Source organism: Ambystoma mexicanum, chromosome 1q (genome assembly GCF_040938575.1).
Source record: "Ambystoma mexicanum isolate Mex_15411 chromosome 1q, UKY_AmexF1_1, whole genome shotgun sequence".
Taxonomy (NCBI): Eukaryota; Metazoa; Chordata; class Amphibia; order Caudata; family Ambystomatidae; genus Ambystoma; species Ambystoma mexicanum.
In genome coordinates, this window is record NC_090922.1 from 227,262,363 (window position 1) to 227,506,155 (window position 243,793).

At 47.4% G+C, this 243,793-nt stretch overlaps 1 protein-coding gene across 1 annotated transcript; it reads left to right on the forward strand.

Moving 5' to 3' along the window:
* Nucleotides 1-10,992: 10,992 nt before the first annotated feature.
* Nucleotides 10,993-241,359, forward strand: LOC138554586 (vomeronasal type-2 receptor 1-like). The gene is made up of 9 exons (XM_069642596.1): nucleotides 10,993-11,435; nucleotides 37,654-37,945; nucleotides 93,814-94,584; nucleotides 107,879-108,706; nucleotides 128,635-128,832; nucleotides 172,688-172,915; nucleotides 183,051-183,125; nucleotides 230,714-230,837; nucleotides 240,440-241,359. Exons 1-9 carry the CDS (start codon nucleotides 10,993-10,995, stop codon nucleotides 241,357-241,359), a joined length of 3,879 nt encoding a protein of 1,292 aa, XP_069498697.1.
* The last annotated feature ends 2,434 nt before the right edge of the window (nucleotides 241,360-243,793 follow it).

Below are 243,793 nucleotides of genomic sequence, written 5' to 3' on the forward strand. Positions count from 1 at the left end.
CGCTAATTATTCCATGAATCGGCCTGTAAATCTCTTTAAGTATTGAGCAGGAGTCTTCCCAAACTTTAAGATGAGAGTTTGCTTCAATCTTGTAAAGTCTTTTCTGTCAGCCTTTGACATTTCCATAATGGCAATGCAGCCAGAATTGGGTAGTAGACTGAGCAACCATGCAATTGTGTCAGCATCCATAACTTCTTGTACTTCACATGCATACTCAAATGCAGTTAAACAGTCCATTATGTCATTCTTTTCATCATACATACTGAGCAGATCTTTAGGAAAGCGTGGATGACAGGAGGACCCAGACCCATTTCCAGATCCCTTAGAGGAGCCAGTTTTAGCCTGAATCTTGGCCAGTTCCAACTGGTGATCCCTGTCCTTTTGTTTCTCTGCTTGCTAAACTCTCAGCTTTGCCATGATGAACTCCAGCTTCTTCTGCTTAAACAGCATCTCTCGTTTCTTGAATTCAAGCATGGCTTCAGCATCAGAGCCAACAGGCAAAACTTGGGACTCATCCTCATCCCTGTCTTCAAGGACTTCATGCATGATGGCAGCGACTGTTCTGCTAGAACTGTCAGTGAGAGCAGCCCCACCACCTTCTCACTATCATCTGAAAAGATGGCATTGAGTTGATCCTCTTGCCAATCCATGTTACTTTGGATCATTTCAACCTTGGTACCTTGAGTGGATAAGCCTCTATCAGTACACAACATCCTCAGTGTCTCTGATTTGGAAGCATTCAAAGTTATGTTAATTATTGCTTCCATATTCTAAGACAGGTCGTTAGCTTTACAGTTGTTTCTACAACTGACCTGGGGGACAGAGATTCAGAAGGCCAACTGGAGGGAGAATTACACATACATGGATAGCTTTCCTAACACACACACATATAAAAAGAGGCACTAGCGATATTATGGGGGTGCCGTCACTTCCAAGTATACCTCTTAGGTCAACCAGCCAAAATCTTCACAGACCTCAAACCCCTGATCCCGATATTCAAATATACGCTCCCCACCCACCAGCCAGACTGGAGAAGTGGATGCTGCAGCTGAAAACTTTTGACATAGAAGTGGCAGACCGAGCGGCACTCGACAACCCCACAGAATACTTATCTCGACACCCACGACCAGCAACACAACAGTAGAGAGAGCATGTACGAGAAACGGAAGAACATGTGTTCCATGTAGTGGTGTGCGCTCACCTGAAAGCCATGACTCTGCCTGAAATAGTGAAAGAAACAGAGAAAGACACATGTTTACATGAGCCAAGCAAACCAAACATTACTGAAAAATGTTTCTATCAGCCATGAAGCACCGCACCACTGCAGCACAGGAAATATTACAAGCCCTTTTTGGAATCAGGAACAAACTGACCATCTCTGCAGAAGGAGTCATCTTAAAGGGACACTGCATTGTTCTGCCCAAAATATTAGAGAAACGGATGCTACGATCGACACACGAAGGACACCAAGGGATAGTGAAGACTCATTCATACCTAAAGGCCCGCATCTGGATGATAAAAATCCAACAAAGAGTTGTGGACCTAGTGGAAACTTGTGTAGTGTGTCAATCTTCCCAATGACAGATGGTGCCGGAACCAATTGCTAGTGTGCCCAGGAGCAACACCCAATGGGAATAGATCAGTGTGGACTTTTGCACAGTGGCAAATGAAGGCTACCTATCAGTAACCGTAGATGAATTCAGTCGCTACTCTGAGGTCGAACCTATCAAGTCCACCAATGCCCTGTCAGTTATAACCGCTCTAGAATTTATTTTTGCAATTCACGGATTGCTGGGCAAAATGAAAAGCGACAACGGACTCCCGTTCACGAACTGCAGCGTTTCCTGGCAAACCTCAACATTCACCACCAGAAAGTTATCCCATGCTGGCCACAAGCAACGGGCGATGCAGAACGATTCATAGGGTCTCTGAACAAGGTCATACGTATCACCAAAGACCAACAACAGCCATAGATACCTGCAGTTTGTCGATTCCTACAGTTCTACCAACAAACCCTTCATACAGCAAGCTGAATAAGCCTGGCAGCGCTGATGTTTGGGGTCCCAAGTCAAGCTGGACTGCCACTATACCTGAACTTGGTAATACCAGAGATAGACATGGAAAACGTAGAGAGAACACGAACACGACATAATGAGAAAGAAAGCCAGGCTTGTCAAGCACAACACAGAGAACTTCAGATAGGAGACACAGTAATGGTTAAGAATCGAACCCCACTGAAAAAGATGACACTGTCATACGAATCACACCCCTGGACAGTGGTGTATTCTCATCACAGCATGCTGACAGCAACCAGAGGACAGGAAGTGGTCCCTCAGAATGTATCCCACTTCCGCAAGGTACCCCCAACACTATGGAAAGAGCAAGCACCAGCAACACCAGAAAGGTCCAGATGCATCATCAACACGACATGAGGAGAATACCGCAAGGGAAGAGAACACTGAGACAAATGCAGAAGCCACAGCCCACACCACTCCTGATTTCAACACCCCAAGAGCGAGAGATGGAGATCCCTCTGAAAGAAGAACAACATCCCGTTATGAACTCAGAAAAAAAACCCAACCCTCAACCAGACTACGAGGGTCTGTACTACAGGGAATATACCGATGAGAAAGGCACTCCGGCGAGGAACCTAACTGAGGCATCAGAAAATACCCCTGCATCATGGAGAGATCATGTTGTTGTTTAACTAATGCAAGTTTTGGAGGTATGTGGTGTTGCACCTGCCTCATGTCACATGAGAGAGGGGGGGCCCGCCTCACGTGATAGGAGGAGGAGGAGAGATGAGGAATAAAGATGGTGGGCACTGGAAACGGGCAGTGCCAGTGGTTTACCAAACGCAGGTGGTCATGTCTTTATTTAGCTCTTGACATCCGAGCCAGGCCTAACCTGTAAGATCAGCCCCGCCCCGTTGGTGAGCGCGAGGTTTGGCAGGCATCACAGTTTAGAAAGTAAGTTGGGCTTCTTATTCACCTGCTTCTTCACAGAAAGATCAGAAGAGGCAGTCGTCGTATTTATTTCAAGTGAGTGTATTCGAAAATGAAAACAAGGCATGGTACGCAAACAGAATGGACCACCATTTCAATTCACTCTTCGATGGCATGGAAGAGGTCACAAAAGATGCATGATATTATTCATGTGCAGGATCCAACTTGCTCTCGCTGTTTCTATGGGACCGCTGGTGAGAGCAGCAGGAGCGCACTAGCGATGGCACTTAGCACACAATACAAATGCAGGTAAAGAGTGCAAAAGAATTGTGATTTAAGGTGAGGTTGTTTGAAATGGGAGTAAAATCCTATATATTTGATTTAGAGATGGGCCTTAAATGGCCGGGACACATAGCCAAACAACACAACTCCATACTCATATGTCATCTGCATTGAAAAGCATTAGAGACTCTCATTCAAAGCCCCTATTTGAAGGTCTTATGTTAAAGTTCTTATTCGAATGGCAATAGTTTCGGCTTAAAGGTAGCGCTTTCAGCCCCACCTTATAGCCACAACTAAAAGAGTCTGAGGGAAAGAGAACAGGAAAGAGGGAAAGGGATGACACAGTTAGGAGAATTGGGGCCTGTGTACTACACTAATAAGTTTGTAGGTAGCCCAGAGAATTGAGCAATGAGGCACAGGGTGGGATGTGCTGCCCACAGTGTTGTACTTGACAGCAAGGATCTTCCTGCGGTGATTGTTTGCTTTGCATGCCGAATATTAATTTCTCCATCAGAGGCTCCCTTTCTACCTTTCCACCAACCTGCAAGCTACCCCACTGCTCCGGCTGCAGTGCCCTGTCATCATGTCACTCTGCAAATGTGAGCAACAATGTTTGCCTTTGACTTTGGTAATATAGACACATCATTTAAGCATTAACGTAATGGATTTAAGTGACAAGGATTCATTCATTTGTTGTTGGCAGTTTAAGAATGGTCAGTTGTATTCGTTTTTTTTCAAGGGGGTGGCATGTCCTCAGAACAATAGTCAGTATCAAAGTTACAAGTACACAGCACAATTACAAAGACCCAAAAGTGATGCCATCAAATACTAGCTGTAGCCTCCTATGGCGAGGCACTGCCATTTTATGACAGGTTCAGCCTGGTTTGCTTGGGTGCTGCCAAGTACACAGTATTGTATGCCAGGGATGTACGTGATACAGGGCAGCTTATTTGCCAAGTACAGAGTTCAAAGTTTGGTACAGCATCAGATCACACCACTAAGTAAGTTATTACTAGCGATAAGAGGGATATTGAGGACATTGCAATAACAATAGGGAGAGAGAAACGTTATTTGTAGAGAAAACAGTCTATTGGGCAGGTTTCTCAATCTTGATGGAATAGCAAAGCCCTTACTAGTTTACTGTTTCGCAACAGAGTGTGGCTGGACAAATGTGGCTCGGAACGCCGTTCTATAAGGCAGGGGCCGCCGCTGAGCACCTTCTGTCTCCTCAGCCATGCTATCTGGAGAATTTAGGAACAGCCCATCAGCCAGATGGCGTTATGTGCCTACGTATTGCACATGCATGCCAGATTGCTTGTGCTTTGACAAAATACGTATATGGCTTGTGCAGATTGCCATGTGATAGTATACTATGTAGTGTAATCAGTTTTATGTCACGTGTTGCACTCCAGATATTATGGCAAGTACTGAAATCCAGATTTTATACCGGCTAACATACACTGATTGCAACATTTTGCAGGAGGAAAAGGGATTGGGTCCTGCATAACTGCACTTATAGGCAAACACTCCAGCTTCTGAGGACATCTAAGTTGCAGCTAGTGTAGTATAGGGTGAAACGTAGTCATATAATGGGATGAGGGGTTGCTTTAGGATGCGGGTTGCTTTAATAGGGGAACTAAATATGTCCTATTTATGTGTATTATTGAAGATGAGCTGCCCGTTGCCTTCAGGGCAGGTCTGAGTACATCACCCAGTCAGACTGGTTCATTGCTTCCCTATTATGCATGCAGAACTACAAGTCCTACAATGCAATGCTAACAAAATACAGACCTGTGTGAACCACTTGTGAAAAGCTAAGAAGGGCACTGGGCAGTAAAAAAAAAAACAATACAGAAATATCAAAATTCCTGCTGAAGACAAAGAATGACACTTCTGAATCAGGATAGCAGAAGCCCTTATCTCTCTTTGTAGAGGGGGGTGCAATTGAGCAGGTACAGTCCTATGGTTATTTAGGTTTGAGAGTTATGGCTTCATGCAGCTGGAAAATGCAGGATGAGAAGGCCAATCTCACCTTGGTCAGAGACAGTGGGGCCCTCAGTAGATTTACTAATGAACATGGGAATGGGGATGTGAGGGTCTTGCTGGAGGCCTACAGAGCACAAGCATGCCAGGCAGCATTGTATGAGGCAGAAGTTTGGGGGCACGTGGATACTAAGTCGCTCACAGTGGGCGAGATAACATTCTTGAAAAGCATCCTTGGGTTGCCCACTGCTGCCCCTGACATCCCAGTGCTTTTGGAAACTGGACTAGAAGGGTTTGAGTTGATCTGTAGATTACACCCGGTTTTGTACTGGGCTCGCCTCTGGTCTCATCTTCACCTTTGTAAATACAGAGAGGCAATTACAGATGCTTTGTGCCAGCAGAGAACTGGCTCCTTAAAGTGGGCGGCTCATGTGAAAAGATATCTGGGCTTGCTGGGTCTGGAGGATTATTGGTCAAACCCCTCAATGATCACATCGGTTTCAAGGGAATCGATTAAGAGTGCAGCAAGGGCAAAGGTTCGAGAGGACATCATGGGAAGATCCAGGGCTTCTGAGTAGCTGGCCGGATATCTTCTAATAAAGACGCGGGCGGGCTACGAAGAATACCTGCATTGTTTCTCACCCAAGTGGGAAAGATCCCTATATTTAAAGTTCTGTATTGGAATGTTGTCGACAGCTGTATCCTGGCACAGATGGAACAATTCCATTTCCACGTCATGCATACTTTGTGGTGCCTCTGAGGGGACGGTACAACCTTTGTACCTTTGTTACTTTGTCCGGCCACCATGCCTTTGAGGAAGTGCTTTTTGAAGCCTCTGTTTTTAAGCCATGGTTGTAGGTCTCTAGGTGTGCTATGGCAATACGTCTGCATGCCGCAGATGTAGAGGTTGTGCTTACCTCTACAAGTTATTTGAGTTGGGCTAGAAAAATGAGGCAGGCCAAGTTGCTGAACAGTGTTATGGGATAAAGACAACTTTTTGCAGGAGTTGTTATTATTGTATAATGTTGATTCTATTTTATTTGCTTTTATGGTCAATTGATGAACGTGTAATTTTAGTGGAAGGGATTTTTTTGAGCTAAGTGATTGTGAAGCTATAACTGATGTGGTTTTATTTGTTCCTTGTGAACTGCTTTTATGACTATTTTGTCAAAATAAAGCAATAAAAGTAAAGTAAAAAGCTATGCAATTTCATACCATATGTACCGATTCCAGTTATGACTCTGTGAACGCGGGATGAGCGTCACTTAGGCTTGTTGCGCCCCCTCATTGTGGTGTGGCCCCTTTAACAGTAGTGTGTTGCCCATTTAAGAGAATGAGTCATGGCTTCGTCATGACGGGAGTTAATAAAAAGAGCCTCTGTGTGCACATGCAGGTATTGCAGTCAGAGATCCAGAGAGTGTCTATCTGGTGTCTGTGTCTCATTGTGTGCTGTAGGAACCGTGTGATCATGGCCATTGAGTAAGCCGTGGCCTGTGTGCCCACCGTGCCATGTGTTGAGTGCGCTGGGTGCCCCCAGTGCTTGGAAATGGTCAGGTGACCCGAACCGCTGCAGGGTGCTGCACTACCCTGATTGGAGCTGCGTGATCGCAGAAAACCTGACCCGGCTGGGTGCCCCCCGCAGTTGTGTGTCCTGCGAGCTGGATACAGTTGCGTAGTGAATACCCCAATGTACGCATGCGCGGGCGGGATCGAGGCTCGCGCATGCGCAGTTGATAATAAAGACGCCCCGCTGGCAGTTGCCGCCAGGGACCCGAGCAAGTCATACGTCTCCGGCGTGGCTCAATGTGCGAGTGTGTGAGCGCACGTGTGAATGACGGCGGGGACCCCCTGGCACACCCCTGCCAACGTAACATTGGCGACGAGGACGACTCAGGAGCAGTTCTCCACTCGGGCGGCATTGGAGGGAATATCATCGCTCCGTGTTGGCACGGATCCATGCGCACGGCCAGCCGTCATTTTGCTTTGCACGCAGATCGCAGTGGTTGCGGCCCGCGAGGGTGCTCGTGCGCCAGCTGCATTTCGTCTATCTTTTGAGACCAAGTTGTGGAACTTACACAGCCTGTGCTGCCACAGGGCTGTGGCATTAAAGAAAAGTGAATCAGTCGGGAAGGTGTGTCGGAGAAGGATACTGTGTCGCAAGTAGGCCCACCTGGCCAGACCACCTCGACACCCACAAAGGACTACATTCCCCTGTGAGTACCATACGTCACAATAGGTGAGGAGGGAGAGCAAGAGGGTGCCATGGCCCCGGTACTACGCAGGATGCACAGTACTTTGGCTCCCATGCCCGAATTCGATACCACGGGCCCTCCATCCAAATTAGGACTGAAATGGCTCCTGTGGGTCAAAAAATTAGAAATGTTCTTCAGAGCCTTGGGAGAAACGGAGGATGAGGCGAAGATAGCAATCATGGTATACTCGGCAGGGACGGAGGTCCACAGAATATATGACTCGCTCACCATCCCAGTAGTCACATATGACGCAGTAAAACAAGCGCTCAGAGACCATTTCCTTCCCATGGCAAACGTAGACTTTGACAGGTTTGTCATGAGCACCGAAAAGCAACTGGAAGAAGAGTCCCTAGACCAGATTTGTGCGAGGCTAAGGCACCTAGCAAGCTCCTGCCGGTGGGCGAATGAAGAAATGATTCTTAACCAGCTGCTGCAAGGGTGCAGTTCCGGGAAGCTGAGGAGACAGGTCCTGAGAGAACCTGGGCTGACGCTGCAGCAGATTCTGGACACGGGGTGAGCCTACGAATTTGCTGAGGTCAGGGGGCGAAGACGGACGCAGCCACGCACTCCTGAAAGGAGGAAGAGGCATTTGCGATCGGACGTTTGGGTCCAGGGAGAGCGAGGTGGACACCAAAGAGTGGGGAAGGCTCCACGACTCCAAGCACTGCACCGTCCTGCTCCTACTGCGGGTATGACCTGCCGCACGTGGGCGAGTGCCCAGCCAAATCAAGAGTATGTGGCCGGTGTGGCACACCAGGACACTATGCTAGCGTGTGCAGGGCAGCTACATCAGTAGCGGCCTCGAGGGGACCATAGAGAGCTCGCAGAAGCAAGGGTGTACCGGCTGTCGAGCAGGGTATGGAAGATCTCCACATCGCAGAGAAGGAAGAGGAAGAAGAGGAAATTTTCTTCATCTCCAGCATTGCCAAGGGCCCTGGTGAAAGTCGACAACCGAAATGTACAGTACTCATCGGAGAAGTCCCTCCTCATAGACACCGGGGCATCTGTCTGTGTGTTAGCTACCGAACACTACAATCCGCTCCCAGGCCACAGCACGGATATACGCATTTGGAGGAGATGCACCCCTTCCCATCCAAGGAGTGTTCATGGCTCCAGTATCTCATGGACAGAACAGGTTCTTCGTCACCAGCGTAAGCCCACATTCCCTTTTAAGTTGTGCCACGTCAGAAGTGCTGAACATTGTGCACTTCACTTTGGTGGTATATCATGCCGATCTGGAACGTCTGCTGCAACGCTTTGAGATGATTTTCACCGGCATAGGGAAACTTAAGGCCGACCCCATACGTTTGCACATCGATGGATCAGTGAGACCAACAGCGCTCAAGCATCGCCGCATCCCATTCCATCTGCGGGCTCAGGTAGAAAAAAAAGCTACAGTCACTGGTTGACTTAGACATTATCGAAAGAGTGGAAGGACCTACCCTGTGGATCTCCCCGATTGTGGTGGCCCCAAAGCCCAAAAAGCCGGGCGCTGTACGCATATGTGTGGATATGAGGCTACCCAATGTAGCAATCAAGAGAGAACGCCACCTTACGCCCACCCTAGACGACATTGTTGGCGAACTTCAGGGAGCGAAGGTCTTCTTGAAACTGGACTTGAGATCTGGTTATCACCAGTTCGAGCTCCACCCCGAATCGAGGTATATTTCCACTTTTACAACTCACGAGGGGCTATACCAGTACAAAAGGCTCAGTTTCGGGGTCTCGTCCGCAGCAGAGGTCTTCCAAAATGCCATCAGGGGGGCCCTGTCAGGACTCAAGGGGGTCATAAACACGTCGGATGACATCCTGGTCTTTGCACGCTCGGAGGCAGAATATTTAAAGCGCCTGGAAAACACCCTCGAGAGATTTCGCAGCCTCGGTCTGACTCTGCACAAAGAAAAATGTGAATTCTTGAAGGACAGGCTGGAATTTTTTGGGTTCATATTTCATGCTGGGAGCATCTCCCCAGATCCCGAAAAGGTGAAAGACATTCGAGAGGCAGCACCGCCAGAGTCCCCAGCAGAAATCAGAAGCTTCCTGGGGATGGTCAACTATTGCGGAGGTTTCATTTGTGACCTAGCCTCCTTGTCGGAACCCCTGAGGGCTCTGACCAGAAACGACGTGGCGTGGACCTGGACCGGAAATGAACAGAGGGCATTCACGGCCATCAAGAATGCCCTGTCCGGACAAGAGACCATGGCCCATTTCAACCCGGACCGCGAGTCGGAGATCGTGGTTGATGCCAGCCCGGTGGGGCTGGGCGCAGTCCTCATGCAGGCAGACCATCAGGGGACCATGCGACCGATCGCCTACGCGAGCAAGGCACTCACCGAGACAGAGAGGTGATATTCTCAGATTGAACGTGAGGCCTTGGCCATATTGTGGGGATGCAAACACTTCCAGATCTACATCCTAGGGAAGCCAGTTGTTGTGGTGACAGATCACAAACCTCTCATCCCGATTCTGTCAGGTACATCGTGCAAACCCCCACCTCGCATAGAAAGATGGATGCTCTCGCTCATGTGGAATATGGGGTCAGGCTACTCTACCACCCAGGGACACACAACCCGGCAGACTATCTGTCCCGCCATCCGGGTGCCGGACGACCCAGAGACTCGCAGGAAGTGGCTGACTGCATAGAGGCTATACACCTGGTGGTGGAGTCGGCACTGCCTGTTGCCCTAGCGCGCCACGAGATCGCAGACGAATCCAACACAGACAAGGCATTCATCGTAATAAAAGAAGCCGTAGCCAGTGGGGAATGGCGGAAAGTCCTCCAGAACAACTCCCAGAGGAATGTAGGAGCGCAGAAGGACCTACAAGCGCTCTGGAAAGCGCGCCATGAGCTGTCGCTTGCAGATGACGGTCTCCTGCTGAGAGGCCACCAGATCGTGATACAAAGAACACTGGTGAACAAAGTCCTGCAGCTCGCCCACAAAGGCCACCTGGGGATGGCTAAGACGAAAGCACGGCTCAGGTTGAAGGTCTGGTTTCCTGATCTGGAAAGCAGATTTGAAGAATTTGTGAGGGCCTGCATTCCCTGCCAAGAAGCAAGTCCCATGGAGAGGGGGCCACCTATTCAGGCAATGGAACCGAGTGACCGCCCGTGGGGGACGGTGCATGAGGATTTCGGATCCATGGGCAGAGGAATACACTTCCTGGTGGTAACAGACCAGTGGTCGCGATATCCAGAGGTGGAGCTGGTCGAATCCACGGCCAGTGACCACACCATTTTAGCCATGGAGAAGATGTTCGCCACCCATGGTTTTCCCCTGGAGATATGCTCGGACAACGGAGCACCGTTCAAAGGACAGCAATTTGCTCGGTACTGTGAGGAAAGTGGGATAAAACATTGCAAAGTCACTCCCCTGTGGCCAAGAGCGAACGGAGAAGTAGAACGCTTCATGCGAACGCTCAACAAAGTGTTCCGCATATCGATGAACGGGGGGGAAGAGCTCCGACGCAACCTATTTGACTTTCCCTGAGAATACCGCACAACGTCACACCAGTCCACCGGAGTCGCCCCTATGGAGGCCCTTTTCAGCCGGGTACCAAGAGGACTGTTACCTGAAGTGGAAGGGCGATGTCTGGGAGAGATCGACAACAACCACGTGCGAACGGAGAGGGCCGGTCAGAACGAGAGAGAGACAATATGGCGAGGATTGCCAGGAAAAGAGATTGCGGTGGTAGACATTGTGCTGGTGCGGAATCAGAGACCTGAAGGAAAGCTGTCACTGCCATACGATACACAACCACTGGGAGTGACGCACGTCAAGGGGTCTATGGTCACAGCTGCCAATACACGAGGGACAGTCACCCGGAAGGTATCGTTCTTCAAGCAAATCAGATTGGCAAACACGGAAGAAATCGTCACGCAAGGATCAGGTCCGGATGCAGAAGTGCCACAAAGAAACGATGGACCGCCAGAGACTCCGGGGACACCAGAGACGCCCAATATTGAGGCACGCAGGTACCCGAGCCGGGCGGGGCGCAAGCCGCCGCAGAGGTTCCAGGACTTTATCATGGACCCTGCCTCGTAACACGTGACACACTGTCAGTTGCAGTTTGAATAGAACACTGTTAATTCTAATGTTTGATAATGTTTGTTGTTCAAGGGAAAAGGGAGGGATGTTGCGTAGTGAATACGCCAATGTACGCAGGCACGGGCGGGATCGAGGCTCGCGCATGCGCAGTTGATAATAAAGACAGCCCGCTGGCAGTTGCCGCCGGGGACCCGAGCAAGTCATACGTCTCCGGCGTGGCTCATTACGCGAGTGTGTGAGCGCACGTGCGAATGGCGGCGGGGACCCCCTGGTACACCCCTGCCAACGTAACAGATATGATACTCATGAGAAACGCCAGCGTGCTCAGTCCTCTTCAAGAGAGGGTGCTACGGCAGATGAGAGGCACTGACCTGGTCCCCTTTTGGTGACAATTCACTGCCCTGGGCTGAGAGCAGCCTTCATTCACAACAAGTGCCCGTGCCTGCTCCATCGGCAGGAGCCCATTGCAGGCCGGCAAAACAGACAGAGATTGCAGACAGAGGCGTTTGCCGCTGCGTTATGCAAACGCATGGATTACATGATGCATCTGCATGAGCCATGTTACATGGATCATGCAGCTGCATCATGTAGTATAGGTTTATGGGCAGGAACTGGAATCGGTAAACATTTAGAGACAGATCGCACCTGAAATGGCAGCGCCTGAGCTCAGTCGTTGAGCACTTAGCCGCCAGCAGAGTCAGCACTGCACTGAGGTCGGCCCTTGCGGCCTGGGCTGCGCAGCCTGCGCGTGTCATGTGATGATAGTGATGGGATCATGTGTGCACAGTAGACAGGGCGCACATGTGGGTGGTGCCCCTCACAAATCTACAGGCAAAAGCACCAGCATGGCATGCCTGCCCTGGGCAGAAATTAAATGTTGCAGACAGTAATTCGCGAACCACCCAGGCTGGCTTAGTCTGGCCTGGATGCTCGTTTCCAAGCAAGAAAAGAGGCCCTGTGCCCTGAGGCCTACCGAGGAAAGTCCCGGTGGGCAAGTCCCTGGTGTCCCGGTGGGCCAGTCCAGCACTGAACGATTCCGTTCATTGCTTCTTTCGATCTATGCAGCACACATGGCTGCTTTCCTGTGACAGTGCTTGGTGCATTTCTACTCCACTGTTCAAGGGACATCACCTTTGGAATATCTACTGATGCTCTCGATAAGTCAAACCATTCAAGTCGGCACAATTTCACCTTCTCTTCCCCCAGTTCAGGCATCTTAGGTCTGCAAATCAAAGCCTTCTGGCACGTGGGAATAGGGAGTGCGAATCTTCTCATTGTGAGGAGGCAGGGCATCCAGACTATCACATGGAAGAATGGTGTCCCCAGCAAAGTGAGAGGCACTACCAGGACATCTCTATTGTCCTAATTGCCAAGAGTCAGTGGCAGCTGAGTAGGTTCTATTGTATCCTGAGCAGTCCACAAGGGTCTCCAACCTCTGAACAGAAGAGTGGAGGACATCAAGGAACATTGGTGGCAGACTATGTTTTGATTCCTATGTGGTTTCTGCCACTTTCTGCTTTCTCGCCATCATTGAAGGGTTACCTCAACCAGAAGGACTGCATTAGCTCCTCCAAGAGGGCAGTATCTCATCCCAATGGGCATCCGTATAGCATTTTGAACAAAAAAAACCCGAATTGCAGAGAATTCGGCACTGGCAAAAAGAACAAATTCCCATAATATTGTTCAAGGAGAGCGAGGGTTGCGGGGGTGTCCCCCAGTCCCCATGATCGACATTACGGGACTTCAGGGATGGCAGGGGGTGTCCATAAAAAGGAAAGCGGGGTGCAAAAAAAGTTTACAAAAAAGAAAAGGTCCCTGCGCCACTGGTTCCCATCCATGTAAGGGAAGGGAACTGACGTTGCAGGGGAAATTGGAGTTGGCGGCTCATAGCAAAGTGTGCCACCAAGAGGTAAGAAAGGGGGTGGGAGCTGGTTAAAAGCGTGACATTTTTCTGCAGGGTGATGTTAGAGATTATTTCGATTTCGAACATTTCTAATTCGTAATTTTCCAATTCAAAATATTCGTAATCGAAAATAATCATGGACATCCAGCACAATGAGGCCCATCTCTTCTAACTCCCCACCCACACCAGGCCCAAGTGCTCTATGGGAGGGCACACTCGCAGAGTCTTAATCAGTCCTCAATCCGGGCAGGGAGTGCCCATCCACCTAGCTGCCCCCCCGGCCACTCACCAGATCAGTTGGCAACTGGGAGAAGCCTCGAACGCCAACACAGACGTGACAAAACTCAGACGCCTCTCCTGCTATTGCCTGGGTCCTCATGCCCACAGTGGTCTTAAACTGTGGGACGTGAGGCTCTTCAAAAAGCAGGTAAAGTGACTGCTTTCAGTAGAAAATATAAGCAGATATAGCATCTAGGGGCTTGACAACACTATTTTACTGAATGGGGGTTTCAGCATACAAATGTGTGAATACCACTGACTTCAGAGTCTTGTGGCGGCCATCTTGCACTACCGTCCACAACCTCATTCAAGCACAGGAGTGGGTTTCAGAATAGATTTAATTGATAAATGCCCATGGGTCCCAAAAGCACACAGATGTCCATAAACATTGGCTGCAATAGTGGCAGGAAAACGAATGTTAACAGAATTACCAGGATACATTTGGGATTTGTCGCAGCAAAATGTCAAGGACTGAAAGCCTTCTATGTATTTAATTTCTCTACATGGAAATATTGTACATTTTGTAAATCACCCTCTTGCTTTTCAGGTTTTGGTGTGGTACATAGTTGATTTCACAAAAAGTAAAATAATCCAGGTATTTTATATTTGTCATCACTGATAATCCAGGATGGATTGCAATACAGTATATATTGATCATTAATCACAGGTTACCTCAATTGAATACCTTTGCACAATCCTCTCACACCACTCTTCTATTCAATGAAAGGTTAGTGTGGGTACATAAAGAAACCCAAGAATTGGATTATCCCAATAGGTTTCTTAGAAACAAAGTAAAACAATTAAAATCAGTAATATGATGCTGTACCATGAATATTGTATTGTATTGTAGTAGTCATTTATATAGCGACTTTCCCCATTTGTATGACCTCAACACGCTTTGATGTAGGAACGCCCTCGGGGACCGAAGTCCAGGTATGGGAAAGTTCTAAGAGGAGGCTTAATATGCGTGGGTGCATATGACCAAAATTTGAATTTAGGAGGGCTGGCTAGGCTCCAGTAAGCAACTCATGAGGTCAGGCACGTGGGCGGGTACTGAGGGAGGTCACGACAGAGCTTTAGTTCTGGAGACTCGATATGTACCCAGCTAGAGCGAATTTGTCATAGGTTGTCGCTATATTCTAATGGCAGAGGTGTTGAGGCAAGTCTGGTATTTCAATATGAAACGGTTATGTGACCAGCTAGACCGAATTAGTCATAGTCATAGCTGCATTCTAGAGGGCATGGATGGATAGCCGTGTCTGCGGCAGATGTCCACCGAAGTGGTGCATTTTTCCATACCTTAAACTCAGATGGAGCTTATCTTTGATGTCGCTGTGTCATCCGATCTTCTGTGAGGAAGAAAAAGCCAGTTACCTTCGTAGACCTTTCTAGGTATTATTTTATTTATTTATTTATTTATTGCATTTAATTACACACCCAAACCCTTGGGTATCACAGCGTACAAATATCTTATACAAAACATCTTGGGTTGCTTAAGAATTTGGTTACATTCAAACATGGTTATCTTGCATCTTATTCATACATTATAATATTGAGGTACAGGAAGGGTGGTTATGTTACATAGTACAGTCGGATATTTGCCTTATGCTAGGTGTTAGTATTTAATGAATATCCAGGTTTTTAGTTGTTTCTTGAACTTCTGAAAGGAAATCTCGTTGGTGAAGTGGTTGGGGAGCGAGTTCCAGATGCGTGGGGCTGCTATGGGGAAGCTGGTATTGCCTGCTCGGGAGGTGGTGAAGCGTAGTATGTGGAGGTGTTTGTTGTCGCTGGACCTAAGGGCTCTGGTTGTGTTTTTGCGGGAGATGCTGAGATTGAGGTAGATAGGAGCTGTGTTGAAGATACATTTGTGTGTGATGGTGAGTGTTTTGTGAATGATTTTCGCTTGTACTGGTAGCCAATGGGCATCTCTCCTGTGTTGGGAGATATGTTCTCTTCTGTTTATACCTAGTGCTGCTCTAAGGGCTTTGTTTTGCAGGAGTTGAAGTTTGGCTACTTTTTTTTTGTTGATGTGCCTAGCAATAAAGTGTTGCAATAGTCTAGTTTTGTGATAATAAGGGCTCTGGCTAGTGTTAAGCAGTTTTCAGTGGAAAGGAGGGGTCTGCTGAGCGTTATTAACTTGGCTGTATAGGCCCTGAAGGAGGCTAGTGAGCTGATATGGTTTGCCATGGTGAGGTTGGAATCGAGATGAACTCCTAAGGTTTTGACTTTGTGTGAGATAGTGATGGGAGTGCCATCTATTAGAATGGAGGTGTAATCAGAGGGGAGTTTTCTGAGTCTTGCTGGGGAGCCTACTATAAGAATTACTGTTTTTTCTCCATTGAGGCAGAGACTGTTATTCGCCATTCAGTTTTGGATCAGAGAATACATTTTGTTGATACAGGCTGTATCTTGTTCGAGGTTGCCTGAGATGGGGATAAGTATTTGCGTATCTTCAGCAAAGTTTGTGTAAATTACTCCCATGGCATCTAGAGCCGCAAAGAGTAACTTTGTGTAAGCATTATATAACGCAGGGGAGAGGCAAGAGCCTTGTGGAACTCCCAGTGGAACAAGGATGGGATCGGCTGTATCTTCTCCTAGGGCAACTCTTGAGGTACGGTGTGAGAGGAAGGATTTTATCCAGTTGGTGGCTTTCTTTGAGAAGTGAAAATTGGTGGCTAAGGTAAGGCATAATTTGTTGTGGTCGACTAAGTCAATCGCAGCGGAGAGATCTAACAGTGATAGGATGCCTAGTTTGCCAGAGTCCCTAATGGTGTCCATCTGGTTTTAAAGGTCTAGAAGGGCAGTGTCTGTACTGTGGCTGGGTCGGAATCCAGATTGTCTGTCTCCTAGCAGGTGGTTCTGTTCTAGGTGGGTTTGCACTTAGGAGTAGGTTATTTTATCACTAATTTTAAGGAGGAATGGGACTGTTGTTATGGCTCTATATTTCGTCGGGTTGGCGGGGTCTAGTGTGGGTTTTTTAAGTAGGGGTGTAACCCATGCCGCTTTGACGAATGCTGGTATTTCACTGGATTGAATGATTCATTCACAAAATTAGTGATGGTGGGTAATAGGATGTTGGCGCTGTCTTTAACTACTTTGGACGGGAAGTTATCACCTTTACAATTTGAAGGCTTGAGGGAGGATATGGTTTTAAGGACTTGATCATTTGTGACTTGTTGGAAGTGTAATTCGGGGACGCCCGATCTTGTAGTGGTGATAGAGGTGTGGGGAGAGTGAATTTGTAGACATAAGGAGTTTTTTTAAGCTATTTTGCATTGGAGAGTACTAATATCCATTAGTAGGAAGAACTCTTCTCCTACACTACGGGGTCAACTACGCATCTTCTGCGTGCTTTGAGGGAGAGTTCTGACAAGATGCCACAAGAGATTTCTTCCACTTGGGCTTATTTGGAGAAGTCGGTACCAGGCTGGTTCTCGAGTGAGAGTGTTTATGCCTCTTGTGAGAGGACTATGTGATTTCCTCGGTACCAAGGAGCTTGAGGGCTCAACTGTAGTTGCAGAGGATAAGACTTTGTCTTTCGGTAGCGAAGTACCAGAAGTTTTGCATGCGGAAGCCGACTTGGCTTTATCCGATACAGGGGAATCTGAATGGACAGAGTCAACCTCGGAGGTGAGGGCCTCTTTTCATGAACCCTTGCCTGTTCAGTTTACCGAAGCATTAGAGGGTTTTCCCAGTACGGTCATTATTTTGTCTGGTGTAAATAACTCTTCTGGTACCGGATGGATCTTCTCAGACCCTTTCCCACCTCGAGGTACTAACACTTTCCCACCAGGAAGTACTAGTGCTTTCCCAGCCAGGGGTACTCTCAGGTGAACACACCCAGGGTTTCCCCTTGAACGGTCCCGTGAAGACTCCGGAACTGAGGAGGCAGTCTTCCCTGGGGTACCGAAAGGCCGGTGCCAAAACTCATACCTCACCTGAAGGTACAGTACCCCTCTAACTGATGTCGGCCTCTCTCCTGTTCCGAATGAAGTATTCAGTCGTCTTCGGTACCGGTCCCAACTGTGACATGGAGAGAAGAAGAGTCCACAGAGACCTCAGGTGAATCCCACAGCAAAAGACACAGGTACTCACTAGGTGATGTATACCCAAACAGCTGACGCAGGCATGATGGGGACTGGCTGCAGAGAAATGTTTCCGGCAACGGATGCACTGTTTGAATCCTGTCGCATACGGCATACGTAGAGAGAGGCACCACAAATTGAAAAAATAAAAGTTAAGAACCAATCGCTAGAAAAAATTGATGGACAGCAAAAAGTAACCCCCTGAAAAGTAGGGAGTCACAGCGCAGCCAAATTCTGACCCACCCAGTAGGTGGAAAAACAGGAACTGGGGGTGGAACATTGGTGACGTAGGGGTAAGGTGAGGTCCAGGCGTGCGCAAGGATGCATGCGTGACGTAGGCCCTACCCCTTCAAAAGTTTTTAATGTAACAGCTATCTTTTGCAGCAAGCTTTTCCGGTCCACTTGCGGGTGCAGGCATTCCCAACCAGTTGGGAAGGAGGGAGAGCCAGGGCAACAGAGAAATATATGTATATTTTCCATTTGAGCCAAGTCACATATTTCACGAAGCCACCTAGTAGCCATCTAGTAGCCATCGCTGGAAGTTGACCTCCAGTTCTTAACCACATCAGCGAGGCATTGTGGGTGGGCAAATTAGCCCAAATTCAAATCTTTTTTTACATGAAGTTGTCTTTGTCTTAGACAGCAGTTCTCCTTTATACATAGCTTAATCAACCCAAGGCATACATTTTGCAAGGCTGCCAGGACATCTGCATACCTGGTTTCCCCCGTATTAGTCCTGGCAGTTTCGTGGTTGGAGCATTCAGCCATGTTTTCAGAACACCAATAAAGTTATGGTGGGTTTAAAAGACCTGAAAAGAATGTTCTCGAACATTTGTTAAGCTTGTGAACATCACTGCAATGTCCCTGAATGCCTGAGATGTTCATGGGCATCTGTTTTTTGCCCTTTTATGTATGTATTCTACTCCATACTCACCACCCCTCACCTCCCCCAAGTGTTTTTCATTCATAAGACAGGTGTAATGTTGTGTTTTATAATATGTTTTCGGTCAACTGGTGTTCTTCGTAAATACAACAGGTTTTGATGCATGTCATGTTTCCAAATTGACCAACCAGTGCCTTTACAAAATGTCTGTGAAGGTTATTTGCCTCTCTGATTTGTTCAGACGTGTCCGTGGACACTAAATCAGGAAGTGAATCTGCAGAGCGGACCATGATATCACTAATGTCTTTACGTAGTTTCTGGGCATTTAAAAACAAATCTGCTGGACGGATCAACACCAAATTTGCAAAACCATGCTTTCTGGACCAGGCCGCTACTCCTCGCATATATTTGGTACAAATCCATCCAGCAGTTAGGGCTGCAGCTTTGTGTGAAACATGTGTTCCCATTTAAGTCTATCTGGATATTCAACATTTTAGGGACCCTCCTACAACTTTGCCCGGCCCTTGAAGAAACCGCACCAAACTCTCCAAACAAATGTAGAGTTGAGTCTATATTGTTGGTGTAAAATTCCTGGGCATTTGTTGAACGGCGGCAAAATTATAAGCCACACAAAAACTGGCTTTCTTATAGGAAAGCCAATTTAACCATAACTAAAAGGTTGCTATCGCTGACCCTGTAATACATCTGAATATATACATATGAAATCTTTCTAAAAGAGTATGGAACCCACATTTTGACTTAGTGTCCTGTGTGGTATATAACAAGGACTAATCCACCGGGCTGGTCCACTAAGATGACTTTGGCTCTTCGCAAAGTGTTCCATAATTCCCATTACCTTTAAATGAGTAAACAGCAATCTTAAAGCAATCTTCGAAAATTGCAGAAGGGACCTTAGGAAGGAACTCCGGAGGAGCAGGGCGGCGAGAGGAGGCATTTATTCCTTTAAATACTGCATCTGTGGTTCTTTGACTTCAATCATCTGTGGGCTTGACTTCCAGACATCAGGGGAAACAACGGAGCTTCCTGTGACTGTTTCTGCAATAAGGATATTTTACTTAGTGTTGATGGGAGTGAGAAACCTTTCTTTAAAAGGTTTTGAAAATATCATTTCTTGGTGGTCAATGACACCTATTCCCTAGTAAACACCTTTTGGACTTTCGATATAGATTACATGTATTTTAAAAAGGGCAATCATGTTAGTGATAGGCCAGAAATGAATATTATGACATTTTGAGACAATTTCATATTGGAGGATGTTGGCAACAGGAAAAATACTACCACAGCTTAGGGCACACCGAAACCTTTACTATGAGTGTTTACTGGTGTAAAATGAAACTACTAGTGATGAGGAGGATAAAGCTAAAGGCAAGACCTCAGCTGGGAAAGTACAAGGTAACCCTGTTAGCTGCACTGAGCTGCATGTGTTTGCTCATTCTTCAAATCACTTCTGCTCAGAGCAGGGCGTGTGTAGACCAGAGTTTTAGTACTGAGGTTTACTCCGTCGATGGGGACGTCATCATTGGGGGTCTCTTTCCAATCCACTACCAAAGAAATGCACCAGGCGATGACTTCAGAGAGCCGCCAGATCCCCTGCCCTGCGGAAGGTAAGAGCCTATCTGTGTTATATTCACCTTTTCTTGTACATAATCATCTGTATTTGAGGATTGTATCCACGTAAAAGAATGAATAGTACAAATAATACATTGGTTAAAAGATATGATGTGCCTTAAATTAAGATGCAATGCATTAACACAGGAGAGCACGATGAAATCATAAGAAAATGGGGTATTGGTTCGAATAAATTCCTGTCCCTTTATTAAAACCATAATATTGCACAACTAATACAGTATCTGATTAATAGTTTACATAAATTAAACAACATCCCCAGCTTATAGCCCTGGCATAGATGGCATAACAAATGCATTCCTAATGTGGATTGCTTTGCAGGTGTAAAGTGCACGTGCATAACCCAATTGTTTATCAGTTGCAGGTAGGGCGTAAACAGAAATTGCACAGTAGTCACAAATCCCTTTATTAGACACCGCAGGGCATACATTTTTAGTGCTTTACATCAAGAAAAGAGGACAGAAAGAAAGAACATGCAAACCTGTTTTCACAGAGGTATTATCACACAGGCATTTACATTGGTAGGAATCCATCTTATGCCGTTTCCTTTTAGCACCATGGAGGGGATCGCTGGCCAATCAGAAAGATCGGAACATGGGCTGTATTCACTGGCATAGATCTGCATTCCAAGCAGCGTGAGGGCCACTCTGCCTGCACACCCTATGCACTGTTTGTCCTCGCTCTACACCCCTTAGCACCCACTGAGACCACACAGAGATTCTATGGTTGTGTTCAAATTAAAATAAAGATACCTACTGGTGCTGCCTGACTGTGCCCTGAATCTCCAAAGTCTGTTTTCCTTGTTGATGATGTCATGGTCATCAACAAGGAAATTGGACTTTAGAAATACATTGCGACATCAGGAAGCACCTGTACGATTTCATGTTTTAATGCAAACGTGAATACTGAAAAGAGCAGGAATACTCTAACCTCTGGACCAGAGTATTATAGTACCATCAAAAACAGAAAAAAAGGGCGTGTTTATGTTAAGACGGATTTCTGAACTCTGTCCTGGTGGCGCAGAAGTTCAGAAGGCCAACCTAATTACTTGGAACAGGGTAACCTCTGGGCGAGCCAGACCAATCAAGGCAGCGATCGCGGCGGTCAAGACTAGGTCTCAAGAGGGGTGAGGGTGACTGAAAGCCCGCAATGAGCACACAAAGCAAGAGCGCTTACAAACTACTCCAAACAGTTGTTATATCAAAAATATATACACATTTATTTTAAGGCCTTTAAAATAATGACCGCAGCGAGAAAATCACAATATCACAATATTAAGCCAACACATACCATATCAACACAATATATATACAAATACGACAGTCGCAAGCGTTATATGCACGAAATGTGTAGTCCACCTGAAAGGGAAGGAAAACAGGCAGTGCGATAATGCTTTAGACTCAGTTCGCCTTCAGAGGCACCTAACTAGATGGAAGTCCGAGCCCTGCGAAGAGTGGAGCCTTGTGCTCAAAGTACCTGCACACGCTGGTGCCAACGGGCAAAAGGAGAAGCTCTTCGGAGGAAGTCAGGCAGTTCGGGTTAGTGCACAACAGAAGAAGAACAGGTTCCGCGACTCAAGCGCAGGCTCCACAGTGAGCAGAAGCAGAGCGCGAGTACGGACAAAAGGTGCTGTTTTTACACAGCGGGGAAAAGAAATGGGCTACTGCAGGAGGGCGACCAGATCCTAGCTATACTACTCACCGGTCCCCGATGCAAGCAGACCCAGGCTTCTCCACGTTAGTTTCAGCAGCTGGCAGGTTCAGAAGAGCCGGGAATGCCTCGTCGTCGTGTAGAGAAAAAAGACGTCCCAATCGAAGAAACCTGCACAGTTTTGTCACCACCGCAGGGCAACGGAGCGGCCGTGTGTATCTGAGCCAAATGTACACTACTCACTTCAGACTTGGGAACGCCAAGTGTACGAAGCATGTGAGAGTGACCAGGACTCGAAATACAACACAATCTGGCGGCGGTTACAGAGCAGGACTCCCGTGTAAGCTGGTCAGTCAACTGGATGGCCCAGAGGCGCTTCCGAAGGCTTACTGGCAGGAGATGATGAAGTCGCCGAGAATAGCTGTTACTGCTATTCCAAAGGTCGAAGCACCAGTACAGGCCTTCTGGTTCGATCAAAGGAGGAAGGGGTTTCACAGGACGACAGCAGTGCAAAGGAGGAGTCCTTCAGCGGGTCACCAGCGATTCCTCGGTCCAGCCTCTTGGTTGCAGGATACTTGGCTCCTGTATTCCTTTGTTCGTGAGAACTCAGGCGATCGACATGGTAGTGGTGTTTCCAGCCTCCTCTTATCCACGGTTCCCTTTGCGCCAAAACGGAGGGGACCCAATGGGAGATCCGCTCATCAACACTCACACCATTCGTGGACCAATCACGGACCACGGTGGTCCCAGGCATTCACACCACCCTAGACTCTCTGGCACCCAGGATGTGTATTGGGACCAGACATCCCAGCCCACACCCTGGAGGCACACAAAACACATATAGAATCCCGCGAAAGCATCCGTGTTTCGCGGGAAAGTACATGCCCAAATAAGGAAGGCCCCGGGTCGGCTCGACCTGGGGAAGGTGAAGGGAGCAAGACGGTCAGCGGACAGGACGAAGGAGCCTCGTGGTCTGGCCATTTTGGGAGCCAGGCCACCATTTTGGGTTAGGCGCAGAAAACGCGCTTAGAACGCCAAAAGGAGCTCAAAATACAAAGAAACGATCGCTGCCACCATTCCCGTCCCTGAATAACTTGCACCGATCAAATACAATCCTAAACGAGTATCTAGGGCCTGTAGAAGGCTAGAGACCCAAGAGAGCTGTAACTTAGCTTACAGTGCCCTCTTGTGTCATGTTGCACTAAAGCCGCAACATGATAAAAGAAACTACGGGAAACAGCGTTCCCCGGTACTGACTGTCTTAAGGGCATGTCAGTTTCCCCGTAAGAAAAGGAGCGAAAGCCCAGAGGAGTGCGGCAGAAGGCTGCACTTCTCTGGCAAAGTCAAGAACAAGGTGAAAAACAACAGCAAAAAGTTTAGGGGTTGCCACATGGAAGGAAAATTACCTACAATTACGAAATCTTTCCTAACAGTTTATGACAACTTATCAAAATGTATTTAAATGATACATGAATTAGAAAAATAGTGAATCAATCACAAATCATTAAACACTTCATAATTTCAAAACACAGCAAGACAGCAACAATTTTCAAAAAGTTGGCTAAAAAGAGAGAAATAACCACACTTATCACTCATAGTGCAACATTCAAACAAAGCACAACACACAGTGGCATTCATTCAAGCAAGGATTACTAAAAGACAAAAAAAACTGTAAACATATGAGGAGAATAACATTTCATGAATTCTCCCCAGGGCTAAACTCATTATTTTAGTATTTAAACAGTAATAGAAATTATTAAAACACAATCTATCAAAAAAGGTGGATCACAACAGAAAAATTCAAGTATCACATCCCTTTGGGGTATTCTCAACGGGTTTCGATGTGGAGGTTTGGTTGTAACAACGTCTTCATCAGGAGGGAGATGTAACCATACTGCAAAAGATAAGGACATAGCCATATAATATTGCACAAAAGACCTATTTGGACACATGCTGCCTAGGCAAAAGAAGATGATTGGACTAAAGCCCTAATTTTAACAAAAGTATATAAGGATGCCTGATATATAGAGTAAATTACATATGCAAGCGTGCACAATCCACAGAAATAGAACCCAGAGCACAGGGTAAGTGAGGCCCAAACTGAAACCGTGCTGAGTGATGACGGACCGACACCACCAGTCTGAAGCTGCAAAAGTGCCAAGGTGCAAAAATAGTGCAAAGTGAATTGTTTTCCACAAATAAAAACAAAAGTGAGCTGCTTTTCACAAGCTGGCAGACTGACCTTAAATGCATGGACTGCTGTATGCAACAAGTGCATGGAAGGAGAAAAAGTAGCCACACAGTAAGGCTACGGCTTGTACCACCACTTTTTATCACAAGACCTGAAAAAGACCAAGGCCCAAGAATAGACATCATGCCCAGGCGAGCCTAATATGCAATTGGATTCCATTAAAGGAACAGAAGCTCACCTTAAAATGGACTCGACCATGAGGGGTCTATACTAGAACTGATGGGATTCCAAGGAGGTAAATACTTGAAGGCCACAGATGTAAGAAAGGGGGATCGCTGAAGTAAGCCGAAGTTAGCTGGCTGCAAATCAAGAAACCGAAAACAACAGTTAGCAATCAAAAACAATTGCTGTTGATAAAACAATTGTTTCTAATATACACCCAGAGACCTCACGATGGGTTGTTGGCAAACGTGCCCTTATCACCTACGTGTCAACTCCATGGGTGCTAATGGCAATGTTATGCTCAGCGGCGATCCGATAGGGCTGGTAACGGCACTGCCACCCAAGTTAAGGGTCCGAGTGAAGCAAGGTTTGGCTGTCTCCTTCGGTCATATCGCCTCAATACAACTAGGTAGTTGTGATAAATGTATGCATATTCTCTTAAGAACGGATCTAACTGGCTGAAGAAAATCAATTCAGGCAAAATTCAATCTCTGCAAAGGATTTAAGTGATAAATAAGAAATGACGGCAAACCTTTTTAAATTCCTTCTCTTCACTTTCTATTTTTACTCTGTGATGTCCTGTTTTCATCATTATTCTCTTTGCCATAACAGGGACTGCACCTGGATCTGTAACACGATGACCCAAACCTCGCTTTGCAAACTCAGTTTCTATAAATCTCAACCGAAAAACATGCATATGACAAATTGCTGTTTGTGATGTCATGATGCTTTGATGTGAACTCTGGATTCAACCAAATTCTTATGCGTTGTTGAATCAATTTCAGTTTGCAACAAGGAACACAGTCAGTGTATGTTCCTTGCCATGCAAGGAAACAACCCAACACAGTATTCCCGGTGGAAGAAATGAAACCTCACAGAAACGGTTCTTGTGAGTTGGTAGGATAAAACACTTCATTCACTCAGTTCCTTCTCCTGACATCTCTCACTTGCCCACCTTCGCTCCCTCTAGTCACGTGTTATCATGTCCCACTCTCACATCCTCGTCAAAGATATGTGCTGAGTCCCTCTGCGCTCACGTTTCTACAGTGAATTCTGGGCCCTGCCATCTTGTAATCGCTATACCTTGTGGGCTTGCTCACTTTCCAGTGCCAACAAAATGTCGGCCTTTCTACCCCTTTCTAGCGTCTTATTTCATAGTGGTACATATCTCCATTTTGATTTCACAATTCCCCCCTTTTGTTCTTTGAGCTCAACCCTCCATCCACCAAAATTCCTGACGTCCTAACATTCCATTTTGTTATGTAATTCGTTTTTCTAGCCCTAACTAGCTCAATGAGATTTTACTTAATTTTACTCACCCTACCTACACATAGTTTGCTAAATTAAATTCTAAATAATTGTTATGCACATAATATGCTTAATTTCATCTTCAATACTTGGAGAAAACTTGCCATCATTATAAAACCTCTTTATTTCAGTGCATTCAGTATCTGGTTGCTTGTGGACATATACTAACAACAACCATGTAGGATAACAATTATAATTCATATTCATAAAACGGCCTATTAGGAATGTTTCGGGTTGACTGATGATATCACTCAGAGTGCATAGGGTGGTAGTTCTCATTGTTGTCTGAAAATGATGCTTTTCTGTGTCCTATGTGATCCACAGTACATTTCTTTATCTTTATAAATCTGAGGTCTTCCCTGTCTCTGGTAGTAGCTCGGGTAGATTTTGCAAGGCCTCTGGTGCTGGGGTGGTCAATTCTAATGATATATATATATCTTGTACATTCTCCTCTGACCCTTTCTGCTGTCCAATATAAAATCTGTTATTTGAACCTGGTGTTTATTGTGAGGTGGATTCCGTGTGTGACGTTATCATTAATCCCTTAAATGCCACTCGTCCTTTTTGCATAGACTTGCATAATAGCCTGGCACTTACCTTGACACTACATGAATGTCTTTTCATATAGGGAAAACATGGACCTTTTAGTTCCCAACACATCCCACTGCCAACTGTTGCGGTCTCACCTGGACTCCATACTTTGATACACAGCAGCTGTGGATTTTCATTGGCCAGAATTCCCGCTCTTTGCCCACTCCCCACCAGGTATCAGTGTTACCCCACTTATGACAAGTCATCTAGGCCCATCTGAAGTCTTAATCTCTGAGACATTACAGCGTCCCCATATAAACCCTGCCTAAAGTCCTGGCAGTTGGTGGCGGCCGTACTCCGGTGACAAACCTGCATGCTTTAAATGCACGGCCATCTGCAGTATTTCCAGAGAGAGCCCGTGGCCACAGGGAAGGTGGCATTCCGGAGTCATTTGTCAGAGCCGTCAGCCATGTTGGGTGTAAAATATTATCACAGATTGTTGGCAAGGGTTCATTCGAGAACTCTGCACCTTGGTCAATCTATGTCCCACTCAGGCTGTTCACTTGCAGAAGTGATCTTCAGAACCAAGTTCACCAACACTTGCTGGCCCATTAGTCACTTGTGCCGCAATAATGAGGACCATTGCCTTTTCCAGTCAGCGTCATTTGTCCCCATGGCATTGGCCTTTCTTGCCGTTCCATGGTGCAATAAGAGGTTTATCACCATGCCATACACGCCCCTTTAAATCTCTGTTCCTGCTTTTTACGGTCAATGCTCTCTGATGAGCCAGGTGAATAGCCGCACCCTCTCATCAAGTGGGGAAATGGAAGATTATCTGGAATGCTGACAGAGGTAGGGAGAACTTGACTGCCCCCGGACACGCGTTTAATAGGATCCATCTATGTCCTGTGATATCTTCCTGGACAGGTGTTGCATATCACAGTTGTTGAGCTGCTACAGTAGCCGGACCATGAACATAGGTAAGATCCAGAGTATGAGAGGCAGAATTTTTACAACATGTGCAAGTCACATTAGAAAAGAGGATTATTTCATCACAAGAGATTCTGAGGTAGTCAGCACATTCCCTTGCAGCACAATTGCCATTGAATAACAGATGTGCTGTCAGAAAGCCACAGGCTCCTTCTTCATCACCAGTCTCACAATACCCAAATGATACCATCATCCCTAATTCTTCAGAACTCGTCTAGGTTGGGTCTCACGTGTGAAATCATAAACATCAGTCAGTACTTTACCATGCGTGTGCCACTTGATCACTCTTTGGTATCTATAAGGCATTCGTACAATGTAAGGTCAGCCCACCCATGGACAAGTGCTTCAGCCATTTCATCTGCTTTGTACACACCATGGCAGATTTGGAGGGGTACCAGCGGTAAAGACTGTATATGAGGCCGATTTAGGTATTTTACGGGTAGATCCAGATAACATCTTCTGGGAATGTTCATCAGAAACCCAATTAGGAAAGTGCAAAGCATTCTGGGGGATATTGACTAACAATGCATTCAGTTGCAACAGCGATAAACCTACATTATAATGTAATCCACAAAACCATCAGGCAATTTCCCAATGTCCACCTTGCCACAGAACAGCCCTACTTTTCCACCACCATGGCAAGTTCTGCTTATCCTTTGCCCTGACTATGTCTGTGGCCTTAACAGTTTGATAATGCCTTGCAAGATAAGTCTTTGCATTTTGTACGATTATTTGAAAGCATTTGCCTGACTCGTTGTACTTGGAAATCTTCGCAGTTCAAGTAGTGACCTGTAATACAAGCAGAGCACATATTAGGGAGCTAGTACCTTCTTGCAGTGTGCAAGGTGTTTTAAGGTGAGTCCTTCTGGACATGCTGTTGCTGTACTGGTGGTTGGGAAACCGGACAAGATCCTTTGAACGGCGCTGCCGTAGCAGTCTTGCGCTGCTGTGCCCTGATGGTCATTCAGGGACAGATTCGATTGCCTCGATCCCTTTGTCGGTGCTTCTTTGACCAGTCAGTGGGCGGATCTGACACATGTCATTAGTGCATGGAATGATCATATCAAGTAATAATGTCAGGTAATGTTGCCCCCGTTTTAAAGCTAGCGGCAGGGATGCCTGGCGGCAGATTGGACGAGCCATGAGTATTTCACGTCTGCTTAAGCAGGTTTCTCTATGAAGCATGGTTTGCATACTCCTGGCGGATGGTGAGAGTGCACCTGGCCATTAAATGTGTGTCTGTGCAGACTATGGACGATTTGTTTTTCAAAATCCCATTCTGTTGTTGCACTGCCCCTGCTGAGGGAGGGTGGTGTGGGCACTGGAGCTGCAGGATGTTTCTTAACTACTTCCCACTGCCCTTATATAGGCTCACACGGGCTCCAAATCTGGGCACAACACTCTTGATGAATGTCTTCAGAAGTGCTTTTGAGTCAGCTCCCTTACAGGGGTGGGCTGCTACTCATCCTGAAAACATGTCCACCACAGGCAAGTATCCAGAAACGTTCTGAAACATCAATCAAGGGTTTCCTTGGAAACATTCCTCTTATAGACAACCAACAAGGGTGTACAGGAAGTTGCACATTTCCTCCTACTCCAAAGGGCAAGGGCCTCATGCGTACGACAGAGCGTTAAAAAAGTGGTGGTAACGGAATTACCACCACTCTTCCCACTCCCCCATACTTCAAGTTTGGTCTTGGAGTGAGGGATTTACCTCCAGCTCCTCCTGCTTTACGCTGAAAAGTCCGCAAAATCGGCCGAATTACCGCTGGTGGTAATTCCACCGAAATGCCTTTGGACTCCAATGGACTCCTTAAAATTATGAGTAACTCTGCCTACCACCACTTGGTCTGGCAGTAAATCCGCCAGACCAAGTTGTGGCAACAGTAAATCCATTCGGCGGTATCCCAGCAGATTTACTGCCGGAATAAAAGCTGCAACACTAACAACCGGTGTGAATGACAACTCCCAGTGGTGCGCAGTGGTTCGCTGTGGACCTTAGGGCACTGCACTGCTCTGGTACCGGGTTTCTCCTGGGCACCCCATGGCACCTACCAAGACAATGAAGCAGTAATTGAGGGATCTGGGCGTGGCGCAGATGCGGTCCTCTGGAAGGTGTTTTGATTTGATTTGATTTGATTTTATTTATAAAGCGCAAAAAAACAGGCCCAGGGGCAACCGGGTGCATACTCTTAAACATGTTACAAAAAGCAGTAGTTACAGAAGTTACAAAAATATACAGCATATATACATGTACATACTCTTAAACATGTTACAAAAAGCAGTAGTTACAGTGAGTTACAAAAATATACAGCATATATACATGTACCGAAGGGTACCATTAACAGCGTATAATACAGGGACAGAGCAGAGAGAAAATGTATATTCAGTTCTGTACCCCACATGGAGTCTGGACTGAGTCAAGGTCTCATGAGACTTGGGAGAGCAGCCATGTTTTAGCATTGTTCTTGAAGGAGTGGAATGATGGTTCAATTCTGATAGGTCTGGGCAAGGTGTTCCAGAGTTTGGAGGCCAGGACCGGGAAGCTCACCCCACCCGCTTTTTGGAGTTTGCATCTAGGCACGATGAGGCTGTGAGTTTGGGCTGCTCTGGTAGGTCGAGTGGAGGTGTGGCGTGAGAAGCGAGTGGACAGGTAAGCTGGGGCGTTGTTGTTCAGACATTTGTGAGTCAAAGCTAGGGTTTTCAGGGCAATTCTCTGTTTTACCGGGAGCCAGCGTAAGTCGAATCTGACGGAGGAGATATGAGAGCTTCTCGGGATGTTTAAGGCTGCCCTTAAAGCATTATTTTGTACAGTTTGCAATTTATTAAGTTTAGACTGACTGGTCCCTAGGTAGAGAGCACTAGAGTAGTCGATTTTGGCCATAACAAGAGTTCTGGCGAGTGTGATACAGTTGGTGGAGTTTAGGAAGGGTCTACAGGCAGTGATAAGTTTGCAGATATAGGCCGAAACTGACCTAACTGCATTTATTTGTCTTTTCAGAGAAAGCGAGGAGTCAAGATAGACCCCTAGCGTCTTAGTATCTTTGGAGACTTTAATGTCATTGCCATCAATAATGAAGGACTTGTAGGTCTGGTCTAGTTTGTTGAGCCGATGATTTGATCCTAAGAGTAAGAGCTCAGTCTTATCATTGTTAAGGCAAAGTTCGTGCTGTGCCATCCTGGCCTGGATGACCGAGTAAACATCGTTAAGGGCTTTGGTGTCAGCTGTGTAGTCTCCTGTGATAGGGATGAGTATCTGGGTGTCGTCCGCGTAGTTAGTGTAGGAGACACCCAGATAGTCAAGCACATCGAAGATGGGCTTGGTGAATATGTTATACAACGTAGGGGATACACACGAGCCTTGAGGAACGCCACAGTGAATGGGGGAGGGATCCGCTGATGCCAGCGGTGAGAAGACCCTCATGGATCTATTGCTCAGGAATGAGTGGATCCAGGCATTGGCAGAGTCGGAGAAGTGGGCTGCGGATTTGAGATGCTGGCAGAGTATTTGGTGGTTGACCAGATCAAAAGCCGCGGAGAGATCGAGGAGAAGGAGAAGAGCCAGCTTCCCATTGTCCTTCAGTGACTCTATCTGAGTTTTCAAGTCGTTCAGAGCTGACTCCGTGCCATGTTTAGGGCGGAACCCAGATTGTCTTAAGCCCAGGAGATTGTTTAGTTCGAGGTAATCCTGAATCTGCAGGTAGGCTGCACGGTCCAGGATCTTGAGCAGGAATGGGACCGTAGTGATAGGTCTGAAGTTAGTTGGGATATTAGAGTCAAGGGAGGGTTTTTTGAGGAGTGGGATAACCCATGCATCCTTTAGGTTGTCGGGGACAATACCCGTCTTGAAAGAAGCATTTATGAATGCTGTAATGAACGGGGCTAGCTCATGAGATGCTTCTTTGATAATAGGTGCTGGGCAGGGGTCGCCTTGGCAATTGGGAGGTTTTAAATTGTTTATGGTGTTTTCTACTTCGAGAGTAGTGAGTGGGGAGAAGGAGACAGGTTTATGCGGATAGGTTAAATGTGTATTAAGTGTAGGTGTGGTCGGTGGTTGGTCAAGCTGTAGGGATTTCTGTTTGTCCCTGATTTTAGATTGGAGGGTAGCAATTTTACCCAGGAGTGCTGACTGAATATTGTTGTCTTTTGAGCAAGAGTCAGGGGGGGGCTGCAGGTGTCTCGAGTTCCTTAAGGATATTAAAGAGTTCCTTAGTATCGGACTGGGCTGACATAATGCGGTTATTATAAGAATCTTTTTTTGCCTGGAGTACAGCTTCTTTATAGTTAAGGGTGGCTATCAGAAGACTGTCCTTGTGGGCGTCGGAGTGGTGACTTCTCCAGCGTGACTCTGCTGAGCGTTTCTCTTTGCGTAACACTCTAAGCTCGGGATTAAACCATGAGTTAAGGTGTGCTCGTTGTTTGGGTTTCCTCAGTTTGAGCGGGGCGATAGAGATGATGGTTGCAAGCAGTGACTGGTTATACATGTCGGCTAGGTTGGTGGGGTCTGAGCAAGTGTCAGGAGCGTTATTTAGTGTGGGAAGGATAAGGGGGAGTATTTTTTCTGTTGTAATGTTCTTTTTATTTCTAGTGAGGGTGGCTGGGGAGTCCAAAGGCCTGGGTGGTGGGGCTGCTTCAATGCTGAAAGTGATGACATGGTGGTCAGACCACAAGCAAGGGGCTTTGGAGATTACGCTAATATTGCAATTGGTGTCACTCAGCCAGTCAAGGGATCGCCCTTTAATGTGGGTGGGTTTCTGTATGTGGTGAGTGAAACCTAAATCTGTTAAGGTATTAGCTAGGTCGAGGGCCGCAGGATCATTAGGGTCTTGGTGTCCTAGATTGAGGTCGCCAAGAATGATGGTTTGGGAGTTGGATTTAGCATTGTTGAGTACTAACGTAGAGATATCATCCACAAATGATGTGGGTGGACCAGGGGGTCTGTATATTAGGTGGATGGTAGCCGTTTGGTTAGCTGAGAGTCCAAGCTTGACAGAGAGTAACTCTGCAGTTTCCACCTTAGTGCTTGGGATGGTTCTAAGTCCTAATGAGTTTCTAGCGATGAAAGCAATTCCTCCACCTCTCGAGGTGCGATCACATCTGATGATGGAGTAATCAGTGGGGATGGACAATGAGAGTGCCGGGCCGGAAGCTGCGTGCAGCCAGGTCTCGGTGATGGCGATGAAGTCGTGTTCCTGAGTTTTGATAAGATCAGCAATGTCCAGAGCGTGCGCAGCTAGGGATCTTGCGTTGATCAGGGCAGCTTTAATTAAACCAACGTTGCTTGATGAAGCTGTGATGGTTTGAGTGTGATGGGGCGTGGGTTAGGTGGCCGTTTGAGGAGGCGGGCTGTGCGTATGAGTTTTGAGGTATGAACTCAGGTACATGGGGTGTCCCTTCTTACCCATAAGTCTAGATCCTAATCTTAGGTTTCTAAGAGTGATAGGACATGGTTGGTTAGGTGAGGGTTTTTTGGCGAAATGGTCGAGCCATAGGGCCGGACTGTTGAGGTAGATGTTGTGGTATTGAGGTGCAGTACTTTGGTAGGTATCAGGAGAGCTGTGAGAGGTGGCCATGGATGAGGTGTGCAAGGAGCTAGGTGCAGCTAAATCGGGAGGTGGTAGGTGTGATGACCTGGTAATTGACCACACTGAGAGTAGTACTTGTAATGAGGAGAGCAGTGACCTTAGGGAGGACCAGCGTGCTAGCATGTTAGAGAGGAAGGGCTGCTGGGTCTGTGAGGCAGTTATAGGTAAGCGTTACACGCACTATTTGGCTAGGGAGTGCGTGCTCTGTACGAGCAATGCAGGCTAATGAGTTTAAGACAGGTTAAGTCTACTTATTCAGAGTCAAGCAATGGGGGTGCATCAGATCAGGGTACACAGGCAAAGCAAATAGCAAAGCTTGCATATACATTAGCATGTTAGGCAGGGAACAATGCAGAATGCAAGAGGCGTGATCTAATTGTAACGGTGCAACAATTCAGGCAGAGAAGACATCCTAGTGTTGGCAGCAAGTATTGGCAGATCAGGTAAATGTCAAGTTGAAAGGCACGGCAGAGTAAGGCAGGTACCCTGGAATTAGCTTAGATCATGTGGACATGTCTTACGCGGAGCGGTGCAACATATGCAGGCATAGATCAAATTGTGGCGCAGCAAAATTGGGAATACACAATGAGCGTATCAGGCAGGCAGAGTAGCATATATCATGGAGCTAACAAGTGGGTCCAAGTTGCGGTTCTGAGCAAGAGCTCAATTATTTCAAAAGCGAGCATGGGGTTGATAGCATAGTAGTTTCAAGGCAAGCACAGGCGAACAGAGCCGCAAGTGAAAGCGGTGCCGTGGTCATGCAATGCCAAGGTATGGGCTGGGCGGCAATGAGAACAGACATAGGCAATGCAAGCAAATAAGGCTCTGAAATGGTGCGATCACTTGTTGGTAAGCAACCGCGAATAGGTAGCGACTAGGGGCTCAAATATGTAGTCGGCTCAGTTGATTAAAGTCAGGACACTCATAATAGATGTGCATACTTAGTACAGAGGTGTGCATGGAGCAGGTTGCTACGTTGCTACTGCTTGTCAAGTGGCGTTTGTGATTATATTAGCATAGTAAAGGCATTACCAACATCAGGATAGATAGTATGTCAGCAAGTTCAACAGGAAAGATAAATGCTTGTAGGACAGTAGGCACAGAGTGGACAGCTTATATAGCTATACTAGGTATCAAGCTTGTGGGAATAAGCATAGCATTTGGAAGCGCTGGAATAGTTGATAACATTACCAGTCTTACTTTCAGGATGAGGAGAGCGCTAGTCCATAGGTTCATGAGGAGGAGAGTCAGCTGTGTAACCACAAGCAGGGATTAGTGCGAGGAGAAAAAGGGCATAGTGTCCAGGCGAACAGCGAGTAAGGCTGAGGACAGGCTAGGACAGGAGTCAGCCTTATTTCACTGGGCCTTGTTGAGAGTGGGCCGGCTTTGCCTGCCGGCTACCGATAGGTAGCTGAAGAAGGGTCACCAGCCAATCGGGACTCAGCAGCGTCTGCTGGGTGGATTAGGCAGTGGATGCCTCAAATGGGTGGCGGGCGGCCATCTTTGAGTGTGCTGGGCTCCACATGGTGAGCAATGGTGGAAGCATGCACACGGTCGCAATTTCGGCCAGAAACACAGCGCCAAAGCAGATTTCAATTTCCGGGACAGCAAGGGCATCTGGGCATCGTAGCTGGGATATTGTGATGCGGAGAATCCGTTTTGCACAATTTGGAGGTGCGCTTACCGGAAAAGGTTGTAAAATTTGGGGTGCCTTCCCTTTGGTAGACCACTGCTCCTGCAGGGTCACGGGAGCTCCTGCTCCACTGAAGAGGAAGGGGGGAATGGGCTTGTAATGCCTTTTTGTTGATGCAGTCCCTGCCAGGGGCCATCATGTTAGGGGGGTGTTTGTCTTGTGTGCCCATAGGTTCCATGGATGGAGATTGCATTCCTGCTTCTAAACCTTCGCCCCAGCAGGAGTGGAAATCACACCCATTAGGTGCCAAGGATTCTGACTTAATGGTCCCCATTGAAGGGACGGCCATTATGGGGTGATTAGGGCACCAAAGTGCTGTGAAACCCACTCCAAAAGGTTCTGAGGTTGATAGCATCTGTAGGGGCGGTGGGGTTGTAAACTGTTCCTATGAAAGAATTCAGAGGGAGAGAAACGTGCACTCCAGCGGTGGTGCCATGTCATGTTTCGATGGCAAAAAGGTTGCAGACATTTGGAGAGAAGGGTGAAGGCAACACAGGAATGGTGGGCGCTGGAGGGTGACACTAGAAGGAGGCCTGTGGGAATGGGGTGTGACATGGGGAAGTGATGCAGAAACCAGGAACAGGCACTGGAGGAAAGAGGCACGGGGTGGCCACCTCCAAAGACTGAGGGAGTGGATGGGCCCAGATAGACAAAGTGAGAGCTCATTGGTGGAAACCAGGCAAAAACCAGGAATAGGCACTGGAGGAAAGAGGCACGGGGTGGCCACCTCAAAAGACTGAGGGGGTGGATGGGCCCAGATAGACAAAGTGAGAGCTCATTAGCGGAGACCAGGCAAAAACCAGGAACAAGCACTGGAGGAAAGAGGCACGGGATGGTCACCTCCAAAGACAGAGGGAGTGGACGGGCCCAGATAGACAAAGTGAGAGCTCATTGGTGGAGACCGGGCAAAAAGAGGCACGGGGTGGTCACCGCTAAAGACAGAGGGAGTGGACTGGCCTAGATAGACAAAGTGAAAGCTCATGGGTGGAGACCGGGTAAACACCAGGAACAGGCACTGGAGGAAAGAGGCACAGGTGGTAACCTCCAAAGACAGAGGGAGTGGACTGGCCCAGATAGACAAAGTGAGAGCTCATTGGTGGAGACCGGGCAAGGAAGCGGAAGTAGGTTAAGAGGAACAGACTGGGCACAGCAGGAGGTTACCAGCAGGGTGTGCAGAGAGCGCGCCCGCACTGAGGGATCTTTAGCTATGGCCAGGCAAGCAGGTTTGTGGAATTGCCGGGCTCTGCTGGCCGGTAGTGTCCGTAGTTCCCGGCATTCTCTGATCCAGTTTGGCTGCACCAAGGTAAATGTTCAAAAAGGTTTGCTAACGAGAAATCCCTAGTTGTAGCACCAATCATTCTAGCAATGTGTTGGCTATTGACAGGCATCTCTGACCAATCAAAGGTTTGTTTGACTTGCTTTGATGAAATTGCAGGTTAAGAGACAAACTTAAAATGCAAGAAAATAATGATAGTAGCAAAGAGCGTATTATGAACATACTCCTTTGAAAGGTGGGGAGGACAAGTGAACAAAGAAGAGACGCACCACTTTCCTTATAATGTCGAATACATATCAGACAAGAATAGCCTAAAGGCCTCTTTTATCAGCAGGAATATGTATACAGAGACCGGAGTCTAAATCTGAATGTATACGTTTATTGCATTGTCTTTTTATAACTCTGGTCTAGTTAGGGTAGAAAGGAAACATATCTGTCTACCTGAACTTGGTGAAGCCCTATACACAGAAGAACGGGGCATTATCGCTGGTTTGTTCCCATGGTAACCCAAGGGACAATCATTTGCAGAAGAGCCTAATCTCAAGCAATAGTGACCCCTCTCAAGCTGCATGCAATGTCTTCCGTTAGACTGTGGCTGAGCTCAGAGTGTTTGCAGTGAGGTGAAGAGCAGAAATTGTTGACCGCTTTCCAACCATTTTGATTGGTTTAGACGAGCCCAGTAACAAAAGCTACTGCAAATGCCATTAACCATTAGGAATTGACCATAAAGGGGCTTTGCGATGCTGTACTGTTAAAGGTAGGATTATGGTGGGTCTGGTCATGACATAATTAAGAACCATCCATGTGCCATGACCTGTTATCAAAATTCATTTGCCATACTCGGGAGGATAGCTCAGGGGCAACATGCTCGCGTTGGAAGCAAGACGCCACGGAACAACACAGGTTCGATCTTTGGGTGTGCGCTTAGAAACCTCTGGCCGTTATAAATAACCAATTCAAATAAAAACTGCTCAGTCAGATAAAAATAAATCCCATGGATGAAACTGATGAGTCGAATCTTGGTCCCTTTAAACCTTGAAGACTGGTATTTAAACCCTTGGTGCATACCAGCTAATGCAAAATCACTACAGAAGTACACAGTTCCTCTTGGATTGCACCAAATAAAGGCCCAGTGACGTATGCTGGACCTGTTCTGAACAATCAACACATGCTTTTGATTGCACTTAGACCAACTCACACTTTCCCAAAGTATGATTAGGTAGGATTCTGTACTGTTGAGATCATTAATTTGTCCTTGTGGACAAGGAATGGTGGAACATAGAGGCAGTTTTCTCTAGTTTTACAAATGGCTCCCATAGCAGAGCAGGTATTGGTTGACTCTCCTAGTGTGAGTTGTGGATTTCCACCCACCAAACTGTGATAACTTCTCTTTTAATGCTTAATGCTCGACATAGTATATTTTAAATGGCTATTTGTATTTAAAAACATTGGTCAGAAGTTGAAAACTGGTTCAGCAGCATGAGCAGAGGTTCTTGTTATGCGCGGTGTGAAGTGGGGCGGACATTTTGCCTGACAGTGTTTTTGAGTTTTACATCTGTTAACATTCTGCCTCCATTTTCTTTGCAGTAAGCACTTCTTTGACTTTTTGCAAATGATATCATTTTTGTACACATGCTATATGAACTGTAATTTTGATATTGTCTTGGAAGTAATAATCGGATATTTAATGAAGTTAGTGAGAGCATGTAGCATGCATCCTACATTTTCTTTTAATGTTGTAATGTAGCATTAAAGTATGGATTAGGAGGATGCCAGCAGTTGTGTATGTGCTTGTTAAAAGCAATATTCAAAATAAACATGATGATGTTGACTAACCTGTGTTGATATACAATGGAGAATGTGTTTACATACTGTATTACTTTATCCTGTCTCTTTTGAAAGGCTTGCAAAAACATTTTATCAGATGGCTCAGAGTTTGGTCTTCACTGTGGAGGAAATCAACAGAAATCCTGAACTCTTGGCCAACTTGACGCTGGGCTTCAGCATCGTCGACTCCTGTGACTCGGTGGGGCAAGCACTGAGGGGCGTCATGCGGTTCCTGGCGGGGCAGGAGCAGGCCGTGGCCAACTTTGGCTGCCGTGCTCAGCCTCCGTTAGCCGCACTGATTGGAGATGACAAGTCCCACATGACGATCCCTATCGCCAGGCTTCTAGGGATCTATGGATTTCCACAGGTAACACTGCTTTATTTAGTGTGTTTCTCAAAGAATGAATGACGCATTCTTTGACCTTTTATCAATACAAATGATCAATTATCCTATGGAAACCATATGTCCTCTGCTTATATTTGGATGTCAGGTACATGAGGCCTCTTTGACATGATATGATAGGTCATTTATGACGCACCTGTACACAAGTGTTTCTAGGTGCGACAAGACAAGGAGAGGAGGACAAAACAACAATCTTACTAGGCCTTGTGTCATTCAAATCACGCAAGTGCAGGGAGGAGGGAGGGGAGAAGTGCCGGGGGGGGGGCATTTTTGGGGGGTGGGGTAGGTGGGAATGCAGGTAATTGGTATTTAATCCTGGGAGTAGACCTCTATCTATGGTGTGACCCCTCCAAGATGGAAGGTCTTTTTCCCAACCTCATTATCATATGCCACACGGCTTCCAGGATCATCGATCAAAACGAAATCTCAATATCTCGTTGGCAATTTCGCAGAGGTCACAGACTTGATCGTTCTCAATGGCCCGTCCGTTAACAGCCATTGGGATTGTCCAACCCTTGAAGGTTGGCACATTATTTGTTCACTTTTCCCAACTAGTGGGGGTTACTACAGTTTTGACTTACCTCACGTTCTGTAAATATCTGAGGTTGTGCTGGTTCCGTTTTCTATCTGAGTGACTATTACTTCTACTAGTACTGTTACTGCTACTAGTACTATGCTATGATACTACAGCGCCAGATGACCGCAAGAGCAAACGGCCACAGAGGGGAATTTTGCTGTAATGCTCGTGTCTTGAGGTGTGGTATTAGGCCCAGTGAGCTTAATAGGTGGGGTTTAGACCCTGTCTTGGTCACTATCATCCCTGGCTGTAGGCGACCGACTGAGGCACACTGAGCACTGATAATGATTGCAGTGCTGAAAGTCCCTGTGGTGGCCGCTGTGCTGGTGGTGGTTGCAGTTGCTGTGTTCTTTTCCGTGCTGGTGGTGGTTGCTGTCACTGTGATGGTCGACGTGTCGTTGGGGACCACCTGGTCCTCTTCTTAGGTCTCCTTGATGATGGTGGCTACCTCAGGATCAGTGCCAGCGTGGGCTTGGGGCACCATAGGCTGTGACATTGGGGACAAGCTGTCGCAGAAGCCAATTTTTGATAGCCAAAATACCACGTTTGCATTTCCAGTGGCAATTCTGGTAGTAGCCATCAGGCTGCTGCTTGTGGCAGGAATCTCATGCTTCCAGTCCTCCTGAGGTGGTGTGCTACTGCCATTGCTCGCAGCTGATGGAAAATCAGTGTACAGCAATTACGAATTATGTTTATAAGAAAAATAATGTGCGACATTTACTTTTTGAGTGGCGAGATAACAGAGCAGTTGTAGAGAGGTGAGGGTAAAGGGAGGAAATATAGGGCAAAGTAAAAAAGATGTTCGGACCTCATCATGAGTTTGTCATTAACGGGGTTGTGCAGCATTACCAGCAAACTCATTCATCATTACCGCCCGTTGGTCCGGTGGATTTACTGCCAGATTATGAGTGATTGTAAGGGGGTGGTAATCCCTACTACTGGACTCCGTGGGGAGTTTTGCAGATTTACCACAAGTAATCCTCTGCGGTACATCTGCCAATTTTTGGAGATGAAGTGGGGGATTTACCTTGAGCAAAACCCTGGAAGAAAATCCGCAACTTCACCTACTCATTCTCGGAGTTTGGCCGTGCATCAAAAGTTGTAGTAAAGTGGCAGTAATTTCATTGCCACCATTTTACGTCCCATGTTTGTATTTCACAGATGAGGCCCTTTGTCTTCTTTTCTTCTATGAAGGGATGGGGGGTGGACCTGGTGCTGCTCTTCCTCCTGCTCCAAATGAGTGCCTGGCTCCGTTCTGCTGGCAACTGGGACCCCTGTGGTGATTGGGGAGTGGAAACGTCCACTTATGTGGGGTCGGAGCAAGTAAACCATGCGTGATTCAAAGCGATTCAGCATTGTGACACGTGACATTACGTGCATGTGGCATAGTACAAAGCTTTATTGCCATTTTGTGGCAAATTTCACTCCCAAATTTTGAGCAAACGTTCACTCTCCCAACTTGTGGCAAATTTTGTGCCACCATTCTGCACAACGTACATGAAGCAGAATGGAGAAGCACAGACAAAAAATGCCAGTTTACCCACAAACAATCTGTGGCACAAATGTTCCTGACTTTGCCCACCCCAACTCCATAACGCATTAAGAAAATATAGATCAGTACAAATTCTTGATTTGGTTCAAAGTGTTATGTAGTAGGTTCCTAGCTAAATATGAAACATGCACTATATGCTCTATTCCCTCTGACGCTGGCAGAGGATATGGAGAAACATATTCTGTCTATGCAATTGCAAAAACCTCGATGTAATATGGACTGTAGCAGAATATATGTCCTGGAAAAGCTGGCCATCTCCCAGCTTAATCTTCACGCTGAATCTGTTGGTTGTCTCCATGACCATCAGTCTGGCTTCAGAGCTTCAGAAGTGTGGAAACTGCTCTCCTGAACATCCGTGAAGACCTGCTCTCTATCCTTGATTCCAACACCCCCTGAGTCCTCATCTTACTTGATATCTCTTCTGCCTTTGACACAGTCAACCATGCCATCCTGCTCAACCGTCTCCGTGATAACCTCGGGATCACCGGTCGTACCCTGGTGTGGCTGACTTCTTTTCTCTTCGATCGACCCTCCCAGGTTCAACTTGGGTCCTTCCTCTCCTCCATCTCTATCTCTACCTGTGGTGTTCCCCAGGGGTCTAACCTCTCTCCCTGGCTGTTCAACCAATACCTGGTACTTCTTGCCCACTGCAATGCCGCGCTCTGCCCCAACTTCCAGTACTATTTGGATGACACTCGGCTCATTTTCAGGCTACCCTGAGCCACCTCTTTTCCCTCTTTCATCTCTGACTGTCCGCCATCCAGGAGTGGTGTGCCACCAACAATCTCTGCCTTAATGCCAGCAAGACCGAGATTTCCATCAGCACACCCACACCCTCCTTTCCTGTCACTCTCTGGCCGGCCTCTCTTGGCCCTCTCCCTGCTCCCACCTGTGAGGCTAAAAACCTTGGGGTCATCTCTGACTCCTTGCTCTCCTTCTCTCCTCACATCTCTGATGTCTCTAAGAAGTCACACTACCAGCTGCACCTACTCAGAAGTATTCTTCCTTTCCTCTCCTTCCCCCAGAAGCTCACTGTCTCCAAAGCTCTGCTTCTCTCCAGGCAGGACTATTGCAACAGCCTCTTTCTAAATCTGCCTGCTTCTACTCTCCGCTGTCATGAAACCACGCTACTGCCCCCTCTGGACATCCTGGTCTGTACGGCAACCTACCAGAATGACCTTGCATACCCCCAACATGGCGGATACCGGATCCACGGTCTAGTTCCTGGGTAGTGCTACTCAGCTAGATAAGCGCCCCACCCCTGCGGTACAGCGCGTGTCAACGCTCCCAGTTCCCGAGTTCCGGTTGCTGTTCCTAGTGTTCTCCTACCTTAGAATCTATCCCTAGCGATTCCTTCCTGTGCTTCCTCCCTGGATTGTTTGATCGCGGCCGCACCTGCAGCCTTCCGTGGTCCCTCCTTCCTGGACTTCTTGTTTTGCGGTCTTCCCCGGATCACTTCACCTCTTCATTACTGGGCTTTCTACTACCACGGTGCCTCCAGAACGCTGCTATTCCTCCCTGGGCTCATTCATCCACAAACTTACGCGCTGACTCTGACCGTCTCCTCTCCTTTCTGGGAAAACCATCTACACTGTGGACATCTGAATCATCACTGATGAAGTGGCGTCGGAAGAAGCCCGCCCTTACGAGACCCGCACTTCCAAGAAAGGTAGGCAGACTGAGTCAACAAAGAAGAAACACTCCAAGTCTTCACAGGTGAGCCCACAAGCAGGTTGTGATAGTCGTGACAGTGAAAGTTTTGACAGTTTGACACGCCAGCCGCTTGACAAAAGGTCAGAGATGAATCCTACTGTACAGGATCTTTTGCAAGGAATGCAAGAACTCTCTACAGCGGTACAAAACCTGAAAGCGGAAAACACTGCCCTGAAAAAATTGGTTCCCTCCCTGGATTCTGTATCAGGACAGCACCTCAACAGGTGGTGTAGTGGATAAATACGATGGTTCCCCTAAGATGCTCCGTTCCTTTCTGGATTCATGTTTGGTTCACTTCAACTTTAAGTCCTATTACTTCTCTACCCACAGAGCCAAGGTGGGATTTGTCATAGCCCATCTTACTGGAAATGCCCTAGCTTGGGCTACACCACTGGTCTCCTCAGGCGATGACTTACTGGACAATTATGATGGGTTCATTAAGGCCTTTAAGGAGATGTTTGACCGCCCAGACCAGATGTATACTGCTCAAGAAAGATTGCTGGAATTCCAACAAGGTTTCCAGGATATGTTATCCTATATTACCCGATTTAAGCAGCTTGCAAAAGAAGCTGACTGGTCTACAGAGTCATGCTTTTCTTTGTTCCGTTGTGGTCTGAATGAGGAAGTAAAAGACGAGCTGGCCAGTATAGCACGTCCCGGATCATTACAGGCTCTTATGGATTTATCCTTGCAAATTTATTTCCGAATACAAGAGAGAAAGGTGGAAAAGAAAAAGACCCGAAGCTCTCCTCCCAAGATGTCTCCATTATCTCCTACTTCCAGGGAAAACCCTCCTGCTGAGCCAGAACCTATGCAACGGGGGGCTATGAGAGGCCCTTTGTCAGTCCAAGAAAGAATCTGCAGATTTTACAGTGGTCTATGCATGTATTGTGCTTCGGACAAACACTTAGTCAGGAATTGTCCCATAGCACATCCAAGATGTTCGGGAAAAGCAAGCTCCCGATCCTGAATGGAGCCTAGCTTCGGGAGACCAAAGACCTCTCCACCCCTTAAATCCTTGATCCATCATCGAGTTGTAACCTGGTGGTCCTTCAGGTAACCCTGACCTCTTCTATCGGAGCAACACATTCAGTTTTAGCCCTGGTGGACTGTGGAGCTATGGGCATGTTTATGGATGACGAGTGAGCATCAATGCATAACATTCCAAGAGAATCCAAGGAGTTCATACAGACAGTCGAAGGAATCGATGGCTCCCCTTTGTCTTCTGGACCCATCACCCAACAAACCATGGACATTGTACTTTCCATCCACAACCATCAAGAAACCATCCGATTTGACATCATAAAAGCTGCTCACTATCCAGTGGTCCTGTGCATGCCATGGTTAAGAAAACACAATCCATACATTAATTGGACCGCCGGTTCCTTGTTTCTGGGCTCAGAGTTTTGTTTATCACATTGCCTTACACAAGACACCAGACCAGTTATATCCATGGAAAGCAAAGAAGTTAATCATTCCCTTACTGTTTCCAATGTCAATCAAGTACCAGACATCTATCAGCAGTTCTCGGATGTCTTCTCCTCAGCTATCATATCATACAATCTCTGCCTCCACATAGACCTGAAGACTGTGCCATTGAAACTGAGGAGAACGCTATAATACCCTTCGGCAGGATGTTTAACCTATCTGAACCCGAAAAAAGGGCTCTACGAGACTACTAGGACACCAACCTGGCTAACGGTACCATCTGCCCATCCAAGTCCCCCGCAGGGGCTTCTCTGTTTTTTGTACCAAAGAAAGACACCCAGGAATTACCACCCTGTTTGGACTATAGGGGTCTAAATCAATGTACCCGTAAAGATAGATACTCCTTGCCTTTGATATCGGACATCCTGGAAGCACTTCGAGGTGCCGTTATATTCACCAAGTTGGACTTAAGAGGAGCCTACCATTTTGTCCAAATAAAAGATGGCGACAAATGGAAGGCTGCCTTCCGAACAATCTTTGGGGCACTTCGAGTATGAAGTACTGCGTTTTGGTCTTGCCAATGCCCCAGATGTTTTACAATGTTTTATGGATCGGGTTTTCTCAGACATGCTGTTCCTCTATGTAATCGTATATCTGGAGGACACCCTGGTATATTCCAGCGACCCAATATTACATCAAGATTATGTCTTTGCTGTTTTACAAAGGCTAAGGGAACATCACTTGCTAGCCAAACACGAAAAATGCATATTTCATGTCTCTACGGTACATTACCTGGGATTTGTCTTAAGCCCTCAAGGGGTGGCTATGGATCCAAACGAGGTTGAGGCTATCACTTCCTGGCCCGTCCCATGTTCTGTTAAACAAATACAATCCTTCCTGAGCCTTGTGAATTTCTATAGAAAATGCATACCTTCTTTTTCAGCTATAGTTCAACCGATTGTGTCATTGCTCAAAAAGAATGTTCCCTTTGTATGGACTTCTTCTCAAGAAACCGCCTTTCAAAGACTGAAAGAAATGTTCACTCAAGGACCCATTCTGATACAACCTGACATTTCAGGACCCTTTTTGGTGGAAACAGAAGCGTCAGAATATGCTGTTGGTGCAGCTTTAAAACAAAAAGCAGATGACGGTCTTGAACAGCCTGTAGCTTATCTGTCCAGAACCTTGCTTCCTTGCGAGACATGCTATTCAGTCCTGGGAAAGGAACTACTAGCCATTTGCCAAGCCTTCAAGGAGTGGCATCATCTCCTTCTGGGTGTCACTCACCCTGTGCAGGTGCGGACGGATCACAGAAACCTACAAGTCCTCCAGTTCATGGAGTGCAGAAATAGTCAACAAGCATGATGGGCCTTCTTTTTTGCCCAATACCAGTTGTACATCTTACATATTCCAAGAGCCTTGAATGTCATTGCAGATGCCTTATCCAGACGTCCTGACTATCCAACACAATAATTTCACGACCTGCCCAAGATGTTTCCCAACACCGTGTTCATCGCCCAGGCTAGTGACATCCTGCATACTTTCAAGAGAGAAACCACAACTTGAGACCTATGGACGGATTTCCATGAATGCAATTTGTGGGCCCTGAAATATAAAGAGGGCTTCCTTTTCCGAGGCTCCCAACTAGTGATTCCTACCCAGACCTTGAAGGAACAGATAATACATCTGTGTCATGATACTTTCCACTCCGAACATCGTGGAGTCAGTTGTACCCTTCTTTCCATTCAAAGAAACTTCTGGTGGCCTAAGATGGCTAAGGACGTTCAAGCATATATCCGGACATGTACTATATGTAACCAAAACAAAACAGATAGCAGAAAACCAGCAGGACTACTCCTACAACCAGACCCTCCTTCTCGACCCTCGGAAGCCATAGCAACGGATTTCATAGTATATTTACCCCCCTCCAGGGGACATACAGTCATAATGTTGGCTATTGATATATTTTCACACATGGCCCATTTTACACCGTTAGTGTTACGCTCACCTGGTATCCACAGGGACGCCACCCAGCAGGGTTACTCGCTGGTATGCTTCTCAGCTTTGCCCTGATGAGGTCTTGTGGTAGAATTAGGCGTGCTCTCCATCCTGCCTTCTTTGCAGGGGCGCGTTGTCTTTCATGGGCGAGTGCGGTCCAGTTACTTCACTGACGCTGGCCCGTTTGATATTGTTCAGGTAGGTCTTATTGCTGTTCTTTAGTTTTGTTGCTATCCTGCATGCCTTTCTTTGTTTAAAATGTCTCTTTTTTTCTCCTTTAGGTATGCGGAGCTTCAGCGCGGCAAACTGGCTTGGTTGAGCCCCACTGGTAAATGATGGCGCATTAAGAGCGCTATGATGCTGTAAGTAAGTGCTATGTGCAGTCCTGCGAAGTCTTGCCTTTGCTAACCTGTGTTTTCCTTCCTTGTAGGTCGCGGTCTTCTTCAGCGCGAGTGGAATGTCCGGAGTGGTGCCAGCCGAGAGGCAACCAGCCAGGTAAGGCTTTTGAGCAGTTTGTAATTTGTAAATGTCTCTACAGCTTTCTTTAATGTTGCCTCTATCTTTCTCTTTCAGGTCGTTCTGTCCGGGAGGCGTGCAGATTCGAGGAAGCTGTTCTCAGTAGCTGCAAGTGTTTAAAGATGTTGACTGCAGTTAAGATGCTGCTGCTAATGATGTTCCTTTTTCTCCTTGCAGGTTCTGCTTCTCCGAGGTTCGAGGGAATAGCTGGACACGGTGATCGTCACGTTGCAAGCTGCAAAGCAACACAAAGCATGTTCTGCAGTCAGGGTGTGGTTTATATAGCCCAGGTAAAGTAGTACCAGGGAAAGTAGTTCCAGGCCTGCCACACCCAAAACACTAGACCACATAGCTTGGTTCTTAGGGAACCAAGCTATGTGGATGCCTCCATGTTGGCTGACAATACAATAAAGTAGTTCCCAAGCACATTGTTGTTCATGGTGTATGACCCTGGTGCCATAGGCTCCAGGACTGGCCCCATGAGGGCTTTTTAAGAGGATGCCAGGCTCTAGAGGCCCGAGTCCTAACTCCACCTGGCCAATGGGTTTGCCAGAGGGGGTTTTGGGCGAAGGTCGTGACAGCACTTCCCCCTAAGGCCCCTCCCATGGTGTTCCTTCTGTCTGGCCCAGGTATGTTTGGGAAGTTCCGATAAAATTTCCTGATTAGACGTGGTGCGTGGATATTCTCACTGGGCTCCCAGGATCTATCTTGTGGTCCAAATCCTTTCCAATCGACAAGATAATATAGCTTTGTCCTAGACTAGTTAGAGTCCAAGATATCTTTGACTTCGAATTCTGGTTCTCCGTCAACAAGTATGGGCTTAGGTGGTGTCCCAATCCATGTGCCGGGTTGCATTGGTTTCAGGAGGGACACATGGAATACTGGGTGGATGTTTAGATTAGGTGGTAAATCCAGTTTCACGGCTGCTGGGTTGATAATTGCCTTAATTTTATAGGGTCCTAAGAATCTGGGATGAAAGGTCCGGGTTCCCTTTATGGGTACGAATTTAGCGGCTAACCAAACTTTGTCTCCTACTTGATAATCAGGGGCCTTTTTCCGGTGTTGGTCGGCAAATCTCTTTTGTTTTTCTTTGGCATGAATAAGGTGTTCCTTTGCCCTTTTGAAAGCCTGAGTAATGGTTGTGTGTAGAGTCTTTACCGCTGGCATTTCCAAGCTGGCTGGAAGGTCTAGTTCAGAGGTACGTGGATATCTGCCATCAAGGGTATCGAAGGGCGTTTGTCCCGTGCTTGAATGCAAAGAATTGTTATATGCATATTCGGATATCCATAGTAGGTCTTTCCAATTCCTTTGTTCGTGGTGCAGCATGCACCGTAAATATTGCTTGAGTGTCTGATTGATTCTCTCGGTTTGGCCGTCCGTTTGGGGATGGTGACTGGTAGATAGCCGAACGTCGATCTGCGCCATTGCACAGCATTTTTTTCAGAAGTTTGAAACAAACTGGCTGCCTCGATCAGAGACCAGAACCGAAGGGAAGCCATGTAGCTTAACCACTCCCTCCTTTTGCTAAAGTGGCTGCGTCTGGGAGGCCTTTGAGAGGAATAAAATGGGCCATCTTCGAGAATAAGTCCACAACTACAAGGATGGTGTTGAACCCTTGGCTTGGAGGTAGATCAGTGATGAAGTCAAGGGAAAGAGTGTGCCATGGAACTGGAGGAATGTCCAATGGTTGTAGGAGACCAGATGGTTTTTGTTTCTGTGATTTATTTTGTGCGCAGACACCGCAGGACTGAATATACTGAATGATGTCCTTACGCCAAGTAGGCCACCAAAAGTTATCTTTCACCTTAGCTAGGGTTTTGGCGATCCCAGGATGCCCTTCAATCAGTGAATCGTGATAATTTGAAATAATATGCTGTTGTAATTCTTTCTTGGGTACATATAGGCGATCCCTAAAAAAGGATACGTGGTCCTTGATGGTATATTGTTCTCCTTGAGTTTGCCATGCTAGGTAGGCATCAGGATTCATTGTCCGTTGGATTTATTTTCGTAGTTCTGCTTGTGTTAAGGCTGTCGTGATACCCAAGAGTTTGTCTTCAGGTATAATAGGTACTGGGTCTGGAGTTGTATATACTATTTCATCTATGCCCATGCGAGATAAGGCATCCGCCTTTCCGTTTCTGACTCCTGGTCGAAATGTGATCACATAATGATATTCGGCGAAGAAAAGGGCCCACCGTAATTGGCGCGAGGACTGGGCCTTGGCTGTTTTGAGATATTGCAGGTTTTTGTGGTCTGTGATGACTGTAATGGTGTGCCTGGCCCCCAGAAGGTAGTGCCTCCAGGCTTTAAAGGCAGATTTGATAGCCAGGAGTTCCTTGTCCGTGATGGCATAATTAATCTCTGGAGGTGAGAACTTTTTGGACCAGAAGGTCACAGGATGTAGCTGGCCGGTTTCCGGGTCTCTCTGTGAAAGGACAGCCCCCATTGCGAGACTGGAAACATCAGTTTCAACGACATAAGGGAGGTCTGGATGAGGATGTTGCAGGATTGGAGCAGAGGTAAACCTTTGTTTAAGTTCCTGAAAGGCTTCTTCTGCTTCTTCGGTCCAAGCAAACTTTTTATTGTTTTTTCGTAATAGTACTGTGATTGGGTGCACAACCTGAGAGAAGTCTGAGATGAACCGGCAGTAGAAGTTCGCAAAGCCCAGCATGCTTTGTACCCCTTTCAGAGACTTCGGCACTTCATTTTCTAGCAGAGTGGCCATGTGCCCAGATTCGATTTCTGTTTATTCTCTGCAAAGTATTGCCATTCTTTTGACTTTATGTAGTGAGGTAGCTCATAGGCTAGGTTTATGTTGGTTTGATAGTGTTGGTGGTGTTCTGCATGCCATGCACTGATCTGCTGTGCTTTCTAAGGAAAGGAGCTGGGGGTGCGAGCTTCAAGGTCATTGCCCCCACCTTGTGGAACACCCTACCTGCCCACATCCAAAAGCAAGCATCCTACCTAATTTTCAGAAGACAGCTAAAAACATGGTTGTTCGACAAATATGACTAATGTGACATTGGGGGTATACTCCCTGGCTTAACCCTACTGGAACTTCTACTTCATGCACTGTATTACTTCTGTATTATGTTTTCTATTTTTTTCTAAGTACAGCACTGTGATAGTTACGGGTTTGGGCGCTGTAAATAAATGCAATAAATAAATAAATAATCTGGAACCAGAAGGCTTCTTCCCAAAAAGACTGTATACAAGTGGGGGTGTGTTTCTAATAATACAACAGCTGCTGCATCTGTGGTGTTGTTCTCCTCTGCCTTCTCAGTTTCCCTGCTTTCCAAAAGCAATATGTGATTCATGTGGAACATAGTCTTTTTCTTGATCATCATCCATATCATCATAATTGCTGCATGACCCAGTGGATGAGGTGGTGGAGATAGAGACCTCGGATTTCCAATCTCCTGCCATTGTTGAAATACTTCTGTTGATTCACTTAGATCTTTAGTAGATACTAGCTGTACAGCTCCCCTTTCTATCCCTTTAATTGGGGTTGGAACTGTCGGTCTCAGTGGCTATTCATTGTTGTTGTGCAATACCTGTGCATTTTCTTGTACTGCCGCATGTAGACCAGAGTGACGTGTGACATGTGTCAGGGGATGAAGAACATGAGTTGTATAATATCCCCAATTGGCCACATGTAATTGTGGCCTGCCCAATGTGCACAGTAAGTACTGCTGTAGGAGTGAATATACCTTGACAGGCATGTCTTCCCCTGTCTCTAGCTCATTTAAGTGATGACATGTTTTTACAAATATGTCCAATTGTGTGGCACCCTCTGCCCTGAACCTCTGCTGCACTCTCCCAACAATATCAAGTCTGTGTGCCTCTCGCACAAGCTGCCTCCAGGGATTCCTGGAAGCTCCCCCTCTTCCTTGCTGGTGTCACTCGATGGCATGTGTCTCACAGGCTTCAAGAGATGAATACTGACTGGTGTGTTACCCACAACCTCCCCAAATATCTGCTGCTCCCTCCCAGAAAAATCAGGTGAAGTGCCCTCAATGGTTTCCAGCTCCTCTCGCTCCTCCTCTCAAATGTCACCCATCCTCTCTTCCATATTCCATTCGCTACCACTCACCTATAAAAGCCACAGGCAACTTCATTTTCATTAAGCCTCATTCCACAATTGACGCCTTATAATGACAGAGTGCGTCACACACTTCACCACAGAAACCTTTTATCTGTTACCCCCTCAACACATTCAAGCCCAGCATTTACATCATTTTTCCCACATGATAAAACATACACCATAGCAACCATTCAGGAATAATCAGAGGCATACTCAATGATACACACAAGACTTCATTGGCCTGCTTACATCATGATCCTTCCAGTCTGACTTTAATGGAACTCCTCACCTGCCACCTCTCAATCACCCACACACAAGCAGCCACCTTCCACCACTCTCCCTAGACCAACAAGGCCTCCTTATTCAAAGTCACAGAACTCTTCATTACAGCTTTCATCAGATACACCAAAACCCATTTCTCAGAAGCTTCAAACAACCGGTAGCTCAAGCATCCAAGAAAACAAAAGACATTCTTATAGACTTCTCAAGAAGTATCAAAAAGCATCTCAGAGAATGCAGTAACTTCATCAACAGAAACACAGTAAACCCAGTACTTATCATAGTATTTAATATTGCCTTCCCTTCTAGTGCATGAATTGGCATGCCATGATGCCTCACCTATCCAGCTGCATTGCACCCCACGCCACTATTGCGGACAATTTAACATATTCAAAATACAACATCACGCCTTCAAGAACTTCCCCATGAACACACTGCACACAAACTCATCACACTTTCATCAACTTCTGAACACTCAACAAACGATAGTTCGCTTCTCAATACACTGAGGATCACAGTAAAAATAAAATGATAAACACTCATGCACAGTGAAAATCTAGAGTTGCTCGAATAAAGCCATTTTCTCTCTGCTAATGACTAGAGTTCACAAACTGCTAATGCCCCCCCTGCCACCAAAGAAAGAACTGGAGGAAATCTAAATGGCCAAAGAGATCAACACCTTCAAATCTTTATGGCCTGCCCCGGAAAACCTGATGTCTATTGCCATCATAATCCACTAGAGCATAACAATAGCGTAAATATCCAACAAAAGAAGAGTTCCCTTATATCCAATAAATGAAGAGCTCCCTTAATAATAACAATCACTGCATCAACCCAGTGCCTGAACCAGTCAAACCTCAGTCAGTTGGCCAATGCAAGTCAATCAAAGGGTTATTCACAGACTAAATTAACAATACCAAGTCCATATTGACAGCTTCAGCCACAACATGGACATCCCCCATCCTGTCAGACAATGGCCCTCATTACAAGGTTGCTGCTACTACCGGCGGCCTACCAGCAACCTTGGCTTACTGTTTTTGCCGCCTGATATCATGTCAATACTGGGATATTATGGGTGGTGGCGGAACTGTACATTCCCATTCCCGTGGAGTCAGGAATGGGAACACTGAAGCACCAGCACTTACTGACGGTGTTGGTGCTTCAGTGAATGCTCTGTTCTTAGGGGTATGAACTAAGGGCCAGTCGGGCCTGCCGATAGTTCACAGCTCCCACCGGCAGACTCGGAGGGACCCGGTCTGGAAAAGGTGCTGTAACCGTTGTTACCAGCACTTTTTTCCAGACTGGGTCACTTGTAATGAGGGCCAATGTCCCCAAATGAACAAACTTCAAACCAGAACATTGGAAATCTCCATGACAAGTATACTCGCCACCCTAAAAGCCACTTCTTAGTACAATGACATCATTCCTAACTTATTAGGGAATGCACAGGCAGCTGCATAACCACATTAATTACATATCTGGATCATTGGCTGCACAGCTTGACACATTTTTTTTAAATTTAATTTAGTTGCAAGTCAACTTTCCAAATATCGATTTATATTACAAAAGTTAAAATTAATGAACATACTCAGGCTAAAATAAAATTACATTTTTACACTTATTTACATATTTATTAGCAAAACGTATCAACTATTATACGATTTTAATTCACAATCCTATATAAACACATTTTTCAAATACCAGATAATTAAGAAAAAGGATAACAAATGATATATACAAATTAAACGTTAAAAATGAACTATTAATCCGATATGGTCTCTACACAAGTTATATGGACTAATTGAAAAATTGTAAAATTAATAGAGAAGGTTCTCTACGACAGTATATTTTCGATCTTCACAAAATGTATATACCCATTTATAAGCACATCAAGTCCAATCATCAATAATCTTTGGGTGTTTTGATTTTTCCCCTGGTTTATCCATTATGTTTCTCTACAGTAATGAATTTTCAATCATCATGTGGTGTGTATGCGCATTTATGGGTATATCATCTCCAGTCATCTGGGTGTTATGGTTTTTCCCCTAGTTTATTTTTTTTATTATTTATTTATTTATTATTTATATAGTGCCCAAAACCCAGGAGTATCTAGGCACTTTTACTTAAGATATTGGTTACAGTACTTCAGTTACAGAAAGCAGGCACATATGGTGATTACATCATTAAAGTTTATTCACCAGTATAGAGACCAGTTATAACAGAGCTGACATATTTGAACATCTTGTACACAAATGTTTAACATCTCATTTCTCTGTCTCCAGGCTCCTAGATGCCTACTGTGTGGGTTCACCATCTTTATTTATTTCTAGGTACCGTATAATTGATAGATTGAGAGCTATAAACTGTGCATTCAACATCATCATTTATACCATTTTTATATTTGTTGTGCGATATTCCGTGAAGTGCTTATGAACGTATTCTTTTCTCTTGCAATCCAGGGCTTCACATTCTAGCATAATGTGTTTTAGTGTCTCTCCACTCTTATTACAGTATCTACATGCTTTATGCAGAATTTTCGTTTTGTCCCATATGGATGGTCTTGATTTAATGGGCCATAGGTCGAATCTGAACCTTGTGATTTTAGTTCTGTAGTGTATATCTGGATGTTTCCTACAGTTTTCAGGGATCGTTTTTCTTTCCCTTGTTTGTATATTCTGAGTTTTGAACACTTGATATTTTTTTATCAAATCCATCTCCCAAATGTTTAATTTTGCCCGATTAGGATTGGATATTAGAACATCTTTGCAGCTATCAGCATTTGTCATTATATCTCAGCAATTTCTTTCCCACTTGTTTATCATATCACTTCCATCCTCCCTAAAAGCTTCCTTTACAGTGCCTATTACTGTGTTGTTATACTTATCCTTGTTCTTGCATTTCGCATAGAGCATTAACATGTTCCACTTCACTACCGCTTCTAGGGAGGTAAATCCTAGCTCGTGTCTCAGAAGGTGCATGGGAAAGCTTTTTGGCAAAGATAACAAAGTTTTCCAAAATTTGCTCTCCAGAGTTATCCATTTTGGTTGATCTCGGAGAGTTCTACTTGCTGCACCATATGTTATGGCAGGCACAACCTTTTGTGTGTAATACGTAATAATGGGAATGTCTGTGAACTGGCCAAACTTCCTTTGTATCATTTGGCTTGGGAGCATAGATTAGTTATTTTATACCTCAGATCTTCAATGTACGGGAGGTCAGCTTTGCTGTTATTCTTATTAACTCCTAAGTACTTTATTTTATCTACAATCTCTACATGCCTTCCACCAATGGTCCAGGTTTGGTTTTGCTTTGTTCTGGTTTTCTTTTTTTCCCCTTTCATCATTATATTTGATTTCTCTGGATTTATTTTTAAGTAGTTTTGTTCAGCATGGATTTCTAGTTCGCACAAAGTTCTTCGCAGCCGTATTGGAGTATGGTGCATTATTGTAAAATCATCGGCATATAGTTGATGGCTTATCAGAGTTTGGTTGATCTTAGGTGGAAAGGATCTAGCCCTATTGAGGTGTATGCTAACATCATTCATATAGAAATTAAAAAGTGTTGATGCTTATACGCCCCTGCTTCAGTCCTGTATCAGTTCGGATGGCTTTGGTTAAATGTCTTTCACTGTTCAGCTTGACTTTTATAGAGGTTCCTGCGTAGAACTGTTGTATTAGGTTCAATAGATGTTCAGGACATTTGACTAGTTTTAATGTGTACCATGTCGAATGCCTGTTTGTAATCTATGTAGGCCACATATATGGGTTTTCTGTTACAAATAGCTTGTTGTTTGAGAGCTTGCATGATTAAAAGATTTAGAGTTGTCACCACCCCAGCTATGAAGCCCGCTTGATTATTGTCTTTCATATTATTTTCAGTTAACCACTTTTCAAATTCTGTTAATAGAAATTTTGCGTATATTTTACCAGCTGAGTCTATCAAGGCCAAAGGTCTATAGTTATTAGGATTGAGCCTATCTCCCTTTTTAAACACAGAAACTATTATTGATTTTTTCCATGAATCAGGTATTTTTCCTGTTCTTTTTATTTTTTCGTAGATGTTATACAATATTAGGACCCATTTTTCAGATGAGTCTTTGATCGTGGAGTTGGAAATGCCGTCAGGCCAGAGCGCCCTAGATGTACTTAGTTTTTGTATGGCTAGTTTTAAGTCTACAAGGTCTATCTTTAGGCTTTGCATATCTAAAAGATGTTCAACTTATTTTTCTGAGTCGGGCTTTCCACATTGGAACAAGCCTGAAAAATGTTCCATCCAACCTTCCTCGCCAACGCGATTAAGTGTGTGTGCGATGGCAAATCACATTCGCCCCTTCCCATAGCAGTTGCCAGATAAGCGCACTGGATTTTGCTGTTAAACTTTTTTCCATCTGTTCGTTTTCATTTTGTCTTTTTTGTTTTTTATGACATCTCATGAAGTTCTTATATCTCTTCATGATTCTAGCCTTTGCGCTCTTATATTCCTCTACATTTCTGGTATTTATATTTCTAATATCTCTTCTTCTTTCCCTCTTCTTTTCCTTTACTGCTGGATTGAACATTCTGGGCATTATTTCTTGTTTCTGTTTATTTTCATTTGTTACTGATTTAAAGTTGAGTAGTACATGTGCATATTCGTTTTGCCTATTTTGATTAAAGTCTTTCAATAGTTGGTCTAGCTTGTTGTCGGTCCTTTTTATTCTATTAAGGCCTTGATTGACGCCTAAGAGATGAAGATATTTTTCTTTGTGACAGGGGGAAACTGCATTGCAAGTGATGGTTACCATATTGTGATCACTTTGCTCAGTATAAACTACCTCAAATATTTTTTATTATTTGCATGGGTTTTTTAGAAACAAAGACATAGGGCCTCATTATGACCCAGGCGGTAAGGGGTTAACGGCGCCGTAAAAGGTGGTGGCGCCGTTTACCCCTTACTGCCTAATTACGAGGTCCCTTTGCGGGTTCCCACCTTAACGGCTGGTTTTACCAGCCGTTAAGGATTGGACCTGCAAAGGGACCTTGGAGGTAATTAAGGTACCACAATTTGCGGTACCGTAACTACCGCCTTCCCCATTTTCATTGAGCCCCGTGGGGGCAAAAATGGGAATGGGGAAGGGCCAATGGTGAATGGGGAATTACCACCCCACCAACCTTCAGTTGTTGCATTTTTCCATGTGGATTTTGCTGGTACATCGTCCTCCACGCAACCATTAAGCACAGCCATATCTCTATCTTCCATTAGCCTCATCCATTTCTCTGCTCTAGCACATCTTATTTTTTTGGTGTTTCCTGTTCATTTAGCATTTAGGTCTCCTGCAATTATTATCATGCCAATTGCCGGATCAGCATTGATGTTATCTAAAGCTTTGGCAACTTACTTCATAAACTGCTTCTCATATATATTTGCTGGATTCCAGTATGCATTGATTATTAGCATGGCCGGGCCATTTGGTGGTCTATTATGCCCAGTTCATATTTTATTACTTGCAAGCATGGATATGTGCTATCCCATTGAGTAAATTTAAAGGGAGAGGTCATTATCAGGGCACTAATAAGACCCTTGGTAGGTCTTCCCTTGTTTCCTTTAATCTCAGGAACGAGCAGATGTGATGGTTAGACCAAGTTGGCGGTTTTATTAACCACGTTACTTGTAGAAGTATTATATCATAGTCTTTTAATAGGTTTGCACTTTCCATCTGTTCTAAATGCATATGTCCTCTGGAATTCCAGACCCCAATTCACATTGGCTTGATACCATCCTGTATATACTCTATCTGGGGCTTCTGTGTCTCGTTTCCTTTCTCACATTTTCGAGCCAGCCCCACTTCGTTGGTTGTTTAGCAGGCATTAACTCAGTCCGCTCTTTGTAATAGACATCTCTTTTTAGTTGACCTAATGTGCCCTGCCATTTTATTATTAGGGGGTCACATGTCCTTTTTGAGGCTCGTTTTTCATTATGATCTAATTTGTATTTCCTCTGTCTTTCACCCTGAAGCTGTTCCTGTTAGAGCTCTATTTCAAATCCTATTTGGTGTATTTGTGCTCTTTCGTCCCACATCAGTTTTCTCACTATGAAAGTGGGGACTGCTATGATAGCAGTGTCGCTTTTTCTATTTTTAACAATTGTAACTAGCTCAATATCCCTGGACCTGATTTCTTTTAGGGGCTTCAACGGAGTGCATTGCAGCTAATATGGTAGCTCTATTCCGGTATGGATCTTTTTCACCTCTAACTCTCATTGTTAATGCAAGCTTTTGATTGTTATGCATATCAATGTTTTTTCTGCTGTGGGGCCATCCTCTGATGTTTTATTTCATCTCTTTGTGCAATTTGCTTATACTTATTCATTTTTAACTCAACATATTTTTATTGGTGTTTTGTTTTATCCTCTATATTTTTGGTCCACCTGCCATTTTTGGCTATCGTTTTGTAATTTAAATGGGCAGAGCTGTCAACGGGTTTTATTAAATCCATAGGGGATGGAATCTCCCCCTCATCGTCTTGCATCTCTAACTCATCCAAGATTGTATGCATTCTCAAATTTAATAACTCATTATTAGTATAATCTCATTCTTGAATGTGATGATATTCAATTTTAGATGTTCGAGTGTCATCAGGGAGTTCCTTTGTCAACTCTTCTCTTTGCATGTTATCTTTCAAAGTTTTTTGCTTATTTCCCTTTTTAGATTGTTTTTCTTTTTTGTTATCCTCTGTGTTGGACGGGATGGTTAGGACTTGCAAAAAGCTCTTTTTCACTACTGTTTGTTTATTGTATTTTAATTTACTCAGTTTTTTTTGTTTTTTGTCCTTTTATTTTTTTTCATTATTTTTCTTTCTATCATTTTGTTTTTTGCATTGCAGTTGGAATATGTCATACACTTGACTTGGATTTGCTGTTGATTCCAATTCTATCACACTCTGGTTTTGATTTCCATTCGCAACTATCATTTGTTTTGAGCTTTCGCACTTTTCAGTATTGCTATTGTCACCTAGTTCTAATTCAACAGGAGTTATCATAACGGGGGCCAACATATTTTCTTGCTGATCTTCTAGTTGATTATATGATTTCTCATTTTGGGAATCTTGGCCGGCCACGCTCTTCCATTTGCTTTCTAATATTATCATAATTCTCTCTTGTGTTAATTCCGCCACTTTTAATTGTGATTTTATTTTCTGCATGTTCAGACATACTTGATTTAACTCTGAGAACACCTGCTGGAAGTCTTCGCTATGTGCGGCATGTAGTTTAGCATTGTTTCCAATGTTTAATTCCATTTACTCATATAATTTGGTCAATCCCAATAAACATGTGTTCATAGCAACAAGTGTTAGATCTTGTGCTGTTATATTCGGATTTCTGAAACCAAATGAAGGTCTCGGGGTCGGACATACATAAGATTCCTCTGTAGAAACTGAGTAATTTAATATATGTTCTTGTTTATGTTGCCTAATTTCAGGGAAGCTGATAGATTAGATACGTTATGCAAGTCTTTGTCATTACAGGATTGATCTGCTCTCTGGGTTTGTGTTTCCGGCACTAATATTTCATCATTGTGCTCATAATTATGGATAGCCCGTTCAATAGCATTGTGTGCGTTCGCTATTGTGTCATTCTTTTCTGTTTGTAATGATTGATCATCATTCTCTGCATTTGACACATAAAATTCTCCACTTTTTCCCACATGCTCTTGTGGAAGATTTCTTAAAGGAATGGTTCGGTCAAAAATGTTTATTGCCCCTACGGGTCGACCACGTGTTTTTAAGCCTAAGTCGCACGATTTTAGAAAAATTTCCTATAGACCTTACCCGAGTTTTCGTCCATTAAACGCACGCGAAAACAGGCATCAGGGAGCTGCCATTTTGTGATAATCCTATCACTTGCCGCATCGCCCTGGCTGACCTGCTTTTGCGGCACTAAATCATATCCCCCGCCCCTTAGCCTGAAATTATCAAAACATTCACATTCATATTCCCCACCTCTCTCTGTGACGTTTCTGTGCTGCGTAGGTAAACGCGCCCAGTCGTCTTCTACGCGACTTCACACAGAACCCGGAAACCAACACAGATCAGCTCACAACACAGCACGCCACAATTCGGAATATGAAACTGTACTTTAAAATCAAACAGCAACACAGTAAATTTGGTAAAGTACATTTATTTGACATTAAATGTTTATAGAATATTCAGCAATTGCCATATGAACTCCGAAAGTCATTTATTTTCTTTTATCTCTATCCTCAAATCCGTAAAAGTTTATCGTGAGTCACGCGCTGTTCCTTTATGGTACACACGGTGTTGGTTTTCGTTCAAAGAAGCACTTTTGTCGCACGTTGAACCGCAAGGCTGTTCCATCAAGTAGGCACTAGGCCAGCGTAAAGGTTGATATGTTGCTTCTAGCCGCTGGTACCGCGTAAGGGCATATGGGCCCTTGGCGATCGTCCCATAAGATCATCAGAATGGTGCAGTTGTTTACATTAAGCTGCAGCTGGTGGTTAAAAAAAACATCTGTTGGTGTCTGAAACTGGTGGCAGTGGCAAAAGGGAAGGATATACCTGTTTTGAAAACGTAAATTTATTATTAGTCTCGCCAGCCGATCTTTATTAATATAATTCATTTTATTTATTACGGCCGAGCTGAAACTATTTGCTTTCAAGGATAGTGCAATGGAGTATGTTCGGCTCTAAAATCAATGCGAAAACTAACAAAATAAATCGAGGTTAGTACACAATGAGAAACAACTTTTTGTCTACATGCGTGTGGAATGTGGACCTGCATGCCCATGTGCTCGCTACAAGGACGATCCCACAAACGTTTTCAAAGCTCTTCATTCATTCATTTATTCATGCATCCATTCATTAATACTTCATTCCGGTATAAAAGCGTCTAAAGAGTTACTTACATTATATTTGCAATTTCCATTGTGTCTGCGTAATGCAGTCCGTAAATCCCACTGTGCTCTTGACAACGATTTTTCGTATACTGAACTAACATGAAACTAGGTCTAGTTTAAGAATTTTCTGCCTTATGGTCTCTTACGTTATTGCACCCCCCAACCCCCTTCAAATGAAGTTCTTTCGGCATGGTCCCTGTCTCTCAAGGTCAAAAAACAATAGAACCTTATACTGCCAGTGCGAGTTGTGGGCCTCTTCAGGGCGTGAGCTGAAAATCAAAGCCACTGACCTTCACTAGAAATGAGCATACATTCTTTCTTTGCAACATCCCGTAGTAAAGCCATCTGTGAGAACTTGAAATTTCGAATCCATCTATGTACTGCGCCTCAATGTGCAAATGCGAACTGGCTTCTCCCATCTGCAACGGCTCGCTTGGCGCGTTCTAAGGCCCCCAATTTTGTCCTCGTTGTCTGCGAGCTTTGAAGCCCTAAAGAACCATAACTATTGAGACTTTCATTTTTTTGGGGAAGGTCAGGGAAAGTATAAAGTACCCAAGGAGTTGAGTTGAAAGTGAGATTTATTGTTTGTTTGTTTTATTATTTGCAATACGCAAGCCTCCCCTGGGTTAACAGTGCCCAGCATTTAGAAGAGATTGTGAAAATTAGTTACATCAACAAAACTATATACATAGACATATAGACAAGGTCAGAAATATGAGGTGAATAGAGAGAGAATTCAAAGATGACACCCAGGTTGTTCGGAACCCAGGATGGTGAAGGTAGGGGTTAGGGTTAGCGTACTTTGTATGCACACTGTACAATAACATTTATTTACAAAAAGACAATCGTATTACAATTATTTAAACCGGGATTTGCACTTCACAACCAGCTCTCCTTTGGGTGGACATGGCACAGTGGCAATGTTGGGTGGCAATGGATCAGTGCTCTGCACAGAAACGTTCAAAATTCCATATCTGTGCTTCTCTAATACAGCAACAATAAGGCTTTTGACAAAGTCGAACTCCATTTCCTCATAGACTGGTTTGATCACCCATTGCTTACTTCTTTTTGAAAAGGCCTTAGTGTAGCAAGGCATCCTTACATTACCCTTAGTCCTAGATTGTTCACGGCCGAGATTCTCGTTATGGGCCAAGACCGCTAGTAGAGTCCTATGTCTCATGCCCTGCATGCTGAAATGCAAGCGCTTTGGCCTGTACTTTAGGCACATATTGTGGAACACCTCCAAACCTCCTGTGTGACAGAATTCTGTCAGTCCCCTCAAATCTCTTGATAGAGTTTTTTCGAAAACAATCTTCTCATTGGCTTTGTGTGTCGGTGAAGATGTATTCAACCACTTCTTCTTCCGTGCCTCCACTGGGGACAAAGGGCCATGTTCACATTGGTGGAAATGTAGGTTTTCTGACCAGCGGTGCACGTTGGTACAGTGGTGCATCAGTGACCGCCATTTTTCAAGTAGTATTTCCACTGACCCTTCACAAGTTTTGGAGCTCCACCAAAGATGGTTGCTGATGGACTGGGACTACTCTGAAATACTTTCCAAACCTTTTTTTTCCCTGCAGCTGAGATTTTCTTATTGATTGATTTAGCAAGATGCCATACGTCAAATTGATGTTTAATATGTGGGAACTGCTCTCTCATTGTCTTGGCAATTGAAACGTGTCTGTCCGTGGCTATGAGGTCGATGTGCATTCCCCTCGATTGCAGATATTCCACTGATTTTATAAATCCTAGTTTCTCCATGGCCACTGAGGATGTACATTGTGTTACCTGCACGACCACCAAACTCACAATTTTCTTACTATCCATGTCCTGAAAATGGTAGGTGCAGTACTTGGCAGAAAATCCAGGGCTGTCTCACTGTCCATCGCCGGCTAGCCTGAATCGTTTGCCTTCGAATGTACTTGCTAGAGACAATTGTTCAATTTTCCAAGCATCACTAATGGCCGGAAACAGATAATCATGTTGGTATTTGTAGTACTGCGTTTTTTAAATGAAATGGAGTCCAACAAACTGAAAGAAAGACTCTAACTTTCTAAAACTGGACCCACTAAAAAGTGAGGCAGCCGCACACAGTAGATTGCCTGCTGGCAGTTTCCCCAGCATCGGTTGTGCAGACCATAAGAACATATGATTTAATCTACAGGCGGCATGTATTTTGACGTTACTGCCTTGTTTTGTACGAGTCACATGAATCAATGGCTTCCCACATACTTTCCCTCTAACTGAATGCCCACATTTCAGCATACTTATAATATTCATCAAACAACTGTTGAATACTATGTATTTCCCTCTTTCATTAGACTGTCATCCTGCATCAAAGTTGTTTCGGCCTGTGACATTGAGGACATTTCACCACATTTGAAAGAAATATCGCTGCTATCAAGTTCTGATGCGTTGGTGAATGCTGCTGCTGGTTCATTCTCTGTCATTTCAACATCGCTACTTCAACATTGATGGGAGAACACAACAATGTTGACAGCTTTTTGGGTGGCAATTTTTTGGCAGGTGTAGATTGTGTGAATTGATCTGCGACTACTTCAGAGCTATCTTCAATACATTCAGTATCATCTTCTTGTGGTGGTGCGGTCGCACTGTAGCAATGGTCCTTTACAACTTTACTGGATTCTCCGGACACATTCATTTCATGTTCTGTCCATTGGACATGAGCATCTCTACTCTCAACAAGCGGCGTCTGAATTAATAGTTCCTCCATAGTGTAAATGGTCTGGCAAGCAACATCTCTCATTCGCTTCACTGTCTGTGTATGTATAGTTCGGACACCCACGGGTAACTAGAGGATAGATTGGAAAAGGGATGTTCAGTTTAAACACAAGATAAAGTAAAGTACAATTGACTTGAAAAAAACATAAAATAGTCCCCAGCACAAAAAAAATTGTAAAGTTATGAACTGTTTGTAACTAACCTTATTTTTGTTTCTTTTCTTTGCAACTTTTTTGACTCGACCTTCAACATCTGCATGCTGTTGCTCCGATACGTATCCGCATATCTCCCCTTCCTCTTGCGCTGCAACGACTATATTTTTTGTATCCGCATAGACAGCACGGAATGAGGCTACATCGACTCCCTGAAACATAGTATTTTCATTACTGTTTATCAAAATATTGTTAGCATAAAACACACGTGAGGACGAACACACATGTTCATCTCAATAGCCAAACACGATTTAAACATTATGTGGAACAATCAAACGACAAGTATTCGAGCTCTGGTGACCTAGTTCGATGGAGCTGTCAGTATCCATACCTCTGGCTCTGCATGGACTCCCACGAATTATTGTATTGAAGAGGAGGCATAAGCAACTCCCTGAAACACAGTACTTGCGTTAGAATGGTTTTCAATATTGTAAACATAACACACACTTGGGGTCGATGGCACAGGTACATCTAAAGAGATAACCACAAATGTTGCATTGTCTAAAAGAATCAAGGAATTTTTAAATATGATCAGATTTAATCGACTTATTTCTCCGATTTCTTTACATCTGCATCATCTAAATGGGATCTTGTGATTGTAGTGGAAGCTCCATCGTCTCCCTGAAACATAGTACATGCGTTAATAGGGAAGAAAGTATAGCAAATGGAATCACGTTATATGATCACGCTAGATGGAGCTGTCAGTATCCATACCTCGTGCTGCTGAAGAATATCTAGGGCTGTTGTCAATGTGGTGCGCACGTCCGAAAGCTGTTGCGCCGATTCGTATCCGCATGGTCCCGCTTCCACCGGAATTACTTGAATGACAGGCTCCGCATCAACTGCGTGGGTTGACGATTCAAAAACTGCCTAAAACATAGTATTTGCATTAGTAAGGATTACAATATTGAAAACACAACACACGCTTGGGGTCGACCGCACAGGTACATATCAACGGCTAACCACGAATGAAACATGGTGTAGAACAATCAAAAGGCAAGTGTTCCAGCCCTGAAAATCACGGTCAATGGAGCTGTCAGTATCCATACCTCGTGCTGTTGAAGAAGATCTAGGGCTGTTGTCAATGTGGTGGACGCTTCAGCATCTCCCTGAAAGACAGTACTTGCATTAGTATGGATAACACTAATTATAACTGAAAACAAACACTAGGGGACGACAACTAAGGTGTATATCAATAGGAAAGCACTAACCAAACAATTGGTAAAATAATCACACGATACCTAAAAACTATTACTTGACATGCATAAAACAAGTCTGTAGCGGAATAGCCAAGTATGATTACCTGATACGCGCTAGAAGTGGTTGATAACTGCGAGCACGTGACGGAAGTAGAATGTTCTTGATTCAGATTCAAGGGATAGTCAAGAAGTTGTAAAGCTAAATTATTGTTTGATAATTAAATGCCAATATTTAAAATTGCCATGTAAGGAGACAGAATACTTGAGTAATGCGCAATATAGCACAGTTGCCTGTGCCCATATATAGATTTTGTTTGTGCGTTATGAAATCTAAAAATAATATATTGATAAATGTCATTATTCAAAAAGCTATACACTCATATCAATGTCAAAAGTATTACAAATTGGAAACAACACCTAAAATATCAATGAATCAATTCGGCTACCTACACACTACCGCAAGGCCTAAAGCTATAAACGGACACTTGACTCACCAGTGGCGGAATGTGGACGAATAGAGTGGGAATAGCGTTTGCGAGCAATTTTCGTGTCGATCGCTGTTTATTCTTCTTTGTTACCCAAGATGTGGTGTACATGTTCGAGGGAAAGTGCCAGTTGCAGATGCGGTATCGATCACCCCTCTTGTCCTCAAAGACTTGTTGGACTCTACTTTCCAGCTCATCCAGTGGATATCCGCAATGTCTGACCCATTCTCTTATTCGATCAACAGTTTTCGAGAAAACATGCATTGTAGTGCCTTCAGATTTAGCATGGGTCTTCGAAGGGCAACCACTAATCGAACAGGGGGGCATTGTTGAAAATTCTGAAAATTAAATATCAAGATTATTATAAAACCTTGATGAATAAAAATGTCATAAAAAAGTAAATGAACCATACCATGCTCAATGCAAGGTTTGTTTTGGTCGCCGGAACCATACCAGTTGATCATGTGCGGCTTAGTATTTGCATAAGTTACAGACATTTTTTAAATTATGTGACTAAACTCGGAACATGTGACTCGTCCCTTGGATGTTCTGTCTTGCACGAAACAGAAACATGCTTACATTATAGACTGGACCCCCGAAGGATGCCATTCGATGACAATTGACACAGATGAAAATAAATAGATCTATTGATAGCATAACAATTGAAACTCAAGTCAATAGCAATGAGACCAATGACCACAGCTCTATTGGGTACTGTAATAGCAAATAGATTGAAATGTAAAAATGACCGAAATATGACTAGGATACATGGCCTTACCTTGACCAACAAACAGTTGGATTCAGTAGGCCGAGCAGTATGTTGCAGGAGAACAGGTAGATGGCCACAGGTAGCACACTGACGAGTTTGCTCGAAGCGGTCACAGATAGCACGGCGACGAGCAGATTAGCATAGATCTCAGTGCTTCTCAGGTAGAAGGTTCAGGAGTTGACTTGCAAAGCACAAAGATGTTCTCATGAGACATATCAAGTGGTTTATAAAGTATTAGAAACGGGTGTATTTGTGAATGAATGACGTGTGTATGTTGTGGTATTATGTTTATTGCAGGGGGGCGGCCTGCCTTCGGGGGAGGCCTGCCTGGAGACACAGGGTCTGAGGAGGCCATGTGAGCGATGGCCCCTGGGCGTGGGATACCTTTTGAAGTGTACCTGCTGTTTGGAACCTTGGCCCGTGACAGCCCCCCATGCCAGCGCTCATCCCCGGGTGCGAACTGCCTTTGATAGAGGGGGTGGGATGGATGGGCCTGGGGCGTGCAGATAAGGCACAGGAAGACTGCTGAATGGAGACACACTTATGTGGATTGCAGGGGGGCGGCCTGCCTCGGGGGAGGCCTGCCTGGAGACACGGGGTCTGAGGAGGCCATGTGAGCGATGGCCACTGGGCATGGGATACCTTTTGAAGTGTACATGCTGTTTGGCACCTTGGCCGTTTGCGCCCGTGACAGCCCCCCATGCCAGCACTCATCCCCGGGTGTGAACCGCCTTTGATAGAGGGCCTGGGGCGTGCAGGCAAGTGTGTGGGAGCGAGGGGCCATCAGGCCCCTCTCATCCTTTACTTCTTAGTAGAAACTCGTACCAAGTGCCTCCAGTAGTGGGTTCGCCCCTTGCCCTTATGTGATGTTAACTTTGGATGACATTCGCGTAGATGGGAACACTGAGCAGGACACGGGGCATCCATTTTTGTACCCCCTTTCCACTCCATCTTGGTGACCAGGCCTCACTGCGATAGTATAGCGCGCAGAGCACATGGCCCACACCCTCGTTTCCACTCTGACTGGAAAACTCCAGAGGTATTTGCAACAGCTAATAAATGTAACACATCACTCTCTGAAATCACGGTCCTGCATGTGAACCCGGCCTGAACCAAGCACATAGCTCGTTCATCTCCACAAATGTGTCCTTGCCCACGCACCCTCGCCAGTGGAAACCTACTGCCATTCTGACCCTGTGTCCCTGCAAGGTATTCTCTTCATGTGCCAGACCACTGACCACGCCATGATGCCCACCTAGCAGATTCCCAACTAACATTAGACCCCTACTGCAGTATATCGTTGCCTATCAATAACAAATGCCACATACCGGAGATTCTTGTGAGCACAGACCCACACTTCAAACAGTGTATTATAGTGGTCTAGACCCTTGACCTAAGGCCTGTATAATCCAATGTTAATTGATAGTACAGATATATGTGTGACTTTTATAGAAACATAACCGACTGAAAGACTTTGAACAAGTGTTATTTAGTGCATGCATTATTGATAATATATTATGTTAGCTTAGATAGTGACCACCCCGCTTCACAGCGACCTGAACTTCACCCATTCCGAGCACAGATGTCTGACATCCATCCTTGAATGGAGACATACTTGATTCATTTAAAAAATCGAAACAACCGTTGTTAAAATATATGTGGTGTTTTATTTTGTATCTTATTTTGATGACACAAAAATACAAAACTTTAAACATTGTACAGTTCAGGTTGCAGCACAGCGAGAGAAAATCCCCTGTACTGACCGCTGTCACTCGGGAACGTTTCTCTTATGGCACGAACGGCACAGGCGGCTATCACTCTTCGAACGCGGTGTCCAAGCCTCCCGTGAAACCACCATGTAAAGGAACGATAGGCCACCAGCCTGTACCACCTGTGAAAAGAAATGAAACAAACTGTTTTTAAATGACCAAGATAAGTTTAATAAACGTTTGTTGTCAATGACAATTCTTGTAACTAATGGCATTCTTCTTGGACAAATGCTATCTAGACACTGCACACTATTGAAAGACTTTTGTGCGTTACAATGATATGTATATGTAATTTTGGATATAGTAGAAGACCATGAAATAGGAGTGGCATGACAAGCAGAGTATACTTACTCGTTACTCAGATTACAAGGACAAACAGTTGCGCGAAGTTCGTGCATACGCACCATCATTATCCTCAACACAGACCGTGTGAGGCAGGCTGTCCTGAAGTCTGGCAGCTCGGTGATGCAATGCGGTCATGGCTCGCCTTCCGAAATGTAGGCCACGCATCCTGAGTTTTCACAGCAGCAGCAGTTCTCGTCCTCGGTTGGCATTAGCTTTCACCGACTGCATGTGCACCAGGTGGAAACACCGTCCATGCGACTAGGTCCAGGCTCTTCAGCTGTTGAATCGGCCTCCCAACTGCCGTCCGAAGACCCATCTTTTTTGCATGTTTCCCTTTCCAGTAGTTTCTCCTCGGTATACTCGGGCTCGTACATGTAGTGGATTATTGTAGCCATTGTGTGTTAAACAAACTAAAATAATTGATAGCGGTGGTACTGGTATCTGTTCACATGGGCTACAAGCAACGAAGGTAGCTGACCAGAGCACAGAAACGAGTCACAGAATACTCAAAGTAACACAGAGAGAGGAATGGAATCGAAAATCTGCTGCTGTATGTTGTGAAACAATCTGTTTATACTTATTGAGGAAAGAGGCGTCCTGCCATTTCCATGGCGACACGTCATTAGCTGAAGCGCAGCAAATGTTGACACGGGACGTGCTTTGGCGTTGTGAAATGGGCAGTACGCATCTGCTGATGACAGGCTCAGGGGCGGGGGATATGATTTAGTCCCGCAAAAGCAGGTCAGCCAGGGCGATGGGGGAAATGATAGGATTATCACAAAATGGCAGCTCCCTGATGCCTGTTTTCACGTGCGTTTAATGGACGAAAACTCGGGTAAGGTCCATAGGAAATTTTTCTAAAATCGAGCGACTTAGGCTTAAAAACACATGGCCGACCCGTAAGGGCAATAAACATTTTTGACCAAACCATTCCTTTAACACTGCCTGCGAGTGTAAACTCGGAGCGTTGAAGTAGCGCGGTTCATGTATCTGTATGTCCACATGTTGTAACTCGCTCCGGGGTTTGCAATTGTCTCTATACAAAGGGCGTGTTGTTATGCAAACATCACTCACTTCGCCGTCCTCCTGTGTTCTGATTGTCAGAAGTTCGGTGTTAGTCACGTAAGCTGCGGCAGCTCACGCTGCACAAGCTGCAGCATTCGTAGCTGGTGTTTGCTTGGCAATTACATTGCAGACTTGTTTGTGTTGTTCCATGCAGGGGTCCAAAAGTCTCGTATTTCGGCTTCTACCGACTTGGAGCAACACGGATTTGTAATTCATTGATGGCTTTTTGGTCTGTTTTTCACTGGTCTGCTTTCCCGTGCGATAGGGGAGGAGCCTCAAGGTGGGCCGTATTTTCGTTAGGGTGTACATTATCAGTAATTGAAAGATCTGTTTTGTCCGAGCATTAGGAGTGCTTCTCCAAGGCCACGTGAGCGGGGGAGATGCTAGCAGAATGAATGGGGGAACGGACACCGCTCGGCTACCCAGCTGATCAGCTGAACAGCCGAGCAGTCACCACTCCAGGAACCACTCACTCTGAAGCACGCGCGCTGGAAGTGCGTGGCCTCTGATTATATGGAACTCTAGGAAGAGTGGGTGTAGCCACGCTCTAAAAGTGCAAAAACAGTAGAATTATGCTCTGTGCATATCGGTATACTTAAGGCGGTCTTTATATGCTCACAATAAAGCTGTTAGATGCTTGCTTCATACCAGAAAGGCATCCAATGGAGAATTATAAGATCGAGACATTAAACAGCAGGACTGCCTCCACAGCCAAACAGTCACCACTCCAGGAACCACTCGCTCGGAACCACTCGCTCAGAAACGCGTGGCTTCTGATTATGTGGAACTCTGGGAAGAGTGGGTGTGGCCACTCTCTAAAAGTGCAAAAACAGTACAATTATGGTCTATGTAGATCTGTATACTTAAGGAGGTCTTCATATGCTCACAATAAAGATGTTAGATGCTTGCTTCATACCGGAAAGGTATCCAATAGAGAATGATAAGATCGAGATGTTAAACAGCAGGACAGCCTCCACAGCCGAACAGTCACCACTCCAGGAACCACTCGCTCGGAAGCGCGTGCGCAGGAAGCGCGCGGCCTCTGATTATATGGAACTCTGGGAAGAATGGGTGTGACCACTCTCAGAAAGGCATCCAATGGAGAATTATAAAATCGAGATATTAAACAGCAGGGCAGCCTCCACAGCCGAACACTCACCACTCCAGGAACCACTCGCGTTTGCAAATGTGTCTTAGTCCCTGACTTCCCAGATTAATTGCTTCACCACTAGATCAAGAGTTGCATAACTAGATTTTAGTTACACAGCCAGATTATTTGCTTTCCAGCTGTACCTTTTCCTTTGTTGCCACAGTTAATTGCTTCACCTCTAGTTTGAATTTTAGATTTAAACCTAATTCTGAATCTAGTTTAATTCTTTCATAGAATCAGTAATTGTTTGCATAACCAGATCAATTGTTGCATAACATTATTTGGCATATCCAGATCGATAGGCACACACCATTATTGTTTTTGCAAATCTATATATACTAATTGTTGCCTAGCTATATTTATTTGATTTGTAGCTAGATCAACTATGGCTTAACTACATCTAGTATTGTATATTTAAACTAATTGCTGTCCAACCGTATTATGCTTCATTTACCCTTGTTTGTCTACCCCTGTTACCCTGTCTTGCTATGACAGCCACCCACTTCAATGCGGGATGTTTTACCACAGGGCAGAAGAGATGCAACAACATCAGGCTTTCCACAGCCAAGGAACATCACTGGCTAGCTCTCCAGGCATGTTACATCTTCAAGGCAGACTGCATCACTTAACAAGTTAATATGACTGATGCACCAGCCTGCCTGACATCAAAGATCAAAATCTATGGAGGTCAATGAAACGCCAAACGACACAACATAGCTTTGCTGGAAACCAAGAAAAAGACTAGGAACCAGGCATCCTCCTTCTATGCACCTGGTCTTGTGGACCATTTGCTAACACTGATTAGCCTGGTATCGTCTTTCTTGCATTTCACTGAGAAACTGATGTCTCTGCTCTTCATAAAATGCCTTCTTTGAATGCTGACTGTCTATTCCTCCTTCCCTCCTACCCTCACCCATGTACGCCCTACCTACCCTTTTTCCTACCATATGTACCCCACCCCCTCTGATTGTCTCTACCCTTCCCTTAATCAGTCCCCCATCGACTGACAGCTACCGCCTGCTATTTAATACACAGTGTGCATATATACTCTAGTGTTGAAACATATGTGAAGCATTTTACCACAAAAACAATGACCTATGCTGGCAATTGAAAAAATACGACTTCATGCTTGTGTCCGTTGGGAGGGTTTAAAAAATAAAATATGGTCCACTACCTCCTCGTCCTTACAGGGCCCACCTGGAAAAACGTTTTGCTCAAATCACTACACTGTTGGTTGATTCAGTCAAACTCGATTGACCCCAAAAATGTGTTTGTTCTGATGAAAGTTCACCAAGGCCTAGTCATAAGAAAAATGTCATATGATCTGTATGTGCTCCCATGTCTATAAGCAGTAGACTGTCCTAATGGATTTCTATCTGCCAGGGCAAACCTCTTGTTTTATTATTTGAATTTCAGGACTTCTGATGTATGCAATCTGCATGAAAGTGGGGTCTGCGAATCAACCTCAGTTTCATAAAATAACCTATGCCTTAAAAGTGAATTAGTGGTGTCTACACACATGGGCTGATATGTTGCATACCTGGATCAATGATATCTGTGTACAGCACACATGGATACCCACAACTGGTAGGCAACATGGCCCTAATTCAGGGATAAAGCACATACATAAGAGACATTTTCACATGCCATTTTGAAGCAGTGCCCATGCATTTTATTTTAAATACACACATGCTGGAAGTGTGTTAATATTCATCAGTTGTCAACTGGGCAGACCTGGCCTTAGTAACATCACAACTATCAGGGAAAGAACAATAATAATCCAGTGACTGCTCCGCCCAAAACCATACACATGCAGTGTGGTGTTTAGTTGACAAGGCAGCCACATGGAAAACTACATTGGCATTTTGTTTATTCTATCATATCTGGTGACAGTGTGCTAGCAGTCTCAATATCGGTTGGACAAGCACCTTGCTGTGATATGCATGGAATTAAATGTAGCCCCTGTTGTTTCTTTCCTGGCTGGGGTAAACACAGTATTATAAATACTCCAAGCCAGGAACGGACCACACTGCCCTCCTCCAACCCCCAAACCCCCAACCATCCCAGACCAGTTGCTCTGGTGAGGCATAGGAAACCTGCAAATAAAATGGTTGTTAATAAGGAGATGGGCCACAATGCAGAATTCCAGATCTTAGTGAGGCACAGTACAGTGGGGGTAGTGGGGGGGTTGGTGCCCTACTGGGCTTTTATATACAAAGGATTCACTTACTAAACATCTCCAAAACCTGCAAATTCTCTCATGCTCCACTCCATGTTCCCATTTCAGATTTAATGCTGCCGTAATCTGGGTAAGGGATACCCATCGCATAACCCCTCTGCATGTTATCTTTAAGCAGGTTTCTCATCTCTCCCGCTGAGCATTGCTTCCTGAACCTCCCAACCCCCCACTTCCCTCACACACCAATCTGATTTCCACCAGTTAGATAAGCTGGGCAGCTGCAGCCTGCCACTATTAATGAAGTCCCTATTCATCAGTCCATAATAGTCATTAAATGAACAGAAGTCAAAACAGTACCTGTCTTCTACTGTGGCATCCTTCCTGCGATATAACACAACCCCGCTATGTCTCGCTGAACTCTGCCCCGGCTTTCCCACCTGGGCGGAGTCAGTGGCCAGCTGACACACTCTGCATTGAGCCCCAGCCACAAAGGACATCAAGGCTGGGGCTCCAGGTAAGCCCTGCTGACACCGCTGTCCCCATCTGGCCCCGGGGAGAGCGGACGCTGCACAGCCCCCCCCCGCCGGTGCTGGCGGTGTCACTCAGGGTTTCTCTTCATTTCACCACCCGCCCCGTTCGCCTCGGTGTGGGTGGACCTTCACCATGGGCTTGCTGCATCTTCACCTGGGCTGCCATGCGCAACGTGGCCCAGGACGTCACTCCCCTCCAGGTAGCACAGACTGGCTCCCGGACAGCTTGTAGCCCTCAGACCGCACCCCAATTTGGGGACGCCCCCCACATAAGCGGCTCTGGATGGGGCATTTCCATCACCCGGACTTTGGTATCTTCTGGCCCACCCGGACTGGCCCTGGCCGGGCCGCTGTGTGCCAGGCTGTGCTTGCGTCTCGGGGACTGTCAAGCACACATGGTTCAAGACGCAGGCATTTTCCTTCACCCAGGCGGCACCACACACACAGTCTGGGGCTTGTTTTCACACCGGGCTGCAGTTGGCAGATGCAGCCTGGCTCGACCCCTTCAGGTGGCCCCGAGGGGCTGCTCAGAGCAGAGACCCCCCCCAGGGACTACAGCTCTTTCCTTTCTTTCTGTACTTTTGGCACTTTTCTTTGGTTTCTCTGCATTTCCCCTGACTCCCCTTCTTTCAACTGCCACTTTCCAACAGTTCTCCCCTTCTCGAGAACGTTGTTCTAGTAAGTCTATTGTTATGGGCAGGGGAGACCTGCCCATTATCCCACGATCCAGGGTTCCATGTGGGCCCCCCTTGGTGGGGAACTTAGTATGGACAGGAAAGTCCACTGTCAGGCACAAACCCTATCTTTAAGGGCCCCATTTGGGCCAAGAGGTTACAAAAAGTTATGGTGAATTTCATTTTGATCATTTAAAATTCCTAGGTTTTTGCCTGTCTGTGACTGGATCTGAGCTACTGTGAACAGGGCCGAACCAGGGCATAAAAGTGGGCCGGGGTCCAATGAAAAAGTGGTCCAGAGTCACAAATGGCAAGTTGTTCAATTTCTGATAGACTGTTTGAGTAATATCCAAGAGGGAGAGTTGCTGTGGTAAAACCAGTTATAAATTGTGCATTTTAAAGAATATTTGCTCAGTAACACTGGTCCAATCTATGAGCTACACAGGGAAGTAAGCAATCAAACTTGCCCAATTCGACAAGAAAAAACAGGCCCTAGTGTGACACTAGGATGTTGACCATGCAATTTGGGCATTGCCCTATTGCCCTACAGGCCGGTCCATGCCTGAGTGTGAAGATGAATCATCACGTGGCTGTTTCTCAAAGACGTTTCACAACCCAGTGCCGTCCCCGTCCAGAATGATGCTGTTGCTCGCCCATTGACCAATGATCACTCCTCATCCACATGTGACTGTGCGACATCTCAGGGTAACTCTGGACCCACCACAACAGACCAGAGGGTTCTGGACAGCAGGGGTGGTTAGGTAAGCATTAATAATTGCATTCAGAGTCCTTTTTGTCTCCAGGGAGCATGGCATGGGCGGAGCTTAGACAGCATGGAAGCTCCTGGAAAAGGAAGATTCCTTACACCATTTTAGAAACTCCTACCATGCTTAGTGTATCCACAGTGACTCGTTCAGGATACACGCCTCCCGGGTCTTGCTGCATAGAGGGGGGCACTCTCCTAAAGATGTCCTCATTGAAGGCTATCAGGAGGCTTGGAAACCACCAATCCCCTGTTCCGTGAGGTACCTCTTAGGGCTCCTGACAATTGAATGTTCCCTTCTGAAGGGGGCAAACGGCTAATCAGAAGATTTGCAGAGGACCTTTCTTCAACATCACAGGGTCATATCAGAGACAACTGCTGGAAGAACTTTGGTGTTTACCACTAACTGAGGACCAAGGTACCAGGCCACATAGGTAACTAGGAGCCCAGAGGTGCATCTGTACATTTTGGCCTGAGGGGAACGTTTCTGAAGAGAGCTCCAGCCCTGTGTAGTTCTCTTGATTAGACCCTTAGTACCCCAAAGACCAGAGACATTGCCTGCTGTTGCTGAGAAAATCAAGAAATAACTTTCTGCCTGTTTCAGGCTGTTGATCCACGCGGAATTATGCTGGGACTAAAAAGGCCTCCTCATGCGCCGGACTTCCTTCTGACTCTTGAGGTAAAGCATATTCTGTCAAGCGGCCAAAGAAAGCCAGGCTAGTTACCAGGATTGAAGCTGTCCATGCTGGGAGCCAGACCTTTAAGCCACTCGACGGCTTCAAGACATGTGAACCAGACCTTCTGCTTACGCTGCCTTCAAACTGCTTTGCAAACCTTTATTAAGCACCTAGAACACCTGCTTCATGCTGTTGTGCCCTCTAAAGGGACTATGGGCCTCATTACGAGGTGGGAGGTAAGGGATTACCGGCACCGGTAAGGGCACCGGTGCGGGTAATCCCTTACCTCCCTACTATGAGTTCCCTTTGCAGGTCCTTCCTTAACGCCTGGTTTTTGAAGGCGTTGAGGACGGGATCCGCAAAGGGACTCTAGAGCTAATAACGGTACCGCAATTTGCAGTACCGTTATTAGCGCCTTCCCCATTCCCATTGAGCCCCATAGGGGCTCAATGGGAATGGGGAATGGCCCTGGTGAATGGGGAATTACCGGTCCCTCCGACCTCGGAATGGAACGGTAATTGCTCCATTCACCAGGGCGAAGTCGGAAGCTAATAACTCCATGGCTGCCTCCAACCTCGTAATGAGGCCCTATGTGCCCTTTCCCACCCAAGTATTCTGGGCCCCTTACCCCTTAGCCTTAACCTACGCCCTAAAGACTAGATTGGTCCCTATTTCCTACATTGACGAAAGCCATTTAAGTCTTTTGTTTTTATTTTTGTGTTTTCCTTTTCCCTTTAACTATTGGCTTATTGTTGAAATTCACCCCTGCCTCCTAAATATATCCAGCTTTCTAGTTTGGCTATGAGTGTATATTCAGCCTGTATTTTTACTGTATGTTTACCTCCTAGGGGTGGATGAGTAATGTTAACCCCTTAAGTGCTAAGGGCGTTTATGTTCTTCCGGAATTCCATAGGGAATCATGGTAGCCTCTGCCCACTCCTGCACTCAAGTTAATATCTGTAACTGAAGGGCTTATTGTAATTTTATTGTTTATAAGCTTTCACTGCTGATCGTCTTCTTTGGGAAGTATAGATTTCACTTCTCCCATGCTCCCAAATCAAAAGGTGACCAGATACTCTGTCAACTTTTATTGTTACTATGTGATTATTGCGACGGCCGAAAATGCCGACTTTTTTTAACCCCTTTACACAACATATTTATGCGGGGGGAGACCCCCGCAAATCCCCCATATTAATATTAGATTCTATACCCCCCCCACATATATATATGGTGTAAGGGGAGGTCCAATAAAAAAAAATCTGCATTTTCGGACGTCATAATTGTGAGGGCGACATTTTAGTACGATTCCTTTTTATTTGCTTAACCTTTATGGCTGAATCAAGTCTTAGTCGAGTTGTGGTACAGGTGTTGGTCATAATGTATAGGCTTGTGGGTCTCCGCATTGTAGTACTTTGCAAGAGAATAGATTTCCTTCAGAATAGCTTTTTCAAAATACAGCTTCAATATTGTGTTACCTGTACATTACTGCTTTGTGTAGTCTTTTTACGTTATAATAATAATAATGATAGTAGTAATATTTATTGATAATAATTATTTGGTGATTCCTCCAGCTTCTAAGCACTGTAATAATCAATGTCACTATTATTACCCATTGGTGGTACTGAATTTATTGACATTGGGAAGGGTCAAGTTAGTAGTCTTGACTGGGATACCTTTGCTTTAAAAAAATGTGACTCTATTTCGCCATTTGAATCAGCAACAGTGGAGTGGCAGATATTGCTGCTGTTTGACCCCCACATCCAAATACTGATGGTATCTGAATGAGTAAATGTGGTTCTTGGTTACAAATACTTTAATGCTAGGGTGAGTGTTGTGAAAAAAATGAAATTACCACCAAGCCTAGTCCATTATATACTTAATGATTTAAGCAAATAACCTTGTTTTTATCACAGACATCTTTTATTATGTTCCCAAAATGGTATTTTATTGTATGCAAAGGATTCAGGAACCCCCATTGCTTCTATATGTTCCCGTCCCCTTTGTCAAATGGATATGTTGAAAGCGTACACAGGAGTGTACCAGATTGTCCATCTGGTAAACGATATGCTTCTATCAGTAAATAATCGACATGGTTATTCTAGGTTTTGATAATGTATTTTGCTCTGCAGTACATGTCTACAATTCTTATTGTCGTTGTAATTTATACTGGAAGTGATCATTAGAAAAGAACATTAAAACAAAACATGAATTTGTTATTATGGTATTACTTATAATAGGATTAGTTATTTTGGATTTGTTAAAATCACATGTAACCTTCATGCACACCAGCTGAGAAAATAGGTCTAATTATTAATACAACTAACAGCAAAGCATTCTTTGCAAGATGTTTGTATTTTGCTTCTAAATTGTTAACATTCAGTCATTTATTAGTGGTTTCTGTTTTCAGTGTGTATTCATTTTACATTAGGGTGGTGTTTTTAGTGCTTACATGTGATTTTTAATTAACCCCATTTTAATTAATCCCATTATAACTAATACCTTAGTAACGAATTCCAAAATAACAAATTCATTTTTTGTTGTTTTTGGGGGGGTTCCCCTCTAAAGCCCCCCATCTTTTTTTGTTGCTAATACTTCCACCAACCCCAAACCCACTATCCCAACTCCCAACCCCTTTTTTAGTTTTTTAGTTTTTTTCCAAATTGGTTATTTTGAAATTCGTTATTTTCGGTTTGTTGCAATGTGATTATTTATTTTGTTATTCGTGATAATCACTGCATACCTCCATGATAATCCAATGTGACGACGCTCAGTGTACGCTGATGTGCTGTGCTATTAAATGTTTAAATGTATGCATGCTTGTCTAAGCTTTACAAGGAGAGCCTTTGAGGTGTAGAGGATTTGACACCTGACTTTGAAAAATGGCAGCTGCTTCAAGAACTGGGTTCAAATCTCTTGACCGCTTGACCAGTCCTACATTGCTATATGGTTACCTGCATTTCAAAATCCCCCATTTACATAGAATCATTATTGACAATGGGCTGAAAGGCAGAGTAAAAAGAGAATGAGAAGAGCATTTGTCATTTAAAGGGACAACCTTTCAAAGGCAGACATTTTCACCTATCAGATTATACATCATCATGTTGCTAGTTCCCATACAAGCACTAGTTGTTTCCTTTTCTTGGACAATCATCACATGAAAACTGATTGGGAAGGGGGATTACTGTAAAAGGAAACAGCTGCTTGTTTTACAGGGGAAGAGAAGGCAATGAAAAATGCTCAATTATAATTAAAAAACGGAGGGCCATAAGGAGAGTAGAGGAAGGTCATCCCTGCGTTAAAGCTAAGAAAGCGAAGAGAAAAAGGGGCAGGAAAGCACAGAGAAAAATAGACAGAGGACAGAGGCACAGAAGGAGATAGAGATGGGGTTTCTCTCCAAGACGAAATAGTAAGGAAGAAGAACTTTAAAAAGGAAAACTCAAATTCATAAACAAATTGCCATAGAAAAGTCCAAATAGGTTGTTCATCATAAATTTGACACATAATATTAAATATAATTATCATAGGCTATTAGTTAAGTTGAATACAAATAGGTGTGTAATCATAGGAACCTGTGTCCAGTAATGCATCCCTTTAAACTACATTCTTGTTCGCTGACCGAAGTTGGCTTGAAAAAAACACCAAACCGTTGTAAAGAAAAACTCAAATAGCATATTTTTGTGATTGGCCACGTCATGAGATTATTCTGACGGCAAAATCAGGGCCATGGCTCAGGCTTCTTATGGGGAACTCGAGGCAATGATGCAATGTAGACACAAAGTACGGTTCAAACAGTATCTTTATTTAGGCCAGAACAGATAGCATTGGTGGTTCTGATAAACGGCTAACAGGACTAAAAGGAACTGCACAACTAAAGTGGGATTTCTGAATCGGAATGTGTCAGGATGGGTTAAATTAAATGTGGATTCCTTAGTGCTTGCTAGGTTCCACTTGTGACAAAACATAGTTGTCCACAACCTATTCTAATAAGTCTTCTACCCTTAAGGAAAGCCCTTACTACTGGGGTGCACAGCGGGCCATATGCGGCCCGCAGTATTGTGCTTTGCGGCCCCCTTAGGACAGGACTTTCATAATGAAGTGCGGCCCACTTCAAGCAACAGAAAACAAAGCGGGCTGCACATCATTACGAAAGTCTTTGAAGCCTGAGACATTGCTGGCATAGGCGCCCCTAGAAGGGGGTAATTGCCCCCTTAATTGATGGTCTGTCCCTCCCCCCGACCTCCTTCCGGCAAATAACTCTTTGCAGGGGCCTTAAATGTGCTCCTTTGTCCCAGCCACCATTCCCATGTTATTTATTTATTTATTTATTGTGCCTTTTTTTAGGCGCTTATACAACAAGTTAATTGTGGTCCAATGAGCTCACAGGGCAGCAGTGAGAGAGCATGGCACTGAAAACAATTATACACTGGAGGATAAAGACAAACCTACTAGGCCTTCTGAGTATCCAGAATGTGCAAGTGCAAAGAGAGTAGAGGGGAAGAGGAAATGGGGGGTAAGTGCTGGAGTGTCTGTGGTCGTGGGTGAGCAGCAGATGTAAGTGCCCAGTACAGTAAGTGCTAGGGAGAGTTGAGCTGCAATAAGTAGGTAAGTGCAGGCCTACAGTGGCGTAGTCCAATGGGTGCAGAGGCAAGTGCTGTGTGTAGGCAGAGGCTGAGGCGATTGGGTGTGGGAGGCCAGGGCCCCAAGGACACATAAAGGCCCTGGTCACAAATCACAGCGGCTGTGAGATTAGTAGAGGAGGGAAGAAGGGAAGGAGGAGGTGAAAAGGAAAGTCTTAGCTTCCAGAATTTGAGGAGATACGGCTAAAGACGAAGAGGAAGGGGGATGCTGATCCATGAGGGGGAGCCAGCTGAAGAAAGCGATCGACCTTCTGCCCTCTGTTTAGCGAAGAATTTGCACACAGAGAGTTGGTACCAGAGGAACATAGAGGTCTAGAGGGAGAGTATTTAGTAAGAGTAAGTCGCAGATAGCGTGGATCCTGGCCCCAGACAGCCTTGTGGATGATGTAGAGGGATTTGAATTCAATCAGTGCCGTTACCGGGAGCCAATGACAAGTTTTTAGGGCAGAAAAGATGCAGTCCCCGGGCTTGAGGCCAAGGATAATTCATGCTGCCCTATTCTGGATTAGCTAGAGGGGTCGCAGGGTCGAAGAGGGTAGATTCAGGTGAAGGCTATTGCAGTTGTCAAGCATAGAGAGAACCAGGCTCGGGTAACATTACGTTTCTGGGGAAAGGGAGAAAAGGGAGAATTCCTTTGAGAAGGAAGAGTTGAAATTGGGACTTCCTGGCAATGTCCAGAGTATGAGGGAGGAAGGAGAGAGAGGAATAGAAGATGACTCAAAGGTTTCTGGCTTCAGATGACAAAGAAGGGGAGGGCCCATAGGGGATGTTCAGAGTGAGGGGAAGAAAGAAGGAGCAGGGGTCCCAATAGGTAGGATCTTAGTTTTGCTAGCATTGAGGCAGAGATTGTTGGAAGTGCTCCAGCACTGGATGGCAGATAAGCAGTCCAGGATGATGGAAGAAGAGGTTGAGCAGGGAGTTTGAAGGAACGTTGTGTGCCATCTGCATAGCACTAGATGAGGATTGCCAATGGAGCAAGGTACGTGTTAAAGAACCATGGGAGAGGTTAGAGACCTGGGGGACAACAGAGGTGGAGAAAGAGGTAGGGGAGGAGAAGGTGCTCAGAATAACTTTGGATGGACGGTCACTTAGGAAGGAGGTCAGCCAGTCCAGAGCCCGCTCTGAGATGCCCAGGGTATCGTGGGGGCGTATTATGAGGATGTAAAGATAGGAGCGATCAAGTAGAATGAGGACAGCTGGAGAGTTAGAGTCCAGAGATGCGAGCAGCTCTTCACAGGTGTTCAGAAGAGAAGATTCTGTGTCTCTGGAAGCTCAGAATCCAGATTGATGGACGTGGAGACTGCAAACAAGTTCAGTGTGAGAAGTAAGTTGGGGGAAGGCCAGTTTCTCCAGGAGTTTCCCAAGAAAGGGGGTGATAAGGATAGGGCGGTAGTTGACTGGGCAGCTGCGGTCTGCTGAAGGTTTTTTCAGGAGAGGGTGCACAAGGGAGTGCTTAAGGGGGGAGTGCAAAGATCCAGTGGCAAAGGAGTGCTTGCAGAAATTGGTAAGTGCAGGGAAAGAGAGCATATATTGTCCTTAATGGTTCTGGGGGAGCAGGGGGAAACCTGTTTGGAGGAGACCTTCATGGAGCGTACAACTCTGGTGACCTCATCAGGTGTGATATCGGAGAAGGAGGAGAGAGAGGAGGAGGGAGGGTGGGAAGCCATAGGAGGCAAGGGGGTGGAAGAGGGGTCAGGGGAGAGGGAAGCAAGGGTGCTCAGGATGTCCTGAGGTTTAGTAGTGAAGTGAGTGGCCAGTGCATTACAGAGGGCTTGGAAGGGGAGGGGTGAGGAGGAGACTGCGGAAGGGTTGGCTAGTTCCCTGCAGATTTTAAAGAGTTCAGCCTTGTTGTTGGATGCACCAGAGAACCGTGCCTGGATGTCAGCACTTTTCTTGGCATGGATGGAAAGTCTGTATTGTCTTTGGAGCAGGCAACAGGCCGGTTTGTCAGAGGATGAGCCAGAGGTCTGCCGCTTCCATTCCGCAGCTCTGCACTTGCGTTTAAGGAATGCTAGTTCAGAATCATACGAGGTGTTACACTTGGAGGCAGGTTTCAGGCAGATCCTCATTACTGGGGCAAGAATGTCCAGGGTGTTGGTAATGGCTGGATAGAGGTTGCTGAGAGCAGAGTCAGTGATAGAGTTTGGGGTGGGGGAGAGGAGCGGGTGAAGGTGGATGTGATGGCAGCAGCTGAAACTAATTTCATCAGATGGATGAATGAGGTTTGCAGTGCTGAGGGGTTGCGGTCAGACAGCAGACGGGACACAGGTGAGAAGTAAGGAGAGAATGGTGTGACCATATGAGACGGGTGACCAGTGGGGGGAGAGAGAGAGATCAAGTGATGAGGCCGCCCAGAGTGCGTCCTGCCGAGTGGGTTGGAACATAAGGTAGGATGGAAGAGAGTGGATGCTGTGATAGAGGAGTCCAGATGGATCGTGAAATCACCCATGAGGAGGAGTTTAGAGGTGGTTGGGAGGAGCCGAAGTCAGCCCATTCAGAGAGGAACAGAGTGGTAGAGCCAGGGGGCCTGTATATAGTGGCAATGGTCAGAGAGGAGGTGGAAGAGATGAGCAACTTGCAGACCAGGCTTTCAAAGGAAGAGTAAGGCTGGGCGGGTATGAGGGAGGAAGGGACCGTTACATTTGTTCGTCCTGCTCCTCCCGATACTGGTGCTCATCTAACTCCCTCACACACCATCTCAGGCATTCCAGGCACTCGGCACTCGGCATAAATAATACGCAAGCCAGAGGTCTGGGTGTAAAAGCTCTGTAATGCTAACACACACATGCAAGGCTCTGGAGGGCTGCATCGACTCTGCCCCCTCCTAGGCCTGGCTCATCATTAAGTACAAATTGCAAGAACAGAGAGAGAGAGACATATTTTGTAAAATCGGATTGTCTTTGTAAGGCAGGCTCTTATCGACCCTGGGACTTCAGCCAGCAGCTTCAGCTTCAGTGCCATGTACTTCTCAAAGAGGGGGGCTATGAATGCCCAGCTCTGAGGCCTAGATCGCATTCCAAAGCTCAGCTGGTTGTGCTCTTGTTGCGCTCTGCGACATCTGCTTTTATGGCTGTTAGATGTTTAGGCCAGTCTTTATGCCAACACATTAGGCCAGTCTTCCTGCTTCAGATGTGATGTATCTCAAACCAAAAGAAAGTGTAGAATCACAATTGTACCAGGTAACATGTGCCCACTTTTTTTCATCTCTTATTATTTTATCTATGAATCGCTAACTAAAACCCTTGCACTACTACATAAGCATATTGCAATAAAACTTATTACTCAATAAAGAAGCAAGAAAATAAAAAACATTATCAAACTAAGACAGCTTATTTACGTCTTTACTCATTTAAAGCCACTCACTGTACTGTATTACACCCTCCTGTTAGCATCAGCCAGAATCTGGGGTGCATCTAAAACACCAAAAACAGGCATCACTACATGTCCCGCCCTTTCTAGCTCTGAACATCCATGTCTCTCTCACATTCAGCAACACCCCATTCATGTGTCTGTCATGTTTGTTTGTTTGCACTGTCCAAGTCAAAGTAAATCTCTTCCTTACTTTCCAGTATATAGTAACCCTCCAGTACCTCCCAGTCCTTAGGTGCACCTGCGGTCAGTGTCAGCAGCAACTTGTCAGTGCTTGTCATATTTTTCCCAAGTAGCATCTTGCATGGTGAATACCTGGTCGCTTAAAACTCTCTCAGCAGTCCATGGAGAACAAGTGACAGCCACTCTTCCCTCTGTGTGTCTTTCACATCCATCTGTTTGAACTGCTCCTTCTTTGGCACCTCTTTCTGTTTTTTCTTCCAGTGAGCCACACACATGTCCATGTGCTTGTGCCAACCTCCCCTTGCCATGGGCCACCAGGCCATTTCGGTCGGGCACTGAACTGCATTGTCTTGCCCTTTCTCTGCATTGATATGCTGAATCATTGGTTCATTCTCCTCTTTCCAAATGGCCAGTAGGCGCTCACATTTCCTATGATCCTCCTTCTTGCTCTTCTGTAGGATAGTCTCCACCACTTCAGGCTGTGGCCCCTCCATCGCATGACACACCTTATTTTATATCGATGCCCTTAGCTGTGGGTCATTACCAGATGCCACGGGCCACTCTCGCTCAGATGCAGTTATCATCTTTCTTCCCAGAGCCAGCACCACTGATTGCGCTTCACCATGCTTTGCTCTTTCCCCCCCCAAACACTATTAAGTCACGCTGACACTGACCACCAACTTCATATGTGGGGTGTCAATGTATTTCTCTGGTGCACATGCCCTGAAAGCGTCATGTTGTGATTTGACATTCTCTGACAGGTATACGCTTGACACTACACCTTTCACTAGCATCTTGTTCACTACCTCGTCTAAGGTGCACACTCCACAGTCACCCCTCCTCCTAAACTCCAGTTTATTTATTGCCACTTTGTCCGGACAGGCCTCCCCCCATTCTGTCAGGACCCCGTTTGACAAATCAGTCATTGCATCTCTTTTTTCCAAAATGTCCTCCCTCCGATGTCTTGCCCCACTTCCTCCCCTTTCTCGGAAATACATACAGCCACCCTCATAGTGTTGTGTGTCATCCACCCCATCCCCCACAGGCACTGGTGCTGCCACCTCACATTCCTGCCCCTCTGTGTGTCCTCACTGCTCCCCCTCCTTCACTGACACGGCTTTTTTCATTTCTCAGCCATGCGTCATCAGCTGCATTCAGATTGTCTGCCCACCCCTGGGCGGATCCTAACCTTTCCTCCACATTCCCTTCCACCACCCTTTGTAACTGATGTTCCTGGGCAGCCCCCACCTCCATCTTCTTTTGTGCCGACTGGGGGATCACATCCCAATTGTGCAACATGCTCTTCAGCCTCTCCAGAACAGCCCTTGCCCCTCCCACTTATATGACAGATCTCCACCTGCCTCTTGCCTTGTCAGTGGAGCGGCATCTGCCATGTTGCCACTGAAACTGTACTTTGTAATCTGTATTCTTCAATCTCTTTTATTCCACTTTATCTCAATCTTCAGACAGACCTCCCACTCCCACTCTGTGACCTCTACAGCATCGGCCCTACACCCACTCTCCACGCCCCAGTGCTCTGATTGTATTACAGGTGCCTAGGAATGCTCTGCCCTATCTTTGTATTCTTCCTAGAGTCCCTGAAGACTCTAAATTCCACAAACTCCACTATTGAAACATGCAACACGTACAGCGAAAACGTTTTTTTCACTTACCCGTTGTTTTGCTGTAATCTCTATCTCGATGCCGTGCATTTGATGATGTTAAGAGGAGCTCCCGGATTTCGGCACCATATGTTACATTCGTTCGTCCTGCTCCCCCCTGACACTAGTGCTCATCTAGCTCCCTCACACCGTCTCAGGCATTCTAGGCACTCGGCACAAATAATACGCAAGCCAGAATTCTGGGTGTAAAAGCTCTGTAATGTTAACACACACACACCAGGCTCTGGAGGGCTGCATCGACTCTGCCTCCTCCCAGGCCTGGCTCATCATTAAGTACAAATCGCAGGAACAGAGAGAGAGAGAGAGAGAGAGAGAGAGAGAGAGAGAGAGAGAGAGAGAGAGAGAGAGAGAGAGAGAGAGAGAGAGAGACATATTTCGTAACATCAGATTGTCTTTGTAAGGCAGGCTCTTATCGACTTTGGGACTTCAGCCAGCAGCTTCAGCTTCAGCGCCATGTACTTCTCAAACAGGGGTGCTATGAATGCCCAGCTCTGAGGTCTGGATCACATTCCACAGCTCAGCTGGTTGTGCTCTTGTTGCACTCTGTGACATCTGCTTTCATGGCTGTTAGATGTTTAGGCCAGTCTTTATGCCAACTCATTAGGCCAGTCTTTCTGCTTCAGATGTGATGTATCTCAAACCAAAAGAAAGTGTAGAATCAGAATTGTACCAGGTAACAGGGACCCACTCAGGGAAAATCAAGGCAACCCCACCGCCAGCACGGTTAGGGTGAGGCTTGGAAATGATCTTGTAGCCATCAGGGAGAAGGGAGTCAAAAACAGTGACTGGCTGGGAGTGAACCACATCTGAGTAAGAGCGAGGAAGTCCAGGTCCAAGTCTTCAAGAAGGAAGCAGATGTCTGCGTTTTCCAAGGAGGGTTACAGGGCCGTGGTACACCAGGCAGAAGGACAGAAAGAGTGGGCAGGGGAGAAGCATATGTTGGAAGGAAGTTGATGAGGGCCGGCAGGCGCCTGTCAAAGAGGAGGAGGTTGGGTTGAGGACCGTTAACCAAGATAGTGCCAGTCCGGTACACATTAATGATACCCTGTGATGATGAGAAGCCCGCCCAGAGGATTTCCCACTTGGTGCCAACATTATTTTATTTATATATTTCTAAAGTGCAGCAGCCCGCAGGCATCACAGCACTATAAGACGACATATCATAACAAACATAAAGTAACATAAACAATACACAACCAAAGGAGCAGTGGGGCATACAACACAATCGTAGTTCATCCTAGAAAAAAAAACATTCTCCACAAGGGGTGTTATTGCCCAGGATTAGCCCACTACAAGATTTAGGTTAGGCAAACTCCTAGGTAAGTATTTACATTTGCTGTAAAACCTAGGAGGTTGCTGTCCCCTCAACCAACCAGAACACAGTCTCTGTTCTACTGAGCACACCACTCATTACTCTCGAGCATGCGTAGTATTTTCAGATCTGAGAATCTGACCACACCCAGCCCGTCCTTTGATGCAGCCAGGCCAGAACTGTATTCTTCAGCGCATCTCTCGATTCTCTCCCAACTGGATTCTCTATATTGGTGAAAACAAAGTTCCTGCCACCCAAGACAACGTTTTTTAGAGACTTGTCCCTAAGCAATGGCATACGCAGTTTCCTTACATGTAAGGTTTTGGAGATGGATGATAGAGTACCTGCATTCATAGGTCGGCAGGGGACAGGTCAGCCTTGCTTGGACTTCTTTGCATCCACAAAAACTGGAGATTTAGGGCTTAGCAACTGTTTACCTACTTCTAGGGAAGAAATGAGAGGCCCACCATTTGCGTGGGGGCCGATGACAGGGCTTAGATCTTTTGACATTGGCTGTATGGTTTGTGAGGCCCTATCCATTTTCCCCAGTGGAGGAACAAACTAACATTAATCAGTTGATTTACACGCTGCTGAGGCATAGGAGGGATTAAAGGATCCATTTGGCATGTTCTATCTATCTTGATCATATAATAGTTCCCTACACAGTTATACAGGTAGTCCATCCATGTGCAGAAATAGTCAAAACTGTTACACAGGTTTAATACTTTAATTATGTTGTCTTTTACCACACCCATTGTTCCGGAGCAGTCTGCTTCTGTAAATTATCTTCCGAAGTGGGCTGTGATAATACTACGGGCAGAACTTGAGATTTGGGATTAGAATCAGTCCTTATTGCGTCAGGCAAAGATGTTATCGATGAGGAGGGCAAATAGGTACGTGTTGCATTTATTGGTACACAGATAATAACTTGAGATTTAGGATTAGACTCAGTCCTCATTACCTCAGACAGAGATACTATAGGTGAAGAAAGCATATAAGAACTCGTATTTACTGGAAGGTCTACACAATTCGTAACCTCCACTGTAGATATTAAAAATTGCCTCATTGTTTCCACTATACAAGGCAGAAACATCACCAACATCAGAGGACAAATCTGCCCTCTCCATACGCAACCTTTGCTTCCTCTGTGAGCTCAGTGCCTAGACTTCTGCGAAGTGGCCCCTTATGGGGCCTGAGGATTAGTCCTAGGGGTAACCACTATAATTTCAGCTGGTTGTACCTGGTTAACACATGTAGAGATGGCAGTGAGAGTAGTTGTTGGAATTACATTTCTCAGAGCTGGCCTAGGGGGATTCAGAGGGCATTGATCTTTTACCAGGCATACCGCATATGTTTTCAATATACTTTTAATTACCTTTTTCCTTCCCCCACGCATCCTGAGTAAAGAATCAGTGGGGGCTGGGTCACCAGTACAGAAAAGCAACCACAAGGAAAGAAAACAGCACAGAAATGTCCTGCAAACGAAGCACTTGATAAGCGCTTCAGACACTATGTGTCAAAGTGCCCTGAGCTATTTAGACCAATGAAGCTGCAAAAACAGATGCTCAAGAAGGCAAATGATCAAAAAGGACTCACAGTAGCCAGGCGGCATGAGAGGCTCAATGCCTTCCTTCTCAACTCCCTGCTCACCACTCGCTGCACACAGCAGCTAGAGGAAAGTACCTAGGGACGTCTTTGGAGCATCAAGCTGCACCACTAGTGGCGGCCCCCGACGCACTCCCACTCTTTTCCACTCTGAATGAAAGTAAAAGATATTAATGAGAGAGGATGTGAAAGGTGAGAGAGATGAGATGAGATGAGCAGTCCATAGATCTGGGGAAGGTACAGAGAACAGAATATCAGTGAAGACGTGCCTGAAGTTGCACTGACATAGGTGTCTGTGATGGGTAGGCCAGGGTTGGTGGTCAGGATGCCTTTTTGTGCTGTTTCCTTCCAGACTTCGTGAGAGAGGGAGGGTAGGTGATAGTGTAGCAGTTAGAGAAGATAGGAGAGATGGTGAGTGCCATCAAGGTGGCCGAGGATAGATGAGGATAGAGGAGTGGTTGCACTGAACAGTCCTAGCCCTAACTCACCAGGTGGCCTACTAGTTACAAGAGGGTGTCATGCTGTTTGCAAAGAGATTCCCTTGGAGTCTGAGAAACCGATGGCAACTCCGCCATTGATCGTTCCATAGTCTTCCCCCATTTCCTGTTGCTACGCTCTAGTCTTTTTCCGACCTCTTCCTGGTTTTGCTCTTAACCACGCCTCTTTGTTTTGCCCGGCGTTTTGCAACTGAAGCTTTCACGCTCTGTTCCGTTAGCGCTCTCTCTCCAGTTCCTTGCCTGCTTCCTGACCGGTGTTTTTGCCGGTTATCGTCCCTTCCTGCCCTCCTTTGTTGCCTTGCTCCTCCCCGGTACTCTGCCCTCCTTTTCCTTATTTGCTATCTTTCCCCCGCACTTACCTGTTTTTTTCCTTTCCTTTTTTCCCTTCCAACTAGCCAACCCGCGGTCTCTATTATCCCTCGAATCCGGATCGAGATTCAACAGCTTGTCTGGGTTACCTGGCTCCTCATCAGGATCGAGATTCAAGAGAGGTTTTTTTTAGCTAACGCTTTTTTCCTCTCCTACGGCTCCTGCGGGAAGGGGGCCCCTTGCTTCCCTGGTTTACTAGTGGGAACAGGGTGGCTTCTAACCGCGGAAGACCATATCTCTTCTCTAAAAAGAAATCAACAAGAAAAAAGGGGCGAAGACGCGAGGAGTCTACTGAAGAATCAGGTGAGGAGGAGTGGGTTCTGCATAACGACGATTTTGGTTCCGACGAATCAAGAGATCGGCCTGACATTCATGATAGAGGGGCATAGAATGCAATCCAGCAGTGGGGTGCAAGATATTAAAAGCACACACACTCAAATTTGAAAATCAAACAAAGAGCACAAAATGCAATGCAGCAGTCGGGTGCAAGATATTAAAAGTACACCCACCCAAATTCAAAAAAATCAAACAAGGGGTACAGAATGCAATGCAGCAGTCGGGTGCAAGATGTTAAAAGCACACCCACCCAAATTTGAACATCAAACAAAGGGCACAAAATGAATGCAGAATGGGTGGAATAGGTAAGACAAAGAAGGCGGAGTGAAATAGGCACAGTTGGTTTCTGGTTCAGTGTCTGGTAGAGGAGGAGGAAGTGGAAAATTCAGCCATCACTCACTTGATCTTCTGAAGAGAGGGTGGAAGGGCAAGGGCTATGGTTCATGCAGGTGCCGGCTACATCGGGAGGCTGCTTCATAGTTCCTGGGAGGAGGAGAAAAGAGGAAGCCCTCGCTGGCCCAGACAGGCCCAGACGAGAGCCTTAGAAGTGGGACCTTAGGCTGGGGGTCGGGCATTCTCCTGCTGGCTTCCCAATTGGCAGGATAAGGGAGGACACCTGCCAATCAGGGCAGCATCAGGCTGTGTTCATTCTTCTAGCCTGAAAGGGACACCACAGGAAGCAATAAGCCATGAATATCACTGGGGGCTATCACTGATAAAAGCATGCTAGCTACATGGTGGGCACACTTTCGTTTTCTAAATGTGCAGCTTACACTTGTTAAGAAAAAAAACAAAAGACATTTCAAAATAAAAACATGCTTCTTGAACTTACATTCATTAGTTTCTTTGAAATGTGTTTATTTGTGTGTTATTTTTGTGTCCCTTCCTTTGTGTTTTTTCACAGGATATATTCATAAAGCTGATATATTCTTGTCAAACTGCGTAATCACGAATAAAGGCTTCTATTGCATTGACAGCAGTTATCAGGAAATTAAACTGTGGATTCATGGGTGCCAACTTTTCATAAATTCATCCCATTCCCCACCCAGCTACCCCACACAAACAATCCGGCCCCCTGCAGACAGCTTGTAATGTACAATCGGACCTCCGGCAAAACTAGTTGCGCAGCCCTGATACAAAGTAATGTCCAAACAATACGGTTAACCGGAAAGTCCCAATGGTTTTTAGCCTTCTAACTATCCTATGCCAACATCATAAAAGCTCCAAGCCAAAGCAAAACCTTCATAAATCTACCGCTCAAACTCCCTCCCTGTTTTAATAAACAGGCTTGTTCCTTGGTTCTTTCTGCTTTGACAAGAGACCCCTACCGGGCATTGGTTTATGTAGACTTCCCAACTGGTCATTGCAGGACTCCTAAAAGGCCTCTCTCTCTGTCTCTCTTAGGCTTTCAGTTTTTAAGATTTGTAAAATGCCTCTCCCTTAGGCCTTGGGTTTCAGAGTTCCCAACACGTCTCTTCCTAGACATTGGGTTTCAGCCTTCACAAAAGGTCTCTTCCAGGCCTTCGATTTTTGGATGTAAAATAATTCTTCCTTAGTGTAAGGTATGAGTGCCCTATGTGGTGAATTGTGTCATGCAAGAGCAGGTAAGTAAATCGGTGTATGAATGTTTAATCTGCAACCTGTTGTTATTGACCCGGGGCACACACCCTACCATGTACATGTATGCATTTGAGACTCCGGGTATAGCCTGCCCACTCAACCCCAGGCTTTGGATTGAGAATAAGAAGGGAGCTAGTGAGGGAATGTTGTCTTGGAACTGGTTACCTTTGGCAAGAACATTGTTATCATGACCATAAAGGTGAATCTGGATACCGAATAGTCCCCAATAACTTGAAGAAACGACCACACACATTCATTGAATTGATAACCCCCATGATCGGGGTGAACTTTATATATTTTAAATAGTCTTAAATACAAATATTTATATTTCATAAATATACAGTAACCTCGATGGGAAATAAATAATACATATACTGCACACAGTGTTTGAACACTGGATCTGGGCCCTTTTTTTAATGGACCAGCTAGCTAGACCCCCTTGCAGCCTGATAGACCAGTTGTCCAAAACGTTGTAAAATTAAATCACTGACCACCTAGGGAAAAAATCCTGTAATGAACTGTAAACATACCCACATGCTTTTACTCACAGAGGATTCGCATTTTAAGCTCAGAGGTATCCGTCATAATACCTAAATGAAAGCTAGTAGAGATTAAGGGCCAAATCTGACCTACGATAGTCACTAACAGACTGACCCTTATAGCCTTAGATATCAGGAAAATGCTTCATCCAAATTATCCTCATAGTAGTACCTTGGATCCCCCTTTCCCCTACGTCAACCCATTCATGCTTTATTGCCTGGGTTTTGAGACTTTTTTTTAGTATTCTGAACATAGAACTCTGAGCACTGAGTAGAACCATGGTTCGGCAGTTAATGCCTCACAGCATATGTTGGAATGGAATGACGACCACTTCCCGATTAAAGTGAACACTTCACCTTCCTGTGAAGGCCGTTATGAAACCACAACCTAGGTCGCTGCAGCCTACCACAACACCACCAACTGTCAAAACAACTCACTGCCACTAATCACAATACAGGCTCCCAAACGACATTAGGCTCTAAACCGGAGCTATCCAGCTAAATGGATGTAGTGAAATGAACCCCCCACCTAGGTGGTCGTCCTGCTAAAGGACGAGGAGTTCTAAAACCCTACATTGGCTGAGTTGAATAAACTTCTTAAAGTGTGCTTAGTGAGCTCCGCCGGTCATCCTGAAATGACGGGGTAAGTTGAAACCCCAGTAAATTACATTTCTGAAGTAATACAAATTTCAAGGAGAGACATAAAAAATGTCAAGGCCTGGCGGAGAAGTCATATGTGGAGTGTATTATTTTCTTTAGAATATGCCCTGTTCTGCACTAATCCAATGAAGTACTGCACTCATGCACCCATCTAGGAACTGGGTGGGCAATTCTTTTTTTTTCTCTGTAACTTGCGCCAGAATGTTTTAACCAAACCGTAGTGGCAAGCACCTGCCTGAAACCTCCCACCAAAAAACCCCACATGTGACTGCAGTTTACATATATATGAAATGCAATCGCCTTGACCACTTTGTTAACAGTGCCCGTGCGTATGAATATTGCGCAGCAAATGGTGGGGTCTGAAGGGGTGATAAAGCAAGGTGCCTGGCCCTTCAGACAGAGCCAACCAACCTCCCAAGACCCTCAAAGCCTGCTTCCGTATGTGCATGAAGACATTTCTTTCCTTTGTGTTTTGATTTTTCCCTTCAACAAGTATCTCCTATTAAACTACGTAGTCACCCAGGACACTACAAACCTATAAAATGGAAGTTAATTAAAGGCGTCTTTACAGGTAATGACGTCCTCGCAAAGATGAAACCCCCTTGACTAACACGCAGAGGGCTAACGTTAACTAACCTCTAGCACTGTGCAATTTTTTAGAATTGCTGCAAGTTTAATGCCACCAAAGGTATTATTAACTCCTGTAACCTTTAGTCGGGACTCAATCCCTCAACCCAGAGTGAGAGGCAAACTGGAAACTGACTATAAAAATGAGCCTAAAAGCTCAGGTCTCTCTGGCAGTTCCCTCCTTTTATACCATGAGGGCTCGGGCAAACCTGATGGGAAATGCCACTTCCTTCCTAGAAAAAGATAAAACAACAAGACTGGCATCTTGCTTACCTTCACTTGGGGAGTGACAGGAATACCAGGGCATACCGCTATCTCCACTATCTTCTGCTCATGTTCACCACGCCACGGGCAAGCGGGTCAGGCACTCCCCTACAGGGCTTTAAGTGGGGTAAGAAATCGAGGGGGGGCCCTCATTTGGGGGCGTGGCTTGTGGGAGGGGCGTGGCCTAAAAAGTACGCAAACCGTAGGGTATACACACAAATATATATAAATGTTATATTTTTGTGTGTGTACCTTACTATGGTGTGTGTACTGTGCAAGCCATCTTTTCTAAACATAGAAATATGTAACAAATATGTAACATATTTCTATGTTTAGAAAAGATGGCTTGCACAGTACACACACCATAGTAAGGTACGCACACAAATATATAACATTTATATATATTTGTGTGCATACCCTACGGTTTGCCTAGTTTTCAGGCCATCTTTTTTAAACATTTCGGGTTTATAAAAGATGGCTTTGAAAGTACACAATTCAAGCCATCTTTTATAAAGCTTTGACTAAGGACAAAATTGTCCGTCGGCAAAGCTTTATAAAAGATGGCTTGAAATGTGTACTTTCAAAGCCATCTTTTATAAACCTCGAAATATGTCGAGGAATCCCCAGGTTCGCCGAGGGTTAAAGACGCCTCGGCGACCTGGGGAAACAAAGGGACAGTAACTGCCTCTGGTGACCTCTCGCGCGAGGGGTCACCAGATGCAGTTACTATGACTGACAGAAGTGGCAGCCAGTCACAGCGTCGCTGTGGTTGGCTGCCACTTTTGTCAGATCGCCTGACTTCATGGCAGGCGCATGCATCTCCCGTCGCGGCTGCGGCCGCGACGGGATAATGCATCCTGCCGATGTTGCGGGCGGTGGGACGGGGCCCCGGCAGGGCCCCGGCTCAGCCCCACTTTTTGGAGACTGCCGGGGCCCGGCCCCGGCAGGCCCCGGCCCACTTTAAGCACTGCTCCCCTACCAAAAACCCAAAGAGAGGCTGTCGGGAAAATACATGATTGAAAGTCCATATGGGTGTTGCCACACCGCCACGTTCCACTCTACGGCGTCCCTGTTGAGAAGCATGGTGCCAAAAGGCAGGCTCTGGCCTCCCCGCACAACCTCTCAGCTTGTCATATCCGCCTCCCGTCCAGCATGCAGGGTGACGTGAGGCACAATAAAGGGCCTACCCTGCCAAAAGGCAGGCAGTTCAGGGCACGATCCCAAACTGGTGTGACGTGTGTTATGTAGTTCCCGCGCTGCTCTCCAGAAACACCGTAATTTGGCCCCCCATTACTCTCTCTCTCTTCGCCGGCAGAACTGGCAGGAGAGATACAACACTGGCAACAAGCTCACAGAATGAAGCAGGCACACAAGAATTAGCAATTTTCCTACTTCACACGATCATAAGGATCACATTTTTTGGAAAACATGGTGGGGAGACCCTCCCCCACATGTGGAAAACATGAAAACAATGGCTGCTACCAACCATGCCATATGAACAGTATCAAAAGGCACAGGCACTGATGAAACCACTGGCCAACACCCAGACTCCAGGAATCACAGGTGAGGAGGAGCCCATTGCTGCTCAACACTCAAGGGTGCACACAGCATTAGGACAACATGGAAACTGGTCTCCCCAGGCCCAGGTCCAGCACACCGGCAAGGATAGCTACATCACTGGCACCACCAGTGCCGTCTCCTTGACATCAAGGAGGTGCTACGGCTGTACTGGGAACTTTTGACCCCTACACGGATCGATCATTAGTGGGGCCCTGCTGGATGCTGTGAATTCAAAAGTTTCAGATTGTGATGGTCTGCAAGGAAATAACAACACCCAGAAAAAAGAGATTGCACCTCCTGCTCAACATGGGCGATGACGTGCTGTGCATTTTCAACTCTTTGGCCATATACGACTGTGCAGACATATAACAAATGGCTAAGGACGCCCTCACATCACATTTCATGCTGCATTAAATCCAGACTATGAAACCTTCAACTTCTGCACCACAGTTCAAATGGAGGACGAGACACTGGACGCCTACCACACAAGGTTCAGAAAACTAGCACTATCATGTGATTTCGACAACATCAAAAAGGAAATAAGGCATCAAATCATTAATGGCACATACTCGGAGAAACTGTGCAGAATGGTGTTTGGCGAAAAAGGCATAACCCTAGCCAGAATTCTCGAATATGGATGCCAAAGGGAGCTGTCTCACGCGAGGGCAACACAAATGGCCATCACTCTACAGAAACTTCAACTTGCGTTGACAACAGCAGTGATAGTACAAATCATTGACCGTCAAGCACTGAAGGCTGATTGCAATGAAACAAACAATTCACAGCGGTGGCAACCGAGAATCCTTGGGCCCACACTGAGCAGATGATGCGGTGGAGCACGTCACAGAAGGAGAAACTGCCCAGCGCAAGGAACCACGTGTGGAGCATGCGGCCGAAAGGACCACTATGCATGCATGTGCAGATCCTCAGGGCACCCTCAACGCCCACAACCGCAACAGGCTACATCTTTCTCCAAGAAAATGAAACAAGCGGATATGTGCAGTGTAGCAGCCAAAGACAAATCATCAACAGATGAATCCGGGGATGACCCTGGAGAAACATTAACTAATGTGGGGACTGGGAGAATGAGGAGGAGGAGCAAAATCCACCGGATCTCGGCACTGGACCACGGAAACACTGAGCCGAAAAAGAAATGCAGAAGACCCAAATGCTTCATAAACATACAGGGTCAAGAGACACGCATGACAATAGACACAGGAGCATCTGTAAATGTGATGCCAACCACAGTGTTCCGGGCACTGCGTCCTCAACCAGAACTCAAGTCAACCGAAACACTTCTGTTCGCTTATGGCAGCATGATGCCACTCCCGGCAGAGGAACGTTTCAGAACAGAACTAAGCAGAGGTGAGACTGACATCAAATCAAAGATGTACATTGTCAATGCTGGAATCGAGTGCCTACTTAGCGGAGATGCAGTTGAAGACCTGGGACTAATCCGTTTAATTTGCGCTGTCACAGATTCCACTGATGTCACTGACCTACTAGCCAAACACCCTGGCATCCTTAAAGGTATTGGATGCCTAAAAGGCAAACTCATAAAATTACACATTGACCCCATAGTACAGCCCCAGGCAGTACACCATAGGAGAACTCCATTTCACATGAGAGACCTGTTGGTGAAGGAGCTAAAAGAACTTGAAAAGGCTGGCATCATCGAACAAGTGATGGGACCAACGCCCTGGGTATCGCCTATGGTGGTCACGAAAAAGCAGAAAAAAACAGGGAAGGTAAGGATTTGCATAGACATGCGCCTACCTAGTGCAGCGACTAAAAGGGAGCGACACATCAGCCCCACATTAGATGAGATATTCACAGACCTCACAGGGTTGAAAATGTTTTTCAAAGATTCACCTCGACACTGGCTACCACCAATTGAAACTGCACCAAGACTCGAGGTAGATTACAACCTTCTCCACCCACCTGGGTCTGCAGCGGTACAAGAGACTAAGCTTTGGCAATTTTATCAGCAGCAGAGGTGTTTCAACAAGCTATTCAGGAAGTTATCCAAGGGATCCCAGGAGTGCTGACTGGAGACTGCAGGCCTCACCATCCACCGGGCAAATGTGCATTCCTGAAAGAAGAGATAACATTCTTTGGGTATGTCTTCAACACTGATGGGGTATTGGCTGACCCACAAAAGGAAGCAGACATAAAGGAGGCTTCCTCCTCTGACAACACCCACCGAAGTACGCAATTTCTTGCAGATGGAAACATACTGCGGCAGATTCATTCCCAACCTGGCAACCATTTCAGAACCACTCAGGGAGCTCACAAGGTCAAAGATCAAATGGGACTGGAGCCATGAATGCCAAGAAGTGTTTGAACAAATCAAGACATCTCTTTCTTCGGACATAACGATGGCCTATTATGACCCAACCCTGATGATAGAACTGTATATTGCTGTGAGCCCTGTTGGCCTCGGGCGATCCTTGTCCAACAGTCATGGACAGGGGAATCCAAGCCCATTGCATACAACACCGAGCCCTCACACCTATCGAACAGCGGCATTCGCACATCGAGAAGGAGGCCATAGCAGTACTCAGGGGGTGTCAACACTTCCATATCTACCTCCATGGATGAAAGTTCAGGGCATACACGGACCACAAACCACTCATCTCGATCTTCACAGGGTTCATCAGGACACCCTCTGGCTAGAATTGGGAAGTGGCCGCTCCTCCTAAAGCAGAATGAGTTTGAACTGGCCTGCAAGGCAGGTACGGGCAACCCAGCAGATTTCCTGTCCAGGCACCTGAGGGCAGCGATGCTGGGTAAGTGAGCGAGGAAGAGGAGACAGAAGAGCACATATGTCAAATCATACACACCATGAAGCCCAGGTCGGTCGGTATCAATGATATTGTGGAGGCCACCCAAAACGACCCGTGTTGCAACATAGTGAAAAACACAATCATATCAGGAGATTGAAATCATTCCTCTGCCATGTACACAACCACACACCAGCGGTTAGAGACTTCCTCAGCGGTATGTTCCCAGTATGACACAAACTGTTTGTCACCTGCGAAGGGCTAATTCTGAGCTGAACCCATAGTCATCCCCAGCAGCTTGCAGGACAGAATTGTGGCTCTTGCACACGAAGTCCACTAGGGAATACTCGAGACAAAAGCCAGAATAAGACACAGAGTGTAGTTCTCGCACATTGACAACAAGGTGGAGGAGATCATCACATCCTGTCATCCCTGCCGAATCATGGGGGCACCTCCAAACTCTGAGCCAATTCAGTTGGCAGAGCGCAGATCTTCGAGGTGGAACACCATCAGAATCAATTTCTGCATGAAGGGACATACCTGCTGGTGGATATTGATGACCACTTGCGGTACCCAGAAGTGGAGATCATATAGACAGTGGTGGACACCGTAATACCAGCGTTCGAGAAGATGTTTGCAACAAACGGATTGCGAAGACGCATCAGGAGCGACAATGGACCGGCATTCCAGGGGACCGAACTAATAAAATACATGGATTATCTACACATCAGACATCATCACATCACGTCCAGGTGGCCACAAGCAAACATCGATGTGGAAAGATTCTTGAGGAACATCAACAAAGTGTTGTGCATATCCAGGTCCCAAAACAGCCCCTGGAAAGTGGATCTGTAATTTAATTAATTTAATTTAATTTAATTTCCTTACTTTATGCTGACATATATCATACTACATCCTTTGCCAAGACCCCACATCATATTTGAGGGTTTACACTAGCCCCTCATGCCACAGGCTTGGATCCTATATTATCTTGATCTGTGAATCGCTAGTGGAAAGCCTAAGGCGTTATAGAGCTCCATTCCCCTAAGGATTTGAAAGGTGTTCTTGCATACCCCTGTTCAGCCTTTCAATTGAAGGCTTCCATGGATTAGCTCTTTCCCCACTCTCCTTCCATCCTCTACTGCCCTCAACCAGGCAGCTGACTTCTTCTGTACAGTGGTTCCAGGGCTCTCCCCATCCAATGTGTCTAGCAAGAATGGCTCCCTGCTTTCTTCCAATAAGAAGTTCTTTACTAGATAGTAGTTCCAGGACTCTCCCCTTCAACCAAGGGAGAAGGTGAAGGCAAGTCTGCTCTTCCAGGATCCTCTCATTTGAACACTTCCACGCTCAGCATCCTCACCTTGTATGAAGGGAGCACCCGTAGGAATGGCTGCTTCCTCTGGGTTCAAGACATCATCTGAACTGATCCAACTTCTTTTATACCAATGGGCCTCTGCTGTAGTTTCTAATATGGTCCCTGATTGGTTATTCCCTGGTTCGTAATGTTTTTCCCCCTGGGATTGGTTATAGTCTTTGGCACGCTTAAATACATTTTTCTTAGGAAGATTGCATTATTGGTAAAGGGCTTTGTGAATTCTACTAGTTGCAGCACTAAGTTTGGAGGTTTTAGAGGATTGCACGGTGTGCAGCACCATCTTGCAAATCATCTGATCAGTGGTAGCAATTCCAACGGATTCCACGTAGTACTGTGGTGGATACCTCAATGGACATCACTGTTGCTTTTAAAAGCATGCGGTCAGACTTCTCTGTATTAGGTCAGCATTCTCCCTCATCTTTCCACTGCTTCTGGTGATTCCCCATTTACAAGAGTTTGTGAGTATCCCCCAGGGAGCGTAATCATGTGTCTACCTCAATATTGGTTGCAGTAACATTTTGATGTCATATCTTGAAAAATGTACAGCTGTGTGTGTTCTAGTGCAATTGCCAATAGATGTTATTGATGTATGCTCTGACTTGTTGATGGTTCCACCTTTGACCGATGGCTCACTTGGCAGAGAAAGGGAGCTACCACTTTGTGTTGGGTGTAGCAGGCCTGTGGGATCCTGCCTTGACCAACCTCAAGGAGGAATGTTGTGTAGCGGCCTGTCCAGCCCTAACCCTAGCAGCCCGTAACCTCCGCAGGTTATCAAGGGGAATTTGAAGAAATCATTACACTCCTGTGAGAACCACCTGAGTCCAGATCTCCACTCCTGTAAGGGGCCTCTTAGTGGTAGTCTGGGAATGCCAGGTGGGTGATTCTGGGTGATGTCGGGGCTCGTGAATGACAGGACAGCTGGAAGTGAATTGGGTTCTATGAGATATTTCCTTTAAAGCCCAAACACAAAAAAGACTGATTTTTCTTTGGCCGTTTTTGTGTTGGCTTTAAAATACGGAAATAGCACATACTGTCCCCCTCCTTCCCCACCCTGTCCCTCTGATTCACTTGTTAATCAGGGGGGGGATTAACTCCCCCGAAACCATAATTTTATCATCCCACCACTTCCTTCCATGCAAAACACATGCATACTCCATATGTTTACCTTAGATTTCTTAGAATACCATTTGCCCAATGAGATTTTACAGAATATATTTCACTGGAAAAATGTAGGTGAAATGTTATATGTGAAATGCATGATAGGTTGGGTTAGGGTATAAGTTAGGTGAGGGGGAATGCGTGGGTCTCCCCCGCATTAAACATAAATAAATAAATAAAATATTTCGTTTTTCTATAAAAATGGATTTAGTAAAATCTTCAGTAGGAGAAATATATTCGACGAAATCACATACATCCTACTCCCTACACAAACACACACAGACACATACACGCACTCACGCACACATAAACACACACACAAACTTACCTGCACTCCCACTGTTGGGGGTGTTCCTGGCCCCCATGCGGTCCCGTAAGCCCCCACCCTGTAAGGACCACACTCGACACACGTCCTTACAGTTCGGGCTTCCTGGTCGCTCTATCGCGGCTGGGAACGCCCCGTTTATTTATGCAGCACGCGGCGACGTGCAACGTCACGCCGCCGCGTGTGCATCCCGTCACGGGGCAGCGCCACACTCCTCCTTTTTCGGGAGGACACACAAATGTTTTTAATATACACCGCAAACCACTAAAACAATTAACTGTTACATTTCACGCCACACTTGCCCAAAACCCCTTTAATGTCAGCCACCCGGATTCCCTCACTCAGGTTGACCAACCAGCTGTCCCAGCACGTATTCACTGAGGTAAGCGGGTTTCCCTCGCCCAGCCCTCTGGGGGTACCTCCCGCTTACCTCCGGCACAGGAAGTCCTTCTGCCGACGTCCCCCGGATATGGGACCCAGGTGTGCTGGAGGAAACTCCTCCGTCTTCCGGTACCTCCATTAAGTCCATCTCCCGTGGCGGTTCAGTTCTTGGATCACCCAGTTTCTTAAAGAAGCTGACATTCCCGGTGACGGCAGATCTTCCGTCAGAGGCCGTCACCATGGAACCCTTCACAGCCACAACGTCCAATGGCTCCGGCTCATAGGGGAGCGAGAGCTTTCCATGGGGGTGTCAATTACGGATGAGGACTTCGTCCCCTGGCTCGAGCCGCTGGGGTTGGAGACCCCTTCGCAGGTTCTCCTGTTCAATCCTCACCCGCCGGTCTTCCTCGACCTGTTGATTGTCAATCACCCCGGGCTCCTTCTCCCCGACATCGGGTAGTAGGCCCCTGGGGCAGCGCTTGAACAGGGCCTCAGCTGGAGCCACCCCGTGGATGCATGTGGGGTGGTGCGGTACACCCGCAGGAACTGGTATAAGGCTCGTTGGAGTGGCTGTCCTTGTACCTGGGCGATCCTGAAGGGCTTATTGAGCGTCCGCTTCAGTCTCTCAGCATCTCCATTTGCCCTAGGCCACAATGGGGACACCTTCCTATGCTGGACCCTGCAGCTCTCCGTTCCGAGAACCGCTCACTCTGGAACGGCGACCTGTTGTCTGAGCACAAGGTGTGGGGGAACCCATGGGCCGCGAACACTTTTTCAACGGCCACGACCACGTGTTCGAAAGCCGCCGATTCGACAAACTCCACCTCTGGATACCGTGAATATTCGCCGACGATTACAAGGAAATGGGTTCCTATGGACGTTGACCCGAAGTCTGCATGGACGACCTCCCAGGGTCGCGTGCCTCGGGGCATTGCTTCGATGGCCGGCTCTTGCTGCAGAGGAGATGCCGCCAGGCACCATACACAGGCCGCCACAAAGTCATCCACTCTCCGCTCAAGCTCGGGGAACCAGACCTTCAGCCGCAGCCTGGCCTTGGTCTTTGCGGCGCCCTGGTGTCCATGGTGGGCCAAGGTGATCACATCCTTTACTTTGGACTGGGGGACCACTATCCGGTCACCTCGGAGCAGCAGGCCCGATGCTGAGAAGGACAATTCCTCCTTGACCTTCCATAGTTGCTCAAGTACTGTCTTGGCCTCCTGGGTCCGCCCCGCTAAAGCTTCCAGGACAGACTTCCAGGAGCCCTGCTGCATGGGGTGCTTTAGGATCCGGAAGCACTCGTCCTCGGTAGCTGCCGCTTCCAGTTCTGACAGGGGCATTGCGTTCGGCGTGGCCGCCTCCACCACCATTCGGACGTGATCATCGGCCTCCTCCGCACAGGTGTCATACTCATCTCCCCCACGCACTCCCAGATGTCTGGAAAGATAGTCCGCTGCATTATTGGCCCCCAGCCGATACACCAGGGTGACCCCATACTCGGGAAGAGCAAGCATCCACCTCTCGATTCTGGCCGGTGGTTTCGAGGATGACCCTGCCAGAATGGGAAGCAGGGACTTGTGGTCTGTCACCACCGTCACTGGACGCCCCAAGACATAGAGCCGAAAATGTCTGCAGCCCCAGAGGATCGCCAGCGCCTCACGCTCGATCTGTGAGTATCTTTGTTCAGTTTCGGAGAGCGCTTTGCTGGCGTAGGCCACTGGCTGGATACTCCCGTCCCGGTCCACCTGGGTCAGCATGGCACCCAGGCCAAATGGACTGGCGTCCACAACGATCTCGGATGTCAGCGCCAGGTCGAAGAACGCCATGGTGTGCTCAGCTGTCAGGGCTCTCTTGATGTCCTCAAAGGCCGCTTGCTCGAGCGGGCCCCAGTGCCAGGCTGACTCCTTCTTCGTCAGAGCCCTGAGTGGTTCAGACCTAGAGGCGAGATTTTGGATGAAACGCCCACAGTAGGTTACCATGCCGAGGAAGCTCCTCACGTCAGCCACCGACTCGGGGGGCTGTGCCTTCTTAATATCTTGGACTTTCCTCGGGTCCGGCGACACCCCCCCCCTTGAAGACAAAACCGAAGAATTTGATGGAAGGGCGCAGGAACTCGCATTTGTCCCTGTGAAGGGTGAGGCCTAGCGATTGCAGTCTCTCAAAGGTCTTCCCCAGCTTTCTCAGATGGTCCACCTCAGTCTTTGCGAACACCAGAATCTCATCGCTGATGTTTAGGACACCCTCCAGATCTGCGAGGGCACCCCGAATAATATTCTGAAAGACCTCTGCAGCCGATAACACCCCGAAGCTCAGCCTCTTATACTGGTATAGTCCTCGGTGAGTGGTGAATGTGGTGATATACCTGGACTTAGGATGGAGGACAACCTGATGATAGCCTGCTCGGAGGTCTAGTTTGGAAAAGAACCAAGCCCCTTGTACTTCCGCAATAATGTCATCGATAGTGGGGGTGAGATGCCACTCCCTCCTGATGGCCTTGTTGGGCAGTCTCATATCTACACAGATCCGGACAGAGTCAGGTTGTTTGGGCTTCCTAGCCACAACAATCAGGGACACCCAGGGGGTCGGGCCCTCCACCTTCTCGATGATGTCGAGATTCACCAGGTTGTCCAGCTCCTTATCAACCTGCTCCCTCAGATGAAACGGTACCCTGCGGTGTTTCAGGGCGATGGGCTGCACAGAGCCATCGATGTGCAACCTTACCGGGTCACCGGTCATCCTTCCAATGCCATTGAAGAGGGCGGCATACTTGTCGAACAGATCATTGATGTCCTTGAGGTATACTGAGTATGCAAAACTGACAATTCCAAGAGCCTCGACGGCTGCACAGCTCAGCAAAGTGTTGTTGCTTACGGCGTCACATAGAACCGGGCTTTGATCTGCGAGCCCTCATGCTCCACCTTCGTCACGAAGGCACCGTCCAGCGGTATTGGTTCCAATCCTCCAAACGCGAATATGCGGGCTCTTGGCGTGAGTAGCTTTGGGGGCGAGTCAAGGGCATCATAGTGCCCCCGGGCCATCACATTGACTGAGGCTCCCGTGTCCACCAGCACCGGGACCGGCGAGTGATTGACCTCCACCACACACCTTGGTTGCCTCCTGTTCTTCCCCCTCAGGATCTCCACACTGGAAATAAAGAAAATGTTTTCTTCATCTTCCTCCTCGGCCTCGTCCACGTGGGCATCCTCCCCGCCCTGGTCCACCTGGGCCACATTTGGTGGGCGGTTTTGGCGCGGGACCCACGTCCGAGCCGGGCCTCTCGGCACCATCACGGGCAGGGCTGCCTTACACACCCTCGAAAAATGGTCAGGCAGGCCGCACCTACCACATGTCCTTCCAGCCGCCGGACACTCCTTCGGGTGGGGGAGGTCGTACCCGCACTTCTGGCACGATTCCCCCACTCTCCCTGCTCTGTCATGGGGTCCCACACCAGGCCTTCTCACTCCTCTGCCACCACGCCACATGGCACACACCTCCTCCGACTTTATTGAGCGGGACCCCGCCTCCATCTTGGTTACCCGAGCCTCCGCCACCTCATGGCACAGGCCTAGTTCCAGGATTTGGGGTAGAGTGATATCCGACTCTCTCAGGACCTGCCTCCTGAGTTTGCCCGAGGAGCATTGTGCGCATCATGTCCTCTGTGTCTCCCCACGCACAACCCAGGGAGAGGCGACGTAGGTGACCATAGAAGGTGTCCAGTGTTTCATCCTCCTTTTGCTTGGCCGATAGCATGACAAATCTTTCATAGTCCACGTGGGCAAGGGGCAGAAAATGGGCCAGGAGTGCCGCCTTGGCCGCGTCATAAGAGCCATCCCCTGCAGGAAGCGACTCAAAAATCTCCTGGACTGACGGCCCCTCGGAGTACAGCATAGTTGCCACCCTGCTGTCATCATCCGTCACCTGGGCGGCCCTGAAGTACATATCGAGGCGCCCAACCCACCTCCTCCACCTGGGCACCATGCTGGATGGTCGGCCCGATGCGTCAAATTCGAGGATAGGCTGCAGGGCTGCATGGGCACGTGCTTGGGCCATGATAGGAAGTCCTTGCTGAGCAACTGACTGCACCACCGGTGGCCCCTGAGGCACAGGAGCTTGACCAACTACTTGGACTTGAGGGGGTAGCTGTGGAGCCGCCACTGGGTGTTGCACTGGAAGCACCGGAGCCTGAAAGACCTGCTGTTGAGCTGCCGCCTGACCACAGTCCTGGGGAAGCTGTGCGGCTGCAGGGGTCCCACCGCCTTGATCGCCAGAGTCACTCATGGGCTTGAGCGCACAGGCACCCCCACTTTGGAATCTGGGAGCCGCAACTCAATCACCCACCACCACCTCACAGTCTGGATACCCCACACAGGCAAAGTAACAGTCCAACCTGGGGAGGCGATGGTGTAATCTTGTCCTCAGCACTCCTAAGACTGCCACCAGAACTGAAGAAGCAGAAGAAAAACCTGCCAACTTGAGGATCCACCACTGCAGTAATCCACCCTGATGATGAGGAGGGCGAAGAAGAGGCCACAGCAGCCTGATGATGAAGGGGATGAAGAAGCACTGTGCCCCCTCACTGCAGCAAACACCCAGGGGTGTAGGAGTTCAAAAAATTAAGCGAAGAAAAGAACTGGGCTAAGCAGGCCCAGCCATTTTAGCCCTTCTCCTTGCTTTCACTCGACGTAGGAGGCCCAAATCTGGAGGAAAATCCAAAAATCTGGCATGGGCGTGCAGGTTTGACTGCCTGCAAGCAGTATGTCCAAAAATTAGACCTGGATCACCTTCACCATCCAAACCGGAGCTTGGTGAAGTTCCACGGCCCTGCTGACAAAATGGGCGCCAGCCGCGTGTGCGATCCGCAGCCACGGCATGAAACGAAATGTCCGTTCGTTCCGTTTCAGGGAAGAAAATTATGGAATTCTTTCACCGCCGGGCCCGGGCATCCGCATCCACCTGTCGCCAATGTTGGGGGTGTGTCCTTGCCCCCAGGCGGTCCCGTAAGCCCCCACCCTGTAAGGACCACACTCGACACACGTCCTTACAGTTCGGGCATCCCGGTCGCTCTATCGCGGCCGGGAATGCCCCGTTTATTTATACAGCACGCGGCAGCGTGCAACGTCACGCCACTGAATGCGCGTCCCCTCACGGGGCAGCGCCACACCCACAACGGCTCTTCTTGCTACTGACCTGCCTGTTAGCCCCTGCACGCACTCGTGTGCAGCAGGGGCATGATAGTTCGATTTAGAAAGACCGCTCGGTGCGGTCACAGTACGGTCTTTCTAAATCGATCTTTTTTTATTTCGTTTTTTTAAAAAGGTCTTTTCACTTAGGACCGTGAAATGTGTGCCTTTGCGGTCCTGACTTACCTAACTCGTACCCTATTGCAGGCTTTCCAGATGCACCCCGTCTGAATAAGGTGCTTTGGGAACCCTGCTCCAGTAGCTGATGCCTGCCTGTGGGTCTCCATCAGAGAGAGGGGCACTGGGATTGTGAATGTATAACCACTCCTAGAGCTCTGGCCTCTCTGTCAAACAGCCACTCCAATGGAACCGCGGGGGGCATGACAAACCTCTGAAAACCTATGCTGATTATAAAACAAGAAATGTCATACAAATATGTAAAGCATTTGCTGGCCATTAGACAAGATACTAACACGCTTGAATTGGCAAAGTCAATGATTTGGGAGCTGCGACGCCAATGGCAAAGGCTTCAATACAGATTGAAGCATTGCCGTTGGGCTGTCATATGGAATACTGTTATTTTTTATCGGAAATACTCTAAGCAGCTTCAATATATGTAACCCTCTTAGGATGCATGATGGGGGATGATCGTAGGATATTTGCTGACCCACATGTTTTTACCTGCGCCCAAGCTGAGGGCTTTAACCCGGAGAATGGTAATAATACCAAGCGCTACTGAACCCATCCAATGTCTATAAGGCTGAACATTTGAATGGTTGGTCCTTTGCGCAACAGCAAGGAGAGTGGAGAAAATCCACCCCATGGACTCGGCACCGCCATGGCACCATGTAGGCCTAGACTTCCCACTCAGCTCTGCATTATTTTACTTGTCAGTAAAGAGCCAGGATCCTGGCAGCAATATCCTGTGCCCCCATCTGTGTCCTGCAGTACCTGACCAAAGCCTTTTACAGACCTCCTTAGAATGTGCACATGCCAGGGTGCCCTGGCTGCTATGTACCTCCCACACCCCACCGCCACCTGCGTGGCAACTGCAGTCCTCTCTGTCGTGGTCACATTTAAAAGCGCACACCATTGATTCAGAAAGGTGTGACATGTGCACATGCACACATTGATTTTTTGTTGCTCTATGGCAGAGAGGTGGAGCTCAGGGGCAACGTGCTCGCCTTGGAAAAAAGACGATCATGGAGCAACACAGGTTCGATCCCCGGGTCCGCACGTTATAAATAATCTATCATTTCATATATCATAATCCTCTTGTAAGGTTGGACAACATGATATCTACACTCTTTATTTAGGCGAGCTCTAGTTAAATGCTGCACCTGGTTGGAAAAAGAAATGTGACCTCGGATTAGGTAGATGCTGCGATGGAGAGCCTAGAGGGCGTGTTTTCACAGCCACTGGTGAAGTCAGAATGTTAATTATGTGCTCCATACTCGTATTTAGTTATTTATTTATTCCAAATGTTTTATTCCTTTTTCTAGCTGATCACTTTGCTTGTACTCGTATGGGTCCAAAGGAGATCAATAGAGGAAAGTATGTACTAAATGATGCTTTACGCTAGTGTGCTATAGGTTCTACAGATTTTCATAGCTTTCTTTTTTTAAAGCCTGCACTTTGTTCATGCAATTTTGGCCATCATGAAGTTGACGATTTAAAAAAAAAAAATGGGGTGTCCTCATGCCCTCCCCCTATGTTCGCAACCCCTGACCTCCTCACCACCTGCTCCCCTACCCCCACATACACATGTATACATGTATCTGTATTTGTAAATGGCCGAATTCGATCAAAACTGCACAAAGGGTCATTATAAGTAAGGCAGTGCAGTACAAATTGGTGGTAATGGAGTGGTAACTCAGTTGCTGCCGCATTACCGCACAGCCATACTACAAGTTAGGCAGTGAAGTGGAGGATTGACCTCCAGCAAAAATCTGGAGGTAAATCCGCTACTTTACAACCGAAAATAAGAAAAATCAGCACAATTACCGCCAGCAGAATTACTGTCAGTGGTAATTCTGCCAAAATCCCCATGGAGTCCTATGGACTGCAATAAATGTGGGTTAACACCGCCTACCACCACTTGTAATCCGGCGGTAAGTCCACCAAAGTGGTGGTAACAGTCATTCCGATTGGCGGTATTCAGGCAGATTCACTGCCGGAATACCTGCAAACTTGTAATGAGGCTTATAGTGCATATTTTAAAAACCAAATGTCTCATGCTGGGTTTTGTGATAATTTAGTGATAATTCCTCCAAATTACCACCAAAATCGGTAATCGTTTCCACCACTAGGTCCCATGGGTTTACCATGGAATTACAAGTGGTGCTAGGGCATGTTAGTCCCCATTTTCGTAGTCTATATAACTCCATGAGGTCTTTGGGGGAATTACCGCAAACAGTAATTCTGCTGCAGTAATTTTGCAGATTTTTTTGGTGGAGGTAAATCCCAAAAAATGAGGTTGCGGAATTGCCACCACTTTTTACCGTTCTGCCAAACTCGGAATGCGGCCCTAAAAAGTATTTTAAAACATGCATTACTGTGCTATGATGTAATGTTATGCAATCTTATGTAAGTGGTACTGCCACTAATGGTGGCCTCGCTGCGATGATGATATTGCCAACTTTATAAAGGAAGACTTGGACTTTCATTAGCATTATTCAGATTGTTTGCTTATCATTTCTGTTTCTTGTGTACACGTACTTTAAATCAAATAACGTTTATTAAGGAAACTGAGTAAAATAATCCTTAAACCTTCTTGTCATAATAAAGGCTTTGAAGACACTGAATTCATCACAAATATCCTCACACAAACTTTCCTCAAAGGCATCAATCTCTTCTATCAAACAACGTTCAGTTACAAAAGTGGCAATGTCTGAAGTGCGTCATCATCACAGGATACCTCAAAGAGCACTAACTGTAGTGGAGGAAGTCAGTCTGTCGTGGCACAGTTCTATTTTTCTTTACTCTTAAGGCAATTTAATGTAGATTGCTAATCTATGTAGGAATAAAGGACCATCCAGGTTCCGCAAATATAGATAAGCTTCCCTATGTTTCACAATATGTTGTTCTGTAGAACTAGGGACAAGCCACTGTTTTCTAGGAATGTGATTGAATACCCAACAGCTGTGTAAATGCACACTACTTTACACCTTGCGTGATCCTGATTAATTTAATTCCCTCAGTGGTACAAAATGCAACAAATACATTTCTCAACCTTGAAGTGTCCTTGAGCCAGATGCCGAGTGTCAGAGCAAGTATGTGGATAGAGCAAACTAACTGATAATCAGGTTACCCTTAATTTGTAGTTTTGGGAACCCATATGTTGTAGCCTAAATAGAAGAAAGACTTTCTTATCAAAGGAATTCCTACTAGAAAGAAAAAGATTGCGTCGTTATACAGGTACGGTAAATGTTGACTGAAAAAGAAGAAATTAAAATATGGTTGTAAAGATATCTAGTTATAGCCTCTAGTTTGAAAAGGGAATATAATGTTCCTCTTAATCACTATCATAACTTTTAATATGAAATGCGTGATAACAATTTATTTGGAAGCCTAAACTTGAATTGTGAAAATTGAATTTTCTTTTATATTGGACATGTCTGTCTGATTCTTTTATTGATTTTTATAGCGCATATGTGTTGTTTTAGTATTGTATCATTTGAAAAAGATGTTTTGCAAAGTTTGAAGTGTTTTGATTTATTGTATTGTTTAAATTATATGTTGTAAAGATGTTCCATCAAACACAACAATAATAAAAAAAAATAAAAAAAACAGGTAACTTTGCAGCAAAATCCAATGCACCTGTTCTTTTTTATCCCCTTTCAGATCAGCTTTGCTGCCTCAGTTGCTGTTCTGAGTGACAAGACTCAGTTCCCCTCCTTCCTGAGGACCACACCGAGTGATGACCACCAGGCTTACGGGCTAGCAAAGATGGTGATTCATTTTGGATGGACATGGGTTGGGATTCTGGCAGAAGAGACTGATTACGGTCTACAAGGGAGCCAGGTATTCTACAACGAGCTGCAGCAGGCCGGCTACTGCGTAGCCTTCTTCCTAATGCTCCCGATGGTGACTTCAAGGGACAGCACCCAGCACCTGGTGGAGACCATCAGGGCGTCCACAGCCACCGTCATCATGGTCTTTGCTACAGTTTATCTCCTTGCCCCTGTGATGGATGCCATGGCCAAAGGTGGAGTTCAAGGTAAAGTCTGGCTAGCCAGCGACGGATGGATCATCAACAGCATCCTCAATAAACCATACCATCGGAACACCCTAAAAGGCACCATTGGCTTTTCCCCGAAATTAGGAACGATCCCAGGCTTTCGAGACTATCTGTATAGACTGAACCCTTACAATGCTGCCGGGGATATCTTCATCAAGGACTTCTGGGAAGAAATGTTTGGTTGTCAGTGTGAGGGCCCTGGCAGAAACAAAACAGTACTTGATTTCCCGAGCCAAGCTAATGGTTGCACAGGCAATGAAGAATTGAAAATGCTCAAGGACAGTTTGTTTGGTGCAGACCAGCTATGGGAAACGTTTAATATATATAATGCAGTCTATGCCATTGCCCATGCCCTGAATGAGCTGCAGCCTTGCAGAATTAGCAAGGGGGTTCAAGGGAGCAGCAAGATATGTAGCTTACAGTCATGGAAAGTAAGTATGAGCATTAGTAATGACTAATTAATGAATATTCATGTATTGTTCATGCATTTTCAAAAGAAAGCTATACAGGATGAGAATGTGTTACATAAATACTTTCTGACTACTTGGATCAGAAACCATATTTTCAAAGAGGCAAAGGAGAGTGGAGAAGTGAGTAAAACAAGGCATTCTGTTTTGCAAAGCAGATCCCCTTCAAGGTTATTTTCTTGATTGTCAAAGGTATTGATAGCCTCCCCTTCCGAAAATGAAAAAGAGGGTGGAAGTGAAAATTTGCAAAATGTAGATCTGGTAAAAACTATATGAAAAATGAGCAGCAGGTCATTATTGGTTTTGACACATATGGTGATGTTCATGTGCCAGCTTGAGCTCAAAACATTGCTACAGCATAGAGAAAGAAGAGAAAGGGTTTTAGGATGCAGAATATGGAGCTTGTATGGCAATTGGCATTTATTGGCTGCATTACAGTTTGGTATTTGTTTGGTCCTTCAGTTCACCTTTCTTTCTTCTCGTTTTTCGTCCTAAGTAGTACTTCTTCTTCATTATAGTGCTCTTTCATTCGTTTCCTTCGACATAATCTATCCCCTCTGTTCGTATCCTTCATCATAGTCATTCCCCTTCATCAAAGTCCATCATCAAAGTTCCTCCCCTTCGTCATAGTCCTTTGTAATAGTTCCTTATATAACAGTACTTCTCAATAGTACTGATCCTTCTGATTCGTCATATTCCTTCATCATAGTCATTCATCACAGTGCTTTGTTATAGACCTTCTCCCTCAGGATAGCCTTTTGTCATAGTCTTCATCATAGTGCTTTGTTGCAACCTTTCTCCTTCGTCATTGTGTTTCTTCTTCATAATAGTTCTTCGTCATGGTCTTTCTTCTTTGTCCTTGTCCTTCAACATAGTTCTTCACCCCAGACCTTCTCTTTTGTTGTAGACCTTCATCCTATTCCTTCTCTATCATAGTCCTTCATGCTAGTCCTCCCACATTTGTATACTCTTTTATGAGAACCCTTCTGATTTACCATAGTCCTTCATTAAAGTCCTTTATCATTGTCCGTGTCCATTGCCCTGGTCCATCTTCTTCACCATAGTCCCTTTTCTTTGTTATAGTAATTCTCCTTTATCATATTCCTTCATCATGGTCTTGCATACTAGTATTTATCCGCTGTCCTGGCCCTTCTCTTTCATCATAGTCCCTCCCCTTTATATCAGTGTTTCATGATAGTCTTGGTCCTTCCACATCATTATAGTCCTTCAACTTGGCATTCAGCATCATAGGCCTTCTTTCTAGTACTTTACCATAGTCCTTCTTAATAGCCATTCTCCTTCATCAAAGTCCCTATCCTTGATATTAGTCCATCGTAACTGAGCTTCTCCTTCATCATAGTCCTTTGATCTTGTAATTCTTCTTTGTCAATCGCCAGAGTCCTTCAACATACTGCATCTCCTTCATCACAGTCATTTGTCTTAGTCATTCATCTTCATTATTATCTTTCATTATAGTCCTTATACTTTTCCATAGTCCCTTGTCTTAGACATTCTACATCATCATCATCCTTTGTATTAGGCTTCTGCCATAGTCCTTCTTCTTCTAATTGGCCTTCGTCACATCATATCCCTTCATCATAGACCTTAGTCACAGTCCTTCTCCTTTGCAGTAGTCATCTATTGTAATTCTTCTGTTTTGTGCAGATCTGTCACCTTCACCATAATCCTTCTCCTTGATCATAGCCACTCATCATAGTTCTGGTCCTTCTCCTTTGTCAGAGTCCTTAATCAAAATCCTTCTCCTTAGCACTTCTCCTTCATCAAGGCTCTTCACAGTAGTCCTGCTCCATTATAGTGCTTTATCCTAGTCCTTTTGTTTATCATAGTCCTTCACTATAGTTCTTCCCCTTCATCAGAGTTCCTCATCACAGTCCTTTGCCATTTTCCTTTGTCATATTGATTCTCGTTTATCATAGCCCTTCTCCTTCATCATGGCCATTATAGTCCTTCATCATGGCCTATCTTTGTCCTGGTCCTTCTCCTTCATCATAGTACTTTGTCATAGCCCTTCACCATAGTGCTTTTTCCTAGTCCTTGATTCTAGTCCTTCAGATTTATTTTTTTATGATGCGTATGATGCGCTAAATACGAAAAAGCCTGTAGGCATGGTAGCACAAGACAAGACAAACAGCATCGTTTTTCATCCTAGTGTTTCTCCTTCATCACAGACCTTCATCGTATTCCTTCTACTTCATCATAGTACTTCAACATAGCCTTTTCCATCACAGTCCTTCAATAATATGGTCATCATTCTTCTTCATTGTAGTGTTTTGTCATAATAATTACTTATAGTCATTCATCAGAGTCCTTCTCTTTTGTCCTGGACCGACCCCTTCGTCAATGTCCTTCTCATTTATCGTAGGCTTTCATTATAGTTCTTCATCCTAGTCCTCCTCTTTCATCATAAGCCTTTGTGTTATCCCTTTATCATAGTTCTTCATTGTTATCATTCTTCATATTCCTTCTTCATCATAGCCATTTTCCCTCATTCATCATAGTCCTTTATCATAGTTCTTTTTCTTCATCATTGTATATCATGGTAGTCCTTCTCTTCATTATATTCCTTCATCCTAGCTCTTCTCCCTCAACATAATCTTTCATCATAGTCTTTCTTCATAGTCCTTCTACTTCATCATAGTCCTTCATTAAAATCTTTTGTCTTAGTCCTCCTCCTTCACCATAGTCCCACCTCGTCATAGTCCTCCTAGATCGGCATATCCTTTTTCTAAGACCTTTTCCATCTTCATCATAGTACATCTCTGCTGTCCTAGTCCTTCTCCTTTATCCTAGTCCTCCTCCTTTTTCCTATTCCTCCTACGTCCTCCTTGTCCATCTATCTCCTTTGTCCTAATTATTCTCTTACCTCCTGTTACTCCATCCTAGTCCTTTTGCTTTTTAATATCCCTAGAAAGTCATCCAAGTCCGATTGTTTCTCAGGCAAAGTCTCCCAATCACTCATAGGCTCACTCTTTCTTCTTTGCATTGTTGTATCTATCTTTTCTTCTTTTCCCCTCCATATGACTTCTTTGTCTCCTTCTAGCTTTCTTGGGATGTCTGCTGCCGGTCATGGTGCAAATGATGCACAAGAAAGTGAAGAAATAAAGACTGCATGAGGAATTTCTTAAGCGGCTCGATGCTGAAGAATAACTAATATTAGTACCCAGCAGGGGCGTAGCCTAGTCCAACCAGCCAATGAGAAGGTTCAGAGTGGGGGCATTACGATATGGTAATCCTGCCGCTCCGAGCCTCCTCAGTGCTGGAGGCCACCACCTTCCACCCCAGGTGCTCAGGTAAGTGCTCCCCTGTGCCCTCTTCGCCCCACCCCCACCCATGGTGGCATTTTTTTAAATGTTATTCACTTCTGAATGGCCGTCATGGAAAGGGAGAAGGTACTACATGTAGTCCCTTCTCCCCGTTCCATGGCGGCAATCTTTTTTCTTTTATTTCTTACAGTTGTGAACAATTTCCCAGAGATTCAATTAGTACCCCGGTCCAACAGGCCGGGTTACTAATAGCAGTAAGCCACAGGCTGGGGGGCATTACCACTGCAGGTAACGCCCTGGGGCCCGCATTAAGGCCCTCGCTTTACTCGGGCCTGTAACTATGGGCCCCGTGATATTACCTGAGGCAGTATTTCTCCCCCAGCTCGGGGCTTATTGCCTAAATGTGATTTGTGAAAAGGTCACTCTGAAATGCTGAAACAATGACCCCCTAAAACTTAGCTTTAAGTCTGTGTCTCTCTTGATACCATGCCTGCCTCACACCATCCAGTATTTTCTTTTTAAATGGATGAAAAATCTATTCTGTACGCCCCCCTAAGATCACTCAGCTCGAGTAATTGTGGATGCATAACCATACCAAGATGCAAAAGAACTAGAGGCTTGCAGCAATCCTTTCCTGTCCTGGCAGCACAAGCTTGGATCAGGCTTCCTATATACCTGCACCTGGAACCAGGTTATCTTGCGTTCAGGAAACGTTTTAAAACTTTCCTATTTGAATAATCTTTTCCCCAGGCTGCTCCTCTGTGCCCTAGCCTCCATTCTTGGTAATTGCTTTCTGCAATGATTTATGTTCTGTCCTGTCATTTTTCTTGGCCTTCTGTGTTCTTGTAAGCGCCTTGATGCGTGTGGGCTTTGGTGCTCCATAAATAAATAGATAAATACATCACATATGATATTACTGCTGTGGAGCGATGCAAATGGAACATCTTTATAAGAGGTACCGCTTACAGCGTAATTTACAACATACCAAACTACTCCGTCACATAAAAGGTGCTTATTGAAAAAGAAACTTTGTACTGAAGTTTTTTTGTGAATACAGCAATCAAATAATACATAAAGAGAAACAATGAATGCAGTATGTATCATAGAACTAAAGTATTCTTAAGATGGTATGTTTATGTAGTAAAATGATAAGTCGAAGCATATCACAATCTTGAGAAATGTATTATCTGCATGAGACCTGCTTCTTGTTCTATGTATGTGCATTATGATCTCAGGGCAAACCCTAGGGAAAAGAACTTCAGAATATAGCACAAGGTAAAGCTCTACATGCACATTACCTTATTAGTAAGTGTCTCATGGTATCAATGTAGTATAATCACATGAAGTCCTCAGCTTAAAATGAATACTGTCACTGAACAAAAACAATCAACCCAGATATGTGATGTCATCAGTGATGTCATTGATGCGGTAATTTGTGATGTCATATTTGATGTCCTGGGTGTCAGTAATAGTATTGAATGGCAGTGGTGTGAGTTATGGTTGCATAGCTTACCATAGCTGTCGAATTTCTTGGGTTTATCGATTTTACTTGTTACCATAACGCCCCTTTAACAATGTTTTTCAATGAATATATATATATAAATATATATATATATCCACACATTAGATGGCCTGCGGTAGCGGCCATGTAGTTATGGTTAAGTTGCTAACCCATAGGAAGAGCACTTTTTGGGTGGCTTATAACTTCACTCCCCCTGGACGAATCCTCACCAAACTTTGCAAAAGAAGTATATGGCCCACAAAGTTTGGTGAGGTTTGGTCAAGGGGGGGGCAAGATTATAGGGGGGGGGTCCCAAAATTTCTTTTTTTCCCATAGACATAATGGGAAAAAACCTTGCTCATGCCTACAGACCAAACCGTTGGACGAATTTTCACGGCAGGAGCGGCGGCTTGGTCCTGAAAGCGTGCTTTTGTTAATTTGGTGTAAATCTGTCCAGTAGTTTTTTTTTAAACAACCAAAACGTAAGGCAAAAAAAAAATGTGATATCTATGTCCAGTCTGCAGACTCACTTACCTGTTCGGTCCGCGGACCGGCCCAAATAAATTTGTGGACTGGTCCACGGACACCGGGACGCAGCCTCTGATTGGGTGGTGAGAAAAGGTGAAATTAGTCAGTTTCTGTGAAACGCCAGACATGTTAGATTCGCAGACTTTGTTGGTGTCCGCGGACAGCGCGGAGAAAACTTTAAAAAAAATAAAGCAATATTGCACTTGTCATACTTAACAAACAATCTCTGGTGGGTGAGGGGGATGAGGATGGGATGGGATATGGCCATAAGAAGCCAAAATTCGGGTTGTTTCACCCCCGACAATCCACGAACACTCCAGATGGCCTGGGGCAGTCATGTGGTGTCCGCGGACACTTCAGATGTCCTAGGACATCTGTACCTATTTCTGCATTACAGGATTGGGGAAAAGCTGTTTTTGGATGGCTTATTACTTTAGCGTCACGCAATGAAACTTCATGCAATTTTGCAATTTTGTTCTAGACCTAATCCTGAATGGTTTTGCAGAGTTGTGTGGGATTCTGTCAAGAGGTGGCAACATTAGCGGGGGGTCGCAAAATACTGTAAAGGCATATAAATGTAGTGTCATGTGACGAATCTGCACAACATTTGGCAAAACGATTTTGCATCTAGATATAAATGGTTTTCTAAAGTTTGGTGGGATTTTCTCAAGGGGCGCAAAATGAGAGGGGGGGTCTCAACATTTTTAAATGGCTTATAACTTTCTTGCTATTTGACGAATGTGGACAAAAGTTTTGAGAAAGATTATAGACCCTACCTTCAATGTTTGTGTAAAGACTGAATGGATTTTGTCAAGTGGGGGCTAAGTTATATGGCTATTGTATGTACATACATTTTGACACTTTTGAAAAAATAAAACATGGGGGGATTTCAAGCAAACTCGTGAGGAGCATTGGCAAGGACATTAAAGCGTGGTTTTGCAAATGTGCCTGTGTTTTATTTTTTGACAAGTGTCATAAAGTAGGTACAAAAAATAGTCATATACCTTTGGTGACTGAGGTATAGCCTGTGTCCGTGGGCAGTAGCCAGATTGTCTGGGTCATGGCATAAGGTCATGATGCAGAAAATCTGGCTACTGGCCATGACCGCGAAAGACGTAAAATGGTGTTAAAGTGCCCATGTCCACCTGGGACCGGCTGTGTGGTAAAGTTATTCGAAAGTAGGATAGGTTTGAAAGGGAAAACAAATGTGCTCATGGTATTATGGTCATAGGGTTCTGCAGGCTGTCATGGAAAGGGAAGAAGGGCTCTGTACGGAGACCCGCCTTCTCTTTCCATGGTGGCCATCTTGGAAAAGGATTGTCCTTCCTTCCTACTGTAGGAAGAGAAATCTATTTTTTAGCACCCCGGCTTCCCGCTTTGGGAACCAGGGTTGCTAATGGCCTTTATCCCCATTGCAGGGGCTGCAATGGAATATAATGGTCCGGAGTCTTATTTATTTATTTATTTATTTATTTATTTATTTATTTATTTATTTATAACACGCTAAAGCCTGCAGACATCAGGCACACACAGACACACTTTGCTTGGGCCGATAACTTGGGCTGCTGGGCTGTTATCCCCTGTTGCGGATGAAAAATTGTGTTAAAGTGGCCATGTCCACCTGAGACCGGCTATGAGGCAAAGTATTTTGAAAGTAGAATAGGTTTGAAAGGGAAAAAAAATGTGCTTGTGGTAATATGGTCATAGGGTTCTGCAGGCTGGCATAGAAAGGGAAGAGGGGCTTTGTATGGAGCACCGCCTTCTCTTTCCATGGTGGCAATCTTGGAAAGCCGTTCCTGCCTACAGCGGGATGCCGCAGGTGTTCTGCTGTAGGAAGAACATTTTTTAGCACCCGGGTTACAGCTTTGTGCATTTCACTTTGGTATTTTAAGCCTTTGTTACACTGCCAACAGTGGTAAAGGACTGCCACACCCATGATTCTCTCTGGGTGCTAGAGGTAGGCACATCCTCTACCTCATCTTCTTGATCCTCTTCATTGTCTTTGGAAGTACTCCGCTTTTTCTGTCGTGTAGGTCCTCCAACTGGTGGTGGTGGTGGTGGCTCTTGGCGAGGAGGGACGGCAATATCTGATGCCATTTTTAAGAGAAATTGCAGTTTTACTAATATTCTTCCAAGTATGTGCTTTGCACTAGATTGTTAATGGATAATGAGTAAGTATAGGTGTAAGAGCTGTGCAAGGGAATATTTTGAGCTTGAAAGTTCCTAGATCATTCGAAAAATGCAGTTCCAAACATTCTTCCATGCGTTTACCCAATTCCGAAGTGCGGACGCCTTCGCAGACACGTTATCATGCTGCGTGCCAGCGCATGGTCACGTGGCACTGTCCGGAAGGTCTGTGATGATATCAGACGTTTGCGGACGTCAACAGATGCAAAAACAGTGGAGAAAGTTGCAAAAAGTGAATAGAAGAGTTAAAAATGATGCTAGAAGGTGGGAAATGGCAGAGTTTTAAGGTGATATAGTCGAGGTGAACGTGCACAAACTGTAGTTATTTCTGTTAGAATTGATTGTATCAAAGGTTTGATGTAGTTCTATGGGTTGCAGACCCACTGGTGTGGTGCCTCCGGGAAATGCCACACAAAGTGTAAGCGAAAAAAGGACCTTGGCCGTGAAGCCAGCAGTGTGGGCTGCACTCCCAAATACCACGATTATGTGGTTTTTGAATAACTTGTTAAAAACATTGTCTCCGTTCAAGGTGGTTTTTGTTCAAAGTATGCTTTTTTATTTTCACATTAAAGTTCAACAAGTTGAAGTCACTGTTGAGGCAGATGCACTTAATGAGCTGTGATTGGCCTATGCATTTCGGATTTGATATCCTTCCTCAGGGCCAGCTCGTGCTAATTAGTACCTTTGTAACCAATTGACCAATTTAGATAATACCTAAGTTAGCAAAGCATTCCTGAAGTGATCATTGTTACAATTATCATCAATTACATTTGTGAGGTCATCTTTGATGTCCTGGGTGTTAGTCTTAGCAGTGCACGGTGGTGGCGCGAGTTATGGTTGCTTAGTTTACCATAACTCGCGAATTTCTGAGGTTTTTCGGTTTTACTTGTAACCATAACATCCCTTTAACAACTTTATTTAATTGAATATATATATATACATATATATATATATTTATTTAAATATACATATATATGTATTAATTATAGGGTGGAGATAGCTGCCCCCTATAGTTAAGGTGAGTCGGACTCCAATAGGAACCACTCAGAATTCTATTGTTAATAACTTTTGTGATTCGAGTAATTGTTTTGGAGGAAATTACAAAAGTTAGTACAAACCTGTAGGCCCCCCAGACGGCAAAGTTTCATAAAGATTCATTAAAAAATCAAAAAGTTATTAGACGTCCAAAAGAATTTTTTTCTCTAAAAGTGCAGCCTACTTCCAATTCATTTTCCCATAGACAAAGAGGGTATATTTTTGCCATAATGCACAGCCCAAACCGCTGGACGGATTTGGACCAGGTCTGAAACAACTTGGGCACGGAGCGTTGACTTGTGATACATGTGTGGTTTGAGATCATTCCATGCAGTAGTTTTTTAAATATTTGATGGAGAAGGGGGTGCCCTTTCCCAAAAATTAAGATATCTCACGGATTTACCCAAAACCTGATTTTTTTAGAAATGAAACAACCGCCATCTTGTTTTTCTCTAGATGCGAGAGATATTCGCGACTAGAGCCGAGGATATGGGAAAATGAAACGCAGGAAAAAAGCTATTTGCAGGCCAAAAAACATGCAAATGCCAGAAGGTTAGAGGTGGGGATGGGGGGTGGCTAGAAGGCACTAAGTGAAATTTGGGAGTTGGAGGGGGTCTAGGGACTGCGTTTGCAACACAAAGCTTTCTGTAGCCTCGGCTATAACCTGCATCTCAAAGCAAACTGCGCCACAGAAACAGTGTACATTGTGGGGGGAATGGGAGAGGGCAGGAGGCCATCTGGGAGGTGGGGGGAGCTGGCACAGAAGAGGGGGACACTTGGTGAGGGCCTGGAAAGTAGTATTTTTTTGCCCATTTTGCAGCTATAAAAGACTACAGATAGCTGAGGGAATGTGTAGTTCAGTACCCGTGGTTAAAGGTTTTTTAGAAAGATATTTGTACAGCTATATTGAGGTTGGGGTGAAAAATCACTGGCCATGACATGATTGCCATGCAGGCCTCCCATCCATGCAGTAACCAGGACAGAAGCTGCTTAACTTCAAAGTGACAAGGGGTCCAGCCTCCTCAGGCCACGGTACCTGATAGTTGAGCCAAAGTTACAAGACCACTTAGTGAAACTGGCCAGTCCTTTCCTTGATTTGAAACTAAGCAGGGTCAGTCCCTGTTACTGCATGGATGAGTGACCGAATGGGCATCTGAATTACTATATTATTTTAAACCGTGCTACTGTGCTTCCTTGAAAGTTTTGCACTCGGTGACCCTGTTTTGCTTTTTGCTGAAATGCATTCTGGTAGTTGTGGTCTCCCATTCTATAATAATTAAAAAAATAGACATTTGTACAGCAACAGTGGGTTTTCCATCCGGGCAGTAACTGAGACAAACCCTGCTTAGGTTCAAAGCGAGGAAGGGGTCAGCGCCCTAAGGCCATGTAGCCTAATAAATGAGCCCACCTAACAAGACCATTTAGGGAAACATGGCATAAGGGGGCTTGATGCTTCCTTGCTTTGACACTAAAAGGGGTCGGTACCGGTTACTGCATGGATGGGAGACAGTCCACAGTCATGAATGCCAAGTGTTTTCTTAGTTTTAAATATCTAATACACACAGCATCTACATCATTTTTTTAAATCTGTGCTACTGTCATACCTTGAAAGTTTTGCACTCAGAGCCAATTGTTTGCCTTTTGCTGAATTGCATTCTGGTAGTTGTAGTCTTGGAGTCAAGATGGGGGGAATAATGCCACAATTGTACACTTTTGCCTAACATAGTTCTATAAGGAGTTATTTATTTGAGTGACAGTATGGCATGTGTACTTTTCAAGTATTTGCCCACAATGTGGCAAGAGAGTTTGCAAGCCTGGGCACGGGTGCAGTTATTTTCCCCTGATAGTGGCTGTTTTTCATGGCACCAGTAAGGGGCACATGCGGGAGGACAGCATAACTCTTTTTCAGAGGGCAGACCCAACCCCTTGTTTTTTTTTTGAGGTTGGCAAGCTTGCTCAAGTATTTGGCTACTAGGATTTTACTCAGGTTGCCATGTTCCCAGTGCAGACGCTTACTCACGGGACCACACGCACTTGTTTCGTATTGGAATTTAGTTTTCATGGGAATATTTCACAACAGATTGCTGGGTTTAAAAGGTGAGCACCTTTTACACTTTGTCAGCAAATGTATTGGAACATTTGCTCTTGCAGGTTATTTTTGTGGTGTTCATTACTTTTTTTAAAGTCCATTGCTATTTTGTCTTGCACACTTTCGTCTAAGGAGTAGGTCTATTGAACTACATTTGTATATTTCACTTTAAGATATATGTTCACTTACTGTGCATACATTCATGGGTGTCAGCTTTTGACTTTCGCCATGGGGGCAAAAGTACCTGGGCATATGTTATTTTTGCAGCTGGTCATTTTTTTCCCTTTTACGTGCTGCTTAAATGTGGTTTGTTGGGGTTGTGCGATGTATGACAACAGTCACCAATAGACTGCCCATAAAATAAGGGGCTTGTAGCATGCTGCTTAACCAAAGAGTGTGATCCTCTGCAAATAATTTAATCGCACAGGGCATTAACTAAAAACATTGGGAGTTCTCAAAGCCTGCAATCTTTTATACATAATACAATAAATAGATATTTTTACAGCAGTTGTGACATCGAGGGTACAAAATCCCTGGTGACCCGGGTGACCCGGGTTGCTAATCCATGCAGAAACCAGGACTGACCCAGCTTAGCTTCAAAGTGAGTAAAAGGCCAGGCCTTTCAGGGGGGTGGCCCCTTAATCACTTCGAAGCTAAGCATTACTGTGCATATATTCATGGGTGCCAGCTTTTGATTTTCGCTATGGGTGCATAAAGATTTTTAGGACAGTACTCAAGCGTTGCTCTTTACAGCGGGACAGAAATCAAGACATCCCTCCCACATGTTGACTAAACTTTGCAGATTGTTGCTTAATATGTGCTGTGCCCTTAATTATCTCTGAAATTCTGACCCCCAGATAATCGAATTCCTTCACTTTGGGAATAATTTCTTTATAACAGTGCATTGGATGCATCTTCGCCGACCTCCTTCGCCATGTGCATCCCATTACTGCAGATTTCTTGGTGTTGATTTTAAGCTCTAGATCTTCCATGAAGGCCGCATAAGTAGATATCAGCACCTGGAGGGCTCTAGGGGTTCTGGCAATAAGCACAGTGTCATCTGCATGTCCCAGAACCGGAAATGCCCTGCCCCCCCACCCCAGATACGGAAAATCCACCCTCGTGTCCACCAAAGACTTTCAAAGGTCAATTATATACAGGGTAAAAAGGTTCAGAGCTAGGACACACCCTTGGCGGACACCAAATCTAACCGAGAAACATGCAGTCCAGTGTCCCCCCGCACCACTGCGCACACACACCTCATTCTCACTATGGAGTGCCTGCAATACCACCAAGCTATTCTCTGTGGAGCCAATTGAGCCGAGGAAGGTCCCCAATCTTGATCTATCCACCTTGTCGAAGGCCATGCTCAGAACCATGAAGGCAAGGCACACTCCCTCTCCCCTACAGAACACTGAGTTAGAGACAAGTAAGTAAAGATTGAGGCTCTGTTCCATGGTACCCACGCCAGGGCGAAATCCAAACTGAAATGTGAGCAAGAATCAACTTCTCCATCAGCCAGGACTCAATATGCCCAAGCAGACCCCTTCCAAAGATTTTAAATGAGGTGTCCAATAGTGAGATCGGTCTGTAGGACATAGGGCTTGATGGATCCCCCTTCTTGAAAATGGGGAAAATGATAGCTGCTTTCAATGAGGGTGGGTATAAGCGTGTGTCCATACAAGCATTAAATACCCTAGTCAGCAAAGGAGCCAAAAGTTCCAGATGATCCTGAAAGAGATCTGAAGGGATGGCATTGGGCTTGGTGCTCAATTGTGGGCCTGTTGCATAATGGCCCAAGACACCTCCTCTAACCCCAACTGTAAAGGATGGTCACTTCTCCCTTAACTTTCTACTTGTAACCCACCACCAAACAAGTCACCGAAGTACCCCACCCATGCCACATCTTCCACAGACATGCCACTAGGCTTCTCCCCTTTGGAATCAAATGCACCCCCTTTCACAAACTCCCAAAACGCCTTCTGGTCATTCCTCCTTGAGGCATCCAGGAAGCCCTCCCACAGCTCCCCATTTACCTCCCTTTTCCGCCTCTTTAGCTCTCCACAATAATGTGCCCTGGCCTGGGCAATTCCTTTCTTGTGCAAATCAGAGCTTTCAAAGCCCTTAAAAGAGCTCTCTTGGCAGCAGTGCAAGCATCATCAAACCACCCTCTATTACTGGGCTTATCCTTCCATTTTTGGGAGATCGTAAATCCCTTGGCCAAGGCCCCCTGTAGCTTCATAGACTGTTCTACTACATGACCAGCCGATGCAGTACTGTACATAATATCATAAATATGGGATAGGTTATCCGACAAAATGTGTAAATGTAAATTTGTTTCCCGTATTCTTGCACATTTGATTATCCTAGACATAGCTGAAAACAGGTTTACCAGGTATGCTGGGGTATCTTCGTGGACCTCCAGCAGCACCTCAAATCCCACAATACTGTCCCGCAATTCTAGGGAAATACAGAAGTAATCAATCGTCGAGGAACCCTGAGGATTGTGAAATATGCAATTACCCGGTATATCCGTGGCTATACGTCCATTCACTGTGCGTATTCCCCATTCTCAGAACCAAAACCACATTCAGAGACCTTTAGCACACTCCCATTCAGCTTTCATCTTCGGCAAGGGGATATTTATGAGGGACACCTGGACCCATTTTAAGGTTAAAATCTCCTCCCCAAATTCATTGCACTTTACCATTCCTCTCATTAAGGAGTAACTCATCCAACAAAGCCTTAACCTAGGCTAGCTTGTCAGCCTCTGCCTTGTGGGGACTATTATAAAAGCTCAGGATAAGTATTGTATCCCCCTTGGGGGGTGTGAGGCAAAGAACCTGTAGGTAATTCATCTTGGACTCCACTACCCAAACCCTGAAGGCCAACGAGACCGTAATCAGAATAGCCAGCACCCCATAGCATCTACCTCTTGCCTTCTTTCCTGCTGGTATCCTATATCATGTATAACCATCAAACCATGGTGTCTCCAGGGCTGAGGTCTCCACAGTGTTCTCCCTATCAAATTTCCCCCTTACCCCAGCTATATTCCAAGATAGAAAACTTGCCACCAGGGGTGCTGAATTCAGTGCTGTTAATTCCCCAAGATCTCCCAACCCGGGGGCCCCCTGCCCCACACAAACCTCCTGATCAGTGTGGCTAGACCACTTAACAGCGAGTCAGTCCAAATCCTTGCAGGAGGTTAGGACCCTGCACCAGTTGGCTCACTGTACCCTACTAGTAGTATACACCCCTCCCCTCTGGGGGTTTACTCTTTCACGATTGGGATTGGACCTCCACCCTGTAGAAGTTCTTCTGCCAAAAAGATGGTGCTGAGGCCCCCCTACATATGCCTCCCTCAGTGTTGCCCCACTCCCAGGAAATACTCCCGGGCAGTGTCCCACATCTGCCCCCCTCTCTGGACAAGAGTAGAAAAAGTCCAGGACGACCATCTTACTATGGAGACTATAGCCATTTGGTTTTAGGCCTCTAGACAAGTTAGAATTTATCAGATAACTGACCATTGTTGGGTCTGAGAAAGAAATCACAATACAATTCCCTTCCACACACTTGGGTTTTTGGCCAACCCATCCCACCCTTCATGCCATTAAGATGAGGTTTGGATCAATGCTCGGCTCAATAAAATTTGAATTAATCCAATGGGTAGCTGTATTCATTAATGAGATCGTACATTCAAACCCCCCTCCGGGATCCCTGGGGTGCCCATAATGGCCCCCACAAAGGGTACTGCTGAAGATGATAAGTTTGGGGTAGTTTTATCCTGCACTTCTATTTACACATCAGCCCCTGTCCTTTGTCTGACCAGCACATGGACCCAATCTCCCAGACCCCATAGTGTTGTGGTTAAGGGTAACTGGGCTAAATGCTACTATTGTCTCCTTATCCATTGCTGCTTTCGTCGGCTGGCCCCCCTATAACTGAACCAGGGTGCACAACACTCACCCCCCACCAGAAATTGACTGCCAATGTCACAGTCCCAACCCCTGCTGTACCAATTTCTGCCACCTTTTGTGTAAGGAATCTAATAGAGTCATCCAAAATCGCCAAAGTGTGCATCACCCCAGACTTAAAGGCCTGCAATTACTCCAAGTCCATCTGAAGGGCTTGAGCTTAGAATCCAAAAACGATTCCATCAAGAGCTTATCCTCATCCCCTTCACAGGTGGAATTTAGATCCTTGCTCCCTGCCCTCTCCAGACACCTGCCCCTCCAACTACACACCAGTGGATCCATTACTATCTCCACCACCGGCTCCAGCCGCTCTTCCCTCGTCAAACCTGGCCCCTCCCCATCCACTTGCCCTTCCACTTGGGTTTCCACTTCTATTTCCAGTTCTATATCGTGATCCACTGCCAGGCCAGGGCACTGAGGGCCCCGAGATGTGGTATTCCCTCCTCAGCCTACGGTAACTACCCATGTGGCTTTGTCAGTGACCGAAATGCGGTTCGTTATTTTACTGGCCATATCCTCCAGATATGAATCTAATGAGCGTTGCAAAAGGTTAGGCTTGACCTTGGCAAGCTCTCTGGCAGTTTTCAATGATTTGGATTTTTTTGGCACTTTTTCCCAATTCCCCTGGTCTCCTGTCAACCCTTGCTTTCCTCTTTGCCATAATAATAGTAGCGGTGCTCTAGGTAGGCAGCAACACAGCACAACATTAAATGCGGCCTTACACAAACAATGGCAAGGAACTGTTAATAGTGCAATAGTACGATAGTACAAATAATACAAAATCTGCGCCTTTGGAATAAAACCTAAGTCATTAGTCCTTGGATCTGAGTCCTTAATCCGTAATCCTTAGTCCGCCATACGGTTTAAAAGGCCCACATATCTGAGTGACCCCTATAAAATGTATATGGCCTTCCGGTATGACCTAGTACACGGGTAAAAAGTGTTCAAGCAGCTGCTTATGAAGGTAATAATAATCCATACCAAACCAAGGCACACAACATGGAACAAAATGGGTGTCTGCCTCTCTTCAGCCTAAAGCATTGTTTAATCAGTTGCAGGGTCTAAACACCTGCAGCCAGGTCGCATGCAAGTGCTCCTGGAGTTCAGAGCTCGTGACCAGAGTCCAAGAGGGGGGCAGGGAACACCTGATGGCTCGAGGAGCAGCCGAATATATCTCTTCCCCCGACCCCCATCTCTCTAAGCAAAAAAAAAGAAGCCAACAGAAAACAAGCCCTTCAAAAAAGTAATAGAATGCGGTAAGGCAATGAGACAGCAAGGCAGCAACACAAAAAAAAACAGTCAGGCTTTTACCAGAGCATACATTCAATCCATCATCAAAGAATACCATGCAGTGGGGGGGGGCAGATCAAAGGATGCCTGAGATTACCACCAAGACCTTCCAGGCGGCTGATCGTCACAGCTCATGTAAATTAGTCTCTCCCGGAAAATGCTCCTGCGGCTCCCAAGGAACACAAGAAACACTCCATAAAAAACTCCAGCGACGCTTCCGCATCCGGGGTGGAGCTTTTGAAGTGGATACCTGCCTCCTCAAGTATGGAGAGGGAAAAGAGACTGTCCGTCCTCCCAAACACGAGAAACACTCCACAACACTCCTGCGACACTCGCGCGTCTGGGGTGGAGACTTTGAAGTGGATGCCTGCCTCCTCAGGTATGGAGAGGGGAAAAGAAACTGTCCGACCTCCCAAACACAAGAAACACTTCAACTTAATGCAACAAAACCCCTGAAATTCAGCAAAAGCCACCTTAACTGTGTGCCCACTGTTGTGCAGCCTATGACCACAATGATGATATCACAGATCACATCACTAATGAGATCATTAATTACATGTTGTATGAGAACACTGATGACATTACAAATCACATCACTGATGCCATCACTGGTGACAACACTAATTATATAAAAAATAACTGGTTACATCAATAATGGAATTAAACATAACAAATTTATAAGTTAGCTCATGAAATGTTTGATTACCTTAATAATAATTTAGGCTGTGAATTTGGCCATGACAAAAGCTGAGGTCCCTGGCCAGCACCAAAGGCCATAGCTAGTGGTCAGTTAGTGAAATACCGATCTGTATGATTAAAGGCCATGCCAAGTAGCCCATCACAGTTTTTAAATATACAGTGGGCAACGTGGAAAGCTGTAGTCAGTGGCCATGGCTAAAGGCCAGAGCTAGTGCCCATTAATATGTTAGAATATACAGTCGGCACAGCCAAAGGCCTTGGCCACTGGCTCGTATTGTATTGAAGACCATGGTTAGTGGTTGGTTAGAGTATATAATATATAGTGGGCATGGATGAAGGCCATCTCTTATTGCATTTTCTTATTTTAAAATATACTGTGGATATGGCCAATAGATGTACAAACTGATCAAGGTCCAAGGCCATGGCTAGTGACTCATTTATATGTTAGAATATATAGTGGGCACAGCCAAAGGTTGTGGCCACTGGCCAGTATTGTGCTAATGTCCATGGCTAGTGCCTGACCAGTGTATATAATATACATTGGACACAGTTAAAATCTATGGTTGGTAGAAAATGTGTGTTTTAAAATATTCGTTGCACATGGGTGAAGGTTGTCACCACTGTCCATAACTGAAGGCCATGACTAGTACCCATTCATTTGTTAAAATATATTTGGCCATGCACACTGACCATGGCTGAAGGCCATCCTTAATGCCGGTTACTGTTGTAATGTAATTAGTGATGTCACCAGTGATGTGATCTGTGATGTCATCATTGTGGTCCTAGGCTGCGCAACAGGGGGCGCAAATTTAAGGTGGCTCTAGCTGAATTTAAGGGGTTTTATTCCGTTTAGTTCTCACCTTAACGTCCCTACAAGTCAAGTTTTTTCCTGGAATATGTAAATATGTAGAGAGAGAGAGATGGAGAAGTGAGAAAGAGAGAAGGAAAAAGAAAGAGGACAAGACAGAGACACATGTAACAGCTTACATATATGGGTCACAAGCACACAAGCTACAAGCAGAACATGTATGAAACTGCTAAACATGTCTTTAAGTGCAGGGATATATCGCCCAGAGAAAGAAGAGGGTTTTGGGGTGAGTGAGTGAGTGGGTCGGGCTTCCGCCATATTTGAACAGGAATGTGGTATTACAAAATGCAAATCAAAAGGTCCCATTTCATTGGAGAAACGCTCATCCAGTCCTGTTTCTTCTTTGCATCGTGGGACTTGTAGTGTTTTTTATTACAAATCCAAGGCTAAAAGTGCCAGCATGTAAATAAAAATAACGGGCTGGAAGGGCCACAATTATCGAATTTGCCAATGAATGTTTTTAAAATTGCAATGGCCAAACATGTTAAAGCACTGGCGCCTCACTCGCTTTATTTGAGAGGTGTGTGTTAAATCTTTGGTATGCCCCTTTCAGTTGCAGAAGGCCCATCTGACATGGGGGCCTCAATTTGAATAGAAAGGGTCTCTAGTGCAGTGGGGAATGAAAAGCAAAGGACCTGAATTTAGCGATGTGCAGGGCCATTTTTTATGTGTTAAGGTGGTTTTGGGCTACACAAGGGAAGTGTCAAGGTGTAAAGAGTGAACACTATGGACAGTTGCGGCCCCTACCATTGATGTAGTTGCACACCAGGCTGAGCAACCTAGCGACTGACAGCATGCTTGTCTGTGCTGGAACTATATACACCAGAGTTTGGTTGGAAAGTTGAGCACTAAAGAAGTGATCCGGGGCCTGGTAGGGGGAGTGAGTCAACAGAAATGGAAACAGCTGGTGCAGATGTTGAGGAGGTGGACGTGGGCAGATGGCACAGTGGATCTGTCGAGGAATGGCAGCCGCATGCATAGAGCATCCCTGCTGTTGTGGCTGAAGTTGGTGGGATAATGATGCTGAGGGGGAAAGGGAAAGGGGGTGGGAAGGAGGTAGGCTCAGAAAACAACAGAAAGATAATGGGAGCCTTCTGGCAGGGTGCTGGAAACCTAGAGGACAGAGGTTGGTTGGAATGTAGAGTGAAATGAATAGAAGTGGGAAGTCATCTTGCAGATATTGAGGAAGTAGAAGTGGGCAGATGGTACGGTGGTGGTGAGGAAAAAGGGCAGCCACATTCACAGTGGATCCTGAGATTCGTGGCTGAGGTTAATGGGACAATGATGCTGGGATGGAAAGAGATGGGGGATAGGAGGGAGGAGGCACAGAAACAGACACCCCCTGCTATCTCAGTCTTAATGTGGGATGAGCAATGTTAGGCTGTGCGGCACACTCATACGGCAAGGCCGACCTCTCAGCCTTTCCAGTTGGATCCACTAAACAGCGACCCACATGACGGAGAGTGAGGTGAAGCAGCACCTTGGACCAGAATGCATCAGGATAAATTACTCTAATTGAGACGAGTGTCAACTCTACCACTGGGAAGTTCGGTGTACTCCTGGGTCCGCCTTCTGGCTCACAATGATGGGTGTCAGGAGACAACGAAGATAAACTAGTTCCCATTCACAGAATGGCAAAGCATCATGGCCAAACGCTGGCAAGATGCAACCAGAAAGGGGATACAGAGCAGAGATGCAGAAGAGGGTCATGCTGTGAGGACCTTTGTGAAACTGAAGAGGTAAGCATGGACTTCAAGTTGGAGAAGCTAGGTATTCAAAGAGCCATGATTTCCTTCAGTAATTCAGGATTGTGTCATTCTTTATCGTGAGACTACCATCCCAGGAGCCCCACAAAGGCCAGAATCCATTCTGCTTCAGATAACCTTCAACAACAACCGCATTAGGACCACTGATAATTCTTGGAAGTGGCGCAGGGTAGGGGAGAGCGGTGTGGTGATTACATAGTAACCCTGGTGTTGGCACTCACTTTTCTCTTTCTCTGGCTCTTAGTGACGCCAGGTCTCCACTTGTCTGTGTCAATGGCCCAGGAGGCACGTTTAGGAATGTCTTTTTTTGGTTATCATTCGCAGTGCTTCTCTGTCCATTTGGGGTGGGTGTATTTCTGCCCTCATGAGGATTTCAAGCAAGGACGGCACAAAAACCAAGGTAAAAGAAATACATTAAATGATGGAGAACTGGGCACGTGATTGGGCCAGAGATGACACCACAAGACAGGTCAGATAGGAGTTTGATGTTACCATATGTGTCAAAAATTGCATAATTCGGCGGTGGGGACATGCTACATTTACACAGTAACGGAAGTGGGTCCCCACCACCAAATATTGGTCATTTGCAATGCGGGGTTTAACTGTAAAGGGCAAAAGGTGTCGTACAACTGTGTATGATGCCTTTTGCCATTCATATTTGCACTCTGTAGTGCAAAACGGGTAAACGCAGCCTGGCAAACTGGCATGCCAGGCAGCATTTACTTTCCATTATGAGCACCATTGGCCTACTCATATGTCAAGCAGCGCTCACAATTGAAACAAAACCCTCCCTGACATGCTTGAATGCTCAGCATGGTAAGCAGTGCTCCCAATTGAAAGGAAACCCTCCTCAACATGTGAGCTTGTTGGTGAGGCTATCATTTCAATTGTACACACTCCCTGCCATGCTTGCATGCTGCATGCATGGCAGGGAGCGTATACAATGCACCCCTATGGGCTCCACGAGCTTTTTGCTAGTGCATAAAGCAGGTCTACACCATACGGATCTCCAGCTTTTGCACCGGCATGAAAATCCATGCCGCCTGCAGATGCTGGAGCATTTGTATGGCAGAGAGGAAAGGAGCAGCGGAAACGCAAGTTGCGTTCCGTTCATCCCCTGCGCCATACAAATCCTGGAAAATGAGCCATGGGGTGAATGCAAGGCCTTAAAGCCTTGCTCAAGGCTTTTACGCCTCGCATTCACGTTATGGCTCAGTTGAATATGAACCCCTCACAAGCATAAGAATGGAGTGTATATGACTTCCGTGAGTTGCTTGAAGTTGCAACTCCAAAACTTTTTGTACAATGGGAGGCCATTTTAAAAATCTTCCTGACTTCCTCTCGTCAGTCATTATCTAACGTCTACTTTTTGCTTATTAGGGCCAGTTTATTTTGATAACTAAAGAAAGTCCAGTTTGTTTTAAATTCAGAAAGTAGGGGTACCAGTGCAATATCTGTTCATGTAATACAATCTTCTGCAGCGAACGTACAACTAAGATCATAAAAAATATGTGTATTACCATGTAGAGAACCATGTTATATTACTGTACAGTGTATAGGGCACACTGCTGCCAATGTCAATCGATGGCAATCCCCATCTCTCATTCTCTCTCTCTCTCTCTCTCTCTCTCTCCTATCCCGCGCTCTACAGTATGGTTCTCTCCGGTTTTTCCTATCTCTCTGTCCCTTTCACCTGTCACTTCTAATATGTTCCTGCCTACAACGTGGGTTCATTATGTTATGTTACTATTTTCAACCGTACAGTGTATACCACACATCGCTGTCAATGCTAATTGCTGCCAATGTCTGTTGCCTCAAGAGGCCCTCAGAGGCCCACAATAGTCACTGGTGCCCGCCTTGCATCCTGCTTGGAGGCACTGGAAATGGTACTGTAGAGTATGTTACTGCAGTTTATAACACACATGTCTCTGACCTGTGTCTGACCTGTCTCTCCTTTCTTTCTCTCTTTTCGCCTCTGTCTCTCTTTCTCCCTCTCTCTCTCTCTCTCTCCATCTCTCTTTCCCTCCCTTTCTTGTGCCACTTCCAGTAACAGAATGTTTTCCTCAGGGCATTGTTTTAGTCCCCTATGTTACTGTACCGTGTATACTGCACACCACTGGCTTTGCCACTCCCTGCCAATATCTATCTCTTTCTGATTCTCTCTCTCTCTCTCTCTCTCTCTCCCTTGCTTGCTCTCTATGACTCGTCCCCCCTTTCTTCAGTAACTTCCTGCTATGTATTCTACTGCAGTATATGATGATGTGCCCAATTATTATAACATAACATTTTCCTTAATAGTGGACCCCCAAAAAGCAGAAAGTAGGTAAGGAAGCTAGAGTAAGAGGGCCACATACCCAAGCTGCCCAGAGGACCAAAGCTGCAACATTGGCACCTATGCTTCCGACACACAGCACCAGATATGCAAGGGAGATTTTCTGAGATAGAGTTTCACAGGAGGCTTTGATGAAATCATGTCCACAGACTTCACTGAATCAGTGATGATTTGGACATGCTGGTGGAGAGAAAACTGGGGGGTGCCTACTCCCACCTTTGAAATAGAACATTGCAGAGGAGCATCAGGGAGGTCATGCTGGCGACTTGAGCCCCTAACCTTGAATCCTCTGCCTTCTCCTTATCGGCTCACAGCTTTGTACCCCTCACCTTCTTCACACCAACCCTTGCAACCCTACCTTGTCATCACCCACACCACCCTCACAGTCCCTGCCTTCTCCTCGCCCATGCCCACACAGGTTCCAATGGATCCTTTGGCACCACTGACTTCCGTCCTCCTTCCTGTTTGGTGCCCCATGTACCACACCCCCTCATCTCCACACTGGAGCTCCAAGGAAGAAGATTGTTGGTCATATGTTCCACGATTATGCAATCAAGTCCCTATCAGTGGAGACTGAGCAAGTGATTATCGATACATGTAGTTATTGCCCCAGTGGCATTTTAACAGTAAGAGCTGTTGTTCAAGAGTGCAAACTGTATCTCTCAGACAGCAAGGCAGGTCAACGTGTTCTTCCATGGACCTTGCCTTTGTGCATGCAAGGTTCGAGGGTGACCACACCCAGCTTTGTAAAAATGATTTAAACAGATTCTTGCACATGCAAAGGCAGAACCCAAGTGCCCTCACTCTCTGACCCACCGCTCCGTCCCCTGTCAAAATTCACCCATGTTCCCCACCCTATGCTCAAGACTTTTGATCTTGACACTAATGTCAGCTATCAACCTTCCCCCCTGCGCCTCACCCAGTGCTGCTGCACTAGGTGCCAGACATCCCCCACCCACCTCTCCTCTACTCGACCCTAACACTGGTGGCAGCCATCCAACCTCTTCCTGTGTAGACTCTGATGGTTTCTTCACCTTCCCTTACTTCAGTAACACTGTGTATGCAACTCTTTGTGTTCTTGTTCACAATGCAAGTGTTGAGAGTTTTAGCATTGTATGTATTTCTTTACTGTACTATATTTACTGGGTCACTGGTGCACTATAAAAGTAGCTGGGTAACAAAAATTTATTGATACAAGCCTTTGTAGGTGGCATATTACAGAATATTTGCATAATGATCAATGCCCCGTTGAGCTTCGTGACTACAGGGAGGAGCCAATTAATATGGTACCGGTATCAGGAGTGAGGAACTTCCACAGCATCCTTGAGATGCCCTACTAGTGTTCTGCTTCGCAGGCAGGGCTGGGCACACGCCTGAGGTACCCCTTGAATTGTAACCAGATCAACTCAGTTGGATTTAGGTCCGGAGATTCTGAGAGAGTTGAAACCCAAGTGAGCCCCTGTCCAGATATAACGGAAGATGCAGAGGAGCATTGTTCTGGATATTGCGGAATATGCCGGTATTCTCTGAACACTTCTCTCTCAAATAAGGCAACTTCACCCTAATTATCATCCTTTTTATAGAGGGCTCTGCCCATTATTCCCTCAAAATAAATCAGGTCTTCTGGGACATTCTTGGAGACATAACCCCTCAACACCTAGGACATTACCTTGTCCCTTGTGTCACCTGACTCGCTAGATGACACCCGCCCCTCTCCTCCCCACTACCCAGTACAGCTGTACCCCTCCTCTGGGCCCCTCTGTATCCTACCCTCTGATGTATATCTGTTCTGTTGTTACCACCTGTATTGGTGTATACCTCTGTAAAGCACTCTCTTGCTTCTCGAAGCTAGGTCTGCGCTCAACAAATACCATGGTAATAATAAAGATAATATTAGTAATAAACCCAGACATTGATGCTTTGTGGTGGGCTAGCATGAATAGTGCCATTCCCTACTGTATGTGATCCCGTCAAACCTTTTGAAGGCAAGAGTAGACTAAACCGTGAACAGGACATCCTCAAAGTCTTCCATCATCTCCATCCTGGCCTACACATGGCATCTAGCTTTTCCTCATTGACATTACATATCAAATAGGTCATAGCCTGTGGAGCCTGGACAAGCCATTGTTATAATGAAATAAATTAACATTGTCGTTGGTGGGGTGCTGTAGAATGGGGTGAGAGAGAGTGTGTTAGGTAGAGTGGGTGGGTAGGGTGAGGTAGAGAGGGCTCAGGAAGAGTAGCTGAGTGGGGTAAGAAAGAGTGGATGAATGGGGTGAGGTAGAGAGGATGCCCTTACCCCACATAGATGGAAACAGAAATGCTGGAGTACTTACTGCAAGAGGTGTGACATACATTTTCAAAAATAAACATGCTTATTTTTACCTGCTTCAATGCGCAGGGGCAAAAGCTTTGATCCTACCCTGTAAGAACTAAAATTAAAAAAAAAAAAGGCCAGAAAATCACAGCTGGACCATGGCAGCTGCAAGTCTGTATCAACAACAACATCAAACTCACTATTTTTATTTATGTATATAAAAATCTCATGGAAAGCAATGCATTTTTCTCGCAAAAACACATACAGAATTTACCATTGATAACAGAGCAGAGGACGTGAATCGCATGGAAAGCAATGCATTTTTCTCACAAAAACGCATACAGAATTTACCATTTATAACAGAGCAGAGGACGTGGGTCCTTTATAACGGGGTGAGAGAAAGTGACTTGAAGTCCAGAGGTTGCAGGGGAAGGTGGAAACATAAACCAGGAACGAGGACAGGACGCAATGACATAGTGCCCAAAAATTCTACGATGGTAGTTGGCTTTATCTTTCCCATAGAAGGTCAGATGACATAGCGACATCAAAGATAAGCTCTGTCTGAGCTTAAGGTCTGTATAAAAGCAGCACTTCAGTGGACATCTGCCGCAGGCATGGCTATCCATCCACACACTCTAGAATGCAACTACAACTATGTCAAATGTGGTCTAGCTGGTCACATAACCGATTCGCACTGAAACGCCAAACCTGCATCAACACCTCTGCCACTAGAATATAGTGACAACCTATGACAAAATTTGGTCTCGCTGGGTACATATGTTGAGTCTCCTGCACCTGCGCTCTGTTGTGACCTCCCACAGCACCCACCCACATGCCTGACTGCTTGGGTTGCTTACTGTGGAGCCTAGCCAGCCCTCCTAAGTCCTAATCTTGGCTAAATGCACACACGCATCTTAAGCCTCCTCTTAGAACTTTACCATACCTGGACTTCGGTCCCCGAGGGCGTTCCTACTACAAAGTGCCTTGAGGCCATACAAATGGGAAAAAGCGCTATATAAATGACTACATCAATACAATACATAGGAGTGAGGTGGTGGAGGAAGTGCTGAATTTAGGCTTGAAGGGTGACAGAAATGTGCTTTGGGGTTATCCATGAAGGGTGGGGAGAGAGGAAAACAGGGTGATGCAGTAGCACAGAGTGCTGGGAAATTGGTTCTTCAGAAAGAAGGAGAGCTTTGAGGTTTGATTTAAATACTGGTACCGTTGTAGTAGTAAGGAGACGGAGAGGCTGAGCATTCCAGAGTAGAGGAGTGAGGAGAGAGAGAGAGAGAAAGAGAGAGAGAGGAAACAAGAGGGAGCACAGGGGGCTTGAGTGGTGGAAAGGAGAGGAGCTGAGGATGATCTTAATGAGCGAGGAGGAGAGCCAGGGGTGAGATGAGCAAATAGGTAGGGTGGAGTGAGTCAATCGATAGTTTTGAAGATGATGAGAAGTTTATACTTAGACCTTTGTTTTATATATAGCGAGCCAATCTGGTGACGGGCAACAGAGCTAGTGGAAAAGTGAGAAAGGTTTAAAAGTGTGCACACTGTGAACTTTTTCCAGAGGTGAAAAAGCATACTTGGGAAGGCCATACAGTGGACTGACATAGTAGTCAGATCTAGAAAGGACCAAGGAGGTGGTTAGCATTTTAGCAGTATTGAAAGGAAGAAGATGACAGATTTTACTGATTTTGAGAAGGTTGAGTCTGGCTGCAGTGGCAGATTTGGAGATGAAGAGTGAGAAGTTGTGTGATGGGTCAAAGATGACACCAAGGTGATGAGCGGAAGCAGAGTAAGGAAGGTAGTCAGGAGATAAGAGAAGAAGAGTGGGAGAGGTAGAAGTATCCTCTTTGGCTGGGAAGTAGAAAACTTCAGTCTGTGCGAGTGAGACGCCGTCCAATATTTAATGGTGGAGATACAGTTTGACCTTTTTCACAAGAACTCTTCAGAAAAGGAGTGAAAGGAGAAGAAGATCTGAGTGTTGTCAGCAAAGAGCTGATAGGAGAAGCAGTAAGAGGAGATCAGGGTGCCAAGAGCTGAAGTATAGATAGTGAAGAGAAGTGGACCAAGGACATACCCTTGGGAAACTTCAACATTAAGGGGGCTGTGGGAGGAGATGAGACTATTCCGGGACACTTGTCTTTCAGGACACAAGTTTCTGGGAGCAAAGGTATGAAGCAAACCAAGTGAGGGCTTTATATCTAATGGCAAGGAGAAATAATGCAGACCGAAGGTTAGAATGGTTGACAGTATCGAAGGCAGCAGAGAGATCGAGAAGAATGCAAATAGATGAATGTTTTGCATGCTTAGCGGAATAGATGACGTTTCTGACATTGAGAGCTGTCTCGGTAGAATGCAGAGGTCAGAAGCTACATTGGAGAGGGTCCCGGGGTTGTGAATATCAAGAAACTCAGCGAGTCGATTGAATACAAAACAACTTTGACATTGACATTGACATAAAATACTCTTTTATGGCTGCATGTTTTTTTTTTCCACTTCGAGGACAAGATCGGTAATATGTTATCCTCTGTATTTGGGCTGCTTTCAGTTTGTTTGGGGGAGAGGCTCCGCACACAGCTGATTTTGTGGAAAACCCCTGTTTAGGCCATATAATCGATCTCTTAGTTTTCAAAAACGCCTAAAGTAAGAGAGCAGTGTCCAAGCAACAAGTGGTGTTTGAGCTAAAAGAAAAATATAAAGCAGATCTACAATTTCTAAAATGTGTGGCATGCAATAATATTTTGAATGGCGATGCCCTGATATATTTTTCAATGGGACAAAAAAAGAAGCAATGCATTGTGTTTTCTATGGGGGCATTAAAATGAATACAGCTCACTGTATTGTTTATGCTGTAAATAAGCAGCTGCCATTTTCCTGCTACTGCTCTGAGCGGTAAAAGATTTGCAGGCCGATTCATGGAATAATTAGCGCGGCGCAAGTGGGCAAAAACGTGCGAATCGCAGTGGAATAGCGAAAATCGCAGTGCAAGTGCGAAAATCGCACGAAAAGCAGCGCACATCGATTCATGGAAGGCCGTGCGCGAGAAAAGCAGCGGATGTGCGATAAAAAAGTGCGCAGCACACGTTGGCGCACAGGCCATCTAACTGCGTGCGCCAGGTCACAGCGAAAATCGCACAGGCCACAGCGAAAATCGCACATAGCGCGGCGCACGCAACAAAAGTAGGCAGAACACGGGCGTAACACTCGGAATGGGGAACAACTTGCCAAAACGTGGGCGTCACGGGGGAAGTACAGGGCACAAGTGCGCGGAACGCCCACACGCTCGCCTACAACACGTATTCATGGAATAGAATAGGGCAAAAAAGCGCACGCTCAAACCAGCGCACAGGCACAAACACGACCGCCACAAGAAAGCAGGCGGTAGCGTCTCTGCGGCTGTAAGAAATGTGCGCCAAAAGGTGCGCCAACAAATAGCACCTATATACTGCTATGATGAATGTCCTATACTGTGGCCCTCCAGGACAAATGACGTGCAAAGGGGTACCCACAAACAGACAACAGACACCCGCTGACAAAAAATACGTGTGCGTGTATACCGGGGTGCGCGGGAAGTCACACACGCGATTTGGCCGGGTACGTGGATTTCAGGTGTGCGCGGGAAGTTCCACACGCGATTTCAGCAGGGTATGTGTATTTCATGGGTGCGCGGGAAGTTCCACACGCGATTTCATCAGGGTACGTGTATTCCAGGGGTGCGCGGGAAGTTCCACACGCGATTGGCCCAGTGCGAGCAGGGTACGTGTATTTCAGGGGTGCGCGGGAAGTTCCACACGCGATTGGCCCCGTGCAAGCAGGGTACGTGTATTTCAGGGGTGTGCGGGAAGTTCCACACGCGATTGGCCTCGTGCAAGCAGGGTACGTGTATTTCAGGGGTGCGTGGGAAGTTCCACACGCGATTTCAGCAGGGTATGTGTATTTCAGGGGTGCGCGGGAAGTTCCACACGCGATTTCATCAGGGTTCGTGTATTTCAGGGGTGCGCGGGAAGATCCACACGCGATTGGCCCAGTGCGAGCAGGGTACGTGTATTTCAGGGGTGCGCGGGAATTTCCACACGCGATTTCAGCAGGGTATGTGTATTTCAGGGGTGCGCGGGAAGTTCCACACGCAATTTCATCAGGGTACGTGTATTGCAGGGGTGCGCGGGAAGTTCCACACGCGATTGGCCCAGTGCGAGCAGGGTACGTGTATTTCAGGGGTGCGCGGGAAGTTCCACACGCGATTTCAGCAGGGTATGTGTATTTCAGGGGTTCTGGGGAGTACCACACGTGAATTGGCCGTGTGGGTCCTCCCAGGTGTACGCTCCACAACCTCCACGGCCCCTGCAGGCAGCCCACACCACGGGGGACTACCCTGCACCCCTGCTCATGTCCCGCAGGCAGCCCATTCACCACGGGCATGCCCCCCAGCACACCCACATGTCACCTTGCACTATTGATCAACAATGCATGTCTCCCACCACCCCCACCCCCCAGCCACCAGGGGCACCCTCCACCAGGCCACCACTCATGTCTCCCACCACCCCCACCCCCTGCCACCATGGGCAGCCCCCACCAGGCCCCCACTCATGTCTCCCACCACCCCCACCCCCCAGCAGTGCAGGGGCAGCCTCCACCAGGCCCCCACTCATGTCTCCCCCCCCCCCCACCCCCCAGCAGTGCAGGGGCACCCTCCATCAAGCCCCCACCCATGTCTCCCACCACCCCAACCCCCCAGCCACCAGGGGCACCCTCCACCAGGCCCCCACTCATGTCTCCCACCACCCCCACACCCCAGCCACCAGGGGCACCCTTCGCCAGTCCCCCACTCATGTCTCCCACCACCCCCACCCCCCTGCCACCATGGGCAGCCTCCACCAGGCCCCCACCCATGTCTCCCACCACCCCCACCCCCCAGCAGTGCAGGGGCACCCTCCACCAGGCCCCCACTCATGTCTCCCACCACCCCCACACCCCAGCAGTGCAGGGGCACCCTCCAACAGGCCCCCACCCATGTCTCCCACCACCCCAAGCCCCCAGCCACCATGGGCAGCCTCCACCAGGCCCCCACCCATGTCTCCCACCACCCCCACCCCCCAGCAGTGCAGGGGCAGCCTCCACCAGGCCCCCACCCATGTCTCCCACCACCCCCACCCCCCAGCCACCAGGGGCACCCTCCACCAGGCCCCCACTCATGTCTCCCACCGCCCCCAACCCCCTGCCACCATGGGCAGCCCCCACCAGGCCCCCACTCATGTCTCCCACCACCCCCACCCCCCAGCAGTGCAGGGGCAGCCTCCACCAGGCCCCCACCCATGTCTCCCACCACACCCACCCCCCAGCCACCAGGGGCACCCTCCACCAGGCCCCAAACCATGTCTCCCACCACCCCCACCCCCCAGCAGTGCAGGGGCAGCCTCCACCAGGCCCCCACCCATGTCTCCCACCACCCCCACCCCCCAGCCACCATGGGCAGCCCCCACCAGGCCCCCACTCATGTCTCCCACCACCCCCACCCCCCAGCAGTGCAGGGGCAGCCTCCACCAGGCCCCCACCCATGTCTCCCACCACCCCCACCCCCCAGCCACCAGGGGCAGCCTCCACCAGGCCCCCACTCATGTCTCCCACCACCCCACCCCCCAGCCACCAGGGGCACCCTCCACCAGGCCCCCACTCATGTCCCCCTGCACCCCCACCCCCCAGCATCCAGGGGCACCCCCCACCAGGCCCCCACTCATGTCTCCCACCACCCCCTCCCCCCAGCAGTGCAGGGGCAGCCTCCACCAGGCCCCCACTCATGTCTCCCACCACCCCCACCCCCCAGCAGTGCAGGGGCAGCCTCCACCAGGCCCCCACTCATGTCTCCCACCACCCCCACCCCCCAGCAGTGCAGGGGCAGCCCCCACCAGGCCCCCACTCATGTCTCCCACCACCCCCACCCCCCAGCAGTGCAGGGGCAGCCTCCACCAGGCCCCCACTCATGTCTCCCACCACCCCACCCCCCAGCAGTGCAGGGGCACCCTCCACCAGGCCCCCACACATGTCTCCCACCACCCCCACCCCCCTGCCACCATGGGCAGCCCCCACCAGGCCCCCACTCATGTCTCCCACCACCCCCACCCCCCAGCAGTGCAGGGGCAGCCTCCACCAGGCCCCCACTCATGTCTACCACCACCCCCACCCCCCTGCCACCATGGGCAGCCTCCACCAGGCCCCCACCCATGTCTCCCACCACCCCCACCCCCCAGCAGTGCAGGGGCACCCTCCACCAGGCCCCCACTCATGTCTCCCACCACCCCCACCCCCCAGCAGTGCAGGGACACCCTCCACCAGGCCCCCACTCATGTCTACCACCACCCCCACCCCCCAGCAGTGCAGGGGCACCCTCCACCAGGCCCCCACTCATGTCTACCACCACCCCACCCCCCAGCAGTGCAGGGGCAGCCTCCACCAGGCCCCCACTCATGTCTCCCACCACCCCCACCCCCCAGCCACCAGGGGCAGCATCCACCAGGCCCCCACCCGTGTCTCCCACCCCCCCACCACCCAGCCACCAGGGGCACCCTCCACCAGGCCCCCACTCATGTCTCCCACCACCCCCACCCCCAGCAGTGCAGGGGCAGCCTCCACCAGGCCCCCACCCATGTCTCCCACCACCCCCACCCCCCAGCCACCAAGGGCACCCTCCACCAGGCCCCCACTCATTTCTCCCACCACCCCCACCCCCCAGCCACCATGGGCAGCCCCCACCAGGCCCCCACCCATGTCTCCCACCACCCACACCCCCCAGCCACCAGGGGCCCCCTCCACCAGGCCCCCACTCATGTCTCCCACCACCCCCACCCCCCAGCAGTGCAGGGGCAGCCTCCACCAGGCCCCCACCCATGTCTCCCACCACCCCACCCCCAAGCCACCATGGGCAGCCCCCACCAGGCCCCCACTCATGTCTCCCACCACCCCCACCCCCCAGCAGTGCAGGGGCAGCCTCCACCAGGCCCCCACCCATGTCTCCCACCACCCCCACCCCCCAGCCACCAGGGGCACCCTCCACCAGGCCCCCACTCATGTCTCCCACCACCCCCACCCCCACCCCCAGCAGTGCAGGGGCAGCCTCCACCAGGCCCCCACTCATGTCTCCCACCACCCCCACCCCCAGCCACCAGGGGCACCCTCCACCAGGCCCCCACTCATGTCCCCCTGCACCCCCACCCCCCAGCATCCAGGGGCACCCTCCACCAGGCCCCCACTCATGTCTCCCACCACCCCCACCCCCCAGCAGTGCAGTGGCAGCCTCCACCAGGCCCCCACTCATGTCTCCCACCACCCCCCAGCAGTGCAGGGGCACCCTCCACCAGGCCCCCACTCATGTCTCCCACCACCCCCAGCCCCCTGCCACCATGGGCAGCCCCCACAAGGCCCCACTCATGTCTCCCACCACCCCCAACCCCCAGCAGTGCAGGGGCACCCTCCACCAGGCCCCCACTCATGTCCCCCTGCACCCCCACCCCCAGCATCCAGGGGCACCCTCCACCAGGCCCCCACTCATGTCTCCCACCACCCCCACCCCCCCAGCCACCAGGGGCAGCCTCCACCAGGCCCCCACTCATGTCTCCCACCACCCCACCCCCCAGCAGTGCAGGGGCAGCCTCCACCAGGCCCCCACTCATGTCTCCCACCACCCCCACCCCCCAGCAGTGCAGGGGCAGCCTCCACCAGGCCCCCACTCATGTCTCCCACCACCCCCACCCCCCAGCAGTGCAGGGGCAGCCTCCACCAGGCCCCCACTCATGTCTCCCACCACCCCCACCCCCCAGCAGTGCAGGGGCACCCTCCACCAGGCCCCCACTCATGTCTCCCACCACCCCCACCCCCCTGCCACCATGGGCAGCCCCCACCAGGCCCCCACTCATGTCTCCCACCACCCCCACCCCCCAGCAGTGCAGGGGCAGCCTCCACCAGGCCCCCACTCATGTCTCCCACCACCCCCACCCCCCTGCCACCATGGGCAGCCTCCACCAGGCCCCCACCCATGTCTCCCCCAACCACCCCCACCCCCCAGCAGTGCAGGGGCACCCTCCACCAGGCCCCCACTCATGTCTCCCACCACCGCCACCCCCCAGCAGTGCAGGGGCAGCCTCCACCAGGCCCCCACTCATGTCTACCACCACCCCCACCCCCCAGCAGTGCAGGGGCACCCTCCACCAGGCCCCCACTCATGTCTACCACCACCCCCACCCCCCAGCAGTGCAGGGGCAGCCTCCACCAGGCCCCCACCCATGTCTCCCACCACCCCTACCCCCCAACCACCATGGGCAGCCCCCACCAGGCCCCCACTCATGTCTCCCACCACCCCCACCCCCCAGGAGTGCAAGGGCAGCCTCCATCAGGCCCCCACCCATGTCTCCCACCACCCCCACCCCCCAGCCACCAAGGGCACCCTCCACCAGGCCCCCACTAATGTCTCCCACCACCCCCATCCCCCAGCAGTGCAGGGGCAGCCTCCACCAGGCCCCCACTCATGTCTCCCACCACCCCCACCCCCCAGCCACCAGGGGCACCCTCCACCAGGCCCCCACTCATGTCTCCCACCACCCCCACCCCCCTGCCACCATGGGCAGCCCCCACCAGGCCCCCACTTATGTCTCCCACCACCCCCACCTCCCAGCAGTGCAGGGGCACCCTCCACCAGGCCCCCACCCATGTCTCCCACCACCCCAACCCCCCAGCCACCAGGGGCACCCTCCACCAGGCCCCCACTCATGTCTCCCACCACCCCCACCCCCCAGCCACCAGGGGCACCCTCCACCAGGCCCCCACTCATGTCTCCCACCACCCCCACCCCCCAGCAGTGCAGGAGCAGCCTCCACCAGGCCCCCACTCATGTCTCCCACCACCCCCACACCCCAGCAGTGCAGGGGCAGCCTCCACCAGGCCCCCACTCATGTCTCCCACCACCCCCACCCCCAGCAGTGCAGGGGCAGCCTCCACCAGGCCCCCACTCATGTCTCCCACCACCCCCACCTCCCAGCAGTGCAGGGGCACCCTCCACCAGGCCCCCACTCATGTCTCCCACCACCCCCACCCCCCTGCCACCATGGGCAGCCCCCACCAGGCCCCCACTCATGTCTCCCACCACCCCCACCCCCCAGCCACCATGGCCACCCTTCACCAGGCCCCCACTCATGTCCCCCTGCACCCCCACCCCCCAGCATCCAGGGGCACCCTCCACCAGGCCCCCACTCATGTCTCCCACCACCCCCACCCCCCAGCCACCAGGGGCACCCTCCACCAGGTCCTCACAATCCCCAATCATGTGCGTTATGGTCAGCCTCCACAGCCAAAAAGCCCTACCAAGTAACCCATTCACCCACATGGAAATGGAAATTACATGTTACACCCCCAATGTTCATGAAGCTAATGAACCCATGTCCGTCACACACAATGGTTGCAAATGAATGGGAAAACACCCAACATGACATGCATGAAACCAATGAGATGATACCACACAGTGAAGTATGGAAACAAAATTGTATTGAAAAAAATAAAGAATGCTAAAGAAACGAAACAAACTACAATGGGAATGAGAAAAAATAAGCTGCATGTCCGTAAAAAAAAAAAAACTGCAAATCAGAATCCAAAAAAATGTCGTCCAAAGTCAAATGTAAAAAAATCTCTATGCAATAAAGAACTATGTAAAAAACTACCAAGGGTCCATGAGCCCAACTGAACAAAGGAAACCTACTAAAAAACCTAACTAAAAATCAACTATATACAAAAAGTGGAGCAGTGTCCGTCGACTCCAAATCATAATAAGAAACAAAGGAAACCTAAAACTAAAGAACTATATACAAAGGCGGCGGGCAAGTCCAGCGGCTCACTCCGTGGTGTTCCGGGGCAGGGCATCATCGAACTCCTGTTCGATGTCCCGGAGGCGGTCCAGTTTCATGGCCCCGAGGGTCCGCAGGGACGACGCCGTGTCCTCCTCCAACCCCCTGCGGATTGCCTCGAGGCACTCGGCCCGCCTCAGGGCCCTCCGCATGGAGTTCTCCGCCCTGACCATTGTGAGCCGCGTCTCTTCCGCCCGCCGCTGCTCCGCACCTATGGCGTGGCCCAACCGCTGCCACACGGAAGACATTCTCTGTCCTGGGTCCTCCTGCCCTCCGGCCGATGCCTGCCCCTCCGATGTCGAAGGCCCCGAGCCTTCATGTCTCCCACCATGTTGCTGCTGCTGCTCTGCCTCTGCCCGTGCACTGCCTCCTGCTGCCTGCACATCCTCCGCCGGCTGGGGTGCAGTTGTTGATGTGGCCACCCCTGCTGGACCTCTGACTCCCGACTGTGGCAGGGATGCCTCCTCCACCAGCCTGGCCGCACCGTCAGAGGCAGCTCCACAGGGCACCCAGGTGACTGATGGGTGGGAAGATGGCACAGAGGACGACTGGCGCGTAGGGGGTCCAGTTGAGGAGGGGGTCGGAGCAAGCCCCGTCAGACGGAGGAATCCGGCCTGGGTGACCTGTCCCAGCAGGCTGACGTGGTCAACGAGCCATTCGAGATGACGTGCAGTCTCTCCATGAAAAGACTGCAGGTCACCTCGCATGGCCCGTTGACGCAACGCCACACCAGCCAGGACAGGCTCAACCCGGACCTGGATGGCCACGTCCGCAGGCAGAGAAAGGCCAGTTGACGTCAGCTCATCCCCTGCCTGAAAACGGGTCTGGACGTAGGCATCCCTGCTGGTGCAAGATGATGCAGGGACAGGATCGGGGATAGAATTGCACACAGGCACCTCCGCGGCGGCCTGTGCTGCCTCCTGTCCCTGGTCCTGCACTGCACCACTAGCACCAGTGGGATCCCCACCTCCAGACCCCGTCTCTGGTGCTTGCACGGCCTCCTCCTCCACCAAACCCCCCACCAACCTGGATGACTCCGTGCCATCTTCCCCTGTTGGGCCCTGTGGGGTCCCAGCTGCCCCTTCTGCTGCCGAGGAGTCCAACTCCAACCTCCGCCTCTTGGACTTCCCCCCGGCAGCTGCGGCCTGGGACGCGGCACCGGACTCCTCACTCCCCGACGAGATGACAACACGGGAGGGGAGCCGGGCCTTGCGTCTCCGGCTGGCGGTCGGAACCCCGCCGCTGTGCTCCACAGCACCTTCTCCGCCCTCTTCATCAGTTGACGCTGCAGACAGGGAGAAACAAAACACAGGCATCAGGGCACTGTACAATGGACACATACACACATGACAGTTGCACATGAGTGGCATTGGCAAACCTCAGACATGTCATCACAATCACCAACACACATGTCATTGCAACTCGCACACATGAGCCATACCACAGCCATATCGCAACTGCCAGCACCATCCCTACACATACAACAGCATCAGCAGCCAAAGGGGAGCCAGACATCACATGCAACACAGGAAGTGCACCACACATGTACACACACCACCACACTTGCATGCATGTGTACACCTCTGCCAAGTGTCGCACTGTTCAGACGGGCATCCATGTCACATCTGCCAATCAGGCTTCCACATACCGCTGTCACATGCATCCATGTTGCATCACTGTTGCACCCTTGTCAAATACACACACATGCACATGTACACAGTGCTCATACATGCAGCCGAAAACAACATACATGCGTGACATCACGGACATGTCTACTTACATAGACATTCATCCAAACATGTGTGCACGCACAACTGCATTTGCCATGCAAGCCTACACACACAAGCACCATCCATGTCTCACACATTACAGCCCTCGCATGTGTCAGCCCCAAGGCCCTGTACACCCCCACCCATACTCGACCCCATACAAACAGATGTGCAACCTGCACAATACCGAATAATCACCACAACCACTGCTCACAATCAGGATGCATGTACACTCACTGCTCGACTCCAGACGGGTCTGCTTCTCCAGGACCTGGACGTGGAGCGCTGGGGATATGCGTTCCAGGACCCTCATCTGTTCTTCCGACAAGTGGCCCCGGCGCCCCTTGGCATCCGCTGCCTTCAAGAGGCGCCGGGCCTTGTTCAGGGTCCTGGACCTGAAGTCCTCCCAGCGCTTCCTGACATGTTGTAAGTCCCGGACTGCCACCCCCTCCGCGTTGATGGCAGTCACGATGTCAGTCCAGATCCGAGTCCGTCCTTCCTTGTCGGCGCGGGAACTTCCGAAGAGGGCATCATACTGCCCCAGGACTTGCTCCACCAGGACACCAACTTCGGTGGCACTGAAGCTGGTGCCCCTCTGCCTCTCTGGCCGGGGGATGTCAGTGGTCACAGATGGTGTTTGCCCCGACATGACAACCCCAGAGGCAGGAGTGGGTGGGCAACTGGGTCCTGGGGCTGGGCTGTGGAGCGATGGAATCCCAGTCGGGAGTCTTCGGTTCCAGCAGGGGTGGTCACAGCAACAGCACCCCTGGCTGATGTGCAGGCAGCAAATGGCAGTGCACGTGGGCAGCAGGCAGTCAGGCAGCAGCAGATGGCAGGTGGGAGCGTGCTCGGGGCTCTGGGGGGCAGTAGTTCGGCCTTCTGGGCAGGAGCGTGGTCTTCCATGTGCTTACGCGTGGCCAGCTTGGTACGGAGTGATTTGGCACGTGAAAATCCTGCACGTTAGCGTGAAAATCGAGGAAAGGCCCTTAGCGCGTAAGCGCGTCAGCACGCATACGCGATTCCATTGGACCAAAGGCCCTCAGCGCGTAAGCGCGTCTGTGACGTGACCCGCACGGGTGTTTCCCACACAGCACGTGATGACAGAGCACACGTGGAAAGACTGCACGTCAGAGTGTCATCGTGTGTAATTGGACAGCACGTCAGAGTCTCATCGCGTGTGATTGGTGGAAATGGCCCTACACGCAGAAGTGACAAAGCGTGTAATTGGTGGAAATGGCCCTACACGCATAAGTGACAAAGCGTGTAATTGGTGGAAATGGCCCTAGCGCGTACACGGCGCGTAAGTGACGCTGGACGTGTGGGCCTGTATAAAAGGTACGTGTAGAACACCATTTCCTTGTACGTGCTTTTCGTGGAGAGCGAGTGGGTGAATTCTGTACTTCTTGTCGTTTCACACGCGATTTACTTCACGGCGTTTCAAGTTCGTATTCCCTGTTACCTCTGACAGCTTTTTCTCTTTTTTCTCTTTTACTGGTTTACCTGGGTCTGTTCCCTCAAACAGTGTTCCCTTCTACTGTTGTCCTGTCTCCTCAGACAGCGTACAAATCTTCTTTTGGCGGGGGTGTTGCCAACCAAACACGCTCCTTTTTCACGCTCTTTTACCTGGCAGACGGTGAGTCACGCACGTATCTAACATCTGTGCTTGCCCCGTGTGTAGCCTACCCCTTCAGAGGTCATTCTAGGCTGCGTGTGACAAGCATACGTTCATTCTTGTGTTACTGGGTGCCACAGCGTAGTGCAGCTTTTTCTTTCTGCACACGTGGTCTAGGAGGGGTTGCGTGCACGTCATCTCCCTTTTTTGGGTCTCCTGTGCGTAGCGTGACCCGTCATCTTTCCCCAGGGGTTACAAGAGCACTAGGGTACAATTACCATTTGGTACCTAACCCCTTTGACCCCCAATTGCCCAGGACAATAGTTTACAGCCACTCCCATACGCACATTTACATCAGTGCCATGGCTGGGAGGCGAGGATTCCGTAAGGGTGGCAAAGGTGGAAGAGCCACAAGTGGTGGCCGTGGTGGATCCGGTAGGGGACGTGGTCGTTACTTGCAGGGTGAGCCTGTCCCCCCATGTGTGGAGGACCAGTCAAGGGCACCCATAATCCCCCCCCGCCTCCCGTTGAGGCTGATGTGGCTGACACCATCCATGCTCAGCCCTTGTTGGACCAGCCCATTGTGGCACCAGACCTGGCTGACTCCATGGCTGACTTCCAGGTCAGCAGGCCTATGACACGTGCGCTGGTGCACGTTGATGTCACCATGCCACGTGCATCTGGGGCAGCAAGGTCATCTGCTGCACCAAGTAGGCAGGGCGGAGAGGCTGCAGGGGCAGCTGCGGCTCCATCCACCCCAGCCCTCACACACCCAGCCAGGACAGTGTCGGTCCTAGTCCATGCTGCTGACATTCCCCCTGACACCATCACACTAGAGCCAATGCCTGCACCAACTCCCATGCTGAGTGTGCAATCCCACACTCCTCATACAGAGTCCACCAGGGCTCCTGCCCCTAGTGTCCAGAGCGGCGCAAGACACTCAGGATCACCACCACCTTCCAAGCGGAAGAGGAAGAGTGCTCGTCCGGCACAGGCTGATGCTCCAGACACGGCTACACAGTCCGGCCCGTCCAGGAAGCCCAGCTTCACGGATGACGAACTGAATGCACTTGTCGAGTATGTGTCCGCACATGACAACGAGATGGTCATTGTTACAGGATCCAAGACCACACCTGCACAACGCCAGGCGCACTGGCAGACCGTTGCGGACATCGTAAGTGCCCTTGGAATCGTGAGGCGCACAGCCAATGATTTCTATAAGCGCTGGAATGACCTAAAGCGCAGGGCAAAGAGTAAGCTGGCCGCAAGTCATGCCGCAACTCTAGTGACTGGAGGTGGGTCTCCAGTAGTAGACATGGAACTCACTCCACATGAGTCAGTCGCTGGGACCTACGTCACGGAGGAACAGATCCAAGGCATGGGAGATCTGGCTGATTACGAGGCATTGTCCGGTGAGTGCACATGCATGTGTGTGTCATCCATGTGCATGGTGTGTGTGAGGGCTTCTGTTTGTGTGCCAGGTGAGAGTGTGTGCGCCTGAGTCGTATGGGTCAGCCATGTGCTTCATGCAATACATCCTGCGCAGCTGCATTTGGCCATAGCAGTATCCCTTCTGCCAACAGTAGACATCTAGCCCAACTGCACGCCAGTTGCCCTTGAAGTGTCACCTTGCCACAACATTGTTGCTTATTTTTCACTGTTCATTCAGTCAGATTGTTTGCATTCCACCACTTTTACTAGGCATGTCGCAGTCCTCTAGTCACATGTCTGACATGGCTATGGTAAAGTGGAGTGACTTTGTTACCTGGATATCATTTGTTCACACATGTCCCTGTGCAATTGGACCATTTCAGACTGGCAGCTCCAGGTGAAAAATCTGACCTGTTAGAATTAGAAAAGCTATTACATGCGGGAACTGGACTGAATGAATAGGTGCTGCCCTCCTCTCCATCTTCACTCAATAGCAATGGTACATGCCAGCTGTGTGATGGCATGTGTGTTTCACCTGGCAATCACAGGCCAATGTGTGATGCCACTGCCAGGCAGCATGCAGAAAATGTGTTCATCTTCCATCTTGGTGTCATCAGTGTGTGCCATTTGCCTGCCCTTCATATGCAGTGAGGGTGCATGCATGGGAGGGTTTTAGTCATGTGGGACATGTGTCAATCAAGTACTGGTTCTCTTGCTTCTCAGCCCTCATTTTGTGCCATGGTGCTAATGCCTGTTTCCATTTCTTTGTTTTTATGTCTTTGCAGGGGAAGACGCACCTGATACTGCTGGGGTTGTGGAGATGGTGCAGACCCAGGAGGGGTCCGAGGGCCGACCAACCACCAGTGAAGGACGTGGTGTGGTGGTGGGTGAGAACCCACAACTGCTGCAGGTCGTGCTCGCAAGGGGTGTCTCTGGCTGCACCTCCCCCGAGCTGTACTCAGGTGTTGATTCGGATGAGACCTACGTGCCGTCGCAGGTGAGTGTTCCAGGGAGGGATTCTGTTCTGTCCCACCCACCTGCACCAGGGTCAGAATCCTCAATGGGGATGTCAGTGTTGGGAGCTACGCCTTTGGTGGTTACGGATGCAGGGTCACACTCCGCGACATCTGATCCTGTTCCTGGGCCAGCAGATCAGAGGGGGAATGCAGTCCTGCAGCCTCAGGCAGTGCCGGCACAGCAAGGCGCAGTTCGCCTTGCCCCAGACAGGTGTTGTGCCCGCCGACGTGGTGGCCGTACGCCACCTGGCAATACCGCATGGGAGCAATCCATTTACGGTATGGCAACACAACAGGCAGCATCATCCGAGATGATGGCTCAGGCCATGGATAGGGTGGCCACTTCCATTGTCCCCCCTGAAAGGCTGATGGAGCGACTAGAGCAGGCAACCGACTCCATCTGCCAGTCACGCAGGGAGGACATGTTGGGGTCCAACAGGGACAGGCGGGCGGCACTGGCGACTCTGCAGGAGGCCATCTCCATTGAGTCCCAGGCCCACAGGGAAGCCCTGAGGCAGGAGCTCCTTCACCTCAGGACGACTCTTGTTGAGCTTGAGGCTTCAACACACCAAAGGACAGAACAGCAGCTGGAGCGTCTCACCCGTACGCTCTCAGCTGAGATGCAGGCAACGAGGGCAGAGGTCCGGGCATCACACTCATCCTCCAGAACCAGACCTACCACACCCGCATGCTTGCAGCCATGGAGGAGCAGACTAGGGCCTTGCGTGGGCTGCCTCCCATAGTGCAACCACCTCCGGATGCAGCTGCACAGGGTGATAATAGCGACAGCAGTGATACTCCCACAATAGGGTAGCCGTGTGGGCCATGAGCCCATGGAGGTGTTTTTTTTCCCAGGACCCACACAGGTGGGTTTTGGTGTGCACCCTGTCCTCGGACCTCCTGGGTGGCCTCCCAAACCCCCCCAGGCCCATCAATGGCCATTTTTGATTTTTATTTTTGATTTTTATTTTTGATTTTTATTTTGATTTTTGATTTCTATTTTTATTTTTTATTTTTATTTTTGATTTTTATTTTTTATTTTTATTTTTTATTTTTATTTTTATTTTTATTTTTATTTTTATTTTTATTTTTATTTTTAATTTCTAATTAATTTTTCCCAATTTTTGGGGACAATTTGTTGCCTTCCGTGGTTCCTGTAGGTATACGCAGCATTGTGGCTGGGCACATGCAGGCTTGTCATGTATTTGGTTCAGATGCTTGGGTTTGAGTCACACACACCCCTCCTGCTTCCCGTTTCCATGGGCTTGCAAAGGGTGTGCCCAAGTGACATTGACGTACATGGTGACATTGGACTCCCACTACATGTGTGGGTAGTCTAGTCAATACTGTGTATACATTCCTAGTGCATATTGCTGTTGTGTTGTACACTGCATGTTGCATTGATGTGTAACTCATCATCTGTGTCTACCTCCCAATTTGCAGGTCCCTTCCTCATGTCTACACAAGGCCCTCTAGTCTGGAGATGGGGTCCAGGTTGGCAGCAGTGCACCTACAACTCTACATGGCGCCAACACTGCACAGTTGGTAGTGGTGGGAGTGCAGGCATTTCCAGGTGGTGAGACAACTAATATATAACATTTGTGATGTCATGTTAATGGTAGTACCTGCTCAAGTTTGTTGTTGGTCCTGCATTACTGTGAGCATTTCAGGTGTTGCAAGTTTCAATTAGGGACACTCTACATTGTGACACTAGTGTCATGTTGTGGGGATTACTTTGTTTACCTGCAAATAGCATGACATGGCACGGTGTGTCGTGTGGCGGTGCTGGGGATGGGTTGGCTGACATGGCACTGTCCTCTTGTTGCATTTTGCAAGTGGGTATTCATTTTAGCTGCTTGAATGTGTTACTTCACAAAACTGCATTGGTGGTGTCTGTGTGGGTAGGGATGCACACATTGTGACACTTCCAGGTGAACAATCTCAGGCTGATATGGTTTTCACGGTTCATTCTCCAGACATTCAGGATCAGTGTCAGGTTGAGTCATCATTGATTGTCAGATGGAATGTGCCAGGGCAGTGTGCACTCCACAGGGGTGTGATTTCTATGTGAAGTAATTAGCCACTAGCTGTGTACGGGCTGCCTCCCCCGTGCCCTTTCCCCTCCCATGCGCAGCGGCTGTGCATGTGGTTGGGGATGTGGGGCCACCACCATGTCCACGGCCAGGCCCCGGCGTGTTGCAACGTTGTGCAGGACACATGCTGCCACTATAATCCTGCACACTACTGGGGGAGTGTACAACAGCTGCCCGCCAGATCGGTCAAGGGAGCGAAAGCGTGACTTTAGCACTCCGAATGTGCGCTCCACTATGCCCTGGGTTGTAATGTGGGCTGTGTTATATCTTACCTGGGGTGGCGTGGTGGGGTTCCGAATTGGCGTCATCATGTGGGGGCTGAGAGGGTAGGCAGTGTCCCCTGTGGAGGTGGTGATTGGTATCATTGGTGGGTTTGTGACCTTGCTCAGTATCTGACATGCATGCATGTGCAGTGCCATTCATACTCACCAAGCAGCCATATATCGCCATGCCGCCCAGCTTCTAGGTCCCGGCTTAGGGTGGACATTCGGTAAATGAAGCTGTCGTGGGTTGACCCGGGATAGTTGGCATATACTAAGGTGATGATTCCCTTGGCATTACATACTACCTGCACGTTGATGGAATGCCAGTGCTTGCGGTTCCTATAGATGTGCTCAGATGCCCTGGGGGGACGTAGAGCCACATGGGTGCAGTCGATGGCACCTAGCACTTTGGGGAATCGTGCCACAGCGTAAAAATCCAGGGCGGCAGCATGCCTTTCTGCAGGTGTTCTGGGCAGGTATATGTGCCTGCGGACTGATGGGTGTGCAGTGATGATGTTCAAGACCTGGTGTAGGCAGCGTGACTGGGTGGCCTGTGATACACCACCCACAATGGCACTTGTCCGCTGAAATGATCCAGTGGCTAAGAAGTGCAGTACATTGAGGACCTTCTCCAGGGGGCTGAGTGCTTGGGAGCACAGGGTGGGTGATGTGAGGTCATCCTCCCACTCACTCACCAGGTCCAGTATAATGTGTGGTGGAAACCTGTACCTCCCATGCACCTGGTCATCAGGCATCCCGAAAAGGCTGGTTCTGGGTGTGAATATTCTGGCCCTGACTATCCTCCTCCTCCTCCTTTGGTAGGCCACGCCCACTGCTGCTAGGAACGGTATGTTCATCCTGGGTCTGAGCTTGTTATTTTGTTAGCACGCAAATTAATGCGTTGCGCGTGTTGTAGGCGAGCGTGTGACCCGCGCACCCCTGAAATCCAGTACCCAGTCCAATAGCGTGTGGAAATTCCCGCGCACCCCGGGATACAGGTGCGCTGACGTACTTGCGTGTGTAAGTGGCCGCGCACCCCTGATATACATGTACATAGGCCAATCGCGTGTACGCGCACTTTTGTCCAATTACACGCGATGACACTCTGACGTGCTGTCCAATTACACGCGATGACACTCTGACGTGCAGTCTTTCCACGTGTGCTCTGTCATCACGTGCTGTGTGGGAAACACCCGTGCGGGTCACGTCACAGACGCGTTTACGCGCTGAGGGCCTTTGGTCCAATAGAATCGCGTATGCGTGCTGACGCATTTACGCGCTGAGGGCCTTTGGTCCAATAGAATCGCGTATGCGTGCTGACGCATTTACGCGCTGAGGGCCTTTGGTCCAATAGAATCGCGTATGCGTGCTGACGCGCTTACGCGCTAAGGGCCTTTCCTCGATTTTCACGCTGACGTGCAGGATTTTCACGTGCCAAATCACTCCGTACCAAGCTGGCCACGCGTAAGCACACGGAAGACCACGCTCCTGCCCAGAAGGCCAAACTACTGCCCCCCAGAGCCCCGAGCACGCTCCCACCTGCCATCTGCTGCTGCCTGACTGCCTGCTGCCCACGTGCACTGCCATTTGCTGCCTGCACATCAGCCAGGGGTGCTGTTGCTGTGACCACCCCTGCTGGAACCGAAGACTCCCGACTGGAATTCCATCGCTCCACAGCCCAGCCCCAGGACCCAGTTGCCCACCCACTCCTGCCTCTGGGGTTGTCATGTCGGGGCAAACACCATCTGTGACCACTGACAACCCCCGGCCAGAGAGGCAGAGGGGCACCAGCTTCAGTGCCACCAAAGTTGGTGTCCTGGTGGAGCAAGTCCTGGGGCAGTATGATGCCCTCTTCGGAAGTTCCCGCGCCGACAAGGAAGGACGGACTCGGATCTGGACTGACATCGTGACTGCCATCAACGCGGAGGGGGTGGCAGTCCGGGACTTACAACATGTCAGGAAGCGCTGGAAGGACTTCAGGTCCAGGACCCTGAACAAGGCCCGGCGCCTCTTGAAGGCAGCGGATGCCAAGGGGCGCCGGGGCCACTTGTCGGAAGAACAGACGAGGGTCCTGGAACGCATATCCCCAGCGCTCCACGTCCAGGTCCTAGAGAAGCAGACCCGTCTGGAGTCGAGCGGTGAGTGTACATGCATCCTGATTGTGAGCAGTGCGTGTGGTGATTATTCGGTATTGTGCAGGTTGCACATCTGTTTGTATGGGGTCGAGTATGGGTGGGGATGTACAGGGCCGTGGGGCTGACACATGCGAGGGCTGTAATGTGTGAGACATGGATGGTGCTTGTGTGTGTAGGCTTGCATGGCAAATGCAGTTGTGCGTGCACACATGTTTGGATGAATGTGTATGTAAGTAGACATGTCTGTGATGTCACGCATGTATGTTGTTTTCGGCTGCATGTATGAGCACTGTGTACATGTGCATGTGTGTGTATTTGACAAGGGTGCAACAGTGATGCAACATGGATGCATGTGACAGCGGTATGTGGAAGCCTGATTGGCAGATGTGACATGGATGCCCGTCTGAACAGTGCGACACTTGGCAGAGGTGTACACATGCATGCAAGTGTGGTGGTGTGTGTACATGTGTGGTGCACTTCCTGTGTTGCATGTGATGTCTGGCTCCCCTTTGGCTGCTGATGCAGTTGTATGTGTAGGGATGGTGCTGGCAGTTGCGATATGGCTGTGGTATGGCTCATGTGTGCGAGTTGCAATGACATGTGTGTTGGGGATTGTGATGACATGTCTGAGGTTTGCCAATGCCACTCATGTGCAACTGTCATGTGTGTATGTGTCCATTGTACAGTGCCCTGATGCCTGTGTTTTGTTTCTCCCTGTCTGCAGCGTCAACTGATGAAGAGGGCGGAGAAGGTGCTGTGGAGCACAGCGGCGGGGATGCGACTGCCAGCCGGAGACGCAAGGCCCGGCTCCCCTCCCGTGTTGTCATCTCGTCAGGGAGTGAGGAGTCTGGTGCCGCGTCCCAGGCCGCAGCTGCCGGGGGGAGGTCCAAGAGACGGAGGTTGGAGTTGGACTCCTCGGCAGCAGAAGGGGCAGCTGGGACCCCACAGGGCCCAACAGGGGAAGATGGCACAGAGTCATCCAGGTTGGTGGGGGGTTTGGTGGAGGAGGAGGCCGTGCAAGCACCAGAGACGGGGTCTCGAGGTGGGGATCCGACTGGTGCTAGTGGTGCAGTGCAGGACCAGGGACAGGAGGCAGCACAGGCCGCCGCGGAGGTGCCTGTGTGCAATCCTGTCCCCGATCCTGTCCCTGCATCATCTTGCACCAGCAGGGATGCCTACGTCCAGACCCGTTTTCAGGCAGGGGATGAGCTGACGTCAACTGGCCTTCCTCTGCCTGCGGACGTGGCCATCCAGGTCCGGGTTGAGCCTGTCCTGGCTGGTGTGGCGTTGCGTCAACGGGCCATGCGAGGTGACCTGCAGTCTTTTCATGGAGAGACTGCACGTCATCTCGAATGGCTCGTTGACCACGTCAGCCTGCTGGGACAGGTCACCCAGGCCGGATTCCTCCGTCTGATGGGTCTTGCTCCGACCCCCTCCTCAACTGGACCCCCTACGCGCCAGTCGTCCTCTGTGCCATCTTCCCACGAATCAGTCACCTGGGTGCCCTGTGGAGCTGCCTCTGACGGTGCGGCCAGGCTGGTGGAGGAGGCATCCCTGCCACAGTCGGGAGTCGGAGGTCCAGCAGGGGTGGCCACATCAACAACTGCACCCCAGCCGGCGGAGGATGTGCAGGCAGCAGGAGGCAGTGCACGGGCAGAGGCAGAGCAGCAGCAGCAACATGGTGGGAGACATGAAGGCTCGGGGCCTTCGACATCGGAGGGGCAGGCATCGGCCGGAGGGCAAGAGGACCCAGGACAGAGACTGTCTTCCGTGTGGCAGCGGTTGGGCCACGCCATAGGTGCGGAGTGGCGGCGGGCGGAAGAGGCGCGGCTCACAATGGTCAGGGCGGAGAACTCCATGCGGAGGGCCCTGAGGCGGGCCTAGTGCCTCGAGGCAATCCGCAGGGGGTTGGAGGAGGACACGGCGTCGTCCCTGCGGACCCTCGGGGCCATGGAACTGGACCGCCTCCGGGACATCGAACAGGAGTTCGATGATGCCCTGGCCCGGAACACCACGGAGTGAGCCGCTGGACTTGCCCGCCGCCTTTGTATATAGTTCTTTAGTTTTAGGTTTCCTTTGTTTCTTATTATGTTTGGAGTCAACGGACACTGCTCCACTTTTTGTATATAGTTGATTTTTAGTTAGGTTTTTTAGTAGGTTTCCTTTGTTCAGTTGGGCTCATGGACCCTTGGTAGTTTTTTACATAGTTCTTTATTGGATAGAGATTTTTTTACATTTGACTTTGGACGACATTTTTTTGGATTCTGATTTGCAGTTTTTTTTTTTTATACGGACATGCAGCTTATTTTTTCTCATTCCCATTGTAGTTTGTTTCGTTTCTTTAGCATTCTTTATTTTTTTCAATACAATTTTGTTTTTATACTTCACTGTGTGGTATCATCTCATTGGTTTCATGCATGTCATGTTGGGTGTTTTCCCATTCATTTGCAACCATTGTGTGTGACGGACATGGGTTCATTAGCTTCATGAACATTGGGGGTGTAACATGTAATTTCCATTTTCATGTGGGTGAATGGGTTACTTGGTAGGGCTTTTTGGCTGTGGAGGCTGACCATAACGCACATGATTGGGGATTGTGAGGACCTGGTGGATGGTGCCCCTGGTGGCTGCGGGGTGGGGGTGGTGGGAGACATGAGTGGGGGCCTGGTGGAGGGTGCCCCTGGATGCTGGGGGGGGGTGGGGGTGCAGGGGGACATGAGTGGGGGCCTGGTGGAGGGTGGCCATGGTGGCTGGGGGGTGGGGGTGGTGGGAGACATGAGTGGGGGCCTGGTGGAGGGTGCCCCTGGTGGCTGGGGGGTGGGGGTGGTGGGAGACATGGGTGGGGGCCTGGTGGAGGCTGCCCCTGCACTGCTGGGGGGTGGGGGTGGTGGGAGACATGAGTGGGGGCCTGGTGGAGGGTGCCCCTGGATGCTGGGGGGTGGGGGTGCAGGGGGACATGAGTGGGGGCCTGGTGGAGGGTGCCCCTGCACTGCTGGGGGGTGGGGGTGGTGGGAGACATGAGTGGGGGCCTGGTGGGGGCTGCCCATGGTGGCAGGGGGGTGAGGGTGGTGGGAGACATGAGTGGGGGCCTGGTGGAGGGTGCCCCTGCACTGCTGGGGGTGGGGGTGGTGGGAGACATGAGTGGGGGCCTGGTGGAGGCTGCCCCTGCACTGCTGGGGGGTGGGGTGGTGGGAGACATGAGTGGGGGCCTGGTGGAGGCTGCCCCTGCACTGCTGGGGGGTGGGGGTGGTGGGAGACATGAGTGGGGGCCTGGTGGAGGCTGCCCCTGCACTTCTGGGGCGTGGGGGTGGTGGGAGACATGAGTGGGGGCCTGGTGGAGGGTGCCCCTGGTGGCTGGGGGGTGGGGGTGGTGGGAGACATGAGTGGGGGCCTGGTGGAGGGTGCCCCTGGTGGCTGGGGGGTTGGGGTGGTGGGAGACATGGGTGGGGGCCTGGTGGAGGGTGGCCCTGCACTGCTGGGGGGTGGGGGTGGTGGGAGACATGAGTGGGGGCCTGGTGGAGGGTGCCCCTGCACTGCTGGGGGGTGGGGGTGGTGGGAGACATGAGTGGGGGCCTGGTGGGGGCTGCCCATGGTGGCAGGGGGGTGGGGGTGGTGGGAGACATGAGTGGGGGCCTGGTGGAGGGTGCCCCTGGTGGCTGGGGGGTGGGGGTGGTGGGAGACATGAGTGGGGGCCTGGTGGAGGCTGCCCCTGCACTGCTGGGGGATGGGAGTGGTGGGAGACATGAGTGGGGCCTGGTGGAGGGTGCCCCTGGTGGCTGGGGGGTGGGGGTGGTGGGAGACATGGGTGGGGGCCTGGTGGAGGGTGCCCCTGCACTGCTGGGGGGTGGGGGTGGTGGGAGACATGAGTGGGGGCCTGGTGGAGGGTGCCCCTGCACTGCTGGGGGGTGGGGGTGGTGGGAGACATGAGTGGGGGCCTGGTGGGGGCTGCCCATGGTGGCAGGGGGGTGGGGGTGGTGGGAGACATGAGTGGGGGCCTGGTGGAGGCTGCCCCTGCACTGCTGGGGGATGGGAGTGGTGGGAGACATGAGTGGGGGCCTGGTGGAGGGTGCCCCTGGTGGCTGGGGGGTGGGGGTGGTGGGAGACATGAGTGGGGGCCTGGTGGAGGCTGCCCCTGCACTGCTGGGGGATGGGAGTGGTGGGAGACATGAGTGGGGGCCTGGTGGAGGGTGCCCCTGGTGGCTGGGGGGTGGGGGTGGTGGGAGACATGAGTGGGGGCCTGGTGGAGGGTGCCCCTGGTGGCTGGGGGGTTGGGGTGGTGGGAGACATGGGTGGGGGCCTGGTGGAGGGTGCCCCTGCACTGCTGGGGGGTGGGGGTGGTGGGAGACATGAGTGGGGGCCTGGTGGAGGGTGCCCCTGCACTGCTGGGGGGTGGGGGTGGTGGGAGACATGAGTGGGGGCCTGGTGGGGGCTGCCCATGGTGGCAGGGGGGTGGGGGTGGTGGGAGACATGAGTGGGGGCCTGGTGGAGGGTGCCCCTGGTGGCTGGGGGTGGTGGGAGACATGAGTGGGGGCCTGGTGGAGGCTGCCCCTGCACTGCTGGGGGATGGGAGTGGTGGGAGACATGAGTGGGGGCCTGGTGGAGGGTGCCCCTGGTGGCTGGGGGGTGGGGGTGGTGGGAGACATGGGTGGGGGCCTGGTGGAGGCTGCCCCTGCACTGCTGGGGGGTGGGGGTGGTGGGAGACATGAGTGGGGGCCTGGTGGGGGCTGCTCATGGTGGCTGGGGCGTGGGGGTGGTGGGAGACATGGGTGGGGGCCTGGTGGAGGCTGCCCCTGCACTGCTGGGGGAGGGGGTGGTGGTAGACATGAGTGGGGGCCTGGTGGAGGGTGCCCCTGCACTGCTGGGGGGTGGGGGTGGTGGTAGACATGAGTGGGGGCCTGGTGGAGGCTGCCCCTGCACTGCTGGGGGGTGGGGGTGGTGGGAGACATGAGTGGGGGCCTGGTGGAGGGTGCCCCTGCACTGCTGGGGGGTGGGGGTGGTGGGAGACATGGGTGGGGGCCTGGTGGAGGCTGCCCATGGTGGCAGGGGGGTGGGGGTGGTGGGAGACATGAGTGGGGGCCTGGTGGAGGCTGCCCCTGCACTGCTGGGGGGTGGGGGTGGTGGGAGACATGAGTGGGGGCCTGGTGGGGGCTGCCCATGGTGGCAGGGGGGTGGGGGCGGTGGGAGACATGAGTGGGGGCCTGGTGGAGGGTGCCCCTGCACTGCTGGGGGGTGGGGGTGGTGGGAGACATGAGTGGGGGCCTGGTGGAGGCTGCCCCTGCACTGCTGGGGGGTGGGGGTGGTGGGAGACATGAGTGGGGGCCTGGTGGAGGCTGCCCCTGCACTGCTGGGGGGTGGGGGTGGTGGGAGACATGAGTGGGGGCCTGGTGGAGGCTGCCCCTGCACTGCTGGGGGGTGGGGGTGGTGGGAGACATGAGTGGGGGCCTGGTGGAGGGTGCCCCTGCTGGCTGGGGGGTGGGGGTGGTGGGAGACATGAGTGGGGGCCTGGTGGAGGGTGCCCCTGGATGCTGGGGGGTGGGGGTGCAGGGGGACATGAGTGGGGGCCTGGTGGAGGGTGCCCCTGCACTGCTGGGGGGTGGGGGTGGTGGGAGACATGAGTGGGGGCCTGGTGGGGGCTGCCCATGGTGGCAGGGGGGTGGGGGTGGTGGGAGACATGAGTGGGGGCCTGGTGGAGGGTGCCCCTGCACTGCTGGGGGGTGGGGGTGGTGGGAGACATGAGTGGGGGCCTGGTGGAGGGTGCCCCTGGATGCTGGGGGGTGGGGGTGCAGGGGGACATGAGTGGGGGCCTGGTGGAGGGTGCCCCTGGTGGCTGGGGGTGGGGGTGGTGGGAGACATGAGTGGGGGCCTGGTGGAGGCTGCCCCTGCACTGCTGGGGGGTGGGGGTGGTGGGAGACATGAATGGGGGCCTGGTGGAGGGTGCCCCTGGTGGCTGGGGGGTGGGGGTGGTGGGAGACATGGGTGGGGGCCTGGTGGAGGCTGCCCCTGCACTGCTGGGGGGTGGGGGTGGTGGGAGACATGAGTGGGGACCTGGTGGGGGCTGCCCATGGTGGCTGGGGGGTGGGGTGGTGGGAGACATGGGTGGGGGCCTGGTGGAGGCTGCCCCTGCACTGCTGGGGGGTGGGGGTGGTGGGAGACATGAGTGGGGGCCTGGTGGAGGGTGCCCCTGGTGGCTGGGGGGTGGGGGTGGTGGGAGACATGGGTGGGGGCCTGGTGGAGGCTGCCCCTGCACTGCTGGGGGGTGGGGGTGGTGGGAGACATGAGTGGGGGCCTGGTGGGGGCTGCCCATGGTGGCAGGGGGGTGGGGGTGGTGGGAGACATGAGTGGGGGCCTGGTGGAGGGTGCCCCTGGTGGCTGGGGGGTGGGGGTGGTGGGAGACATGAGTGGGGGCCTGGTGGAGGGTGCCCCTGGTGGCTGGGGGGTTGGGGTGGTGGGAGACATGGGTGGGGGCCTGGTGGAGGGTGGCCCTGCACTGCTGGGGGGTGGGGGTGGTGGGAGACATGAGTGGGGGCCTGGTGGAGGGTGCCCCTGCACTGCTGGGGGGTGGGGGTGGTGGGAGACATGAGTGGGGGCCTGGTGGGGGCTGCCCATGGTGGCAGGGGGGTGGGGGTGGTGGGAGACATGAGTGGGGGCCTGGTGGAGGGTGCCCCTGGTGGCTGGGGGGTGGGGGTGGTGGGAGACATGAGTGGGGGCCTGGTGGAGGCTGCCCCTGCACTGCTGGGGGATGGGAGTGGTGGGAGACATGAGTGGGGCCTGGTGGAGGGTGCCCCTGGTGGCTGGGGGGTGGGGGTGGTGGGAGACATGGGTGGGGGCCTGGTGGAGGGTGCCCCTGCACTGCTGGGGGGTGGGGGTGGTGGGAGACATGAGTGGGGGCCTGGTGGAGGGTGCCCCTGCACTGCTGGGGGGTGGGGGTGGTGGGAGACATGAGTGGGGGCCTGGTGGGGGCTGCCCATGGTGGCAGGGGGGTGGGGGTGGTGGGAGACATGAGTGGGGGCCTGGTGGAGGCTGCCCCTGCACTGCTGGGGGATGGGAGTGGTGGGAGACATGAGTGGGGGCCTGGTGGAGGGTGCCCCTGGTGGCTGGGGGGTGGGGGTGGTGGGAGACATGAGTGGGGGCCTGGTGGAGGCTGCCCCTGCACTGCTGGGGGATGGGAGTGGTGGGAGACATGAGTGGGGGCCTGGTGGAGGGTGCCCCTGGTGGCTGGGGGGTGGGGGTGGTGGGAGACATGAGTGGGGGCCTGGTGGAGGGTGCCCCTGGTGGCTGGGGGGTTGGGGTGGTGGGAGACATGAGTGGGGGCCTGGTGGAGGGTGCCCCTGCACTGCTGGGGGGTGGGGGTGGTGGGAGACATGAGTGGGGGCCTGGTGGGGGCTGCCCATGGTGGCAGGGGGGTGGGGGTGGTGGGAGACATGAGTGGGGGCCTGGTGGAGGGTGCCCCTGGTGGCTGGGGGTGGTGGGAGACATGAGTGGGGGCCTGGTGGAGGCTGCCCCTGCACTGCTGGGGGATGGGAGTGGTGGGAGACATGAGTGGGGGCCTGGTGGAGGGTGCCCCTGGTGGCTGGGGGGTGGGGGTGGTGGGAGACATGGGTGGGGGCCTGGTGGAGGCTGCCCCTGCACTGCTGGGGGGTGGGGGTGGTGGGAGACATGAGTGGGGGCCTGGTGGGGGCTGCTCATGGTGGCTGGGGCGTGGGGGTGGTGGGAGACATGGGTGGGGGCCTGGTGGAGGCTGCCCCTGCACTGCTGGGGGAGGGGGTGGTGGTAGACATGAGTGGGGGCCTGGTGGAGGGTGCCCCTGCACTGCTGGGGGGTGGGGGTGGTGGTAGACATGAGTGGGGGCCTGGTGGAGGCTGCCCCTGCACTGCTGGGGGGTGGGGGTGGTGGGAGACATGAGTGGGGGCCTGGTGGAGGGTGCCCCTGCACTGCTGGGGGGTGGGGGTGGTGGGAGACATGGGTGGGGGCCTGGTGGAGGCTGCCCATGGTGGCAGGGGGGTGGGGGTGGTGGGAGACATGAGTGGGGGCCTGGTGGAGGCTGCCCCTGCACTGCTGGGGGGTGGGGGTGGTGGGAGACATGAGTGGGGGCCTGGTGGGGGCTGCCCATGGTGGCAGGGGGGTGGGGGCGGTGGGAGACATGAGTGGGGGCCTGGTGGAGGGTGCCCCTGCACTGCTGGGGGGTGGGGGTGGTGGGAGACATGAGTGGGGGCCTGGTGGAGGCTGCCCCTGCACTGCTGGGGGGTGGGGGTGGTGGGAGACATGAGTGGGGGCCTGGTGGAGGCTGCCCCTGCACTGCTGGGGGGTGGGGGTGGTGGGAGACATGAGTGGGGGCCTGGTGGAGGCTGCCCCTGCACTGCTGGGGGGTGGGGGTGGTGGGAGACATGAGTGGGGGCCTGGTGGAGGGTGCCCCTGCTGGCTGGGGGGTGGGGGTGGTGGGAGACATGAGTGGGGGCCTGGTGGAGGGTGCCCCTGGATGCTGGGGGGTGGGGGTGCAGGGGGACATGAGTGGGGGCCTGGTGGAGGGTGCCCCTGCACTGCTGGGGGGTGGGGGTGGTGGGAGACATGAGTGGGGGCCTGGTGGGGGCTGCCCATGGTGGCAGGGGGGTGGGGGTGGTGGGAGACATGAGTGGGGGCCTGGTGGAGGGTGCCCCTGCACTGCTGGGGGGTGGGGGTGGTGGGAGACATGAGTGGGGGCCTGGTGGAGGGTGCCCCTGGATGCTGGGGGGTGGGGGTGCAGGGGGACATGAGTGGGGGCCTGGTGGAGGGTGCCCCTGGTGGCTGGGGGTGGGGGTGGTGGGAGACATGAGTGGGGGCCTGGTGGAGGCTGCCCCTGCACTGCTGGGGGGTGGGGGTGGTGGGAGACATGAATGGGGGCCTGGTGGAGGGTGCCCCTGGTGGCTGGGGGGTGGGGGTGGTGGGAGACATGGGTGGGGGCCTGGTGGAGGCTGCCCCTGCACTGCTGGGGGGTGGGGGTGGTGGGAGACATGAGTGGGGACCTGGTGGGGGCTGCCCATGGTGGCTGGGGGGTGGGGTGGTGGGAGACATGGGTGGGGGCCTGGTGGAGGCTGCCCCTGCACTGCTGGGGGGTGGGGGTGGTGGGAGACATGAGTGGGGGCCTGGTGGAGGGTGCCCCTGGTGGCTGGGGGGTGGGGGTGGTGGGAGACATGGGTGGGGGCCTGGTGGAGGCTGCCCCTGCACTGCTGGGGGGTGGGGGTGGTGGGAGACATGAGTGGGGGCCTGGTGGGGGCTGCCCATGGTGGCAGGGGGGTGGGGGTGGTGGGAGACATGAGTGGGGGCCTGGTGGAGGGTGCCCCTGGTGGCTGGGGGGTGGGGGTGGTGGGAGACATGAGTGGGGGCCTGGTGGAGGCTGCCCCTGCACTGCTGGTGGGTGGGGGTGGTGGGAGACATGAGTGGGGGCCTGGTGGAGGGTGCCCCTGGTGGCTGGGGGGTGGGGGGGTGGGAGACATGGGTGGGGGCCTGGTGGAGGCTGCCCCTGGTGGCTGGGGGGTGGGGGTGGTGGGAGACATGAGTGGGGGCCTGGTGGAGGCTGCCCCTGCACTGCTGGGGGGTGGGGGTGGTGGTAGACATGAGTGGGGGCCTGGTGGAGGGTGCCCCTGCACTGCTGGGGGGTGGGGGTGGTGGTAGACATGAGTGGGGGCCTGGTGGAGGCTGTCCCTGCACTGCTGGGGGGTGGGGGTGGTGGGAGACATGAGTGGGGGCCTGGTGGAGGGTACTGCTGCACTGCTGGGGGGTGGGGGGGTGGGAGACATGGGTGGGGGCCTGGTAGAGGCTGCCCATGGTGGCAGGGGGGTGGGGGTGGTGGGAGACATGAGTGGGGGCCTGGTGGAGGCTGCCCCTGCACTGCTGGGGGGTGGGGGTGGTGGGAGACATGAGTGGGGGCCTGCTGGGGGCTGCCCATGGTGGCAGGGGGGTGGGGGTGGTGGGAGAGATGAGTGGGGGCCTGGTGAAGGGTGCCCCTGCACTGCTGGGGGGGTGGGGGTGGTGGGAGACATGAGTGGGGGTCTGGTGGAGGCTGCCACTGCACTGCTGGGGGGAGGGGGTGGTGGGAGACATGAGTGAGGGCCTGGTGGAGGCTGCCCCTGCACTGCTGGGGGGTGGGGGTGGTGGGAGACATGAGTGGGGGCCTGGTGGGGGCTGCCCATGGTGGCAGGGGGATGGGGGTGGTGGGAGACATGAGTGGGGGCCTGGTGGAGGGTGCCCCTGCACTGCTGGGGGGGTGGGGGTGGTGGGAGACATGAGTGGGGGTCTGGTGGAGGCTGCCCCTGCACTGCTGGGGGGTGGGGGTGGTGGGAGACATGAGTGGGGGCCTGGTGGAGGCTGCCCCTGCACTGCTGGGGGGTGGGGGTGGTGGGAGACATGAGTGGGGGCCTGGTGGAGGCTGCCCCTGCACTGCTGGGGGGTGGGGGTGGAGGGAGACATGAGTGGGGGCCTGGTGGAGGGTGCCCCTGGATGCTGGGGGGTGTGGGTGCAGGGGGACATGAGTGGGGGCCTAGTGGAGGGTGCCCCTGGTGGCTGGGGGGTGGGGGTGGTGGGAGACATGAGTGGGGGCCTGGTGGAGGCTGCCCCTGCACTGCTGGGGGGTGGGGGTGGTGGGAGACATGAGTGGGGGCCTGGTGGAGGGTGCCCCTGGTGGCTGGGGGGTGGGGGTGGTGGGAGACATGGGTGGGGGCCTGGTGGAGGCTGCCCCTGCACTGCTGGGGGGTGGGGGTGGTGGGAGACATGAGTGGGGGCCTGGTGGAGGGTGCCCCTGGTGGCTGGGGGTGGGGGTGGTGGGAGACATCGGTGGGGGCCTGGTGGAGGCTGCCCCTGCACTGCTGGGGGGTGGGGGTGGTGGGAGACATGAGTCGGGGCCTGGTGGGGGCTGCCTATGGTGGCAGGGGGGTGGGGGTGGTGGGAGACATGAGTGGGGGCTTGGTGGAGGGTGCCCCTGGTGGCTGGGGGGTGGGGGTGGTGGGAGACATGGGTGGGGGCCTGGAGGAAGCTGCCCCTGCACTGCTGGGGGGTGGGGGTGGTGGGAGACATGAGTGGGGGCCTGGTGGAGGGTGCCCCTGGTGGCTGGGGGGTGGGGGGGGTGGGAGACATGGGTGGGGGCCTGGTGGAGGCTGCCCCTGGTGGCTGGGGGGTGGGGGTGGTGGGAGACATGAGTGGGGGCCTGGTCGAGGCTGCCCCTGCACTGCTGGGGGGTGGGGGTGGTGGTAGACATGAGTGGGGGCCTGGTGGAGGGTGCCCCTGCACTGCTGGGGGGTGGGGGTGGTGGTAGACATGAGTGGGGGCCTGGTGGAGGCTGCCCCTGCACTGCTGGGGGGTGGGGGTGGTGGGAGACATGAGTGGGGGCCTGGTGTAGGGTGCCCCTGCACTGCTGGGGGGTGGGGGTGGTGGGAGACATGGGTGGGGGCCTGGTGGAGGCTGCCCATGGTGGCTGGGGGGTTTGGGTGGTGGGAGACATGGTTGGGGGCCGGGTGGAGGGTGCCCCTGCACTGCTGGGGGGTGGGGGTGGTGGGATACATGAGTGGGGGCCTGGTGGAGGGTGCCCCTGCACTGCTGGGGGGTGGGGGTGGTGGGAGACATGGGTGGGGGCCTGGTGGAGGCTGCCCATGGTGGCAGGGGGGTGGGGGTGGTGGGAGACATGAGTGGGGGCCTGGTGGAGGGTGCCCCTGGTGGCTGGGGGGTGGGGGTGGTGGGAGACATGAGTGGGGGCCTGGTGGAGGGTGCCCCTGGTGGCTGGGGGGTTGGGGTGGTGGGAGACATGGGTGGGGGCCTGGTGGAGGGTGCCCCTGCACTGCTGGGGGGTGGGGGCGGTGGGAGACATGAGTGGGGGCCTGGTGGAGGCTGCCCCTGCACTGCTGGGGGGTGGGGGTGGTGGGAGACATGAGTGGGGGCCTGGTGGGGGCTGCCCATGGTGGCAGGGGGTGGGGGTGGTGGGAGACATGAGTGGGGGCCTGGTGGAGGGTGCCCCTGGTGGCTGGGGGGTGGGGGTGGTGGGAGACATGCATTGTTGATCAGTAGTGCAAGGTGACATGTGGGTTGGCTGGGGGGCATGCCCATGGTGGATGGGCTGCCTGCGGGACATGAGCAGGGTTGCAGGGTAGTCCCCCGTGGTGTGGGCTGCCTGCAGGGGCCGTGGAGGTTGTGGAGCGTACACCTGGGAGGACCCACACGGCCAATTCACGTATGGTACTCCCCAGAACCCCTGAAATACACATACCCTGCTGAAATCGCGTGTGGAACTTCCCGCACACCCCTGAAATACACGTACCCTACTCGCACTGGGCCAATCGCGTGTGGAACTTCCCGCGCACCCCTGAAATACACGTACCCTGCTTGCACGGGGCCAATCGCGTGTGGAACTTCCCGCGCACCCCTGCAATACACGTTCCCCGCTTGGCGTTTGCTGTTTGCCAGCCCGGTGAACTTGTCCAGGGTTAGCGCAGCCCTTTGCGATGATTTAGCGATTTTGATGGCTTTTCCTTGCGCGAGGGCGTTCTTGGGGGCGTTACTGGCGCTGCTGCAGGGTCGCTGCGATTCTCTGCGCAACGGCTGGTTTGGAAGCCTAAAATCCATGAATACGCTGTGCGCGGAAATCGGTTTTAGCGCACGTGCCTGGCGCAGTCAATCGCACGCGGACACTCTGCGCCAGCCGCTTGCGACACTTTTCTGCGAAATTCTATGAATTACCCTCTAAATCTGACCCTTGTTATAAGAACACAGTTAGATTTAAAGCTGAATCAAAGCAGGTAATCTGAGATTCTAGCAGATATGATATGATAGGTTATTAATAACGTACTTAATACCCAGAGGTTTCTAAGCACGCACCCAGGGATCGAACCTGTGTTGCTCCGTGTTGTCTTGCTTCCAAGGCGAGCACGTTGCCCCTGAGTTATCCTCCCGAGAAGCCAAAATGCCATGGGATTGGAGCTTTTTACAAGTTCCTCATGTTTACGTTCCATCTCAAGAGAAAGACGCCATTGTTGTACCACAGTCATGCCATGGGGTAGCTAATTTATAGTTCGATCATTAAAACAATGGCTTGCATTTACCGATTCTAAGGGCCTCATTACGAGGAGGGTGGTAAGGGGTTAACGGCGCCGGTAAAGGTGCCGGAGCCGTTAACTCCGTACCACCCCATTACGAGGTCCCCTCGAGGGACCCGCTCTGGACGTCTGGTTTTACCAGACGTCCTTTGAGGGTCCCGCGAAGGGACAAGCATGCTAACAGGCTCGTTGTTAGCATGCTCCCCATGGGGAATGGTCCGGGTCCGGGTTCCCTGAATGGGGAAATACCGGGCCCTCCAAAGTCGGAATGGCCCAGTATTTCCCCACTCAGGGACCACGGACCCGGACCAGAGTTTGGAGGCAGCCATGCCCATGGCTACCTCCAAACTCGTAATGAGGCCCTACGTGTTTTTTTCTGTTTTTAAATGAAAGCCCCAGTACCACTTCGCAGTTAGTCTCTAAAGAAAAAAGATGAGACAAAACCAACTGAGTGAGAGTTGCCTTTGGGTTTGTCCAAGCACTGAGACAGAGCTTCACTGCTTCCAGCTCATCTGCTCAATGTTTCAAACCAAGTATATTGTAGGCAGCAAAAGTAAGCAGAGGTCGGACGAACAAACAATGATTTCAATAATCATTTTTCTTTTATTTGGAGTGCCCTTGTACCCGCTATGACCCACAAACTCAGCCCATAAATAGCATTTGCTTTTGCTCTATAACTTCCCACATCATATTTTACTGGATGAGATTGGAAGGCCTTGTCAAAGCTATGAACACTTCCCAGGGGCTTACGCATTTTAGTTCTCTAGTGTTCAACATGTTTACTGCCACAGCTGTGATGTAGATGTAAGACCCAGATGGTCAATGCATTCATGAACTTGTACTTTGCTACCCCCCAATATCGTTACCGCTCTATCTCTGGCCTACCATTCACTACAGGGGCCCTGGAAACAGTGGTTACCGCACAACTCTCCTCTCTTCTTTTGGAGTGACACAACCTGGTGAGAACCACTAAATTGGGTTCGAGACAACTTTTTAGACAAGGGGCCTCATTACGAGTCCGACGTTAAACGAGGCGGTAAAACCGCCTGGTTAACGCTGGACTCGTATTACCATTCCGCCTCCGTGATTCCCGGAATTACCGGGGCATTACAACCCCGGTTTTCTGGGAATCACGGAGGCGGAATGGTGTAAATCCCCATTCCCATTGAGTCCTATGGGACTCGATGGAAATGGGGATCATGGAAACACCGGCAGCATCTCGTAATGCTGCCGGTATTTCCTCGTCCGCCTGCATGCGGGAGGTGTTAAACCCACCAGGTCAGACCTGGCGGGAACATCACCTCCCGCCTGCAGGGGTCGGACTCAGGCGGTCCGGAAACAACGGTGGCGGCGGGTTTACCGCCACCGTTATTTCCGGACCGCCTGGGTCATAATGAGGCCCAAGGTATTTTGTGTCACCAATGCTACTTGACCTTTCAGTAGCATTCAATAGCATGGGTCACAATGTTTAGCTTGTTTGTCTAGCAACATAAACTGGTATCAGAGGTACAGTGCTCACTTAGTTTTCATCCATTCTCTAAGACCTCACACTTGGAGTCCAACTCAGGACAGTCCTGCCAACAACATGCTTGGATTACCTATCACTGATACCCCGATTATTTACATGGCCCCACTAGCCCATAACATTAACGCCCATATTATAGGCCTCCACATGTATGCAGATGATACCCATCTTCAGGTGAAGTTGGATGAAGAATCATGCAGGGGATCTCTAGCATCTAACACTGCAGCATGCAAACACATTGGTTGTGCTGCAAAAGAGAAACATACCGAGATCTTGGTCATCAGCCTAAATGATCCATCCCTTTTGCCTTTCACCTAGCCCAATCCTCTGGGAGCGCTTACGACGCCCATCCTGAAAGTTTGCAATATGGGAGAGGCCTCTCCTTTGAACCCAAGTGAAAGTGGTCACTGGGAATAGCCTCTATCATCGACCTTTGCTTAAAGTTATCCTGCCCTTTCTTCTGCTGCCAAAGAAATTCACCTTCCACTGGTCACTTCAAAACTGCACAACTGCAATAACATTTACAATAGGATTACGGAGAACATCTACGCAAACTACAAACAGTCCAAACTCAGCTGCTCATATTATATTTGCACTGCCTGTTTGTAATCACATAACACCGCCATGGAAAGTCTGACATTGGATCCCAATAAAGAGGGCAGGCAATTCAAGACCTTCTGTCTGCCCAGAAACGGCCCCATGGTCGCAAATCTGACTACATTCCCAGGCTTTTCTACTCTAGACTTGCCAACGAGGTTTACACTCTTTGGCAGGACAACGCTACATGTTCAAGGTTCCACCATCCAGAACTCCCTTAAAACGCATCTGTGTGTTTAGAAACCTTTCCCAAATTACAGTGGGTTGAGAAGCCCTACTTTTTCAATTGGCATATTGTGATAATTCCTCTTTTACACTTGGCCGGACCTAGTCAAGACATAACTTGCACCTCAGTGAGGCTATCGACCAATCAGATAACTAGCATTGGTTTCAACATCACCTATACAGGTTAACACAGACTCCTCACACTGTAAAGTAGTACTTTTTTCCACACTTCAAGAATACCCTTTGCCAATACACTGCTAACCCTTAATTACTTTATAATCCATCCACCCCTTAGCACGCTTAGGATGCCTCATGGAGGCTCTACAAATATTTTAAATACATAAATAAATAAATAAATAAATAAATAAATAAATAAATAAATAAATAGTCAAACAATACACGACTATGCTGTAGACATCTGAATTCCATCAGTTAGTACAAGAGCTAATCACATAGATCCTTGTTATATTTTTAGTGGTAACGGTAAAATGGTGGCATTTTCAAATACTTTTTTAACCACCCACTGGATATCACATGTGGTTAAAAAATCACCTATTTAGAAAGTAAAATATCTCAGGAAACCCCTCCATTTTTTACCCCCACTAAAGATAAAGATGTGAAATTGTAAAAACCCCATAACATTTGTAAACCCTTTCTCCCTTATGTACTGGGGAGCACAAGTGCCCACCTTCTAAAAAAAATTCCCCTGTTCTGGAATTTAAACAAAATGTAGTGACGGTATGACCTCTTATGGTGAACAATCCATTTGTAGCATCCAAACAAGATTAAGTAAAAGATGAAAGAAAATTAACTTATGCAGACTTTGTGAAAAATGATTTGCAACATTTCTGCAAATTCACATCTGTTACGGCCAAACGAATGGACTTTTTCTAGATAGGTGGAGAATGTATGTTAATGCATACAGTAACAGTAATTACCCATTGGGGTAATGGAGGGTCAAAATCAGTCAAACCTATAATTAGATTGATAACCTCAAGTCAGCTATGCCAGCTGATAGAAAATGATAGTGTGTGTGTGTGTGTGTGTGTGTGCGTGGCTGTGCTCCTCAGTGTGCCTGTGTATCTGTGTGTGAGCTGCTTAGTGTGTGTCTGAGCGAGGCGGATGGGGGCGGATACTTTGTACAGTCAGCAATGTGACGACTGCCATTCATCAGAATCCATGCTTTAGTAGGGGACAATGTTGAAACTGAAATGTTTGTCTTGCTAATATATTCTTCGATATGATAATGTTAAAAAACTGGAAAAATGCAAACATTTTACCACTCCGCTGCTGGGTTATGGGAGTACTACCTATATTGCCTCTTGCGGGAGGCGGGTGGTTCATAACTATGTTAGCTCCAGAGAAAGTTGTGCCTTTTCCACCTGGTGGTTGTCATGTATATACTACCTGATAGTGGACTGCCAATAGTAGCGGATTCCTATACTGCCCCACGTAGGTTAAAGATGGGATCATTTCCTAAAGTGCCTGTTCAGGAGATTATACTTTTACTATAGGTTAGGAAGACTAATGTTCTTTTTTTTAATTTTAATAATTTTTTTTATTAAGGTATGTAGTATACAATCATAAAGTCATAACTTCATAAATATAATGCAGTGAAACCTTTACATTAGTACAGATTAAACAATGGTAAAAGAAAGTGTTCCGAAAGAGCAGTTAATTGAGTACACTGAGTATAATTAGGAGTTGAGCATTTGAGGAACAAATTGTCAATACAATTGAAAACATACGCGAAACAACTATAGCACAGTGTTGTGCAAAACTTAGTGTAGAACCATTTCTGCATTATGATGTCTTAAGTGGGGGGAAGACAAACACAAGACTGACATTTGACAAACACGAAATGTGAGGGGAGGGGGGAAAAAGAGGGGAGGTAGATATTAATGAAGAGAGGCACATTGGCATATATTACAGTAAATATTCAGTTAAGTGATCGGATCAATATTCACATGTAAAGATCTTGGGAGCATCAAAGGAGTATGAGATATTTGAGGATGTCACATTCCGTGCGTGGTTACATTAAAGTGATTCAGATAGCGAATGAAAAATGACCACTTAGCATTAAACTTGGGTATAGAATTAAGATTGTTTGCCATGCACATTTCCATCTTTTGCGTGAGACATATATTGTTCCACCAGCTTCTTATACACAAGGAACGAGAATCTTTCCAATTGGCAGTTATACACTTCTTAGCTAAACAAATAAAAAGATCATAGAGCTTGGATGCACCAGGAGGCAAGCGGGTGGTAATAGCCAGACTACCTAAAAAATTATTCATAAATGAAAGTGGTATGTCAGTGAAAAAAATAGAGTTAAGGTATTTCCACACTTGTTGCCAGAACTTAATACATGGAGAATATCTCACCCCACTCAACTTGACTATACTTTCCACTCTTCCCCACATAATACTCTCTCTCGTCTTGACTATATTTTCTCCACTAAAAACCTTACAGGTACCATTATAGATTCCAAAATAGAAAATATCATTATTTCTGATCATGCCCCTGTTTGTACCTCTTTCAGTCTTTCTGATGTTCGGAAACCGTCATCTCGGTGGAAGCTTAACAATTTTCTTTTACAAGACCCTCAATTCATCCTATCCGTAGAGTCTTTTGTTCAACAATCCTATGCGGATAATCAAGACAGTGACACTTCGGTAGTGAATAATTGGGATGCCTTTAAAGCTGCATTGAGAGGTCACATCATGGCTCACTCTGGAAAAATGAAAGCTCTACGCAAAAAACACGTAGATGACCTTTATTCTCAGCTAACTACAGCCGAACAACATTACTATAGTGTTTCCAACCCTACCAATCTCCACAAAGTACTGACTTTACGCTTCTCAATTAATAAGGAGATCACAAATCTTGCTGCAGGGACAATTCTTAAATACAAAACGAAAATATATCAAACATCCAACTAAGCTGGAAGACTAATGTTCTGCCTGATTGGGGATGTGCCACACCTTTACTTCATACCTATATTGGCAGCCATTACATACTGCCCGAGTGGGTTGTTGTGCAGTGTCTACTGCGGTTGCTAGGGGGAGTTGTAAAGCCTAGACTTATATTGATGATTTCAAAATTGCCAACATGCCAAACAACTCACTTTGTGCTTATGCGCGTTGTCGGTTGTGTTCACACTGAAGCCTTTCTTTAAATAGGCCACCCCTCTGCTTCCCAAGTCTTGGCTTAGCTTCCAAATCCCTGTTTCCGAAGTGCAGCTGTCCACTTGCATTATAATATACACATCTGTGTTTACTTGGGAGCACAACTACTTGTACTTTTTGCACATCCCTGGAGAGAAGAGAGATTGCTGTGCATTATACAAATATTCATTTAAGCCTTATCTGGTGGGTATTACTACTCTCAGATATAATTCTGTGCCACCTACCCATAAATGGCATAAGGAGGTACCAGTGTAGACATGAACTAAATGCCAATTGTGACCTAATATTAAACGGTCTGAATCAGAAGAGGGGTCTATTGAAAGTAAGTTGAATAGGCTAATAACCGCAGCATAGTATTAAAATAGTAAAGATAACATTTCCCATATAAATACCACAGTCAAGATAAAAAAGAGTAGGGACACCCCAAGACTCCACACGTGTGCATTGTAATGAAAGTGGACAGCTACACTTCACAAAGTGTTGGAAGATATGTGGCACATTGACTATTAAATATTAAAGATTTAAAGTCAAAGGGGGCTAATGTATAGTATGTTTGTATAATCCCCACTGAAAAACTTTACTCTAGATATAGGGCCTCATTACGACCCTGGCGGAATGGGTTAAACGGCGCCGTAAAAGGTGCCGGCGCCATTCAACCCGTTCCGCCACATTACGAGGTCCCCTCGCGGGACACGGTAAGCACGCCTGGGAAAACCATCTCATAATGGCCCGTTGTTTGCTCCCTCTCCCATTCCCATTCAGCCCAATGGGGGCTGAAATGGGAATGGGGAAGGACCGTGTCCGGGTCCTTGGAGGGAGGAATTACCGGGCCATCCGAACTCGGAATGGCCCGGTAAGTCCTCATTCCGAGGACCCGGACACGGATGCGATTTCGGCGGCAGCCATGCCGCCAATAGCGGTATGGCTACCGCCGAACTCGTAATGAGGGCCATAGTGTTTTTAAATTAAATAATGCACATGGATGATATAAAAGGAACAATCGAGAAGAAAGATGAGTTGCGAAGCCCCTGTGAAGAAAGTCCTGAGACATAGACAAATGGACAGAAACATATCAGGTCTGGAAGGATTACCAGGTAAAATAGATTGGGATGAGTCATTTATAGGCGTTAGTATCATGATAATGCACATTAAGACATTATGAGGCATCAGTACATTCATGAAACATTATCAGATGTCTACGCAGATGTGTCCTGGGTCGATGAGACTTTCACTGTGCAGGTAACATTTTGTAATAATGAACACCTGTACAATTTCTCCACAGTTACTGCATTACATCAAGACGGTCCACTTCACAAATAACATGGGTGATGAAATGTATTTTGATACCAACGGAAACCCGCCGGCGGTCTTTGATATTTTGAACTGGCAGTCGACCCCCGAAGGCTCCTTCGCGTATGTGACGGTTGGTCAATTTGATTCTAGGGCTCCTTCAGGATTGGAACTAACCCTAAATGAAGAAGCCATCATGTGGAATTCAGGACTGAGGCAGGTAAAAATAGTGGCTGCCCTGAAGGTTTTGCTGTCAGGTAATCGTTTTTCTGTCATTGTGTGTATGTGCTGACTTCTACTAAATATGGGGAGCAAAAAGACAATTGGGTTATGAACTGGAACAATTGCTCCGACCAGCCGAGTCAGATTATAATGGCTGAACAAGTCCAATTCGTCTAGTAATGTGAAAGCAGCACACAGAGTACACCATTTTACAGAGCTGATTAGGAGGGAGCTGAAACTCAAATGCAAATAACTCCCACCTTGCAAACAAGATTTTTGAATAAAAAAATCTCCTGATTCATCTTTAGTGCTTTAAATCGACCAATACAGCTCTATTATTAAAAATCTTGGCAATGGCATAAAAAGTTAATACTTTTAAAACAAAATAAAATGTACACTATACATCATAAAACGAATATAATGCATAATCAAGGATCTAAATATTGTGCATGCAAAGCCCAAGCAGAAGTCAAATACTTCATTAGTCGATCTACACAATTTCCGTCCCTTGTTATTTTTAGCAGCCAATAGGCCGCAACAACAATCCTTATTTGCCACTAAATAAATAACAGTCTTAAATATCATCTCCTTACGGAGATCTATATGAAGCAGATAAAGATAAAGTGCATAACATCTACCACCAAGGTGGTACAGAATGGACATTTATCTAGAGAATGTTTATTCCATTCTGCAACAAGGTAATTACAAGGGATATTTAGATACGAATCCAGTCAAAAAAACATTTTTAAACTCTAAACATTCTAGCGCCACCTTTTATTCGACGATTGTTTGCATAGCTCATTAAAAAAACATTTATCATACGCCTCCCTCAAAGCAAGTTTGTAATTATGACCCAACCGAAGAGGTTCATTCCACAGCTCAGGATGGTCCAACAATATGGCCATATTTTTGATAAATTGAAACCATGGAAGACCTCTTGCAGTGTTCTGATGCAGTGGGTCACTCATTCCCTCCCGGTATATTACAAGTTCACTTGTTTGCAATATACGTAACAAGTATAGTAAGGGTCACAGCTTTATCAGATACTCCAGCCCATACCGGCCAAAGTTTGATTGGTAAATTCGGAGCACTTTTGTGAAGATTAAGGAGCCACTTTAGTAATTTATTTTCTTTAAAACCAAGCTGCGAGTATCTGAATAACCCCACAATTCCACTCCGAATAATGCAGCAGGAACAGCCTGCATTCTATAGATTTCCATAGCTGGGGAAATACTTCTCCATCCATACTGATTGTTGAAGCTAATCACAACCAAACCCTGCGTGGACAGGGTATTTAAGCTTTTCTCTACCTGGCTGCTTCAACTGAAATTATGGCAAACCAATAGCAGCAGATAGGCATAACCCATATAAAATTAATGCGATTTGCGCATGTGATAGTTCTTAGGGGTAAAGATCATGTCTTTAGACTTTGAAATGTACATTTTTAAATCTTTATCCTGGCAGTAAGTCAAAAAAGCAGTCAATTGTTTTTGTAGGCCTACGGGGGTCTTGGAAATTAAAACAGCATAATTGGAAAATAATCAAATACCTAATTTTGACCTCCCAATAGCGAGTTTCTTCCAACTATCAATTAAAGGTCAAACAGAGCGCCCAAAGGGGGGGGCTATTCACCTGGATCCAAACATCTATCGGGGCACTCTGTACTCCCTTACAGTTACCAAGTTCTCCACTTTTTTTGGGGATTAAAATCAAATGGAAAGATAATTGGGTGCTTGACCTTCTTAACGTCTATCTGAAGCAGTCCTCAGAAGCAGTGGGGGCAAAGGAAAATGCTCTTTCATTGAAAATGGAACTTAGCTTTGGCCAAGAACGGCCGTTGGTGGTAGGTGACCTAACATTCCAGTTTGAACCTGATCTTGTTGTTAATAGGGATCAGCTTTCAGAAGATGCATTTTGGGGGGGGAGTCCTGATGTATCCCGTGTTTCCCCCGAGCAGATCTATGCTTTAAGCAGTAATCATCAAGAAAAAAGGTGGTGCTAGAATTTGTAGTTTTAAAGTGTTTTGTTTACTGGAATCTTATCTAGATATCCCTTGTAGGAGTATCGAGAAGACTTGGATGATAATATTTAGATTAGGAATTCTTCCAGTTCAGTAACTTTTTGCACAATGGAATAAAGATTCTCTAGACAAATGACCATTCTGTACCACCTTGGTGGAGGATCTTATGCACTTTATTTGTATCTGCTCCTTAAATATCTCCATAAGGAGATGATATTTAGGACCGTTATTTGTTCAGTGGCAAACAAGGACTGGTGTTGCAGCTGTAAAGGGATGGAAATGTGAGGCGGACAACTTTGTAAAGGTTTCTCAAAAGATGCAATTTAATTAACTTAAAAGGTTGGACAAAAACACCTCACTATCCCGACTGATATCCCTGTCTAAAATAAACTAAAGAAAACACTCTAACAAAAGGATTCTGCTTCACACTTAAACATAGACAACTTAACAAGGCAATATATGGCATTTCACAGCAACACATATAACAGTTAAATTCACATCATAACAACTGTTTCTCCTTCTAATCTGGGTGAATTCCCCTTCACCAGATTGAAGCAGGATTTTGTGCAACAGTTCCAAAAATAGGTAAGGAAATCCTGTATCGTAACAAAGCTTCACTTCAGTTCTCTTTTGCAGTTAACACAACCACAACTCTTGTTTCTGCATTAATCCACAAAAACACTTTAGTGATTCTTCAACTTCTTCTTCAAGACTTTTAACCGGATCCATGTCTTTATATCGAAATGTTATATAGTGAATGATTATGTATTGAAGCTTTTATAACAAACAACTTTATAGTGAATGCACTTTTATTTATGGGAGGGGTGGTTCCCCCCAAAAACCCATTTCCGACCCCTAAAAACTCCATGCAACTGTTTGCCCAAATTATTTAACCCTTTACACAACCCCTGAATGCATTCACTACAACATTTTTTGATATAAAAGATTCAATATATGATCTCTTCAATATAACATTTTCGATATAAACACTGCATACCCTTTTAATGATACCACAGTACTTCAATGGCTTCCACCTAGTTCATACACCAGCCAGGTTTATTGAAACACAGTTCTCTGCTCTGGTGTACGTTCCTGCCAGAACAGATCAAAATATTACAACGTTCTCTGACATGGTGTACTCTCCTGCCAGGCCATAATACACTACTACCTGCAGGTACTTCTATGGTGAAGGTTGAACTCAAACAGGTTAGTAATGTCTTTTGTTCCACAACATCAAATGTAAGAAACACTATAAGGGAAACAAAAACCGCACTGGTGCTGTTAATTATACCTGTGTGACTGCCACACTCTCTGCTGGATATGCCCCACTCCCTCTGAATGTCTTCTTTCAGAAGGGCTGCCTTCCTATCACTCTTGTTTCTCCCCTTTTCCACTAACCAACTGCTGACAAGGTTTCTGTTTTATTTCACAATTTTTTGGCTTTGGCAGTGTGGGCTTAAGCCATTCTCTCTTAGGACCTCCTTTTCATGTGGGCAATAGTTTTTACCAACACTGAAAGTATCAACTGCTTTCTTTTGACTTTGGCAATTCGGGTTCTTTCTTAATTGCCTGGGTATGTTCCTCTTTTAACTTTGGCAATGATGGTTTATCTTTTGTCTTATAGATATTGCCCCTTTTCATTGCTGGCTCTTTTTATGCGACACAATGTCACAATCACACTCTTCTGATTTTATAGTCAGGTTCTTATTTTGCCATCTGTGCCATTTTAAATCAGCCTGGTTGATAATAGAAGAATTAACTTGCTTTCTTTTGGTTCTGAATTCTAAGAGTTTCTTTTTCACTTGTTTTTATTCGTTTATCATGTTTCTATGGTTAAGGCCCCTGGACCTGGCCAGCAGGCAGTTAGGGAGCACTATCTAACAGTGAACTTACCATGTCTGGCGTGCACGTCCGTTCGCCTCGCTTCCTCAAGGTCCTCTGCTTCAGTTTCCCCACAGGGTCCAGGAATCTCTCCTCCAGGATCTTCCACGACTCACATGTGTCACCAGCAGGGCTCTCCTGGCGTACACAACACATCAGGGCTCACCTGGCAGCGGTGCTTGTCAGACAAGGCGGAAAATTATCAAAAAGTGTGCTTTCTGCTGAGTAACCTCTAGAGCTGCATTCCTCAGAGGGAGAGTCGTCACTCCTGATGCTTCCCGCAATGTCAGCTCTGAAATTACAGCCTTGAGCATAAAATACCTTATCAGGACTGGCATCTACTTTATGTCCCATTGTGGTTTCAGCGTTTCTGCTCAAACACAATCTCTGCTTCTGCTGCCACGTGGAGGTAGGAAAACTACTCCACCTTCTACTACTGCTCCTTCTCATGGTCTGCACCTGAGGGGGCTTTGTATACCTCCCAGTCCTCCTCAGGTGTGGGTCATTATTCCTAATTGACTGCAACCTGCACTGCAGTGTTGTGCCTCTGCAGTCCTCTTCTTCTTCCCAGTACTTTGGGAATTATGCAACTTGAAGTCCACAATATGAAATCCAGCTTTCTCAGTAACATTATCATTATCACGTTCACTACTCATCTTATACCTTTTCCCCAAAGTACTATAAGGATTCGATTACTTATTTGACTTTACAGAAGAGTATGGCTTCTCAGGATTTAAATTGGTAATATTTAAAGACTCTTCTTGCTTATTTCTCTGGGACCCATAGGAGCTTTAATTTTTAAGAATGTCAGTGACTTTAATTGAGTTTTTCTGACTTTCAGAACATAACTGCATGTGGTTATCTTCATCTATATTTTGACAGACAGTTTTAGAAAATAAAGCGCTCTCTGACAGCAGGCCATTACATATTTCAGCATTAAGGCTATTCCCTTCCTTGGCAAAGACAAATACTGCATCTCATCCCACAAAGTCTCTTATTTTCCTGGGGCCCTTATCCTCCTCCACCCCCAGAGTTAGGATCAGGAAGCATCTGTCTTTCCCTGACCACCTGGAGGAGACGTTAGGTAGGGGTTTTGTGAGGACTCTGTTGGATTCATCACATACCCTTCCCCTAAAGACCTGACCTCCCGGTCATCAACTTCTCCCGCACATTTAACAGGTTCACCTCTCTTCCTGTCCCAGACTGGATCTTCTGAAAATGTGACTTCTTGAACCCATGAGTTTTGAGGGGACTACAAAGAAGATCTTTTCCCCCTTTGATTATCCAAAGGTTCAATAGATTTAAATGTTATCAGTGCTATTCGAGGGAACTCAGTACTCAAATGTATAGACCTCACTACCCAAGATCACAGGTGTAGGAAGATTAGGTATCACTGCCACCAATACCAATATAGTTTTTCCTAGAATAGTAATGTCAAATTTAGTCAAGGGATGTCCCGCTGCTTGTCCATGAACACAACCTGTATTCTTTTGGCCTATGGGTTGCGATTTTATTGGAAGAACATTTGTTTGGATCACAAAACCTCTGCTCCTGTGTCTAACTGGGCCCATATTGTTTTCCCTTGCAGTACTACTGGGACAAAATAACTATTCTTTTCTCCAGTACAAAGCATAACATCAGATTTCTCAATAGCAATGGTTCTTTTAGACTGTAAAGAGATGGTTCTTTCAGTAGGATGGGTACACACAATGTTGGCACAGGAAAGCTCTGTGTTTGATTTTCCTTTCTTTTCTAATTTCTGTTTTGAGTATAAATTGGAATTTTCCAGTCTATTAGATGGACAATGTTTTGTGGAGTGACCCATTTTCCCACAGAAAAAAACACTCTTGTTCTGGGGATCGATATCGCACAGGGAACCCACATTTCTGCCATGAAAGATCAAGTTCCTTTTCACTTTCCTCTTCTGAAAAAAAGGAGTCTCTAGATCTTCTCCTCTTTGTCAAGGGGAATATTATCTAAAGGAAGAACTAGGTGTTGAATTCCCCGGTTGAGGAGCTCAGCTGTTGTTTCCGCCGTGAGGATGTGGCAGGAGACGGGGGTCCTTCGAGATTTTTGCCTGGTCCTGGAATCCTGTAGATAAGGACGAGCCTCTCCTGAAGCCACCATGCCTGTTCCGAAAATACACTGGCAGAATAACCCCTGGAGAGACCGCCAGATAAGTTCAGGAAAAACCCTCTGACAGAGGGAAATAAACCTGATGTCCTTTGTGAAGTGGAACGGATCCAAGGCTGTTGAAGAGTATGCTGAATCCCAGTTCCAAGATGATTAAAAGGACTATTATCGCCATTGTGAGAAATAAAAGGGTGTCTCACCGACCAATCCCTTGGGATCTGTCATCCAGGTGGCCGGGGCATGGCCCTAGCTATTGGATCCAGACCCCGGGGGTGGACTAGTGCGGGAGGATCGCCTGGATGAGGGATTGCTGGGGAGTGGGGCACCCGGAGGAGAGAACTGGTTCCCATTTTTTCGTAGAACACCCTCATTCCATGTACTATCTAGGAACTTTACCACTCCCCCTTTCCTAAACACACTCTGCTGCACAGACAAAGCGCTTCAGGGAAAGACACACTCACACACAGCCAGTTCGTTTGACATGGCCCAACATCAGGGTCAGGCAGAGTCAGGCACTTAACCTTAATTAATCATACCTGAATCCTGTTGCCTTTCGCCACTGGGATAAAAGGCACAGCATGAGAGCACCCGGAAAGCAATGAATTCGAGAAGGGCAAACGAAGTGAGCAAGACCAGCAGAATGGAAGGGCAGGAAATCCTGGGAAGGCGAAGCGGCCATAGAAGCAGAGCAGACGTGACCAGGAGGTGAATGAAAGGCTGTGGTCCTACCAGCTGCGGGGTGATGCTAACTGCAGAATCCCAAAGGGACAACTCCCTGCTACTGCAGAAGGTGACGGTGGTACCTCCTTCATGTGTAGTGTGGGGACTTGAAAGGAGTCAAGCCGCGCTGGGCCAAAAGCCTTGACTTGATGGAAGGTATTGATAAACTGTATCAGCCGCTGCCGGTGAGTGAAATAGGAGACCGGCTTGTGTTGATACATGAAAAGGACATTAACGTTTGAAGTGCTTGTTGAATTGTCGAGAAACTGTGAGCAAAAGCACATTGTAGCAAGAATGAAGGAATAGTCAGTGTTCATACAAGGTTAAAATCAAGGATACAAGCCAACCCTCGTACAGTCGAAAGTCTTTGACAGAAGGTGAAACGAAGTATAAAGCTAACCTAAGGAATTGTTAGCCTTGTGATGCTAACTAAGAACTGCAGATACCAGAAGGCCTTGGGAGAGGAGGCCGGTATAAACCTTTGCACTCTATCCAGTATTGTGGGTTGCGTGTAGGACGGCAGCTGTGAGAAAGAGAAGTTTTATTGTTGAAAGTAAACGCACTTGCTACAATATAACAGAGTGACACGGCGAAACGCAATCGCCTGTCGGAAGTCTCTGTATTAAACTGGCAAGTACTTTGAAGTGAACGCGTAAAAGATTGCAAAGTAACAAGTGTGATGCTAGCTGTTTGAGGGCTTGCGCCCGATCGATGGAAGTCAGGACTGACTAAAGAGAAAGGTCTGAGCCCAGAGGAGGGGGACCGGAGTGAATCGGTGAAAGTGAACCAAATATTTGTTTAAAAAGACATTAAGAGCTCCTTAGTGCTATAAGCTAGTAGAACTGGTAAAGTTACCTAAACTGTGATTTCACAGCTACAGTGAACCTGACCGAGAGATGCCAAGTAAAAGCAAGGGAAAGTGAATCCCGCATTTTGATAAAGTGACTGAACAGTGGTGTAAAGATGAAGGTGAACCCAATTAAGGGGTATCACAAGAAAGCTGGGCAGGAGGGGAATCCCGCATGGTGAGAGCTTGGGAAAAGTGTTGTGAGGCCAAGCAAAAGACATTGATTCGAGGGATCCTGCCTTTTCTGAAGAAACTGCTTCCTGATGCCTATAGACTCAAGGGGTGCTCACAGTCATGCCACTGTTCTCCCATGTCCTGTGTTGTAACGTGGGGAAGGGAGTACATTAGTTCAGCAGTCCTGAACGACCGAAGGCCTTTTGGCCATTTCAGTTTGCACTATACTCTTTTGTTATACATATTATTGTTCCACACCATTTTGTTATAAAGAGTAAGGATTTGGCAATATGCTCATTAGTATAGGCCATTTTGTTTTGACACAACACCACTAGGACAGCATTTTCTTTACTTTGATGGTCGTAGCTTGCTCCCATCTTAGATTTAGGTTTAGATTAGGCGTTTTTCTCACCCATACACTGTTCAATAAACACCCTTGGATTGTACTCCTTGTGTATGTTGTACTTCTGATAATCATGCCTTCCTTAGACCAATGAATGCTGGGAATACAGTGTAGATGAATTTGAGGAGTAAATCCAAGACAACCAAAGGATGAGTACTGAAGATGTAGAATATGCTTGCCAACAGAGGAGGGGAACAACGTGGTACAGAAAGACCCACAGTATAACAGGGTGGCAGAAGAGAGTGTACAATGACAGCGCCGGAGCTGCAGAGATGTGAAGATCTGCAGAGTGGTAATGAAGGGTAAACATCCACAAGCCCTGGAGCTACAGAATTGCATGTCACGGAGGATACACGGTATAACAAAACAGACTGAGGCAAAAACAGAAACAGAAGGGAAGCCGCCGTGCGGCAACACAGAACGACAGTCAGGAAAGAAGAACAATGCACAGAACAAAGTCAAAGAAAGCAAAACTATCAAACAAGGAGCAAATTACTGGGGGGAGCACTGAGCTAAGATCTTCTCCTAGCATTGAGATGCAAGGGATCGGTCTCTGCAGCGAGTATTAGAAAAGCAGTTACCGGAAGCGGAACTGTCAAATGTTGCAGGAGTACAGGAGCATTGATGTTCCTCATAGGTTCCCAAGTTCTTTCACTGGGAGGATAACCCTTCCATTCAACCAGATAGTATAGGCGACTCCGTCGGTATTTAGAATCGCAGGTCCTAGAAACCTTATACTCCAGTTGATAGTCTGTGGAAAGAACCAGAGGGGGAACAGCAATCTTAGAAGAGTTAGAGTGTCTGTACAGCTTCAGTAATGAGGTATTAAACACTGGATGGATTCTTTTCCATGATGTAGGTAAGGACAAACGATAAGCCACAGGATTGATGACCCGTTGGATAGAGAAGGGTCCATAAAACAGAGGTGAGAATTTGGTGGAACATAGGTGTTTGGGAAGATAATCAGATGAAAGCCACACCAGATCTCCAGTAGAATACAGTGGTCCTGGGGATCATTTCCTGTCGGCAAAGCATTTAGTGGCCTGTTTGACTTTTCCAGGTGTTCTTGGGTTGTTCTGTGTACTATTGGTCAACTGAAGGAACAGTGGATGTTCCAATTTCCATAGAAGGAAAGACGGCTGGGTGAAAAATATTAGTACAATTAAATGGAGAGGTCTTGAGAGAAGAATGAATGGAGTTATTTATGGAAATTCTGCTATAGGTAACGGAATTAGCCAACAATAGTCATGTACTTATGAAGAAAAAAATTGAAGACACTGTTCTAAAGTTTGGTTTATTCTTTCAGTGATTCCATTAGTTTGTGGATGATACCCAGATGCCATGGCTCTTTGAATACTTAGCATTTTGCAGAGTCCAGAATTTCGATACATAATGGGTTCCTCTATCAGAGATGATTGTCGTTGGGGGTCTGTGTAATCGCAATACATTGGTTAAGAAAACCTTTGCCATTTGTGTTGCAGAGGGCAGTTTGGATAGAGGAGAGAAATGTGCCATCCTGGTAGATACATCAATAGTAACCATTATGGTCGTGCAACCCCTTGATGGTGTAAAATCCACTATAGAATCAGTGGCAATTGTTTTCTGGGGTCTATCTGGGAGGTCTGGTTGGTGTAAGTGACCAATCGGTTTCTTGTGAGAGGTCTTGTTCTGAGCACAAACTTGGCAAGTTGTCACATAGTTCCTGACATCATCTGACATTGTTGTCCACCAAATATATCGCTGAAGTGTTGCAAGTATGGTTCTTATGCCTCTATGTCCTGCCGGTGGTGCATCATGATAGAATTTCAAGCCATATCCTGTATTCCTTTTGAGGGTTCATACAACAATTTATCTTTGAAGATCAAATCATCTTTCTTTGTTAACTTCCAGGGATTGTTTTTAAGTGACCGTTGCCAATTAGATAATTTACATGTTTTTTGTTTGTCTATTTCCAGGAATTGATCTGCATAGCAAAGAAAGACTTTGAGCCTCATTACGAGTCCAGCCATAACCCTGTTGCTGCCAGACTCGTAATATTTTACCAGCGCCTGACTTCCCGGTGCCACCTGGAGATTCCAAGTCTGGCATCCCGGTAAGGCAGGCGCCGGTAAAATGTAAGTCCCCATTCCCATAGAGTCCCATAGGTCCCTAACGGCAGCAGCATTTTTAACAGTGCCAACGCTTCCGTGAACGGTCTGCCCACCATGCCTGCTGCGCCCGGCACGGTCAGACCTGTCGGGCACAGCAGCCACAGTTGTTCGAACATGTTCTGGGTGATCATCTTTACAGGTAGAGATCACTAGAATATCATCTAGGTATAATATAATGAACTGAAAAAGAATATCTGAAAATACCATGTCCATGAACCTTTGAAACACTGCTGTGGCATTCATTAACCCAAAGGGCATCACAAGATATTCAAAATGTACGAATGGTGTTCGGAATTCTGTCTTCCACTAGTCTGCAGCCTGGATATGGACCAAGTAGTAGGCCCACTAAGGTGAACTTTGTAGAAGATGACTACTCCCTGTAGAACCTCCAAGATGTCAGTGATAAGGGGTAAGGGTTATTTATATTTTATGGGCACTTGGTTGAGTCCATGATAATCCAGACAGGGACGGAGCTCAGAGGTATCTTCTTTAGGCACAAAAAACAAAGATGTTCCTTCTGGTAACTTGGAGGGTGTTATGAGGCCATTCTTTAGATTTAGGTCAACATATTCATGTACAGCGATCTTCTCAGGGGCGGACAATATAAACATCCTGCCGAATGGAATGATGGCATTCGGGATGGTTTCAATCACACAATCTTCAAGGCGATGTGGAGGTAGTTCTTTTTCTTATGATGAAGAAAAAACATCAATGTACTCGGAGTACTCCTCAGGTATTTGTTGTACATGAGCCAAGGGTTTTAGGTTCTGATGTTCATTGAGCTCAGTAGTATTTAACAGGATCTCATTAGTGTTCTGTAAGCAATGTGTAGTGCTAAATTCGGACCCGACAAAAAGAGTTCCTGCTGTCCAATTGATACACAGATTATGGCAGTGTAAGCCAAGGCACCCCTAGAACAATGCGGTAATGGGTGGCTTGATTATATCAAAATGTAACTGTACTGAATGATGGTCTATAAGAATACCAATATGTTTGATTTCTTCAGTTATTGGACCGGAGGATAAAGGTTGACCGTCTATTCCTTCCACATTCTGTACCATAGAGTTCATCTGGCATGGTATGTTATGTTTTTGGCCCCACTCCTCATCCATAAATAGGCCCATTGCTCCACAATCGACCAAAGCTAAGGCCTCAATGGTTTCTGATTCTGGCAAAAGAATGTAGATCTTGAGAATCACAAGGGAGTTCCTGACTTGAATCTGGTTGTCTGGATACTGGAGCTGATGATTTCCTCCCACTTCCTTGCTCCATTCAGGAACAGGTGCTTGCATTTCCCGATCTGCGAGGTGAAGCTTCTGGGCAGTTCCGAACCAAATGATTTGGTGAGGCACAGTGTAGACTCAATCCCTTTTCAAAATCTTCTGTTCCTCTCTTCTTTTGATAGGGTACCTCGGAGATTACCTAATTGCACAGGTTCTGTGTCATTGGAACCTGAGACACCCGATACTGATGTTGAAGGAACAGCCAAAGATGGAGGAGGAAATCTAGGGAACATGCCCTGTGTCTTCCATCTTTCTGACTTCCGCTACTGAGAGTGAAAGTCTATCTGTAGGGATTTATCGACTAGGTCTTGAAAACTTGGAGGTCGAGGTATTCTGGCCAATTTATCCCTCACATCTTCATGGAGACCTTGTCAAAAAAAAGTGTGAAACACGGCTCTTGGGATCAGTCTGCTTCCTTGGCCAGCTGCTTATATTTGGTTATGTAGGTGAGCATGTCCCGTGATCCCTGTTGGAAATCTAATAGCTTTTCGTGAGCGTAAAAGACTATATCAGGGCAATCAAACATTGCCTTAAAGGCTGCAACAATCCCTGTGTAGTTGTCCAATACCAGGTCTGTTGCCGAAACCGTTGGGGTAGCCCAGGTCAAAGCATTGCCAGTCAGATGAGAAACCAAGAACCCTACTTTTGCTCGGTCCATAGTGAGGCTTAAGGGTAAATTGGATCATACATGTATCCAAAAAGGAATGTGGTTTACTTGGTGCACCATCACATTTTTCAATCACTCTGCCTAGTGCTGGTACTTCCTGGACTAGGGCATTTCTGGTTAGTACCAATTGTCGAAGTGCAGCATTTTATGCCTTCAAATTCTGGACTTCAGAGTTCAATACCTGCATGCCTCTTAATAGCTCCTCCTGCGTTTGTTCCATTCTAGAAGTATCTTTAAGGCATCTCCAATGGTCGGATTCCTCGGTTGAGGAGCTCAACTGTTGTTTACGCCATGAGGATGTAGCAGGAGACGGGGTCCTTTGACATTTTTGTCTGGTCCTGGAATCCTGTTGAGCCTCTCCTCAAGCCAACTTGATGTCCTTTGTGAAGTATAACGGATCGAAGCCTGGTGAAGAGTGTGCTGAATCCCAGTTCCAAGATGAGTGAAAGGACTATTATCTCCAATGAATGCTGAGAATACTTGGTAGCTGAATTTGAGGGGTAAATCCAAGGCAAAAAAAGGATGAGTAGTGAAGATGTAGCATATGGTTGCCAAGAGAGGACGGGAACAACGTGGCACGGAAAGACCAACAGTACAGCAGGGTGACAGAAGAGAGTGTACAAGGACAGCGCTGTAACTGCAGAGATGTCAAGACCCGCAGAGTGGTAATGAAGGGTAAACAGCCACAAGTGCTGGAGCTACAGAATTGCGAGCCACAGAGGATACAAGGTACAACAAAACAGACTCGGGCAAAAATGGAAACAGAAGGGAAGCCGCTGGGCAGCAACACAGAAAAGCAGTCAGGAACTAAGAAAAATGTACAGAACGAAGCCAAGGAAAGGACAATGATCAAACAAGGTGCAAATTACCTGGGGGAGCGCTGAGCCAAGATCTAATCCTAGGGTTGAGGCGCAAGGGATCAGTCTTTGCAGTGAGTATTAGAAAAGCAGTAACCGGAAGCAGAACTGTCAGAGTTGTGAGCTTCCGAAAACTAGACTGCTGCACGGAGCTTCTGGAATCCATGTAAGTAGAAGCCAGGGAATGTCACAAATGTGGAGATAAGCACCACGTAGACCAGAGTGTCCAAGGGCTTCTGATCTTGACACTAGGCTATTTTGGGACTGAGAGACTTGGTAGTTCTCTGTCTCTAAGGTAAAGGAAACCTTTCTAGGTAGTGGGAAGTCATACAAATTGTTACTTTCCTGGTCGGATATTTTTGCTAAAGAGACCTCTACTAACTGTTCATATGTTCTATCACTCTCTAAAGCATACACTGGAATAACTGTCATTTTAAGTGTATTACAATTTCCTGTTTTCCTGGGAAGAGGGATCTCCTGTATTATGGGGGTATCTGGAGATTTTCTCTTTTCCCATATTAGGTTTGTAACTGAGTCCGAGTTTTTCTCTACATCCCCCTTTGAGTAATGCGAAAACATTTCTGGGTCCCACTTCCCACCAAGTTTTTTTCCCAGGCTCCCTTCATCCTACGGTGTAATGTCATTTTGGGACAAAATATCCCATGGGGTTTTGTGCACCAAGAGTCACACCAGCTTGCCCCTCTTAAATTTTATTGGTTTGCATGACAAATTCAAAAGAGCGATTCTTATTTATTTTCCACTGAACCGAAGAGGCAGCACCCTTAACCTCTCCCTTTTTCCCCGAAAAGGTTGTAAATGTTACCCTTCACAAGTTTCCTAGTAGGGAAAATAGTTTGGGTGGTTAGTGGTTGAAAAATGACCCCATCCCAGAATGTGGATAGAAAAGCATGTATATATTTTCTTTCTATTGGTTCCAGCCCGCTGGTAGAAAAAATGACCGGTTTAAACCTTTCCTCAGAAATAAATGGCATGGGTCTGGACCCTTCACTTGGTAGACATGATGTTATTCCCCTTACTCCCAGATGTAGCAATTGTGGAGCTAGTATTTATCATACTTAAGTTGGATCCCTAGTTTGTATCAGCTGATTCCGATCCCATTTCTGACAAAATATATGAGGAGCCAGAAATCTGAGGAAGACAACTTTGTGAAGGTTTTTCAAAAGATGTCATTTTATTATCTGAAAAGGTTGGATAAACAACTCACTATCCATACCGTGATGCAGATTTCCCTGACCAAAATAAACTAAAGGAAACACTCTAACAAAAGTATTCTGTCCCTCACATTTAAACACAAAATATAACCAGGCAATATATGGCAGTTCAACAGCAACAAATACAACAGTTAAATTCACATCATAACAACTGTTTCTCACTCTAATCTTAGGGAATTCGTCTTACCCAGATTAAAGAAGGATTTTGTTCAACAGTTCTAAAAAAAGGGTTATGGAAATCATGGTCGTAATAAAGTTCCACTTCAGTTCTCTTTGGTTCCAACTTGATAACACTAAGTTCCAACTTCATAACCCCAAAGTTCGAACATGATGACACAAGCATCCAACTTGCTTTCAACCAATAATTTACAAGTGTTCAACTAAGTTTTCCTATTTTTGCATGCAACAATATTTTTGAAACCCATTCTGTTCAGCAACTTGGCATATTTCCTTACTTCATTGGATTCAACAAAAATGTCTTTGTCAGGATGTTTCTGTCTCAGCTCACAAAACCACTTGTTTGACAATATTAAACACTTCTGCAGCAGTTCACACAACACTTGTTTCAATGATATAAATTTATCAGGATGATTCTAGATTAACACACCCCAAAATTAATGAGTGATTCTTCAACTTCTTCTTCAAGACTTTTCAGCATACCACAGTACTTCAATGGCTTCCACCTGGTCAATACACCTGCCAGGCTTATTAGGACAAAGTCCTCTGCTCTGGTTTACTCTCCTGCCATAACAGACCAAATACTGCAACGATATTTTAGCTGATGTGCTCTCCTGCAAGGCTAGAATATACTACGACTTGCAAGTACTTCTGTGGAAAAGATTGAACTCAAACAGGTTAGCAATGTCTTTCATTCCACAACATCAAATATAAAAACAATTTCAAGAGAAACAAGAACCAAATTTGTGCTGTTTATTACACCTGTGTGACTGCCACTCTCTCTGCAGGATATGCTCCACTCCCTCTGAACGTCTTCTTTCAGAAGGGCAGGCTTCCTGCCCCTCTTGATTCGCCCCTTTTACACTAACCAACTGCTGATAAGGTTTCTGTTTTAATTTCAAACTTCTTTGGTTTGGCAATGTGGGTTTAAGTCATTCTCTCTTAGGACCTCCTTTACATTGGGCAATATTTTTTACCAAAACTGAAAGTATCAACTGATTTCTTTTGGCTTTGGAAATTCGGGTATTTTCTTAATTGTCTAGGCATGTTTCTCTTTTGACTTTGGCAAGGATGGTTTATCTTTTGTCTTATAGATATTTTCCCTTTTTGTTGCTGGCTCGTATTATACCCCCCAATGTCACAATCACAGTCTTCTGATATGATAGTCAGGTTCTCATTTTGCCATCTGGGCCATTTTAAATCAGCCCAGCTGATAACAGAAGAATTAACTTGCTTTCTATTGGTTCGGTATTCAAAAGGTTTCTTCTTCACTTGTTTTACATCGTTTATCATGTTTATATGATTAAGGCCCCTGGACTTGACCAGTGGGTGGTTACGGAGCGCTCCGGTGTCACTATCTAACAGTGAACTCATCAGGTCTTGCTTGTGCATCCGTTCGCCTCGCTGCCTCCAGGTCCCCTGCTTCAGTTTTCTCACACGGCCCATGAATCTCTCCTCCACAGTCTTCCTTGACTCGCGTCTGTCACCAGCATGGCTCTCTGCGCTCCCACAACATGTCAGTGCTCGCCTGCCACTCGTTCTTTTCAGACAAGGGGGATAGTTATCAAAAGGTGAGCTTTCCTCTGTGCAACCTCTGCAGCTCAGTTCCTCAGAGTGAGAGTCATAATTTCCAATGCTTCCCGCTTCCCGCTTCCCGCTGCGTCAGCTCTGCAATTACGGTCTTGAACATAAAAGACCCTCTCACGACCGGTATCTACTTTACACGCCACCTTGGTCCTAGCGTCTCTGCTCGCACATGACCTCTGCTTCTGCTGTCATGTGGAGGTAGGAAAACTACTCCAGCTTCTACTGCTGCTCTTTTTCATGGCTTGCACATGAGGGGGCTTTTTATGCCTTCCATTCTTCATCAGTTGTGGGTCATTATTCCCAATTGACCGCAACCTGCAGTCTTGGTGCCTCTGGAGGCTTCTTTTTCAATCCAGTTATTTGGGAATTGCGGGACTTGTAGTCCACAATATGAAATTATCATTACCACATTCACTATTCATCTTATAACTATTCCCAAAGTATTATAAGGATTCCATTAATTATTTGACTTTACAGAAGAGTATGGCTTTTTAAGGACTTAAATTGGTAATATTGTTTTTTTTTGTGTTTGATTTAATAACATTTTAAACCTTTACAAAAATGTTCTTCTCAGATTCCTATAAAAACATAACATTTCCAAATAACAAAACTAAAATCAGGTACATAATCAGCATCTTTTGCTATTCTTATCACTTGCCCCAATCAGATTTACAAACTGCCCAGTACTCTTAGTCTTATATAAATTACAGTTTATGCTTACTCCTCCTCCTCTCTTCCCTACCAGTGTCCTGCTTTCCAGTGTTCTAGTTTAGAAAGTTCAGGGCCCTCAGCGTTTCTACCACTGCCGAAGTAAGGAGGATTTCCTGTCCTGATATCATTCTGTCCCAAAAGTGCTCTGATGTGATTCTTTCCACCCCTATGACAAATCTTCTGAATTTGCCTTGCCCCAGACTCAGAGTCCCTTCACATTCCATTAGAAGATGATGGAGGGTCTGGTTCGATGGAGTAGCGCAGATGTTACAAAGCGTAACTGTCTTAGCACTCTGATGTCGCATCACTAAGATTTCGCCTGTAGGCAATAAGTTCAGCCTGATCCTTAAGAATCTATTTCTGGTGTTGAGGTCAGGGTTCTAGAACCAATGAGCAGTTTTTTTCATGTCCTCGTATAGGCACCTTGGCTTGGGGTATATAATCTCTCTATACAGTGAGATTAATTCCCATTCAGCCAGACTCCCTAGCGATTTGAGACCTAATTCAGATTGCAGATTCCAACCTGGGGTGCTTAATGTGAAAGATTAAGGGGCTGATTCATGGAATTATTTGCGCCGAAAAAGTGGGATTTGTGCGCCATTCTGCCCACAAATCCCTGTTTAACAAATGGGGAATTGTGGGCAGAAATGGCGCAGAAATCCCCGTTTTTCAGTGCAAATAATTCCATGACTCAGCCCCTAAAAGAATATCAAGGCTTAATACCACATAATAGAAATACGCCAGTCACGAGTACTAAGGTACAAGTAGACAGAATAGCTGTCTGGCTCTCAACACCCCGCAATGTGTGCAAGCAGACACCATGAGATGAGAGAGTGCTGGACATTTCAAAAACATGAATATTTATACACTTTTCTCACAATCCCGGACACATCTTCCAGCCCCTCTTCGTGTAACACATTTACCTAATGTACATAGCCTTTTCACAAAACTAATACATGTAAACACATCCTTGAATAGCTTGTTTTTTTCTGTTAAACACTTCATATGTTTTTCAAACATTGGACACAAAGGTAACAGTGCTTATTTCATTTACCTATATTTGTCTACCATTTGTTCTTAAGTTTAAAGTCAGCTTAGTTTCAAGGAGAGAAAACAAAGATTTCTGCAAAAGCACATGTTCAGCTATTCATCATTCTGTTTCGCTATTTGAACGGGGAAGACACTGTTGGTACAGATGGCATCTGAATTACTGATTAGCATGGCTCTTGTTTAGCTCCAAGGTTTCCTTAGTGCAGGACAAACAATCCAGTTTAGCAGCTTCAGCATGCTTATCTACGTTGACACAGTACAAAGTTCATTTTGCTCTGCTGGAGCCGAAAACCCAAATTCTAACATGGGACAGAAAACAGGAGTTAATCTAAATTGCGGACACCTTAAAATGGCGGCGTAGTTAGCTTATTTCAGGTTCATTCAAATGCGATTTACAGTGCAATGCGAATGTGCTTAGGCCAATATTCACTATCAGACGTTATTCATGCAAAATATACTTTTACAAATGGTAGATTCAGAGCCTCTTTCCATTTTCTGCATTCAATCTTAGACCAATTTTGATTCCATAGTTGTGGTTTGGCCTCTAGTCCGTAGAGTAAAACTGGAACTACTTTCATGGTGTAGTATTTGATCATAGGCTGGATGGACAATTTGCAGTACTTATTGTTGATTTTGTTCATGTGTGGAACCAATTTCTGCATTTTGTTTAAAATGTCCAACTCCAATCTAGTTGCTGCCGGATTTGCAGAAATCTTATAACCTAAGTATATGAAATCCTCCACCTGTGGAATGACCTGGCCATTCAGCAACCAGTTTTTGAACCTGACTTTTTTCTTTGGGTGCTTGAAGACCAGAATCTTTGAGTTCCCAGGGTTTATAACCAGCCCATTCAGGGTGGCATATTCTCCCAGTTTGACCAGGAGTCTTTGCAGCCCTATCGCCGTCTTGTCCAATAGGACAATGTCATCTGCATAGGCCAGCCAGAATAGTTTTCTCCCATTTATCTCTGGGCTGGCCAGGGCAGATGATTCTAGATAGTCTCCCATATCTGATAGAAATAGGTTGACGATCAGGGGTGCTTCTAGGCACCCTTGCCTTACTCCCCTTTCTACCTGAACTGGAACTGAGAGATGGCCTTGATCATCTAGGCAGACCCTCACAGTAGTGCCGCTGTGTAGCTCCATCAACATTGAGAGCAAAGTATCTGGTATTCCCTTGATCCTGAGCTTAGCCCATAGTTTGGCTCTATCAATCTGATCGAATGCCTTAGATAAATCTTTCCATGCACCGTATACTGGGGATCCCCCTATCCTGTAGCTGATTCACTTGCAAGGGTCGGCCCATTTATCGATGTTGAAAGACCTCGCCTGAAAGCTGTTTAGAAGCGGGACATGACCTCTTTTTGATCCACACAAAGATGGAGGTAATTGAGTAGTAGTTTCATGAAAATGTTACTCTCAATGTCAAGGAGAGCGATAGGACGATAACTTTCCAGAACTGTCCTATCACCCCCCTTGAAGAATGGGATGACGAGAGCTGTTTTCCATGAGGGGGGACATTTCTTTGCCCTCAATATCTCCTCGTACAAATGTTTAGAAGTTTTGACCAAAGTTGATCATCGTTTTTTTGAGGACTTGGTACGTAAGGCCAGCAGCTTTAGATGATGATGATTCAATAATTGCTTCTGCAATTTCTTCCTCCTTACTTGACAGTTTCCAGTCCGAGTTTCGTGGTCTTTCTTCTTCAGCACCTTGTGGTTTCTTAAAGATGGCAGTAAGATGTTGTACCCATTTCTTTTCAGGGACTGGATTACACAGAGAACTATTTGACTGTGAATCCAATTGTCCCATTACTGACCAAAAACTTCTCGAATTGGTTTCTGCTAAGAGTTTTAGCATTACCTTGCCATCTTTTTGTAGTCAAAGCATTTTTTGATTTTTTGACTAATGTTTATAATTGCTACTTATTTCTTTGACTTCTTATTTGTATGCTTCATGGGTTAAATCTAAGAATCTTAGCCTACGTGTGTTTCTTCTTACCTCCCGCTTCTTTACCCATGTGGTTTCATCAAAGTCATGCATGTGTTTTTGTCTAATGTTCGTTTTTGGCATTTTAGGAGGGACCAGGGACCAGATGAAATTAACAAACTTGTCTGGGTGGCATCGATCTTGCAACGAAGAGTGTGGGACATCTTTTAATTCTCTGTTTAGTTCTGTTCCTCCATGCCCCTATTTTATTAATTGCAGTCTTCCTTTTTCTCCAATCAGTGTCTGCTTGTGTATCACCTGGGAGGTTACATATAGATCTATAAAGGACAGCTCTAGACGAGAGTGGTCACTCCCCCCGTCTTGTTTGACCTCCAGATTTGATGCACAGGAGAGAAGGCTCTGGCTAACAAATATATAGTTTAAGATAGATGATGAGTTACCTCTATGCCATGTCATGATAGGGCCCTCTTTACCACCTGAGCTCTCGTTCAGCATTTTTAGATGCCACTCTTCCATAAAGCCCAACCATCGTCGTCTTCTTTTAGATATTTTCTTCATCATTATTGGCTCTGTCACGTTTCTTGTTTGAACACATTCAGCAATTGGTAATATTTAAAGACTCTTCTTCCTTAATTTTCTGGGACTCATAGGGGCTTTTTTATATTCATGATTGTCAGTGACTGCTTGTGGTTATCTTCATCTATATACCGACAGCCAGTTTGAGGAAATAAAAACTCCCTCTGACATCAAGCCATTACACATTCCAGCATTAAGGATATTCCCTTTCTTGAGGAAGACAAATACCATGTCTCATCCCATGAAGTCCTCCTATTTCCCTGGGGTCCTTCTCCTCCCAGGTGATCCTCCCGGCTAACAACCCCCCCACCCCCTTCCAGGGTTAGGATCAGGAAGAGTCTGCCTTTCCTTGGCCACTTGGGAGAAGACTTTAGGTATGGTTTTGTGAGGACTCTATAGGATTCATCACATGGCCTATAGGCTGCTGAAAATAATGAGGGATGAAAATTGTGTAGTTTGACTAATTAAGTATTTAGTCTCTGCTTGGGCTTTGCGCGTGGAATCTTTAAATCCTTGTGTATGAATCTTTTAGTTTTTATGATGTATAATGTACATGTTATCTTGTTTTAAAATTGTAAAATGTAATGGCATTGCCATAATAAAAGATTTTCAACAGTAATCTCTTTATATGTTACGCAATCATGCACTATGTCATCTGGCTTTTCAGGCTCTGCAACGAATGTTGCTGGATTGACAGTGTGGCACCTGACAACGGGAATGGAGGGATTGGACAAAGTGACCTCACAGCCTGATCCTCATTGTGTGCTGAGAGTGTATTTTGATTTCTCTAATACTGCATAAACTGCATGCTCTGCATAGAGAGTGAGCAGACACACCATACTGATGGTATATGATTTCTGTATTGCGAAAGCAGAGGCTGCCAGAGGTTGCTCACATGCGATGTGTCCCAGCAAGACCGGGTCTATGAGCCTACTGTAATAAGTCGAAGGTTTATGTCCCAAGGATGTTCGTTGCGCGAGGACAGCCATCATCATTTGTCCATTTGAATGTGAGAACAAGAAGAATACTTTTTGGTAATGTGGTGTTGCTAATACTGGTGCATAACTGATCACATGTTTAAGTTCCTGAAATGATGGGGCCATCTCATCTGTCCAGACAATGGGTCCCTTTACTTTCTCTGCTTCCTTCAACCCTTACAACAGGTGTTTGGTGTAAGTAGAATATTCAATTATCCATGCTTGACAGTAGTTACATAACCCTAAGAACTTTTGCATCTATTTCACTGTGGCTGGCTCTGGTGTACTGCTGCTGTCCTTTCTGGCGTTACTCTTTTCCCTGCCGATGATATGATCTGTCATAGGTACACAACCTCTTGCTGGCAATACTGCAGCTTCTCTTTGTCTACCATGTAACCCTTTCCTGCCAATTAAGTTAGTAGTTTTACTGAGTCTCTCCTATATTGTTCTTCTGATGGGCTAGAGACCAGAGGATAAGCCACATACCTAATTACTGTGCTCTGCACCTGTAGGTTTCCTAAGTTTATTTGCAATTCTCTGTTAAAAAATACTAGGGGATTCACAGTACCCTTGTGTCAAACCCTCTGGCCCCTATGCGTAAATGCTGTGAGGGGCTGGGACTCAGGGTGTAATGGGATGGAGAAAAATACATTCTTAAGATCCAGTACAGTGAAATGAGTGGCTTTATGTGGGGATATAAGAAAGGAAAGTGGCAGTGTTTGTGGTTACTGGGAATTCTGCCTCTATAATGATATTCAACAGGCAGAGCTCCTGAACCATCCTCCAGGTGACACATTTGCTTTTTAACAGGTTATATAGCCATGTTACATGGTGATTCTGATGGCTGTATTATGCCCTGCTGCCATAAAGCTACAAAAGTGTCATAAATCCCCTCCTCTGCCTATTTTGACATGGGATACTGCTTTACTTAGGGCAACACTGCACCTGGTTTCAATTTGATGCAAACCACCTCTATGACCTTAAACAGCCCTACATGGTGGGGGCTGCTTGTTCATAACTCACTGGGCACCTTCTCTAAATCTCTCTGCATGTGCTGTGGTAATATATTGGCAAGGAGCGTGGTGTGGGGTACTTCTCTGTGCTCTACAATTATCTGGCAAGGTATGGAAATTTCAAATATAATTTCTCCCTCATCCTCTGTGTCTTCCAACAGCCTTTCATCTGACAAATCCCTTAATCTCTGTGTTGGGTCAATGCATAGAACTGTGTGCCATTCAAGATTTTCTTCGTCAAAACTGGACCTGCATTGGCGATCACAGCTTCCAAATATATCTTGATAATGGCACCAGGTGCTCTTTCCTTGGGACAGCTCGTACTTAATCCCTGGCACCCAACCTAACACAGTTGTTACCCCATAAAGGAACAAATCTAGATGGAACAGTATGCCACATGGTGGGTTGTGACTGCAAAGTGCCTGTATTAGTGCTACAATCCTAGCATGGTATGTGTCTCGGGTGGAACACACTATACCTTCCTCTGTGAATGAAGTGGTATTCAGCTTGGCCATAAGGTCCCTTCCCAAGAGGTTGACTGGGGTGTCTCATGAATACAATAAAGATGCTGATATTTCCTGTGTGCCTACAGTAATGGAAAAGTCTTCGGTGAAAGGAACCAATACAATAGCCTAGAGATCCCGGTGTGTCCATTATTTTATCCAACAAAGGAAACCTCCCTTCCCTAGTACAGGACTTGGAAGCCCCCGTGTTGACCAAAAAAGAAAATGGTCAATCGCCTATCTTCACTACCACTCAGGGTTCCTCATCCAGGTCAGCAGTTACTGATAATATTGGGTGTGGGAAGGGATTGCCCCCAAAAATGCTCGCTCCTGTGTAGTGGGTTATCATCCCTCGTGGCAAGGAGTTCTTAGCCAACAGTTGAGCAGGCAACAGCTGCATGTGTTATTGGATGAGATTTGGTGCCAGGGATTGTACTGGCTGTGGATGCCTGGGGCATGGGGAATATGGGGCAAATTGGTGCTGCAGGAATTGGGGTTGTTGGTAAAAGTTGGGCCGATATGGTAGGACTTTAGGGTGGTGTAGCATGGTCGGTCTACTTCTGCATTCTCATGCAAAACGGCCTGTTCTCCTACAGGACCAACACTGCCCCCTAAATCCATGTTTCATGCCCCCAAATGTGCCTCTATTACCTCTCTGAAAGTCCCCTCTTCCCCTCTGGAAAAATCCCATTTCCCTCTTCTATTTATTGTCACTTCTGACCTTTCCTGTATGGGGCTGTGCTCAGGTTGCCCTTCCATGGTGTTGGCTAGTACCGCCCCTTCCATGCTCAACTTAGCCAGTTCCTTCTGCACTAGCTGTGTTTCTACCCTCTGAGTTTGCTCTGTTTTATCCTTATCCTGTTTCTGTCTGCAATAATTTATCATGTGGGCCTATATCTCATGCCATCCCTTTGATTAGATCCCAACCACCGTATTCAAATCAGCTTGCACCTCTGCAATGAGACACTTGCTTAACATGTGATGAAAAACAGTGATATTATTATCCCAAGCCTCTCTCTTCTCTAACTGCCATGTGTCTTGTATCTGCTAGCTATAGATTGCAGGGTCCTCATCTGCCTTCATTGTGCAGGTCAAGATAGAATTTATGCCAGGTCTGTTGGTGTACATGTCTTTCAAAACTTTCCATATTTGTGCTCAACAGATGTTAAACTGAGCGCCATCATGGGTTGTATTGTTCATCATCACTTCCCCATACTCACCCTTTTGCATATCTGTCATGATCCCCACTGGAGGGTTAGGCCAGTCCCTCAATTATGGCAATCCTGCCAGGCCAACCAGGGCATTGGATCAGGTTCCAAACGCCTGTAGATTGGGAGGGTTTGGGTGTGCAGAGTGGCTGGCTGGCGCAGGCAACTGTGCAGTGCATATGATGGCTTGTCCCAACCAAGTAACACGTTAAAGCAGCTAGCGCTTGCTAAATACATTCAACCAGACTGCAAGGTTCTGTTAAGGACTCGCGCCTTGCGCGCTGTTACCATTCACTCACCCTGACACTGTACTCACCTGAAGCATTGCTACTCACCTGAAAACTCATGTGTCACAGCCGGCCTGGACCACAGCAGCCCAGTGAAGTAACTGGACCCTGGTGTTGGAGCCTGCAAGTAGGGATTCCGCGAAACAAGAAGGTCACACAGCCACCCAGTTGCCAGTTCAGCCAGTGACCATCCTCATCACAACAGCCAGGGTGAACATCAATCCCAAAACACTCCAGTCTGCACCGTGTGTCGGGCCAAGGTGCCAGTCGGTGAACTCAGTGGAGACGGAGTGTTTTGGGCCTCTCATCACGCAAACTCACAGGAGGGGAGTTGCATACCCACAGTCAACCGCTGCAGAAGGGCACCCCCGCAAGGACACCTGAAAGTAAGCATTACACTATCACATCAGCCTGCTCTCCTAACAGAGAAGCATATTAACGGTATCCAGTTACATTTTCGAAAAAACACATTTTCGACATGCCAATATCCCGAAACAAAAATGTCGAAATAAAAAATCGGATTTTTTTTATTTTTTATTTTATATGTTTTGTGTTTGTTTCGTTAGTAAAAAAAAGTGTCAATAACAAAAAAAAACAGGGGATTGGGGGAGGAACCTCCCCATTAAAAAAAGAAATAATAAAAAAAATTTGAATTTTTTTTTCAGCATTTTTGTGTCGACAAAATGGCAATTCAAAAATGTGATGTTCGAAAATGTCACTATAAACCGTATAAACCTGTTATATCTCCTACAGCTATGGTGATTCCTACAGTGTGTTCTCTAGGGAATGAATCCACTTGCCAGCTTCCCTGCTGAGGGAGGTAAAGGTGTGCATTAAGTTGTCCTGATCCATGTGGGGCCAAGGTACATAATGAGATCCTCCCGGTCACTTCAGATCTTCACATCCACTTCTGCAGAAACAGAAACTGTGTTCCTCATTTTTTAAATTACGATACTTTCGCTCACTTCTAACCCTTGGCTAGGGCCATTCGACCAAGCCATGATCTAAGCCTGAAGCCCCATGGGGTTACTTCTCCCAGGTCTCTGTCTCCCACCCATCATCATCATCCTCTAATTCTCCATCTGTATATACAGAGTCATAGTCTACACTGTGGTTGTGCTCATTCATATCTTGTGGACACCCTGTAGTCTCCCCTAAATTGGGTGTTTCTTCCTTTGCTGTTATCTGAGGATCTTCAACAGCTTTACAGTCAATTTTAAGAAGAATATGTCCCGCCTTCCATTGGTCTGTGCCTATTGATGCACACTGCCCCTCCCCTTATCCCTCTGCTACTTTTGCCAGCTCCTCTGCCTTCTGTAATGCTGCTTCTAATTGTCGGCGAGCCTTATTCTCAATTTCTAGAATCAATGGGTATCTGATGGTATCCCTTGGTTTCCCTACCATTCCCTTTATATCTTCCGTTGGGGATGAGAACTGGGAGTCAGTGTGTAGAGGAGGAGCCACGTGCCTCTACCAAAAGTCCCACCCCTATTCTGCCCATATGTTGGAAGCCGGAAACTGAGACATGCGCAAGGCCAGTATTGGTATCTATTCCATGAAGAATCCTCGAAACAAGGTATCCATTGAGAATACCCTACATAATGTGCCACCGAAGAAATGACTGTCTCTTGCGGGAGGTCCTTGAAGAAGTGTGAAGCAGTGAAGGCAAGAACCTGGCGACGTCACATGAAGCAGAAATGATGCACCAAAAGCAGATGTCAAAGAAGAAAATATATAAACCTTATAGATTTATTTTATTAATTTATTTATTTATTTGACATTTATAAAGCGCACATAGCCCAGAGGCATCTAGACGCTAAAACCTAAGAGATTGGTTGTAAGAGAGTACTTCAGCAGGTACAGTCAAATTTCAACATATACATTACAGAATACAGAAAAACAGATATACAGAGCAGTCATGACATCTCTGTCGTAGCATAAGTAATTATTAAACATGGCAGGGGTGCTATGGGTACTATGTGCTAGGCATTGCAGACATTGATAAGTAGTTTCAATATAAGGTTAGTTGATTAGGAGCAGACTGTCTCGCCTAGACCTGGTGTCTCAGTGTTGGGAGTCTAGGTTGAAGAGTCTAGTTTTCAGACATGTTTGGAATAACCAGAGGGATGGGTCGTTTCTCAATTGCGGTGGCAATGTGTTCCACAGTTTGGCTGCTACTACCGGGAAGCTGGAAGATTCTGATGACGAAGTAGACAATTAAGTGACATTTCATTTACGGAATGAAGATTACACGTACAAAAGAGCACTGAAGAAAATGTAAGCCGTTTTACAAATGTACAGAAGCTGAAACGCAAGTAGACCAAGTAATCATGAAGTCTGGCTATAGGTAGTGAATGGATTGTAGGTGGTGCTGCCAAAATATATATATGTATATAGAATCTAGATGTTCCACGTCTTGTTTTAAGACATCTAGGACCCCATAAACAGAAGGGCTGAAAGTGTGGCGCAGTAGAAGAAACAGCTGACAACGAAGGAAGAATCGAGAAGGCTTGTCTGGCCCAGTGACAAGGGTTAAGGCAGCCAAGAAACTGATATCTATTCGAGAAGATACAATGAATGTGAGAAAGAAAGACAAGCTCCTATTAAGGTGCAATGGAAAATTACTGGGATCGCCAGGTTTTTTTAATTTAATAGTGTTAAATACGAAAGAAAGAGCTCAAACACAGCCTCCTGTCACATGGTCTAGATGGAAATAGACTTTGGTCAATCTACACCGAGACTTGAAGATAAGACCATGCTCACACTCCCTTCTATTCTCAGGCACAGTGATACTTTACCAGACCAAGTTCAAAGACAATTTGAATGGCAGACAGCAGGAGTGATGATGGATGATGGGCTAATTGGGCGGGTGGACATGGTTAAGCCAACCATCCAAGCACCTCGGGTACCAGATTGCGTACTGCTAGCGAGTGGAATATTCCAGAAGGGTACAAGCGTGGCCAACAAATTGTAGAAGACCACGTAGCAATGAGCTCTATAATTTGAAAACCAATGAAACGTTGTGTATTTGATGACAGTGAATATGACTTGCACTAGGGTTGGGCATAGTTGTCCACCTGACCTTAGAGACCCAATCACAATCCTATCCCCCAAAGAAAGTATACATAGATGTTCCCTGTAGACAAATCACAATCCCAGTTAGGTTTTCTTACTTTGCCACGTAGTATGACGTCAATGATGATGAGTTTTTACTATACATGTGTGTTTTTTCATGCAACACGTTGAGAGACTTGAGCGAACGTCCGTTGATGTCAGCTGTACTCCCTGTTTTAGATAATTGCAAACAAAACTGTTATGGTTTGCCAACTTCCTGAGTCAATGTTATCATCTGCATCCCCATCCATCCCATAATAGTGTTACCTTGCATAAAGGGCCTACGGGTTCAAGTGTATCCTGCGGCAGGCTGTAGGAACCATAAGGGGATGGGCGGCGGCCTGACTGTGCACCTGACTGGATGCCACTTTACCATTCTCAGGCATATCATCTTCCTCTACAAAAAATGTCCATAGATCAAGTATGGGCTGCCTATTTTTCAACTGTTTCCTTTATATGTTGACAACAAATACGTGTGCATATGCTCTATCACATTTGTATCATACATGCCCTCTTTGGACCATAGTTCAAACAATTTACCTACTGTCCCCTGAGCCCATTCTTTGGGATACTTTAAAAAAATGTCCTTATATTGCAGTAATGCTTTACACATATGCTCCAATTGAGTATCCATAATAACACGAGGTTGCAACCTCACTCAAACCAAAAAGAAATCCACAGACACTGGATCAGCTGCGCCTTGTTTCCAAAGCTCGCAACACACCAATAAACCGCCACAAAACACCAAAACCCTAGAACACCTTCACTTGTACAATTGACAAAGAACTCCCTATCCACAAACACCTCTATATGCACAATGTGCTAACAATACCTCACAATTAATTTGTACACAACTATTAGCAATACCTGCAATAAAAACACATTTCTTTACACAATGATATAGATCCTTGCTCTGCCTCCTTAACTCAAGGCGAGGGTACTCAGTCCCCCTTAAATTCCCTTGACTTTTAGAACTGAGGGATAACCTGTCCTTTCTTCACAGAACCATCACCTTATATACAGTGCTGTCTTCCCCTGTTTTAAGAGGAACTTCCCCACATTAATTCATCACAGTTCATCTCTTTATGACATCATATTTCACTGCCTCAGGGGAGATTCAGGGGAGATTCACCTCAACACTTCATTAATGCTTGTGCAATATTGTAAAACATTGTCTTTCGTCATCTAGAGGAGGTTTCCCCCACTATCATCAACTCATAAATTAAAGCAATTCACAAGCAATAATAAAACAAAAAAGCAACAATTCAAAAACACTGTTTCACACAAAATGTGCCCTCACTTACTATGTGTCCTCTGAGTCCCCTCAATGAAATGGGCCCATTAGCTGCCTGCACAGTCTGGCACAGTGCCCACAATCCACAAATCAGACAGACATTTAGAGAACATGGCATCAGCTTATCTATTCCGTTTGTGTGTACATGAACTGCTCCCTGAATGGCAAGCCCAGCGATCCAGGTCATGCGGCCAGGGTCCCTGGCTCAGGTCACCAGATGTTTGACCCCAAATAAATCCAGGAAACAATAACAACATGCACAAATTGCAGAAAGACATATTTTTAATGCGTGCAATTATCGGGCGGGTGATCAATCAGTCTCAACTGACCAAAAGGCTGGGGAATCTCGCCCCATTCACATCGGGCCACTGTTTATATAGCAAAAACCACAACATTACAATATATTCCAGATATTAAGTTAATGCAAATCCCTGTTCTCTTACTGGCTCATGCCATTTACAAACCTAAAGATTGACACACATTATCCTACTCTGATGGTTAGAAAGTTAGACGTGACTTTCTAAATCCATCCCCCTGCAGATGACCTAATAGGACAATTAGTAAAAGTTAAATCACCACCTTGTAGGAACAATATTAGATGCACTAACATCCTTTGGCATTAAACCAGACATCTTGGCATCCGGGACCGTTCTCAGACCTTGCAGCTTCCTCACTGTGAAACATATCTTTGCAACTACCACATTGATGCATGCTACTGTCCCCATTACTCAGCTAGGCCAAGGACTGAAACTGTTAGTTTGCAGGAGGTTCATCTTGCTTGGGAAAGAGAGATGCTTATAGAAATGAACATGTAACAGAGGTCCCACTTTTGAGAAGTAATTCCTTGTATTATTTGTGCTACCAAGCCATTCTGCTATGACTCAGCAGTCCTAGGACTTCACTATAGGGCAGAAGATCCAAAGCCTGATTCAGTATTTTGGCTGTGCTTCAACCGGAGGCCTAGTTTACACCAGAACACATCCTTTGGAACTTATTGTGTTTCCATCTGAGAAATTCTAAAGACATACATTCTTTTTGTTCTGTGTGCCTAAATTCTCTGGGTAAAAGCTTTGTTAGAAAGGATACCACGAACTTCATCGTGAAACAATAGCTAATATGATTAATGCTTGCATTGCCTTGCGATCCAGCCGTGCACTTGACAACTTAAAAAGTTCTCTTGCATGCAGCAGAAATTAGGCCTTATCAAAAATAGCAGAGACATTAAAACAACATGGCAATGTTACCAACATTTAAATGGCAGAAACCTTCACATGTTTTGTATTCTCGCAGCCAGTTTTTCCCTTTACGTTTAGGGATTTGCATATGCATATTAACAGTTGTCTCTGAGAAGCAAAAGATATGCGCTTGGTGCTTGCAATGGTATAGGCTCTCTTGCCTACTCGCGCGGCTCTGACAACCTTACCAGCCTCCACCTCTCCGGTACCCTTGACACCCACTGCCACATCATCTGGGGCCCCCTTGCCCCCTGTAGCCCCTCCTACACTGGCTTCCTTGCCTCTCCTACTGTCCTGGCTCTCTTGCCTACACTCCACTCACCGACATCCTTGTTAGCCTCGGCTCCTCTGCCCCTTCCTACCTCTGTCTCTCAGGCACTCTCGCCGCTCACTAGGGGGACCACTGTCCCCTGTATCCCCCCTCGTAAGTCCTTCAAAAACAGCTATCTGCTCCACATTGCCACGCTTAACTCTCGCTCTGCTGTCAAGCACTCCTCTGATATATGCCACCTCCTTGAATTCCTGGTTCTCGATGTCCTAGCCCTGTCTGAGACATGGTTCAAGGACAGCTCTGTCACAAGTTTTGACACACTTCTCCCTGAAGGCTACAAGATCCTCTCTGTGCCCAGGCCTTACAGACCGGGAGTGGGAGTAGCCCTGATCTTTCCTGAGTGGATCCCTGTTTCCATCATTCCCACTCAAGTCTACTCTTCATTTGAATGTCTGGTCTTTAGGCTCTCTCTCTCTCCCCTGTCTCTTCTCTCTGAATGGGCTGACCTAGCCTCTTCTCTTCTTTCCTCCTCCTCCTGCCTCCTCCTTCTGGGTGAATTCAGCATCCATCTTGATACTCCTGACTCCTCAGGTCCCTTCCGCAACCTATGCGACGCTCTTTCTCTCTCCATTTTACCTTCGGGCCCAACGCACACTGCTGGCCATACCCAGAGAAGTGCTTCCAGTGGAATTTACCACCCAGTTTCTGCTTGGAGAAGCAAATCGCCTGTAGAGAATTGGAGGTAGGTTGAGCAGAGAGCTCGGGAAGGAAGGTACTTAGGAAGAGAGCATTGGAGATAGTGTGAGCCTGGCCCCAGAAAGCCTTGTGGACGATGCAGAGGCCCTTGAACTTGATCCTTGAAGCCACCGGGAGCCAGTGTAGGGATTTCAGAGCCAGAGAGATGCAGTCTCTGGGCTTGAGGCCAAGGATAAGTCCTGCAGACCTGTTTTGGTAGAGTTGCAGAGGGTGGAGGGTAGAGTTAGCTAGATAGATAGATAGATAGATAGATAGATAGATAGATAGATAGATAGATAGATAGATAGATAGAGAGAACCAGGGCACTGGAGACAGTGAGCTTCTGGGAGAAGGTGAGAAAAGGTAGAAGGAGAGAGTGGAGTCGAAGATGACCCTGAGGTTTTTTGTCTCACAAGAGGGTGAGGGCGCAGGGCCAAGGGAGACCAGCCCAAGTAAAAGGGGAAAAGCGAGAGCAGGAGTCCCGATGAGCAGTATCTCTATCTTACTGGCATTAAGGCAGAGATCATTAGAGGCGCACCATGCCTGAATAGCGGAAAGACAGTTAGGGATGTGCGAGGAGGAGGAGGGGGCTGCGGGTAGCCTAAAAGAGAGTTGCATTCCATCCGCATAACACGGAAAGTTAGAGGAAAAAGTAGAGACCAGTCAGGCCAAGGGAGCCAGATAGATATTGAAAAACCAGGGCGAAAGATTAGATCCCTGGGGTACACCACATGTAGAGAGTGTGATGGAGGAGAGGAAAGACCCAAGTTCAACCTGGGTGGGTTGGTCCAAGAGAAAAGAAGATAGCCACGCCAGAGCCTGATCCGTGATGCCCAGGGTATCTCAGAGATGGGTGATCAGGATGTTGTGGTTCACTGTGTCAAAGGCAGAAGAAAGGTCAAGGAGGATGAGGACAGAAGGAGACTTAGAGTCAAGGTTAGATGTCAAGTCTTCATGGGTGTTCAGGAGAGTAGTTTCCATGCCTCTGGTTAGTGTGAAACCAGACTGATGGTCATGGAGACAACCAACAGATTCAGTGTGGAGGGTTAGTTGGGAGATTTCTCCAGAGGTTTTCCCAGGAAAAGAGTAATAGAAATTGGGTGATAGTTTGCCGGGATGGAGGGGTGGACAGAAGCAGAGGCGTTGCTAGGGGGGGGCTAAGGGGGCTATAGCCCCGGGTCTTTTGGTTGTAGCCCCGGATAGAAGATCAGGGGTTATAACCAAAAGGCTAGCACCGAGCACAAATGGAAGTATAATATAAATCATTGGTGCGCCGTACCACTGGTTTGTATTTTACAGAGTGTACCTTTAGTTCAAAGACTCAAGAAAAGTGTCCACAAGCTTTTTCTTTCTTCCAAGCCAAATATAGAAATCAGCTCGTACCGGGCATTCCAGCACTGCCAATTTCCGAAGTCACTGCCAAGCATAGACACACCCAGAGAGTCCGTGCATCCTGAGCAACTTAATCACCTTGAAAACACATTTGTTTTATCAGCAGCAGAGCCTTTCATATGCACGATGACACATTTCCAACTGAAAGACCTCGCAAAGCTGCAGTTGCATTGCAAATCTATGATAGTTAAAGTGAGCAACACAAAGCACCCATTTAAAGATTTGTGTACATACATGCAAAACAATAAAGTTCCTGCACGTCACTAATCAAATGTTCTCAACATCATCAGAGCTGGCGGTTTGTCACACAGAATCTCTAGATCTATCTGTGTTTAATATTATTTATTTAATGCATGTCTTAAATCGCTGAAAGTACAGTGGGGTTAGGTAGATTTTCAGGTTTGCATTATCTTCCATTCTGGGGCTTATAGTTTAGCATTCAGGATGTGAAAATTAAAGCCAGAATGATATTCTTGTGGCTTAATGTGTTGCTATAAGGATTTACATTTTGTCATGTTGCTTGACTATGCAATTTGTGTATTTTGTAAGCTCTGAAAGACAGTATTAGTGTAGGCCTCGAAATATACTACGTGTACCAGGTAAAACTTAAAGTATCTGCTCAAATTTACAGAGTGTTTCAAAATCCCTGTTTCATGATTTAGCCAATGTGTGTGATCCTGGTCAGTTATTTAATCAATACAAGGGGCCTGGGGGGATCTGGGAAACTCTTACTGATGAGGCCCAACAAGGCTGAAACACGTGTATGGAGTTGCTGTTGGTACTCTTGTTCAGAGAGGAATTGCTATAGCATTTCGGTGCTGGACTGCCCATGTGGGTGGGACAAAGACTGATATGCAAATGGATATTTCCCATCTGTGAAAGGTACAGTGAGCAAAACGCATGTGTTGCAAACTCTCATCTCAGAACAGGTTATCATGCCATGTTCTTTCTGGAGAGGAGTGCCAGCTACCTTTTTTGAAATATTTGCAAGGAACTTGGGGTTGGTCACCCTAAGTTACCTGGGGCAACCAGACGTGGACTCCCTGCTCACTGTGCTCAGAGAGGCAGAGCTTCACCTCACTGATGAGGCCCAACAAGGCTGGAACACGTGTATGGGGTTGCTGTTGGTACTCTTGTTCTGAGAGGAATTGCCATAGCATTTCAGTGCTGGACTGCCCATGTGGTTGGGGCAAAGACTGATATGCAAATGGATATTTCCCATCTGTGAAAGGTACAGTGAGCAAAAAGCGTGTGCTGCTAACTCTCATCTCAGAACAGGTTATCATGCCATGTTCTTTCTGGAGAGGAGCACCAGCTACCTTTTTTGAAATATTTGCAAGGAACTTGGGGTTGGTCACCCTAAGTTACTAGGGGGCAACCAGATGTGGACTCCCTGCTCACTGTGCTCAGAGAGGCGCAGCTTCAGCTCACTGATGAGGCCCAACAAGGCTGAAACACGGGCACGGGGTTGCTGTTGGTACTCTTGTTCAGAGAGGAATTGCCATAGCATTTTGTTGCTGGACTGCCCATGTGGGTGGGACAAAGACTGATATGCAAATTGTCATGCCCTCCATCTGACCCACCAGTGATCCCAGTTCCCCCTCGGCCCGGATTCACCCCCCACTTACCCTCCAGGGCTCACTTTGGCGGTCCAGACCGGCTCGCACACAGCTACAGCAGCAGCTTCACGCTACTACTCCACAGTCACGACTGCGACCATTTCTTCATTGGCAGCTGCCGTGGAGATTAAGCCATCAAAAGATCAGGTTCGCTTCTTTGCATCGTGCTGCTGGCGCTATCCGATCGCGTGACCTAAACTTGCGGTCATGTGACCGGAACTCGTGATCACGTGACCTGGATTCACGATCACGTGATCAGGAATCAAACGGTACTTAAGCAGTGGAGTACTTCAGTACCGTGCTTCACAGCTGTTTTCTCGGAGACCCTGTTTGGCCTGCGTTTTGTCACCTTGTGTTTCGTTTGATCTTGGACCTGGCTAACTCTTCTTGGAACTCTTTTGGATCACGTTATATCTGTGTTTTTGGCTTGGACTGATACTCTTGGCTCTTGACCTCGGACCGTTGTCACGGACTTCTCTTTGGATCCCGCTCTTCATTGTTTCGTCAGCTTGGACTGCTAAACTTGGCTCTAGACCCTGGATTGTTGTCACAGACTTCTTGTGGATTACCCCTCTCCAAAGAATCTGGAACACTGTATGAACTACGCCTCATCACCACCCTTACCTGCAATTTGGTTCAGTCCAGTTTACAGGTCTTCTTCAGGTGGGGTCTGGTGTGACTACCAGTAAGTGCCTCCTACCCGGGACCATTTGCCATCTTGAGCCCCGGAATCCCTTCTGCTACCAATTCCTGGTAAGATCCTTCCTGTTTATTGGTTACCCGTGCCTTACCCTACTTGCTTGGTACTTAACACTGCTTTCCTTCACAGCTTCCGTGGGGCTTCCAGTACTTTGCGGTCCCGGATTCTTCTCCACCTGTGGCCTCAAAGGTTGTATAGGGAGTGAATTTATCATTCTCCGTGTGCGGCACTTGGGGACGGAGGTCTCACATATCTGCACGACATTCAAGTTACAACAGTCTGTGAAGCCTTGTCGTGTCAGGTATGGAGGGTACCGCGGAGGACCCCATGGCTGCTATAATCCAAGCAATCACAGTATTACGGGCCGACATGGTCGCTGCCAACACAGCAATCCACCAACGCCTTGATTTGTTGCAGAGTGCCCAACATCCCTTGCCTGCGGACCCAGAGCTTGGAGACGCCGCTCCAGTTCCTGTGCCACCTCCTCCTATAATCCCGGCTCCTACTGCCTCCTCGACCGTCCCCGTTGTTCTTCCGTCTCCTTTTCCATTGGCAGCCCCAGAAAGGTTCCATGGAGACCCCAGAAAGTTCAGGACTTTCCTAAATCAATGCAAACTACATTATCTATGCCGGCCTCTTGCTTTCCCAGATCCCACCACTAAGGCGGCCTTCACCCTGTCACACCTAGCAGGTACAGCTGCGGCATGGGCAAACCCCCTATTAGAAAATGACCACCCCGCTCTCTATGATTTCGACCAACTGGTATCAGAGATGTCACGAGTATTTGACACTAGGTCTAAGGCGCAGTCTCATGATTTAGAGTTACTCGAGCTTACCCAGGGTAGGGGGTCCCTCATTGATTACATCACCCGATTTAACCAACTGGCGGCCGAAACATCATGGCCAGAAAGTAAGAAGGCAGTGGTCTTCTACAGAGGATTAAGTAATCCCATGAAGGATGCATTAGCTGTGGTCCCGTCCCTGCCCGTCCAATTCCCGGCCCTTGTGGATCTGACCCTTCAAGTTGACGCACAACGTTCTGAATGGAGAGCTGAAGCTGGATTTTCCCATTCCACAGGTCCTGCCATATCTTCGTCCACCTCAGACACCATAGGGGAGCCTATGCAGATTGGAGGTATCAGGAGCCCCATCACGTCTAGGGAGAGGGAACGTAGAAGAGCAGAGAATGCTTGTTTTTACTGCGGGTTGGGTGGCCACTTCGTGAAAGAATGTCCCCGAAGACCGAAACCCAGGAACCAGGTTTTTCACACAGCTCGACCCTAGACACGGGGGGAGGGTCGAGCTCCCTATGTTCCTCCCCGGATCCAATCCCGATGTTCGGTAGAATTAGACCCATCCGAGTACAAGCCACTTTGCAGCCCACACCTGGCATCACCCATCCTGTAGTTATCACCCTTGATTCAGGGGCCTCCGGGAACTACATTGATATCACTTTAGCCCGAGCCTTAAACCTGCCCCTGGTTAACAAAAATCGACCCGAACTGGTACAAGCAGTTGATGGGACGGAACTCGCGTCTGGACCCATCAGACAACAAACAGCACCACTCATACTGACGAGCCAGTCCGTTCACAAGGAAACCATACACTTCGACTTGATAGCCATGCCCTAGTTCGATGTTATACTAGGAATGCCATGGTTGCGGGATCACAATCCACACATTGATTGGGGTTTGGGTCACGTGCATTTTGAATCCGAACTATGTCAGAACTTTTGTCTCCCCATGAATGGAGAGGAGAACACGCCTGCATCAGCGTTGGGCGCTATTGCCCGGCTCAGTATCACAGAAAACAGGGCGTCCTCTGATCCGCATGTGGTGGGTTTAGTCAACGCAAACATCCCTGCGGAGTACCAGGACTATGCTCCGGTATTCGATCAAGGCTCTTCTGAAACCCTACCTCCACACCGTCCCTATGATTGCCCGATTGATCTGAACCCCGGGGCTTCCATACCCTCAGGTCGTATCTACTCCCTGTCACAGTCTGAAGATCAAGCCCTCAAAGAATACATAGACAAGTCTTTGCGCCTAGGTCACATACGCCCCTCCACGTCTTCAGCTGCCAGCCCGATCTTTTTCGTGCCCAAAAAAGAAGGCGATCTACGTCCGTGTGTGGACTACCGCAGGCTCAATGCCGTTACCAATAAGACTCGGTACCCGATACCTCTTATCACTCCGCTATTGGACCGATTGACACACGCCTCTATCTACTCCAAGTTGGATTTGAGAGGTGCCTACAACCTTGTCCGCATTCGTAAGGGGGACGAATGCAAGACCGCATTCTGTACACGATACGGCCTTTTTGAATACTTGGTAATGCCTTTCGGACTATGCAACGCCCCAGCCACCTTCCAACACTTTATGAATGATGTGTTCTATGACATTTTGGACATCTACGTGGTTGTGTATCTTGACGATATCCTCATCTTTTCCCATACCCTAGAAGAACATGTGCAGCATGTTCGAGAAGTATTGTCCGGCTACAAAAACACTCGCTCTATGCGAAACCTGAGAAATGCCAATTTCATGTGACCAATATCGAGTTCCTGGGGTTCAACATCACTCCCGGTGGCTGGGCGATGAATTATTCCAAGGTTAGAGCGATTCTAGAATGGCCGACCCCGCAGACCCTGAAGGCATTACAGTCGTTTCTTGGTTTCGCCAACTTCTACCGGCGTTTTATCGCTGGCTTCTCCTCCATTGTATCACCTCTCACCTCCCTCACTAGTCCACATGTTCCTTTCAAATGGCTGGAGATACATCAGCAGGCTTTTGAGAATCTAAAAAATGCCTTCACCACTGCCCCTGTACTCCAGCATCCTGACCCTGACCTACCTTTTATTGTCGAGGCGGATGCCTCCTCTTTTGCGTTAGGGGCAGTCTTGTCACAAGTATGTTCCGCTACAGGACATCTACACCCTGTGGCCTTCCATTCCCACAAATTCAACTCTGCAGAAGTCCACTATACTGTTACTGAGAAGGAGCTTCTGGCAGTGATGGACGCTTTTCGCACTTGGCGTCACCATCTGTTGGGGGCCAAACACAAGATCACTGTGTTTACAGATCACCGGAATCTACAGGACCTGGCCTCCCTGAAATGTGTGAACAGCAGGCAGGTCAGTTGGCACTTGTTTTTTGCAGCCTTCGACTTTCAAATTAAACACCGTTCTGGTCTGACGCACGGTAAAGCCGATGCCTTGTCTCGTTCCCCCGGGGGGGTTTCGCTACCTATCTTTCCCGACACTCTCTTGTCTCATGAGAACGTTGTATGCACATGTACACCTTCGTTAGCATTGCTGGACGCAATCCGTACTTGGGTCCAGCAGCATCCCGAGCAGCTGTACGAATGGGACCCAGTGTACTATGACGGGTTGCCATATGTACAGAACCGCCTAGTTCTACCCACCACTGATACCAGAAACCTGGCTTTGGAGTGGTCTCATGACGCACCCTTCAACAGCCATCCAGGCCAGGCCCGTACCCTGGATCTATTGAAACGCTGGTGTTGGTGGCCATCCATGAAACGTGACGTTATCTGCTATGTCAACACATGCGCAGTCTGTGCCCAAAGTAAACACCGCAGGGGTCGTCCACTTGGCCTCTTGCAACCATTACCTATTCCACCCAAGCCCTGGCATACAGTGACCATGGATTTTGTGACTGATTTACCTAGGGTCCAGGGTTACGACACAATCTGGGTGGTGGTTGATACTTTCACTAAAATGGCCCGTTTCATTCCCTGCCGGGGTATTCCCTCTGCACCTATGTTGGCCAAGTTGTTCTTTGAAGGTGTCTTCTGTCTCTTTGGTCTGCCTTCTGTGCTCATTTCTGATAGGGGGTCCCAGTTTACATCCCGGTTCTGGCGTGCCTTAACCAGGTTGCTTGGTATTGATATACGGTTCTCCTCGGCGTACCATCCCGAGACCGACGGTCAAACTGAGAGAACAAACCAATCCATGGAACAATACCTGCGTTGTTTGACGCTGCAACAACAAGCAACATGGTTGCAGGTCGTCCACTTTGCCGAATTTGCCTATAATAATGCTATACATTCCTCCACTGGTTCTTCCCCTTTTTTCACTTTGTATGGTCAACACCCCCGTGTCCTCCCGGTTCCTGATTCTTCTTCCTCTGTCAACCCAGCCGCAGCTGCCTGTGTTAGAGATATGTCCTCTATCCATGCCCAGACCGTGGTTCACCTCCAGGAGGCCCAGTCATCCATGAAAGCTTTCGCTGACTCGAAACGTAGTCCTGCCCCGCCATATGCGGTAGGTTCCCGGGTCTGGCTGTCCACCCGACATCTCCATTTGGCGGGTTGTCGGAAGCTTCTGCCTCGTTTTGTGGGCCCTTATGTGGTTTCCCGAGTCATTAGTCCAGTGGCCTACCGCCTTGTGCTCCCGTCTTCTTGGCGGATTCACCCTGTTTTCCACACGTCTCTTCTCAAACCTTGTCCTGCCTCCTCCCGCCTCCGTTCCCCGGTTGCCCCTGTGTCCCTGGATGCCCCTGATGTCTTTGAGGTTTCCGCTATTCTAGGTTCCCGCCTCCTTAGGGGCAAGCTACAGTACCTGGTAGACTGGTTGGGCTACCGTCCGGAGGAGCGGTCTTGGGTCTCGGCTTCGGATGTCCAGGCCCCCCGGTTGGTTGCTCAGTTCCATCGGGAGCATCCTTCCTGCCCATGCGGTCGTGGGCCTTTGCGGGGGGGCTCTGTCATGCCCTCCATCCGACCCACCAGTGATCCCAGTTCCCCCTCGGCCCGGATTCACCCCCCACTTACCCTCCGGGGCTCACTTTGGCGGTCCAGACCGGCTCGCACACAGCTACAGCAGCAGCTTCACGCTACTACTCCACAGTCACGACTGCGACCATTTCTTCATTGGCAGCTGCCGTGGAGATTAAGCCATCAAAAGATCAGGTTTGCTTCTTTGCGTCGTGCTGCTGGCGCTATCCGATCGCGTGACCTAAACTTGCGGTCATGTGACCGGAACTCGCGATCACGTGACCTGGATTCACGATCACGTGATCAGGAATGAAACGGTACTTAAGCAGTGGAGTACTTCAGTACCGCGCTTCACAGCTGTTTTCTCGGAGACCCTGTTTGGCCTGCGTTTTGTCACCTTGTGTTTCGTTTGATCTTGGACCCGGCTAACTCTTCTTGGAACTCTTTTGGGTCACGTTATATCTGTGTTTTTGGCTTGGACTGATACTCTTGGCTCTTGACCTCGGACCGTTGTCACGGACTTCTCTTTGGATCCCGCTCTTCATTGTTTCGTCAGCTTGGACTGCTACACTTGCTCTAGACCCTGGATTGTTGTCACGGACTTCTTGTGGATTACCCCTCTCCAAAGAATCTGGAACACTGTATGAACTACGCCTCATTACCACCCTTACCTGCAATTTGGTTCAGTCCAGTTTACAGGTCTTCTTCAGGTGGGGTCTGGTGTGACTACCAGTAAGTGCCTCCTACCCGGGACCATTTGCCATCTTGAGCCCCGGAATCCCTTCTGCTACCAATTCCTGGTAAGATCCTTCCTGTTTATTGGTTACCCGTGCCTTACCCTGCTTGCTTGGTACTTAACACTGCTTTCCTTTACAGCTTCCGTGGGGCTTCCAGTACTTCGCGGTCCCGGATTCTTCTCCACCTGTGGCCTCAAAGGTTGTATAGGGAGTGAATTTATCATTCTCCGTGTGCGGCACTTGGGGACGGAGGTCTCACATATCTGCACGACATTCAAGTTACAACACAAATGGATATTTCCCATCTGTGAAAGCGACAGTGAGCAAAAAGTGTGTGCTGCAAACTCTCATCTCAGAACAGGGTATCATGCCATGTTCTTTCTGGAGAGGAGCGCGAGCTACCTTTTTTGAAATATTTGCAAGGAACTTGGAGTTGGTCACCCTAAGTTACCTGGGGGCAACCAGACGTGGACTCCCTGCTCACTGTGCTCAGAGAGGCGCAGCTTCACCTCACTGATGAGGCCCAACAAGGCTGAAACACGTGTATGGGGTTGCTGTTGGTACTCTTGTTCAGAGAGGAATTGCCATAGCAATTCAGTGCTGGACTGCCCAGGTGGGTGGGACAAAGACTGATATGCAAATGGATATTTCCCATCTGTGAAAGGTACAGTGAGCAAAAAGCGTGTGCTGCAAACTCTCATCTCAGAACAGGTTATCATGCCATGTTCTTTCTGGAGAGGAGCGCCAGCTACCTTTTTTGAAATATTTGCAAGGAACTTGGGGTTGGTCACCCTAAGTTACCTGGGGGCAACCAGACGTGGACTCCCTGCTCACTGTGCTCAGAGAGGCGCAGCTTCACCTCACTGATGAGGCCCAACAAGGCTGAAACACGTGTATGGAGTTGCTGTTGGTACTATTGTTCAGAGAGGAATTGCCATAGCATTTCGGTGCTGGACTGCCCATGTGGGTGGGACAAAGACTGATATGCAAATGGTTATTTCCCATCTGTGAAAGGTACAGTGAGCAAAAAGCGTGTGCTGCAAACTCTCATCTCAGAACAGGCTATCATGCCATGTTTTTTCTGGCGAGGCGCGCCAACTACCTTTTTTGAGTTATTTAATCAATGTTTGCAGTTACGTCAGTGTGTGGGGTCCTTATTGCAAACTTAATCACACTATTTGAAAAATAAGACACCCTTGCAATGGGACAGATTCAATGAATAGGAAGAAAATAGTGTACATTCATGCTTCTCTGTTAGTGGACCCCAAAGCTGTCACCTAGAATGTAATTATTGGTACACTGGCCCTCTCTCTGTCCAATAGTCTCAGCAGTAAGTCAGTCCACTACACTAATTTCTTTGGTACACTAACTGTGGCAAAGCCAACAATCTTCTCCCCTGTTGCTGACAGTCGCAGATGTTGATTGGGCCGTGTAGAGTACTACCCCACAGAAGAACGAGTGAACCTTGTTGCTATGTCCTGTTATGCTATTTTATTGCATCTTTTATAGCACACCTGCTGTCATTTTCTCACTTTCTAGGATCTTCATGATCTGAAAAGCAGTGGGGTAGGAGACTAGTGCAGTAGCGCAGTACCGGGACAAGATTGCTTGCTACAATGTTGATGTGTGCAGATCTGAAGAAGTGGCTATATGTGGTGTAAGTTTTAGATATTTTGTGAGCTATCTGGAGGAGTAGTTCATGTTTACTACAGGTTGATAAGGTACTCGTTTGTGTAGTTGTCCGTGGGGCCGTCAGAGTGGTGCTTAAGGAGTGTGGGAAGTTATGTTGCTGTATCTGTGGTGGATTAGTTTGGTGCTCAGGGAAATTTAGTGCATATATGTGCATTCAAATTGTGTATCTGCCATTATGTAACCTGTGTTTTTTCGGCACACAGGTTGTGTGCCACAATGTATTTTCATTTAGGGTGGGAGGTAGAAACAGCTATTGTAGAGATTTCGAGATGGCTATTGGTACCATATCTTTCTTAAATCTATGGCAAACTTGATTGCATTGGCACATCATGCAAGAGTGGGAATTTGAGGCTTTCAAAGTGCACTTTATACAGGAACAGCACACACAAAATAGAAGCCTTTTGCTTCAGTTTGTTTTTGACAGTGACTAACTAGGGAGTCAAGTACCTGACAAGTGGTGGAGCATAGGAGCAGCTCCCAAGGGAGCCAAGGACCAGAGGATAGTGACTCATCAGAACAGTCAAGAAGCAGGGGGGTGACGAACAGAGGGACACCTAACCACAGCTTTACTTATGCCTAACCACAGCTTTACTTGTACCGTAGTTTTACTTCTGTTCATTTGTATTAGTTTTGGCTATAAGGTGGTGTTTATAAGGCAAAGGTATAACACTGGAGTAAAGCTAGGAAGGTGAGAACATGTGAGGGACACACAATTTGAGGGTGGGGTTTAGTTATTTACCATCCCATTGACTGCCCATGGCCATTTTGATCCCTATCGCCATTACCACCCGCTACTGGCTACTCCCTATCTGCCCAAAACACATCCTCCTGGGGGCTCCTTTGAGCTATCTCTATTAAGCAAAAACATCAAACATTTGCCTGTCAGTGTTAATTCTAAACAGTGGCGTGTCCAGACTCTTTTGACTGTGTGGCACAAGTGGGGGACTGAATTATGGAGGGGTGGCATGAAGTATGAGCGTGCACACACATACTGATCATACTTTAGGATAATGGAGTGGCACCTTGAGTGGCCAATCAGACTCCCGGTGTCGCACGTGCCACTCCAGCCCACTCCCTGGATACGCCACTGTTTCTAAGTAGTCTGCTGCAAGTTAAATGTATGTAAATGCCCTAATTGCAGCTGCAAAAGTGATACAGGTTTAAAACAAATTTGTTAGATGTGCCTACAACCATTTCATTTAAATATGTTCCGTGCACTGAAGTCCTGTCTAAACAAACTTTGACAAAGTCAACAGTTTTGGCTTCTATATAGGTATTAGGTAGGCAAATGCCAGACACTCAAATGCCTAGATCATCACACCATGTTCCATTGTTTCATTTTATGGCCAGGTAATGCCATTATGACAGTGCCTGGCAAATGCCTATTCCATGCCTACACAAAAGCCACATTTGTTGTCTTTGCAAATGTGTGGATTCAATTGAAGTGACTCAGCCACATTGTTACTGGCAACTAACTACAGTGTGTATTGAGTTTAAGGTGCAGGCATGGGCTTGCTCAGAGTACTTCCTTTCTGTTTCGCTCATTTATTGTTACTAACAAATAAAAATATTAATTAGGAGAAAAGATACAGTCATTTAAAAGGAACTTAAACTGTCCCCTGTCACAGATGGATTAACTTCCTGTACTATTCATGTAGGAAAATGGCATTTTTACCTTCTGACAATGTATAGAGCACTCTGCAGTTCACATTTGATTGCCAATCAATATATGTATAAACTATATTTGCAATTGTGTGTTTAGTGTGATGATTCACAGATAACACTAATAAACATGTTCTAAAGAGTTGTATGTCAAATAGTATCTTGTTTAGTTTACATGCACAGTTGTATCAAAGATTTCTACTACTGAATATAATGTTTTGATATTTCTGTCAGGGACAAATCTAGTGGCATTATAGTGTGTTATTCCAGCCAATGTCCAGTCTGTCCACAATGCATCCCCAAACATGTTTCGGCCTTGTTGGGCCTCATCCGTGAGAAGTAGCTTAGGTATCTAGCCCTACATGCACAGGACCCACGTCTGGGCATACCCGTCCCACTCGGGGTGACAAAGCAAAAACAAAGAGGTGATGGCTAGAAAGTGAAGATCAATAGTCTGGAGGGTTGCCCAGAGCAATGCCAGAGGTTAATATTCATTCTAAACCTTCCAGCCATCACCTTTGCCTCGTCACGCCCAGTGGGACGGATATGCCCAGATGTGGGTCCAGTGCCAGCTGGGCCTAGAGACCCAAGCTACTCCTCACTGATTAGGCCCAACAAGGCCGAAACATGTTTGGGGATGCGTGTGGTCTCGTGCAGAAGGGATGTGACCTAGTAGCTCGGGCAGGACTGCCCTTTTGTGGTGGAACCAAGCCTAATTTGCATATGGTCTTTCCTCTTTCGTAATGGCTTGGCAGGTGATGAACGATGGTCTGAAGGGTTGCCCAGAGCAATGGCAGAGGTTAAGATTTATTCTAAACCTTCCAACCATCACCTCTTTGTTTTTGCTTTGCCACCACATTTTAAGCCCACTAGCTACTCCCGTCAGTTTGTCAGCCCAACAACCAGCAGCAAGCGGCTGTATGGCTAATGTGGCAAATAGGTAGCTCGCCAGTTGCTGCTTAAATACAATTTCTCAATCCACAGCAGGTCTTTGGCTGTCTTGTCCAAAGGCTTTTCTTTGTCTTATATAGCCCCACAAAGTATTACCTAGCACTATTGGATGAATGTTCACACTTTGGAGTAGCAGTACAGCATGTTAGCAGTACTTCCAAATGAGTATGAGCAGTATAGTATGCGATATTAACGCTCTAAAGAGTGACGGGCGTGTGCGTACATTTGATATAATTATGTGACATCTAAAATTGCCATGGCAGGGGCTCAAGCCCCAGATCTTTTACACACCTACCAACGCCCATGCCTGTCTCCATCATTCCCACTCAAGCCTATTTCTCCTTTGAATGCCTGGTCTGCAGGCTCTCTGTTTCTCCTGGCTCCTCTCTGACCCTGGTCACTTTCTACCGGCCACCTGGCCAGGCCACCCTCTTTCTCTCTGAATGGGATGCCCTCACCTCTTCTCTACCTCCCAGCTTCTCCTCCTTGGGGATCTCAACATTCACCTTACCTCTCCTGACTCCTCAGGGCTTTTCCGCATACCTTTGCGACTCTCTCTCTCTTTCCATTCTACCCTCTGGTCTGACCCACTCTGCCGGACACACCTTGGATGCTCTCATCACCTCTGACATCCCTCTCTCTAACCCTCTCACTACTCCTCTCTCCTGGACTGATCACTTTCCTCTTTCTTCTCACTTCCTGTTCCACTGGCATTGTCCCACCCAACATCCGACCCATGAAGAGAGGGTCAGTGACAGCCTTTGACTCCACCTACTCTCCGCCACCTATGCCTGTGGCTGACTCCCATCTTGACACAGCCCTTTTCAACATTCACCTTTCCATCTCTAACACTCTTGACATCCTTGCCCCTATCATGAGGATCTGCCTGAAGCCTGCCAAAAAGTGCAATTCTTGGTACGACTCCGACCTAGCTGCCCTGAAAAGCAAGTGCAGAGCAGCTGAACGGAAATGGTGGTTCACCCTCTGACAAACTGGCCTGCCGCCTGCTTCAAAGGCAATATAGACTCTCTATCCTCTCTAAAAAAGAGCCTACATTCCAGCCTGCATCTCCATAGCATTCCAACAACATGGTCAAACTTTATAAAATCTGCAAGTTGCTGGCCAATCCTACTGCGGTATCTTCCACTACCACACCCACCCAGGCCCTATGCTCGGCCCTTGCCTCTCATTTCACCACTAAAAATCAGGAGATCCTGTCTTCACTCTCATTGAATCCCCTCCCTCCCTCTACCTCTCAGACCCTCCTTGGCCACCCCTTATCCACTCCTCTCCTCCCTCTCTCCTGTCACACCTGATGAGGTTTCCAGACAAGTCCAGTCATGAAAGTCTGATCCAAACAGGTGTCTCCCTGCCCTTCCAGAACCATTAAGGACAACATTGACTCTCTTGCTCCAGCCTTGGCCGATCTCTGCAACCACTGCTTTGCCACTGGAGTTTTCCCCTCTCCTCTCAAGCATTCCCTTGTGCACCCCCTGCTCAAAAAAAGCCTTCTAGGAATCCACTCAGGAAAGATCCAAGCCACTCCGCCTCTGGGCCTGTTGGACCTGTGTTCAGAGAGGATCTTGTAGCCCTCATGGAGAAGTTTGTTAAAACATGTGACAGTGCTGGCCTTAAACCATGTCTCAGTAAGAGCGAGAACATCAAGATCCTGAGTTAAAGGAGGTGGCAGATGTCAGAGGAGTGTTTGACATCTGAGAGACAGTTAAGAGTGGCAGTGTGGAGCACTTTTGAAATACTTCCGGGGAGGGGTACAGGGGACAGGGGTCCCCACAGGAAGTGGCAAAGGAACATGAGAGGTAAAAGGAGGAGGAGCCAGAGGAGCCAAGGAAGACATGGGTGACAGATGGGCAAGAGAGGTGGCTGCCAAGGGAGGTGAGGTAGTCAGGAGAGAGGCATCAGTCAAGAGAGACAGAGGGGCAGAGGATGAGGATGGCAAGGGAGCTAGGAGCGCAGAGGAAGGCAATGGAGCCAGGAGCGTTAAGGCTGGCAAGTGAGCCAGAGTAGCGGAGGGAGTGGTGGCAAGGGTGCCAAGGTGGTAGATGGCATGGGAGCCAGAGTAGCAGAGGTAGGGGGTGGCAAGGTAGCCAGAGTAGAGGAGGGAGGGGGTGGCAAAGGAGCCATGCAGGTGGGTGGCAAGGGAGCCAGAGTAGCAGAGAGAGGGAGTGGCAAGGGAGCCAGAGTAGCGGAGGGAGGGGTTGGCAAGGGAGCCAGGGAGGACAATGGCAAGGGAGCCAGGGTAGTGGAAGAAGGTAGCCAAGGGTCCAGCACAGAGGAAGAAGAGCCCGGGTTGTAGAAGGAAGGAAGTTGATGAGGTGTGGGAATGCGCCTATTGAAAAGTAAAAGGTTGGGCTGAGACCCTTGTACCAGAATGGTAGCATTGAGATAGACACTAATGATGACTCTGGAGAAATGGAAGGAGGCTAAGAGGACCTCCCAACATATGCCACCATTAATGGGTGAGGAAGAGTAAGTAGATAGCAAATCGACCATATGAGGGGTCCATAGGTCGGCTGAGGGAGCAACAAAGAGTATATCAGTGAGTCTCTATGGCGGAAGCACTAACATAGGTGTCAGCGATGGGAAGGCCTGGGTTGGTGACCAGTGTGTGCTTCTTAAGCTTCTTCCTACCTGACTTATGAGAGGGGAAGGATATGAGATAGAGAGGCAATTAGAGAAGATGGGGCAAATAGAGATCACCATAGTGGGGGAGGGAGGGAGTGCAAGAGGCACTTTGCAAGGCTGAGAAACTGAGGTGCAAGGGATGGGTATGATAGGAGGAGGGAGGGAGAAAAGAGAACAGAGGGATACACAAGTAAAGGGAACAGTCTAAGAGTGTTAGGTTACAGTAGGGTAACAATTGTAGAATAGGTTACAGTAGGGTAACAGAGTAGGGTAACAATTCTAGAACAGGTTACAGTAGGGTAACAGTAAGGTAACAATTCTAGAACAGAGTACAGAGAACAACAGAACAGCACAGGCAATGAGTACCAACAGTTGGAGATAGCTTAGTGCACCCTAGGGGGAGACCTGGGAGCTAGAGTGGGGGAACCTAAAGAAGAGAAGAAAGGCCTATTGGGAAAAACAAATCATGAGAACAGAGCCGTGGCCCAATACAAACTGCAGGGGAAAGTAGTTGCATGGGTCCCCAGGCGTTCACCTAGAAGGAAAAAGCAGGAGATGCAAGAGAAATGCAAGAAAACACTAGTGGGAGTGAAGAACAGAGTATGGCTACCGCGGAAAAAGGGAAGCCTGGTGGATGAATGGCACTAATACACCAATAAATACTGTTTCAAAGCGCCCACAGGGCAACAGAGAGGGGGCATGGGGATGAGAAACATTAAAATACTTAAATACGTAAAAAATATCAAATACAGTGGGGGGAGGACAAACCTACTATGGCTTCTGAGTGTTCAGACCGTGCAAGTGCAGAAGGTAGGTGGTATGGCGTAAGTCCTGGGGTGCTCGTGGGTGAGCGACAGGTGAAGTGCAATGTATGTTAAGTGCGAGCCTCAAGGATGGAGGGTCTACCGAGGAAAGGCGATTCGATGTTGGAGGTCAGGGCCCCAAGGTTGCATAAGGCCCCTGTTAGGCAGAATCATATACAGTACCCTTTGGGAACACCACACACAATTAAGACCACAAGTGTAAGTACAAATTCACCTTTGGTACAAGCCCGTGCTACACAGTAAAGTGGTAGCAATGGCTGAGCAGCAAGACTTATCTCAAATGTAAAGTGAGCAGTATCAGAAGTTATACAAATGGCAGTAATTACTATGGTCCAAACAAACACTGACTCAAGGTTTCTGAGTAAAAGAATATACATTTATTTACACATTCATTTGTAAAACAGTTCACTCAGTAAAGCAGCAGAAAAATCACATTCTTCATATACTACACAACACCCAATCAATTCTGGACAAGTTAGGCTCAAAATGAAGAGTGAGCAAAATGGCACTCCAGCAATTAAAAAGGGAGGGAAAAGCAAGGTTATACAAAGATAAGCAGCACCAACATGTAGGTAGGCAGGGGGATCTAGAAAAGCCTTGCTACAATGAGGATTCAAATCAATAGGCCTGGGCCAATGTTAATGGTTCAGAGTCTTTGCAGAGGATCACACAGCTCAGAGTAGTTCGCGGTTAAGTCTTTGCCAAGAGTTCAAAACGAAGTTGGTCGAAGGAAAAGTTACTTAAAAGAGTAGAGAAGGACAAGCCCTCGGATTGGCAAAAGATTTAAAACACTTTCACCATGGTCGGACGGAACGAACAACCGAGTTTGAACAGTACATTAGAAGAAGAAGAATGCTGTAGCTGAGGCAGAAGTTCCTGGCAGATCCTGCAGGCTCACGGTTCCTGAAGCGACGGTCGGGCTGACACAAAGAAGGAAGACTGGAGGGTCCTGCACTGCCCAGGGAAGAAACCAGCAGCAGAGCAAAGTAACAAATAAAAGTTGCGCTCCTTAAAACCCAAACAAGTTCCAGTATTCCTGGCTATCCGATTCACTGCAGCTGTGCACAGCAAATTCGACCAGGGGAGGGAGGCCTTGCTTGGTGTTTGGCAAACTGATTGGTTGGTCCCACCAGCTCAAGGGAAGAAGATCCCTTGCAGATCTTCTCTGTCGTCGAAGTTTGGAGATATGGACCAGCAGCAGGGCTTCACCGGGAGGTTCAGTCGTGGTAGTGGTCCTCTTCTTTCTGCTTCTCTTCGGTTCTCTCAATCCAGTGACAACTCTGCCTTCCAAGTTCCAGAGACCTGCTTTTAATGCAGTTTTTCCCCATTCTCACAGCCTGGCTGTCAACCACACAGCAGGGTGGCTGTCCTGGCAGGACAGTTACCTAGCCAATCAAACAAGAGTGCGACTTGGTTTTCCAAGGGAACCCTGTGCAGGGGTCCTAAAACCCCTCCCTCACATCGTGTCTACCCAGACTATCAGGTGCCTAAGGAGGGCTTCTGTGCAGAATCCCTCCAAAGGACGGCGAACAAAGGAACCAAACCTGGTTTGCCGCACAGAGTAAAACACGAGAAAGACCTTTACAAAAAGAAATGGCGAATAAACCCAGCTGGAACCAAATAAAAGTAAATGGGGTCCAGCGGATTAAAGTTCAAAGCTACTAACTTAGCCTAAAACAGTACCAAGGCTATTTTCATAAACCGCGGTAGGAAAAATATGGTAGATACCACTACCACCAGCCAAATCTTAAAGAAAGGGGAATGAAATAATGTTCCATGAGAGACAGACAAAAAGGGATTACTATTAACCCTTTCCAGTACTCTATGTAAGTTAGGTTGTACTGGGTCTGTGAATTTAAAAAGACTAATAAAGTCAATGGCAACTTTACATGTTCTGGGAGACAGTAGTTAGTCCCAGAAAATTGAGTTTTAAAGTGTGAAGTCTGAAAAAGACAACCCTGTGTCACTGCACTAAAGGTGCTTTGTGACACACAGTAAAAAGATGATGCCTATGGAGTCGGTGAAGCTCCACAGTCTATGAACACAACAAATGTAAAATACACACAGCAAAACACATGTGAGAGTGGGAAAAAGGCTCACACTCTTACCAGGTGAAGAAAATAAATCCTAGAAATCCAGCAAAGCTGCTGAGGGACTCAGTAGGTAAAGGAAATTAGCCATTCTGGAGCATTATCCCTAACAGCCCCTGGACACCAAACAAGCAACTGTGAGATTATCAGCGGAGAGAAAGGAGTGCGGGGGGTAAAGAGGAAAGTCTTCCGGAGCTTCCAGAATTTAAGAAAGTCCTGCTCAAGACAAATATCTGGGTGGAGGCTGTTCTGATGAAGGAAGCCAGCTGAGGAAAGCGATCAACTACCTGCCCTCTGTTTAGCAAAACACTTTACACACAAAGAGTTGGTGCCAGAGGAGCGCAGAGGTCTAGAGAGGGACTATTTAGAAAGAGAGAGTTGCAGATAGTGTGGTCCTCATCTCAGACAGCCTTGTGGCTGATACAGAGGGATTTGAATTTAATCCGTGAAGCAACCAGGAGCCAGTGAAAACTTTTTAGGGCAGGAGAGATGCGGTCGCTAGACATGAAGCCAAGAATAAGCCTTGCTGCCCTATTCTGTATTAGCTAGAGGGATCGCAGAGTGGAAGAAGCTAGATTCAGAAGCAGGCTATTGCAATAGTCAAGCCTAGAGAGAAGCAGGGCTCAGGTAACATTGAGCTTCTGGGGGAAGGTGAGAAAAGGTAGAATTCCTTTGAGAAGTAAGAGCTGAAAGTGGGACTTCTTGCCAATGTCCTGAGTGTGAGAGAGGAAGGAGAGGGAGGAGACGAAGATGACTCCAAGGTGCCAGAGGAGCCAAGGAAGACATGGGTGGCAGATGGGCAAGAGAGGTGGCGGCCAAGGGAGGTGAGGTAGCCAGGAGAGAGGCATCAGTCAAGAGAGACAGCGGGGCAGAGGATGAGGATGTCAAGGGAGCCAGGAGCGCAGAGGAAGGCAATGGAGCCAGGAGCGTTAAGGCTGGCAAGTGAGCCAGAGTAGCGGAGGGAGTGGTGGCAAGGGTGCCAAGGTGGTAGATGGCATAGGAGCCAGAGTAGCAGAGGTAGGGGGTGGCAAGGTAGCCAGAGTAGAGGAGGGAGGGGGTGGCAAAGGAGCCATGCAGGTGGGTGGCAAGGGAGCCAGAGTAGCGGAGGGAGGGAGTGGCAAGGGATCCAGAGTAGCGGAGGGAGTGGGTGGCAAGGGAGCCATGGAGGCTGCTGGCAAGGGAGCCAGAGTAGCGGAGGGAGGGGTTGGCAAGGGAGCCAGGGAGGACAACGACAAGGGAGCCAGGGTGGTGGAAGAAGGTAGCCAAGGGGCCAGCACAGAGGAAGAAGAGCCCGGGTGGTAGAAGGAAGGAAGTTGATGAGGTGCGGGAATGCGCCTTTTGAAAAGTAAAAGGTTGGGCTGAGACCCTTGTACCAGAATAGTAGCATTGAGATAGACATTAATGATTACTCTGGAGAAATGGAAGGTGGCTAAGAGGACCTCCCAACATGTGCCACTATTAATGGGTGAGGAAGAGTAAGTAGATAGCAGAGCGACCATATGAAGGGTCCATAGGTCGGCTGAGGGAGCAACAAATAGTATATCAGTGAGTCTCTATGGCGGAAGCACTAACATAGGTGTCAGTGATGGGAAGGCCTGGGATGGTGACCAGTGTGTCCTTCTTAAGCTTCTTCCTACCTGACTTATGAGAGGGGAAGGATATGAGCTAGAGAGGCAATTAGAGAAGATGGGGCAAATAGAGATCACCATAGTGGGGGAGGGAGGGAGTGCAAGAGGCACTTTGCAAGGTTGAGCAACTGAGGTGCAAGGGATGGGTAAGATGGGAGGAGGGAGGGAGAAAAGAGAACAGAGGGATACACAAGTAAAGGGAACAGTCTAAGAGTATTAGGTTACAGTAGGGTAACAATTGTAGAATAGGTTACAGAAGGGTAACAGAGTAGGGTAACAATTCTAGAACAGGTTACAGTAGGGTAACAGTAAGGTAACAATTCTAGAACAGAGTACACAGTACAACAGAACAGCACAGGCAATGAGTACCAACAGTTGGAGACAGCTTAGTGCACCCTAGGGGGAGACCTGGGAGCTAGAGGGGGGGAACCTAAAGAAGAGAAGTAAGGCCTATTGGGAAAAACAAATCATGAGAAAAGAGCCATGGCCCAATACAAACTGCAGGGGAAAGTAGTTGCATGGGTCCCCAGGCGTTCACCTAGAAGGAAAAAGCAGGAGATGCAAGAGAAATGCAAGAAAACAGTAGTGGGATTGAAGAACAGAGTATGGCTACCGCGGAGAAAGGGGGGCCTAGTGGATGCATGGCGCTAATACACCAATAAATACTGTTTCAAAGCGCCCACAGGGCAACAGAGAGGGGGCATGGGGATGAGAAACATTTAAATACTTAAATACATAAAAAATATCAAATACAGTGGGGGGAGGACAAACCTACTATGGCTTCTGAGTCTTCAGACTGTGCAAGTGCAGAAGGTAGGTGGTATGGCGTAACTGCTGGGGTGCTTGTGGGTGAGCAACAGGTGAAGTGCAATGTATGTTAAGTGTGAGCCTCAAGGATGGAGGGTCTACCGAGGAAAGGCGATTCGATGTGGGAGATCAGGGCCCCAAGGTTGCATAAGGCCCCTGTTAGGCAGAATCATATACAGTACCCTTTGGGAACACCACACACAATTAAGACTACAAGTGTAAGTACAAATTCACCTTTGGTACAAGCCCGTGCTACACAGTAAAGTGGTAGCGATGGCTGAGCAGCAAGACTTATCTCAAATGTAAAGTGAGCAGTATCAGAAGTTATACAAAGGACAGTAATTACTATGGTTCAAACTAACACTGACTCAAGGTTTCTGAGTAAAAGAATATACATTTATTTACACATTCATTTGTAAAACAGTTCACTAAGTAAAGCAGCAGAAAAATCACACTCTTCATATACTACACAACACCCAATCAATTCTGGACAAGTTAGGCTCAAAATGAAGAGTGAGCAAAATGGCACTACAGCAATTAAAAAGGGAGGGAAAAGCAAGGTTATACAAAATTAAGCAGCACCAACAAGTAGGTAGGCAGGGGGATCTAGGAAAGCCTTGCTACAATGAGGATTCAAATCAATAGGCCTGGGCCAATGTTAATGGTTCAGAGTCTTTGCAGAGGATCACACAGTTCAGAGTAGTTCGCGGTTAAGTCTTTGCCAAGAGTTTGAAACGAAGTTGGTCGAAGGAAAAGTTACTTAAAAGAGTAGAGAAGGACAAGCCCTCGGATTGGCAAAAGATTTAAAACACTTTCACCGTGGTCGGACGGAACAAACAACCGGGTTTGAACAGTACATTAGAAGAAGAAGAATGCTTTAGCTGAGGAAGAAGTTCCTGGCAGATCCTGCAGGCTCACGGTTCCTGAAGCGACGGTCGGACTGACACGAAGAAGGAAGACTGGAGGGTCCTGCACTGCCCAGGGAAGAAACCAGCAGCAGAGCAAAGCAACAAATAAAATGTGCGCTCCTTAAACCCAAACAAGGTCCAGTATTCCTGGCTATCCGGTTCACTGCAGCTGTGCACAGCAAATTCGACCAGGGGAGGGAGGCCTTGCTTGGTGTTTGGCGAACTGGTTGGTCCCACCAGCTCAAGGGAAGAAGATTCCTTGCAGATCTTCTCTGTCGTTGAAATTTGGAGATATGGACCAGTAGCAGGGCTTCACCGGGAGGTTCAGTCGTGGTAGTGGTCCTTCTTTCAGCATGTCTTCGGTTCTCTGAATATAGTGACAACTCTGCCTTCCAAGTCCCAGAGACCTGCTTTTTATGCAGTTTTCCCCCATTCACACAGCCTGGCTGTCAACCACACAGCAGGGTGGCTGTCCTGGCAGGACAGTCACCTAGCCACTCCAACAAGAGTGCGACTTGGGTTTCCAAGGGAACCCTGTGCAGGGGTCCTAAAACCCCTCCCTCACATCCTGTCTACCCAGACTATCAGGCGCCTAAGGAGAGCTTCTGTGCAGAATCCCTCCAAAGGACGGCGAACAAAGGAACCAAACCTGGTTTGCCGCACAGAGTAAAACACGAGAAAGACCTTTACAAAACGAAATGGCGAATAAACCCAGCTGGAACCAAATAAAAGTAAATGGGGTCCAGCGGATTAAAGTTCAAGGCTACTAACTTAGCCTAAAACAGTACCAAGGCTATTTTCATAAACCGCGGTAGGAAAAATATGGTAGATACCACTGCCACCAGCCAAATCTTAAAGAAAGGGGAATGAAATAATGTTCCATAAGAGACAAACAAAAAGGGATAACTATTAACCCTTTCCAGTACTATATGTAAAATAGGTTGCACTGGGTCTGTGAATTTAAAAAGACTAATAAAGTCAATGGCAACTTTACATGTTCTGGGAGACAGTAGTCAGTCCCAGAAAATTGAGTTTTAAAGTGTGAAGTCTGAAAAAGACAACCCAGTGTCACTGCACTAAAGGTTCTTTGTGACACACAGTAAAAAGATGATGCCTATGGAGTAGGTGAGGCTGCACAGTCTATGAACACAATAAATGTAAAATACACACAGCAAAACACATGTAAGAGTGGGAAAAAGGCTCACACTCTTACCAGGTGAAGAAAATAAATCCTAGAAATCCAGCAAAGTTGCTGAGGGTCTCAGTAGGTAATGGAAATTAGCCATTCTGGAGCATTATCCCTAACAGCCCCTGGACACCAAACAAGCAACTGTGAGATTATCAGCGGAGAGAAAGGAGTGCGGGGGGTAAAGAGGAAAGTCTTCCGGAGCTTCCATAATTTAAGAAAGTCCTGCTCAAGACAAAGAGCTGGGTGGAGGCTGTTCTGAAGAAGGAAGTCAGCTGAGGAAAGCGATCAACCTCCTGCCCTCTGTTTAGCAAAACACTTTACACACAAAGAGTTGGTGCCAGAGGAGTGCAGAGGTCTAGAGACGGAATATTTAGAAAGAGAGAGTTGCAGATAGTGTGGTCCTCATCTCAGACAGCCTTGTGGATGATACAGAGGGATTCGAATTTAATCCGTGAAGCAACCAGGAGCCAGTGAAAACTTTTTAGGGCAGGAGAGATGCGGTCCCTGGGCATGAAGCCAAGGGTAAGTCTTGCTGCCCTATTCTGGATTAGCTAGAGGGATCGCAGAGTGGAAGAAGCTAGATTCAGAAGCAGGCTATTGCAATAGTCAAGCCTAGAGAGAAGCAGGGCTCAGGTAACATTCAGCTTCTGGGGGAAGGTGAGAAAAGGTAGAATTCCTTTGAGAAGTAAGAGCTGAAAGTGGGACTTCTTGCCAATGTCCTGAGTGTGAGCGAGGAAGGAGAGGGAGGAGACGAAGATGACTCCAAGGTTTCTGGCTTCAGGAGCAAGGGGAGAGCCCATAGAGGAAGGCCAGAGTGAAGGGAAGAAGTCAGGGGCAGAGGTCCCAATGGGAAGGTTCTCTGTTTTGCTGGCAGTGAGGCACAGATCATTGGAAGTGCACCAGGCCTGGATGCCAGATAGGCAGTCATGGATGATGGAAGGTGCAAGAGGGTCAGCAGTAAGTTTGAAGAAGAGTTGTGTGTCATCTGTATAACTCTGAAAGTTGGGGGAGGAGGAGGAGATGAGGAGTGCCAGCTGAGTAAGGTAGATGTTAAAGAGCCAAGGCGAGAGGATAGAGCCCTGGGAACATCACAGGTGGAGAAGGAAGCAGGTGAGGAGAAGGTGCTCAGGATGACTTGGGAGGAGCGGTCAGTTAGGAAGGAGGTCAGCCAGTCCAGTGTCCGCTCCGAGACACCAAGGGTGTTGTGGGCCCTTTGTATGAGCATGTAGTGGTTGACCGTGTCAAAGGCAGAGAAGAGATCAAGAAGGATGAGGACAGCTGTGGAGTTGGAATCCAGGGATGCAGGAAGTTCTTCATGGGTGTTCAGAAGAGCTCGTAATCCAGATTGATGGTCGTGGAGACCACCAACAAGTTCAGTGTGAGAGTTGAGTTGGGGCAAGGCCAACTTCTCTAGCAGTTTCCCCAGGAAGTGGGTGATGGAAATAGGGCAGTAGCTGGCTGGACAGGTAGGGTCTGCTGACAGTTTCTTAAGGATGGGGTGCACCAGGGAGTGCGTGAGGGAGGAGGGGAAAGAACCAGTAGCAAATGAGTGGTTGCATCGGAAAGGAAAGTACGCTTAAGGTACGGCAGTTTAGTAGGACGCAGTAAAGGCTGCGCCCCCACCCACACTGCTCCTACCTTGCGGTTGCTGCTGTTCGACAGTGGCACTGCATGCTCACACTCTTCGATTCTGCCGCCCCGTTCCGACCCCTTCATTGCCGAACACCTACGTCACTCAACACTGCAGACTTGTCCTGCGAGGACTCTGCCGCAGAAGGTCCGATCCTGAGTTCTTAAAGGTTCAGAAGTGTGGAAGTTGCATTGTGTGCTATGTATCGTCGGGCAGCATCTCCTGCGTACCTGTGTCACTCAACACTGCCGCCTTGTCCTACCAGGGCTTTGCAGCAGAGGGTCCAATCCTTGGATCTTAAAGGCTTGGAAGCATGGAAGTTGCGTTGCATGCTATGTTTCGTCGGGCAGCGTCTCCTGCGTACCTGCATTGCTCAACACTGCGGCCTTGTCTTGCAAGGGCTTTGTCACAGAGGGTCCGATCCTCGATTCTTAAATCCTCGGAAGAGTGGAAGTTGCGTTGCGTGCTACGTATCGTCGGGCAGCATCTCCTGCGTACCTGCATTGCTCAACCCTGCAGCCTTGTCCTGCAAGGGCTTTGTCGCAGAGGGTCCGATCCTCGATTCTTAAAGGCTCGGAAGTGTGGAAGTTGCGCTGCATGCTACGTATCGTCGGGCAGCGTCTCCTGCGTACCTGCGTTGCTCAACACTGCAGCCTTGTCCTGCGAGAACTTTGCAGCAGAGGGTCCGATCCTCGGTTCTTAAAGGCTCTGAAACGTGGAAGTTGAATCGCATGCTACTTATCGTCGGGCAGCGTCTCCTGCATACCTCCGTCGCTCAACACCATGGCCTTGTTCTGCGAGGACTTGTCAATCAACACCTCTCTCAGAGTTCTGATTCCAGTGTACATCCCAATGCCAGGGGAGGCATCAGTTGAGGGGATACACCCTCTTAAAGATCTAAGGCACTCAACACCTCAGCCAACATGCCCAATGGGACATACAAGGCGTGGGAGCTAAGTGACCCCGCCAGCCTTGCATGGATCATTGGGGGTACTACGGTTGGGGGTCCTAATGCAAAGTGGAAACAAGTGTTCCACACAGCACAAGCCCACTTTGGAGTGCTCCCTCGGCTGCTTGCAGTGTACGTATCCTCCAAGTGTTGTTAGTTGCATTCACTTTACTATTGACCACCTCACAAGCCTCTTGCAAAGACTACAAACTAGCATCAATAAAGGAGCTATACGTTATCTGGCTTTTTGAAATTACAGGCCACCATTTACCATTTACTTTTATAATTTAGAGCTGTATTGTGTTTCAAAAGCGTCAAGTTGGAGGCTGTATCAGATGTAAAGTACTCAAGATATTAGCAAAAGGAACACTGTGCTAAGCATCCGTTCCTTCAATTCAGACCTACAGCCGCTATCCGCATTAGTTGTAAATAAAGTGTTGTGTTTGCTTTACGTGATGAAGATGTTTGCGCACTCGAGCACAATAATCATATGAGGAAAAGAGGTGATCGTTCTGGGGTATGCACTTAGAAATTAAATAGTGATCCCTGAATTTGGAGCACATAATCATAACATACTCTTGTTTCAGGTGCCCCACTCAGTTTGCAGTGATGACTGTCCTCCTGGTTTTCGGAAGAACATTCTCAAGGGACAACCCCAGTGCTGCTTCACCTGCTTGTCATGTCCGGAAGGAGAAATTTCAAAACACAGCAGTAAGTTGTCATCTGTGTTATGTTTTGCATATGCCTAGCTCAGAGCAAGTCCGGTACCTCACTATCACAATTACATCAGCTGCATTTCAGGGACGATTAAAAAATTCTCACCACAAACAATATTTTTGATAAAAATATAAAATTCAAAATGTACCATTCAACACAGCAATCCTTTTGAGAGGGCTTATCGAAGACCGTATCAGAACTACTAGTTCAATAGGAATGAAAGTAACGAGAGGATGAGAACTCCAAAAGGAGTGGTAAACATTCACGCAGGCCTGGGCGAGATTGAGTACCCCACATTCGGATAAAAGGCCTCCTTCCTTTCTCCGCTACATCCACACTGGACAGGTCAGCTCTACACCCTTTTTATACAACTCTGGATCGTCTCATGAATCGTACTTGTTAAATTAAATTTGCTATTCACTTTTTCTAGAGAATTGAGCTTCTGATGAAAAGTATAATTATTTGAAATTCATTAAGCAAATCACAATATATTGAGCAGAGTAAAAATAGAACAGCCTTGTCGAAAAAAGACAGCTTGTGACATACACAGCAATTAGTGAAGAAGAAGACATTGGTGATATTTTGGTGTAGAAAGGATTCATTACCAATACAAATGTTAACAAAAGATTATGACACAGATTATGATGCTTCTTATTGTAATTAAGTGATCAGAATATGCTTTTGTGTACACAGTTAGCCAGGTAGGATTTACTGCATTGCCTTGCTGAATCCAGTTGATAGTATGCCCTTTCAAAAGGGCATATACTTAATAGAGAGCATCTTAAAAGTACAAAGAGTACTTATACATCAATTCAAAATGGCCGGTGTGTATTGACAATGAATCCTTTCTTCACCAAAATATCGCCAAGATGTTCTTTTTCACTAGTTGCTTATTGAGCCAAAGTCCTCCAAACGTGGAATCTGTCATGCCCGCGCCGCTGGCGCACGCATTGGCAACCATCATGGACTACTTGGTACTCATTTATCCTCCTAATACTCCTTGAACAACTCCTTTTCACGCCTTGGTCTTTTATTTCCATTTGCTCAACTTTGGTTCTTTCTTATTTTATTCAATTAACTACATTTACCATAATGCACCTGGCTGCAGTCCTCAATTCCTGGCTATTCTCATTCATCGTTATTGGGACCACAATCCCCAGAAGCCCTAGCGGCCAGTGCTGCTTCCACCTGCTCAGGACCAGAGAGGGAGGAGGCAGATTGTCTTCAGGTGTGCTGCTCCAGGTGCTGTCAATTAGCCTGCCTCAGAACAGGGCAGGGCTATATATAAGCAGCTGCCTGCAGGAGCACAGTGTCTTGCATCTTGAGTTCTCCCCGCTCCTGTTTGCCTTGACCCTTTACTTTGTATGCTGTTCCTGTTGCTGCATTATCCTGTTTTGATCCAGTGCCCTTCTGGGCTTCCTGCCTTGCAGCCTATTACAGTCCTCTGCATCCCTCTACAGCCAGCGGCCCTGCTCCTCTGGGCTCACTCCTTGCTGCCCTGCTCCTCTGGGCTCCTTGCCTTGCAGCCTGCCTCACTCCGGCTGCCTACAGTCCTTTTCCTCTGGGCTCCCTGCCCTGCAGCCTGCCTCACTTCGGCTGCCTACAGTCCTTGTCCTCTGGGCTCCCTGCCCTGCAGCCTGCCTCACTCCGGCTGCCTACGATCCTTGTCCTCTGGGCTCCCTGCCCTGCAGCCTGCCTCACTACGGCTGCCTACAGTCCTTGTCCTCTGGGCTCCCTGCCCTGCAGCCTGCCTCACTCCGGCTGCCTACAGCCCTTGTCCTCTGGGCTCCCTACCTTGCAGCTTGCAACCCTCTGCTGTCTCCAAGCCCTTGTCCTCTGGGCTTCCTACCTTGCAGCCTGCTCCCTCCGCTGCCTACAGCGCGTGTCCTCTGGGCTTCTTCCTTGCAGCCTGTCTCCCTCTGCTGCCTACAGCCCTTGTCCTCTGGGCTCCCTGCTTTGCGGCTTGCTACACTCCTCTGCCTTACAGCCTGTTTTACACTTAGCTGCCTACAGCCCTGCTCCTCTGGCTCCCTACCTCGCGGCCCTATTCTTTTGGGCTCTCTGTCTGTCGCCTACTACTAATCTCTCTCTGTCCTGTTCTTCTGGACTCCCTGCCTTGCAGCCTACTACAGTGTTCCGCAGTCCACTACAGTTTGCCTGCACCTAGTCCCACTCTTGACTGCAGACCTGCTTCCTACTTTGCAGCCCTTCTGTTTTCCTGAATGCTGCTCCCTTGTTCTCTTCCTTGAGTCCTCTGTACTCCACCTTAGGTTATCTACTTCAGTCTAACTGCCTTTCCTTCATTTCCTTCTGCTAGATTGCTCATTGACTTCCTTTTCGCTGGATATATCTGTTCTTGTCTTCTCATGTGTCTTATGTAATCCCTTTGTACAGAGCTTGCCTGTTGGTTTCCGGCAGGCAACCTCTGCCCCTTCCCTTGTCGTGTTTTCAGTGTTACAGACACCCACTGCTGTTGTTCCCAGCCATGAGCATACAGCGTGGGCCTCTGTTATATCAATCTGTGCAGAAGGCTGGAGTTTCCTAAGGTTCGTGGAACACTCTTTCCCATTTCAGCATACACCCCAAGAGGGAATCCAGATTGTTTGTACCTTTGTATCTTTTGCCCCTTTTTGCTCACAGCTACAGTTTCATACTCTTCTTTCTTGTTGAACTTCCTACTTTGTGTGCTTATCTGCTACCTTACTTCAGCACAGCCACCCAAAACCTACCTGGGTACCCTGTGCCACTCTTGACAGAATGCCATTCCTGACAGAATCCTTTGTGACCTGTGACATTCAGTTGACAGCATCCGTGTCAACCTCTCCGTAAAAAGAATACACAATGAGCCCTTATTCTTGCAACAGCGGAATTATAAAGCAACAAATGGTCTATTTTCCACCAAAGCCAAATTCTTACAATGTAGCCCACAGACAACCTCAACACAAGAGATTACATTATTTCACAATATCTAATGCCATGAGTACAGCAGCCTCATCATGTGGAGTTGTACCACAAATGAAATAATTTTGCTATGACATAATTAACAGTGGGTCAACCAGGGAAGAATCGTTGCTAGTCTGAATGAATCAATTGGTCGAAAAAGCCAATGACCAGCATCCAAAAAATGTTGTCAAAAAGCTCATCCACGAACATCATTAATGCGGTGGTTCAAAAACCATATTACTCTAGAAATCTGCCTGTGTATAGTGGTCATTGGTAAATTATTTAGTCATTTGGGTCCCCACTATACTTGTATGGGCTAAGAGAAATATTGTTTTTGTAGCTGATAGAATTTCATATGCAATCCACATTGACCAGTCCCTGCATATTGTTTTAAACTATCAAGTGCACTATAAATGTCTTCAATTACAATATCTGTATCTTCAGATGTTGTTAATGATGTTACTAATCCTGAGGCCACATTGTCTTTAATAAACTGCATCCTCTTTTCAGTCGATGCATTGTCTAATTTCTTATTTTATTTTGCAAATGTTTACTGTTAATATCATTGTTTTTATCATTAACATATGTTTTGGTTTACATTAAACCTATCACACAATATGTAAAAAAAATTAAAACGTTCCATCAAAATTGACCAATATTAAGAGATTATCCTTCAGCATGGGAATGACATTTAAATCCTTATACTGCATGAACAGAAATAGTTTAACATAAATGATGTCCAAATACATGAATATTAATTATTTTGCCGTCCAACAATACCTTAATATTGTTATGTAATTCAACAACCTCAAATCTCAGTAATGTCCGCCCCCTCTCCATGTTTCTTTCCAGAAAATGGTCAGTTTTTATAAATCCTGTATCATGAACAAATCTGCCTAATGCAGGCTGTCACAAAAATAAATTCAGTCTCACAACATTCTAGAGAAAGAGGTTTCAAAGTTTCCAAGCATAACTGTTGCGTAGACAGCATGTAATACTGTTTATTATGAGGACTGCCTTGTCTAGCTACCTGCATTTCTAAAGTTTCTAATTAATTGATCAAAACATAGTAACCGGAATGTACAAACATCTCATACTCTTGCCGAATACAATTTATAATCTCTTGTGCCTTACACTTGGGTCTTGCATTTTTTTTTTACCAGTCATGTATCAAGGCCTTTCTCTGAACTTCACTCAAGATAATAGTCTTCGGAAAGAGACCAATCAATGTTAACATCAGTCAGCTGCAAGAAACCTTTGTTAAGATTCACAAAGATAGACATTTGGTAATTTCGATCTTCCCTCTTATTCATTTAAAAGGACCATCAGAGTATAAACCTCAGATGATATTAATGTATACCCTGAATGTCCTGAGCTTTAACAGAGTAGACAATGAGACCAAGCCCAGTTTCACTCCTATTGGTTAAATAGAAACTCCACTAGCAAGGCCAAGATTTCTCTTCCATAACCTTCCCTTAAACCAAGATGACCAAGGTTCCATGAGTGCTGGACTGATTTCCATACCATACAGATTCATGGGGACACAAAGAAAGAAGAAGACCAATATGAATACTAGAAATTAATGGCCTGATACCCATTTGGGCAAAGGGTAAAAAGCCATGCTCTGAAGTCCAGGAACTCAGTTCTCCAAGAAGAAGGCAGAATTTTACATGAATATTCTTAAAGGGCAATTCATCATTGGTAATTGAGAGAATCTTCTTGACCCTGTTTCTAAAAGACCATGACCAAAAGTGATTTGGTCAAAGAGTGGGGAATTAGATTGTACAAAGAGGACCTTGTAAAAATAAATTGCAGAATTTATATTAAGAAACGATATTAGACAACCTGTCAAGGCCTGGTGCTCTGCAAGATTTGACCTAATAATAATGTGACTAATATCTTTCACAGAAAACAAACCTTTCCAGACTAGAAATACATCATTTGACAGTACAAATTTACCAAAAGCTACAGTAGCAAAATGTTCCTATACATTTGCTCCAATGCGATTTTTCTGATCTAATTCGACTTTTCATATGGCCTATTTTGGTAAAAATAAAGTTAAGGAAATGATTTCCTACCAGCCTTGTATATTAATACCCAAAACTCCTTCATGTAACTTTTATCCTTAATGTTCAACATTTTTTGCCATTGGATGGTGACTATGTACCTTTAGCCAGTTGTTGTACCATTGTTTCAATTTTCTAATCCTCTCCAGTTTGTTGCTCGCGCCAGCATCAGAAATTGATGAGACAAACCTCAACTGCCTCCCAAGTTCATAGTTCAAATGTGCAATGACCTCATATTAATTAGTTACTAAGTAGGCTTTAGATGAACGAGAACATCTCAGTACCATCGCCGAATCATTGCATAACTCATTGGCCCAAACACAAAAAGGACTTGGGTTAGTAACAACAGCAATGTTTCTATAATCAAACAGCGTAATCTGGTGCAATTTCAATTAGGTACTCAGTGAACAGATTAATATTTTTATCAGACCTAGTAATGCGATGGCCCACTTCTGCTAGCTACCGTACTGATCGTCTCTTCTTTTAATACATCGAGAACCAAGGATGCAGTTAGGGTCGAGTGATCGCTAGAATCACTAGGTATAAATAAAATGGAATTGAGGCACTGAAACCAACAAGTAGCCCAGAAATGACCCCAGCCCTGTACAGTATCTAGTCAATTATCCTGGTATGTCACCTTGTGCTCTACCATGAAGCATTACAATTTTTGTTTAAGACACACCTCAGTTGGGAAACTTGCTGCCACATAATCAGGTTTCCCCCAGAGCTAAAAACGTCTCAGGACATTTAGCATTCAGATTCCCAGCCAATAAAATTTAGCCAGAGCAGCTAAATCAATTTTACCACAACACAAACAAGTAAATCCCTAGTGTAGATCATTTTAGGAGAATTGTCGACATTTCTAACAAACGTTTCCATTTCTCTGTAAAACCTAGTTAAAGTCTACACAACATCTAATAAGTAAGGAGAAAACAAATTAGTATAATACTTTGTAATATTAGCAGCGCTTTTCACCCGAATAAGACCAGGTTTAGGACAATGTTTTTGTTCTTTAAAGCTGGCTGAAGTGAAAAAGTGAAACCATCTATAGATGGGGATTCAGTATGCCAAATGTCTGGAAAAAGGAATATATGATGTTACTTTGTTACACAATTGAAGTGCATTTCTGCACTTAGAGACCTTGGGCCTCATTACACGGACGGCGGTAAGGGTTTACCGGTACCGGTATTTTACCGGTACCGGTAAAACATTGCCGCCTTACTACGAGGTCCCTTTGCGGGTTGGGGAATTTAACGCCTGCTTTTTGCAGGCATTAAAAACTAACCCGCAATGGGACCAGGGAGCTAATTACGGTTCTGCAATTTGCGGTGCCGTAATTAGCACCTTCCCCATTCCCATTATGCCCTATGGGGCAAAAATGGGAATGGGGAAGGGCAATGGGGGAAGGGGGAATTACCGCTCCACCAACCTTGGAATAAGGCGGTAATTCCCCTTTCCACCAAGGCGGTGCCGGTATTTTACCGACATGGACCAAGGTGCTAATAGGAAAGGAGCATAAACATGAAATGTACACACTTCGCTAATAGCACCTTGGTCCACCACTGTCCGTGTAATGAGGCCCCTTGTGTTGCTGTATCTGTTCCAATGTAACCCAAGTACATCCTCATTGAATTATTTTGGGAGAAAGCTGCTTAGAAGGAGAAAAAGAAAGAGTGGAGATATATTAACAATGCCAACCTTTGTCTGCTTCTTTCTTTGAGTATCTTGGGTATAAATTCAACCCTACGAGAGAATTCCTGCAGGACATCTTGACAGGTTAGAGAGATAACCTCAATGTCACCATGTCTCCAAAATTCTCTGAGGTCAGCAGAGTGCACTGCTTGGTTCTTCATGTAAACATGTTGCCCCCTCCCCCCCCTTTTTGATCATTATCATAGGTACTGTATGCATTTACAATGAGGGATGACTGGGATGAACCATCACCAATCACTTCACCCACTCTCATCTTACCCTTGAAATGCATCTCGTTTTCTTTCGTAATTAAGCTTTTTTGACAATTCAGTGCCGCACTGTTGTGTGTGCTTATTGGGAAAATGAATTGTAATACAGCAATGTGGACTATTGCGGTGAGTCTTTTCTGCGACTTGGAATCATCATGATCATGTGACAGTTTACGAGATTAGTTGTCCTGTCGCATTGCGAGTGGCCAGGAGTAGACCCCCTACTCCTTGTGAAAACGAAATAAATAAAGTGCCGCTTCACAGACTACGCCAGAGATTACTTTAATCAAGCACCAGCAGTGAATTGCGATTCGATAGATTTCAGGAATTGCTTTTTCACTTGAGTACCAACACCACCATAAATGTGTCCATGTACCATTAGTTTATGCATTAATCATTGACGCTTTTGTATTTGTGTGCTTGTCTCATATTTTCTGCAGATTGTTGTGCAACTGTGTGTTCCTCTGCATTTTGCAGATATTTTACATGTTTTCTGAATTAATCTTTTTTTTTTATTATTCTGGACTGATGATACTGCTGATTCATGATTAGAAGTGACTTGGTTCCTCAACTCTAGGTGGGACCCTCACTTGTGTCTAAAGGAGGGTTAGCTTGTGCGGACCTGGTTTCTGTTTATACCTTCCGCCTTCCCTCAACTTACGAGCACCCGGTAACAAAAAAGAGGTTTTATTTGCTCAAGACTAGATTACAGAGTTGTATATTGTAGTAACAAATGACATTCTGACACTGGGCACAACAAACAAAGCATCATACAGCCTGAGAAAATAAGATGTTACACTAGGCCAACCAATGACGCCCACACTGCTTTTCAGGGGCGCGAGGCATGCAAGTGGTCCAGGGCCCGGACACCCATCGGGAAATGAAATGCGCTCTAAATGTTCCTATTCAATGTAATGTCACTAAAGTCTGGCCACCAGCACTATGCCGGGAAATACAGACACCCCTGCTGCTTTTAAAAATTTTGTAAAGAAACAGAAAAAAACATAATTCAGAATCAGGGCCCAAACATGTCCTCATTGTCTCTTCAAGATCTTAGTTTCATATTGTTTTGTCTACTTTAGATCAAGGTGCCTTAAAATTACTCAAAAATTGAGTTCTTTTCAGGTGTTTCTCTTACTGGCAATTTATTAAAAGGATTCCAAATGTTTGTAACATTCTTCTGGGCTCAATTAAATTCAGAGATTGGGCAGCTAAAAAATAAGGGCCCAGTGGAACTTCTCAAAGGGCAGTGTCTTCCATTTCTTTCCAAGAGGGCATTTCAATTGTATTTGCTTGGAAAATATTGTCACTCCACTGAAAACGTAAACTATGGATACCCCCTAATATTAGGTACCTCAAACCCCCATTTAGCAGCATATTTTGGGAAGTTTGATGTTCATCGGTAAGCGATTATTGAGCATGCTGTAAATGTTCCACTATACAAAACTTCTCAAAGGACAGTGTCTTCAAATCCCTTCCAAGAAGGTATTTCAATTTCATTGGCTTGTAAAATCGTGCCTCTCCACTGTAAATGTGAAATCTGGATACCCCCTAATATTAGGCACCTAAAACCCCATTCAGCAGCATTTTGGCTGGCAGGTTCGGTGTTGACCTATTAGAGAGTATTGAGCATGTTGAACATTTCCCACTATACACAACCTCTAAAATACAAAAGGAGAGTCTTCAAAAATTCCTTTGCAGAACCTGGTAACCACAATGAACGTTCCCCTCTTGCAATGCGATGGACATCTTTTGAGTTTCTAAATTTAAAACTATTCAGGGTCATTGGGCAGCCATGCTTTGGCCCTTGCTTTAACGATTAAGAGAGAATAGCAATTGACATGATGTGAGCCAGAGTGCCATCTTAGAGAATGGAAGTCTTGCATTGAAAACCATTCCTTTTCTGAATTCTACCCTTGATTATGATCATTTACATTTTAATTTACAAAAGATTTTAGAGAATTCATCTTAACCATTACAAATAAAAGTTTTGTCTTTGATTTTAATTATATTAAAAGACTTTTTAATGTTCAAGCCAAAGGCCTACCATATGCATTTTAATAATCCCTTTTCAGACTCAGGAATGCCAGTTATCATATCACTTTGTATATATTGATATAGTCTTGTCAAATGGATGCTCTGATTGTATATAGCATATGCCACGTGTGAACGTTTTTCTTGAAGGTCTTCTGAACCCACTCAAGAATGCAGCAAGGCCCGGGCCTTTGTATGCTGATAGCAGATTAGATAGTGTATTCTTTGCTGTGAATGACAAAATACCCACAATCACTGATCTCTACAAACTGCATCACAAAAAAGGAATTCATTTATTTGGGACATATTTTTCCAATAGGGGTTTTAATTGAAAGAATGATTGAAGCAGCAAGAAATGTAATGTCCTAAACACGTAGTCAATGATGCACTAATTGCGCTGGCAACACAATATTGTAGGAATTGCACAGTAGATTACAGAACCTTCTAAACTGGTAACAATGCAAATAGTTCAATGTTAAGCATAACAGACTACGGTCTAAACCAAGATTTGATAACTATTTACATGTATACGATGACTCTAAATACTTTGCTCGTTCATTCAACCTATGTTTTCTTGTTGCTTTCTGTTCAGACTCCATCGACTGCACCAAGTGCCCAGACGAGGAATGGCCTAACGGGCCACAGGATTGGTGCTCCCCGAAAGCCGTGGAATTCCTTTCCTTCCAAGAACCTCTGGGGCTGTCATTAGTCATTGCGACTGTATTGGCTTCTTTGACTCCGCCCATCGTTTTCTTCATCTTTGTGAAGCACATGGACACGCCAATTGTGAAAGCAAACAGTAGGGAGCTCAGCTTCCTTCTTCTGTTTGCTCTTTTCCTCTGCTTTCTCTCCTCCTTTCTCTTTTTTGGTCAACCTGGATTGGTGAACTGTATGCTCCGCCAGGTGACCTTTGGTATCAGCTTTGTGCTCTGCATCTCCTGTGTGCTAGGGAAGACTTGCATGGTGCTTTTGGCCTTCCACATCAGGAAGCCAAAGAGTGAACTTCAAACTTGGCTCGGCCCTAACGTCCCCAAAATCATCATAGCTGGATGCACCACTCTACAGACGGTTGGGTGCACTATTTGGCTTATCGCATCTCCTCCTTTTCCACTGACGAATACAGAATCCATACCAGGAAAAGTCATCCTGGAGTGTAATGAAGGCTCCAGCGTGGCCTTCTGGTGCATGATGGGGTACATGGGGCTTCTGGCATTGGTGAGCTTCATTGTTGCCTTTATCTCGAGGAATCTCCCTGACAGCTTCAATGAGGCCAAGTTCATCACCTTCAGCATGCTGGTCTTCGTCAGCGTGTGGTTGTCTTTTGTTCCAGCGTACATCAGCGCCCGAGGAAAATACATGGTAGCCGTGGAGACTTTCGCCATATTGGCTTCCACCACTGGACTGATGGCCTGCATCTTCATCCCAAAGTGTTACATCATTCTCTTGAAACCCAACATGAACACTAAAGAATTCCTAATGGGGAGAGGTGCTTTTAGAACAAATACAAATTAAGTAGCTCTGCAAAGTGTGTAAATAATAGTCTATAGCAATCTTGCATATGGATGCAGTTTGATGTGTGTTTTATAGCTGAACTTTGCAAGCAGATTAGATACCCACTGACAGAACTCATTCATTAGATGTACATTTCATTTTTGTTTACTTATCTAATGCTGTTTCACAAATTAATTTTTCGTGTGGGGCAGAACTAACATCCATGTAGCAGTGGTGTGCTTCCCATTAGAACATTGATTATTGGAGGAGCATCTTGAGGTGTGGCGTGTGAGGTATTCTCAAGACTGGACTACAAAACTGAGGAGGTCAGTAGGAAAGGAGCATAAACATGAAATGTACACACTACTAGACAACACAGTGTACAGTTGCTGTTGGTGAGACAAAGTCATTACCAATTTTTGGACAAGAGCAAAAGGAAGGGCTGCCCCCTAGGGTTCCTGGATCTAAAGTTGGCAACTTGGCTACTAGACCGCGGATGACAGATGAAGTCTGTGTTTTCTTCTATATCTACCGTAGAGAATACAGATGTTGGAAAGGCATTGTATCCACTGTTCCTAACTTTTTTAGCGTGTTCTTGTTATAGCGCTAGCTCTGTATGAGTGAAACATAGGCATTATTTGGAGCCGCAATCCACACCCTGGTTCAAATTAAACACATGACTTATTTTCAAATGACCTCTGGCAGACGTTTGCCACTTCATATCAGAGAGAGAGAGAGAGAGAGACATAGGCCTAAATAGTTTGTACTGTTGTCTACTCAGGCAGCTGTATGTAACAGCCTGTATGTACACTCACCTTTCTGCTTTGTTGATTTTGCATTACAAATATATTCTACAAAGTAAAGTCATAGTTGTTATACAATAACAAAAACATTTAGTCAAGTGTATTGGCATGTATTGGCATGGTTTAATTACACATTCTAGCTCTATAAAACAATTACCAATTACATATCAAATATGTTTTGATGTTTTGTATTACTGATTTCCATTCTCTTAATTACTGTACACTATTTGGAAATGTTTCTTATTATTTTAGGTCTTAGTAGTTTGTGCAAAAACAATCCTGTATTGCTATTATACTGTACTGAATAGACACATCAATTCTATATTTATATACATGGGAATACGTGTGGCTATTTTACACACAATTTGTAATACTGTTAATCTGTGAATATTGTAATACAAAACCCGGCCTAATTACTTTACAACATGACAAAGGCACTTAATGTGTGTATCTCTATTGTGTATAATAATATGTGATATGATCTAATCCTTATAGTGCTTTTTCTGTACAATAAAAATGCTAATGTGTTTCATTTGAAATAAAGTTTATTTGAAATTGTTCTTGTGAGTGTTTAAATCAAGGTTCTGCAAACATTTGGAATAGATGAGCTGGATTGTAAACTTTGTATTACCAATGGGGCTTGCCAAATTCAAAGAAAACACATGAAGTTAAATCAAACCAGAAAGTGATTTGATGTGATTTTTAACATCAATTGCATCTCAGAGAGCAACAATTAAATGGGTTTGGAAATGTCTGGAATCTAAAAGCAAAGTAACGTGAAAGAAATGTTAATACAATACATTGTATTGGTGCAGCAATCATATTACAAATGCAGATGCAAATGCCTCAGTAATACCATGTGAGGCCAGCAATGCCTTCTGTAACTGGTCCATTACAATATGAGAGGTGCAGTCTCACATGTTCAGATGCTGTGATCATACATGCGACTAAGTGTAGTTAAGTGTTAGGTAAGAATTGTTGCAGTCACACTGTGTGAGACTACACAATACTTATCTGCTTGGTATTGGGTAAACTACCTTTTGGTATAGGTCTGTACTACACAAGTTACATAGTAGGTCTGTACTAGCTCTAGAGGGGTAAATGTGAACTGTATAAATAGTTCTTTTTTTATTTTTATTATTATTGTTTAATAAAAGAAAAGATTTTTACAATATTATTGTCCATTCACGTGATGATCAGTAAGCCATCTTGAGTTCCTCGACATGGCTACATATCAAGCAGATTGATAGTGATGTACTCCAGGATTTGTGCCGTGGCGATTTGCCAGTTTGTTCTGTCGCCCCCAATAAGCCTGCACCACCAGGTTTCTTCCTCTTGTAATATGTCTGTTCCGCAAAGTCCTTGAGGTATCGATGTCTTATTGCACGAGTTGCGGGACATACCATCAGTAGGTGTGGTATGGTTTCTTGCGCATGGGGCGCTGTGTCGTGGCAAAATCGACATCTATCGGTTTGAGCAATAGTTATTTATTGAATTAAGAACCATTTTTAAATAATCATTCTTTAAAAAGGCACTTCGTTGTAACAATGTAAATATACTTTAAAATTACTTTTCAGGATCAAAACAAGTTAGTGGATAATCTTTGGTTATGCTTCTTACACAATTCCTACACCATCAGGTGACTTCAGTTA

What these genes read in the sequence shown, in the direction of transcription:
- LOC138554586 (XM_069642596.1), top strand. Translation starts at nt 10,993, where the DNA reads ATGGAGGCCCTTTTCAGCCGGGTACCAAGAGGACTGTTACCTGAAGTG. An exon ending in GGATCTATGGATTTCCACAG is followed by an intron (nt 37,946 to 93,813) that starts GTAACACTGCTT and finishes TCTTTCTCCAAG; the next exon opens with AAAATGAAACAAGCGGATAT. An exon ending in AGCAGAAAAAAACAGGGAAG is followed by an intron (nt 94,585 to 107,878) that starts GTAAGGATTTGC and finishes ATCCCCTTTCAG; the next exon opens with ATCAGCTTTGCTGCCTCAGT.